The sequence below is a fragment of the Aulostomus chinensis genome, chromosome 9 (genome assembly GCF_037954235.1).
Source record: "Aulostomus chinensis isolate RoL2024-O1b breed Wild chromosome 9, RoL_Achi_v1.0, whole genome shotgun sequence".
Lineage (NCBI taxonomy): Eukaryota > Metazoa > Chordata > Actinopteri > Syngnathiformes > Aulostomidae > Aulostomus > Aulostomus chinensis.
This window is the reverse complement of record NC_141328.1, coordinates 10,501,426-10,770,404: the sequence shown is the minus strand read 5'-3', so window position 1 is coordinate 10,770,404 and position 268,979 is coordinate 10,501,426. Positions and strand designations below refer to the sequence as shown.

Below are 268,979 nucleotides of genomic sequence, written 5' to 3'. Positions count from 1 at the left end.
TGAGAATACATGCTGGAATAGGTATATACAATGTAGGATCTGAACAAACAAAGCTATGGCCTCCAAATGCCACAGGTATAAAACATTACAATGCATCCAACTATACAAATTATGGTTTCCTATGAGAGAACCAAGCTTTTGTTTTAAGCTTTCAATAACACTATGCAGTCTTCTTCAAGTCAATTGCAGAGTGTGCACTATGTGCTCCTTTAAAGAGCTACGATCAAAGAACAATAAAAAGTCAACCTTCAGGACAAGAGGCAATACGCTTTTCTTTTAGGCTGACATTGGGCACAATGGGGTCTGTCTGTCAAATTAATTAACCTGGAAACCAGTTTAATTCCTACCCTCGAATGAAAGGGCCATCGTATCCACAGGAAAAAAATAACTCCGGAGCAGGAGGTAATTGCATGTCGAGGTGATTTGTTTGAAAGCACACAAAGCACCAGCCTGTTTGGAGTCATGCATATTCTGTGAGAGGTGAAGTGTTAATGTGAGATCAATGTAGGGGCAATACTAGATTAGCAACATGAAGGTCACTAAACTGTTGGGACTACTTGTTTCGTCTTGCACCATCTGCCTTACAATAACAAAATAAATCAAGCTATCTTTTCGTTGTATGCAGAATTAAGAACAAAAAAAAATAAGATGCAGTGTAATTCAGGTTTGCAGTAGAAGAAAACAAATTCTAACCTCTAATGTTCTTTATTCCAAATACAAAGCAGGTGCACTGCAGCTAAGGATGACAGACTCTGTGCTCCCAGTTATGATTGTAATCCATCTGTCATACCTGCTCCTTTCTAATTATGTCTCAGTAAAGCTTCTGCTGTGAGTGTACCCTGCACATACTGAAATGTAAAAGATAATCCACAAATGACCAGTGGAATACAGCAGAGGTTTTCCCTCCCTACAGAGACTATATTTTATTACAACAAGCGTCAGAAGGTTAAGCAGAGATGCAGCCTTAGAGACAAACAAAAAGTTAGACAAAGGAAACTCAAAGAATGCTGCTCCTTTTCTCTTATACAGATGTGACAAGTACCTGCTCCTTATTGGGAGCTTGTCTCCTGGTAGTAATGATCAGGAGTATTATATGTGGCAGACAGGACCCGGAGGTGCTGACCTCCCACCCACACAGTTCTGGAATTTTCCAGAAGCCTTATTAGTGGGTGACTGAGCCCTTGTTTTGATGGCTAACCTCATGCTCCACTGGACTTACATGATAAGTGGGAGCAGCTGTGTTAGTTAGCCAGGACGACAATAGCCACAAATTTGATTGTGATAGCAAATGCCCCTCACCTCACGTCTGTTAATTTGCTGGCTTTCTGAGCAGCTCTCAACCTCTGATAATCATTTCATAACAAGTGTCTTCACGGCACATTGTGATGGAGGAGATTTCATATACGGCCCTTGTGAATGACTCATAGCAATCCCTTGTGTGTGTTGGTGATTTTGTACGTGGGGGTGGGTTAGTGTGATATGTCTGCATGTAAATAGAGAAGAAAGGCAGGTACCAATGACCATATGACTTTATTATAGGCTTTATTATGAATAAAAATAAATGTTAACAAAAATGTACTATTTACTCTAATAATTAATTTATGTTCCAATGAAAATATTGCTTTATTAGTCATATTTTACAATAGGAAAAATAATATAGTGTTGATAAGTAATATATAGTCATAATAAACATTATGGTGCTTTTACTGAATAATCCAAATAAAAATACTTGAGGGTGACCTCAAGACAACAGTTGGGAATAGATAAGATGTTATTAATACCCACGACAGATATTTCTCTTCAATAAAGGACATGGCATTATAGAAATTTGAGTCCATGTTACAGAAAGATGTGTCAGTATACTGCAGGTGTCTTTACCCTCATGGGAAATTTTTAATTTTTTTTTTTCGTCTGTTTGTATGGGACTCAGATCTTTACCAAACCTCACATGGTTTATCCTGGCCTGAAGACAACTACAAGTTGAATTTCAGTCACGTTGCCACCTGCTGGTTTCAGGAAGTAAGCTTAGAATAACCCCTTTTGATTTCAATAAAACTTTGTTGTGATGGTGTCTCTTGAATTACTGCTCCAAAATATAGAAATCTGTGATATTAGTTTTATATAACTGTATTCGGTAACACCACCTAGTGGAAGAAGGAGGTGATTTTTTTTTCAAGACAGTCAATTCATTAGTCTGTTCCTTTCAGCGAAATCCAAATTTATCTATCTCTCACCACTCTCTCACTCTAGTGAACATCCATGCACAGCATACACAGAATGCAATAGCCTACTCATTGCTACCTGTAGCTTTAATTAGGTCACCAGCCAAAACTGCCAAGGGCAGACACTATGTACTTGAAGTGTGTGAGTGCTTTCTAGTTTTGAAATGTGCCACTGTTAGAGTTATGTGGCTATCAGTAGGAGAAAGTAATAAGCTCAGAGGCTTATGGCTCCAATGGATCAGACTGGTTCTCAAATGGAACCAGATCTCGGTTATCATCCTTATTCAGAGTGCCATATTAAGATTTTTTTTAATCTTAGGAGGTAAAATAAACATCTGAACTGTATGCTTAATATCAAGCTACAGTCATGAGCTTGTTAGTTTACTGCAGCACAAAGACTGGAAACAGGTAGAAACACCTAGCAATGAAACAAAGAGGAAAAAATTAGTCAACCTCTAAAATGCAGATATTGTCATATTTTCTTCAGAGACTGGTGTCAATCCTAGCATCTCCATCACAGAAGGGATGCTGACAGATAATAGATTAAATCCAAGGCATTAATTCTAAATACTCTGGAAATTACAAGGTTGCCAATTTTCAACCTATTAAGTAAATGCACTCAAAGCACTTTATAACATAATGATATTCACCCATTCCCACACATTCAGACATTTTTGGCAGAAAGGGGATATGGAAGGTGACAACTTGCTAAAACATTCATACACTAACAGGAAAGGCATCAGGAGCAATTAGTGGTTCAGTATTTGCGCAAGGAAATTTGGACATGATCTCTGGAGGAGCTGGTGATCAAATCAGTAAAAAATAAAAAGAATCATCCCTCCATACATGTGTGAATTCAAATATGTGCCACATCAAAAGTATGTGTCTCCAAATATATTAAGAATTATGGTACCAAAAAGAACCTGTCCAGGGTGTACCCCGCCTCTTGCCCGTTGACGCTGGGATAGGCTCCAGCCTCCCCGCGACCCTTAATGTGTAGGAATAAGCGGAAGATGACGATGGTACCAAAAAGAGCACATTAATAGCTATATCCTCACTTCTTCTCTCAGTTGAGATTTTTCTTGACTCAGAAAAAAGAACATCAGTGTGCTTAAAGGAGGAGAAAAAATGTTGATATTTGAAATCAAGAGCCAAAGAAATAAATCCCTTCACTTCAGAAAGTAAACCCCACTAAATTTGTGGACTCACTTTGCCTCAGCATTACCACTGGGCTCACCGGCCAAAAGAGAAATATAGCAGATCAATAACATTATTGCAAGTATCTTCAACAAAAGCAGTAACTTATAGTCTACTGTCAGTGATACATGGAGGAACCTTTTTTTTATAGTGAATTCTTAAGGAACAAGGAGGAAGACAAGATGGCAGTTATACTGCTGACATTATTGACTTTGACTTAAATTCCACACAAGAGCACATACACAGGATGAGTAACAGCACACAGGTAACAACAAGTCATTTCAAGGATGCTTATTATCTCCCTGGTAATTCAACCAGGTGAAATACTGGGGGGGGGGGGGGCTATACTACAAAATGAATACATGAATAAATTATTTTAAAAAATGTAAAAAATGTAAAAAAACAACAACCATATAAACATGTAAAGATCCCCTTCACATATGCATTAAGGAATACATGAATAACTAATGAATACTAATGTGTGTAAGCCTTCCATTGTCAAACTCTCTACATAGATTATTCTACATAAAGAGGCTCAAACATTCAACCCTGGGAACAAAAAACATACATGTTTGACTAGAGTTTGATGTACAGTAATATGCTTATTTAACTGTTGAACCCTCTGCCCCTCATTTTTTCAGAGTGCCTTTCAGTTCTTTCCACGCAATAAACTCTGTCACACGGTCTTGTCTCTCAACCAACATCCAGGTTCCTGTGACACAGATCAAGTGGCAGTTCCTCATATTTGGCTGAAAAGAAATCTATGTCCAAAGCTCACACAGCTTGCAGTCCAGAAACTGCATATTGTGGGTCAGTGAGCATAACTTGTCAGCTAGACAAAAACCCGGGCTCACCTTCCTTTGCTCGGTGTTCCTCAGCTAGGGAAATCGTGAGAGAGAATTTACACTGACGATGTCTTGGCTGTGGTGTGTGCATGCTATTCTGTTTAAAGTGATCTTTCTGTTGCCTCCGTTGCCACCTGTGATTATGAATTAAGACTAGGAGGGCAGGAAACAAATACAAATGAATGCAAAACTACTCAATTACCAAACAGAACTAAGCTCTTATTAACCTAAAGCTACCGCTCCTAACTCCTAATACTCCCAACACTGGTGCAGAGCACTTCATACAGAGCAATCTTTTCATATAAATTCAAGGTCTGCTGAAGACAGTAAAATATTTTTATTAAGCTGCCAAGGTAATATGTCTTATTATTTTTCATTTACACTGTATGGACATTGGATATTTTTTTCCTTCATGCACACACACACACACACACACACACGCACACACACACACACACACACACACACACACAGGAGTGTGAATGAATGAGGAGATATTCGTTGAACTTGACTGGACTTGTATTGGATTCGGATAACCATCCCTATTTTAAATGAACCAATTCAGACAGATTAAAACAATCATTTTGTTAACAGCAAGACACTGCACACATTGCAGATGAACACCATAACCTTATCTCCCCTTTCACTCTGGCAGGCTGGACTTTATGTTCTGGCCACACATTCTACCATAGCTTTAGTGTGAGATGTATTTTAAAAGCGCAAGCTTTATTAAAGCTATAGTGCACAACACTATGTCATAAGCTCCGTTGTAGGCTACTCCATTGTTACAGTTTCCGTTATAAAACAGAGAATTATTTATTTTGAGCATTACACAAACCCTGCAAATTGACTTCATGATTAGAATTTGATCCACTTCTTTTTATAATATTTGTAATGTCTATTTATTTATCCATATTCATGTTAGCAGAGGGGCTGCACGGAGGTGCAGTGGTTAGCACTGTGGCCTCACAGCAAGAAGGTTCCGGGTTCGAGTCCCGGCTCGGGCGCGGGATCTTTCTGTGTGGAGTTTCCATGTTCTCCCCGTGCCTGTGTGGGTTCTCTCTGGTACTCCGGCTTCCTCCCACCGTCCAAAGACATGCAATTGGGGATTAGGCTAATTGAATACTCTAAATTGATTAGGATTAGGCTAATTGAATACTCTAAATTGACCGTAGGTATGAATGTGAATGAATGGTTGTTCGTCTCTGTATGTTGGCCCTGCGATGGACTGGCGACCTGTCCAGGGTGAACCCCACCTCTCGCCCGTAGATGCTGGGATAGGCTCCAGCCCCCCCGCGACCCTTACTAGTAAGGAATAAGCAGAAGATGACGATGGATGTTAGCAGAGTGCTAACTGTAATTAGCTGTCTCAGACTGGCAGACACCATTGTTCAGCAGCCAGAAACGGTGAATTGATTATTTTGGGTGTTACACAACCACATTGAAAAGACTCTTTCCGAAGTGTGTCCTTTTGCTCCGATAACATACAGAAAGTCCTTTATCAACATTCAAGCTAGAAGAGTGCTAAGTAGCAAGCTCAGCAAGCATAAGACTCACTACACTGTATGACGCTACATGTACAACTCCATATACTGTGAAATATAGATTTACTTGGTAGCACCAAGTTTAATAAGTATTGTGCAAACTCACCTTTAAGGTCTTTTAGGTAAGGAATGTTCATCCATCCATCCATCCATCCATTTTCTTCAGCTTATCCTGTTAAGGGTTGGGGGGTGGGCTGGAGCCTATTCCAGCTTTTGAGCAAGAGGTGGGGTACACAGGTCACTAGTCCATCGCAGGGCCAACACATATAGACAGATAATCATTCACACTCACAGCCATACACTTCAATTTATAGTATCAATCAGCCTAGTCCACATTTGCATGTCTTTGGACTGTGGGAAGAAGCCAGAGTACCCGGAGAGAACCCACGCGGGCATAGGAATGTTCGTGTTTAAGAAAGTATGATACACCATTGCTTTAAACAATTTGATTTGTCAAAAAGGCCCATTGTATTACTGCATTCACAAATAAGCTTCAATGTTTCAGATTAACTTTACACTTGAAAAATGTTGCTGTTAAAACCTTGTGGATTATGCCTATCCATCGTGAATTAGCTGCAGTGGTATTTGTGTTGCAAATAACAAATTTCCTTCATCTTACACAGCTCATTACCATATGGAGCTGCTAGCGAGGAATGTGGTGGAGGGCAGGCCTACTTATTTCAGATAAGTGCCCCTGCAGTCTCCACCAGAGTTTGAAAAGCATACATAAAGGTACACACAGAGACACACACACTTGTAAACACAAACATTTTAAGACAGAATTTTCTTTGCCTCACTGATATTCAATTCATCATGCAAATGAATGAATCGTTCTCACTCATTAGGAGAACTCTACCACACATTTCTCTCACATAAGATGAAACAATAAATCACCACCTTTACGTATAAAAGCAATCCACTTGATAGGCAGTAATGTTTGCTGCTCATATACATGTATTACCTCCTTTAAGTTGAGGCTGTACACAATTATAAGAGAGAAGTTAAATCGCACAATTTTGACCAATCCTGAGGAGTGTGCAGTCTGACAGTAATCCCCTGGGTTTATCTCTTCAGGGAGCTCAGTGCTTCCACCGTCCCCCAGTATCCCTCCTGTCTCTCAGCCTCTGTCTGTCTCCCTCTGGACTCCTAATGGCCCAGCAGTCCCACAGGAGCGCTGTGGAACTGTGGTTGTTCCCCAAGGCAGTTCCAGTGCTGACACACAGGGTGCTTTTTTTGAGCCATCACAGCTGATGTCGTGCATACTGAGCAAGAGTCAAAATGAGGAAATACATATATTCATATAATGCTATGTTCTGGGCTTCAAAAACTTGTTTTGGATGCAGTATGAAGATGTAACGAGTCATGTTCAGGTCAGTTGCCCTATCCCCAAGTGTCATAACTTGCCAGGGAATCATGAGTCAAAATGAAAAGAAGAACCACGGTGTACACCGTAGAATTGGAGGGAGGTATGATTGTGATGTAGTGTTTAATGGGTACCCAGCAGTGTTGGGTGAAAGTGAGCGCTGTTGACACAGGGCACAGTACAATACAGACAGAGCAGAATGGGACTTCTTATGGCCACCAGGGAATTAAGTGAAACCCAGTACATTTGCAGCATATCACACTTTGCTACATGGTTTCCAACAATTTCTCATAATTCATCCACCAACCTGGCAAATGGGCATTTTATATCCTTCCTGTTTCCTTCACCTTTCAGCTTGCTTTAAGCTCCTCTGTGTTCTGATGGTATTTCTCCCCCTTTTGGTATTTCTCTTTTTTCTTTCCTGCTGGAAATCAAATCTATAAATCAAAGGCAATGGGAGAAAGACACAGGAACTGAAGGGCATTTAAATCGTTCCCAAAGCTTCAGAGTGAAATAAACAGGAAATTAAAATGGAACTGGAAATGGTAGCAATCCTTCTTTTCTTGGAATTGAAACCAGGTGCACTTCTTAATGCTTCCTACTACTGCTTTATATTTTATTCTGTTGGGAAAGGATCTGCTTCTCCCCTCTCAATTTCCTTGAAAACAGAAAGGAATTATACTCTTTGAAAAAAAAAGAACTGCCAAAATTCACATTTGATTCTTGATCGTCAATGTATATTATATATATATATATATATATATATATATATATATATATATATATATATATATATATATATATATATATATATATATATGTATGTATCCTTAGTCACCAGAGAGGTTGTAATATTAGATCTGCATAAATCTCTCCTTTGCCAAGACGCACTCAAACTGCATCCCAATAGGCTTTGTCTTTCTTTGTCATCAGGTTGAACATAGCCTAAAGCTGTGTGCGCCTGGCTGGCTGTGCTTTGTTGAAATATTACTGCTGAATGAAACATTTGGGTTGAACCTCACTTCGAACTTTATTTGCATGAAAGCCTGTGATTAGACTGACAACATCAAAGAGCATGAATTTGTTCAATTTGTAGAAATTTTGACAACATTCATGAGTTATTGCAAGCACATTTAACCACTAAGAGACTGAGATTACCAAAGTTTACAGCCACACTCATAGCTCTTTGGAGCATTATGAAATACTACTCACAATGACAGCATGAAGGAAAGACTGATGATTTTCAACTAGCTTTGTATAATTGCAATGTTGTAAGTGTATGAAAAAGAACTGGGGCATCTTCACCAAAAATATTTGAAAGAAAAACACAACTCATATTGAGTTGTGTTAGCATGTAATTTTTAACAATGCCTAAAAAAAAATTAACATTCTTTTTTATATTGAGCTCGACAGTATCATGTGACAGGCAGTGGTTGATAAAACACATGACTCACATGCATCAGGAGGCAAGTTGCAGTGGTGGTGGGTACCAACAATGATTAGCAGTGGGAGACAGAGACAAGTATTTGAAATTTTTGTTAAATAATGGGTGGTCGTTACTGTTGTTAAAGCAACATATTTAAGACAGGTGTTAAGTCCCATCTACCGTAGTTTCATGACTTCAAGACTTTACCCCAACCTGCTATCCTTTCCAAACCTCAACCAAGTGTTTTTGTGTCTACTCTTAACCAGAAAAATGACTGTCATTTTAAGATGCTGTTCTGAACATGATATCACATTCTATTAACTTCAACAAAACATTAACCGCTGCTGAATACTACATTGTTGAAACAGATTTCATGTGCCCATCATGAAAATGATTTCAATTGATTTTAGGAGTGGCCGTTTAAAGTAACATTCCTGTTGCTCTTTATTTTCTACTCTTTGTGCAAAATCGAATATCATAGCCTGTTTTCATTGGTCATACAGTACAATATATAATTTCTTAAAACTTTTACTGCAGTGAGCCCAGTTATGAAATTTAGTGGCTGCAATGTTTATAATGCCATCCTAGTTGATATGACATCGAAACTAACACAGCTACAGCTGAGGGTGATGGGAACGTTTATAGTTCTGTAGGTATTTGGTCCTAAACCAAAGCACTGGACAAAACGAAAAGTCAACAGAGTCGTAAACAGAAACATTTCATGACAAGGTATCCATAGTAATTGGAATCCAAAAAATGGAAAATCAATATCAAAAATACAGAGGTCTGGAACCCATAAAGAAAGGAGGAAAAGATGCAGCTTTCTGTAAACTTTGTTGATCCTTTGCTAATTCTGACCTTATACATCTTCAAAACTAACAAAGACTTGCTGGTGAGCACAGCTATGGCTGTAAATTAGCTGCTTTCTGCAGTATATGAATACTATAAAGTAACAAGCTGAATAAAAAACACACACACACACATAGAAAAAGTCTCAGTTCCCCTACCTGCAGTCATTTGTAAGCAATGTTCTTGACATCTTTCTTCCTGGCAAAATCTTAGAATTAGGACTATTTCCAGTTGCTGAGTGTAAATTTTTCTATCTTCTAAGGTTGTCTTCTGCTTGGTGATATGCAGTCTCTCAGATTAAGAATTCAATGTGAATACAATAGAAAGAATACAATGTGATCTGCGATAATAAAAGTCTTCATTCAAAATCTATCAAAATTATAATGCTAATGACTTTTGTGAGGATTTCTAACAGACTAATGGCATGTCAATAAAATACATGTTTGTGGCACCACAATATTTCATGGCATTTTGTTACACATTTAGCAAAGTGTGTCCCTTCTTGCAGTTTGAAATTTGCTGCAGGCCAATTGTAATTGGTTATAAGAAAGGTAAAGTATTACTTTAATGCTTTACCATCCAAAACTGAAGATCAAATGACATTTTTCTTCTAGACATACTGTGTATTTGAACGCAGAACATGCAGAGGCTATCACAGGCAAAACCTATGAGTCATGTAAGCCTCCTTGCAGAATTTTAATTAAAGCTAAGCCTAATGCCCACACACCATCTATGATCACCTAAGTAATAGTATTGATTAATATCCCACTGATCTTTTCACATAATGTCAAATCTGGTGCTGGTATTGAACGCTAATTACTAGCAACATTTCTTAATCAAAAAGAGGCCAAGAGCTTAGTACTGCACAAATACAAGTAGATGAACTGCTTGTGATGGATAGATCAATATTTTTCTTCAGTCTTGCAAATAGATGATGTGTGAATGAGAAATGTGAAACTCAAATACATAATCACATCAAAATGATTGTTGCATGAAAAATGATGTCTGATACTTTTCTTCAAAAGACTCCTGAACAATAAATTGCACACCATCAAACTGCAGTTATAAATCACTGCACTGCTCTGAAGCAAAGGCAGGAGTGAGAGACATGCTTTTCTTTTAAGTGGGGGCTTACAATTGAACCTCAGGCACTTGAGTCCATAAATCGCAGCATCAATTATTAACCCAAATCTGTTTTAATGTGCCAAAAGAAACCCCAGTGGGCAAGCTAATGCAACTAGCAGGAAATGAGGAGAACAGATAAACTGGCCAGCATGGTCAGAGTTGAACCCATTTACATTGGAGCAAGTGTGGAGTGCAGGAAAGCATCAAACACAAGCTCATCCTGTCAGCCTTTCAGGACCATCAGCAGCCATAGAGGCAGTTAAATAATAGAAAATTCCATTCATTTGAGAATGGAAATATTCTGGTATATTGAGCCTTGAAGACATAATTGAAGGCCTTCAGGGACATGACAGGGCACAAGGGAGAGACCATCCAGTTCACTGCCAGTCTGCTTTTAAAAATGTGTGTGCTGAAGTTCACAAGGCAATACAAGTAATTCAAAAGTGCACTGAAAGCAAACAGCAAACCAATAAAAGACAACCTGAGCAATCACAATGTGGCTGCAGGGATGTGAGTATATCATGCACACAGGTGGAGGCAAAAAACACAGAAATTCATTCCCTTCAGTGTCAATAATTTTCAGAGCAGTTAATTTTGCAGTACATGTTTTTTCAGCTTTTTATTAACTTGTTCAAAACATACACACAGTACACAGCATTAAAGGAAATGTTAAATATCTTAAGGAAACTTGGAATAAAGACTGTTGGTGAGAAGAATTCAGGTAAACACCATTATCTTTTGCAAATTTTCTTGCAGAATCCAATTGCAAACAGAGATTGATAAAAAAAAAAAGCAACTGTGGATTTCATCTGGGAAAACAACAACTGCAAGATATTTTTCTGCTGTTTTTCACTTCAGGAGAAATGTTTAAATCAAGTTGAGACACTAATGACATTTTCCTTGCTTCCACGATTTATTATTTTATTATTCGTCAAGTTTTCTGTTGGGGGAAAGAAACGTGCTGATATGGAAGCGAATTCTAATTCTGAAAAGTGGGTGCTTGCCAGCATACATCAACCCTATTGCCTTCTCTCTGTGCATCATGCAAAACATGCAACTGTTTTTGATTTTCATACATTAAAACCTTGCTTGGAGCAACAAACAAACCAAAGGGGGGAAAAAAAAACCCTGCAACACATCGTTAGTCAGTTGCTTGTGGTTGTTCTAACTTATTTAAGCAATCGACTTTATTTCCAGCCAGTGATCAATGAGGAGGCTCTCCAGGATGTGCTCAGATCTCTTCCTTCATCTGACAGAAGAAAGGAGTGTGAGAGATGAACACTGAAGCCGCCTTATTAGTGTTTAGCTCTCCTGCTTAGGGCCCCTAGATTGACAGGGGAAAAAAGTGCTCATGCAGGCTGTGCCATAAACAGAAGCAGTGATAAATATCTGCTGTCACTTCTAACATGACTCACTTGTCTCAGCTTTACTGCACACAAAGGAGGCTAGGGCAGAGCAACCATACACAGCTGTGAAATCTTTATCAGATTACAGATAATAGATGCACTCTATAAAATAGCTTATAGCACCAGTGAGTTGAAGCAGGACACAGTTCACCACCAAATAGTGAATAATGAGCAAAATTTCATAAATGCACACACAAGCTTTTGATACGGGTAAAAAGGCATACAAGTCCCCATTACTCTCTGAGTGGATGGGCCATTCATGTCTTTTTATGTATGCTTCAGTTGCCTACTCCAGTCCTTGCATTGGCAATGGCAACTCAAGAGCACCAGCAGTCAGATAAAAAAAAATGAAGTGGGGTGTTTTGCTTTGCAGAGGAGGAGGAGGTGGAGATATGTCAGTCTGGGTAGAGAACTGACCAATTTGTTGGAAAATGGCTATGGGGCATTAAATTACTTGACAGGAACACTTATTCATATAGCCGTTGTATTTTCTTTAAAGCAACTGCCATAACATTTCAAAACCAGTGAGGCAGAGAAAGGTAAATGGACATTTTGTAGGCTAGAAGGTTAATAGACTTAAATGACATTCTCCGTCTTGGCTTTTTTCAACAATATCATCATGTAGATCGACATTACATTATGTACGCATGAGCAAACTATTTTTTCTACTATGTGGTGTAAATATCACAGCCTGTGTTCACATGGGCACATGAGGACTACAACTACATATGAGGTAGGGTGAAGAAGAAGAAGAAGCAAGGTGTGAAAGTATGAACCCTATTAATGGCACAAAATATCTGAAAATTTAGGTCGTAGTACAGAGTCTGCTGATGTAAAATGGAAAGGTATCCAAATTTCATGCTTGTAGGTAAAATATTCTGCCAAGGCTAATAGTTTGACATTTTTTAACTTGTAATCAATGCATTTATCCAGTCATGCACAAGACCAGGTATATGTGCATCACCAGGTCAAAAATTTCATGTCATGTTATGTTTTTATGTTTTTCATGACCATTTTAAGGCCTTAAAAATGGCATTCATTACTGATGAGGAGAAGAAATCCTCCAGTTCAATATACTGTACTGTAAACATACATATTTTATTGGAGGTTTTCATCTTTTTTAACAATAAATCAGTTTAAAATTAACATTTGTCCTGAGCACACTCAAGTGTTCCTCCTTACAGTCCACACACATACTTAAGTGGATGAATGACTCAAAGTTTCCCAAAGGTGTCAGCTAGGCTAGTAAATGGGTGTTGCATTCCCTCTGTGTTAAATAAACAAGTCTATTCAAGATATTTTCTGCCTTTATCCCAGGATATGGTGTGAAAGACTAAAGGGTCCTGGATAAGAATGAATAACTTAAGTCAATGAAGAAATATCTGGCATTTATTCATTATCATTATCTTTCATTATGAGTCATGGAGCCCATTTTGGGGAACACGTGCCATGCGACTAGTGTACCCTTTAGGAAGATCATCTGTGTGCGTGGGAGGCAGAAGGTGGAGTTCACGCTAGAGCTAACTGGAGACAGTGTGACTGAACTGCAACGGAGGAGCCACTGTTGGGTTCCTAGCCATTTCTCAGAGAGAGAGAGCTGGAGCAACACAACCTCAGTGGGCGCAGCAGTGGGCGCAGCAATGTGCGCGTGTCATTAAGTTCCCATCCAAATCTCTGGTGAAATCGGATTCTCGCCCGAACAAGTCAACCATTGTTTTTAGCCTGAAGTTCCGTGCTGGCCAGGATTGTTTAATCTTTTCGGGGGCAACTTCAACTTTGACCTGCTGCTGGCTGAGACCAGCATGACCATGAAAATACTACAGAAGGACATGGAGGATCTGAAAGAGTCAATGAACAGGGTGTCATCTGACATGGCGACTGATGAAACAACTATCAGTCATCTCTGAACTATCGAGTGAAATCAAGCAGCTCAGACATCAGAACACGGAACAGGCAAAGAGGATCACAGAGCTGGAAAACCGAGTAGCTAACCTGGAGCAGTACTCAAGAAAGAATGATGTAATCATCACAGGACTGACGCCAACCAGTTAAGTTCATGATGAGATGACCGAGGAGCAGGTAACAGCATTCCTAGAGAGCAAAGATAAAGATTGACAAGGAATGTATTGAAGCATGTCACACGCTGCCAGCCAGGGATCCAAAGAACAAGCCTGCCATTATCATCTGATTTGCAAATAGGAAACATAAGGTCGATTTCCTCAGGAAGGGAAGGAAGTTGAAAGGTACCAATGTCTATATAAATGAGCACCTCACCAAGAAAAATGCTGACATAGCTTGTAAAGCAAGGTTACTCAGGAAACAGGGCAAGATTCAGTCAACTAGGACCATTAACTGTAAAGTCTTTATCAAACCAAAGGGTGTACCTGAGAATTCCAAAGGGCTGTGTATGAGGAGCATAGAGCAATTAGATTCGGTTAGATTGAGTCTAGAAATAGGTATGTCCAGCTGTAGGGAAGGCCTATAGACAGGTAGGCCACTGAACCAATCATGGATTTTGAACAAGAGATAGACCCAGATTACAATATCCTGGATGATATAAACATTAACTGCTGCTATTACACAGAACAACAATTTAACTTAGGTATTAAATACCCAGCAGTCTTCGGGCGTGAGGTGGGGTACACCCTGGACGGGTCGCCAATCCATCGCAGGGTCAACACATATAGACGAACAACCATTATTAAATACCTAAGTTAAAATGTTGTTCTGTGTAATAGCAGCAGTTGGTGTATCTATAGTTCATTTCAATAGCAAAGTTGTATGGACATTTTCAGAAAATAAAAGATTATTTAGGGCACTTTAAAAACATGGTGGCACGGCGGTGCAGTGGTTAGCACTGTTGCCTCACAGCAAGAATGTTCCAGGTTTGAGCCCCGGCTCGGGCACGGGATCTTTCTATGTGGAGTCTGCATGTTCTCCCTGTGCTTGCGTGGGTTCTTTCCAGATACTCCAGCTTCCTCCCACAGTCCAAAGACATGCAAATGGGGACTAGGTTAAATGGACATGTCATAGGTATGACTGTGTATGACCATGGGTTCTCTCCGGGTACTCCAGACCGTAGGTATGGCTGTGAGTGTGAATGGTTGTCTGTCTTCATTGTCATTAGGATCTGTAGTCAAAGAGGACATTATTAACTTGGTAAACAAATAAAGCCTCCACAGATGGGGAGGATATTGATGTCTCTGGTCAAGAACATTATTGAGGGAATTGTAGAGCCACTAACCCATATTTTTAATCCATCATTCAAAATTGGAGCATTCCCTGAGAAAATGAAAATAGCAAAAGTAACTCCTTTATTTAAAGGCAGAGACAAGCATCTATTCACCAACTATAGACCAGTATTCCTACTATCACAGTTCTCAAAGATACTGGGAAAAAAAAAATGTATGCAGCAGGATTAGACACTTTCATTGAAAAGCATAATCTCCTTATGGACAGTCAATATGGGTTTATGACAGCTAGATCTACCTCCATGGCATTAATGGAGTTGGTAGAAGAAATAACCAACGGTAGAGAAAGAAAAAATATGTATTAGGAATATTCACTGAACTAAATAAAAAGCTTTTGATACAATAGATCACAAGATATTACTGAAAAAAGTGGACTGGCTAGGTGTCAGGGGAGCCGCTCTCAAGTAGCTGAAAAGCTATATTTGTTAAGGGTTTAGTTAGTAGGATCCAAGCACAAACACACAGGAGGCAGGGAAGGGGTTAACTGCCTGGTCAGGCGTTTATTTATATAAGCCAGGGTGTCCACTGGAGCGGGAAAAAAGAGGAGAACTCAAGGTGTCCAACGATGTGGTGAAGAAGGAGAACTCAGGATGTCCAATGAAGTGGTAGAAAAAAGGGGAAACTCAGGGTGTCCAACGAGGTGGTAATCTTCTGCAGGCTGTCAGGCAAAAACAGAGGTGATCAAAAGCTCTAACAGGATAAAACAAGACAATGAGCGTTTAGGCTATCAAATAGCTATGCACAAGATTCAAGGCTGAAGGCTGAAGGCTGAAGGCTATATTTGCCACAGAAAGCTATAAGAACATCTCGCGAACCGTTCACTGTTGCAGGAGGCTTTTATAGAGTGCAGCGAGTGATCAACGTAGCTGGACGACAGGTGTGGGTGCCGTCTTCGTGAGCGCGTTCACTGATGCCGGAGGGCACGTGCGGCTCAGGCTGACACAGCCGTGCCCCCATAGTGTCTGATATACTGAAATTTGTTGTCTTTGTGGGTGACACAAATATTTTGTGTAAGGGGGAAGACCTTCAGCAGCTATTAGAAATGACAAAGAATTAACTGGATAGATTATAAGGTTGGTTTGATACAAATAAGCTATCAGTCAATCTAGAAAAAAAACAAAAAACAATTTCATGGTACGTCCTAAATCAGAAAACTCTACATACACTGTATTGCATACTCATTGTACCATATCTATCATATTGTGTTGAAATTTGGGGGAATACTTACAAAAACCGGCTACAGAAGATACGCACACTGTGGGTCTGGTCCCTTCTTTAGAATCATTTATATCATATATTTATAATAAATATATTATGTATTTATAATATGTATAATTTTGAAAAAATAGTACATATATATATATATATATACACACACATATATATGTATATATATACTATTTTTTCAAAATTATACATATTATAAATACATAATATATTTATTATAAATATATGATATAAATGATTCTAAAGAAGGGGCAGGGCTAGATATGTTTTTACTTCTCCCTGTCCCTTCTCAAATACTTGAAATGTCTGACAAGTCTCTGACTAGTAACTGTTTTTTTGTCGTTGTTGTTGTTGTTGTTGCATATTTTGTGTCATGTGCTAAAGATGCCTTTCTTATTTTTTATGTTCAAGACAATAAATATCAAATCAAATCATATGAAGGAATTTTAGGCATTTATTCTTCATCATGACTGTGATAGTATAAAGGTCAGGTTTCTAATGTTCAAAGATCAATGCCACGCTAGAACACTGATTTGATTGGCAGCTTTGTCTAAAGCTACTTACATGAAGTACATTTGAATTAAAAAACTAGAATATTTTCCTGTAACTTTGATCATTTAATCTGAGGAAGTTAGCAAAATGTAACGGTAGTCCTTGATCCAACGTATTTTATAAGGGGTAATGAGTTGTGGCTAATGGCTTTCTTAAACATTTATTTAAGCTTTATAGATTAGTAGATAGATAAATAATAAGACAAAGTTTCCTGGCCAGAAAAAAAGAAAAAAACCTTTGCTATTTCACATCCTGCACTCACTCTTGATTAAATATTTGGACCCTTCCAACTGACCATTCTACCACTTACTTTTTAGAAAATAGCAGTTCAAAACCCAGTTATAACAATTTTATGAACATATACATTTCTAGATGTGGTGGTTTATAGTATGGGATTAAACTTGCAGAAACACATTACTGATTCATTCTTCAAGCCTGCAGAAATACGGATCCATAATATTGGTATTTTGAGATTTTGAAATATTTGCTGAATCCAGTGGTGTATCTTTTTTTTATAAGAAACAATGCTATATTGAGGATCATTCAGTCTTTGATAACAAAAGAAATGAGAGTAACATACTCAAATCTTGTTAACTCATAGCAATAAGTATGATTAATTAATATCTGATTAATTTCACGTTATGACAGTTTACTTCTAAATGATTCAGATCAACTACCTTGTGATGCCAAACACAATGGGATTAAAGTAGGATTGGCAGCCCTATAGAATAATCTGTTTTTATTTCACAGTACAGTGCCAGCATGCGCCTATGTGCTGCCAACTCATACAAAATCACAAAAATCCACCAACCTGCATTCAAATGTTTCCTTTATATGAATGCATCAAGCAGCATTGGAAGCAGAATAATAGTCCTGTAATCTCATAGCTTTAACAAGATAAAGTGAGCACACGCTCTCATATGCAATAAGTCACTTTGTTTGTTGAAAACACGCCATGTGGCAAAAAACCAGCTGCTATCTCTGCAGTCTCAAGGGGCTAGTTAAATTTAGAAAGATAATCTCCTGCAATATGTTTAGGGATTAAGACGTTAAAAGTCCTTGCATGGGAGGACGATAAGGCATGATAGTCATGGGTTGCAGGAAGCATCAAGTGCATTTTAAGAATGCTAATCAGCATGCAGATCAGGAAAAAATAACACCAGTTGTTCAATGACATGTCTGTGCAATTTGCTACAACCCCTCTTTCTGTGAGTCATAAAATATGATTGTGATGATGAGCAGTTCATCTCTGGCTATATTAGAATTGTCTCCTAAGGCTGTACTGCCCTGCTTCCTGAAATTACCTGCAGGAGAGGAATGCTACACTGAATTCAGGGAAGTACTGTCTATGGCTTAATCAATGTCATTTGCATATGCAGGATAAAACTAATCCTCATCAGAGGGTGGTTCTCTACCTGAGGCCTTTTCTTGTCCTTTCCAAGCAATCCCTCTTTTATTAAATGATCCCTTGACAATATTCACCTTGCCAGAGAGAACAAAGCATGCTATCATTTGGTGTGCTGTGGGAGACAATCCTTCTGGAATGTATGAAAGTGCAAGGCAATGCACAGAATACCCAGGCTTGGCGGAGCAGAATGTTTGAGAGTATGCAGAGTAGATATAGAGTAGCAGATATTGCTGTTTGGATCTGGATGTCAACCAAACAGCAAGTTTCAGGTAAACAGCAAAATGAGGATTGAGAGGAATCTGATTCTAAGTCTGCATTAGCACAGCAAGCTTAGCTTGGCCACCCGTTAACTTCTTGGGCTGCAGCCAAGGTTTTCAAACACTCAGCCAGGGGAAACAGTTGGGGTTTCCCTACTTATTCACAGCTAGACTTGAAAGCAGCATGTAACACACAGGGAAGAAAAATGCAACCAATGTACCTGAAGCAAATGTGAGGATGGTGAGGGGGATTTGTGTCAGAGGCAGATACTGAGTAGAAAAGAACTGAGTTTCAAAAGAACCCAAAAGGCCCCAAGTTGTGGCAACAACCTCTTCCTTTTCATGGGATCCTTTACAAGAAAAGCAAATTTACACATTCAGGAAAATGTCACATTTTCCTGGTAGAGGAGTTACTTAAGAAGAGGCATCATAGGTGGGCAAGGCAGATAAGACGACAGCCAGGAATGGATAAACTTGAAACCCAGTGTGAAATGAAGATGACAGAAATCAGCAAGAGAGGGATTTCTCCCACCCTTTCCTTTTCAAACATCCCTCATGCAAAGATCCATATACCGGGTGACCTGCTTGCACAAGACTGGTGTTCCTCTTCATGCTTATTTCTTAATGGTAATATCTACTCCGGGGTGCTGTTTGGCTGTTTTTCCTGGCAGAGGCTCATAAGAATCTCACTCTGTTTATAGACTATCAAATGGATTACAGATTCATTATCAACAGTGCCATGTGTCCAAAGAGCTCTGTCGTTTTCACTGCATTTCTACTGTGTCAGCCACAAGAAGGTCGAAGTAAGTTTCTTTTTGTGTGTGTGCGTGCACGTGTGCGTGCATGCGTGTGTGTGTGTGTGTGTGTGTGTGTGTGTGTGTGTGTGTGTGTGTGTGTGTGTGTGTGTGTGTGTGTGTGTGTGCATCTTTGGCTGTACTAGAGGCATGGCTGATCCTGTTTTACACTCTGTCTCATTTGTGAAGTTGAAGCAAAGTGATTGGTCATTGAGTTTACCAACACATTTAAACTTCAAGACCTAAGTATGGAATTACCTTCAAATACACATGGCTATGAACTCACCAGTATATAAAAATGAATATTTTTTTTCTGTTTTATTTGACTTTTCACAGCCTTGAATGCAAATCCCAAACTTAGATATCATTACAGCTGCAGTCTGCCACAGTGTGCTGGTGTGATGTAATGCAATGTGAAGCTCTCTGAAGGTCTGGGCTCAACGATGCCATATAAGAGACAGTTTAACGTCAGTAGCCATTATGAATTTACCTGCGAAAGGTGATGGGAGAAGAAAGTAGTGTTATTCAGCTTGGAAATGACAGCATTGGCCAGACCCTCTCTAAATCAGATTGATGATCCATTTTTCCTGCCCTGGGGCCACAGTAATGTAAGGGCCAGGGATCCACCAGGGCTGCAGAGAGACAGATGGGACCTTGTCTGCTGTGACCTTGCTGAGCTAATATATCTCCCAGGCCTTGTCTATTGCCTCATCATTAAAGGTGCCATGGCTATTAACATTGGTGGAATACTTCAAAGACACCATTTAGCAGGACATGATCCGAGCAAAGAAAAATCACAGCAGTAGAGTAACAAGGCAAAAAGGAATTGTTTGGTGACCAATGTGCTCCATAGATGCCTGGATAACCTTTGAGAATTATGTATTGCTATACACATGCAGTTTACTGGATATTAACCCCTTGTTGAAAAGTTTAGTTATACAGTTTCCAACCAATGTAGAACTTCAACATAATAACTGACCCTAAATATTCATGTTCCACCTGTTCATGTCCCTGTCTGTCCATCAAACTCTTCCCCCTTTTATCCCTCTTTATCTCTGCCCCTCTCTTTCCTTCTGTATAGCTCTTTCTCCATTATTTGTCTTTGTCCCTGCTCTCTTGCTCTCTTTCCCTCCAACTGGTCAAGCGGATGCCCATTCCTATGGAGCCTGGATCTGCTTTTCATCGCCGCTCTTGCAGGATGTACTTGCTCATGGAGAATTGTTGGGTGTAAATGCATTGAAGGAGTGTGGTGTTAGACCTGCTCTACTTGTAAAGTGTCATGACATAACTTTTGTTGTGATTTGGCATTATACAGATAAAATTGGCTTGACTGGTGAAATGAAGCCTGTCACGATCCCTGTCTCGTGCTTCCTGTTTTATTTTGTAGTCATGTCCTGTCTTCCTGACCTCCCTCCTGTGATTACCTTATATGTCTCACCTGGTTGATTGCACCACCTGTGCCCCGTTTACCCCCTTGTATTTAACCTCGGTGTTTTCCCCTGTTCAGTGTTGGGTCATTGTTTGTTTTTGCTGTCTTGTGCGTGTCATGTTCACAGTCCGGTCTCCGGCCTCCGGTCACGCCTCCAGCCTCCGGTCACATCTCCAGCCTCAGTTTAACAATAAACCTCTTTTGTGCACCACCCTTCAACATTGTCTGCATTTGGGTCTCCCTCATCTTCCACCACAAACCCTAACAGAAGCCATTCTGATGACTAACAAACTGATCTAGTCAAGTTCTAAGCTGACAATATATGCGGTTTTACTATGGTACATATGAATATAGAATTTTCTGCTGTCCTTTCAAATATAATATAATGGAATATATTATTCTGTGTATTAGTGTATGCACATCAGTGTATAATCACCTGAAACTAAGACTTGCATTTCCTTTGGATTGTAGTGCCCCCGCACCATGACAGCATGTTAGATGATCACCATGACAGTTAATTTTCACATTGTCTTTATTGAGGAATCTTTCATATGCTGCTTTGTGTGGATTTAATGGCAAAGAATAAATGTACTGACATCAGGAATAGATCGAGATGCCTGAGTCAGACAGGAAATATGGTCCAGGAAGCAATCCAGTGGGGTCAGAGTTAGACACCACCAGCTAGTAAAAGAGAGATAAGGATATAATCAGAACAGAGAGGCCAAGGCCAACTTCAGCCAGACTGCACTGACAGATAGGTTTCTACTTTTCTTCTGTGGTACCTCTCCTCTCTTATTTTATCCAAACCAACCATCACCCCTTCTGTTTATATGTTCTAGCTTATGGAGAATATTATGGTCTTTTATAACCTCTTTTCTACTGAAGCACTTGCTGTGCAATAAAGAAAAAGAATGCCCCGCAAGCCCTAACTCCCTGATCTCAAGTTCCTTATCTCTCATTAGCTTTGGTTTGTGATGAGTTTTAGGGCTTTACAGGGGGAAATAATCCATATAAATATGGTTTCATTTTGGATAGACTTTATCAGCAGAGCTATTTAAATTTCGATAAGGAGAAATGCCGTAAATCCTCCAACTGCCCTTGTATCACATCATAACAGTACACAGCGGGCGGTAATCATTGTGTGATCACTCAAACAACAATGCAAATCGAAAACCCCAAACCTCCAAACCTCCAGCCAGTCCTCAGGCAGTCTGGCCCCTAATAATGGCGTGGTTTCTGATTTTTTTCGGAGGTCCAAGCAATAAATAAAGCCTTCTTGTATCCTTGTAGCCAGATACGATTGTAAAAACATGTTGCACCTGGTGAAAGTTAGAGCAGGAAATAAGAGCAGCAACGTCAACTGCATTCACTTGAAAATCTGATTATGATATTTAGTGAGGGCTGCACAGTGGTGGAGTGGTGAGCACTGTGGCCTCACAGCAAGAAGGTTCCCGGTTTGAGTCCCAGCTCGGGCACGGGATCTTTCTGTGTGGAGTTTGCATGTTGTCCCCTTCTTTATAGTCTATCAGCAGTGAGCGATCCACACTCAGCCTTGGTGCCTTCTAATCCCCATTCCCCTCCTGCTGTCATTTTGCTGAATCAATGAGCAATTTTATTTGAATTTCTCAAATTAAAAATTAAATCAAGCGGCATGGTGGTGCAGTGGTTAGCACTGTCACCTCACAGCAAGAAGGTCTCAGGTTCAAGCCCTGGCTTGGACACGGGATCTTTCTGTGTGGAGTTTGCATGTTCTCCCTGTGCCTGCGTGGGTTCTCTCCGAGTACTCCGGCTTCCTCCCACAGTCCAAAGACATGCAATTTGGGGACGAAGCTGATTGATTCTCTAAATTGACCGTAGGTATGAATGTGAGTGTGAATGGTTGTTCGTCTCTCTATGTTGGCCCTGCGATGGACTGGTGACCTGTCCAGGGTGTACCCTGCCTCTCGCAGGAGGAATAAGCAGAAGACAATGGATGGATGGATGGATATTTAGTGAGCTGAACTGTTGCTACCTTGATTACCCATGCAGGTTGGGTACCATTTGTTACAACAGGTCAGTCGGACTGTGTTGATTCCCACCCTGTTAGGTGTCTGGGCCTGTTTACCATGATGAGTCATACCTGAGATGACTTGAAAAAACATGGAAAAGTGAGGTGATTTATGACCCCTAGTTCAGGCAAACGGAGTCAAGGCTAGTGACATCATCTCAATATGCCAAAGTTTGTTGCAGCGCTAATAAATCAGTCAAGTTAAAAGAGACTGAAGTATGTAACATTATACTTCAAAATGGCAAACAGCTGAAGTTATCTTTTCTATGTCTTATTATGATACATACAAGAGATGAAGTTACAAATTAAGTGCAAAGCTGTTTCTAAGCAAGTCCTGCAAGCTGTGACAAGCCGAACTACACCAAGATAAAGAGGGATTCATGCTGAATAACAGAAAATCCAAATATATTTTTATTGCTATCTTTCTTGGCAAGAAATCAGATCAATGATGAATCATGCATCATGCCACTGTCAACAGGGCACAAGGGGGAAAAGAGGCTATACATTAAGGTAAGACAAAAAAGTAAGTAACTTTGAATTCTGTGTCATTCGGGTTTGTGTCTTTCTGAGCTAACCAGGTTCTGGAGTGGCTTTTCTCGGTTCTGGCCAGGTCCAGGACTCTCAAATTGTTCTTCTACATCATACATTCAAGGGTCTCTTGAATTTTTGGACCTGTGAAGACCTCAAGGGTAGACTATGTTCAGTCATACTCAATTCTATGTCTTATAGCCTAATTAAGAGTAGCCAGTTCATTTCTCTTTTCTCAGCATGTTCTGTCATAAATCAGCTTTACTGGCTAATGTTAACACCAGTGGTTAATGTAAGCACCAGTCAATATCCACAACAAGTCCAATTTTTATGATTTTACTGGAAACATGTACATATGCAGAGAAAGGTAGTTCACTTCACACTTCTTTGCTCCTAATAATAAGCACACAGAATACCACAAGATGTAAAATATTACATGTTCAGAGCTTCCTCCTGAAATGACGGTGTAATGTTTTCCCATGAGGACATTCATTTTTTATCTAATATGTTTTAGTGTAGTCATACAAACTTCTGAAATACAGTGTGCTACATCTAAAGCTGCATCTATCTGCTTTTGTGGCCTAATTTAACAGGAGCTATTTTATTAGCAGTTGTTTGAGAGGCACAAACACTATATCACTTCCCCTGAACTACCTTGAGGCTTTCAAGCTTCATTGACATTTTCATTGCAGCACATTTGCAATAATTAACAGAGCTAACTTTTTTTATTGTGATTAATAATGAAGAATATAGCATTATTGAGCCACACATTAAATACACTCGTCAAATTGACTTTCCTGAATGCATCAACTCAACCTATAGTGAGAAGGACTGTGGAAAGGTCAATGTGATCATTAATATAATTTAGCTGGAGAACAATTATGAAACTGTCTATGAAGAGATTTGTGATGAGCAGTGTGAGAATGATACTTTCTTCACTCTGGTGTTTATTCATCTAATTGTCAAAATGTGTGGATTAATTTGGAGTTTTAATGTGATCCAAACTGTTTTTTTTTTTATCAATATTTTAAGGTGAAGAATGAAATTGAAAATTTGAAGTAACACAAGATTCTTTTTAGAAATCCATTTATTTCCATGTGGAATACAAAGTTGAATGGAGGAATGTATTTTCAAAGATTTAACATCCTATAGGTTTCTACAAATTTGGTTCAAATACAGTATTTCCCCTCCTGCTCAAATGAATGTGTTTGGAGTGGGGGCAAAGTTGGGAATGGTTCCAGAACACCAACTCCCAATTTTGCTAGCTTCAGCACTCAATAGCTCCATGATTAAAGCCAGTCTATTTTATTGATTGAAAAGGAAGGAGAGAAAACCCTGAACCATTCTACTCTTCAGGCTCCGCTTCTCCATCTGTAAAAGTGGTGAAAAAGCCTCCCTTGACCATGTCGAGGCAATTTGGAAGGAGTGGGCCTCTCCTGTTGCACTCAGTGACTCTGGCCATGCTCTGTTACCTCATCTCATCAGCTGGGAAAGTATTTGTGCTTGTAGCTCCAGAGAAGGTGGCCACAAGTTAAATTGAGTTACCTGTTCAGAGATGGTTTCATTTTGCACAGATGGCCCCGGAGATCCTTGATGGAACTGCTAACTGCACATCATCCTTCATGTCCCATAGCGTCTGTATGAGCAGAGAGCAGTAACATGCCGAGGGCGGCATGGCGCAGGTGGCGCAACAGGCGGCTGCAAGATCCATCACATCATACCCTATCAGCGGGAATGAAGTACAGTCACATAAATCTGCGCACCATTAGGCATAATTGTCATAGATTTTAGTATTATTTAGTCTTTTAATTTGTTTATTTAGTTCAAGTTTATTGTTTGACATTTTTACAAATGTAGTTTTGTTTTAGAAACCAACTAAGTTAGTTTTAATTTCCACTTATGAAAAGAGGACACTTCTCCACCATTGCAGAGCTCAGCAACTAGCACCTGAGGCAGTAGACCTTTTATGTATCTCACATGTATTTTTAGAATTAGATAAGTCAAAATTTTTAAAAATCCAGAAATTGTAATTTATTACAGTATTACATTATAATGGTGTGAAGGCAGATTGGAGAAAACATAGAATAAGAGAAGAATAATCATATAAACTTTCAACAGAGTCAAATAACTATAAACAGAAGTAAAGCAAAACATGTGGCTCAAAAGCCCATTCCCCAGGCCAAAGGTTAGATGCCCACACAATTCGTGGACAAATGGCTTCTCTTGCCCATCCCAACTTCAAGGGGTTTTCAAAGACTATTCTTCACTATATCTCATCTCAAGTCAAGATTTTATTGTCTCGACCGATCCCTTTACCAGACAATCTTATGAAAATAAGTTTCAAAAATATATTGTGTTGTGGCACAACATAAATAATGTGAATGTAAATCAAACAGGATTTTTTTTTTTATCATATGGGCATGTAGATTCATAGGTTCATCAGTATCAAAGATGAATGGTGGCCACTGTTTTTAATACAACTCATGGGAGAAGTGTTTGTGTCCCATTTGAGTGCTGTTTACCACACTATTTTTTTGGTCAAGTCAGTTTTATTTGTATATCGCCAAACCACAAAAAAGCTATCTCATGACATTTTACAAGTTGAGCTGGTCTAGCAACACACTACTTCACTTAATTTACACCCAAATAGTCTCCATGAGCATGCAAATTTTGCAACATTAGTGGCAAAAACCATCCTTTTAAAAGGGTAGGAACGTCGAGCAGATCCAGGCTCAACAGGAATGGCCATCTGCTTTGACCAGTTGGGGGGAAGAGAGCAGGACACTGGGGACAGAGACAGAGGGAGACAGAAAAGAAAAAAAGAGGGATGGAGACAAAGAGAGAGTGAAGGCTGGAGAGAGAATGACCGACAGTCAGGGGTGTGAACACGACGAAAGGAGACAGACAAGCGGAGAGAAAGGCATACACATTTAATGCAAACCAAAATGTTAAAGGTAACTTTTTTTGTGCCTATTTTGGAAAAAGAATTGATTCTGATACTAAAATGACACTGAGATAATTATATATTTCACTTTATGCATTTTTTTGTTAAACAAGCTGTGGAATGTGGGCAAGACTTGCACCCGTAGCAGCCATGCTTTTTGTTCTGCTCCTCGCTATAAGAGCTGGAAAATGCTAGTCATTCCCACAATGCATGGAGGGAGTCCAAGCAAAGCATTGAGCAATGTGTACACACAGCCCCACTGTTGCACATGAAACCATGCAGCTTTTATCAACAAGTCAATTGTGTATCAGTAACAATAACAGGTGGGATTGTATTGTTTTTAAAAGTATCGCAATTCCTTTCTAATATCATAGGGTAACCACCACAAAAGTATCATAATTAACTGTTTTCATGTTACTGGCAGGTATCATACTACCACCAGCACCATATACTGTGGTGGTAAGTCATGATTATTTCACATATTTGCATGAGATTGGGTTAAGATGCCAAAGAGCAGCACTGATGAGTCAATTTCAGTCACTCTTGATATATTTTCATCTGTAGTTGCAGGAGACTCCCCTGCTATCATTGGCACAAAGCACTCTGCTGCTTTCTTCAAAGATTTTAAAAAATAGATCACTGAGGTCCACCAGGCAGGCTTGACCACTACAGTGGCACACAAGCAGCAGTCAGAGCTGAGAATGCCAGCTAACCGACCTCTCAGAGACCTCCGGAGGAAATGAGTGACAGGCTTCAGAACAGTGGTGTAAAATGAGTGTGCCCGCAGATTTAAAAGGCATCACAGCATGAGACAAGGACAGGATGTCATTGTAGAGATGCTCAGTGAGCGCAGCAAAAGTTTCAAATTTTTGAAGGTTTGCCCTGTCCCATATGAGTTTAGTTTCTATATTGAGGTCCTCACAACACCTGACTAAGTTCTCGAGTTTTCCACTATTCTATACCTCAGTCCCAAATGAGACTTGTGCAAAATCATAATTTTTATGTTGCAAGGGATGGCATACATGCAGTACAAATGAGATGTCTTAGCTTAAAGCAGTGGTTCTCAAACTTTTTCTGTCACTTGGAGGAAGAAAAATGTTCATTCCCCCCCACGCCAAATTTTTCAACAAAATAGGCCATGTTTAACTCTATTGACCTATTAAAAATTACAAACATTCCTTGAATTTTTCAGAACTAGAAAAATTGAAATAAAATGTGTTTCATCCCTGTCAAATATCTCTCCATTTTAAAAACAGACCTGACAACAGCTGCTATGAAAGAGGTTTAAAGCGCGTTTTGGTTCCAACGCGCAAAAAATTCCGACGTCCAAACATTAGTTCCCCCCGGTGAGGAGGGGAACTAATGTTTGGACGTCGGAATTTTACTTCCCCCCGGTGAGGAGGGGAACTAATGTTTGGACGTCGGAATTTTAGTTCCCCCCGGTGAGGAGGGGAACTAATGTTTGGACGTCGGAATTTTTTGCGCGGCGGACCTATAAAAAAGCGAAAGGTGAGGGGAAACTAATGTTTGGACGTCGGAATTTTTTTTCGTGGTTGAACCATAAACAAAGCGAAAGGTGAGGCGGGAAATAATGTTTGGACGTCGGGTGACTCGCGCCCCCCCGGGACGCCTCCGGGGCGCGCCACACACTTTGAGAAACGCTGGCTTAAAGACACGCACACACTTTTTGGGAAATAAGCTCATTTGTCATCCTCCCCAGAGCCGGGGAGATAACTGTCTCTCTTCTGTGTGGGCCACGATCAGCTTAATGCAATCAATGGTGATGCATGGGAAAAGGTGGTATAGCTCAAAGACTTCAAAACATTTTTTTCCCAAAACAGTCTTTATCTACATATAAGTTAACAAGGGTTGTATGTTAGACACTGTAATTTCAGAGTCAGACATTTAGTTGGAATTAACTTCATGACAAAACTGTTGGGCAGAGTAGTTTTACGCAGTAACTGAAATGTACCATTCTAACTGAAAAAGTGACAACTAATCATGGCCAACTTTGTAAAGAATGAGGACAATATTTTTAAGCAAGATCCCAAGTCTTATCTGTTTGAACCAGAATACAGAGAAGACAGCCTTCAGGTTTTTGGTGCTGAGTAGGCAGGACAGAGGTGTGCTAGCCTGCTGATCCACTGTATTAATTGTGCAACATTAAATAGCAGTCTGCCACTGTTTATGGGTCTCATCTCCCTACTGCACAAGGGAGAGAACAGTATTTATCTTCTTTTCTTGTTCTGGGGTGGATGGCATATAAGTGAATTTCCCAGAAACCCAGCAGTGTTAAACTGTGTAAAGGTGTGGGCCAGGTAGCACATCCACTGAAATTTGTTGCTCCGGTCATTCTCCAGGGCTAAATAACAAAAAGAACGCTAAACAATTAAAATGCAGACTAAATAGTGGTTGCAAATATACATCCAAAGGCATAGATAAATAAACAACCTTACCTAAACCATTCTCCATTCTCCTCTGCCTCTAACTGACAGCTTGCCTTCTGTGTTGTCAGCCTCTGCGTCCATCCAATGGGTTTGACAGTCTATGGGACCTGTCATGAGCACTTCCTGGTCTCAGAACAGGCAAATTGCTTACACATTATTGCTTCTGTTGTGACTCATGTCTAGAAGCAAATATTTTCCCGTCTGCCCCCTCTTTCCAATGTTAGCCATACTGGCGGGAGGATGGTAAATGTAAACATACTCAAAGAAATACTGCTGTTAGTCTTCTTGTGCTCAATTCATCAACACACAAAGCCAATCTCATGGACTTTCTGACAGTAAAAGCTTTCAAGTATCTGTTCTCCTTTCTGCCAGCATAGTCTATTAACTTGGAAGATTTTAAAACCTGTGCTCTAACAACTGGCAGAAGTCTTCAAAAAATGTATATTACACTGCTTTGTGGAAAGCCCAGGTTCAATGCACACTTGAACCATTGCCTGTTCTGCCCCTGTGCGGGAGCACACCATGTAAATCTCCTGTGCAAAGCATCAAGGTAAGGTTTGTTGTATACGTGAAGGTCATGTCACTGTCTGACTGTCAGCTCATATTAACAGATTCATGCTGCTTGGAGATGTTAATGTTTTTTTAAGAACATTTTTAAGAAAGGTGGAAAAAGCCAGAGGACATACACCTCTAGTTTATCACTTGAGTACATGAGTAATTTGACTTTTTGGCAGATGAAAATCTCCATTGCAATAAAAAAAATTTTATCAAAATGAAACAACATGATGAAGAATGAAGGGTTTGAAAAATTTCAATATTTTAATTTTTGGTAGTCAGTAATACAGACTTTATGATAAATGAACTTGGAAATCCCAGTTAGAGTTGAATTTTTTTGAAAGTTAAAAAAAATCACTCGATGTCAAAACACATCTACTTTTATTTACTATTGCATTCAAAATCTCCCACGATGCACTTAGCATGAGAACTGTCATCCTGCATTCTTCTGTGTACAAAAATGGTAGTATGTATCATTTTGGATTTGCTGGATGCTCCAGAATTTAGGCCAGCAGGAGGCGTATTATAAAGGTACCAGTATACGCAGACTTTGGACTGACTAAAGTCTCTCTATTTAGTGTACTCAGTGGCAGGTCAGTATGGAATTTGGGACACAAAGTATTTACTTTTGAGAACTGAAAAAGCCTCTTGATGAGAGGTGAAACATCATAAAGAAACTGATTTAAGTTCAGTAGCTTTCGGACATATCCTGGAAGACTGGGAATCTTAACAAATGTATTTAATTTTCAGACACCCATTGTGTTTAATTGCTGCCACCTTCTGGCCAGTTATCGGGCTATCGTTTTTTCAAATGCTCTTTATTAGGCAAGTGACTCTAAGAAAGATGACATGTGAAAGCACTGTGCAAATTGGGAGTGAAACTGCAAACCAAGCTTATTTTACTTGCAATTCATTTGTTTCATCTCATTCTTCTCTTTCACCTTGTATTACTTTGAGGGTGTTTTCACTCGTTGTCATGTTCGGCCCTCAAAGGGAATGACAAGTAAGCATTTTTGCTAATATGTGAACACAAAGTTAACACCTAAAATTTCAAACCCTTCTGAAGATAACTGAACTGAGACCACTTTGGGACGTAGTCTCAATACAGTTTGCTTCTAGTCAGCGTTGCAGTTTGCTGAATCTGTGCTGTATGAACAGGTAGTCCGGTTTCACTGCCATGAGGCAAGGCAAGGCAGTTTTATTTGTAGAGCCCGTTTTTACAAACGGTTTGTCTCAAAGGGCTTTACATGGCATCATAACAACATCCTTTGCCCTTAGATCCTCACATCGACTGAGGAAAAACTCCATAGAAAACCCTTTTGACAGGGAAAAATCTGAGAAACCTCAGGGTGAGCAACAGAGGTGGGATCCCTCACCCAGCACCTAGACGTGCAGTAGATGTTGTTACAGACAAGAAAACAGTTCATAACACAGAATGTGGGAAACATGGAGATGTTAACAACAGCTGAGGAAGGAAGCTTCTGGTAGGCAAGGGAGGCAGGGAGAACGGGCTAGCTTAATGGAAGTACTGGATGGCAGACTGGTTCATGAGAGGGGAGCGCAGGCCGATTTAACAGCAGGGAAAAAGGGTGGGGGTAGGGAGGCGATGCAGGTGACGGTTGATGCAGAGAGATGGAGCTCCGGTGGAACTGTGGAACACAGAAAGACTGCAAGTCACCAAGGCCAAACTACAAAGTGCAACAGATAATGATAATGAGGAGAGGAGAGGAGAGGAGAGGAGAGGAGAGGAGAGGAGAGGAGAGGAGAGGGCTCCATGTAACCTGATGTGTCCCCCAGCAGTCTAAACCTATAGCAGCATAGCTATAAAATGGTTCAGAGCTACCTGAACCAGCCCTAACTGAAAGCCATGTCATAAAGGAAGGTCTTAAGCCTAGACTTAAATGACATTCCATGTTCACCACATCTAGAGCTGAAGAGGACAAAAAAGTGAACTGTGTCCTCTTATAAATGAAAAAGTTCCTTCTCTTCTGGTCCACTTTTGGGTCCATTTTGAGAGTCCTTTGTTTCCACCTATGAATTTATTTCAATACTTATAGGAAACTCATTGACTACTGTGAACCTGTGAGTTTCCTTCATCCATTTGTTTTCCCTAATGTTAGACCATGGACATGGCAAAACCAAAATTATACTAGTAAGCTGAATAAAAGCTTTAGCAACTTTGTGATATTCTACACATGTTGAATATCACACATTGGTGTCACAAAACAGGCAAAATTAGCCACAGACCCCCACCAGCAGACCTTCTATTGCCTTCTGGAGGCATACTCTGTGAATAATATGAAATGATAGACATCCATATGTGGAAACAAGGGATTAGTTTTTAATAAAATTAATTAATCTGACCCTCATTTTTATATCCATCACTTATGTGAGACATGATTCTAGCTCTTTATTTGGTCACCTCTTTTTTAAACACAGTTGATTATCGACATAGATTATCAACAAAAAAAACAGCATTTTACCTTTTTCCCATTTACTTCTTTGCAGAACAACATAGCAAAATAAAAAATAAAACCAATAATCTGCATCTGTACCTATGTGCACAAGGAAACGCGCGCGCACACACACACACACACACAATCACACACCCACACACAATCACACACCCACACATATAACACACACATATACATATGCGGTCAGGCATTTAAGATGATGTACGGGTATAAGATTCTCGACGTAATAAGATAATGATTAATTTTGCAGTTGTGATTTATATGAAATCCCTATATTATGTACGATAATCCTTATTGATTAGGATTTAATGGATTTTCTAAGACATGTCAATCTCCTATAAGTGATATGGAAGGGGAAGAGAGTGGGAGATTGGTTCTTGTCCTGCCTGTCTCTCTTGATAACCACAGAGGATGAAAGACAAAGAAGGGTATTATAAAAAAAAAAATTGTGATCTGGAGCGATAAGAGTTGAGAGAATAAATGAACAGAGATGATTTGGGGATGGGGGGCAAAGAAATAGAGGATGGGAGAAAAAGGAAGGTTTCGTGGATGAGCAAAGAGGGAGTGAAGAGAGGATGTGGGAGCTGAGGAGAAAAACAGGAGATGACAAAAGCGGGGAAAGAAAGAGGAAGAACATTAGAGGATAACAGATAAAAGAGCAAGAGCAGACAGCCTGCCACCCCACAGTCACATCACACAATTTGGTGGGTTCTGGCCCATAATGTTTTATAGCACAATCACTGATAGCACAGTAGTCAGGAGTGATCTCATTTCACAACCCATATCCTTCAGTAATGTGAACACAAAGGGAGAAGCAGAACCATTAGCAGCGTCCAATACTCATCTTCTGTGCTACTCATGCGTAATTGGCTTCCATGGAAGGAGGCAAGAAAGGGTAAACAGCAAGCAATCTTATTAACTCCTGAAAGACCTGATTGAAAACTGCTAACAGTCAATGTAGATGACATAGGCTGCAGAAGGGACATGGGGATTCTCATACCCTTAGTGAGCCCTCTGTGAAGACATGAGTTGGCATTGTAATTTATATCTGATTTCTGGAAGCATATGGGTGAGATTTTCCACTCAGTCTTCAATGTTTTAAAATTAAGATCAGCTCTGGTTACTGTCAATCCCCCCAGGGTAAAAACAAATGGAAAAATGTCTATAGCTTACAATGTTATTATGAACCCTTCAATGAAATGCTTGAAATGCCCTCCCATGAACCAGTCTGCCATCCAGTCCCCCATCAAGCTGGCTTGCTCTCCCTGCCTCCCCTACCAGAAGCTTCCTTCTTCAGCTGTTATTAACATTTCCGTGTTTCTCACATTCTGCATTGTAAACTGTTTTCTTGTCTGTAACAACATCTACTGCACGTCTGTCCGTCCTGGGTGAGGGATCCCTCCTCTGTTGCTCACCCTGAGGTTTCTCAGATTTTTCCCTGTTAAAAGGGTTTTCTATGGAGTTTGTCCTCAGTGGATGTTAGGGTCTAAGGGCAGAGGATGTTGTTATGATGCCATGTGAAGCCTTGGAGACAAACTGTTTGTGAAAACGGGCTCTACAAATAAAATTGCCTTGCCTTGATAACATTCTCACATCTGCCCATACCGCCACAGTCACCAATTTGATAGCTCACCTTTGAATAAGCGCTTGATATTGAATAGGTCACAAAACTATATTTACCAGATTAAACTCCTTTACATATAGCCACTGGTTAAATTATTTGCTAGATTAGATTAGATTAGATTAGATATCCCTTTTTAGTCCCACGACAGGGAAATCCCCCCCCCCCCAAAAAAATTACCTGCAATACTCTCTCCAGTTGATAGAACCAGAGAACGCACAGCAGAGTGAGACCTTCCTCCTTACTACCCTCTCCATTTTTTCTAGCTATACCTAGATAAAACAGCCCTGCAATAAATCCTGCCTTTGAGAAGATTATGTTTTTTTTATATTAAATCTGTTTTAATGGTCGTTTTGGAGACCAAATATCTCCAGCATCGGTTCTTAAAATTTTGTCCAAACGATTTATATGAAATAGGGTTGAGATAAAGTCAGTGCTGTGTATCCCAGTATAGTTCAACAGCTCCATTAAACCTAAGACCATTGCAATAAGTCATCACCTCTTTCTCAGTCAGAGTCTAGAAAAACTGAACATTATGATTCTTTTGAAGGGAGGATTTATTGCAGGGCTGTTGTACTATACCGTATTAGTTTATCTGATGTGCGGATGGATAGGTATGTGTGTCTTTTGTTTAATCTGGTAAAAAAAATAAAAAATACTCCACCGAAGAAAATCAATGTCTTGAGCTGAGCTATCCTAATAGGCAGCTATTTCTACACAGTTATAAGATAAAAATGAAAAGAGAAGATGAGAAAGAAAGTAGGAGAGTATGATCTGTATGTGTTTTCCATAAATGCCTGTTTTGATTTTTGTGAGATTAGGATCTAATTCTGATTCTAATTATCAAGATCATTATTTTCAATCATTTGTACCTATTTGAATTTTAGTTTTTTCTTTATTTGTATTGCAATTTTTTCTGATGTGGGCATAGCGCACAATGGATGGTCCACCCTTTTAGCTGAGTCTCAACCACTAGATGGCGGGCTTGTTGTCTCTTCACACCTCATCCACCAGATGGGATGAGCTTGAGAAGACATTATGGAACACATAAAGCCGCTATCTCACCACGTTTGGGCGTTTTAGGTAAGACATTCTCAAACACTGTACTGTAATCACTATGAATCCAGAGCAGATGGAGCAGCTGAGCAGCTCCATATGACAAGAAAACAATCTTTCACTGTCTGAAACTCTCTTTCAGTAGGATGCTCATCCACATGGCACATTTATCCAAGAAGACACAAGGGATGAAACTAAATTGTCTTTATCTAGGCATAAACTCATTCTTATCTGATTGTCTAGCCATCCATTGAAACACAAAGCTGAAGAAACACAAGATAAATGGTGAAGAAGTGTGTGTGAGTTCTGGTTCAAAGGTTCTGGCAGATACAGAGGCTGTGGAAAACCTTCAGTTGCAGCATTTCCACTCTTCATAATGTTTGATGCTTTTATGCATTACTTTGTTACTTGTTGCCTATGACTTAACAATGGAAATAGTTATCTTGACATAGTTCATCTAAATAATATTACCAAGCTATATCACGAATACTGTAAATAACATTTTAAGACTTGTTAATTTTTCATGTGTCTGAATGTGTTTTTAGATAGGGGGCAAAGTTACATCTTAAATTGATTCTTGAATTTAAAGTCTCCCTTCAGACAAAAATGTGTTTATCTTTTTGTTCCCTCAGTTGAATGTTGGAGATTCACTATATAATATCATGTATGTGCAGAGTTTGACACTTGAAGGCTGTTTTCATATTGTTTGTATGTGCCGTTTGTTTGTGTGTGTTATTTCAAATCTTATTTGTGCATGATTTTTGATATCATAAATATTTAGCAAATTGAACCTGGCCAAAAATTTAGGAGACACAAATATGTGATGTGAAGCCTCCAGTGCACGAACAGTGAGGATTGACTATAAGTTAAAGACATATTGTTTCCAGTAATTAATCATATAAGAAGAATTTAAATCAGGTATTGTAGGTGGTTTTGTGCACCTATGTCAGAATTTTTTTTTTTGGTTATTTGCATATACATATACAGCGGATCTTAAATGATCAACTAAATATTTTGCATCCTAGTATATAAAGATTAAATTTATTGAGTCTTGGTGAGCTTCATTGCCTCTCAAGGGCGAGATAAGAGCAGACATTACCCTATACTATCTCTTTTTTCTTTTTTCTTTTCATCCGCAGCAGATGGTGAAGAGAAAATCCCTTTTTTTTAACTGTGGGCACAAGGCATCAGGGTCAGGGTTTAAGCTTTGAGGTCCACTCTGAACCTGGCTGATTTGACATGACTATTTTGCATACGCACTGAGTCTAATCAAATATATGCAAAAGAAGAAGGCAGGATTTGCAAAGCAGCTTGGTACAAAGATAGTGATTAGTGTAGGGATTTTACAGAACAGCAGGCTGGAGAGGAGTGGTCCAGACGTATACAGCAACATGAAAAAAAAAACAAAGCATGACTCACAAAGACATTAGCTGTCAACATTGCAAGAAAGGATGGCAGCTGAGAAGAAGAAGGTGTGACTATTGACATTCCAGATAACTAGTAAACTACAAATGTGTGATTAGAGGCAATCAGCAACAGAATAAAATGTATAAGTCTCCACAATCTGTTTATGCAGTTTTCATGCATTGAATATATCTCTGAAGAGAATGACAAATTCTTGCAATTAAAAATGACAAAGTTAATGATGAAAACAACGAGGCAATGAAGTGGTCGAGTATCGTCAATGTCAGCAAAGCAAGATTTACCTGATTAATTAACGTTTCGAAAACAATTATGAAACATACAGCCAAAAACATCACACTAACATGATAATGCACACTTTATTTCAAAGCTTCACATGATCATATACCTCAGAGAGCACCAAACAATGAAAAATCACTAGCTTATGCAGATGAACTCATTGGTCGATAGGGTTAATGTGATTATATTTCTAGGGATACATACATGACTTATTCAACAGCAAGAGTGTTACATAATACCTTAAAATAATCAAAGAAACATGAATATTTAAGAAGCAACATGGATAAAGGCTTCTGTACAGTAAGACAAAGTTCATGTTTCAGGCAATTGGGGGAAAATTAATGAAATCAAACAACAAACATCAAGGCCATTTTAGGCATGATATAAATGCAACACATACAAGAAGGGTCTGTTTAGAATCATTTCAAATGTATCTCAAATGTACATGTGTGGGTGTATACATTCCTTAAGTGTTCCAGCCAAGCTGATGACTAGCCTTAGGACAAGATTGTGTGAAATGCCACAATGCCAAAAATGATAGCTTGTTCATTTTGACACAAATAAATCCAAATGTGCTGTCTTTGCCTTAATCCTATTCTCAAAAGACTAAAGAAGTATACTCTGACATGGTCTCAGGCTTATGGCAGTATCACCTAACATACCCCGTCAGTTTCCTACATCTACTTTCCTGTGGAGTCCACATCTGCTCCCATCAGCCCACCTTTTGAGAAATGAACCCCATTCAGTGAGCCTCTATCCACAGGGAACAGGAAATGTGCCTCTGTAAAGTGAGTGGGTGAGTGAGTGGGAGTCAGTCAAAGCTCCAAGCACTTACAGGGAGGGGATGGGGGTTGGGGGTAGCAGTGAGGAGGTGGCTGCTGGGAGGCAAAGCTAATTCACTGTGACAGGAATCAGAGCTGTCAGGACCACCATGACCAAACAGCATGGACAGCATATATCCAGTCTAACCCACGGCCAAGGGGAAGGAGGGATGTCGGGGGCTTGGAAAGAAAGGATGTGATGTACTGCATAAGGCACTTAGAGAGAAAAGAGAGATGTGTGTGTATGTGTGTGTGTGTGTGTGTGTGTGTGTGTGTGTGTGTGTGTGTGTGTGTGTGTGTGTGTGTGTGTGTGTGTGTGTGTGTCCTGGCCAGGTAACTTCTCTCCACTGAACACAACTAAAATAGAAATGACCAAGTAAGGAACAAAGAGGACCTTCAGAGTTAGATGGGCTTTCAATAAACAGCATACAGACAAATGAAGGACAAATTAATAGAATTCATGAACAAAGAGAAACATTATAATGTATGCACAATGATACATTTATTAACACCCAGATAGAGTACGCCACAAAAGAAAAAAGTAGTGGAGGAAGACTAAATTTCAGTCCTCTGGGTACTGTGAAAGGTTAATGTACATAATATAACATTCAGGAGGAAATCGCTGAGGTTCTACTAATCTGTTAGTAAGCAAAATACTAAAAGTTTAATGAAGCAGAATATTAATAGAATATTGCAGGAAAACTGATATTGTTCAGCGAGAGAAAGGAGACGAAAGCGATAGCTAGAGGAAAGGGCAGCCACCAGCATCATTACTCAATGATGAGAGAAGGAGACACAAGGCTGGTCTCTAAATGACACAGAGGAGGAGGAGGAGGGGATTGTGGAAGATTAAGAGAGCTCTGTGCTGTTTGTTATACCCTGCAAAGCACTGCAGGATGTTTGTTTAGCGGCAGCCTCATTTGGGACAAGGAGAACGCCAGTAGGGGGACCTTAACTTGGCTAAGGAAAAAGGCGAGAGCAGTGAATTGTTCCTCGAGCGCCTCGGGATGAGGATCATAGAGGCAGATAAGGATTAGAGAGCAACATTTGCTGGAATTCACTGATGGGGATACAAGTTCATAAAAGAAAAATTACAGAGAAGTTGGACTTTCATGATCCTTAGTAGTTTATTTTGGATTTGTGGTTCTGGACTTTTTTTTCCATTTTTTTGGAGAGAGAAGTAGGATTAAGGGTGTGAGCAAAATTGTTCACTAGTCTGGAAGTAGTATGAACTTTTCCCTTTTCTTCCCAAAACATAATTCAGCAGCAAGAAAACTAATTATGCACCACTTTAAGTTGCCTGATACCAACTGAAAAGAGACCTGTTTTTTAAGGTAGAGTATTTCTCTCTCTCTGTCTGTCTTCCTGTTGTAACTTGCATCACACTGGGCTAAATATTGTCTTTGAGTGAATAATAGTTACTGCACCAAAAATGTGATTAATTTCCCTAAATATTAATAATTTCTAAATAGTTTAAAAGATTATTTTATTCAAACACTGCATGATTTAATGTTGAAATACTACATTTTTAGCCATTTTCATGTCTTGCCATAGATGGTTAGGGCTCCTGTTTAAAAAAAAAAAATTTATTTATCAAGCATTCTTTTATTTGATTCCCATCTAAACAGGAGGGATTATCAACACTGAGGGGTTCATATTTCATAAACATGACTTCTGGACTGTATCCAGGCCCTCTACTGTTGCTGCTCTGTCTTCTCTGCACCTCTGAGGAGACTTGCCCATCCATGTGTCTCTGTACATCTGACATAGTGAGCTGTACCTCCACTGGTCTGTCCAAGCTACCACTGTCACTGCCCTCCTTCTCTGTCACCCTCGATCTCAGCCACAACCACCTGTCCTGGCTCAGTGTGGGCAGCTTCAATAGGATGTCCAGGCTGGAAAACCTACGGATGGCCCACAACCAGCTCAGTACCTTGGGCCATGGGGTGTTTCACAATGTGTCTGGTCTAAGGTACCTTGATCTGTCTTCCAACAAGCTCCACATTGTGGAGCAGCACTATTTCCAGGGCCTGTGGAGGCTTGAGGAGCTTCTTCTTTTTAACAATAAGATCACACAGGTGGAAGCTAGCACACTGATCGGTCTGAGCAGCTTAAAAAAGGCCTACTTCAGTCTCAATCAAATCACCCACTTCCCGTTCTTTTCTATCCAAGATCACAGTCATCCTTTCCTGACCATGCTGGACCTCTCATCCAACCGCATGACTCGTCTGCCATGGGAGGACGTAAAAGCCTTGCCTGGGTTAGTGCAACGGGGGCTGTATCTTCACAACAATTCTCTCATCTGTGACTGCTCCATGTACAGTCTCTTCTGGCACTGGGATCTTAGGGGTTATGACTCACTGAAGGATTTCACAGATGAACACACTTGCACCATCTATGGGGACCCCCGAGCATCCATCCAGTTTCTACGGCAAACACGCTTTTTCCACAATTGCACTGTTGAGAGAGCTGTCTCACTGCCTGTGACTGTACTCCTGTCAAGGGTGTTTGTTTCAGAGGGAGAAAGAGTGCGTCTGGACTGCCAAACATCCCTGAGTGGCACCAATCTCTCATTTACATGGCTCTCTCCCAGCAAGGGGTACATCAGTGAGTCCATCATCAATGACAGTCTAATTAACCTGTTTCCTAATGGCACCTTAGAGATCCAAGCAGCCAAGGTCAATGACTCAGGCCTATACGTGTGCACAGCAGTGGATATTAAACAAGCACTGAATGCAACCAGAGAAGTGAATGTGACAGTGGTGCTGCCTGCAGTGGAGTCTTTCAATACAGGTTATACAACGTTGCTAGGCTGCGCAGTGACCATGGTCCTCATCCTTGTATACCTCTACCTGACGCCATGTCGCTGCAGCTGCTGTAAACAGCCCAAACCTCCAGTCATCCCCATTGCAACTTATGACCCCAGCACTCTAACCTCTGTTTTTTCCCCATCTTTAAGAGACCAGCCCAAAATACACATGAATAAGCATGTAGCCTTCATGGAGCCAATGATAAGCGAAGATGGACCAGAATGGATACCGGAAAGTTGACACTGAACTGGATGCATATTGGAGGCTCCTCACTCAGGAATTAGCAGTGAGATGTTATTATGATGTCAATAAGTAAGTGTTTCCATGCTGTAAAAGAAAAAGGAACATCTTCTGCCTGTCCTAGCTGACACCTGCAGTTAAAAGGCCTCCTGAATATAATAAAAGGCAATATCTCCAGCCCCAATTCTACTCTTGTTTGTTATCACAAAATGAAAGTTTCATCTTATAACCCAAAGTGTCACGACATAGATATTTCTTTTCAACAGGTGTCTTTATTGATTTTCAGAGGGTATCATCACAACACAACAACAATAACAACAAATAACAAAGGTGCTGAACTGTCATGATAAGGTTCAGCTTACTGTAAATGACACAGACACAACAGGACAACCCAGTATGACATTGTTGCAACCCAAAACATAAATTGTTCTGTAGTATCATTGGTGATCTAACAGTTATCCAAATGGAAAAAGGACTTCATTTGGAAGAGCATGCTTCCAATGCTTTCCAAGAACACAATGAAAGATCTCCACATACTTTCAAAAACAGAATATTTAACTTCCAACAGAAAAGTGATTCTTTCAAGTGCAAGGGAGTGTGATAGCCCTGCAAGCCAGACATGAATGCTTGGTTAGGTAGTGGATTTGGCTATAATGTGTTAGCTTGTAACAAGTAAAATGTAATCATGTTCTTGTTTGCCTTGCTCAGGTTATGATTTTCCAGAAAAATACCAAGAATACATAGTTTGGCACATATTGATAGTGTAATCCATGTGATATGACACGGATATCATTACTTAGCGTGGAATTTTAGCTAAGAACATCTATCCATCCATCCATCCATTTTCTTCCGCTTATCCTCTTAAGGGTCGTGGGGGGCTGGAGCCTATCCCAGCGGCTTTCGGGCAAGAAGCAGGGTACACCCTGGACAGGTCGCCAGTCCATCACAGGGCCAACGTTTATAGACAGACAACCATTCACACTCACAGTCATACCTATGACATATCCAATTCGCCTAGTCCCCATTTGCATGTCTTTGGACTGTGGGAGGAAGCCAGAGTACCCAGCGAGAACCCATGCAGACACAGGGAGAACATGAAAACTCCACACAGAAAGATCCCGTGCCCAAGCTGGGACTCAAACCCAGAAACTTCTTGCTGTGAGGCGACAGTGCTAACCACTGCACCACTGTGCCGCCCTTAGCTCAGAACAGAGGAACCTTAAATTCCTGAAAACTTCTATTCCTTACAAATGATTCAGTATCTTTATATCAATTGCCTACCCTGCTGATATTAACTGTAAACACATCAATTACTATGTTTGGGGGGGGGGGGAAGAATCGCAGGACTGTGAAAAAAGCAATGAATGTTTCTGTACAGGGGCCATCGCTTTCTGCAAACATTTAAAAGTCTTATCTGCCAGAAAAATGCGCTGAATCCTGTTGTGATCCATCATACATACACAAATCTCATAAAAGCCTGTTGCATTAATCTGCCCTGCAAAAAAACGATGACTATCTGCTCTCTGCTCATCTGGAAAATGGTGAAGTACAGAAATCAGGGGTGTCAACAAACCAAAAACAAACATAAATTGTATTGCTCTTCAAAGACAGCATCTCTTTGATCAAACACAGAGCACTTTGAACACTGTGGAGCAAACATAACTGCAAAAATTGAACTGAATTGACAAATACTTCAAGCAGCTTTGACGCAAGCCCTGGGGGAGAATTATCTTGTACAGCTTTATTTCTTTTTTTCAGCGGAACATGCCTCATATCTCAGAGTTATACACTGCCACGGCAGAAATGAAAGATGTCAAGGAAGGATTTGCATGCACTGCAATGAAAGAACTTAAGTGTGAGGGATGAGAACATTAAATCGATGACATGAGCGACCAAGGAGAGCATATGGGTGGTGTGGGATGAAGGGAGATTCTAAATTAGATGAAAAAAACAGTGGAGTCAAAAGAAACAAATCAATTTCTTTGAGTTCAAGTATCCGTAATGGTTTTAGATTGTAGTTTAATCTTAAAGTAAAGACAGGGTTTGCATAGAGATAGAACAGGATTAGATTAAATCCTTCATATAATGTCAAAAGCAAGTTGTCAGAAACTGCAAAGCTCACAAAAGTAGAGTCTGTTATAGTGGGAGGGGCTTTTGATCATTTCTAAATCCTAATTAAAAGTTAACTCCTTTCATGTCCAAGGAGACTAACATTGTTGAGCTACTTGACTATAAAGGGGGGGGGGGGGGGGGACTCAGAGATGCAAAATCAAATGGCAACCATGTACAAAACTAGGACAAACTAACTTGTTGACGGCACTGAGTTTCATCATTTTTAAAACCTCAGGGATTAAACAAAAAGCTGAAAAATACCACTGAAAAAAACTGTATTTTAATGCAGTACCCTGTTTGATAACAAAGGCCTTGTTATATTGAGCTATAATAGGCCTGGATGACACACTATTGTAAAAATGTTACCATTTCACTTAACTAATCTGAAACAGCATAAGATAGTCTTAGAGTTGCAGCCTCTTCTGATACCAAGTGGTAAAATACACAATGCTGGTATATCTGATAATGTGATACTTAAAGCAATATATGAGATAAAAAAGATGCTTTGTCCTACAGCGACATCCTTCATGGTGCCAAGATAAATTAAAGCTGCAAGCAGTGTTGAACGGGCCTTCACATCCTCATGCGCGTCAGGGCTTCTGTCACAGGCACATAGGTGTTTTCAGACCTGAGCTGACAGCTTCAACCCCCCCCCCCCCCCCTTTTCCCTGTCAGTTTGATGAGGATTTTAGATGATTCTTCTTGTGGAATATCTTCATAAACCCCATGACTTTGGCCAAATCTTACAGTAGATGTACAGTCATTTTCACATTGGGAAGAAAGTTTGTCCCAAATCCAGTGATACAGGTTGGAAAGTGGTCAGACATATAGTTTAGATGTCGGAAGCCTTAGTTTGACACAAATTATATGTCCAGATATTGCCTCCCCATTGGTTTACAGTGTAAACTTTACACTGTAAGGTGCAATGTGGCACAGCAACTTTCAGGGCTTACAGACTCCAAACCGTTTGAATTTTCTAAAGTTTTTACCAACTTTTGTTCAGCACAGTGTTATAAGTCATCTATGAAAGTTTGAAGGCGTTACTATTAACGCACAAGGAGGAGATAGTTTTTGTTTGGGGTCCATAATTGGCGCATAGTTTTACTTTCCTGTGCATATTGTGGACCGACTGTTGGATTTAGGTCAGGGGTGCCAGCTTGTGTTGTAGGTCTTGATGAGATGAATTCTTGAGTTTTGGTTTGATGTCTCTACAATATTCCTACAGGCCGTGGCGCCCCTTTTAAGATACTTAGGTGGCACTGTGGAGCACATTTTGGTGGTTTGGAAATCTTTCAAAAGATCTGATGTGCATGCCAAATTTGGTGAGTTTTTGAGCATGTTTAGGGGGTAAACTTGAGGTCTAAAGTGGCAGAAAAAGAAAGAAAGAAAGAAAGAAAGAAAGAAAGAAATGGAACAGATACAATCGGGCCTGAGCCCCAAAGGGGATAAATATAGCTGATGATTCTGAGCTAAAATTCTAATTAATCTTATTTTAATAGGCAAAATTTATTTGTTCATGAGTCCGAAAGATTGAGTCAAATCTGAAGGCATGTATGTGCAACTTCAGTGCAACTCAAATCCTATCTCTGCTTTTAATATGTAGTGGTTGTAGCATCAACAGGGGTTCTGTAGCTACATGTTAACATGGCATTGCTAAAAGCTAACATTAAACTGACTGATGAGCAGTAGGTAAAAGTCTCACTTTTCTTTTTTTCCGCTTCTTAGTTTCCTCAACCTTTTCCTCTTTTTGTCACTTCTGACATGATTTCTGTTCCGAGAATTCCAAGCACAAAGTCAGGGGCATGTGACATCAAGTCAAGGTTCAGTCATAACATAGTCACAGAAAAGATTTATGAAAAGCCATGCAGCTTTACACAGTGCAGGTTGCTTAGGGCTCACAAATGTCTGCAACCTAGTTGAGAGAATTAAGCATATATGTATCCCTCTGTTCATGAAAGGAATAAACAGCCAGAGAGAGAATTATGGGAACAGCAATAAGGTAAATCTCTTCATTCCTAGTTTGATGTCAGCACGTAACATTAAGATGATGTGTTTGGTCTCTTGGTCTATGTCTAGCTTGCCTACCAGCCATTCCCAAGGTTGTGTTCTGTGATTTGTGCCTGACAAAAGTGAGTGTGAAATAAAGCAATTTACTATGTTTGATCAATCAGCAAGAGTTTTTCTCAACTGGACTTAGGTAAAATATGTGCGAGCATGAGTTGATATGAGTATTCATGTGATGGGCCTCTCGTTTACCAGCAGAAATATCTGTAGGGACCAGTCTAGACAGTATATGAGTATTGCCATGTTCATAGGTGCACAATAATTATTAAATCGTTCCACCATAAATGTTTATGTTGGGACTAATGAAAATTAAAAACCATGGGATTGATTAAATATTTCAACACTGATTAGCTGGGCATATTGTGCGCATCTTTCAGTAATAATCAGCTACTATGTTGCTGCCAAGCCCCAGTAGAGGTAATATTTTCTACATGGAATATAGTAAGGAACTTTGAGAGCCTATTTGAATGGGTCTGATTAATGTTTAAAATTAGATACTGCCACTTACAATTTTATGTTTATTGGTCAATATTGACTGAAATGAACATTTCAATGAGATTTTTTTTCAGCTATGTCATCCAGCCTTGATTGCCACATTTAAAATGTTTTCATTATTGTAAGAAATTATTAGAAGTCCTGAATGTAGATTATATAACATACAATTATGTGCCCATGGGATGTAACAATTTGTATCGGAGTCTGTCATGAGCAGTGTACTAGGGACATTAGATTGTGTGATGAGTTGGGGGTTAGGTTTTAGGAGATTAACATGAGGATAAAAACCAGGTGCTATGTCAATTTCAGTGTTTTTAAATCCTTCTAATCTGGTTCTGCTCTCTGACACAGCATACACAGCTGGGTTGGGATTTATTGTTTCTGATATGATTAACAAGTGGGTCAAAACATAGAGGACAGGATGTGAGCATTTCTATTTCACGCAGAGTGCAAAGGTGACTGATTATGTAATCACACTGGTGATTTAGGAATCAACCTCAGAGGAGGCAGAATGTCATATCATGATAGCAAGTACTTAACTGACAATGAAAGGCCTCATTTAAAAAAAAGAAGAAGATAAAAGCACACCGACAGAAATGATAATTCAAATTTTACATAATCCTACTGAACAGACGCAAAAGGTTGTTAGAAGATTTGTTTAGCAAATGCTAAATCAGGAAACGGTTTCTTGATGTGCTTAATGTTTGCACATTGATTATTACATGTTAAAGCTCCTACAGCATGTGTTTTCACACAGTATACAAGCCACAACTGCATGTGTTTTGGTTTTCACTGTGTGAAATCATGGGAAAAAGTGGTCCTGGAGACACCTACTGTTGTGGAAATGGAACCACCATTGGGTGGTAGTGAGTACTTTGACAGGAATTTACAAGTCCCCACACTTGAATCACAAACCTGCAAGATTCAGTCATGAAAGCTTACTGCTGTGCGGTAGAGACTGAAATGAAAGTTGAGTTTGAAAATGGGTGGCCAATCATTAATCCTGCTGTGTTTTTGTTTTTTCTTGATTAGCATTTCTTCAACTGAGACACCATTTTTTCATGTCATGACGGCTGAAGCAGTCAGCTCAGCAAAGTTGGCCTGAATCCAGGCAACTCTGATTCAATGAGAAATCAAGATTATAAAGATTATGAAAAGAGGATTTATTGCAAACAGTAAATGTATCAAATGATGTAGGGATGTAATGAATAACTAAGAATTTTAGTTATGTTTATACAGTTAGGCCTACCAGTTTTTTTATTATAATACTTTATTGTATCACAATGGTTATCTTAAAAATAGTATTTTTATAAATTAATCAATAAATTAATTAATTTTCACTTGCCAGATCTATATCAGCCTCAAAAATCCAGTATTTCATGGACTAAATCTGATCAACCTGCAGTCTCAGTGATGTGGCTTTTTGCCCTTCATTTCCAAATAAAGGATGCTGCTTATCTAATTATTAATATTTAAAGCCACGGGGAAAATACCCAAGAGGTGCTAGCTTTTTCAGAAGTTTTAATATCACATTAGCATTTCCAATCAGCACAAGAGATGCAAGTCTTTATGGCTACGTTTGTCTGCTCCAGTAAATTCTGCAGGTGTAAAGAAAAAAAAACATTGATGTTTGAAAAGATGCCCTTCGCCACAGCAAAACACTCCATCAGGGTTCAATTAAAGCATGTACTTCCCTTTCCAGATTAATTGTTTCTCCTGCTTTGCTTGGGCTCCAAGGGATTCGAAATCATCTTATTCAAGAATCTAATTACGGTGAAAGGGAAGTTTTGCTCTGAATAGAACAAGTTCAATTGCCTTCACTGGTGGAGGGCTGACTTGACTGTCAACCGGGGCAATTACTGAACTGTCAAAACAGTCATCAGGCAGAAGTGGAGGCATCCAGCTGTGGCAAATACATGCATATCTCTCAGATGCAGTGACAACCACATATACAGTCTGAGTGGAGGCACAATATCACCAAACGGACTAAAGTTCTTATTTCATTCTAATTGGACACTTCACAAGTAAATGCCCCAGGTTTGGAGTATGTGCACAAGAAACTCAGATCTATCATTTCAGAACAGCTCACCTACTGGCTATACTGTACAGCTTTTTTGGAAGTAGACAAGCTGTGCCTGGAAAAAGACAAGGCCCAACATGGCTTGATAGACGGTTGCCACAAAAGGTTATAGATTCGTAGGAAACCCCATATAGCTACCATATTGCAGGCCTTTGACAAACCATACACTAGCCTAGTGTAGTGCCCACTGAAAATTTGCCTGTTATGTAAGTGTGTGTGTGTGTGTGTGTGTGTGTGTGTGTGTGTGTGTGTGTGTGTGTGTGTGTGTGTGTGTGTGTGTGTTTCTTTTCCTCTGTTGCTCCGACTAAGCTCAGGTATGTTACCCATGTTCTGAGCGAGCAAATCCAGGAGCTCAACAGAGAACTTCAGGATAATCGTGAAGCAAGGTGTGAAAGAGGTCTACCCAACAAGAAATACTGAAGATGAAAAAATTTTGGAAGAAGCCAAAATCATTCAGAATGTGAAGCTGAAAGTTATTGTGATGAGCAAAATGAGGTCTAGTTGGGCTTGTGTGCAAGGGAGCTGTTGAAATGCTTGCCAAATGCCTGTAGATTTTCCACATTGGAGAAATATACATTCTCCACATTCAGGAATATTGATAAAGCTTAAATGTTAAGAAAACAAGGTCTTCAGCAAAGAACTCCAGCCCCTCAAAGAAAGTTGCAAGGCTGACAAGAACCAAAGATTTTCTGGTTCTGCTGAAGCCCCTTCCTGATTCCCATAATTTATGGTCTTCACAAGTAGCTGCTCCCTGAAATGATCAGATCATCAAAGCATCTCGACAATTATTTAAAAGATAAACAACATTCAATTGTATCCAAATAGCCCAACTTATTATTTATTATTCTAGATATGTAGTAATTGATTTCAGTTATGTTTGAATTGGATTTTCTTTCTTAAGGTTAAAATAGTTTCATGATTTCTTATCAGGAGGCGGCACAGTGGTGCAGTGGTCACCTCACAGCAAGAAGGTTCCAGGTTTGAGTCCTGGCTCCAGCACAGGATCTTTCTGTGTTGAGTCTGCATGTTCTCTCTGTGCCTGCGTGGGTTCTCTCTGGTACTCCGGCTTCTTCCCACCGTCCAAAGACATGCAATTTGGGGACTAGGCTGGTTGATACTCTAAATTGACCGTAGGTATGAATGTGAGTGTGAATGGTTGTTCGTCTCTGTATGTTGGCCCGGCGATGGACTGGCGACCTGTCCAGGGTGTACCACCCCCCACCCCCCCATGACCCTTAACAGGAATAAGCGGAAGAAGATGGATGGATTTCTTATCAGAATATTCAAGCAGTTTCTGGGTGTTTTTGAATAATCTACACAATACAATACACCCTGGTTTGCAGGTGGCCCCCAAAGGGTCAAAAGATAAATCTGAGGTGTTGTAGCACGTACAATGGGGAAGTAGACCGGAATAATTGTGACATTTTTGATCATAAAATCCTTAAGAAGTTTTAAATCATTTATAGCAATACAATTTGCAGAGGTTTCAATGACATCCTCTGCTGATACAGTATGTAAGTTGCAATTCTAGAACACTGGCATATTATATTTTCTGCATATCTGGTCAACTGGGAACAAACTATTATATCTGCTCTATCCCAATGGATAACAACACTATCTGAAGAGGAACACATTCTGTTTGGTGATTTTACTTTTGGGACATCCTCCACCATGCAGCCATGAATGCGGTGATCAAAGTTAGTGTCAAAGAGGCCTTACAAAACTGTCACAAAAAACTTGTTGACATATAATGATTATTCATGATGTATCACAACCACGTTTGGGATTTCATAAATGAATTTATTATTCATTCATTAAATATGTACTGCAACTGGGAGTTACACCTAGGGTGATCCTCATTTACATTTACTCTGTGATTGAATGTGTAAAATGATGTATGTGCGGAGTCTGCAATTAACAGGAAGTCTTCACATAAGCTGGTAAGTCTTAATTTTTCTCTGTTCTCATTTAAAATCTGATTTTAAGAGGTGATCCTTGGAACACCATTCTTGGCATCAGCTGTTTCCTGCCCTAAAGTCAGAATTCACAAGAATAATGTGGGACCTTGAAGCCTCAGAACACAACAGTGAGAATGGCCATTGTATGTAGGAGCAAACAGCTTGTGTCCAGTAGTTGAATGTGAGAAATGAAAATACTTGTATTTCTGAGAGGGCAGAGCAGGTTCCATTTTAATGATTCAGTGTTAGTTTTCTTCTATACAAATAATTTCAGACACACATTAGGCTATTTGTTAAAACATTATGTACATCTTCACATATGTGGTGAGCATCTTAAAGTATTAATTAGTATTTTTGAGATCAAATGATCTCGAAAAAGGCCTAATTCATTGCCTAATATTATTTTCCTCATCAAATATGCAGTTTGTCACTGTTACTGAATGAATTGTTAGCGCTCTCGCCTCGTCTTTACACCTCTGAGGTGCCCAAAACATTGAATAAATATTCTTGCTCAGTAAGCCTCCCCCACATACATAAGAGTTTGTGAGTTTGGGTTTAACTGCAAATGGTTAAATGAAGGGGAAGTTTACTTTCAGAGAGTTACCATGGTATCTACTGCACAACTCCAATGAGGCTCTGGGGATAAAACCGTTAAACCAATTTTTCAAATTATGGTTAAACAGCACCCTCTGGTGTAAATCTACAGCACCTTTCATAAAACCTCCCAAAATAACTGTCCCAAGAATCATTCCAGTTTATCTCCTCCAAATAGCCCTTCACTCAAAGTGTACACCACTGCTGATATAGTTTTAACAAATTTGCATTGCGCTCTGTCCACACTATTCATTTTCTGACCAACTGATTAGCATGATTGTTCTGACAATCTTGACCTTAGATTTATCTTTCCATGAAGCACACATTATATTTTAGTTTTAAAAAATACATCCATTCCTATGATGTGCATACAAATATTACATTGAGTAATTGTGGTGCTTGCATGAAAGGACAGTAAGACAGCTGTGATTTATATTTTTAATGGTTTGTTTGACACTGTCATCAAACACCATCACACAAACAAGATTTGAAATGTTTTATTTTAATAGAATTTAGGACAACCAAATATGTAAAATAAAAAAGAAAACCCAACAGCAAAAGTGAAATTTTATTCACTCTTTTTTTTCCTTAAAAAAATATCAGCCTTTCCCCTTGTTCACAAACCATTTCAAAACCAGGACAAACAGAAATTACAGGATAAATTCAGAGAAGCTGGGAGGCCAATAACATCAGTTGGCAAATATAAATATAGTGGTTTGAACAGGGTCTCAAATAGCTCACATGGAAAGAGTGTGCATACAGTTTACACGACAGTAGGACACTCGGCACTGCCTGTATCAATCTTAATAATGTAGAAAACCATGATCCTTATTTACCAATTTAAATCAATGTGTTTATGACAAGGAAATATATATACATTCAGCCAGCTCTAAGAGTCTCTGGAGTATGGCATTTGTGTTGCCCCCTCAATCAACTTGATTGTCTATTCAGGGGCATAATTGTGAGAGTATGTGTAGTCTGAGTAGTAATCCTGTGCCTTACCCCTGCCTGCTGGGTAACCCCACGAGCAAGGTCCACCCCCAGTCCCGTCCAACCGTTCATGTCCTCGTCCTGGCCGTGGCCAAAGTCCCACTGGTGGTGCTCCTCTTCCTCTGAAACTCCCTAAAGAACCAGGACCCATTGCACCCCGCAAAGGCCCATGATTCATCTGTCCAGGGATGCCACCTAAACAACCATAACCAATGCCACACACTGGTTGTGGAGGAAGCTTAGGTCTCACCACTGAGCCCCCCCTATTGGCAACTGTGGGGACACTCAGAGAGGGTCCAAGGTTGTCAGTGCAATTCACCTGAGTCTTACTCCCCTGACTACCAGGGGTGCTGCCTCCAAGAGTTTCCCCACTCTTAGGGAGCCCACTGGGGTCTACTGGGCCAGATGGAACCACGACCTGGCTACTAACAGTCTTACAAGTGCTGGTTCCTGCTGTCCCCCACACTCCCTCCCCTGGTCCACTAAGTGTCCTGTCTGAATGTTGTGTTGGGGTACCACTGGCATTTATGGGAATGCCAGTCAGGTAACTTGGCTGTGCAATGTCACTGTGGTCTGTGTAGGGGAGGGAAGTGGTGAGTGGAGAAGTCCCCGCAGCCCCAGCTCCTCCAGAATCTGAGCCATATGTGTGGCCCAGCATCATTAGATGAGGTGGAGGGGGAGGTTTAACCTCTAATGGTAGGGAAGCCAGGTTGGCTAGAGGTCCTGCAGTTGCCTTGACAAGGGGCGCTGGAACTGTGGCAGAAGTTGTGGCAGGGGGGCGGTACTCCTGTTCCTGGGTACTGCTGCAGGGTGAGGCAGGATAGGCTGGAGAGGCCGCATAACTAGAAGAGCCGGTGTAGGATGACCATGATGCTGATGGACACAGGAAACTCTGGTGGGGATTTACAGGAAAACCTCCTGGAGATAAGTTGCCAATGTCTGAAGAGCCAATGCCTATTTGGTTTGAGGCTTTGAACTGAGAGATGGCTGTTTTTAGAGCATTGTAGTCAGACTGAGTTGGAGTTCTCTCAGGGGTGACTTGCTGGTCTGGGAGCGGAGGACGGAACTCCTCCATTTTTGGAGGGGGTGGTTGTGGCGGCTTCTCCTTCTCAGCTTCCGGATTTTGCTCTGAGCTATTCGATATGGTGGGTGGTTCACCGTCATCAGAGTCTAATGACATGTCCTCCTCTCCTATACACTCGTCATTCACTACTGGGTGAGTAGGGGTAGGCAGGTAGAGACAGAAAGAGCAAAGGGAAAAGTAAAGAGGAAGATAAAATCAATTTTTACACATGCACCTCAGAATGAAATGTGGGGAAAGAAACTGTTAAGCAGAGCAGCCATCATGAAATGGTAAGATATATGTATAAAAAGCAAGTTGGCAAAGAAATCATACTGCAGCAAAATTAAATGAAACCCCAAGTATTTGGGATTTGTGCTACAAATGATGACACTACCCACCAGTAGAGGGGGGCGTTGGAAGCTCATTTTGATTGATGGAGCCAATCAGGCTGTGGAAACCGCTCATAACATCATCAATGCTTGCTATCACGATTCCATTTCTGGAGTACTGCAGGAACATTTCAAATGGCCTTTCTGTAAAGACATATAAATGTGTAAAATCAGTTGAAAAGTCAGTTTGATGGATCAAAACAACACATTCATATAGATAAACGACTTATGTAAACGACTAAAAACACAATCTCTACACCTTTAACAAAGGTTTTTGGTTATGCGATGTATGGGCAAAATGATATAATAATAATGAGAATAAAGACAACCTGTGAGGAAGATGAGGTGCCGTTGTTGTGTGTGCTGAGCTTGAAGTTTTATCAGACATTCCAGATCTGGAGCCTGGCGGGACTGAGTGTCACACTCGTGATAAGGAAGAAACTCTACAAGGTGCTTCTTCTGATAGGCTGTCAGAAGATTTAGCAAGCCCATGGCATTGGTATTCAACCTAGGACAAAACCCCAAAGGTCAGCTTATAAAGTGCAGAAATTTCTTCAAATTGTCCTCACTGCTTAAGATCACTCTTGTGTGATTGTGTAAAATGTGACAGTTCTTATTTTGGGAAAGCTCATAATGAGGGACTAACCTTCCTAGCTCTTTTAGCTTCTTCTGGGACTTGCAGTGCACCTTCCACTGCCAGGGGTGTTCAGGGGTGCTCTGTTCCTCCAAGAACTTTAACAACCCCTGTAAACGTTCTAAACAAGAACAAGCTGTGATTAGTATGGTCCAAGCATTTCTAGATATGCACAGCTACCATCAAGGAACTTACCCTGTGTTATTAGGTCAGGATTAAGGACAAACTCATCAGACACCATGAAGCCTCCAGATACAAACAACTCATTGTAAGTGTGGTTCTTGACATCATCCAAAGAGTCAACGCCAGCGAAGCTCACTGAAGGCAGCTTCTTTAAAGATACAAGTGCTGGGATCTGCAGAGTGAAGAGATGAGATTTGATTGGACATGAATTTGTTCTATAATTTGTATTAAAGCTCAAGTCACAACAGTTTCTTATATTTTCATGTAATATTATATGTACATAGTATATATCCTGATATCCTGACACAACTTGCAAACAACATAGCCAATTAAAATTATCATGCAGCATAGGTACAGAGTTAATTAGGAGGCCATTCGGATTTTAAAATGCCTGGATACGCTGGTTCTGAATCATCTGAATTATAGACCGGAGATAAGACAATGTGTGTTTCTCAATTACAAGGAAGAAAGAACCATCTTGAGAGGTTTCTCAAACATAATCAGGACACACATTTTTAACAGCACCCAAGTAAAACAAGGGTGAAGCGGGTTGATCCCAGAGATCCTTGGGCGGTCAAGGTCGATCAAATCCATGTAAATGTACCAAATCCACAAACAGAAAATGCCAGGGGATCACAGCACTAACAGAAATGATACATTAGTTCATTAAGGTGCTATAGAGGGTAAAACTTGCAGATTCGGGTTTCTATAACACAGGGTTGATGAAAATTATAGTTTGATTTGGCTTTAAAATGTTACGGGTGGTTTATGGGCAGAATGGGAGCAGAGGTGGATAGAATACTCCATTCATGCATCTATTTTCTATACCGCTTATCGGTTAAGGGTTGCGGGGGGGCTGGAGCCTATCCCAGCTGACTTCTGACGAGAGGCTAGTACACCCTGGACAGATTGCCAGTCCGTCAGAGGGCCAACACATATGGACAAAAAAAACATTCATATTCACAGCTACACCTATGGTCAATGGTCACCTATTAACCTAACCTGCACATCTTTGAACTGTGGGAGGAAGCCGGAGTACCTGGAAAGAACCCATGCAGGCAGAGGGAGAACATGCACACAGAAAAGCCCTGGGCTCAAACCCGGGACTCTCTTGCTGTGAGGAGACAGTGCTAACCACTGCGCGCCCAGGATGGAATTCTCAACATTTAAAACATAGTGTGAAACTTCCTATCAGAGGTGGTATTGTCTGTGAAGTTGGATCTCTCAAATGTATTTAAGTACAAGCTAAAGCACAATTGGCTTATAAATAAAGAAATTAAAAGGCCATCTTAGAAGATGACGGTAAGGAAAATGAGAACATGGTCATTTGGCAGGCATTGTTAGCATTTCCACATTTTAAACATTTGTTCATATTTCTCTACAATTACTCTTTAAGCACAATGAACTTCAGGTGATTTCAGTGAAGGAAAATACTTTTCACTGCACCAGTTTAAAGTAAAAAAAAATCATGAAAAAAATGTTAAAAACTACAGTAGATCCATTATAAATCGAAGCGAAGTAAAATCTGGTCAACTGGACGTAAGTTTATCTTGAAGACGTTTCACCTCTCATCCGAGAGGCTTCTTCAGTTCTAGTGAAGAGTGTGGAAACTCCAGCTTATAAACCTATGTGAGAGGGAGTTTTCACCGAAACTCCCTAACGACCACCCCTGAAACTCCCTGACACCGCACAACGACTGTCGTTTGGGGAGGCCAGGTGAGTCTCGGGAGGGTCGTTTCCACCACAATAGCACTGACCACTCCCACATAGGTTTATAAGCTGGAGTTTCCACACTCTTCACTAGAACTGAAGAAGCCTCTCGGATGAGAGGTGAAACGTCTTCAAGATAAACTTACGTCCAGTCGACCAGATTTTACTTCGCTTCGATCTACGATGACCTGGATGAATGAGAACCTACACAGACATCCATTATAAATGTAATGGAATTTAAGTAAATACAATCAATTTAAGTATAGATACACAAAAAATCTAAAAATATTTACAACTAAATTTCCTTCCACTATTTCTGAAATTGTGCAGGAGTCTTGGCTATGGTCTATAGTGGATATGACTTAGAGGGATCCCTCCAGGAGTTTGCGTATTCTCCCTGTGCCTGCGTGGGCACTCTCTGGGTACTCCAGCTTCCTCCCACAGTCCAAAGACATGCAAGAGGGGACTAGGCTCATTGATACTCTAAATAGACCATAGGCGTGGCTGTAAGTGTGAATGGTTGTCTGTCTATATGTGTTGGCCCTTCGATGGACTGGCGACCCCTCCTCTCGCCTGAAGGCTGCTGGGATAGGCTCCAGCCCCCCCGCAACCCTAAACAGGATAAGTGGTAGAAAATGGATGGATGGATGAATGGATGGGATCACTCCAACCACAAAGGGATTCTCGCTATTGAGAAACACCCACTGACTGATGAAGAAAGTGACAGAAGGTCGTTTTTACCTTGTGTACATGTGCAGCAATGTCCTCGTTCTGAATGATGATGAGCAGTTTGTCTAAACTGCTGCTGTTTTCTAGAAACATTTGCGGGCTGCATTCGCTGTTGCCAAGACTTTTCAAGTATTCCTTTGCGACAGACAAGACAGACATAAAAGTAGGAGTCGAATGAATTCCTCTCTTACACACAAGTGACTAACATAAGGCATTGAGCACTGACACAAGACATTGTAGTCTGACATATCTATACAATCAACCAAAATTTGCCATTGGTTTTTGCCTGCAGATATGTGTGAATTGACAGAAGAGTGGTTCTCTAGCTGTACTAGAGGAATATGGGATCATCTGATTGAAAGATGTACAGAAACCTACTTGTTCTTTAGATAATCTAGTTAAAGTGAACTTGAATTTTATTTACAATTTACTTTTGTCAATTACGTAAGATACAGAGGAAAAGTTGGATCTGGGCTCTCATATGTGAAGAAAATATTAAAGTGGCATGTCATAGAATAAACTGATTAAAGTTTTGCATTTTGTTTGGTTGTGTAATACAATCAAAGTGAAGTTGTGACCTTGGGATCTATGAACAGGTGAGTGGCATTTGTCACTGTGTTCTGACATTTAATATAAAAAGGAATAAACACCACAATCTTTTATACCATACCTTTATCTCCTTGCAGACAGTGCTCTCCTCTCCCTCGTCTCCAGAGTAGATGTAGAACTTCACTGTGTTCTTGGTGACATCCTTAAAGATCTCAACCAGACTGCTAAAAACCTCTGGTTTCAGCTGACCGATGAGACTGCCCGCAAGAAGTCCGGTCCCTGAACCAGAAGCAGGACCTGGGTTTTGCGAGCTGGGGGAGTCTGGGGTGACTTGGGAAGGAGAATAGACATCTCCCACAGACTCTGCTGACTCTGTTTTTGCCTTAGTCTCTTTGATGGCACCTTGTTTACTGCTCTGAGAGGGGTTCTTTGACAGGGAGGGCTCTTCTTTTGTTTTGACAGTCTGCATGGGGGTGGGAGATGGTGCCGGAAGATTAGATGTTGTCACTGTGGGTGGAGGAGAAGTGACCTTGGGGGGCGCAGGTGGGGCTGGGATCAACTTGCCCATTTCCTCACACAGTGCTTTTACATGCCCCTGAACAGGGATGGGGGAGACATATGGTATAACAAAGTCTGAGAAGCAGCTATTAGGCAGCCAGCAATGGCGTAAAGGTAGCCGTGGCGGAAGCTGCAAAGTGTAGCAGATGCGATGGCTCTGCATGATGTTTTTAATGTCAGAAGTGAGGCTGTGAATTTCCTGATTGAGTATAGTGTCCAAGCTGATGGAGGGCCTGAAGGAAACCTCCTCTACCATTGGTAATGTTGGGGGTACAGCCGCCTTTTTAACGTCCATGACTGCAGGCGTCTTCAGCTCTGGATTCTCAGCCACTATCACAGCCTCAGGCTCAGGCTCTGGTTCAGGCTTAGGCTTGGGCTTCAGCTCAGGGAGAGGCTGTACATTGTCTGAAGGGAAGTAGAGACAAAACTTTTCAGAGTGATACCTTGAGAACTAAATCTACATGTGCCCAAAAGGGATGTATGTACATGAACTAACTAATTTACCTTCATTTGTAGGGTTTACCCAAGTTGTGTTGTCTGAGGTGTGACGTTGGTCTGGTGGGGAGCCCGCACTGAATGGACTTCCAGGGCTACAATCCATGTCCTCCTAGATAAAGCAAACAAATAGTCAATATCTATGAACAAATTAATTTCATGGTAGAAACATTCCATAGAAACAGAGCTCAGCTCACCTCTGTGTAGTTTGTTTGTAATGCTGGCTCATTTTGTTTCCTAAGATCTGGGTCAGGGAGGGCAGGTGCCCCCCTTCCTGAACCGAGAACAGTTGACGGTTCACCATGGTTTGCTTGAACAGGCATTGATCCCTGAGCCACAGCTTTGTTAAGAGTGGACAACAGGATCTTGAGAAGACGCTGGGCTTCGCTGACTGCTGAAGCATTAGTGTTGCCACAGGCCCTCAAATCAGTGTCATAGATACCCATGCTCTCCATCACAGCTGTCAGATTGTCACTCTGTCCACCTTCATCTCCAATCTCATCTGCTTGTGCACCTGTCAGAATACACACAATCCAATGATGGCACATGCTGAATTTAGTATAGTTCCATGCTAGTATATCCTAAAACAAGGTTTCATGTGCTACACAAGAAAGGCAAATGAGGATTTGTATTACTGCAAATCAAAATGAAAAAAAAAAAACCTTAGAGGCAGGGTAATAACAAAACAATAAGTATTTGAACAATCACATCTACACAGTCCTCTAAATTTTGTGTAACCAGTTGCTTGTTAATATTCTGAGCAGCCAAGTGTATGTTTGCACTACGATGGCTATTTGGCTATGTTTACAAGAATGGCAATATTCACTTAAAAACTTGATTAAGACAATGCTCTGGATAAAACACTCATGTAAAAAGACATCTCTGAATAAAGTCCTTCATAATAAGTAATAATCTGACAAAGACGTCCAGGGCTTTTGCAGTATTTTTGTAAAATGTCACGTCAACTGCTTTATGACACATGGTCCAGCTTACAAGTGTTACAAACTCAGCTCCAGGGCTGAACCACTTAAAAAAAAAATAACTGTGATTATCTTGATTGACATTGCATTTGCAAAATTATTTGCAAAATTGGAGTGCATATTATGATGAATGAATAAATGAATATGACATCCCTGCAGCGCTACAATATATAATGTAAGTTGTTACTCTGACACACAATTAGCCTTTAACAAATTTATGCCTTCCTGCAATTTGAAAATTGCTGTAAACTGTTTTGGGATTTTGGTTAATTTTGCAGCCTGACTTGGCTCTGAGTTCAGTTTTCTGTAATATTAGCACTTTGAAGCTAAACAAACAGCATCGGTTCTTTCTCACCTCTACTGGGCTCACCGTTGCTGAGTGGATCTGTGCGGGGGTGTTTGTTCATGCCTCCCCTCTCATCTCCCTCAAATTTCCTCTTGAGATTGTTCAAGTCCCAGGATCCATCTTCACCCCTTTCTTTTCCAGGATCCTTCACTAGTGCTTTCTTGTGGAGTTGGATTAATTTAAGTAACTGCTTCATCTTTTCTTTATCATACTCATTCTGGGATAGCCGCAACCTCTGGGGCTGAGGCTGAGACTCAATGTGCGTCTTGTGCTGCAACTGGGCCCCATTTGAATGGGCCGCACCTGGCCTTGGTCTGCTGCTGTCTGGAGATGGCTTCTCCTGTGCTGGCCTTTCTGGAAGTGGCCTTTCTGAGGGTTTATCTGCCCTGTCTGAGCCCCTGTCTGAGCCGCCCCAGTCAGAAACGGGACTGTATTCTACTGGGGCTGGGGCAGGTGTAGGTATCAGTACGGGGTTCCGTATCCGTTCAATGATGTCTTTTGCCTTGTTCAAAGGTAAAATATAGTTGGCAGGATTGTGGACATAAGAACGCAGCACAGCATCCATGTTAAATTTATGTCTTGGTACCGGGAGCGGGTTGGTCCGTTCATCCACATTATATTTGTAGTCTGGCAAGATGAATGGCCGCACTGTTCCTGAATCCATGCGAGTTAAATAATCAGTGGCCTGTCGCTCCACCCCAGAACTCAAGTCCTTGCCTGGGTTGGGCCGCAGCTTGAAAAGGGCGTAATGCAGGGCAGGCATGAAAGGTTCCACATTGGACAGGATAGCAGACTGAGGCTCCACTGTCAATGGCTCTGGCTCGAATAGTCTGGATGCTAAGAGAGAGGACACAAATGTCAGCATCACAGCATCATACACACAGACAGGTGCTTAAGAATAGCTCAAAGCAGGAGTCATGGAAAAGACATGGAAATCTTTCAAATTTAGTGTGCCACAAGGACAGCGACTAGCCTACTTCTTTTCCAATAGTCTTTCCGTTAACGTGAGGAAGTTCAGGTGTTTGTTTGTTTATATCCAAACAAGTCTGCAAATCAAACGGTCAGGTTTTGGGCTTCACACAGATGCTGAAGTCCGGTATGAAAAATTATGGCTAGATATTGAAAAATACTCACAATACTTGACAACCATCCTTGACTCCTGAAAGATGAATAATGCTTGCAGGTTCTTTTCCACCCTCCCCCGCCGCTCTACAAAACAAACGGAAACTTCTTTAAAAGCCGGAAGCTCACCGGAGGCAACAAGTAGGTGTTCAACTGGCACGATGAGGAATTATGAGAGGAGTAAAAGAAAAGCTTTTTGGTACCTTTGGACTCAACCATCTGAGCGGAGGACAGAAGAAAGAGAAAGCCCCTGTCAAACAAGGACTTCACCAGCACCTACAACAGGAGAAGAGAACTGTCAGAACAAATTATTACCAGACCGTATGAGCAATTACCTTACATATCAGTTGCTTAACACTTCTGTTTTCAATTCTCCTTATTGTACAGTGTACAATTACATTACATTGGTTATTACAGAAAGGTTTATGTATTTGTTTTGGGGATGCAAGACATTGCATTTTTTGCTGATATTTTACAGCAGAGTTCTGCAAAAGGTAAATATATATTATCTGTATGAAAATAGGTTTGCATGATTTTGGCATTTGGAAACATAATGGAAAAAAGACATGTAAATAATAGGAATTTTAACAAATAACAGTTCCCTTTATTAACAAAACATTTCAAAGAGTCATATATTTATTGTTGTTTCCTCATCTTTGATGATCAGTAAAAAACGAGAGCAAAATTAGCCTGATTATACAGTAAATAACAGCATTTGGGCCAATATAATGAAAAAATGACTAGTCCCTCCAGTGCCTTTAAAATTAAAAAAAAATGAAAAAAGAAATGTTACTGGAACAAATATTGCCTTAATTATACAAAAGTAATCCTTTTTTTAAGACATGTACTTTATCAGATTTTGAACCAACAAGAAACCAAAGGAGAAGTTTTCCACTGTTTTAAATTCATTCATTTTGTTGAAAATGGTGTTTCAGTGTCATGATTATGTACCTTTTGGGGAACTTCATGCATGAGAAGCTAATACGTGTGTGTGTGTGTGTGTGTGTGTGTGTGTGTGTGTGTGTGTGTGTGTGTGTGTGTGTGTGTGTGTGTGTGTGTGTGGATAACAAGGTAACTCACCATCCTGTCCCTCTCCAGTTTGTTGATCAGTGCTGTCAGTGAACCGGATATTGGTTTACCTTTCCCATCCACAACTTCAAATAGGCTACAGGACATCCCAAACTTCATCACTGCAAACACATAAAAATATGTTGAAATAAAAAAAATTACACACACACACACACACACAAAATCTTGATGGACATTTAATTTTTCATATGTTTAGTATTATAAAAGTTTAAAAAGATGGCTGTGTCTCATATCATTTATACCAGCAGTAGAAATTGAATTTCATTTGATGTATTACTACCCACATGCTTCAGATATTTGTCTTGTCATTACATCATATGACAATATGTATGTGTGGTCCTAACTAACCTTCCCGTGATACGCTGTAGGTGTCCCAAGAAAAGAGCACTGACGGAATCTTTCGCTTTACCTGCTCCAGCTGCATCCCCCGACTCACCTCAAGCTTTTCAGGCCTGTTCAATCAAAGCAAATGCAGAGAATCCTAATGTCTGCATGTCAAACTAATTATTCTCATTTCTTCTTTTTACATACAAAAGTGCAGTATTACACATCAACTCATAAAAAATGTCTAAATGTCTTTAATGGTTAACAGAGAAAAGCCCAGCAACACTAAGGATGTTTCTCTAGAAATACACAGAATTACATGACTAAATTATAAAAGATTTACTCACAGTTTGAAAGGAAGGTAGGGCCGAGAGGACGATCGTAAACTGATTGGAAATAACTCCTGGCCCTTGTTGACAAGAGGACCACTCCACACAGTGTAGCAGCGTTTCCCTGTACCAACAGAACAAGGCAAAGGTCAGACATGATACAGCCAGAAAGCGGAGCTCATAGCATTTTATAACTGCTGATATCTGACTAAAAAAGGCACAGAACTTGACAAATTGTCCTGTCTAGGAGTTTTTCACTAGTTTTCTCTCATTTTACACAGGAAGTATGCCAATTAGGTAGTTTGTAGTTCCAGAGGCACCCAAAGCAAGTTTGACAGAGCCACAATTTCTTTACCTGAGCTGACATATGATATGTTTTCACTTGACCTATGAAAACCTCAAGTGATTGGAGATACTGGAGATAATAAGCTTCCCAACAGTGTTCATCAACTTCTTCTCTTAACCCAGGTTCTCTTCCTCACACTCTGTGCCCGCTCCAATAAAAATGTACATGTTGTGCATTATTTGACTCTTCTTCCATAAAAAAATGGATCCATGATGTGCTGCCTACTTCAGTCACAAGAAACAGGTTTACTAAAGCCAACATCAAAAACACAAGAGAAGGAAGACAGGAGGGTATCTCCATGATGCAGAAAATGAGAGCAATATGATTATATACAGTGTGCATTTGTCCCAGCAGAGCTTCATTTGTTGGCATTCTTAACATAATGTTTAATAAGTTTGCATATATAACTATTCCTTTGACATAATACCTCTATTTCTCATTGACAATATCATCAGAATCCTTCTGAACAAAACTTAATTTCCAAAAGAGTTGATATGCTGAGTCAAAGGGCTTATAGCTGATTTAAAGGAGAAATTCTGTACACAACCTGGTTTAGAGCAGGTTAACTTTGCAACATAAATTACCATGGCAATCTAGCCAGGTGAAGAGAACCTTGCTTACCCATTAATCTTGCTTTGTAGTGCATCACTATTGTCAAAAGAGCCTTTATATAAATCCCAGTTTGCACAGACAAGATACACAATGAGACTTAGTTGTTCCAAATACATTCATTTAAAATGGTTTACCTCTAATTCCTCCAGGGGAAATTGTGTTAAGCCTGTGAAGCAAAGACACAGGAAGGCTATTTACAAACAGAATCAAAAGGAGATGTCACATTTCATGTAAACCTCCTGAACTACTTGAAAATACTTTTGAGCTTCATCACTTCCTACACGGATACGAACCTGTGTGCTGTCAATGAGGTCGCTGCAGCCTCCTTGCCTTTGTATTGAAAGGAAACCACGGCGTAGGGGCACACATGCCGGGGTCGTGCCTTGATCTCGTCAAATGCAAACTCAAAAAAATATTGCTGAAAGACATTAAAAAAAAGCCGCATTAAAAAAACTAACACTATGCCAGTAATTGAAGAATTTAAGTGTACTATGAATAAATTCACACTCAGAGTAGCTAAGCGCCCCTTGACAAAATTCTCCTCATTACCTGGCAGTTGTTAGTTCAAACATCCGGCAGTTAGTCACAGCACATTCAATAAACAGATTATGTTTTTACTTATATTTTGGGGGCATCAGAAAGCAGTTTGAGGACAGGGCTGAAGTAGAATGTCATATTGTGTGTTATGTTAGGGAGAAAAAAAAATGTTATATTTGGCCATTAAAATATAAAACCCTTAAGCACGTGTGTAAACACATAGAGCTGCATGTTGACAACACTAGCAAGTGCAGCAAAAGTTAATACCCAGCAAGAAGAGTGAACATTGTGTATACATCCTTCAAAATGTGACCAAAAAAAGAATTTCTAACACAAACACCATAACCCAAATAATCTTTAACAATGTCAATACACAAGCAGCACTCGCAAAAACTTCAGTGATCTTCATATATTTCCTATTTATTCATGGCATTGAGACAACCGATTCACACTCACACACAAACACTGATAACTAGTCCGTCTGCTTGCTTCTACATGTGAACAAGATGTGAGCAACCAAACACGTATCCACAAGCAAAATGCATCCACGCCGGATGAGATGCATCGCATGTGTGCAAGAGCCAACAAGCCAATGCAAACAAAATTCGGTTGGACATGTCATTTATCAATTTGCAAGAGTGTTACATTAGCATGGACAACAACCAGCAGAATCTTTAAAATCTGTAATTATTACATTACATTACATAAATTAAAATAAGGACAGTAAATGGACAGAGAGAAATTCTTGGAATAATTGAAAATTGAAACTATGATTAGCCCAGACATTCAATATTTTGGTGTACCTAACTATCACACTATAGCCTCTCCAGCTGCAGCATTCATTTTCAACCTTCAATTCACTGTGTTGTGGTTGGCTTTATTTATTAGATCAGCGGTTCCCAACCTTTTGTGGCAGTGCACCCCCTTCTATATACCAACCAATACCCACAACTTCGGCAAAATGCAACAATGCCACATACAGTTAAAAAAAAAGATAACTTCTTCCACACTTTATCTTCAAGGTTCAAGATGATCATCTTAAGATGATTTGCATGTTGAAAAGCCCGCATTTATTTATTAACTGATATATCAGCTTTTGATTTTAAATTTTACATAGGAAATGTTTATTTACACGTCCTTATTGAGTGGGAAAATCCCACTTAATAAACACTCCAAACCCCCCATCACTTTTTTTAAATCTCGCGTACCACCACACTTTGGGAATCCCTGTACTAGATGCTACATGAAGTCTGATAATGCTATGCATATGAGTTGCAGTGGTATTCAAATTGTTGGTCTGATTGTGGTCCAGAAGAAGTTGCACACCTCTAATTTGGGTTTGGATCAAACTGTCCCAGTCCACACCAAGTGAAGAAGGTATTAAAGGGCTAAGAGACATGACTCATTAACTAACATTAGTATGATATTAAGAGCAACTCTTCAAAAGGTGAATAAAAAAGGAATCATGTTTACCTGTGTGAGCTCAAAAGCCCTGTAGGACAGCAAAGATGTAACCCTACTGGCACTTTTGGACAAATGACAGTCGAACTTGGTTGTAGGTTCCTTTGCATTCTTCGGCATGTTCTCATGGATGTGCTTTATTCTGCCCTGAGATACAAAACACACACGTTGGCTTCAGAGAATTACAAATACAAGTCACTCAGAATTACATATGGAAAAAAAAAAAAATGAAAAAAAATACGTATGGAAGCCATACCCTCATGACTTTAAAAACGATCATGTCTCCAATCGAGCCCACTTCAAAAGGATTTATTTGTAACAAATCAGAAAATTTGGAGAGATAAACACCTAAAATGACAAAAGAACCAAAGAACCACATTAAGGCAAAACGCATCATGTTCACATATTGAAAATATAATAATCTAATCTAATGATCCATTACTTTGTCATGCATGTTAATAAATCTGAAACCTAACATGAATTCCCTGAGGGATTTGATGTTGTAAACCAACTTGACTGACTGTGTTTACATGCACTAAATATTCCACCACAACTCCAATTTATGCTCCATTCAAAATTGGACAACATTACGACTAGCCTGTTTACATGCTGAAGAAAATGAATATGCCCATTGCACTTCTGTTCACATGCAGCCACGCAAATCAAACTAGCTAGGCTTGTCAGAAAGACTACGGATGGGAGTAAAGTTTGCTGCTGTTGTTTCCTTTCTCTCCGCTTAACATATTGCACTCAATGAGAATTAACAATAAAACTTCTTCCAATATGGTGACTTCCATCAAAAATGTATTTCTAATCAGTTGCAGAACGACATGTTTTGCAGGTAAGATTCATTGTGGGTTAATCATCTCTTGTGTGCTAATTCCACAGTTCAGCTACTTTGTTGCGACATGTTACATGATTAAACTACTGAGTGTATTTCAGTAAGTTAAACAGGAGTTATATCTACATGGTAGCATTAAGTAACACATTTACAATGGGCATCGACAAGTAAGAGGCCACGTGCTGCAAGGTAACCTGAATAATACCATTAAATCTCCCATGTGACTCAAAATGAGAGATGAGATATAAATTGTTAAGAAATAAAGGTTGAATTTCGAGAATCCCACCAGAATGTGCTGTTGCTATGACCCTTGTCAATTTCCGGATATGTGATTTTCTGAATGATGGTGGAATAAAAGTGAGCAAGTATATGCAGCCATTATTGCATATATCTGCTCCATTCTCAAACGTTAACAATTCAAATATTAGTCGTGACTACATAGTACAATCTTGTTTTGAAGCAAGCAACATGCAAGACACCAACTTACCCACTGATGGATTTCCTACAGTTGTTATCCCCGAGTGCCCAACTGACAAACCCTTCTCGCAGATCCACTGAAGCTAAACGAGAGCGCACACAAAGCTCTTACAAAAAATATTCTTTACAACTTGTCCATTCTCTTTCGTATGTGCCAGGGAGGCTTTGCAGGCAGACTAACCTTGGATTTGTCTGGATAAAGGAAGCAGTACGACTCAGTCAGTTCTTGTTCGGTCCGCCCATCCTGCTTCATCTCCCGTCGCTTCTCAATAAACTGGCACACAAATGGAGAAGAAAATGAGGAAAATACATCTAAACTTCTGATAGCTAAATACTTCTTTTTTATCTTGTCATTTTTTTGGTTTTCTCCCTTTATTTTCTCTCCAATAGTACATCTACAATTTTACCCTATTCCCAAGTTGCCTCCAACACTCTCTTCATCTCTGTGAGGAGAGTAGCCAATGACCTCTCTGTGGAGTCATTGGCCACATCTTTTCACCTGACAGAAAGTGGTTTAACCAGAGGGATGTAGCATGAGGGAGGTTCAAGCTATACCCACCATTCGCCGTCCTCCCCAAACAGGTGCTAGTCCCGCAACCTGGCACATACCCTCATCTGGCTTCCAACCCCAGACATGGCGACACAGGGAACCAAACCATGAGCCCTCATGTTGGTTAGCATTGCAATAGCCTGTTACACTAACTGAGCACCAGCTACATGATGCAACCTACTATGTTTTTTGTGTTACTAAAAATATATGATTCTACTGTCACCTGAAATTGTGGATTAATAAAAAGAACATAAGTGAGATGCTATTGGATACTGTGGGGAGACCATGACCAACCTCCTTCTCCAGCAGCTCATTATGAATGAGCCTGGCCTTGCAGTATGAAAAGGTTCCTCGGGATGATGAGTCTAGGTAAAACGAGGAGACAACCTTCACAAGTTCCTCAAACTCCCGACTGTCAGGGGGCAAAAACTGGTACAAGCCTGCACACACAGAGATGACAATCAGTGGATTAGCATAGGGCATCTGGAAAATAGACACGTGCATGTACAGAGGAGCCATAGTTTACGTCCTCCCTGGAAAACTGACATCAAGCCTTTCTAGATTTTCTTGCACAGAAAGAGGTTAATTTAGCTCAATATGGAAGTTACATGTACTCATAAAACTGACATTAGTAACAGGATGTGAGGTGAATCATGCTTTCTGGCAGGTATTCTGGATTTGGATGATGTACAGCATACAAGGAGCCAACAACGGCTGCCCAAAACAGAGCCAGCTTACTAAAATAGGACAGAGTTACTCAACTTGAAAAGACATTGATGAAGAATTAACAGGAATCATAGTTATCACTCACTCCAATGATAAAGCCTCCCATGTGTCAACAAATTCCTTGCATAGAGCATCATCTCACTTATGCTGTACAGTAAACATCTCCAGTGAGGGAGCACAATAAAGGCTGGAGATGGGTCAATGGAATACACACACAGGTTGGTCTAACATCTGTTATATTTCTAAGTTAGGCAATAAATATTACATCTATAAGATATGCAACCTGCTGAGGGTAAGTTTGACCAAACACGGCAGTCCGGCTACTTTTGCATATATATGAATAGGTTATGATTCACAGCAACAGTCTTTATGTAACTTAAAAGTGTATTGCCCATTTTAACATATGATGAGATCTGTAGTGGTCTCAAACAGGTTATGAAATTCCAGTGACTTCAAATGTGGACATGGGAAATTGGACATTTCATTTCAAGGGTCGTGGAGCTGTTAAACATTTTAAATACATGGCTGGGGTGGATTAATTTATGTCCTTCACTGAGGTCAATCAGACACCCACATGTTGTGAGATGATAGCTGCAAAACACTTTTAACAACAGCAGCATTGTTCCATCAGACACAGGTCTGGGGTTCTGTAAACAGAAACCAAACTAGGTGGGTTTTCAGATGGGAAATATTCCACTTTAAGGCGCCTACAAAGCGACGGGGACGTCTACTGGACAACTTGGACAGCTGAGCCAAGCTAAACTATGTGCAGTAAAACAACTCACACTAATGTCAACTAAGACTGCCTGAGTGTTTTAAGGGAAGTATGCGAATATAGTTAAGATCTAAAAGGAATATTTTGTTTTGCCGTAAATAATAAGCGAGGACAGACAGCTAGCTAGCAGGCTAGCAACATGCAGCAGGAATATGAAAGACAGGACAGGCTCTATTCAAAATAATAGCGTTATGGCACCTCCTTTGCGCTCTCTAATCTTCCTCGGGATTTGAAAATTTTTCCGTGGCAGCTCCTCGCTTCGTCTCTGGCCTGGTATGGGAGAACTGTTTAAGCTCCGGCCGTCTGACTGCACGCTTCTCCGCCGCTCAGGGGCTTCTTGCTCGGGCATTACACTGTCTCCACATCCAGGCTGATCGCCATTTTGGTTGGCTGTGGCCGAGGTGGCGGTTGAATTCTTCTGGGGTTCGCCACCCTCCTGGTGCCGATCGCCCGTCTCGGAACAGCCTGAGTCCTTTTTCCCCATTGCGCTGGGGTTCAAAGCCATTTTCGGGCACCGTGCACGCACTACGGGCAATGTAACGTGAGTTCTAACGATTACGGTGCCGCTTCACACATACACACACTCTCCTCCTCACCCAGCCTCCGCCATTGTGAAAATGACGTACACGTTCTTCTCCACTGCAAAACGCTACCGTCACTATGTTTACATACAAGAGAATCCGCGCCACCCAGCGACAGTTAGTGGTACCGCGAGAATTGTTGCAGTGACAGACCAACTGTTTGAAAGAGCTCATGTCTAGGACATAGCTTCATCGATTAAATCCTGCTATAAAATAGTGAATGTAGAGTATGTGAGCTTTATGTTATAGCATCTTTCTTTTAAATTGCTATGTATCACTTTTACTTTCACTGTACCTATTTTGCTTGTACCTTACATACTGATGGCAAGTAGATGGCAGCACCCAAAATCTTGTAGGTTGAGTCAACCTACAGATTCATCAGTCTTGCAATATTTAATTTTACCAGCAGATGAAGACAAAGAGGCAGAAATTCTGTCACACTTTTATTGGAAGAAAGCTGTTTTCGAGCACATTTAACCAGATGAGTCACTATAACAGAGTAATAGGAGGACATCACTATTTATAAATAAATCAATGGTACATGATGGTTTGTTAAAATATTACTGGGGATAAAGTTTATTGTATATGCTGTATATTGGACACTCCAAAATGCAAAGCAAACAGACACAAACTTTCATGTCTTTATCCCGATATGATATCTTTAAAATAATGTGTTTTCACGATGGGATAAACATGCTACCCCTACTGTAAACATCAAATTCCTTGTAACGTAGATAATCTTTCAGTCTGGGAGGAAGAGGAAGGAAGTTGATGAAAATTGATGCCCTCAACCGCAAGCGATTGAGATGCTCCCTTATCCGCAACCGACACAGGTGCTTTAGGCTCCGTGCATTTGCTGAAATCCATAAATGTACAATAGTCACACATCCAACTTAAGTTGTAAAATCTCATTTGTTGGTGGGTAAAAAATAAAGCAAGAAGAGGTATCACAGGATTCATTACTTTGAATGTGGCAGATCTCTGGCCATTGCTTCTGCTCTTTCAGTGCGACGTTAAGTTTGGTGCAAAAGGAGACTTGGTCGGTGTAGTCCAGCATGATCCGCACCACCTGAGCTGATAAGTGCTTGAGCCAGGACACTGTTATCACTTCACAGAACTGCAAAGGGACACACAAAGACATAATGTGGCTTTCAGAGGGAGATCTCAAAAGAAATTCTCCAGCATCTTGCTTTTATCCCATTTATCTGAGACAAGTTTAATCTCACCACCATATCTTTGATGACTGAGGTCGTCCATGGAGTGTAGTCATGGAAACGGTCACCATACGGACAGTCAAAGCAACGCTTCACATCATAACCATGGTTTAGAATCATTCTTAGCATGACTTCATCTTTCAAGGCATACTGCAATGCTGAGGGGAAGTGTGTTGTGTTGACACGGGAGTAGTAATTTACATTTGCCCCAAACTTCAGCAAAGTGTTGATCAGTTCATAATTGCCCTGTCTAAGAGCCACTTGCAAACAATTGATGGGATCCTGGTTTACCATTGCCCCAGCCTCTAACAGCAAGCGGGTGCACTGAAGATCATTGTTAGACACAGAAAAAAAGAGGCTAGACCGGCGCTCATCGTCATAGCCATGGCGCACTCGTGGGTGCAGCATGAAGTTTGGATCATAACCAGCTTTGAGAAGCAACTCCACACAATCGGCATGTCCACCAGCAGCTGCAGAGTGGAGAGGACTCATCCCACTTTCCTTTACAGCTTCCAGCTTAGTCACTGGGATGAGCTGCTCCAACGCCCTGTCAAGGAAACCAGACCATAGTTTACAGTAAATTTCACAAGTAAGAAAGTCAAATGTTTTAAGGTTGATATTGCTCACAGTATATGACCATGGTATGCCACGCGATGAATTGGCAGGTGCCCACTGGGCAAAGGTCTATTGGGATCTGCACCATATTCAAGTAGCAAGGATATTATGTCAGGGTTTCCAGATGCTGCTGCATCGAACAAGACAGTGCTGGACTCTGATTCACACCACACATGGGCCCCTGCAAATGAAATACATTTTCTGTCACAATTTGTAAGGACATTTCATTGAAATTTTCCTAACAGTACTGAAAGATGACACTTTTCAAAATTCTGAAATGCCAAAATTTTGCACTGATACTAAACCACAAATTGTCAGATATATCTATTCTGATATCATAGAGTATGAAATAACAAATCTTTATTTGCCTCTAGGAGCACCACAATCTGTATAAGTTGCAACCTATTTTTCCTGAGACTCTCAATTCAGGAGAACTACCACAAAACCTTTTTAACATGCAAAAAAAAAATGCCAGAAACCACAAAAGTCACAAAATATAGCACATTTGATGACACAGTATTCTGATACACAGAAATGATCAAATATACCTTTCTGTAACAGCACCTCCACCACGCTTAGATGTCCATTTTGTGCAGCCAGCGCCAACGGTGTTTTATATTTGATGTCACATGCATTTGGGTCAGCACCAGACTCTAAGAGCAAATAGACAAAGTTCTCCAGGCCTAAAAATGCTGACTCATGTAGAGCTGTCCTGTTTAGTGGTCCTGTTTGATCTACTTTGGCATTGAAGCGAAGCAATAAAGTTGCCAAGTCATACTGGTCATTCAGGATAGCTGAAAAAAATAAGGGGGAACAGAAAGAAAAATTATATAAGAACTAGTTAACATCTTTTTTAAAAATAAAGGTATATTTTAAATTAAATCTGCGCCCAATACCTGCCACTAATGGAGAATCCTGCTCATCATTCTGGAGATCTGGGCTAGAACCATTGTGTAATAGAAATGTGGCATTCTCTCTATGTCCATGAACCACGGCTAGAAACAGGGGTGTCTCACCCTTTAGAGTACGACACTGGGCTGCTCCTGGTGGTGATGCTAGAATCCAAACATCAAAATGATAAATATACTAGAGTAAAAAAGCAAGTATGGTAAATCATTAGTCATTCTTTGAGGAAAAACCTGAAAAAATCATCTCTAGTATCCCTTTGCGCTCCTGCACTGCAGCCCCATGCAGAGGAAGCCATCCTTGTTCATCAACTCTCGATAGATTTTCTGGTTGTGCTGTCAGTCTGTTAAGTACTTCCTCATCTCCTGCATATAAAGACATGGTATAAGGAATGTGATGTGCAAATCAGCTTTAGTGGGTTAAAGAACCACACTCAAAGGGCCAAAACTTTTTCTTTAGCAACCAAAACTGAATGATGGTCAAAAGAAAACACACATTCTGTTGTTAGAATGCAAAAATTGTTCTAAAATCCCATGCTCCAATGATTGATTATTTCAGCTTTTACATAGTTATAAAGGTATAAGGTGCATATGTTACATTACAGGTTAATTATTTATGTTGGTAACTCTTGAGGGGCGGCACGGTGGTGCAGTGGTTCGTACTGTCGCCTCACAGCAAGAAGGTTCCAGGTTTCAGCTACAGCTTAGGCACAGGGTCTTTCTTTTTGGAGTTAGCATGTTCTCCCAGCGCCTGCTTGGATTCTCTCCAGGTACACCAGCTTCCTCCCACAGTCCAAGGATATGCAAATGGAGACTAGGCTAATTGGATACTCTAGATTGACCGTAGGTGAGTGTTAACGGTTGCCTGTCTATATGTGTTGGCCCTGCAATGGACTGGCGACTTGTCCAGGATGTACCCCACCTCAAGTTCGAAAGCTGCTGGATAGGCTCCAGCTGTCTCCCGCAACCCTTAGCAGGATAGGTGGAAGAAAATGGATGGATGATAACTCTTTGATCTGAACCAAGAGAATACAATTCTACCGCAACATAAGAAATGAGTGCTTAACATAAGCCATCCAGTGCATTATGATCAACTCCAATATAACAGTATGTTCCATGTAAAATGTCACTCTGTTTCCTTATCAAATTTTTCAAAAAATAGTAAAAACGAGCAAACATAATAGGGTCTTCACCTGAAGTACCTTCAGGCTCAGGCCCTAATAAAAAATAATTGGGCATTATTATCTCACAAAAGTGAAAACATTATAAACAGTGATTTACAGTATATTTTTCAGAAGTATTTTTTAAACTGTTTTTTCAATTGAACATTAGATTCTTATGTTAAAGGCCCTATCACCATCTTACCCTCTTTTATTGCTTTGAAAATTTCATCAGGGTCTTCACTGGCTTTCAGATCACTACAGAAATTAATTAAGCAGAGAAAAATGATTCAAACAATAAACAAGGGATAAACAACATCCATGCACACAATGTTATTGCAGTGCAGATAACCTTGGATTCAGTCCTTTGAGCTTTCTATATTGAATAAGACTTTGTTCTATTATATATTGGGTTGCTTCATCTTGATCCAAGTCATCCTCAGATTGATAAAATTGATCCTCTGCTTCTGAGGTCATCTGTTTATCCAAAAAGAACGTTTGCTTCAAGGTTTGCTGTAGGAAGATACAACCATTAAGGATCACAGGACATTCAATCTGGTGCCCAAAACTTTGCACACCACTAACTTGCAGCCTGAATACCAAGAAGAAAAGGAACTACGGTGCAAATAAGCATGCAACAGTTGTGGTTTATGTTTTCCCATTATTGAAACAGATGGCCAGTTGTTCGGTAACAAAGACATATATTCTGAATATTAAAGTTATGATTTCAGTACAGATATATTTTTTCCTATTTCTGTTCAGTATCTCTTAACCCAAAAGATCTGATGTTTTACAGAAAATGTATCGTATTTCCTTCTCAGTGTAGCCAAAACCTGGATACAACAACCATACACCGTACAAATGATTGCTGGTATCATTGTTAGTATTGCTCACAGAACAACATGAAGAATGTGGAAATAGAATAGATTAAGTTTAAAAGACATGTTTACAGCTTTAGAAGTGCTGCTCCATAGAAATGGAAGAACTTAGCACAAAAATCAATGCATTCAACAGTCAAATTCATATTGCAACAGCCTAATTAATCATGTTTAACTCTTTTTTGTATCTGGTGTTTACCTTCAGTCAAATAGCTGTGCTCCCTCTGTGGCTTTTACAGCAGTAAGGCCAATGGACTCCTCTGTACCCACACATACAGCAGCTATTTATATCTCCTCTTCTATAAATATCAGATCACGGGGCCATCCCAGCCTGCACCTGGCTTTGACCCACTGAGCCCAACAGAACAGGACTGCATCCTTTCCCTAGGAATACATAGAATATAAACTGAAGCCAATTTTTACAGTCAGTTGAGTTTTTCATCCATTTGATTGTGTGTTCATCGCTGTTGTTGATGTTATTGTTGTTGTTGTGTTGTAGTGTCCAAAATGAGAAAAGCAGTGTCTGTAATTAAAAGATGTGCCTGTTTATCAAATAATGACATCATTAAAATGCTCACTGAGGCAGTCAACTGCTGCTGTTCAGTTGTTTGGTCAATCACCTCTACATAAGCTTCAACTGAGGCAAAACAGGGTGAAGGCCTGGCCAGGCTCTGAGTCTTGGATACCCATTTAGAGCAAGTGGAGTGGGAATGCATAAACATCTCTTTTGACTGAAATTTGAGGAAAGGTTCTCAAGTAACACGTATGTATTTTTCTTTTGCAATATTTGTCCCTCTCAAACAGGGGCCCAGCAGGCCTCTAGCCATAGTCACTGGCTGTTTGTCTCAGCTGCCTCTGACATCCCTTTAATGGTTTTGTGCAGGCTCTGGCCTCTGACTCACAGATCTTTAAGCAGCCTGGTGGTAGATGCTGCCATGCACCCTCTGCACCCCACTTCCACTGGTTAGACTTGGGTGTTCCAGCCATGATGTTGTATTTCAGCACTAGCTTGGCATAGCGTAGCTGTGTCCACTGGTAAGCTTCATCCACTGAGTCCTCCCAGGGTATGGTGAATTCAATGATGAAATCTTTCTTCAGAGAAGGGGACCAGAATACCATGTCAGGTCTGACGGTAGTAGTTGTGATCTCTGGAGGGAAAACAAGCTGCTGGCCAACATCCACCAACATCTTCCAGTCACAAGCTGCTAGAAACTGATTGCAGCGCTTCAACAGTGTGGGGTGGCTCCTGGCTACTTTTGCCCCCTGTCAATATGTGTCTGAGGGAACCTGGCTTGGAGCAGAGGACACATCCTGGATCTTCACCTACCCACTGATGAAGATTCCTTGGTGCTGGTAGGACATCCTAAGTAGCTTTGATGATAAAGCTGAGTCGCTTTGCTTCCATGCTCCACAAATCTTTCTAGCAGATCCTCCACCTTTCCACACTCACATCGTATCCATTGTCCCTATTTACCAAGGGAAACTGCCTTGGCCCACCTTGCTGATTCCTCCTGGCAGCACATTTCGTCTAGCACCAATTTCCTCCATCCAGTGCTGTGGTTCATTTCCTGGAACCGTCACCTTATCGTGGAGGAGGAGTTTGAGTGCCTTAAGGACCCTAGGAGCAATGCTGTCGGGGACGTTTTGCACCTAGAAGGGTGTCCCAAGGCAGACTGATTCTAGGCGAAGGGTCAGACAAAGAATGGTTCAGAAGACTCTTCATGGGGAATAAGAGGAAGAGTCTGTGTACCTAATCCGGAGGGTTACCGGGTAGCCAGGCCTGGGGTAGATAGGTCCAGTGCAGTGTAGATCAGGCAGCAGACCAAGGTGGGGGCCTTGGCCATCTGATCCCCGTCTATGGAAGCTAGCTTTTGGGACATTAATGTCAACTCTCTAGCGGGGAAGGAGCCAAAGATAGTGGTTAGCGATACAGGCTACATATAGTCTGTCTCACCTCGACACATAGCTGCAGTTCCGGAACCCAAGTCCTTGAGAGGGGCTGAACTCTCTCTTTTGCTGGAGTTGTTCCAGGTGTGAGGTGGAGGGCTGGGGTGGACAGACCCAAACGAGTAGTGAGGTTCTGCTGGGGACGCCTGGCGGAAGAAGCTATCAAGATGATCTTCAATTCCCACCTCTGGCAGAGCTTTGATTGCAACCCGAGGGCAGTGAGGGACATTGAGTCTGAATGGACCTTGTTCCACTCTGCCATTGTCAAGGCGGCTGTTGTGAGTTACGGCTGCAAGGCTGGTAGTGGTAGTCGCGACAGTCATCCCCGAACCCGCTGGTGGACACCAGAGGTGAGGTGAGCTGTCAGGATGAAGAAGGAGGCCTACAGGGCGTGGTTTCTCCAGAGGCAGCCAACTGATACCAGTGGGCCAAGCAGCGTGCAGTCGTGGCAGTCACTTAGGCAAAAAATTGGCCTAGGAGGAGGTCAGTGAGGCCATGGAGGATGACATCTCTGAAAATGTTCTGGCAAACTATCCATCGCCTCAGTGGGGGAAGGGAGCAACTTACTCATACTGTCTACTGTGGGGGCGGGAGGCTGCTGACATCAACTGGGAGAAAGTCAGACAGTGGAAAGAATTCTTTGAGGAACTCCTCAATCCCACCAACACATACTGTATTCCATGGAGGAAACAGAGGCAGGGGAGGACTTGGGGAGGGGCTTTCCAATCTCCAGGGCAGAAGTCACCGTGACAGTGAAACAACTCCATGGTGGCAGAGCTCCAGGGTTGGATGAGATCTGCCCTGGGTATGTCAAGGCCCTGGATGTTGTAGGGCTGTCATGCCAGGCAGTGCTGTTGGAGAGGCAGACTGGGATGATGGTCCCCATCTTAAAGAAAGGGAATCAGAGGGTGTGTTCCAACTATCGGGGATCACACTCCTCAGCCTTCCTTGATTTACCAGTCAGTCTATGTACCAGCCCTCACCTATGGTCATGAGCTTTGGATAATGACAGAAAGATAGAGATTGTGAATACAAACAGCGGAAATGAGGTTCCTCCGCAGGGTGCCTGGGCTCTAGAGAGAAGCTTAGACATTTGGGAGGGAGCTGCTGCTCTTCCATGTCATGTCGAGAGGAGTCAGTTGAGGTAGTTCAGGCATCTGATGAGATTGCCTACTGGACGCCTCCCTCAAGAGGTTTTCCAGACACATCAAACCAGGAGGAGGCCCGGGGCTGACCTAGGATGCACTGGAGGGATTACATCTCTTGGCTGGCCTTGGAATGCCTTGGGATTCCCCGCAAGAGCTGGTAGAAGTGGCTGTAGAGAAGGCAGTCTGGGATTCCTTACTGAGGCTGCTGTCCCCACAACCCGGACCTGGATAAGCATAAGACGATGACAATGGTGCCTTGGCTGTGCTCCAAACTGGCTGCCTAGCTGATAGTCTGAGGCCTCCTCTTCCTTGCTGGACATGTCCCACTATGTCTGCACGTCTGAAAATAATCATTGCATCCTACACTGCACTGGCTGGTCTCCATTTGCAGCCTGTCACCAAAGTTGGTTAGTTTTTACTCACTGCTGCATCTCGGGATTCACTCAGTGTCATCTGGAGCCCTACTTTACAGAACTTGAATTCCTCTGTGAGACTGGTGAGGGGCACTTTAAGGGCTCAGTTTCTGTAGAGACCTATGGTGCTAAGGCATCGTGAAACTGCAAGCCATCTCCTGATGTAGCCTGTGATTCCTCGTTCCAGCTTCTCCACCGTTGAGATTGGGACTTCAAAAACTATAAGGGGCCACAGCAACCAGGAAAGAAATCCTTGGGGCAGTGGTGGTCAAAGTAGTAATGTCATCCATATAAGCTCTGAGAGGAGGGAGGTGCACGTCTGAGTTAATCCATGTTCATGTAGCAATTTTCTGATGCTTGAGGACATATCTTAGGAAAACAAAACTCCAAATTGCATTTATGAGTATGTCTGCATTCAAATCGCTGTGAATCAACGCAGACCCTGAAAGGCAGGCTCAGGCAGACAGGCTTTCACATGTTGCAAAGCCACTGGGCGAGCCACAAGCTCCTGCCCTACTCCATTCGGTCAGACTCTGAGGAGTAGAGAAGACGATGGCGGATGCACAAGACTGTTTCACCTGTCAGAAGAAAAAAATGGGCTTTGCCGGCAAGTTAAATTTGAAGCCGGATGCTGTGCTTTCCATCAAGACAACATCAAGTGGACAGTCTGTAGCCTATCTTTACTGGTAAATTTAATTTTCTGTTGGGTGCTAATAATTTAACCACCGGTCCTAACCAGGTGACCCACCATTGAAGGGCCCCCGCCGGCTCCTGTTATCCAGTACAGCAGGCGTTTCAAGCAGGAAGGACACATCAGGCGCCTGCCCATCCTCTCCCCCATCTTCTCAATCCACAATGAGACCAAGATGTCCTGTCCGCCCCAGCGGTCTTGCTGCGTCTGTTTCCGTTATAGTGCAGAGGTTCGGGATGGCAAGCTTGTGGGTTTGAACTCGTGGTGGGATTTTTCCCACACAATAAATACATGTAGATAAACATTTTCTTTGTAAAATTTAAAATTAAAAGCTGTCATATTAATTAATAAATAAATGCAAGCTATTCAAAATGCACCTCATCTTAAGATGAAGTGTAAGTCACATGTTTTTCCCAAAGGTGTGGGGAATTGGGGGTGCGTCACTCCAGTTGGGCTATAGAAGGGGATGGGCTGCCAAAAAAGTTTGGGAAATTCTGTGCTAAAATGTTCCAAGCATCCAGAGAACCCTGCTATTCCTGCCCTCTGTCAAGATGTATCGATGTGCCTATTCCTTTCAAGGTATCCAGACATTCTCTTAACCATGATGCTGAAGAAAATTTTACCCTCCACATTTAACTGGGATGTTGGTCAAAATTGGTTGATGTTCTCTGCCTCCTTCTTCTTTGGGATCAACTTGAAGGGATCTTTGCAGAAAAAAAAACTTGAAGGGATCTTTGTAGAACCGTGTTCTTTCTTCCTCCTACATTTCCATAAGTTCTCTGTTCTGCGAAGGGATGCCAATCGATTTGTTTTACTGCTTCTGAAGTTGTCTCCTCTGTTGGATGACATGCTTGATCTCCTGTTGCCTCCTGAATATTGGTGTAGTTGGAGCCTTTTTCCACCTTTCCCTTCTTGAACACCAGAAGATGTCCCCCAACCTTTCCAGCATCTTTTACATTGTGTATTTGAGTTGAGTCAAGTCGTTGTTGATTGTTTCCCACAGTTTTTTGTCAGCAGCTGCTGACCATTTCACATGCAGTCTGTGCCCGGAAAGTCTTCCCTCAATTGCGGGTGTGGGAGGCTGGGTGGGATTCTTTGATGATGCCATCTTTATTCTTGAGGGTGCTTCCTCCATGGCAGTGGCACTGATACACTGCAAGCTGGGGTTAGAGTCAAGCTGCTGTGCTTCATTCGACTGATTTGCCTCCTTTTGCAGATAGTAGTTCATGCGAAGCCCCCGTCTCTGACTCCCCTAACAGTTTCTCTTGATGCAATTTCCTTCCATCCACAAGCACATATCTCCAATGTGTGGCCGTCAGTCAGCTACGGATAGCTATGACAGTTTCTGTGGTGCTCTCTTGGTCTGTGCTTTTGCTGCTCATAGTCATTTACAGTCCAAGTGTTGGAGATGAGTCAAAGGAGTGAAGCTCCGAGCTACATTTTTTCCAGTTCTCCTGCCATTATCTTACTAATGATGCTGATGTCCTTGAGTGTATCATGAGTGTTTGAAACTATTAATGACTAGCAACAACCAGGAAGATCAGAGACCCTGACCAAGCACCCTAGCTGCTCCACCCTTGCTTCCTCCTTCCTATACTGAGGCTAAAGGGAAACCCACCAACACACAACCCTAGTTATCTAGTAACAACCCATTTACATACAGGGAAAAAGATAGGACACCTTCCCCAAGGCCATGATGTGGCCTTGGGGAAGGTGGAATCAGAAGTGACAGGCATTCGAGGGCAGCAAGGAAGTAGGGATAGTTCAGTGGGACTGGAAGATAGAGCTGGGAGGGAATGGGGCTGCAAGCAATATACAACCATTGTGGAACAGAGAAGAACAGCTGATTGGGTAATGGTAAAGATGTAGATCAACTTTGTGGGATAAAGGTGGCAACTGGATGACAACACTAAAGCTCTTAGAAAAGTTGCAACAGGAGGAATCAGAGAAAGTAGGGCCAGGGAGAGAAAGGGAAAGAAAGGGACAAATGAGGGAGAGAAAGCATTTATCATTATTAAACAACAACTGGCACAAGCAGCCAAAATGGCCACGCCTGACTATTCTAAACCCTTCCACCTGGATGTTAATGAAAAGAATGCCTTTGAGAATGCCTTATTGTTTCAAAGGGGGTTGGGGGAAGATTTGTATTGATGTGCCACAGCTAAAACCTGGATGAAACAACGTCAGGGCAACCAACATGGGCCATGATGCGCATATTCATACCAATCATCCAATAGCGTCATTTATCTCAAGCCAAGCATTTACACTTCCCACACAGAAGAAAAAAACCTGACCTCATTGTTGGAACAAACACACCTTCATTTTACTGGTGAAAGAGCTAACATGTCGGATGATATGCAACTGGGTGAAACACACCATTGCAAAGTCATCACTTATATCGAACTAAATACACATAAAGGACTGACAAACACTCCCCTAGTGAATCCTGACAAAACATACCATACTGACAGAACAAGGAAAGCTTTGTCCATTTACCAGCTCTCATACAGAGGACTGCATGACCACTATAAGACTGCACCAAGAAATGAGTGATTACATCAGGGCACTAAATGTAAATGTAACTGGTCTCTCCTTACAGGTGGAGGAAGCCCTCCTGAAGGAACCAGCTGAGCAGGTCCCAACTTTTATACAAGTGGGAGATTGGATATTAAAGCCACAGATTACAGTTTGAAGGTACAACTAGATGACAAACCCAGTAACTGGTGTAACGAAACACAATGCATGCTAGCTGAAACCCAGGGGAAAGAAATTTGACAGACATGACAGAGTCTTAAGGATAGAATGAGGACAAAGAGTTGGGACTATGCATCCCTGTTTGAGCGACTGGGTTGTGACTAAACAACAGGTCTGATCACCCTGTTGGTAACATCACTACTCATTGCATTTACCCCTCTTACGGATAGAACTGCAGTTTTACAAGGCCACAAGCCCGCCTATCAAAGGCATGAAAATTATTGGTTTATCTCTATTAGAGAGAGTCCATAGGGGATACACTCCTCTCAACCCACCAGTAACTTTCACACAACCAGAACGCTCCTCTCTGCATGACTGGCAATGATACCTGTTTGCTAAAACGGGGCCATGAAAGTGTCGAGTCTCTCAAGCTGGAATGGTGCCTCTTCACGATAAATGTAACAGGGTGGGATAATGCAACCAAATTGAAATTTGCCTGGTCTGATGTAAATTTGTACTTTGGGGGACATGTCCGCAATTATTCCGCCATGATGGGGCAGAAAATGTACCATTGTGTCCTTAATAGCCCCCATAACTATTGTAAAAGCAATGGCTACAGACCTGGTAGGGGCCCATGTCAACTCCCCCAGGGGGGTGACACTAAAGGAAAGTCCAGTTTGATTTAGATGCAAATCCCAGCCTACATTGATGCCATTGGGATACCCTGAGGCGTTCCTGATGAATACAAACTAGTTGACCAAATTGCAGCAGGTTGGGAGCCATCCCTATTCTGGTGGGTAACTATAAACAAGAATGTAGACCGGATAAATTATATCCCCTTTAACCTCCAAAGATTAAGCAATATGACTATTTTCGTCTGTTCTCTTTTCGTAGCTATAATGGGTGTTTCTATGTGCTGACAGCTTAGGAAACTACAGACATGGGTAGCTTGCCCATATCCATCCCATTGGGGTCTGTTCCCTCCAGTCAGTTGTCTGTACATGCTGTCACAAGGATTTTCCCCTGTCATCAGCTGATCTTTCTCAGCAGTCACTGAATGCATCCAGACGTTCAGATTTCAAAAACACAGGACGAGATGTGAACAATCCTTTAAGTGCAAGCATGTAGGTGGGGTGTTCAGGGTTCAGTGTATGGATCTACTGCTGTGTGGAGAATAGACATTGGGACTTTTTGGTTTTCAGTTTTTTTTTAATAAATATATATTTAATCAATATGTTTTTGCCCATGTCATGTTACCCAGTGACTTCAAATCATTATTACAAGATATTTTTACTGGCCTGGAAAAGTTTGGCAGAACTCTTTTTTTTTTTTTAGAATTATACCATTTCATGAATTTGGACAATGCTTTATTATGTTAAATATTTTAGATACTTTTAGATAGTAAATTTCACTATTATTACTAGACTGAAAGGCAAGTGAGATGCACCTCTTTTTATGCAATTTAGTGATTTGTCTATTTTGTTTATATGTTTTCATGCAACATCCATTTCATTCCTCTACTTTTTTAATATCCAGTGGCCCAACAACTCCATATCCATACCAGGTATTAATTCTAGACAGGAAAAAAAGACACACCTATTTTCTTACACTTTTGCTGCTTTATTGATTTTACATATTTGAATGCAAAATCCAATATTTTTCATGTGTCCGACTACTATTTCCATTTTTATGCTTGACATTTTTTCACTTCATTTGATCCAGTCGAACACCACTATAGTATTGTATTATTGTGGGGACAAAAGTTGAGTTGTCAGTAATGTTTACGTTCTTGTTTCCTGACATTGAGGTTTGAAAAATTACCTTATTGTTTGTATTAAGTTGTCAGTTGATTGGGGTGTCCATGGATGTTTTACCATGTGTTGTATACTCTGGCTAATCAAGTGCTGAGAAAAGGGAATAGGACACAAAACTAGTACTTTGTGCAAGACTCTACAACACCCACTTAAACAGGTAAGTCAAAGCCTTTCCCTTGACTTTTTTTCTAAATCATGCCACTTTAGACAATAATTTGAAATAAAACACCTCACAATATTTGCTATAAACCTCTATGACAATTTATATATTCTTTACAAGTCAAACTTAATGGATAATGTGCTGAGAAGACTAATTTGCGCTACATGAAAGGGGAGCCTTGAAGTCAATTTACACCAGGAGGGGGCACTGCTTCTCTACCAATACCTTATTAGGCCCCAAAGCCAAAGAGAAGAAACTCAGTAGTGTCACTTGACTGGAATTAAAGAACATTCTTTTGGCTGCTCCCTCATTACGTGACGCCTTTCACAAATATTCGGTCACACTCAGACAACCACATTTATGTATATTCTGCTCCACTCTACAGGTTTAGCCAGTTTGTCTTCAAGTAACTGGGCTCTTCGCTAACAAGTGAGAATAAATTTCAGGATGTAAACATAAGTAGAAATGTGTAGTACTGCAAAACTTGAAGAGTCCATCAGGTGCAATGTGAAAACATGTATATGAAATTTTCTGTTTGTCGTCAGTTTAAGTCCATATCTGTAATTTTGGCTCCAGATAAAGGGGTTTAAAACTCTGGGAAGCTATGTCTGTTGGAGGAAATGTAGCGAGTCAACTAAACTAGTTTTATTACATGAGGATTTTACTGCCCCACTGCAGCTTGTAGCACACGTAAATCTGTGTGCCTCTACTCAATCATAGCGTTGAAATGACAGGTTCAGCATTTGCCTGTGTGTTTGGTACAGTAAGCGCCAGTAAGACCTTGAAGAGCCTGGACCTAAAAAAAAAAAAAACAACCTCCCTGATTGATGCATCCGCCTCAACAGATGCATGCAGGACAACCGCAACATTCACAAGATGAACTAAGTATGATTCATCTCAGTTAATTATAAACTTCCTTTATCCAGGGCAGCATTTTAAACCTGAATTTCAACTGCTCCTGCTTCTTTGGTCTCCCAACTCCTGAAACCTGACGTACTTGTTTAGGGAAGTTTGCAATATGATGAACCAGTGTTGTAAAACGTGTCCGTCCATGTCACTGTAGATATATATGGCTGCTGGATCACAAAATGTATTAATGTTCCATGCAACTGGAAAATCAAGTTCACAAGAAAAACTAAAATAGTCATGCACCTCATGAAATAACAGAAACCTTATTTTTACATCATAAAGATACCAGGATATTTTATTGAAAAAAGGCTGTATGCAGCATCTAAGCTTACAGAGAAGCAGTGTGTTCAGGAAGGCAGACAGCGTGTTTTGTTTCACAAATACATGACCACTCTCATAAAATCTACTTGGATGTATGAAATGGTTTTGACAGTCTTAGTATACATGCACATGTAGACCACTTGCTGCAGTTTTTAATCTTGAAGGCGCATGCCCATGCCCGTGCGCGCGCACACACACACACATACATACATAGACACACAAACACATACATACACACACACAAAGTAGTTGCAAATTACTACATAATCTGTTCACTCTAGTAAGCCTAAAGCTGATGTAAACATATTGCCATGTAAACAGGACACAATGAGATGCTGTATCCCACACAAAGTCCTCTATCCTTTGAGGAAAAATGGTGGCAACTTTTCAAAAGGTCAAAGTGAAAGGATGGGTTTCAAAGACAAAAAGAAGATGAAAAAAATCCACATAAATATCCACACTTTGTCCTCAGTGTTGATGATTCTCTCCATTCAAGTTACCAGTGTCAGTGCTGTACTTTGGCTTTAAGGTCTGACTTGGGTTTTTAGTACAACTGGAATAAATCTCCTCATCTGAGCTGCTCTCAATGTCACTACGGTCATCTTTTGATACCTGTAAGGAGAAACATCAGCATGACACTTCTAAAAACAATGGGAATAGCAGTAAGACCAGCCATACACTCAGTGAGGTTATCAAAATAACATCCTCCTGGTATAAACATGCTGAGGTTTTAGCAACTCATATTTACCATTCTAACCAGCTGTGTATTGTATTGTGTTAGATCCCTTACATTGTATCAACTGGTTAAAAGTGTGTTAGACTGCAGTTATGTGAAAAAAGTATGGATAAAGTGAAACCTTGATCAAATAAAAGAACTTGATGAAAGTTAAACAATCATTGAAGTTATCAGCAGAGCCATTTGGGATCTAACTGCTCAAATTATTGAAATAAATGTCACATTTCCTTTGAGGCAGTGGCAATCTATGTGTCCTAATACAACAAAATCTATCGAACTTAATGTGGCCAATAAAACACAAACTGTTCAGAAAGCAGGCATTTCTTCAATTTGTTTTCTTGTCATGTTTTGAAGAGACATGGCAAAGCATACCTCATTGCTTGTACAAATCTGCAACACAATGTTGTATACTTCTATTGTAAAGACATAGAATGTCTCAAAGATCAACCACTCAATCTTTATAAGCAAGATGGTGTCTGTTGCTTTACGACAAATTTCATAAGAATTCACTTGCATAGATGAGCCATGATGCTGGTAAACTATGATGACATAGCAAAACAATTATAATTTTTACTCTGGGATCCATTACAGTTTATATCTTTTTATTTTGAGTTTAAATAAAATCTTTTAAATCTGAAAACTATGATGTTATTTATATATTCATGAATGGCATATACACTTCATCCCAAAAGTTTCCAACATTGTCCAAACCCTAATGCCTTCGTTAAGTAACTGGACTGTGTGTTCTCTTAACAGACTCCAGTTTCAATAATATAGCTATTTTTTTCTGCCAGCTTAGTTTTTCCACATTCATATGTCCATAGAGTTAAGTTGCCGTGTTTGTTTGGATGGCAGATTAATGTGCTGGGCCACCCGCTCAATTAAAGCCCCTGTTTAATGTCAACTGCAACAGCTGAATGGGTTATGGACTCCTCTCTAGCAAGATAGCATTACATTAGCTAATGTTGCCTTTTAATTAGGATCAAAAAACAGATTAAACACATGTACGTGTGAATTGTATTTACTTAAAATACACTACCTTGTCTGTGAACATAGATTAACGATGAAAACAACTCCCATGATCCCATGCTACTTCATGACATAAAAATTCTTCTTTTTGGTTACAGAGAACTATAGTAGTGGAAATTACATACTGACCATTTAATTGGTGGGATGACTGGAAGTACCATCCAAAGAACCACGGTATCAGCACAACCAGACTCACCTTTCCCTTGAAGATGGCTTTGATTGCAATCCGAGCAATGAGGTAGAACCAGATGATGTGAAGAGCTTGCAGGACCAACAGCAGGCCATTAAACAGCCACCAGGCCTGGTACGGGCCAACTATTTCCCAGCTCTCGAACAGAACACTGTATACAATCCTACAACAAATGCAGCAGACAGTGGTAACAAGAGCTTTCAAAATATTTTTTACAGGTATTACACCTTACATTGAAGGGAACTTGCCAACTTTTGGGAAATACAGTTACTTGCCATCCTCCCCAAAGCCAGACAAGAACATAAATACCAGTCTCTCCACTTTGTGTGCAGTGGGGAGCTGAAACCTGCATAGACCAGCTGACCCCTGTGGGCGGCATGGCTCAGGGGTAGAGGGGCTGTCTAGCATCCGAAGGGTTGCTGGCTCGATCCTCGACCCTGGTGACCATGTTGAAGTGTCCTTGAGCAAGATACTGGACCCATAATTGCTCCTGATGAGTAGGTTGGTGCCTTGCATGGCAGCCTCCACCATCACTGTGTGAGTGTGTGTGTGAATGGGTGAATGAGATGACACTATAAAGCGCTTTGAGTGCCGCTAAGGTAGAAAAGTGCTAAATAAAATTGAGTCCATTTACCACTAGTTAGCTGAGTGTAATTAATGATAATGGGTGGTAAGTGTTAGCATTTCTCTGTCAAAAGCCCTCAAATACATTTTTTTCCAAAACAATTTTTGCCTGGATTAATATTTTTTGTGAAATACCATAATTTTTTGTGTGTGAATAATATTAACAATGAAAATGTATGTGATGCAATTTTAGAGATGGACAGAGTAGGACCAACTTTCCTGCTGGGTGGAATATGATACAACTCTTCAAAAGCTCCATTGCAACTTCAATCAACAAAACAAAACATTTTTTTTGATGAAAAGAAGAGCAACTACTACTAATCATGCGTGACTTGTATGTGTGAGGAGGATTACATCTGGAAATGTCAAGACTCAAAACTCATCTATTTTTTTTTTACTTTTGACAGAGGTATGTCAACTACTACCATTGTTTGCTCCAGTTAAGGAAGTATCTGAGGGTCTCAGCTCCTTACTGTACATAGAGAGGAGAGATGGGTGTCTACCGTCTTGTCTACCACTGCAAATAAGCTTATTTCCCTTCTAATAGCTTAACAGTAACAAAAGTATATAAGTATGATTTTTTTTTGTCTCACCAGAAAGGATAGATGACAAGCCGAGTGAGGAAAAAGCTTATGCTGAACACCACAAACAAGCCATCACATAGCCTTTGGTACTTGGCGTAGTTGGCCAGTTTGGCTGCCTTGGGGAATAAATAAGGCATTTGTGATTCACAGTATTGAATGAATAGCTTGAGTGAAATTTACCAGTTAAGAAATGTTGTCAACATAATGCTGAAAGAGGTGTTTTGTCAGACATGTAGTGCAGGTTGGTCACGGCAGAAGCTGAGATCCTACAGGAGGATCACATCTGTTTTGTTTTCCCAGTGGTGGAACATTGTGAGGCCTGTGCCCAGAAGCAAATTTACTGTGAATTCCTAATAAATAAGCCTATAAATGCAAAAATTCACCTGCTGTCCACATCAAGCATATCCAAGTAATCTGCTTCTTAAAATAGGTGCTGCAGGTAGCTAAAATCTCCTTAGAGTTCTTTACCTCAAGAAAGATGTCTGATGCGTCGTGCACACACATAACCAGAGTGCCAGCTCTTAGCATGTTGTTGGCATAGGAGAATGTGATGAGGATGATGGTGGCCAGATGGTGGACAAGCATGATGATGAAATCCTGTCATCAGTGCAATGAAGGGAGGGTAAAGTACTAAATGGCATGCTCAAGGTATGTTGTAAATTTACAAGCACATAAAAACACCTGTGCCAATTAAGCGATGAGACCCAGTTACTGGTTGTAAAATAACCCACATTTCAAGACTTTGGATATTCATCAAAACTGTCAGTTATAAAACACACACTTATAATGACAATAAGTATGAGCTCATGAGAGCTCATGATATATGTAAAAGTATTTTATCTTTGTCACATTGGACATTTAAATGTCAAAGCAGTTTCGCTTCATAACATGATTCTGATGTACCTTTACATGAAATACTAGTGACATTCACAATGCAGCTGAGCTCTTTAACACATCATCGAAGACCATAAGAAAAATATAATAGCGAGTGAAAAGGAAAAGCTGGTAAAATAGGTTTAAAAGTCATTCAGTGGGCCAAGTGAGAGGCAGCACAATAGCTTAGCTGGCGTTGACTCACCTTACGTTTGATGTCTGTGAACTGGGAAAACATCAGAGACCAATAGAAAGCCAGCTCAGCTACATAGTGATTGTATTGTCCAGGAGTCTGATGCTTTGGTGGGAAGTGAAACAGAAACACCTTTAACAAATATGCAGCCATGAAGAGCTGCCAATGTTATGGTGCTGAACAATTCAAGTCATAATATAAACAACTGAAGATGGTAGTGATCATGGTAAAATATACTTTTTAGATAGATCGATCAATAGAGAGAGAGAGAGTGAGAGAATATTTACCTGAAAAGGATAGTTGAACCAGCACTGTCTGGTATCCCACATCCAAGGCGACTGAGGGTTATATATGAAATCATTAAGCAAGCATGGATTTAATTAACAAAGCATATAGAATGTTTGATATAGTTTAAGCTTCCAGTATTGTGCAAAATCATACAGTAAGATAATTCACTCACCACCCACAAATGGCAAATGGCATAGATAAAAATCCCCAGATAAAATGTGAATCGCCACCTGAATTGAAAGAGGAGATTTGGGCTGTGACTTGAATAATGTAGTATGTACCTGTAGTAAATAAACGAGAGGGAGTAAGAACCTACATGCTCTCGCAGAACTTTTTCTGCATACTAGGCTTGTCTTGGGTTCGACGGATGCGAAACCATCGCTGTATTTTCCGTACATCCCAGTCTAGTTGCTTGGAAAGTCCTTCCAGTTGCTTCGTGTCTGGACACTAATTAAGACAGACAGCAGATAACAGGAATTACCTGCTCTCATCTTGTAAAAACATTCCAGTAAGTAGGCTCACACCATGTTAGGTATTTAATAAATACATCATTATACAAGGGGTGGTGCAATGTAGAACAACATTTGATGGACTACAGAACTAAACATGGGCTTTATTATGTACCGTTTTAGATTGATACACCCTTTCCAGGACAGCATTGGGCTGTGCTTGCCGATGCACTCCCGCTTGAATCTGAAGTATGTGGGCACAGGGTTTGGCCACTAGCCTGTATACACACAGACAGAGGCAAAAAAAGAGGGTGGGGGCAGGGACACAGAAATGATGTAGTATTAAGAGACAGAGAGAGAGCGAGAGAGAGAGAGAGAGAGAGAGATTAAACCCCTTGCATGGGCTGCAGGAATACATGATCTATTCGCCAAAGAATCCCAAGAGCTTCCTTCACTGACACAAACTTTTTGCCCGAGGATTATGTTCAACGTGCATATGTAAAAGGAGTGACAGAGATTATAAGGCACTAGAGACACTGGAATGAAGGAATCCTGGGGAATGTAGCACCTAGTCTAAACAGAGTGTGATGACCTGTCATGTGAGTGTATGGAAGACAGAGATGGGAGGGTCTTCTCTGACCAAAAAGCTGATGTGTGTCACAAGATAATCTGGTTCATTTGACCAGTGTTCATCCCCCCATTTATAACAACATCTCAACCTAGCCTGCTTATCTGAAATACTTTTTCCCCAACAAGGGAAGTGCAGGCATAGGTCCAACTCTTTTTCATGATCATTTAGCTAAGCTTCACTCTAAAATGAGTTCTGTGAACTAAGAAAGATAAGAATAAAATAGTTGTTTCCAGACATTTGTCTTTTTCCTAAAAACAATAACACTCTTTTAACACTGAAACCAACACCAAAATTGTATATTGCTTGCCCTTTCTACATTTCTCCAAAAAGATTCACCTGAGACTGACTCAAAAGTGCACAACAGTTCATAATTCGTCCAAAATCAGTCAATTTTTGCAGTTTCGCTTTTCCCTTGAGGAACATCATGCCAGATGTGTTAAAAGCCTAAATTACGACAGAGCAGGAAGCACAGTAAAATGAACAAACATAGCCGTAAATTACCTTTCAAACAGTAGTCTGAGGAGTAAAACTACGACGGCAAGCGGCAGGGCGTACAGTATATCTCCCACTCGGGGGTACTCCACGCCAGGTGGTGGATGCTCCAGGTCTACCCAGGAAACATTTTCGGGAAGCCAAAATCTGTCGCTCCAAAACCAGGCTGAGAAAGAGGAAGTCATCGGGGAGCAGGAAACACTCGAGTGCAGCAGCAACAGATAAGGTAGCTTGGTTTAGAAAACCGAAAACCTCTTGGCTTCCACCTCCTTTCTAAAACACCACACTAGCGCTAAGTAGGCATCACCTCAGCTTAACTCCTGACTATGAAGGGACTGTGCGGGCCGTTAGCTTGACACGTAAAAGGCAACACCCACCACAAAACTTTCAATGACGTTTTCCACTTGTAGGATGACCACAATATTATTTGCTTTAAACTGCCCCGCCTCTCCGTCTCCAACGTTACGTTTTGTGCCTTAAAAAAGGTAAATGCGAGGGATTCTAAGGCGGCTAAGGTAAATCTAGCCAAAATGACCAATTAGTAACCAGTAACCAGTAAAACGCTGTCTTTAGCGAACCAATCAACGCTAACCATATTCAGGAGTTGCTCGGTAGTAAGTTACTGTTTTTCTGCAACAGCCAAAAACGACGGACCCTGAAGTGGCCATAAAGTTTGCGGTCATATATAACTAACGCAACTAATATATATATATATATATATATATATATATATATATGAATGAATAAAAGTTGCGATCCATCTGTCAGAGAACCCACGCAACCACAGGAAGACCATGCAAAATTGTCCACCTTGTCAAGTTGTTTTTCCCACGAGTGGCCATCCATTCATTACTTTTTTTTCTATTTGGAATCTCAGTGAAGGCTGCATTAGATCTGGGACACCCCAGATAATGTCTAAAATATACAGTTTCCAGGAATAATCCTGACTGTCATCTCAGTCATACTGGCTGTGATCCAAGATCTTTTGTCCTCAGACCCCCTTAGACCCCACACTACCTCAGTGATTAACTACCACTTCTTCACAGAGATTTCTTGCATTTTTAAAACATCTGTCTGTTGTCTGTCCCCTGTCTGTCAATCATTCTGTTTGAAGCATCATCTGGGTAGTTGTCGCCTTCAAGATATCATCCAATCACAATGCTTCACCTGACTACACATCCCCCTAGTAACTGACTAACTGATTGGCCTTAAATTAAGGCCTCCTGGTAGTCACCTGGGACAATGTGGCAAAAAACACCTGTAAATGGGGCAAAGTAACTTAAGTTGTCTGGTATGACTAAATATATTCACTGACTGAATGCTGACACCAAGAGTAACTTGTAAAACTAGTAGAAATAAATGTAATGAAAGCATCTACAAAACAAACTTCTGTAATTAACATATAAAACATAGACATCAAGTTTTGGCTGCAAGGTTGTATATTAACAAATGTGTTGAAAGCCTATATGGAAGGCATCTGACTTCAGTTTGGGTGAGTACATCCTTAACTTGTCATTGTGAAGAGGATGTATTGCACTCTGGTTAAGATAGCAACTAGAAAGTTTTTGTTGTGTTTTAGAGTTAATCAACACCTTTGCTGGGAGCAGAAATCAAGCAAGGTGTTTCAAATCTTCTAACAATAACATCGGTTCAAATGGTTGGTTGTTGACTGATTACTGAGAATATGTCAATGATTTGCTAATTTTCATTGTAAAACTTTACTTGATGACAAGCTTGTCCAGCTAAGGGCAAGGTCTCAAACGGAAACCTAACAGCATAGCAATTCTACCACACAACTCAGTGGATCTTACATTTCACACCTCTTTTATTTGTCCCCATGGTCAAAAACAGCTATAGCAATGTTCAACTATTGATTATTTCATCAACTATAAGAGCTACTTTTATCAGATTTGATACTGCACAGTGTAACTGAAGAGGTACATGAGTGGAGGGCTTTTGTGTGAATCTGCATATCTGTTTTTTGTACAATTCTGGCATTAGCTGTGATTTAGACTCATGAGTCTTGCTGCTTGACTGCACTTTTTCAAGAGTTCTAAAATTGATAGGTAACATAACATGATGAAGAACTCTGGGGGCATGACCAAGTACTTTTAGGGCCAAAGATTGAACTTTGATACTTTTATGGCACTGGCACAATTGCATCAACAGTATCGAGTATCAAAAAAATGCTTCATCATGAAATACCATATAAATGTATCTGTTCATTATCTCCAGGAGGTATTTCTGACTGTGTGTTTGTCTGTTTGCACGATTACATAAAAAAAACCTGGTGAAAGGGAGTATTATTTCCCAAGGAATACCCCATTCAATTTTAAGGCAGAATACTTATACTGCCACCTGGTGGCAACAAGAAATAACGTGTTTTTTTTTCTTTTTTCTTTTTGTACTTTGATGCACTAGAAAGTGCATGGGTCAATCCAGTCCATCTCAGATTTAGTCAGGAATGCCTCAACAACTTTGTGATGGTTTACTGTAAGGACTGTGTTTTGTTAAACGGTGTCACCATGTCATGGCAGTCAATTATGATATTTCAGGAGAGAACTCAAACCTGTATTAACTGGATTCCATACAGTCAAATCTTTTCAAACTTCAAACATTGATGAGAGTCATGGCCAGAACACTTCTACAAGAGTTGAAACAGATAAATTATGTTTTATCAAATTTTGATGAATTGGTCTCTATTTTCCTGTTATGAAACTGTTGTGAACAATACTCAGCCCTATTTACTTTTTAAAAAATTAATATGTTTACCATTGAACCTGCACCTTGAATTTTCACTGCTTCAAAGACAAGGGGGAATTAAAGCCAAATCAGCACTTCAACTGACAAGACTTGGACTAAATGGAAAGCTGTGTATGAGCAAAATTGATAACTTGAAAAATCCTAAATAACCTCCTTGAAATGTGTCTCACTTTTGTGCCATTGCCTGAGGCCCTCTTTTATTTGCTTACATTTAAAAACGGGCACCTAAATATCTTCACATTCCTACTCTTTAAGACCACAATTCTCTTGAGTTGTATTAATTTTTACTTCAGCCTCACAGTCGCTTTATTGGATGTTTTGGAGGCAAACTATGGTATTACATAATTCTGTTTCCGAACAATATATAGTTTAACCTTGTAAAAAAACACAGTATTGCCCCCCCCCCCCCCCCCCCCCAGGATCTCAGGATTGTTTTTACCCCCAAAGTCATTCATGAATTTCAAGAAACAAATCTATGATCACCAGGGTAAAATAACGCAGAAGATGGCATCACATGCAACATGCATTCTCCCACACTTCCAATCTGTATTCTGTGCCATCCCGTATGTGTATACATCAGCACAAACTAGCTAGAGAGTAGCCCACCTCTCTGAACAAAACCTCTCTGTGTCAGTAGCAGCTGCAGCTTCCGTGATGCCCTATCTCAGATACATGACCTAGAGAGGATGGGCCAGAGACTCTGACCATAGATTAGGGGGTGGTCATGTTTCAGATGGCAACCATCCGATATACCTGTGGCGCTGCATTTTAATCACACTTGAGGTTTTCACCAGTTTATTTGCACTAATTTTTCATCTTGCCTGGCCCAAATCCAATAGTAATGGGTAATCTGCCACACAGTGTTTTTATACCCTGTGTGTTCCCCCCTCCCCTCCATCACTGCTTGGACTGTTCCATTTCACATCTGAAAAAATGGGATAGTTGCAGAAGAGTTCTTCATGACAGGGACTGTTGTATCCACAGCACACAGAGAACTATAGGTCCTGGATAACTTAAGGTAATATTTCCCACTCAGTATGATTTTTAGCTTTTTGATGGTTCATTTTCTCTGCCCTCAGAAATGTTTCTGCTGCTTCCTCCAAAAGTGATTTCTGCTTGCTCATTGAGGATGATGCATTTTCCATTGACCTTTATTAAATGCCTAACTATGAAAGCAATGACAGTATTGATCTGAATGTATTTGTTCTTAACATTCATTCATATTGTGTTGTATATTTGTCTCCATTTTGGTATTTCTTTTACAGATAAACAAATGGATGAGAAAGAGCTGAGTGATCCCCTTAATAATGCGTCACTGATTAAAGGTAACTCAGCTGTGTTTTTGTATCTTTGGTCAGATAGAACTTGAATGAATGACTCGGAATTGTTTTGTTCTTCAGATGCCTCAGATCCTACATGGCATATCTTACTAAATGTGGAGAGAGAGAAAATGCATGAGTCACCCTTCAAACAAATATCTGGACCTATAAGGGCAGTTGGCTTTTTGCAGTTGCTGTTGGTGGCCTTGATTTAGAGGCTGATTCGTCTGGTGTCAGCAGCTTATTAGAAGATGGAATCTCTTTGCATGGAGGGCACATCAGCTAAGCAATGCGGGTTAGCACTGACAATTAGATTGGCTGATGAAAATAGAATGTGGAGGGTAGTGCAATATGGAGAATATAAAATAAACAGGGACATTAAACAAGCACATTTGTGAAGGAATCAATTTTGCATGTTGAATGAATTGGAAATGCTGTCCTGCACAATATAGAGAGAGCACAAAGCAGACAGTGTTCGCACAACAAAAGCATCTCAGTCATTTCAAAATGTTAAGGATATTTCTACTTTTCAGTCATCCTTATCAATGTTGTGGCTGTACATGAAAATTCTGGCAGCTTGATCAGCAAACTTATTGTAGACAGTAGACATCCAGTGCGTGTTGTGCCAACCCTCAGATTTAGTTCAAATATGCCATTATATTCATAGGGAGGGAAACCAACAGCAGTGAAGATGGACCATCATGACTATTAGCCTTGAGCTCTTGAGCTAAAAAAAGACTTAGCCTCCATCTTTTTCCATCATCTCTTGTGGCAGAGTGATGCTCTGTATCCCAGCTAGTCAGAGAGGTATTTTTACATGCAGACTAATCCCATTATTACTTCGTCAGGTGTTATTTTGTGACACTAAGACATTGTGGCAGTAGTGACGAAACTGACTAAAGATAGCATGTCGGCTGCCCTAATGTGTCACATTGTCCTCTAAGGGCATTCATCTTTTACATCGATTGGACACAAAGAACCTTACTGACAGAGAGCCCACTCACATTCTGACTCTCACTCACACATGCTTGCCTGAAGAAGCATACAACCACATACTGGACAACACACTGGCCGTGCTCCTTTTGTCTGTCACTCAGCAGTGTTGTCACGTGTTTGAGTGTGAGGGTGCCACCAGCCTCCATACCCTTTCATTTTAGGGACATTTATTAATGATGCCGTCTGGTAGCTGATTATACCATGTATTTGTTTGGATTGTGTTTATGAAGCCATGGATACAACACACACAACTTGCATGACAAATGTAGTATTTCAGTCCTATCTGGTCCATTAATGGTGTACATGCTTGACCTGTTTTGACTGTTTCACCAATGCCAAATGCTTCCACTGAGATGAGATCATCTCTTTTCCTAGCCACACTAGATTAGGGGATTGAGATATTCAAGTTTGCCCAAGTATAGGTGGAGCTTGTTTTCACCACCAGGAAAGAAAAGAGACCCTTGATGACTTCAGCTCGTGCATTCCCTTTTGTGTAGTGCTTCCAGTATTATTCTGTTCGATGAACATGTAGATGTGCCAAAGACTGTGTTAATTGACTGTTTGAATAGAAAATGCAGATGATGCAGTCATGTCTATTTCTGGCTTCTATAATTAATTTATTTTATAGCCTCATTTTAATATCTTGGGAAAAGAAATAGTATGTCAGCCCTGTTTAGATATTTGGGACTTGAGCAATTTTACTATACCAGGACTTCGTTTTATCCTTCTTTTTGAGATACAACAATTAATGATGGATAGAAAATTGATTCATAAATTCAGCTGCTTTTCAAAGCAAAAATAAAATAATTGCAGATTCCAGACTCTAAAATATAAAGAATTTACTAGTTTTTGTGATTTATGAAAGAAAATGAAATGTCTTTGGGGTTTTGACGGTTGGATGGACAAAATGAGCAATTTGAATACATCAGTTTGGATCTGAGAAACTGTGATCATCATAAATGGTGCATTGATTACAGTCAACTGACTTTTAGAACTGACTTTCTTTCTAAAATTACAGGTTTGTAACATAGATCTTTTGATGTAGATGACAATTTTTGTTCTGTATTTCAATCTCAGATGACCTGACAAAGTCAACTATGGGTTCATCTGGCGACTCAGAAAAAATGATCCAGCATTTGAATGAGGAAGTTCGAGAAGCCCAGGAGAGAGTTAATTCAGAGAAACGCAAATGCATGGAGCTACAAGGTAACATTCAGGGTGTTAAAAAGGCACCTTTCCCTTTTATTTGTACTGTTCTGACACATACATGCGCACACACATGGATCTTTTCCTCTGACAGAAAACAGGTTCTTTGTCCATTCACAAACCTTTTTTTGAAACTTTCTGGGCATTCTCACCAACAATTCATTCTGAATTCCCTAATTGGGGTCCAAATCAAAAAATACTATATTCCCACAATCAATTGGGAATCTTATAACCATTATAACCATACAAAATATAGGGCTAAATTACTTTTTTTCAGTCATTCTGGTCTCATATGGGCAACAAAATTTTATACTTACTCTTTTGTCCTATCATAGCCTGGGTAGATGGGTAGGTATAGAGACAACTCTGCATAAGAGTTTGGGCTCACGTTATGCATTAAGTAATGCCCTCCCTCAGTGATGCAATGGGTCAGCTCAAAGCTGATGAGAAGGCAGGCCAATTAGAGAGAAAAGGGATGAATATATATATATATATATATATATATATATATATATATATATTATCCCTTTTCTCTCTAAATTGGTACAGGTTCTTCAACCAGTGCCATTCAAATTTTTTTGAACCTTGGTTCTGTCTTCTGAACCTCATTTTAACATCTTGGGAAAAGAAATAGTATGTCAGCCCTGTTTACATATTTGGGACTTGAGCAATTTTACTATACCAGGACTTCATTTTATTCTTCTTTTTGAGATACAACAATTAATGATGGATAGAAAATTGATTCATAAATTCAGCGGCTTTTCAAAGCAAAAATAAAATAATTGCAGATTCCAGACTCTAAAATATAAAGAATTTACTAGTTTTTGTGATTTATGAAAGAAAATGAAATGTCTTTGGGGTTTTGACAGTTGGATAGACAAAATGAGCAATTTGAATACATCAGTTTGGATCTGAGAAACTGTGATCATCATAAATGGTGCATTGATTACAGTCAACTGACTTTTAGAACTGACTTTCTTTCTAAAATTACAGGTTTGTAACATAGATCTTATATATATATATATATATATATATATATATATATATATATATATATATATATATATATATATATATATATATATATATATATATATATATATATATATATATATATATATATATACTCAAATGACCAAGAATTCATGAAATAAAGGAAATTATATTTTGTAGGTATCCTGGAGGAAGAGAGAAGAGAAAATAAACAGCAAGCTGAAGAATCTACAAAACAGATTAAACTTCTTCAAGGTAGTTTGAAGTGACAAGATTTTGTACCTTTTGGTTGGAGTTTTATACTTTAGTCACTGTAAGGAGCTGAGTTGTACTGGCATGTTGCATCAATTTTAATATCTGCATCACTATTGAAACATTGACAGGCCAGCTGCGGCAACTCCAAGATGAAATGGGCATTCTCAGAGAGCAAAAAGATGGCTCCTCTAGTTTACGCAGAGAGCTCCAAAGTTCTCAAGATGAGGTGAAGTCACTGAAACGTTCCCTGGAGGCTGCTACTTCTGAGCGAGACCGTGACATCAGTGCTGTCCAGGCTAACTTGTCGACTGTCTCGAAAGAGCTGGACAAATGGCGTCAGACTGCCAGTAAATATGAGCATGAGATTGACGAGCTACAGCGTGATCTTCAGCAGCAGAGTAAGCAGTGGCAAAAAACTGCAGAAATACAAGGTAATACAGTGTACATGCACATACTGATACTAAATATGATTATGATCGCTGATTAATGTAAATCAAAGAAAAAGTTCCTTGAACTTCCTTACAAATTCCTTACAGTAGAATCAGTGTAGTGTCACTCCAAAAAAACAATCTGTACAATGGAGAATTGAATAGAATTGAATTGTTACTTTTCTCGACTGCCTTTGAGTTTTGCAATGCAACTGAATATTTAAAACTAAAAATGTATGTATCTCTAATGTAAACTACTGTGCAAGCTCACTGTTTGCACATACTGTGTCTGTAAACCAAGTAATAAAATAGCATCTGCTATAGAACACATTTTTATGTGTAATATGGTGGGTTTTTGTTTTGTTTTCACAGCCAGTGAACTGCAGTCCATGCAGGTGGAGTGTAATGGCCTTCAGAGGGAGTGTTCTGGCCTGCGATCTGAGAAACAGGAAATGGTGAATAAGCATCAGAAAGAAAAGAACAGCCTGCAAAGTGAGTGTACTTCCCTCAAGGCTGAGAAGGAGGAACTCCTCAAGACTCACCAGAAAGAGAAGGGGAACTTGGAGAGTGAATGTGAAGCCCTGCGATGTGAAAAAGAGGCAGTGCTGCAGAAACTGCAGCAGCTGGAGAAAGACCTTGTCAGGTCGGTACACCATGGGAGCTGGCGAGCCATTTTACAAAGGCTTGTGCTTTTCTGCATGTCCCTTTTTGTGTATGTTCCGACTGCAAGAACCATCCCATGGAACCTCTTCCACGTCTGTCAGGGAAGAAATAAGTTCCTCCTCTGGGGTAGGGAGTTCTTCGTAACCCTAAAGTTCCAGGATGTTGCTCAGTAGTGATTTGTCCTGACCAGACGCAATGAAATTCCAAGCTTGCCAAAACTGTACTAACTAAATATCAGTATGAAGGGCTGTAAGCATTCATTTTTAGGGCCTGAGCCAGAAGGTACTTCAGGCGAAGACCCTATTATGTTTTTCTCTTCTTCCTGTACATTGTCATTGTTGTGTACATAATTTTGATCCTGATGTCCTCTTGTATCTATACTTCAATGGAAGTAGAAAGGGATGTTCTCGTAAACATTCTCACTACCTTGGTGGTTCCTGTGGTATAAACATACCTATCACCGTGCACTCAGCTTTTCCCACACCTTAGTGTTAACTGTCATTTGCGAGACTCTGCTTCAACAAATTTCGAACACCCTCACTCAAATTCGTTCCTAGTGAACCTTCACTTTACTGACATCAGTATTGTCTTTTTTTCTGCTAGTTCACGCACCCAGAATGCTGAGCTGAACAATAGCCTTAAAGCACTTGAGAGATCCCAGCAGGAGCTGGAGAAGAAGCTGGTGGCCCTGCAACTTCAGTACCAACAGGATAGCATGAAGCTGCAAACTCAACTGGATGAGGCAGTTCGCCGCAGCGAGACCCTGCAGAAAGAGGTACATTCTATAAAGCAGAAAAGGCATCAAGCTAAGTAAGTTAGATCCCTGTTCATCAAGAATGTCAGACAAGAATCATGCTTAAGAGTTACACCATGTCAGTACTGAATGCTTTGACGTTACATAATTAGTTCCACAACTGACATAACAGATAGGGTTTGCAGCAGTCACAACTTGTGCTCTATTAATGCTTTCCCTTATTAAAGTAGCCAGATGTGACTTCAGGTTATTTTCCCTCCACTTGCATACACTAGTACAGTGCATCTATGAGCTGTATCAACACCTGGAGCCGTAATAGCACTGTGGTAAAAGGGATCTAGTGATCCACTTTGCTGGAGGACTGCAACTGCTGACTTGCCAAAGTCAGCATAGACAAGGTGTTACAGTATTTATGAGGGTTTAGACACACACTCAGCAAGGCATTTCTGCATCCCCCCCCCCCCCCCAATTTAGTTCTCTATTTGGCCTGATTTCCAGCTGCTTTTAACTCAACATACAGTATATTTAATCTTCTCCCTGTATATCTTAGTTAGGATTCTATACTTGATTTAAATGGTTTCAAATGTCATTTGAATAATGTTTAATGTACAGACTCTACATTTAGAATCTAAGGCAAGACTCTGGCTTGTAGCACCTTAAATCATCTCATTCAAATATTTAGTTTTGCTGATTCTGTTTATCAATAAATAAAAAGATACAACAGAGTTAGGAGCAGTTCCCTGCTTTGAGAGATTCTTTCCTCTCTAAGCCTAAAAATGTGAGGAAATGAGCAAAATTACAAATTTGGGCCTGTTACCTCCACACAGCTACATGTCAGGGGCAAATGTATTTTTTACATGTGTCTTAACAGCTTGAATTATTATTTTAGGATTACTTTTGAGCTCCAAACATGGAGCAAGTATGATGCTCTGTTATAAAGTAAACTTGGTAACAGCAGTTTAAAGATGTGGAACCATCCAGTAGAATTGCTATTTTGCTCAGGATAAGTTGTGAAACACTGTGTTAAACTTTCTGATAATCCCCCACTGCAAACACATCTGACAGTGGCATACTACGACAAAGCTTCATGGCAGGTTAAGCAGGCTGGATAGGGATAATCTACTGTGATGACTCATACACGGGAGTGGCTGTGTGTATGTGTGTGTGTGTGTGTGGGGGGGGGGGGAGTTAAATAGCAGAAGGCTAGGATTAAGTCATCCTTAAGCAAAAGTCATTCATCTCAAAGTGGTGTGGCTCTCAGTCACTGCATCAAAATGCATTGACTTCATATATTCTGATCCGCAGTGCTTTTCAAGAGAAACTGGTTAAGCTTGTGGAGCCAAAACCCTCCCAAAACCAAAAGCTACTCAATCAGCATCTTTTTGTTCCACTGTCCTTCTCAAACAAATTTACTCTCTTGTCTTTCTAATTCTTCCTGACATGCACTTAACAAGGCGCTGCAAAACTCCCTTGAAGATTCTGGTCCACCTTGACAAGATTGCTTTTCCCAGTTAGTACAGATTTTGTCAGCATCACATTCATTCTCCAGTCTCCCATTTCACCACATTACAAATGTGCTCTGTTTGATAGAGATTGGTTGACTTGGGAGACCATTAGAATACAGTGAACTCATTGTCATGTTCCTGGAGCTAGCTTGAAAGGACAAGTAGTTTGTGAACCCCATGCTGTGGTCCTAGTAGTATCCTGCAGGATGTAGCAATGAATAGATGGATAAACTGGTTGTAAAGGGATGCATTTTGGTCACGAAAATACTCACTGGATATTAAGGGCCACAATATTTGACACAAAAATATTCTTCAAAGCACCAGCACAAGGCTGGTCAGCCCCTCATCAAAGTAATTCACATACATATACAGTATGAATGCATTTATCACTAGAAGTTGACATGTTTTCAAATGTATACTCTCTGGTTCTGCTGAGACTGTTGCCAAAGTAAGCTCGGTTTCAGGTTTTCCCATAAACTTTAAAACTTGTTAATTCTATCTCATACTTTTTCCCTTAATTTATGCTAGACTTGCTTAGCAGCTGCCAGGTAATCAGAAATTCCCTGGTTTGATCCTTTGCAGAAACTTGGATTTATTTTGAAATACTCTTAAAATTAAGAATTATAATTTTCTCTATTCAGTATGAGGAGGCCAAGACAGAGCTGTCAGACCTGAGAGACAAATATGAGAAGACTGAGCAGCAAAAACAGTTGCTCACCGATGAACTTGAGCAGCACAAAGCCAACATGAAGGAAATACAAGAGAAAGGGACCAAGGTGAGTGCTGATCAATCTTACATTCAATACGAAGGAGAAGGCTTTTGTTCATTTTATCAAAATAATATATAATTGTTCAATACATTTTATTTAGTGTAAGTAATGATTCGCATGTTAAGTAACGGCAGTAGCGATTATTCACAAAAAGACAAGCATCTTCACTCATTTTGAGCATGAGCTTTGCTTCAGGTTTTGCAAAAGCAGAACAGCTTCTTTTGTGAAATGTTTCCAGGCACAAAAGTGAATCTTTTATCTGATTCACAATGTATCTATATTTTTTTTAAATCACAGCACAGTTGCTCTCTCTACTCATCCATTTGCCTTTTTATTGTCGATTGTAGACCAAAAAAATTGTCAATAATTTTCAAGTGCGTAAACACCAATTACACACAGACTACTGACCGCAGGGTTTATTAATAAAGCTACTCCCAACTAAAGTATGTCCCATTGCAGTTGATTACTATAATATCCCTTCCCTTCTGTAGACGTCCTTATCGCTGCCTGTTCAAGCCATAGTCATCGGCCTTATCCTGGCTTTGCTGTTTTGGTGCTTCGGCGCATTGTGGTAGTAAGGTACACATTATTCCTGTCAAGTTGGCCTGTATCTCTCATTCTCATCAGCCTCTTTTAGATCATTGCATGATCTTAATCAGGTTTTCCTCATTGCAGAATGCCTACCTTCGGGGAAAGTAAAAACAAATTGAAACCTTAGAAATCTAACCTCTCTAATCATACTGTTCCAACACCTGACATCCGTTTGTCTTGTCTGGATGGCTAATGCTTAACAACTGTTTCTCTCAGTGGGTTTGGATGGATTTTCCTTTATCTGACAGAGCTTTTTTTCACCTCTCTGTTGCAATGCATTGGTCTCAATGGAAAGTTCCTGCTGTCAAAGCTTTGGTGATTTCGGGACTGGCAGTTTCATACAGTGACGCTCATGTTTCTTTTTTGTGTAACCACTGTTTTCAGAAGCCAGCATGGATGATCTGGGGGCCTGTGGTTGCTGTGGCTATTACAGCTGTGACTGCTGCTGCTGTGCTCTTCAAGACTTGAGGGACACATACCCCCCACTCCCCCCCCCCCCACCCCCCACGCACACACACACACACAAAACCCCCACAGTGAATCTATAGTTGTCAACAGATGTCTCAACACTGAAACTGACAAACTTGCCCCCCTTATCATAGGTGCAATTTAATTAGGGGGAGCAGTACTTAACACTGTTTGATCTTCAAGATGTTTTATACTTTAGATGCCAGAGATGTTAATAAAAGAATGTTAGCTTTGTGTGCAAAAGAGTAACTTTGTATGTCTATTATTTGAATGAAAGCTTTTTGGGCCAATTTTTCTTTACTACCTTGAGATGTAGGATTATCTATTATTGAATGTAAAGATAGTCTACACAGTAATTCTAAATATATATGGCGATACTTAAAATGGCATAGCGTCAGTTCAAGCCTCCCCAAATGTAACGCATCGTTTTCATGATCAGAATAATAAATATTGTCACTCAAACACTGAACATAATTGAGTGCATGTGAATGTCATTGGAAGGTAAGAGTGGTGGTTGCTCATGGTTCATTCAACATATTTTGTGCATCTGTGAGAGGCTTTAGAAAAGTACTTCTGCAAAACTTAAAGCCCTATTGTGTTTTTTACACAGAGTGATTAACAGAACCTCAGTAACTTTAATTTAGGATTATGCAAGTATTTTATTATATAGAAATACTAAAACCATTTAAGACAAATTTCCTTGTTTGTACCTTCTATCATATTACTTTATCAGCCCCCGACAACCACACTCCCTTCTATTTCTTGTCACAGATTTTCAATATTATTGCACATTATCCTACCAGTAGAAACACACTCAAACTCATTTATAATAGCATTTGACATCACAATAATATTTGAAGTTATGGTGTTATGTAATACTATGACAAGTATAGTTACAGACAAAATGTCATTTTTTTTAAACGCCAACAACATCAACATTAGAGCTTATGAACTTGGTAAACAGATTTAGTTTTAAGTGTTTTCTGTTGGTTGAATATTTCTGTTTATTTAACATCACATGCTTTGTGGAAAATCTCACAATTCTTCAGAATATATCGATTGATTTTCTTTGTGAAGAGTTATTTTGAATTTGTAGAATTTGTGAAAAGATCTAAAGATATAATTTATTGGGTTACATTTTATGGCTAACTGGTCTAAAGATATTAACCTAATAATTGTACCTTCTTGCAGTGGGAAGTCATTGAGGCTTTATCAAAGTGTCGTTACTAGATATGTAGGTCATGACTCATTTTAAGGACTGTTACCTATGTTGACCTGGGTCATTATCTGTTCCAGAGCACTGTGACCATGAAACGTCTGTGCTAAGACTTTTATGACCTTGTTCCTTGTTATTTCTGGAGTATAAATATGTCCTATGTAAAGCATTAAGCTGAACTGTATGCAAAACTTAGCGTGGGCCCAGAATTAAATACCCCCAGTTAAGCAACAATGTGGGAGTGGTCATTTATCACTTATCACTCAAGCGAGGTAAAACATTTCTATGTAACATGCAGTCCAACCTGCTGAGATATTTCCGTTTTTATATTGTCAATTCATATTCTGATAAATGGCCTGTTGCCCTTTTCATTCCAGATGACAAGAAAGGAGACTAGGGTTTTCTCATGAGAAGAATGCAATGTGTCAGCTGTCCATCAATGCACCATCAGATATATCAATGCCATATCTGCAGTATTCAGTGATTCACTGAACACATGCACTGTTTACACAGGAACCTAAGTAGGTGATGAGACATAGTACACATCTTGTGACCAATGAGACTACAATTTACTCATGGTTATTCATGAAAAGAAAGCTCAGGCTTGTAAAAATAAGAGTAAAAGAAATCCTACAAATGTACTAAATACTCCAGGTTGTTAGATACTTTAATATACATTGGATTCAACAATTGTAATACTCAGACAGAAGGAATCACACTTGATTCTTCTCTTTTGAATGTTTGTTTTTATCATCAGTATCAACTATCCTGTTTTTGACAGTCTTCTTAAAGTGAACATCATAATACATAATTAAATTTTGCACTTCCTGAAAATAAATTTTAGAATTGTGAGACATTCCTTAACAATGTTAGGGTTGAAATTTGGGAGTTCGACTGGGTCATCTAATGACAGGATTTTAAATATGGCTGATAATGTTCACTTTCAGATTTCTCAGCAAACTACAGTAATCTGGCATTTTTTTCTGTCAATGCTGTGAAATTAAACCACTATTAAAATATCTCAGCCTAATTTAGTGAATCTGCTTACAAAGACACCTAAACTAATTTCTTCAGTTTCTTCAATGACCTTTTGATAGCTTAAATCCAAATAATTATTTTCTTAATTTTATCAGATGATGTAAAAATGTGGTGACCACTGAGGGTTACATATGCTCATGTAGCAAAATAAAAAAAGTAAGGTATTACTGCTCACAGGTGTAGTATTTCACACCATCCAACCATCCATCCATTTTCTACCGCTTATCCTGTTAAGGGTCACGGGTGGGCTGGAGCCAATCCCAGCAGCCTTCGGGCAAGAGGCAGGGTACACACTGGATGGGTCGCTGGTCCATCTCAGGGCCAACACATACTGTAAAGACAGAACCATTCACACTCTCAGCCACGTCTACGGTCAATTTAGAGTATCAATCAGCCTCGTCCCCTCTTGCATGTCTTTGGACTGTGGGAGGAAGCCAGAGTACCGAGAGAGAACCCACGCAGGCACAGAGAGAACATGAAAACTCCACACAGAAAGATCTTGTGCCTGAGCCGGGACTCAAGCCTAGAACATTCTTGCTGTGAGTTGACAATACTAACCACTGCGCCACCATGCCACCCGCAGTTTGCAATATTTTGCCAATTATCAATAATACACCTTTTTGAGTAGTCAATTGATGGTTAAGACAAATCCCACAATGCTGCAGTTAAGTTGCATCATGGGAATTGTAGGATCCAGTGATTTTAGAGCTCATACTCTGTGCTACTTCATTTGGAACATTCCATTTCTTGTCTCTTGTATTTTCATCATTTTAATAGATGCACTACTAAATTGTTGGGTCATGTAACCTCAGTTTGATCATCTGAGTTTGTGTGATGGCTGTGGTGGCCTGAAACTCTGCTGGAAGATTACAGGGCTACGCTCTTCATGCAGTCACGCCCTTTGTCCAGGCAGATCACACTGATGGCAAGTTTGTGGATGAGGAGACATGGTATTTCTTAACAGAATGAGAAGTGTATTGCTAAATTCAAAATGTAATGTCCCATGGGGTCATCATTTCAGAGGAAATATAGATATTGTGAGCTTTATTTGTCTCCGATAACTCACTTTGTGTCATTACATAGGTTGCCATTTCAACTGGCATTGCTGTGTCAGGATCCTTTCTCAGCGTGAGCACCAGGATGATGTGTAACATGTATGTGATGAATGACGACAAACAGACAAGGACAGCCCCTTTGTCCTATATAAACCCAACTCTAAGGATTCCCAGGCATAGCAAGCCACTCTGCAGAGTTGCTGTGTTCATTTGTTCTGCTCTACTTTGTATGTAGGTCATCTGGAGTGGTCTAGAGATGCAGCCCTGCTCTGCACTATGTTGTTTGCAGGATGATCTTGAGCTTTTTATAGCTCTAATTGAATGATTCCTGCTGATGTGTATTTATCATGTATTCATTTACCATATGTCTATAAGAATTCAACTAGTTTTAGTAGCTCAGACCTAAAAGCTAAAGGAACTCAAGTATTTCACCTTAATTTTACAAAAACAAAGCAGTATGTTTCCTCTTATAAGAATTGTATTGAATGATTGACAAGGTCATATAAAGTGAAGAGATTTCACCAAGTAAGCAGTAAGTGAGCATTCAAGAGAACAAAACTTTTTCTTCATATTCTATTTTGTTCTTTGTTTTACAGAAAAAGTCCCTTGGCACATGCACATGGGCATGTCATATGGCATATCAAATAGCAGCACATGCAAAAACAGCAGTGGACAATTTGAGTTTAATTTGCATGCTATTCCAGGTATACATTGAGAGCAAGTCCCCTCTAGATGCTCCTAATGATGTTTCTGTTCCGTTACCATAATCAGGGCAAGAAAAGTCCAAAGTACCACTGGAGAAGATCTGAGACAGAAGTAAATATGATGCCTCATATCATAAGGAACTATATGTGGGAAAGTTTTTCTCTCTCATGACACCCAGTGGTGAGTTTAGTGCTTGAATCTTAAATTTATAAACAAGCGCTTGTCCGAATGTTACTGTGTTCTTCAAACTAATAACAATAGATCTAATGATTGTGGTGTTCTCAGAATCAGAGAGGCAAATGTCTGGATGACATTCAAAAGCTTATTCAAGCATTGCAGTAACACTGGGAGCTATGTCGTGATATTAATATTAATGTTATTGTCCTCAGGTGGTTGTCTCTGGTTTTTAAGCCCTGTTTGAAATGATGACTGTCACATGATGTGTGTATTTTAAAATTCATCACACATTTAGCTGTCAAACACTCAGTGGAAAATACTCTTTATTAAGAAGAATGAAATAAAACATGTTTATGGAATTTATTTAGGATTTTCTTGTTGGATTAAGTGTGAAATTACATGAAGTAATGTTGTGTAGTTTTATAGTGATTTGTATTCCCTGTAGATTTATTGTAGTTATTTAAGTTACATAAGATTACATATAATAAGCTGTCCAACTTTAGAAAAAACCCATTTTGCTTTTTACTGCAACGACTGTTATGGTTACATAGTGTTTGGCCAGTACGTTCCCTTTAAAAGATCGACCAAATTATGTAGTGGCCCCGTTTTTCCCAATGATGAGTAATAATCAATGAATTATCCAGAGCATCCGACTGGACTAACTGCACTCCACAGGGATGATTGTTTTGTTTCAGAATTTCAGTTGTTTTTAAGCATTCAACACATCAACAATATCTACAAAACGTAAGTATCTGCATGCAGTCAGATAAAGAGAATCACGGTTGCAGCAGCAGTTACCTCTGCCTGCCCTACACAGAAGAAACAAGGGAGAAAAGTCATCCAAAAAGTGAGTTTGTTCTGAAGGTGTTTGGAAATTCACTTAAAACAGATGCTTAAATATATAGGTTAGTTTTTTTGAAAATTCCTCTCCACAGTACAATGCATGGATGCAGGATGTTAACTTTTCCCCTCCCCCAACATGTCATGTTTGTGATCTGTGTACTTTCAGGCGAACCATGGCAGCTGATTTAGATATGGTGAACCTGTTTATCATTGCTGGAGGAACATTGGCTATACCCATTCTTGTGTTCATCGCTTCTTTCCTTCTCTGGCCCTCAGCACTCATTAAAGTCTATTACTGGTAGGGTGGATAATTGTCCTGTCCTGCTCTTCAGATAATATTTGAATGCCCTGTTTTCAATGGACATTGGAGAGCCAGAAATAATCATACAAATGCTTTAGAATAAATGACTAACTACAGTGACGTGCTTTAAACTGAAATAACAATAATGTATTTTCTCACACAAATATTTAACATTTTGATGGATCAATGTCCAGCTATCTTTGGTTTTTCTATTTCATTCTGACATGGAACATTTTCTTCAAATTTATTACATCGTAAATATTAAATTTTTAAAAATTTAATGTTAGACTGGACTGCTTTTATAATTTAGCATTTTACAGCATGCTTGTACATACATGTGAACTCAGACATGCCTCCCTGCAGGTACTGGAGGAGAACTCTGGGCCTCCAGGTACGATATGCTGACTGTGGTGGGTATCGATTCTGTTATTCATACCGAGGGAAGCCTGGGATGAGACCTTCCATTCTAATGCTGCATGGCTTCTCTGCTCACAAGGACACGTGGCTCACTGTTGTCAAGGTAAGTAGACAATTAACAATATCATTTTTCACTATGAACTCTTAAATAAATTTGGAAGGGCCCTGCTAATTAGTTGTCAATCACAGACATATCGATATCAGAGGGGCCCGGCCGATATGAACTTATATCGCCACTTTTTTTCAGTTCAGGCAAATTGGGTCAATTTCTTAATTATGTCGTTGCATCATTTGTCCAATAGAGTGCGCTGTGCTCCATTGCTGAATTAATGTCAATTTGGTCAAGAGTTTTTGAACAATAGCTATAAATATAAACCTTAAGGGTATCAGTTGATTGATCAGTGACAGAGTATAGTCGTAGTGCATATGAAATGTAAAGATTTTTATTACTAACAAACAGAAATTCCATGAGTATATGCATCTTAAAGGCAATTACACTGGAATTGCTAAATACTTCAGTCATTTTTGTTATAACAATACCTTATTATTATAATATCATTCAATCTGTAGTTTGGAATTTGATTGTACTAGCTTAAACTATATTTCTGTTTGCTTTGAATTTGTCATGATGACATTTTCAGTTCATCTCAAGACACAGATTGAAATACATGGATTTGAGGTTTTTGTTTGTTTCATCAAGTTATAGAATAATACATACATTTATTAGAAAAAATAGAGATGCCTCCATTCATCTGTTTATTTATGTTTTATTTCTATAAATACAGATTTTTAAAAAATGTTGTTGCCTGATCAATTCAAAAGCCAAAATTCATTTTTAAAAAAAGGGAATTTTGTAACTCACATTTCAGTCAAACCACAATCAGTCATTCCAGTCTAGTTATGTTCTGTCACATGAAAGTACAATATTTCACTAACATAACTTCTACTAAAGTTCAACATTACTTTCTTGATAGTGATTTTAGCTGCTCTTTTGCCTCAAAGCTTTATACAATCATGTCCATCTTTCTTACTAACATTATTGTTTTTGAGCTGTCTTTTTTCTATGGCTCTAGTATCTACCAAAACATCTGCACATTATATGCGTGGATATGCCAGGCCATGAAGGAACAACCCGCACTAACACTGAGGATTATTCCATTCAGGGTCAAGTCAGGAGGATCCATCAGGTACTTTTAAGGAACAGCTAGGATCTGTACTAATATCCATCAAAAGTTTAAACTTTTTCTGAAAATCTTTCTGTATACCTTATTCTTCCTAGTTTGTGGAAACTATTCGCTTGAACAGGAAACCGTTCCATGTGGTTGGAACCTCCATGGGGGGACATGTGGCTGGAGTTTATGCTGCATACTATCCCTCTGAAATCTGTAGCATGACACTTATTTGTCCAGACGGTCAGTCAGAATGTGTGCATGTGTTTTACATCTTACCATTTCACCATGTTCTGAGATGAAAGACCCTGAAATTAGTAAATACCCGTCTTTTTAAAATCCATTATGAAGTATGACCAAAAATATTCATAGTAATAATAAACAACTTTGTCTGTTCAACTTCCTTGAGAGGTTGGTTTTTCTTCATTTATGATTCCAAACAAAATGTGTGAGTGATCAACATTTTTTAAAAATTGCTGATTTTCCTCCTGCAGGTATAAAACACCCTTGTGAGACCAAATTTGACAATCATCTGCAAGACCTGGACCGCAGCAATTACACTCTGAACATTCCGCTGATCCCGACAACACCTGAGGAGATGGAAGACATGTTTAAACTTTGCTCACATGTTCGCTTTAAAATCCCCAATCAGGTCAGGTCTGCAGATGATGATAGATGATGACAAACTATGAAAAAATATTTTAATCAAAACTCTATTATTCAGAGTTTGCACTGCTTTTTTTGCTGTTTCTATTTGTGCTGACATTATTTAGATTCTCAAAGGATTGGTAGATGTCCGAGAACCTCACAACACATTTTACCAAGAAGGTCAGTTCATTTGAATTTCTGGACCTTCCTGAGTAACAATTTTGTGTTATATAAACACCCCTATTCAGACATTTTTTTTCTCTCTTTAACAGTATTTATGGAAATTGTTGGTGAGAAGTCAAGATATGCCTTACAGGAGCACTTGCATCTGATCACTGCACCTTTACAGGTGATATGGGGCAAACAAGACCAGGTAGAGGATGATGTTTCTCTCTCACAGTTATTCACTCAGTTATTCAGCTAGGCTGTCATTTGTTCAGTGATTATCAGGAGGCTTTGACTTGTTAGCTTATCTTAAAATCAGTGTGGCTTGTTTTTTTCCCCATCCTAACACCAATTCTGACACCTGAACTTGCATAGCAGCCAATAACAAGTACTCTTCTAGTACAGTGTGTTAAAGGAACAATGCTTTGGGAGATACTTTTATTGACCATGTTCCCCAGATTTATTTTTTAACTACTTTTGTCTGACATAAGATAACACCACATTAACATTAATTCTATAAAATCAGTTTTATTTTGTGAGAGATTTTATTTAGGAAGATAAAAACAGAAAATGATTTTGTTATTAAGGGTGGTGCACAAAAACTGCCATAACTGTTGAAATTCAATATTTTAAGATGCTCTCTATGGAGCAGCAGAAAAAGTTTACCAGCATCTCTTGTGGTAGTCCGGCCATCTCAGTGTCCTCAGCCACTGCTATGCTTTTTTCACTTGTGCGGTGGTGTGTGTAGTCCATGTGAGGTCCTCAGATATGTGAGCTCCCATGCTGGACACTCTCTCCACTTTCACCTCCAGTGAAGATTGGAGTGGTCAGCAGCCTTGGGATTCCTGAAGTTGATGATGAGCTCCTTAGTCTTTCCAGCATTTAAAGAGAGGTTGTTTTCTGAACACCAGTGCACCAGCTTGTGAATGTCTGCCCTGTAGGCTGTTTCATCGCCGTTGGTGATCAGCCCCATCATCATCATGTTGTCTGCAAACTTCACTATTGTGTTGTTGTGAAATTCAGGGACAGTCGTGGGTGAACACGGAGTACAGGAAGGGAAAAAGAGAACACACCTCTGTGGTGTTCCTGTGCTCAGGTTGATGGTGGAGGATGGGTGGGAGCCCAGTCTCACAGCCTGCCGGTGCTCTGCGAGGAAGTCCTGGATCCAGTTGCAGAGCTGTGAGCTGAGATGATGTTGGACTTCTTAGGCACTGGCATGATGATGGCAGATTTCAGGCACCTGGGGACTGTTGCTAGTGACAGGCACAGGTTGAAGAGATCTGTGAACACTCCAGCTAGGTGACTCACACAATCCTTGAGAAAGACCTGGAACGCCGTACATGTAGTGACAGAAGCGATATGTTTGTAAAATGGTGCTGTCTTGTAATCCCAAGTGAGATGGGACATTTTGCATGACACAAACATAAAAATAAAACCAAGCAATGTGCTAACCTGTGGTGTCTGCAGGCTCAGTTCCTAACTGTACACACAGAGGATGGAAGGGTATATATCTTCTTGTCTCACTCTGAGGGGATGGCAAATAAATGTATTTCTCAAAAAAGTTGGCATGTTACTTGAAAAACCATAAATTATTTGTTTATAAATCATATACACAGCAAATTTTATATGGTTGGAAAATTTTTGTATGACCTACCTCAAGCTAAACCAACGAATATGTAGACCAAGTGAAGCCATAGAAATGTATTTGATCATTACTTTGACAGTCATCCATCCAAAGTAAAGCCTTGACACACATCACGTGGCCAACCACAAATGGCCATATCTCTAAAGTAGTGAATTTGCTATTGTTAATCCGATGGACAGTTAAATCATATCCATCAGAGAAAAATCATAATGATCTATTATCATTTGAAAGCCTTTCAAGTTATTTACTCTGATGAAAAAAACAAGACATTGGATGACATCAAGTGGGGCTTTCGATACAAAGGATCAAATGATTAATCAACAGAATTACCAGAAAATAGATAATTCATGGAAATTATAATTACTTTCAGATCTGATTTGCTATCCTGTTTGTTTTCCAGGTGGTGGATGTATCTGGAGCAACAGTCATTTTAGGGATGCATCCTGGATGCAGAGTGGACCTGCTGGAGAACTGTGGCCACTCTGTGGTGCTGGAGAAGCCTTGTCGAACAGCCAAACTGATCCTGGAGTTCATCATCTTGCAGCAAGATGCCAGAGGTGGCACCAAAAAATCAACCTGATCCTAAGATCAGATCTCTGTGATGCTTCACATGTTTATGTTTATCTACAACTTAGAGTGAATTAAGAATGAAAGGGACAGTTTTTGATTTTCATACTTTGTATACCCTCTTTCCATAAATTAAAAAAATTAACCAACACAAGACACATCTCTATAATAACAATGTTATCAATTATTTGAGCAGGAGGGAAAGCTTTTTGTGAAAAAAGTGACCCAAAACCTAATTTTCATGAAGTATTTAATGGATTGGGTCAGCACATCTTATTGTTATGAAAAATGTAAGCTTATTTTTTTGCACACTTTAATTTTGTAATTCAATAAAATTCCAAATGTACATTTTGTCTCTACTGATTATCATATGGAATTAAGATTCCATGTCTACATTTTGGGTTTAAAAGTTGGTCAACAATTCAGATTGTATAAAAAACCCTTCATTTGAGGTCACAACAACTCCCTCCCTCCCACAAATTTATTAATGAAGGTCACAAAAAAAATACTTTAAGTCCAAAAAATTTTTTTTAGACACGGCCAAAACTTTTTTAATAAAGCTTCAGGTCAAAAATGTAAGAAAAAAAACCCAAACTGCCCCTCACTACCAGAAACTGTTTATCAGGTACATCAGTTTGTGCAATTATTGCTCTTTATATTGTATTAGCTGTAGCCTCAGTGACCACTAATCTTTGTGGCCTCTATAAGTATGTTTAAAATTTGATTGAAAAAAATAATGATTTTGCTATCAATAAAATTCAGACGTAAATGTGGTATGTGGGTGTAATGACTTTTTTGGCAAATGAACACTGAAAATACAAGCGTAACTCTTCTTTATGAATTCATTTTACTGCTAAAGGGTGGTTGTAAAAAAATACATAAATAAAAGCAGGAATTTGATTTTGTTGCAGTATGTGACAGTTTATATACATTAATACTGTATATTAGATGACAACTCTTCGACCTGATGAAAAGAACTAGCTAAGCTGCAGCAATGTCAACCCAACTTCCCGTTCATTGCTTGCTCCGCCCACTAACTTGATGCAGAAGTCGCGCCCATGGATTTTTTGGTTTCAAAGCTAGAGCTCAGCAAAAAAACAAAAACAGATGAACAAACAAACAAATAAAACATCCATAAATTAAGGCTTTAAGTTCTAGTGTCCTATTTGTACCAATCACCCTAAATCCACCCTACAAGAAAATAAACCCCATAGTTAGATAATGAAACCCTGAATAACTTTGAATGACAAAAAGCAAACCTAAAGTCATCAATGGCATAAATGCCCCGAGCACGTGTTGGTGCTACCATGTGTAGAAAAACTAAAGCATGCATGCAGAGGTGTTTGCTGTCGTTGCAGCAGAACCTCCTCCCTCTACTCCCCCGAATGTGCGCAGTTTTACTGCAACCTGGATCTAAGCCCAGCTTCCCGATGCAACTAGCAGCGAAGATCAGTGACTGGCTGCGTCGACAAATACCGACGTCGGGACCGTGCATTTAAAGTGCTAAGAACAAGCATATAAAAGGGGAGTCGGTAAGGTTTTATGTAACGTTCATCTGACTTCTGAAGTTAAGAAAATGACAGTTTTAACCTTAATAGTAACATCAGCTGACGTTAATGGCTATATTAGCTAGCTTGCTAGCTAGCAGTGGGCTATCTATTACAATTCTCAATGGATTTAAACGCCATAGCTTAATTTTTATTTTTTTAAATGGCTCGCAATTGGTGCTGAAAACTTATTTTGTCGCTCGTGATCTCAGCTAACTTCGTTTTAATAGCAGAGAAAGAAAATTGTTGCAGTCGGATGCTGCTCTGCATCATTGCCTATTAAACAAACGTTAGCTTGCTGCCTCCGTAGCAGTGCCTGTTTCACTTTGATATTTGGATCCTGGTCTGCTCTAGTATCCTAACGATACACATGCTGCCATCAGACAAAAGTGTGTAGTGCAAATATACTAGCTTGCCACCGTGAGTTTAAGGCTTATTGTGTTTCAAAAACTCAAATTTAAATCAAATGTAGCAGTACTGCATAGATGTACTGTCATGCCTTCATGTGTGTCAAACTTTGAATCGAATCCTAACAAACATCACATTGCTGTTTAAATTCGGTTGCTATTGAAAATGAGAATAATGATGAAAAAATTGTATTTCTATTAATATTGCAAATCATGTCACAAATGCAATATCAATCAATAACATTTGTAATATAAAATAATTTGTAATAAACCTTTTAGCCCTTTATCACTTTATTTTAAGGATTAATTGAATGGACATAATATCTTGAACATGTAAACTTTCTCTGCATTTCTCTAAATGCAGATTAACATTATCCACTGCCATGCCATATGTGAATGTGACCTCACTTGCTAATGCTGGTAAACAAGAGAGTTATCGTCAGATAAGATGCACAAAGTGTTAAAGAATTAGGATTTAAAAAATGGTACCGCAGTATATGGTAGGAGTACACTATGGTGGATTTTAACATACATTTGTTTTGTAATCAGTAGGATGAATTAATTTGCTTCTGTTGTGATCCAGTTGATAATGGAGAGCTGAATAATATGTGAATTAAATATAACAAAATTACCAATTTCTGTCATATAAAGGTAGTCATCATCACAGTCAACTTTAAATCCACAATTCAGCATTGCCCTCAGTAAATAAACATTCTAGAAAAATATGATGTATTTAATCCCATAATATTTTTAGACCTCAGTCCCTTATAGTCTGCATTACTTGATTACAGCAAAGGATTTGACTGTATTTTCTTTCACATTTGTAATTGAATCAAGGCAGGCCTCATCTGTTCCCTCTGTGTTTTGGTTCTGACCAAGTGGGTATTGCTCTACAAATGGATAATGGAGACTGGGGACATAGGGTAAGAGATAGTTTGAAACCAGACAAATAACATTAGTGCATGTGTGTGCAACACATGGAAGCTTACCTAGTTTTGATTTTTCTCATTACTTTAGATGACTACTCCTGTTACCTTGAATGTGGGAGGCCATCTGTACACGACCAGCTTATCCACGCTGCAACGTTATCCAGACTCCATGCTGGGCGCAATGTTTCGGGGAGATTTCCCCACAACTCGTGATTCCCAAGGGAATTATTTCATCGATCGTGATGGAACACTTTTCAGGTACATTTTGAACTTCCTGCGGACATCTGAGCTTACCCTCCCAGTTGATTTCACAGAGACAGACCTTTTGAGGAAAGAGGCAGACTTCTACCAGATCGAACCTTTGATCCAGTGCCTTAATGATCCCAAGCCACTGTATCCTCCTGATATCTTTGAGCAAGTAGTGGAGCTGTCAAGCACTCGAAAACTGTCAAAATATTCAAACCCTGTTGCTGTTATCATCACACAGCTAACCATAACCACCAAGGTTCATGCCCTGCTGGAAGGTATTTCCAACAATTTCACCAAGTGGAACAAACACATGATGGACACCCGGGACTGCCAGGTGTCCTTCACCTTCGGACCATGTGACTATCATCAAGAGGTGTCCCTACGGGTTCACCTCATGGATTACATAATGAAACAAGGCTTCACTATTCGGAACACACGAGTGCATCACATGAGTGAACGTGCGAATGAGAACACAGTGGAACATCATTGGACATTCTGTAGACCAGCTCACAAAGTTGAAGATTGAGGGGTTTTAGGTGACATTACTGCTAGTTTGTTTTACTATTACACGGTTTATTATTAAATCCGAACATCATGTACTTTTTTTCAGAAATGTAATGTCTTTTTAGGTCAAATGTCTACATAGGTCCCAAGTATGAATTATGGATTTAATATCTGTTTGAGTGCTTGAATGTGTTACATCAACATTTTTGACAGTTTTTTTCAAATATGAATACTTCACTGATGGTCGGTTCTAAAAATGAAGATGAAGTATTTCTTGTAGAACAGAAAGACCCCATGTCACTGATTTTATTTATGTAGAGACCCTCTTATCCCATTGACAGATCCAAATTCATGGTTAAATTGACCTTTTAGAATTGTGAATTCCTCCTCTACTGGCACTGATCTTTCCTGTAGTCAGTAACTGATTGTAAATTGGAAGCATGGATGTCGCCCTCTATGCATATATACGTGCAGGATCAAATGTACATCAAAGAACGAAAAAGTGATATTTACATAGTTTCCTCTTTCCTTTGGACATCAAATCTACATTTTAACATTCATTCATGTCAACACTGATCAAAATATGAGTAAACATGAAAAAGAGTCTGTAACACAAACAGCATACAAGCTTTCTTGATAACAAGTCAAGTTAGTTTAGCACCAAGACTCAATTTGGATCCCAGGATGTCAGGAGTGTAATTTTCTATATTGATACTAAGTTATGATTATCTTAAGCCACATTTCTTCTAGTTGAGTTTACAGTAGAAAAAATTAGTCTCCTAGCTCCCTATTATCTGTATATGGTACTATTTCTGAACACCCAAGTAGTTGTTGCATGTGTTTTGTGTGTGTGTGTTTATTATATATATATATATATATATATATATATATATATATATATATAATACATATGTATGTTTGTATTTAATGTGTCTGCTTTGCAGTATTATATGCTATTAGACTTGAGAGATCCCAGTGCTGTGTTTTGTCATCTCATTCATTCAAATAAATCCATTTGTGTATTTGTCAGTCACTTATTTTGTTTGACAGTAAGTATGGTAAATAAATGAATTACTACCCATACATCTACAGTATACACCTTTTGATGCCAGTTTAGTTTCAGGCTTGGTAGGGCCTGCTGCTGACAAGCCACGGAGCATTTCACAGAGCTGTTGGTCACAGCAATGTCCAGCAGGTGCTGAAAAAATTGTCATGGGCCACATCTTGGTTTTTGTGTGCTCCGAGTTAGTCCCAAGCATCTGGTCAGAGGTGCCTACTTTCTCCCATGTACTTATTGTACTCACTCACAGCTGTGGGTCTGGGGAAAGGGACCCTCTGACTGTGCCCATTACGGACTCTACTGCCACTGGAGGACAGTCTCCCCACTGTAAAAAGGATGTATTGTGGTGTAGCTGGAACCTATTGAACCCATGCAGGCACAGGGAGAACATGCAAACTCCACACAGAAAGACCCCATGCTCAAGCTGGGGCTGTAACGCAGAACCTTCTTGCTGTGAGGTGACAGTGCTAACCACTGCACCACCATGTCGCCCACTAAGGCCCCCCCCCCCCCCCCCCCCCCAGTATAAATTCTTGCTTGTGTTGCGTATGCCAAATAAAATTGTAGACAGCCGCTATTCCACTGAGCCATGCCACCCCTTGGGGTGGTATTAGTGCAAGCAAATCTTTTCCCCTTCTCTGAATTTTTCTGTGCATTCTCATTCCTGTTTGCAGATAAGACAACAATGTCAGCTGCCGCTGGGTTACCAGTTATGAGAGGGAGTTGGACTCCTGGAGCTGGAGGTTTAGCTTGTGATTGAATCAAGGTGGGGGAGGGTTGGCATTGGCCAGTCATGGCCTCTTGGTGATGAGGTGACCGGCTACAGTGGTATCAGCAGTACCAACAGCACTACTCCGACTTCAGCAACGGACTGGACTCCGTCCTTGCCTTTGACCACTGGTGTATCAGAAGAAACTCTAAAAATATAAAGCTGTATCATAAGATTAGATAAGGTTTATACAAAAGAAAGTCAAAAGAAAAAAAAGCAAAAAAAAACAACTACCTATTGAAAAAGATTATTGTAGGAATAAATATTCACTGTCAACATACTGTGGTTGAGACGAGGACGTTCATCCTCTTATTCATGCCTCATCTCCAGCTCTACTTCTTCTCTTCTGTCAGGAGCCGTTGGAACTACGTTCCTAATAGCATGAATAGCAGAAGCGGAGGACAGTGGATGGATGGACTCACATTCATACCTGTGGTCAATTTAGAATATCCAATCAGCCTAGTCACCAATTGCATGTCTTTGGACGGTGGGGAGAAGCCGGAGTACCCAGAGACGATCCACGCAGGCATGGGGAGAACATGCAAAGTCCACGCAGAAGGATCCAGTGCCCGAGCCGCGACTCGAACCCAGATCCTTCTTGCTGTGAGGCCACACTGCACCACCATGCCGCTTTAGTTATGAAATGCTAACGGATTTAATTTCCAATACCGTAGAACCTATAATACACACATTAGAAGTAATGTTTTATACCTTGCATAGATGCAGTCGTTTTGAAATCACAACGTGAAGCTGCCGTAGTTTTTTCAATATTTCAATTTTCAAACTTCACTCCGCCTGTTTTCTTCATGCAGGGTTTTGATATGAGCGCAAGCTCCACTCCAATTTGTGGCGGTAATGCGCTATAACGTGTACCCACCGCCGTACATGAAGTAGAAGAAGAAGCAGCAGCAGCAGCAGCAGCAGCAGGAGAAGACACAGAATCTGTGTGAGAATATTACCCGAAGAAGAAGAACAAGCTGCCTGCTCTGTCATAATAACGTCCGTAAAGGACAAGGAGGTCTATACCTACGAGTAAACGCGAGGCTCTGTAGATTCTTTACTGACGTCGTTTATGAGTGTCCGCTGTCGAAGATGTTTCAAAGGAGTTACAGTATAAAATACCTCCTCAGTCTTGTGCCGGGCAAGCGTCGTTTTGGAACCTACAGGTTTCTTCCCTTTTTTTTTTGCATCGGAGGTGTCATGGAGTGGATCATGATCAACGTGAGGATAGGAACAGAAACTTTTTGTAAGTGAAATACGCTAAAATGAGTTTCTAAATGTAACGTTAACCGGTTAATTAAGCACAACACGAACGTCGTCTTATCATTGTGTTCACACTTCACTAAACGTAGACGGGGTCACACCACCACTCACTCACTAGGAGACTAAACGAGATTGGTTTAGTGAACGGTTGCTCGGGATAGACCTCGGATTAATTGCCAATCGTCGATATTTACCCATGTAGATATTAAATACATATACACGTAAACATCAGTTTGGAAAAGTAATGGTTTTTTTTTATTTCTAATGCATTTGGGAAAGGATTAAGCATAATTTCCTCTTCAGAAACAACAAACAATGAGCAAATATGATACTTGGGCAAAGCTGGGCCTTATGGGGCATATGACCAATACACCTATATTCTAAGAAATGACCAATATTTGTTGATATCAGTGAATTGGTAATGTTATGGTGCATCCCTATCAACTACCCCCTTACTTCTGGGTGTATATTTCCCTTTCTCTGTGACCATGTTGATGTGTCCCTGACAAGGTATTGAACCCCTGGTTGCTTCTGTCAAGTAGGTTGGCACCTTGCACAGCAGACTCCACCGTGTGTGTGCGTGTGTGTGTGAGTGAGTGAGTGAGTGAGAGAGAGAGAGAAAGTGAGTTCGATGACACTGTAAAGTGCTTTGAGTAGTGCTAAGGTACAAAGGTCCGATATAAAAGTAAGTCCATTAACTGCTCAAAAGGTATTTCAAATTAAAACCTTCAGCCCTTGTAAATTATCTAAGAACCCCACTATTATTAAGTTGGTGTCATCATCAATCCTTGCTCATACCACATTTATGAATGCAAATTCTTAAAAAGCAAGCCTGTGCTTCTCTTTATTTACCAAATATGTAGAACAAGATTCAGAATACGCAGAACCATATTTCTATCTATCTATTGTTTTTTTTGTGTCTGTACCTGATTTATCTTACCTATTGGAGACCTTATTAACATTATCAGAGCCCCTAGTCCATTAGGGGATGAAAGGCCAGAAATGATAACATGTAAAGTAGGAGTTTCCAGTTAAAGTTAGAGTGATGGTTAGTGGAGGTATCAATTGGTAAGGCTTTGGAATAGGATTAGAGCTTGGATATCAAGATAGTGTCTTAATAAGGACAGTAGCACAAGTGTGTGTGTGTGTTTCTGTGTGAGTGAAAGAGAGTCATTTAGCAGAACGAGTTTGTCTGGTCTGCAGATGTTCTGTCACAGGTAGGTGAGACAGGATCTTTATTCCAAAAAACTTGAAATCCCTGAAAAAAAGCAATCCAAGTTAAGTACTGATTTGGAATAAGCCTCCTTAAAAGAAGTAAAAGAAAAGAATAGCTGGCACTATTCATGGTCCTACACACAATTGAAGTTTAGTCTTATGCACAGCCTGTTGGGCATATGTAAAGCCTTGCTCCTGACAGTTATTTTGTTCCTCTTTTGAAAAGGCAATCACTTACACATTTAAGAGGTACACAATAGATGTTTGGATTATCCATCCATTTTCTATACCATTTATCCGTTAAGGGTCGTGGGGTGGGGTGGGGTGGGGGTGGGGGGGACTGGAGCCTATCCCAGCTGACATTGGGGAAGAGGCAGGATACACCGTGGACATGTTGCCAGTCCATCGCAGGGCCTTCAGGAGGAAGGGATTAGGGGCTCAGTATTTTTTTCAAGGACACTTTGATGTGGTCTCAGGGGGAAGTGAGGATTGAACCAGCGACCTTTCATTTGCTTGATGGCCACTCTACCTCTGAGCCATGGCACCCCACATGTTTGGACTGTGCAATTTACAAATAGCCATCAGGTTTTGCCTTATGTCTGTAAGACTAAATTGATGGTTAAAAAAATCCCATAGTTTTTAAAAGGTGTATTGATCCCAAACTGGGGAAAAACAGTTAAGTTGCAGAGTATCAAAAGCAATATTACCCAAAAATGTCGTCTATAGTTACAATACTAACGAACAGATGGAGAGACTTGGTATTGCTTTGGACAAAGCAACCCTGTTCAGTCTTTCCTCAGATTTTACCCCCGGCGATAATGAGTCACTACAGTACAAGAAAGCAGTGTTGTCCAGGCCAGGAAGCTCATTTCACACACTTACATCAGCAGTCCCAGTCACTATTAGAAGGTTAGGTGACTGTTGTGGAACATAAATTGACAGTTAGAAAGAAAATTTCACCCTCCAGCTCATACCACTCCTGCTATTAGCAATCCTTGTAACCAAATCTCAGCTGTGTTCTGCCTCATTCCCTGAGCTGCATCAAATTGTCAGAAACTTCCCTGTGGTGGTAATCTGATGCCATCCATCCAAACATCCATCTTTTTCTTCTGCTTATCTGGGCTCGGGTCGTGGCGGCAGCAGCCTAAGTAGAGAAACCCAGACTTCCCTCTCCCCGGCTACTCCGTCCAGCTCCTCACGGGGGATCCCGAGGTGTTCCCAGACCAGTTGAGAGACTTAGTCTCTCCAACGTGTCCTGGGTCTTCCCTGAGGCCTCCTACCATTTGGATGTGCCCTGGACACCTTCCCAGGGAGGCATCTGGGAGGCATCCTGACCAGATGCCTGAGCTACGTCATCTGACTCCTCTCAATATGGAGGAGCAGCAGATATTTTCCAAGCTCCTCCTGGATGGCAGAGCTTCTCACCCTATTTCTAAGAGAGAGCCAAGCCACCCTCTAGAGGACAATCATTTCAGACACTTGTACCCAGAATCTTGTCCTTTCAGTCGTTACCCAAAGTTCATGACCATAGGTGAGGGCAGGACCCCAACAACTTCGCTCCTAGGATTCGGGCTGGGTACCTTTCAAAAATTTTCAGTACTGGTTACCTTGATTTCGGTGCCGGTTCCGGTATGGTACTTTTTTCAGTAACAATTTAATAAAAAAAAAAAAAATAGTGTAAAGAAAATTACATTACACCTTTCATTACAAAACTTTGAGTTTGCCTCTTTAGAAATCTGGTGGCAGAGATTTCGAAAGAGGCATATCCACGACAGGCTGACATGAAAGCTGGGATGAGGAAGGCTACGGTCTGCCCTTTATAACATCAGACACCATGCAGCATTCTCTCATATGTATCCCGTGCACATTTAGGTGCTTCATCAAATTTGACGTGGTGCCATCTTTTGCCACGACATCCTTTTTGCAGATATTGCATCGCACTCTATGGGCATTGATTCTAATAAAATTGAGCCACACTTTTGACCACGGGGGCATTTCTTTTCTTACCATCTCTTGCATCTCTCACACATATGCAGGTAACAAAACACACACACACACACACACACACACACGTGTAACACGTGTTACCAGAAGCATAGTATAATGTTCATTGGATGTTGAAGTCATGAACTGCCCTACTCTGCCTCTCATTGGCAGTTAGGATATCAGGGTAAGCCAATCAGAGAGAGAGTAAAGCGGGGCCTTCCTCTTACCATTCTACACCACTCATCGCCAGAGTCGCCACCGGTAGTATTATCAGAGCTTCGCTTTTTACGTTGCAAGTACCGAAAAACAAGTACATTTTTGGTACCCGGTAGTACCAAGGCATTTCAGTCTGTGCTATTAAAGCACCGAAGTTCAGTACCCACCCCTACCTAGGATCACTGGGACACGCAAACTCCTCCACCGCGATAAGGTGGTCGCTCAAGGAGGAGGTAATCTGAAGCCATTTAGGAATATCAAAAACCAAAAGTTTTTGTCTCTCCACAGAACAAACTAATAACTAGTTTCCTTCTCCAGTTTGTAAGTAGTTCCCTGAAATTATGTCCTGGTCAAATTATCAGACCATAATTTGGGCGATGTATTGATTTTTATCAATTCATCCATCCATCGTCATCTTCCGCTTATTCCTTACTAGTAAGGGTCGCGGGGGGGCTGGAGCCTATCCCAGCATCTACGGGCGAGAGGCGGGGTACACCCTGGACAGGTCGCCAGTCCATCGCAGGGCCAACATACAGAGACGAACAACCATTCACACTCACATTCATACCTACGGTCAATTTAGAGAATCCAATCAGCCTCGTCCCCAAATTGCATGTCTTTGGACGGTGGGAGGAAGCCGGAGTACCAGAGAGAACCCACGCAGGCACGGGGAGAACATGCAAACTCCACACAGAAAGATCCCGGGCCGGAGCCGGGACTCGAACCCGGATCCTTCTTGCTGTGAGGCCACAGTGCTAACCACTGCACCACCATGCAGCCCATTTTTATCAATTAATTCATGGTTTTTGTTGCGGACAATTTAAAGAGTAAAAATTCAAATTTTTACTCTTCTTACTATGGTGCACCTTTTGTCCCCCAGGAGTTTCCAAACCCCCCCCCCCCCCCCCTTTGTTTCCTGAGCATGCATAGCCGCAACATGGCTAACGAGAGCTTGAAGTTTGTTTCTAAGAAAGGAGTAGTATCGTCAGTGGTTTGGAACTGGTTTGAGTTTGCAGCAACAGATGTTGAAAAAGTGACTGCACACTGCAAAGTTTGTCTGAAACCCATTGCAACAAAAGGCAGCAGCACAACAAACTTACTTCAACATCTAAAACAGAGGCATCCAGCCAACAAGACTGGTATAACCAACAAACTCCCACTAAAAAACAGCTTACTGTACTGGAATCATTTACCCACAGGACCAGGAAGAATAAGAAAGGGGCACAATGGATAGCACATCACTTTGCACATCGCTAACGATGTGGTACAGTGGTTAGTGAAGTGTTTGATAAAATAAAAGGAGAACTTGTCTTGAGTTCTCTCTGTCTTTGTACTTGTAATTTTCTTTAAAAAAAAATCTGAAAAAATCGTGAATTGAATTTTTTGGGAAAAAATCTGAGATTTTATTTTTAGCCCATATCGCCCAGGCCTTAGACTTCTGATGCATAATGCAATCCAGTACAAAGAAGAGAAATCATTCTGTTGTTGGATCATCAATACATTATAATACATTTTTTATTTCACTTATGTCACTTAGTTGTGACCCCAGAAAGAGTGCACACAGCCAGTCATCTATAATTAGCTTGAAGCTGATGGTATCCCTTTGCCACAGAATACAAACAAAAATAGGACAACCGAAAACCTCCATCTAGAACGGTCAAGTGCATTGTCTGGTATATCCACATCTTCTTTATCCATCTGCTTAATCCTGCAGTTTAATCCAACAACCCTTTGATTTGAGCTAAAAATGAACTAAAACGCTTCAGGTTTGGTACCTGGAATTGATCCTGAACAGTTATGATGGGTTGGTTTATTTTTAGCTCAAGTGAAAGTGTGCCTAAGAGATAAACAGACATTTTTTGACACTTTGTTCTTATTTATAGTTGCTGGCAATGGGCAGCCCCTAGCTTCAAGCTAAATATATGAGACTAGCTATTTTTTTACATTCTGAATTCACAAAGAAATAACACAGTCAGGAAAATATGTTTTTCTGGGCTCAGAGCACTGATTTGGCATCTCTTGAAAAGTAAAACACACTTGAAATATTGCTTTAAGAAGATATGGGGTTTTTCCCTCTCAAGCTACTGTTGGCCAAGTACAGATATTAGCTGATGGGATCATTTTAACATGAGGAGACCATTTCAGTTTTGGCCTTCCATTATGTTACTTGTATAATACTGACAGCTGATGATCTGTTGCTGATCATGTGTCCATGAATTTTTATCCCTTTTGTCTGCAATTGGGGTTGAATTTGTTTCATATTGGCGTTATTTTTTACAATATCCAAGTTGTGACAGAGCATGGCATTAGATCATATAATAGGGTTAATACCTGCAGAGTATTCCAGAAAGATATATGAAGAATGAGAATGAGTTAACCTAGCCTATTTTTTTAGTTCTAAAACAGTTGAGCTGAATGAATTCGATCAATCTTGAATTTTGCTCATCCTGAGTACAACTCATACCTTCTGAATGAAAAATCTAGGCATCATCAATTGAACTCAGACACTACTCAACATGACAAAAAAAAAAAAATAAAGACAGAGCCTCCATTATAATCCAGTAGATATAGAGACCGTATATAAATTGTGCCCATTAATTCTTTAAAAGAGCCTTACAAGATGAGAGAAGTGTCCATCAGTTCAACAGTCTCTATTTGTTTGGGTTGAAATGATTGATAGAGGCCCAAATTTGAATTTTTACAATACAGAGTGAGGATGCTAGAGGCAGCTACCACCATATGGCTGCAAAATGATATCAGTCAATTGTCCATCTCATATTTTTTCCACTAAAAGTATTTATTTTGGCCTCTGACAGACTCAGGTTATTAAGTGCCTGACATAATTGAAAGAATCCCTATAAATCTTTTTTGTTTACGCTTCACTTTCATACTGTGTCATAAGGGGTTGTGTTTTGAATGTTAACAGAAGTCACTGAAACTTGCTGGTCATTTAGTAACATGTAGAACTGCTACAAATAGCTGATTTGTTACTCACAGTTTAAGTCATGAATCTGCACAGAGTTTTCTGTATTTGGCCTCCTGTTTAGCATTAGGTGTGTGTGAGAATGTCTGTGTGTGTGTGTGTGTGTGTGTGTGTGTGTGTGTGTGTGTGTGTGTGTGGGAGGGGGGCGGGGTCACCACACCATTAGCAACAGTTGTCATATTTTAACAGGAGAAGCAAAGTCAGTGCCCATTGTGAAGCTGTTTTCACAACTCTCTGCAACAAATAATTTGCATTTGTGAACTTGGGTGTCTGAACTCAGTCACTCACTGGTGCCTGAATAACTTTTACACATTCACTCATGCAGCAAAGTGCCTGAAGTGCATGGAAAAAATTGTAGAAGTTGTAGATTGAAGAAGGAATCTGATTCTGATCAGCTTTTTGTTTTATTTTAAAGGAATTTCAAACATTCTGTATAACAACTTGTCATAGTCAGAAAAGTACAAGTTTGTCATCAGATAAACTCTCCCTGAACTAACATTTTCACCACTATGACTGTGAGCAAGGCCAGTTCTTCACAGATGATAAGCATGAAGTCAAGGATCTTGTCTCAGTATCAACATTATCTCTGCTGCATCAATGTCCCCTTTACATTTAAATGTGTTTTGAGCGATCATTTGATGCTTGACCACATTAAAGTACAGATGTGAATCTGCCAAAGATGCAGTAAAGGCAGATTTATCCTCCAAACCACCACAGGAGGTGGTCAGGGATGCGTTTTGACCACATTCAATACATTGTCAATCCATACACATCAAGTATGTGAGTGGAAATACATGTCTTTTTGGGATAACACTGGTAACAGTTGTCCACATTTACGATCAAAAGTTTGACAATGCATGCATATGTTTGACAGTCAGTCTTCATCTGTGAGGGTCCCTGTCACTAGTGCAGCATGAGTGGGTTGTTGATCAGACTGATCAGATCTCAGTGTGGTCACTGGAGACTCATGTAAATGTAATTAGATTTCATCATATCCACAATCCATACACAATCTGATATGAGAAGCATTTTAATGCAAGGTTGGAATTACCTCAAAATTGTATGTTATCACAAGTTCCTAATTTCAGTTTCATCTGTAATTTTTTTGCCAGATGACGTCTACCGAAGAAAACGTTCTGAGCGGGGGTACCAGAAGAAACTAGCAGATGATTTGATAGTTCTTAATGAGCCTGCAGCCAAGTGATTGATCGTCGAATTCATGTGAACTGAAACATTCTTGGAATTTTGCTTCCTTACATGGTTCCCAACTGACTGGACATGGCTTAAAAGCATATGCATATCCATACAGGTTACAACATCACAACTATTAATGTAAGAAAAAATCATCTGATAGAGAATTCACTTTCTAACATGCAATTTTTATTGTTAATATAGTCCTCAATGCTACCATTAATGTGTGAGCGAGGTTGAAATCACACTTCTCCAAGATTTAAGTTACTAGAAAGCACCTGCTAAGATGAAGGTCTCTGCTAAACAAATAAAAGGAAAACAAAACACCAAAAAATGCACAGTTATGTTTGATACTTACATAGCACCGGCAGCAAACACAAACTCCTCTGTAATTTCTATCAGATGATAAATTCACATGCAGACACTATGAATTGCAACAGTAAAGTCTAGGCATTTAGAATTAATATTGAGTATATAAAAATGTAATTCATGAATTGTATGTTATTTGGTTTGCTTTGGTGTGTTCAGTTGTACCATCCAAAAGGGAGAGTCTGCAGACAGATGAAACTCTGAGGATGCTCCGACAGAACGATGGGGTTCCCATCCAGTCTCACCTGATCCATGTTGGTCCGGATGTAATAGCTAGTGTTGCCTTTGCAGAATGTCTCATCTGTTATTGTTTTGATCTTGTTGTTCTACAAGAGACATAGGAGGCCAATCACAAAGTTGTACTTGCTTTGCAGACTGAAATAAATTGACATAATTGTATCTCCAGACCTTTTTTTGACTAATTGCCATGATTGCACTAAAACTTACATGCAGGTGCACAATGTGGAGAGACTCTGGGAGTTGGGGCACTGCTGTCAGCTCGTTGTTTCCAAGGTAAAGATATGCAAGTCTTGTGAGTTTCTGCAACAACAGAATTGCTTTGTCAAATTACCACAGTAGCATTTTCATATAAGATCGTTGTGCTCACATGTTCACTTACTTTAAATGCAGTTGACTTCACACCCTGGGTTGTAAGCTTGTTAAAATTGGCATTGAATGATACGAGACTGGTTGGAAGTACGGGAAGTTTAGTCAGTCTGTTCTCTGAAAGAATGAGCTCTTCCAGATTAGTAAGTGTTGAAAAAGCTCCATCATCTATCTCAGAGATGAGATTCACACTTAGGTCAATTACTTTCAGTGTGGCTGGGGGGAAAAAAGAGGGACACCTTGAACACCTTGAAAGATGGTAGTTATGGACAAAAATCTTACATGGAAAAGTCACATCTTTTACTTTACCTGTGTCTGCAAAGTCTTGACTGCGGATTTTTGTGATTTTGTTGAAACGTGCATAGAGATAAGCAGTTTCCTTTGGCAATGCAGGAACCGCAGACATGTCAGGGGACACTTCCTCACAGTAAACGGATCCACTCAGGCAAACACACAGTAGACAGGTTGGCAGCTCTGATGGGGAAAATAAATTAGAAAGTGAACATGTCACTAAATTGACTCGAGTGCTCCTCCATAAATGCAGGGATCGAAAATTAGGTTGTGCCTGTTGAACTGTTGACCCTCTTTTGTGTCAGGTAAACATAAAAATTATATTACCATATTTCTTCTTTAATTTGAAACAAAGGGTTGCAAAGCCAGAAATCGAAGGGTTGCTGATTACGTCCTTGCCTCCCCCAGTGACTGAGTAAAAGTTTCCTTTTTCAAGATATTGAATTAATTGCTCCTTATTAGTAAGTTAACCCTATGAGGCAACGTTGCAAACTGCTTTGAGTAGAGTTAAGGTAGAAAAGTGCTATATCTTGGGCCTACAGCTCCTCCCACTTGAGTTTGCCATAGCAGATCATTGATCAACATATTTCAGTTGGCATAGAGTTTTATGCTGAATGTCTGTCCCTTTTCTCTTTTTATCTGGGCATGTCTCCAAAATTATGGCTGCACTGGTTTGTGAAGCCGCTGTGGCCAGGGATGGGGTCAACAAGGGTTCAGTACCTTGCTCAAGGATGCGTTTTTACCTCCCAGTCATGCTGCCCTAGAAAGCTAATATATACTGTATGTGGGCTAAAAGACTTTAGGACTTTATACAGAAACATGCTGTATACAGTCCATAAAGAATTTATACCTTTATCATATTATCTGTCATGTCAAATAAAACTCTGCACTTTTTGGAAGCATTTAACCTTTCACATCAACAGTTGATCATCTGTAAATTCAACTTCATTTGAATATGGCCAGTGTTATTCAACAAGGCAAATATTGTCCTACACCAATGCATGGCTGATACATCTGTGCCTGTCTGGGACAAATGATGCCGAAAAACAAAGAATGATTGGACTTGTATGTTGCCGTGTGATCAATGAGTCATTGCCGGAAACCTACCAGGCACACTCTTATGCAAAACTTCTAAATCCCTTCATAAATTGGTTTAGTGCCTATACATATCTAGGCAGCTCTGTGCAAGAAACATCTGTGGTGCACAGTCTAGATGAGGAGATTTGATCAGCCCCATTATTACATAATATGAGCTACATTGACAAAAATGTGGAAGAATTCCCCAGCAAGTGTTGCATAATCGGCTGTGAAACAGTTGTTAAAAAAAAAACCTTACCATCAGCTTTTGGGGCTGCAGCTTGGTCGATGGCTTCAGGGGTATCATAATCAGCAATGTCTCTCTGAAAAAGAAAAAAATCTTCATAATATCAATACTTTCCTCCTGGCTCAAGATTCAACTCAGTCATTAACACAATGTACCAAAATGTCAAAACATGTTTTTACCTTAGTTTTTCTTGCTTCCATGAATTCATTTTTTGCTGCAGAGGACAGTATACATTGTACCATAGCAAATATTAAAATTAAAGTCCTTAAATGCATCATTTTGGAGAGGTTTCTGGTGAGCAAAGAGCTCGTAGTCTGCTAGTGCTGAGATCTGAGGTACATGTGAGCAGGAAAAATTTTCCATCCAGTTTTTATTAAGCTGCCAGTGGACTGCTGTGTAAAAAAGGAAGCAAACTTTAACTCAATACATGCTGTGTATTCAGTTACTCTGTGTCTGTCCATGATGACCCATCCAGATGTCCATATTACTGTATTTTTGTTAAATAGGCAGAAAAGTGAGATTTGATGAGTTGAGCACAAAGTGAGAAAGAAATGTATACCTTAAAGGAAAATTAATCAGTGAATCATTGTTACTGATATATAAAGATGTGAATAGTACTTTAGAGTTGCACCTGGATGAGGCCTTTCTACGCTGTTGGTAAATCTAATATATCAGACCTGGATTTACAAGATGATTGTAGACATTTTTTCTGGGTGTAAATGTCTATGCAGATGTTACAGATTTTCCTCTGAATGAAAAATAATGTATAACTAAATTTTACTTGACTGCATTTGTGGCACTAATATACACAGGAACTTTCCATCACTGACAAAAACTCAAACTCAACTACTCTGCACCAAGTGATTTGCACTGTTATGATAGAAAGTTTAGCAAAAACCGACAAAGATTTTGTGATCACTATGATTTTTGGTCAGTAACTCAGACAAACCAAACTTGTTAAAGTTTCTAATGTTATGATTTTCTAAAAAGAAAAAGTATCTTTAAAAATGATGGTATATATGCAAGGAAAGATCAATAAATGGGGTTTTATTACATCCACAAAGGAGTTTATGTTTTCTGTGATGTAGCTGATGATGTAGCTGATGATGTAGCTGTCTCCATCAGCAGGATTATGTAAAACTGTCTGGCCAAATTTTATGAAACTTGAGGGAAGCATGATGACTACAGAAATAACTCAATTAATTTAACTTTTGAAGTACGTCTAAATCATGGGACAGATCCAGAATTTCATTAAGTTTTTAATTTTGTGATCTTGAGTTTAGCGATTGTGCAGCGGTTAGTAGTGGTTAGTGGTAGACTTCATCGTTATGTGAGCATTTATTTCGGGGGAAAATCTGACAGTAACACCACAAACAAATAATTTATTTAACTATTCACATTATCTCCCTTCTCTTGCAACATAAAAATAGTGAGAAATCAGCTGCAGTTTTTAAGAGAAAAGGGAGAAAACAATTGAAAAAAAAAGCTGGAGCCTCCTAGCTGATTTGGATCAACAGAGTTGACTGCTTCTTTTATGTCTGTAGTCAAACACCACTAAAAACTCAAACATATCTGATGCTAACTGGTGTTATTATTACCAGTTACTATTTAGAGTAATGAACTGGAGCTCATCTATGTTAGGGCATAGATGTTGCTCTCACTCATTTGGTTTACTCAGGAATTTATATGCCAATCAAACACTGGGCAAAATAGCTTATTTTATAAATCTTATCAATGTAGATTTTGTCAAATGGACCTTGGTTATCGTCTGCATTGTCTGAGTGCAGTGCTGTTGAGCTTCCGATCAGAAACCAGGCTTCATCTGAAGCTCCTGTATAGTGTGTCTGAACTGAACTGAATTGAGCAAAACACTGAATCCCTGCTTGTTCAATTAGAGCAACTCTACTGACCTTGACCTTTGACCTTGCTGTGAAGAATAGAAAGCAAAATAAATCATCTCGTGACAGCTGACAGTTTCCTACACAGAAATATTATATTGTGACCGATTTAAAAAGTGCCGGAAATTCAAAGCAAAAATGCCAGGAGCAGGTTGTCCACCACTGGTCCGTCTGATGCCTCGTATTTTATTCATATTTGCATTTATTGAGTGATCTTTGAGACTCTGTTAGTCTATGAAAATGTTTTGTATAACGTGACAGTATTGTTGAAAATGCAGTTTTACATCTGCTTGTATTTTTCGTCATTTATTGTTTGATCAGTAGTTGCATTACGTAAGGCAGATGTGTGCCACTGAGGAGAAAAGAGGAAATACAAGTGCTAGTGTAGCGGAAGTGGTACTGCCCTGAGAGATACGCTGATCGAGACGGAGGACGGAGGCTGAATCGCCCAGAGAGTGATAAAAAGCAGGATATAAAGTCGCCAATATTGTAAGTGTGATAGCATCGAGTGATATAATTATCGCGGTATAAGACAATATTTCATTCGTAGATCACGCGCAAAAAGGCTGTTTCATCGTGTCCGACTGAATCCCTTTGAGGAGCCATCATGCTAATGGAGCAAGCTAGCGGGTTTGTGAAAGGCTCGCTAACTAGCATTAGCCACTACCCAGCAAGCTAACCGACGTTCTGATTTCATGACACTTTGTTCTGACAGGCTCGTCAGCCTGGGCGGGCCGTGCCTCTGCTTTTGAAAATGAATTAAACGTGAAAATATAGCATATCTGTATTATGTTTTGTTTTCTTTTTATCGCGAAAAGCTGAAAATATTGATTACCATGTTCAAAATCTTGTTTTTCAAAATGAAAGTCAGTAGTTGCTTTTGGTGGCCTAGCTAACGGTACAGCAAGATAGCGGTACACTACGCTGGTTACTGTTAGCTAGCTAACTGTTAGCCACGCCACTCGCCTAGCGTTATCATTAATACGACAGATTAACACCAGTAACGTTATCTAACCTAACAAGACTGCCAACAAAATCACAACTGAAACTGATTAGTAATCTGATGATTCGTGTTTAACAAGCTACAGTGATTATTAGACAGCGAAATGGATCATGTCACTAGCGTCGCTGGTAATATTAGCGGAGGGCATTAAAATCTGACCCGGGAATGAAAAATGTCTATTTAAATGATAGTAAAGGATGGGACGAAGCCGCTGTGGTTACTCATTTTCATTACGGTAGCCTATATGGCTGCTGACAAATAGGATTCGGTCATATTCACTTAAAATTTAGTAAGGAAGTGACGGGATTGGAGAACGCTGTCAATTAGCTAGCAGCTAACCTTAGCAAGTGCATGGCTGACCCACTTGCCAAGGGGCCCTGTGCTTATCCTCCCTCTCAATTGAATCCAACGGCTCTCTTTAAATATCTGATGTGCGAAGAAGAAAATTAAATGTGCTTGTATTGCAGATTGTCTTCCCCATTAAACTGAAAAATGATTACAATTATGAATCCTCTTTTCCTGTCTTTTGATTAACTGTACAGAACTTAATGTAATGCTGCATTTTCTCTCCATAGTCTAGAAAATGGATAAGAGCGACCTGGTACAGAAGGCCAAGCTTGCTGAGCAGGCTGAGCGCTATGATGACATGGCCGCAGCCATGAAGTCGGTGACAGAGCAAGGCTCGGAGCTCTCCAACGAGGAGCGCAACCTACTCTCTGTTGCCTATAAGAATGTGGTAGGAGCCCGCCGCTCATCCTGGCGTGTCATCTCCAGCATTGAGCAGAAGACTGAGGGCAATGACAAAAAGCAGCAGATGGCACGTGAATACCGAGAGAAGATTGAGATGGAGCTGCAGGAAATCTGCCATGATGTGCTGGTAAGGATTTCTTACTTGGTAAGTGTTAAAAGTTTTTTGTTGTCTAGTCGTGATACTAAACTTAAACTCAACCTTTGTTTTCAGGGGTTACTTGACAACTTCCTCATTGCCAATGCATCTAGTGCTGAAAGCAAGGTGTTCTATCTGAAAATGAAAGGCGACTACTATAGATACCTGTCTGAGGTTGCATCTGGCGATGCTAAGAAGGGTAAGAAAGGACAAGGTTTATATTGTACACTTGTTCCATAATGTTCACTCTCACCTTTCCAACTTTGTCAAACAACAAGAAGCAATAGGAAATTTTCCTGCTCATTTGGACAGCTAATAATAAAAATAAATCAAAATTGCTTTTAAAGGCACTGTAAATCTTAAAAACCTGTGTTCATATATTTTATCTCCAGATACAGTGGACAATTCTCAGCAAGCGTACCAGCAAGCTTTCGATATTAGCAAGGGGGAGATGCAGCCAACACACCCCATCAGGCTTGGCCTGGCTCTCAACTTCTCAGTCTTCTACTATGAAATCCTCAACAACCCCGACAAGGCTTGCAGTCTGGCTAAGACGGTGAGAACTGAAACCTCATAGTCTTGTTTTGAAAAAAATTTTAGGTTCATTTTAGCCTTTAAGATGCGCTGATTTTCAGCATTACAAGTAGTTCATTTTAATTTTTTTGCTTATACATGCAGGGAATTCTGAACATTGTCACTGAGTAACTAAACTATCTCTGTATTACAGGCATTTGATGAAGCCATCGCTGAACTTGACACTTTGAACGAGGATTCTTACAAAGACAGCACCCTGATCATGCAACTACTAAGGGACAACCTGACTGTGAGTTTAAATCTTAAGGCTCTGTCTTTTAAATTGATTAGAATGTATTATCCTCAATATAACATCTTCTTTTTCTCTTCACAGCTGTGGACATCAGAAAACCAGGGAGATGAGGGAGAGGGCGTAGAAGGGGAAAACTAATGGAATTGCACTGTTAATCCACCTACACTCTTATCTTAAACACAGACAGCTTATATACATCCCCCTCCACTCCATCAGCCCCTCCCTCTTCTGTATGACAAGCAGCCTGAATTGCTCCTGACCAACTAGTTTACCCCTCTCAGTTCACTGTGAGGTGACAGGGTAATTTTCAGTTGTTAGCAAATTCAGTCACCTTGTGGAAACTTGTTGTATTGATTAGTGAGTCCATGTTGCTGTTTTTGTTGGCTTTGTGTGTACGTCTGCTCGTTTGTATGTGAGTGAGCAAGTACGAATGTGAAAGTTATTGTAAGAGTGATCTGGGGGGAGGGGGGTGTTGTGAATTCTAATCGTCCTTCCAAATTCCTTTGTCCCAGTTAGCTAGTTGTGCATTTTCATCCCCTTTTTTTGTTACTTTCTTTTTTGTGATTCCTCATGATATTTCCAGGTTTTATTGTATGGTAATTAAACTGGCAGTTGATTTCCACCAAACACTGTGATAGTAGGTTTTCCATTTGCTTCACAACCCAAAATCAGTTTGTGTTTGGCTTGTCAGACACATGTACAATCCTGTATTCAACTTAACTGCAATTCTGCTGTGGGCTCATACAGAAAGGAGGCAGGCTGTATTGTGACACTGACATCTTGGTGTAATGCTCCTTGATTCTGTTCACAAATTCAGTTTGAAAGTTTTAAGGGACCCTTGTCATGTTAGATATATTCAGACATTTGACATTCCACATTATTTGGCTTTTGGAAAGGCAGTGCTCTTATTTTGTTTGAACTTAGTATGGATTGACTTTGTAGTTTTACTTGCTGTTCAGGTGCTGCTCGATCTCAGTACAATGAAAATTGTATGTACGCATTTGTGGTTCCATGTTTTTTGCAAGATTGACTATCATCTGTATGTAAACCCCTAAAGTTACCTTTTATTAATGTTAATTGAAAATGTCTTACCACAATGTACCCTGCTTGCAAAATATTCCACTTAAAGCAATTGTTTTCTCCTGAAAAGTATTTGTGCCTGGCTTTGTCTTGCAGCCTCTCTTCTCATCAAGGTGGCAGCATCTACTTGATGTTTCAGAAATGGCAAATTAGACCAGGCACATTTTTTGATCCATCCTGACTTCAGTTTTACCATGATGCATCATAGCTGGTGTGATTGATCACCTCATAAATCATTTACAAGGTGCATTTTGGGGAAGGCCAATGTATAACATTGGAAAGAAGCTCAGTGTCACAATACTGTGTATCACCACTACATTCCACATATTGTAGTTAGACACCATTCCACATTATAGCTGACAGTCTGTTTACTCTTACAATGCTCCAATGAATCGAAATAATATTCTGTTTAAAAAAAATGTCAGTTTATTATGATGCTTGATGAAAAATGCAGTTAGTGAATGTGGAACGAAGCCTGTCTGTATATCAGGTATCTACTTGCTTTGTTTTTACTGACAAGTCTTATGGCTAAAATTTGCTTCTGTAACAGTCTATTACCCAGTGCACACACGTGGTTGTGAAAATTTAGAATAGCTCTAAAAAGCAATGACGAAATGGAGATAAACAATGGTTGGTGTAATTCTAGCTTTGTGTTTATGTATCTTAAAACCATTCTAGTTTCACTATACATGTAAGAAATAGGAAAGTGTCAAAGACCATTCAGTGAAATAAAGTTTCGTTTAAGATAAAATATCGTTTACATTCATTTTTTTTTTCCAAGGGAATTAAGTTTTTGTACAGCAATCTTTAAAATCAGGACATAAAATCTGACGTGTTTGCAAGAAAACACCACCAGAGGGCAATTCCTCTAACTTCGAGAACTATTTTTTTTCGCGGAGTGTTTGTCTGATTGATGTTGCTGGGCGGAGGGAAAGTGCAGCTGATCCAGGTGATAATTATCGTCCCGCTCCTGTTCAAAGTGTGAACGGCGCTCTCAACCTGCTACAACCACCCTCAGGCATCTCACTTCTACGCCGCGGCGATTGAAGAGCTGTGAGTAACGCTAATTTTAAGTAGTTTCGTCAGCATCTGTTCAGTTGTAAGTGCTCAAAGGAATGTCATACAAATGTTGCCAGTACTCATTGTTAGACAGGTGTTTTGGCATTAAGCTTTTTTGTTGTTTTTGCATACTTCGAATTTACACCGCCCTGTATGAGAGCGAACGGTAGGTTTTCTCTGGTGACATGCAAGGTGAACTTATGTCTGTATTACCTCGATTTTTGGTAATTTTCTACAGTTTTGTAAGTGTGTTGGTTACATTCGGTACTGTAGGGTATTTGTATAGGTCTGGAGACACTTTCCCTCCCTTTTAAAATATATTATTTCTTCAGCAGTCCTACATTTTTTTCCAAGAAAGCTGTCTTCCGTACATAGCTGTTCACCTCCTAAATGATCACATAAAAAGGGGTAAACAAGAATTAAGCAAACCAAACTGCACCAATAGATTTCTGAAATACACTTAGAAATGTGATGAAGGTTGCTCAGTATTTATGAGTTGTGGTCATATTTGCTTTATTTGGATGCAGGTCAGTGCTATATACTAACTTAAAATGTTATCAAGTTTTATGTTGTAAACCACACATTAAAAATAGAAGCACTGTGCACCTATTGCACAAGTAGTAGGGTAGTAGAGGCTGCCTCCAAATTCAAAGGCCTTGTTCAGACTGCAAGCAGAGGTTATTGGTGTATCCAGATTGAACAAACATAAAAACCACATGACATTTGATTTTTGCAGGTCTAATCTAAAATCTGGAGGTGATTTGAATAAGATTTCTACATATGTGTTGCTTAAATGTCTTGGTCATCCCTTGTAATGCACATGTCCATGGAAATGTGCCGCCTAAAGTTTGTATTGTAGATAGATTGGTGATTTCTTGACACTTCATATCTGACAACATTTCATAACGGTGTGGACAAAAAAAGACCAATTTGAAATGAAGCTGTTTTGCATGCAGTCTAAATGAAAGCCAGAGTTTTGCTGTTTTTCTGAGTGATTCATCTTTCTGTGATGCAGGCAGGGTGAGGCCAATGTTAATTTTCAAAAATGTGATGATAGTGTAATTTTTAGTGTGCAAGTGAGATATAACACAAACACACTGCCTCTTAATTTGGCACCACATTGTATTCAATGACAATACTGCTGCTTGATGAAAATAAATATACATCCATCTTTTTTAACTCAACTGTGTTGGCATGGAAAGTTTTTAAATATTAGGACTAGACTCACAAAGCTGGATGTCCCTCCATTTTACTGTGCCATCACAGGAGACATGCCTGGCTCAATCAACCATCTGCCATGGTACAAAATTGCCCTGGTTTGTATTTCTCAAAGCTAATCAGAATAGTTCTGGGACTTGCTAAGCCTAGGATACAGCAATTGTGCTCTTGAAAAATAATGTTGGGGGTGATCTTTAACTGCTAAGGCAACTTGTTTACAATGTATATACCTATAATACATGTTTACGCTGTATATGAATGTATAAACCAAATCCTTAAAATTTGTTAGTTTGGTGTATAGGTTTTTGCTTGTTTGGAGTTGTTTCACATAGAGAGGGTTACTTTTAAAGAGGCAAAACATTGAAAGTAGATGGGGTGGCGAGTTAAATAACTATGAGCTGCAAAGGTGCAATGGACAACATTTACACAAGGTGTCGTCTAACTCTTGCTGCACTGGTTAACCCAACTGGTTGCCAGATTGTATGGTGATAATAAGACAGACGGCATGTAAAGCAAGCAATCTTTCTGATGTTGTCACACATGAACAAGAACAACATGTCAGAGGCTAAAGTTGGTAAATTGTGCAGCTGCTATTGTTAGTTAGCTTACCTGTCCAGCAGAAAAGCGGCAACTTCGGCATGGCTTTTCAGCACCTTTTTGGTCTTTCAGCTTCAACCACCTTACAAATGCTGACCCAATATTGGCATTCATCTTGCCTCTTTTTATTGATTCAAAAGTATTTGAAATGGATAATGGCATAAACTCTTGAATTTCTTAGCCATTACTCCAGTTAATATAACACCTGGCAACTCCTGAGGTTCATGTTGTTACATAGATAATGCATGATGTCAACACGATCATGTAGTTTTCTCAGATCCTTAATGGTTTGTCAATGGTTTTCAAAAACGTTCTGTGGATTTCTTTTATTTTTTTTTGGATTATTTGTTTTCTTAAAATGGTTGTTTCTTGTACCGTTAACCAATATTGTTCGGTCAGCTAGACTATATATAAGCCTCATCTGGCCTCACTCTCATATGCAAATTTCTGGTTTGTGTTGATGTTCAGTATTTTGTCACTGATTTATGTCTATGGGGTGGACACCACTAGAAACACCTCATTGTAAATCAGACTGTACCTGACCTCCTACCCAACAAGCTGTGTTCAGGAGAGGTCACTGCCCCACAGGCCTGCACAGGTTAGATTATGTGAGACATAAAGAAATGGCCAGATATATTCAGTAGGGTTTCTAATATATAATACCAAGTTAGACTATATCCTTCATAAAACAAATACAGTTATGTAGGTTTGTTTTGGATGTAACTTGTTGTAACCTAGAGGATGTACTGCTGTCTTTTTATTTTCTGTGTACTGTCGAATAATTAAAAAAAGGGTACCATTATGGGGACACAGAAAATGACCTCCCTTTTTCTTTAACTAGCTGTCACCCAAGATGAACAGCAGTGGACCAGCATATCCCCTGGCTTCCTTGTATGTTGGGGACCTACATCCAGATGTTACAGAGGCCATGCTGTACCAGAAATTTTCTCCTGCTGGGCCCATCATGTCCATCCGTGTGTGCCGTGACATCATCACACGCAGATCTCTGGGATATGCCTACATAAACTTCCAGCAACCAGCTGATGGTAAAATACTTTTGCCTAATCTGCTTAGATTGGAACCATTTTTTTAAACTTTAACTTGCAACTTTCTGTTTGTACCGAACAGTGAGTTTACACTGTTTGTATGAAGAAGTCACTGTGCAGTCTGATCAAATTTAAAGTGAAAAATAAATATTTATTAGAAAACATTCAATCAGGTATTGTTTTTGTATTTACCTGTACTGAACTGGCATTGTTATACTGTGTGTGTCTCTCTCTCACTCTTGTGTGTGTGTGTGTGTGTGTGTGTGTGTGTGTGTGTCTAGTAGAAAATGGCTAACAACAAGGAGTGAAAACAGTAATATTCTTTTTCAATTCTATTAATTTTGGGACATTTTTTTTCATCAATTTTGTTTTAGCGGAGTGTGCTCTTGACACAATGAACTACGATGTCATCAAAGGTCGTCCTATCCGAATAATGTGGTCTCAACGTGATCCGGGCCTCAGGAAATCTGGCGTGGGTAACATCTTCATCAAGAACATGGACGAGTCTATTGACAATAAAGCGCTCTATGATACCTTCTCCGCCTTCGGGAATATATTGTCCTGCAAGGTAAATGTATCCTCTTGACTACTAGTCTGTTATCTGTTTGTTCATTGTGGGTTTATTGAACTAATTGTCCTATGCCAGTGTTTGGTATAACCCTCATCTGTTCAAGCAATGTCACCATACAAATTGTCTGCAAGGACTGAACTGGAAATTTTGTCTTTTAATTGGTGTGTATATATAAACTTTGTGTATACTTGCATATCCAATGTATGCAGAATTAATCCTCATGCATCATCCCCCAGCCCCTCCACATGACAACCTAGGAATATTTAAAGGGAAACACCAAATTTTGTTTAAGTTGCCTGTTTGCCATCCTCCCCAGAGACAAAGGAAGAACGTGGATACCTCTCTCTCCAAGTGTTTCAGGATGCTGAGACTGGCTGAACACGAGTTAGCTTGGGGAATGGCAGTAGATGGTTGAAATAGCAAACATCCGTCAAGTTATTTAATACACTGTTCTGCAAAAGGGCTTTGCTTGCATTTACATGTGTATGGTTGTGTTTAGGGATAGGTATTTTAAATAAACACTTTGATTAATTCATTGTCATTAAAAATGAATAATTGTATTGAATAGATGTAATTTTTAAATGGTAGAAAATGCTAAAGCAAATGCCATGAGTTTGACAAAATCCCTGATGATCAATCATGACTTTATCATGCCAATCCCTGGTTGAGTCTACTTCAAATAGTAAGGGTTCAGTGATTTTTATGCATACCCTCAAAAACTCCAAAGTAACTTACTTGCCAAGAGTATTGATGACTAGATCAGTGAAGGCTACAACTAAATAGGGGGCTTTGTAGGAAAGGAGGAGGGTGATTACTTTTGGTCGTATTATGATACTGAACCTTATCTATTGAATTTTTTTTTTTTTAACAGAAGAATGTCAACACTTAACTCACATTGATTTATTGCACTAAGTAGCAGTCAGCTTGTCTGTTCGGGTCTCAGCTCACTAATGGAACCTCAGAGGAGGGAGGCATCTATTTTCTTGCCTGTCTCTGAGGACGATGACAAAATAGAACATTTCCCAAAACATGCCACACTCCTATACCTGAAATACAAGGATCTTTTTGCTGCAAACATGCTGATATCTAAAGCTTTTATCATTGTAGGTTGTTTGCGATGAGAAAGGATCCAAGGGCTATGGCTTTGTTCACTTTGAGACTCAGGAGGCTGCAAATCGTGCTATTGAAACCATGAATGGGATGCTGCTGAATGATAGAAAAGTGTAAGTAAACCATCATAAATTGACCCATTACATCTTCCTGTTGTCAGTATGAAGTAATTTACAACTTTAAATTGAGGTTACTGGATATAGGCACAATGTCAACAGTAGTAACTGTTGATGACTTGGAGGACATCAGACATTTGGCAGATGACTTTCCTGTGTGTTTTACTTAGTCTCTGGACAGGTAAGTGGTTGTAATCTGGTATTTCCTGGGAGGGAAATATCAGGTCTCCCTCCATAAGTCAGAGAATTGGTAGGATCTGTGTCCGGGTTTGTCGTCTTTGTGTTAAGGACTGCACAGTCAACAACTAATGCACTTTGGAAAGCAACTGCATTTCTAAGGTACAGTTCCTATTCATATTTATTGAACAGGACTCAAAATTTTTCCCTTTTTCAATTTTGTGATCTTTGTAAACAAAATTTGAATATTTTACTTTCTTTCCCTTTTTTAAAAAAATTTAAAAAACTTACATTAAAAATGTGTTGTATCGCGTTTGAATTGGTTAAATGAAGTAATGAAAATATAGACAGACAGAGGCTATATGAGGATGCAGCGTGGTTGAACTAAAAGACAAAGTTTCTACATGTGGATGATGAAGTTTTCAAAAACTTCTCTTTTTCCTCTTCTAAAAGTTTATTCCTTGGTGGTCATTTTGTTTATGTCTGCAGTTTTGTTGGCCACTTTAAATCCAGGAAAGATCGAGAGTCGGAGTTTGGTACCAAAGCTTTAAAATTTACAAATGTCTACATTAAAAACTTTGGTGAAGACTACACTGATGACAAACTCAAAGAACTCTTTTCTGCTTTTGGTAAGAACTAAATCTGACCTTTTTTGTTGGTCTGACTGATTATCACAATTGACAAATGGCTTTGCACATCTCCTAGATACCTATCTGCTGTGCTCCCATTCTTAGGTAAGACCCTCAGTGTGCGAGTGATGAAGGATGAGAGGGGCCGTTCACGTGGTTTTGGCTTTGTAAACTATGCTAACCACGAAGATGCTCAAAAGGTAGTGTAATTTTCCTTTTAGGAAATTCCAAATTGGATAAACTACCTAGAATTGTCATATTGTGTGACTTGTAACTTTTCCTGTCAGGTTATTGTTCATGTTTCTTAACCATTATTTTACCAGGCAGTTGATGAAATGAATGGAAAGGAAATCAATGGGAAGCTCATCTATGTTGGGCGAGCTCAGAAGCGGCTGGAGCGCCAGGGAGAGCTTAAGCGCAAGTTTGACCAGATCAAACAGGACCGCATCCAGCGCTACCAGGTGCTGCTGCATTGGTGGGCTATGGGTGTTATCATGCTATTTAGAGATGACTGTGAAGCATGTTCCTTTATTGTGTGTGTGTGTGTCTATATATAATATATATTAGGGCCCGACCGATATGATTTTTTGATGCCGATTATTGGAGGAAAAAAAATCCGATAACCGATTAATCGGCCGATTTTTTTTTTTTTTAAATTGAATTTTAAAATTGTGTTTTTTTATATATATATATATATATATATATATATATATATATATATATATATATATATATATATATATATATATATATATATATATATATATATATATATATATAAATAAATAAAAATTAGGTGTTCTTCTGGTTTGTAAAAAGTTGAGCACATGTTTTAGAAAATAAAATAGGAACCAAACAATTGTCTATACTGAATAATCATCTAAGCAGCTTCTGCCTCTTAAAGGTGTTTTCATTAAAGCATTTTCCTCTGGCTCTGCAGATTGTTGAGATTTGCCAGTGGATGCAAAGAAGTAAATGTTGGCATTGTTTCATGGGACTCAAAAACCCACTAGTGGCCATAGAATGTGGGGATTTATCTGAATATTTTATATTAACGTAGAACCAATGAAAAACTTATTGTAAGGCTGGGCTCTCTATTATACTGTAATGGAATCATGAAACTAACGGTGTGGCTTTAAATTTCATGAATCATTGTATTCAACCAGAATACAATGTTGGAAGTAACACATAGCCATAACAGATTAATGGAGGAGAGGTTGTGTGCTTGTTGATGGCATAATTTTTGGAAGCATTAACAGAGCAGGTTGCCTCAAGATGCCTGTAAAGTCTCACCTCTGAAGAACAGTTAATAGTCTTTTGATTACTGTTTGGTAACTTTGGTAATTCTCACAATATTCTCAATTGAGCATAATAGTTGAGAATGAAAATGCACCAGCTGCCAGTATGGTTCACTAGCAAGTAGTACGTCTTTACTTTTGCAAGTTTTAGCCATGTCTCCACAGACCAGGAAGCTTGGCTCATCACTCAAATTTACCCCTAGTTTTATGATTGATGTCCACTTGAATACATGCAGAGTGATGGTTGTTGTCAAGCAACACACTTCTAACTGTAGTGCAATCAACTTCTCCCCTTAAACAAGCTACAGAAGATATAATGTAAACTAAACCAATAGATTAAAAAAATGTGTATATAGAGAAATAAATGAACTGTAGAAAAGTATGCAGAACATAGTAACATTCCTGAACCTGAATTTAACAGTACCAACAAAAACACCTCAACCATCTCTCATTATATCCGACCTAATATTCATACCCAATACTTTGAGAAACCACATTGGTTTAAAATGTTTGTCTATTTGATGCATGCTGTGCAGAGAGCTCCTCCATTAGCTCCAACAGGACTAGCCTGACAGAGTAAACCCTCTCCTTGAGCTGATGACTACGGATTTCAGTTTGTTTGTTCGACCAGGTGACTTTTTTTTTTTTTTTTAATCCATCCATCCATTTTCTTCCACTTATCCTGTTAGGGGTTGCGGGGGGCTGGAGCCTATCCCAGCAGCTTTCAGGCGAGAGGCGGGTTCACCCTGGATGGGTCACCAGTCCATCGCAGGGCCAACATATACAGACAGACAACCATTCACACTCACAGCCACGCCTAAGGTCAATTTAGAGTATCAGTCAGCCTCATCCCCATTTGCATGTCTTTGGACTGTGGGAGGAATCCAGAGTAACGTGAGAGAACCCATGCAGGCACAGGGAGAACATTGAAAAACTCCACACAGAGACCCCGTGCCCAAGCTGGGGCTCAAACCCAGAACCTTCTTTCTGTGAGGCAACAGTGCTAATCACTGCACCACTGTGCCACCCTTTCTTGAATTCCTTCACACAATAACTCCAGCCAAAGACCCAGGAGTCCTACTATTGGAGACTCTATGTTGGACTTAAGCCTACATACGGACAATGATTGAAACACTTCCAGGGTTGTGATTGAGTGGAATGGGCTCCCTTATTTGAACTTTTTTTTGTTTTTTTGTTGGAAGTCTATGCAAGTCATAGATTGTCAGCAATAAACACAATGTTTAAGAATAAGGATCCCCACAAGTGCACTTGATTTCAGAGTACTCTAGGCTGAAGGTTGACAATTGATTGTTGTTGTAGCATTATTGGGTATGAAGCTGCATTTCTTACACTCAGATAAAGAGTGGTTGAGATGTCAACTGATAACCATCTTGCATTGAGTTGGATCAGATGGCTGGAGGGGCCTTTTCATAGACCTAGCAATCAGAATCAGAAATCCTTTAATCCAGGTGTGTCCAAACTGGTCCAGTAAGGGCCGGTGTGGCTGCAGGTTTTCATTCCAACCAAGCAAAAGCAACACCTGATCCAATAAATGAGCTGTGTGGACACAGCTTAGTTGATTTAAGTAGAATCAGGTGTTGCTTTTGCTTGGGTGGAATGAAAACCTGCCGCCACACCGGCCCTTACTGGACCAGTTTGGACACCCCTGCTTTAATCCCTTGCGGGAAATTGTTGGATTGCAGTGCTCAGCAGGAGTGACTTCAACAGGCTGCATGCGAATCAACGCATCCGCACACTAATGGCAAGCCCAATGGGTAGTGTGGGTGAACAGAGAACATCTAGAGAAGGTTCCCTGTCAGGACTTCTTCAACTGTCATCTCCAGCAGCGCTTTTGTGGCATCCCTGTTGAGGTTGGGGGCATTTAACCAGACTGGTCAATGTTCAAAGCTTCCATTGCTGAAGCTGTGGCTCAGAGCTTTAACTGTATCCGGTAGGATGCCCATCTGGTGTACATGTGTTTTTTTTGGATTTGGACAAGGCTAAGACTAAGTTCCTTGGGAAATACTGATGCTTCTTTGGGTGCCATCCAGTCTATGTATGTGTTGAGTTTTATGTATCACTAATTCAGTCATATATGATTCCTCAACTAGGGCCAAATGTGAAGCTGTTGGGATGAGGATCAGCCCTTCTAAATCTGAGGCCATTCTTTTTGCAGGAAAAAGGTGCATCGTCAATTTCAGGGAAGGGAATGAGTCCTTATCCCAAATTGAGGAGAGCAGTATTTTTGGGTCCTGTTCTTGAGTTAGGGGAAAATGGCATGAGATGGACCAGAGTATTGGAGAAATGGAAGTGGTTTTGCCTTTGCTGGAGTGTGCCATTGTGGCAAAAAGAGAGCTGAGCCAAAGTGCAGAGCAAAAAATACAGAAGTTTGGGGTTCCCTGCTGGAATTGGTACTCCTATGAACCGATTTCAGATGAGTTTGAAGATGGATGAATGGACTGCCGCACATTTGCTTTTAGGATTCTAAAGTACCACTATGGATGCTAATAATAATAATAATAAGGATTATCTTTATTTATATGGCCCCTTTTCATAAATAAAATGCAGCTCAAAGTGTTTAACATGCAATAGTGCAAAAAAGAAAATATTCATGCAATGCTATTCACAAGTTAAAAAAAATTTAAACCTGGTTTAAAAAAAAAAAATCCTGATCAAGCACCTAGTCACTCTATTTGACATTCATGCTCAGTATGAAGAAAGTGAAAGTCCAAATGGGGTTACAGTCATGACCTACATCAAATTTCAAAAAAATTACTTGAGCCTGTGCAGGTAGAAAGAAGAGGACCTGGAATACAAAGTTTTGTATGAATCTAAAATTACAAAAAGCAGTGGTTATAAGAAACATTTTCCCAAAGTCTTGGAGGAAAATGGTGGCAGCATTGTTTATTGAATTTGTGTTTAACTTTTAACACCTCACTTAGTAACTTTAAAATTTCTTTTATATGGTTGGAGTTGAGAAGAGAAGCTGTTATGGTGATCGGTTTGAACGATAAACAGAAGCATTGAAACTTTGTCTGATTTCAGGGGGTGAATCTTTATGTGAAGAACTTGGACGACAGCATTGATGATGAAAGGCTCAGAAAGGAGTTTGCCCCTTATGGCACCATCACAAGTGCCAAGGTATTGCAATGACATGATGAGCTGTTAACAGCCCTTTGAAATCCCCTTTTGTGTGCAAGAAAACTGATGAGACATGTTTGACTTGAAATCCCATTTGCATGCTCCAATCAGACCTCTGTGACCCCTGCGGAGCTTTTTCGCATTGTGACATTTTTCTGAATCTGCGCACGTAGCTGCGAGCCCTCTGTTGAGCCCTCTGTGATTCCTACAGGTGGCCTGTGCATCTTTGAGTGCTCAGTTTCTGCAGAAGCATATATTTGGCTTAAGGCTGCATTCAGACCAAATGAGGCGCTCTTGACAAGATGCAGATTTTCTCATTTATTTGAATAATGGTGTGTTTGAACTGTGGTGCTGGAGGTCAAATCGGCAGTTGAGAGAGACTGATGATGGTTGTAGTCTATGATGCAAAACAGTGATAGTTGTAACTTTTTGGGGGTTTGTGGCTATTTAACCCCTAACCCATTATATGGAGATCTAGGAGAAACTGTGCCTTTATGGCAGTTGGTGAATTGTTGGTGAATAGTTCACAACATGTGTCATACATATGGGCCATTTAGTGACACAAACACCACTACACAACTTTAGCGGCATCTGAGTTTGGTCTAAAACCAGTCAGCCATGTTGCAATACCTGTCACATATGTTGAATTTTTACATATCTGGGGCCTCTTTTAGGTCATGACAGATGGTTCCCAAAGCAAAGGCTTTGGCTTTGTCTGTTTTTCTTCGCCTGAGGAAGCAACAAAGGCCGTTACTGAAATGAATGGAAGAATTATTGCAACCAAGCCGTTGTATGTGGCTCTTGCTCAGCGAAGAGAAGAGCGTAAAGCCATCCTCACCAACAAGTACATGCAGAGACTCGCCACATTAAGGAGCATGACAAGTCCTGTCATTGACTCATACCAGCAGGCTGGATACTACATGACGGTGCAACAGGTATGAAATACCTTTTTAAAAGGTTTGTTTAAGTTTTGTTTAATAAATAGTTCCTAAAACGGGATGAAAATAGTAATTTATTTAATTGATGGGTGCAGTGCATCAAGTGTGGTAATGTACAATTATTTCAATGAAGAATTTACTTTTTTGAAAATTTGAACTTTAAACAAAAATTGGAATTAAAATATGATTCTTAGAAAAAAAACACTATGATAATGTGCAGTGGATATATTTCACTGGACCTTGGTCTTTTCTGTGTTCTACTAAACCTGCACGAAATGGAATTTACTTGTAGTACACAATTCAACACTCCTCAACTGTCCTGTTTGGCTAACAATAAGACAACCCTCAAAAATGCAGTGTTATTCTAAAGATATGTCCTATAGATGAACCAAATATTTATCTAGCAGCCTCCCACTCGCTCCTTCTACAATCACAATGCTGTCAGCAACGTGAGGTCTGTGCCTCGCTGGACAGGACAACCACCCAGACCACAGGGTGAGTGGAGATTTTGATGTTTGTGACCACGTAGATTTGTACAGACTGTAAATGTGGAGTATGTATACATGTTGTTCATGTTTTTAGGCCCATATTCCACCCAGTATGTTGGCAGCTCTGTTCCTCGACGAGGCGCTCCAATTGCTACAGTTAGACAGGCTTCCACTCAGGCACCGCGTATCATAAGTTCAGCACAAAAGACAAGTAAGTACCAGAATCCGCACTGAAGATGGGACACTGTCTGAAATGCATCTGATAACAAGATGACAGGATGACAAGTTCGTATCACATGTGATGCCTTTATTTAGACAACATTGGGACTCAGACTGTAGGAGGTCGAACTGACATGCCTGGCATGATCAGAAGTGGCCAGTACAAGTATTCATCTGCAGTGAGGAACCCACTGCAGGTCTTCCCTGTACCTGCACCCATGACAAGATTACAGGTACTGTCGTCTGATTTCAAGGTGGGTTTCATGGTTGTATCGTTGTGCCTTTTGTTCAGTTCAGTACAGTCCGGGGATCAAGAGTCATCAACCTGATGAATGTTGTCAGTCTTTGAGAGATTTTAGTTGGAACTTTCACTGTACAAGAGCCTAAGGTCTAGTCTAACACACCTCAAAGATGGCTGCTTTGCCATTTCTATTCATTGTCAATCATGACTGAAAACATATTGTAAGTCCTATCAAAGAAATTGCAACAGTATCCTGATGCAGTTAAAATGATCAAACTTGATCAAACAGACAGTTGTTTTTTCAATAATGCTTGATGATGTAAAAGAATTCAAATCAAATGATCAAAGATCTAAATCTCTGCTTCTAAACTGAGTGTTTGAGTTCTCTTGGCCTAATTTCAAAATTTGGATGTATGTAGTTCATATTTGTAGTAATCATTTTCTGCAAACTAACATGCTAGCATAAAAGGCCAATTTATCAAGACCTGACTGTTTATATTGCAAGAGCAACACATAATAGCTGCTATAGGGTGGCATCCCATTTATATTCATCAGCGCTGGTGAAAGCTGTTGGCAAGAGGCAGTATGTCTTCAGGTTGTTTGTCTGTCTCTTTGTCCTATTTTTGTTAACTAGACCCCTTGAAGGAATTTCTTCAAATTTGGCTCAAATAGTCACTGGGACTCCAGGATAAACTGAAAGATTTTGCAAGTCAAAAGTTACTGTCAACTCACAGTGATTTCTTATAGGATTTCCTCAAATATTGTACAAATGTAGAACTAAAGCATGACTTGGGGAAAAATGGTAAGTTCAAAGTGACACACAAATTGCAGAGCCATGCAACTGTAGTGTGGCCAACTTGTCTTTCCTCAAGACTTTTACAGGAAAAAGTCAAAAATATGAAGCTAGTGTGGTAGTATGGATGGCCCTTCCATATTGCATTTGTTGTATGTTGCAGGGATCCCTTAAACATTTGACTTGATGTGTTAATATTCAAATTAGTGTAGTCGGTTAAGTGCCTGTCAGGATGTTTTCATGATGTATATGTACACTTGATTTGATGCCACAATAAATCTTCGTTTACGAACTGATGGTAAATCTGTCTAAGTGTAAAAGGAAAACATCAAGTGATGATTGGAAACAATTTTTGGTTTGGTTTAACTTATCATTAATTATTAGGTAATTCCACCCCCTGTGATGGAACCATCAGTGCATGTTCAAAGCCAGGAGCCGCTCACCGCCTCCATGCTAGCTGCAGCACCACTCATGGATCAGAAACAACTACTCGGTATGACATCATTCCATTATGGGTTGTTTCCAATTGAGAGAATGAGGAAAAAAGTAATCTTTTTAGTTTGTGTCTTCTGTCTCTGGTGTGATATTTAGGTGAGCGACTTTACCCACTGATTCATGCCCTTCACCCAAACCTGGCTGGAAAAATCACCGGGATGCTGCTGGAAATTGACAACTCAGAGCTGCTACACATGCTGGAGACGCCTGAGTCATTGCAGTCAAAGGCAAAAATAATTTTTCTCCAAGGGCTGTTTTATTACGTTTCGCAACAAATTGGACACCTTCACTGTTTATGCTTTCAGTATTATGAGTATTCTTTTGTCCAAGTAATTTTTGTTCTTTATTGAACTTAACTCATAAAAGTAGTCTATGCGACTTTGAAAAAAATGTACGTGATGTCTTAACACCCCCACTACAACACTGTTTTTTTTTTTCCTCCTTGAGTGCAATGATGGTGCTACTCTGTTAAATTTGGGTAAAAATAAGAATGTGCAAGAAAATTATCTGCTGAAGAAACTCCATTTCCAAGTGTTGGATTGGGATTTTTTTTTTTTGATAGAATATTCAGAGAATTAAATGTATGACATCACATGCAAAATGATAGAAGTCAACTGCTCTCAAAAATGTGTATGAGAAGAGAAACTTGTGGCCCAGGAAGTGGACAAAGGATTTTTTTTCTTAATAAATTTTCGATCAGGACATAATGAATTGTCATTGATTAAAAGATTCAGACGTATTTCTAAACTTGTGGACATTTTTCAAGGAAAACATTTAATTTAGAGATGTGCATTTAACATAGTGTTCAGTATTTGTCATGAGGGAAGTCTGTGTTGTTAGAGTATCCTTTTTAAGTGAGTAAAATAAATTGTTGCTAGATTATTGAACTATCTTTGTCCCCTTTCCTCAGGTTGATGAGGCCATCGCTGTCTTGCAGGCTCATCAGGCAAAGGAACGCTCTCCAAAAAAGTGAAGTACCCCTAGGTCAGCTTCTCTTCCTCCGTTAAGACATTTTTCTGCACGGGAGGGGTCCTTTATGTATCCAGAGTGGGAGGTTACTCAGGTCTTGTAGTTATTGGTCCTTTTTACACCTTCATTTGTCAAATAGACAGACCCCCCATTGTTTAGCTATTGAGTTTTTGATGACCTGCGAGTGAAGACTTTAAACGTTGGGTAAATCCCTCACTCTGAAAGAGTTTTTTTGAAAGTAATTTGCTTTTTTCTTTATAATTTGCTTGATGTTCTAGATATGATTGAGAGTTAAGTTTCATGTACTTGAAATGCTAATGAATCTGACAATAACTGGTCTGCTAAACCCCCCCCCCCCCCCCCCCCCGCTTTTTACTTTTTACAAAGGCCTCTGAAAATATGGTGTATAGCTATGGTTATAGTGATGTCAGCACAAGGGAACAGTGTATATGTGACTTGTCAGTACACCTGTATAGAGTGACGTTTAACAGGGACATTTAAAAAACAATGGCAGACGAAGTGAGTGTCAAGGCACTTGTGCTGCTGGCAGTGTACATTGATGTGCTTCATATTCGCTACATCGATATATGCAGTGATAGATTCAAATGAGCAACAAGTGTCAGTGTGCACAAACACACGGAATCAAAGTAATTTGTGAACTGGTTGTTTCCATTCTTTAGGCAAGTAGGATTTGCTACAAATTATTCCTCTGCCTTGTATGATGACTGAAAAAATGGTCACACCAAGAAATTGATAAAACACACCAGCGGTATCGAATGGTTTATCTTGATAAGTTACATACAAATGTTAATAGTTGACGTGTATTATATTTATTAAAAAGTAGTCGTCCTCATTTCAGACCCCAGATAGCCTTCCTGGTCACTTCAACCCCTGTGCAAAAACCATTTCTGTTCATATTACCTTTGCTGGTGTTCCAAAGAGACAACACAAGTAATCGTGATATTATGACAGTGTAGCCATTAATACTCTTCTGCTTTGCCATTAACGTTATGTATTCCTGCACCTTGTAGGGCGACTTAAATTGTCATGTAGTGGACTAAATAAAATAAACTGAAGTGATCAAATGAAGGAAGTTTATTATGTAGTGTCAGTCAACAGTGCCAAAATGTGAAAAGTTGCAGTTCAAAATAAAAAAAATTGAAAAGCAAAAGGATTTACAGTCCACAAATGAGGCCAGTGGGTCAGACATTTCCAACCATGAGTCCCTATGTGTAATGTGGAACTGTAACGTGGCGGCAGTAGCGAATAATAACTTATCTGGTGGCCAGGAGCAGTCATTTGAGAGACCTGTAGAAGCAAGCCGTTTCCTCATCATGGCGCTGAACATGTTGAGCTCCTGAGTCCACTGCAGTCTCTTTGCTTCCTGTAATACTCTCTCCATGTCCAGCATCTCTGCCCTCAATGCTGTCACACATATAGACATCGTCAAATGTCCCCACCCTGTCCCATTTACACAGATGTTGCTTCACCTCTAACACGGCTCTTATACTACCTCCAAAGGTGTTACTGGTGGCGCATCTCAAACCCCCCACCCTGTGTCTGTGCTGGTTAGAAGAAGTCTATGTAAGAGGGGTTCATATTTATGTTACAACTTCAAAACTAGGGAAGTAAATAATATCCTGAGCTGCAGTTTCTATAAGTATATTGAGTCATTTAACTGTTATTTTTGTGTGTGCAGGTGCTGATGCATTTCAGAGGGAAGAGGCAGCAAAATTCCCAAAAGTAAAATGTTGAAGAAAAAAAAAAAGTTCCATATGGACAATTGAGATTTGTGAGATAAAAGCTGTTTTGTTAATTGTTGTAATATCTTTTGTTAGAATATAAAGTTCACAATACATGCATGAAACCTGCCTTGAGTCTTTTGTAAAACAAACCATAAATGAGCTTAAGATATGTTTTAATTTTGCCTGTGATGATCTGGGATTCTCGTAATTCTGTCCTTTTTGAAGAAGTCATTGGGCGATTTGATGGAGAGCAGAGTCTGAAATAGTGATGACAAATGATTGGTTTCATTTTTCAATTCTTGTAAACAATTATGCATGGTTGTATACAAATTAAGCCCAACGGAATTGATTAGCAGGGGCAGAATCATGCCTCCTGTGGTGTTTTCACATGCCAAATATTGTATAAAGGTGGTATCAGATGCCATGAAGTCACAAGCTAATTCACTATTTTGTATGCCTGTAGGTTTGTGTAACTCATCTGTGTTGGCCATATTTTGGGCTCCTAATGCCGTTAGGATGAGCACAAGTCCAGTGCAAGTCCCAGCTCACACTTTAAATAAGGAATCTAATGAAAGGGCCATCGAGACTAATCACCCAAATTGTGACAGTACATTAAGTGAAATTAGTTCTAAAATATGCATTACAAAAGGGAGAATACACTGCCCCACAACCATTGTGATCTTCCTTCTCTCAACACAAACTTTGATTCAGGAGGGCAAACAAGCCTTTAAGGCAAGCAGACATTTAGTATTTTCCCAACTCAAACTGCTGCATTTGCAAAACTAGTTTTTCAGTAACAAAATTTGAGGAAACTTGACACTCGAACACATTGGGGTCCAATACTTAATGCAACTTAGATTTTTGATGACACAGGCCCTCTTGCGTAGAACATAGCATGAATAAACACTCCAATTAAGTGACAGAATGGTAAATGAATCATCAAATTTGCCAAAGTTTATTGGGAGCCTTCATACAAAAAATGAAATTATGGCTGTAAAAAGTTACAAAGGTTTATTGTTGACATTTCTATACTTTTGGCATTTAAGGCCTATTAACCCAACACATTTGTAACTCAGCTATTTATTTGTTTGAGATCTAAAAGTGTTGATTTAAACAAGCAGATAAGACAGTAATATTTAAAAACATATAGACCAATAGATACCTGCAGCTTACTTCTCAGTGGTAGTTTACAACACAAACCCACAAAAAAGAAAAATTCAAAGTCAACTCAAAACTGCCTAATTTTAAATGGTGAACTTGAGGCAACTTTAATTACACACAGCCAACTAATTTCAATGACATGTCATGAATGCAAACAAATGTATGTACACCGACTTCAACAAGCATGTCTCAGACTATCGACGTGTCGGCATTAGAAGCTGCTTCGCCGTTACTGAATCAGGGAAAAGGTTGTGGTATGTTGGTAAGGGAACGTAGGCAGCTGTTATCATTTTACCTGGAAGAGATTAAAAAAAAAAATCAAACTTCCACATTTTACTTATGCCATTTAGGATCCAACAACAAACGACATGAATATATACCTGCAAACCAGCGTCCATGCAGTGCATTTACAGTCGCCATTGCTGCTGGTATTGAGGGGCACTTCACGTACACATTACCCTGTGAACACAAGAGGCCAAATTTAAAAGGGGTAGAGTGATACAGTACAAGGATGACATTCTGTCATTTCCTTTGGAAAAAAAAGTTTGAAAAATTCATGAGGATACGGTTTACTGAGAGAACCACTGAGTTTCATGTGAGCGAACCAGGTGTTACACTCAATTAACTTATTTCTAGGTATTCAAGCTCATTCCTACACCACTGTACAGTAGTTAATATTTCAAAACCCTCAGAGCAAAATAATTTCTTCAACCTGATGTTTTCCCCTTGGCACTTCTGCAAGTTCAATTTTTAATTGGAACAGTTTAAAATTAAATTTTCAGACCTATTACAGTTTCAACGAATTCAAGTAGGTAGGTAATGGAGGGAAAAAAAAATGAAGTTCCTATTTATCATGATATTCCTAAACACACAGTTCCTGGGCAAACTCTCGACCTGTCACTTGTATATCAAAGTAACTAATAGATACAGCTTCAACGGTTTCAGTTTTACACCGCAATCCATTACTCTTATATTCTCTTACATCTCTTATATTGAAAAACAACACAAGTTAATGCAACTTAATGACTGATGTATGCTCTCTAATTTGTTAAAATGGTATTCAAGGCATTTACGAAATCATAATTTCAGATATTCAAAGGACTTCAATGACCCAGAATGGGGCGGGTTGATGACATCCACCGATCCACTCAGTACAAAAGGGAAACCATTCTTCAGAGTGATGAGTGAACATATCAAAGTATCTTCCGCTTACTTGTGTAGAGTTCTTATCAACATAAATGTGAACAATTCCTCCATGCTTGTTGCACTCCTCAATGACATCATCCTGGATCTCAATGGCCCAGCTGGGATCATTTTCTCTAAAAAACAAAAAATATAAAGTTTTGTCAAATTGGGGTGCTATTTGAATGCCTTGACAAATACTATGACATCATAGATAAGAAATATGTCCTCACGATTGTGGGTTGAAGAGGTTGGACAGCTGAAGGCAGTGTGTAGCCAGTGGCTGTGATGGGAGGTTCAAAGCTTGGCTTGGCGCTGGAGATGGGACTGCTGAAGAAGGAGCAAAAACAAGAATGTGTCAGGAAATGTCAGCAAACTAAAATGTTGTCCCATTGTCACACTCACTGGTTGCAGCAGCCATGTTTCCAAATGGTATGGAGCCGGTCATTTGTAGAGCCTGCTGGGCAGCAGGAGGAATCTTCAGACCCGTCCCTGCACGGAAATGAATGATGGTTTTAAAAGCTCGGCTGAATTAACAAACGGGCATTTAGAGTGCAGGCTTAGAGGTCCACTATACTGCCCACCCATGCAACAGATAATGTATATTACAAGTAATGACACAATGTGCAGGGTGTGTGTGTTTTTGACAGATTCCCAAGTAAGCTTCCAAAAAAATTCAAACTTCAAACCCTTTGTATATTAAACATTCATCTCACTGGGAATGAATCTGTCAACATAGAAATTAAGATGCAGGGTACAACGAACCTTCAGCTAATCGAGCCATAAGCTGCAGACGCCCCGTGGTGCCAAGGTCAATGCCAGTCCTCTCCAGTTCATCATTATCCAGGAATGAGCTGGCTGTCGATGAATCAGAGCGCTCTGTGACATGTCCGACCTTCATTGGACGGCCCGCCAACTCAAAGCCATTCAGCTGCTCCAAGGCCTTTTTAGCACATTCTGCATCGGCAAACTTCAAAAGAAACACTGGTAAGAGTCAAAGTACCAAAGTACTAAAAACCTCAATTGCAGTTGACATTTCAAGTTACCGATATGAAGCCGTATCCTTTGGACCGTCCAGTTTCACTGTCCATCATGAGTTGTATTCCTTCAATCTGAGGAAACATTAATACACAAGATTGTAATAATGCATATTTTGCCTTTTTTCCCCCCAAATTAATAGGAGTATAACTCATCCCAGACCTTTCCAAAAGGCTCGAAGATCCCTCGCAGCATTTCTTCAGTGATGTTGAAGTGTAGTGAGCCTACATACAGCCTCATCGGACCTGAGCTGCCCTTCTGGAGATTATTGGCAGCGGCTGCAGCTCTGTTTTTCTCTGCCTGTGTTAATGTGGACAAAGTTTGCATCAACACAATATGACCACATTTAATACTGAGCAGACACTGCTCCCAGCATTTAGGTATAACTATAAAATTCACTCACCTGAGAAGCCTGGACGATGATGGGCACTCCTAGAAGCCGCTGGCCAGTCAATCCAATCGCCAGTGGTACAGATGACGACTCCACAAATTCTATGTATGCAATTCCTTTAGATCTCCGTGAATTTCTGTCTGAGATCATTCTCACATCTCTCACCTACAGAGAAAAAAGTGATGAGTTCAGAGAGAATGCCAACATTTGATGAATTTGCACATGAAATTGCAAAACGACTGACTTTTCCAACGGCAGAGAAGAAGTCCTCAAGGTCTCGCGCTCTGATTCTGGCAGCAAGCTGCATACAGAAAACTGTGCGGGCATCCCTCTCTTCTGGTGTCAGATTGTCAATTGGTTGCCTAGGAAAACAATTTAAGTCAGTGCCTCTGCAACCATCAGATCAGAGAGCATTTTGAAACTTGAATTTTAGATTTTTGAACAACAGACTTAACTATGAATAATGTTCTTCTCACCTGATGGGACTCTTCTCTTTTTTCACAGGGCTGCGGGTTCTGGAACGTTTCCGGCTACAAAGACAATATTGTTCCCCCATTTACAAAAATACAGCTTTGACACATCAAGTGTTAGATGAAAGAATGAGGTTTCATTTAGAACCTGAACAAACCAGGGCTGCACAGTAAGGAAATACAACTGAGAAAATAACATGACTTACACTAATTTTCACATTGGGAGATTGCAACGATTATTAAAAGGCTAATTTTGTGTAAAATAACCATTTGTTTCCAAAGCAAATGACATTTTTTCTATCCTCATCCATGACAAAAAAAATAAAGTTTTCCTACCCAAGTTAAGTGCAGAATTTTTAAGAGTATAATAGTAAATTGACAAATGTGAAGACCAGAGATAGCAAACAAAGTTGAAAAGGTCACATACACGGGGCTCCTGCGAGCTCTGTACCGCCCAGAACGTTCCTTGCTTCGGGAGCGGCTGCGATGACGGTCTCTGCTGCGGCTTCCCTTTCTTTCTCGACTCTTGCTCCTCTTCTTGCCCTTCTTTCTGTCTTTACTTCTACTTCTGCTCCTTCTCTTCTTTGTGCCTGGGCTCCGGCTCTTGCTTCGACTCCTCCTTTTTCTGGAATGTGTTCAAAAATGACTTATCATGCAAGGTGAACAATTCTAATGTCAAAATAATATACAAAAACAAGGATAACTAGGGCTTTCACATAACCATTTCACTATTTAACCAAGCATGAACATTTTAACTGGACAATGCTAGCAGTAAATCATAAGTTTGCAACATGGTACACACACACACACACACAAACCCAACATAATTTGTTTTTATACAACCATAAATACATTTACATACACACTCTGTGTGGAGATACATATCTATATCTACACACACAAAGTTAGGACACACCTTCTCATTCAATGTTTTGTCTTTATTTTTACTACTGTCTACATCATACATGCATACTGAAGACATCAAATATATTAAGCAAGATATATGGAATTATGTAGCAAAGACAAAAATTGTTCGGTAAATGTTTTATATTTTAGATTGCTTTGTTGACAGCACTGCAAACCCTTGGCCTTCTCTCAGTGAGCTTCTTAATGCAGTCACCTAAAATGGTTTTCTCTTCAGACTTATCTTGTCAGGGTTCATTTGTGGAATTTCTTGCCTTCTTAATGGGGTTGAGACCATCAGTTGTGTTGTGCAGAAGTCACACGGCTGACAGCCCAATTAGAAAACTGTTAGAATTCATATTATGGCAAGAACCAATCAGCTAAGTAAAGAGAAACGACAGTCCATCACTACTTTGAGAACTAGAGGTCAGTCAGTCCAGAAAATTGCAAAAAAACCTCTTAATGTGTCCCAAAGTGCAGTCGCAAAAACCATCAAGCTCTGTAATGAAACTGGCTCACGTGAGGACCGCCCCAGGAAAGGACACCCAAGACTCACCTCTGCAGCTGAGGATAAGTTCATCAATTTAACAGCACTTCAGATTAGAGCCCACAGAGTTCTAGTAGCAGACACTTCTCTAATTCAACTTCAGAGGAGACTGTGTTAATCAGGCCTTTATGGTTGAGTAGCTGCTAAGAAACAGCTACTAAGGAAAAACAACAAGCAGAAGAGATTTGTTTGGGCCAAGAAACACAAAGAATGGACATTGGACCGGTGGAAATCTGTGCTTTGGTCTGATGAGTCCAAATTTGAGATCTTTGGTTCCACCGCTGAGTCTTTGTGGGAAACTGTTGGTCTCTACACGCATGGTTCCCACCGTGAAGCATGGAGGAGCAGGTGTGATGGTGCTTTGCTGGTGACACTGTTGCAAGATTTATTGAAAACTGAAGGCACGCTGAACCAGCATGGATACCACAGTATCCTGCAGCGTCACGCCATCCCATCCAGGTTTGCATTTAGCTGGACCATCATTTATTTTTCAACAGGGCAATGACCCCCAACACACCCCCAGGCTGTTTAAAGGGTTATTTGACCAAGAAGGAGAGTGATGGAGTCCAGATAACCTGGCCTCCACAGTCACTTGACCTAAACCCAATCAAGGTGGTTTGGGATGAGTTGAACCACACAGTCAAGGCAAAAGCATCAGCAAGTGCTCAGCATCTCAGGGAACTCCTTTAAGACTGTTGGAAAACCATTTCAGGTGACTGCCACAGGAAGCTCATCTAAAGATTGCCAAGAGTGTGCAAAGCAGTGATCAATGCAAAGGGTGGCTATTTTGAAGAATCTAAAAGATAAAACCTTCAGTGACAATCTACAAATGTACATAGTCATGAAAATAAAGAAAAACTATTAAATGAGAAAGTGTGTCCAAATGTGTGTGTGTGTGTGTGTGTATGTATGTAGTATATCTTTTCAAAAGATCCAATGCTGCTTTACGAAAATGAAAAACAGTAAGTAAGTTTACACCTCAGTAGGGGGAGAGAGCCCAAGTGGATCCCTGTGTAGGAGACAATCTCCCTGCTGTAACTACAAATACATACAGGCTGGATTACTGCAATTCCCTCCTATCAGGCTGCACCAGTAGGTCCCTAAAGACTCTCCAGCTGGTCCAAAATGCTGCTGCCCACGTGGTGACTAGAACTGGTAGAAGAGACCATGTCTCTCCTGTACTGGCTTCTCTGCATTGGCTCCCTATCAAATTCAGAGTAGAATTCAAAATTCTCCTTCTAACATACAAAGTCCTCAACAATCAGGCTCCTTCATATCTGACAGAGCTCATAGTCCCCTATTATCCTGCTAGAACCCTTCGCTCCCAGGATGCAGGGTTACTGGAGGTTCCTAGAGTTTCTAAAAGTAGAATGGGAGCCAGAGCCTTCAGCTATCAAGCTCCCCTCCTGTGGAACCGTCTCCCAGTTTCAGTCTGGGATGCAGACACCCTCTCTACCTTTAAGAGCAGACTTAAGACCTTCCTTTTTCATCAGGCTTATAGTTAGGGCTGCTTAGGCTGGCCCTTAGTTATGCTGCTATAGGCTTAGACTGCTGGGGGTTTTCCCATGGTGCACTGGGCTTCTCTCTCCTCCTCTCTTCCCTCTCTGTCCTCTTGTATGTGTAATACATAAATCATACTCATATGTATTACTAACTCATCTTCTTCTCCGGAGCCTTCAGGCTCCCCTCATCCCAGATCCCGGGTGCTGCTGGAGGAGGCTACAGACCTGAAGAGGCTCAAGCTGCCAGCCGTAGCTCCACTTGCTCACGTCTCTGTCTGTCCATCAGTCTCTTCTATTTCTCTTTATCTCTGTCCCTCTCTTTCCTTCTGTATATCTGTCTTGCTCCATTATCCGTTTTTGTCTCTGCCCTGCTCTCCTGCTCTCTTTCCCCCCAACCGGTCAAAGCAGAAGGCCGTCCCCCATTGAGCCTGGATCTGCTCGATGATCCTGCCTGTTAAAAGGAAGGTTTTCGTGGCCACTGTTGCAGGATGTGCTTGCTGATGGAGAATTGTTGGGTGTAAATTCATTGAAGAAGTGTGGTACTGGAGCTGCTCTACCTGTGAAGTGTCATGTGATAACGTTTGTTGTGATTTGGCACAGTATAAATAAAATTGACTTGACATACCATTGTAAAGTCGTTATCTGTCAGGAATTAACAGATTTCCACAGAACTTAAGGACAGCATGTTGACACAATGCGATCTCTAAATAAATACATTGAAACACAATATGTGCTATAAGATAACTCCGGTGGGACTGGTTGCCACCTTCAGTGGTCACTGTACATGAAGATTCAGTGTGTGTTTTTGTTGTTTTTTTTCCATCTGTGCATCCATTAGAAGGACTTCGTAGCAGGTAATTCACTGTTATGCTTTCGAAGTTGTCACTTCATGATTCCCATCACAGGTTACAGAAGTGGTGAGGGTTTAAAGTAGATCTGTTTGCAGCAGCTGCAGCAGTGTTTCATGATGTGCGTGAATCCCCGTGTTTATCTTGCTACTCATGCTGTCATTCGCACATGAAATAAAACCTCTCATATGGAAAAAAAAAATTTTCCTTATGGATCATACACTCATCAAAAGCTTTTTTTATTCTGGCAGTTAACAAGAAGAACTGGTAGCGCCAGTTAATGTAAATGGTTAAAATGGCCACCCCAAAGGATAATGTGTGAAAAACTTACTTCTTGTTCTGGTCGTCATGGCCATTTGCATGAGAAGACTTGAGCTCATCCTAAGCAAGGTCGATAGAAGAACATCATGAGGACGTAGATGAAACATTTCAAGTCGTCATGGTAAGGGGGGTTGGGTGGGACAAGAGAAAAATGCAAAATATATTCAATTAATAATAATACTTCAAACTTTCTACTGTCATGTCTGGACAGTGTCCTTCCATCACCCCAATAGCTTCCCCTCTTTTTTAACAAGGCTGCACAATACTTAATGCAACAAAGCAAAGTTATGGGAGGGTGTCCAACATATTAGCTGAGTTCAGGCATTCTCCACCATTCCCCTTCTAACAGGTTGTACCAATGCCACTATTTGTGCCTAATCATGTGACCACGCATGGCCCACAGCCACTAAAAGAGATCCTGTGTGGTTGGTGTCAGTCCAGTGATCTTCACCCATTTTCGTTCTTGGACTGTAAGAGCTCGATGCCACCTCTGTCACACATCTTGCCCTGAAGCAAACAGGGATTCACACTTCTTAGTAATATTGACGCCCAGGAAAATAAAAAAAAATAAAAAAAAGAATAAAAATCCAATAATTCAGCCACGTGTTACACTACCATTATCTTATTCAGCATAATTAAGTCATAAGTTTTTCACTTAAGTAACTACTAAAATGTAACTTACTTTAAAATACAATGATGCTAGATAGTATCTATTTTACAGTCATTCTAGTCAATATCTGGTGTGTAGCATGCAGAAATCAAGATGCTGATACACATTACATTTGACTAAGACAAAGAGGCAGTATTCATATTTACAGGTCAATTTAAATTATCATTGCCTGCAATTTTTCACAACTTCATGACTTGTTTTTTGCAATGATGATGTGCAAATGTAATGTATACATTTTCAAGATTACAGTATCATAACTAAAACTATCAATAACTGTTGGAAATTATAGTGGGTACGCACACAACTTCACGGTAACTGTGTAGCTTTGAGGTAGTAAAACCAATAAAATTAAGATCTAAAATGGGAAAGAACTGCTTTACGATTGACTTGTCTTTCATGTTTCTTTAAAATAATTTTGCAAATGGCTACAGGAAGAATCTTTGCAGCTAAAACAGCTACCTAAATATGCACGCTTTATGTGAATAACAAACTTTGCCAACAATTTATGAACATCTGTGATAATTCACATTTTGTCCAAGCAGTGTTTGTTTGGTACCGAACACAGGGAGTGTTTTTTTTTCAGTGGCTGTGTCAATGGTTGGCAAGAAAGAATAGAAAGTGATGTCAATGCATACCCTCTATACATACATAAACTTCCTCCATGAAGATTCTTCTTAGATGGCATGTCTTGTTGAGATCGCACAGTGAAAGAAATGTCAAAAGCATGGGTCAAATCAATTGAATTCACTCCAGATCCAGAGATAGCGTCAACTAGCAGCTTGTAAATCTGAATACTGCCTCCATTGCTGGACAGGTAAAGATGGGCTTATCGACCATTGGCATTCACCTTGTTGCAACCGAATAGGGATTGGATGTTCTATGTTGAATCTCTTTTAACCCTAAGGTGAACCACAGTACATCAGTATATGCGCAATAACTACCTTCCTTTTTTTCACAGTTCACAGTGGAATCAAAGATGAATTCATGGGAGTAGAGGTGAGATATCATTAGGGAAGTCTATAAAGAGAGATAGATGCGGATTTATTTATAATCTGTATTGCCTTTTATATACTCAATCACACCACACAACAATCAAGTAAACTTTGTCAAAGTAGCAATCATAAAAAAAACGGCTCAAGAGTAAATCACAACAGTGAAATAAATTTCATTTCTCCAACTTTCAACCCACCTTTCTATAAGGAGCCTCCAGCATGGCCTCAACGTCAAAATCATCAGCCATGATGATCCTGAGAAGACAACAATGACATTAGCACGCATAAAAGCGACGGGACACCAGTGATAATGTGCAAGCAGAAATTTGATTTGATAGGGACTTCAATTTTTTTGCCAGGTAGGGGATTAAAAAAAAAATTGTAATTGACCACGTGTTTATCGTGACCCTTCCCGGGTATTACATTCTGATTGTTCACACGATTTTACACAAATTTCCACGTGACCACGTTTAAGTGTGGGGAAAAAAATGACCTACTTTTGCCACTGCATTAAAAAGGTTTTAATTTTAAAAAAGAACAAAGTAAAACTATAATATCCCCATTCCACAACACAAATTGAAATATTTAACCAAACACGGCCATTTTAGATTCAAATTAACCGATTGTCTGTAGCTGCATTAATACAACGTTCTAACAGGAGTAACACGTAATTATAAACGATACAAACAATAGCACGAAGGACAAACATGCGTTGCACTAAACACGAAGCTAACGCTAACTCAGGACGCTACATCACCGTCGTTTCGACGAATGCTAATGTTAGCTCATCCCAAAGGCCCGAATTAATAATTTACAGATAAATTGGTCTCATCGGTATCACCGCCAGCAGCCACATAAAACATAGTAACACGATGAACGATTATTTAAAACCTCATTCCGCCAACTATTTACACAAACCCAAATAACGATTGTGTTAGAAATCAGGCACAACTTTAACAGTTATGTGCCAATATGGCCACCCAGCAGCGTTTCCGCGGCACCAAGCTATCTTACATTGCAAACATTGACGTTACCGTTTGAAAAGATGAAATGGTGAGGCAAAGTAAGTATCACGGTAATGTACTGCTGAAGAGACTTGTCTCGACGTCTCCCCCTCGGCAGATCCCACAAAAGGATGAATAAATTGCGATGTTAAGATTTATGTAAGCCTTTTTCAATGCGAGCAACTATCAAAAACAGGTCGTGGCCCTTCCTCTCGCGTCCTTCTTCTTCCTCGTCTGATTCTCCTTTGAGGTTTAAAAGCAGCTGCAATCCGCCGTAATACATTACTGCCCTCCACTGGAGATACAGGATTTAGCTTTAGGATTTTGATCTCAAATAGTTGCCGGAAGTGAATTCTCAAGGTTGTCTTCCGTTGATAATCGCAATCGAATTGATGTCAATAATGTTAAGTTTTTAAATGATGAATTTGAATGTTCTTTTATATTAAACATGCCAAAAGTGTTTATTTAGTCAAAGGATCAAAACACTACATTTTTTTAGATTAATTCGTGAATTTGAACATGTAAGTTTAATATATACATATTTTATGCAGCATTGTAATTCTTAAACATGAATATTATTATTTTATCCTTTTTGCTCTCACTCCTATATCATTCAATTCGTTCGTTATTTAATAATCCTTGATGTCGGTGTATAAAACATTACATAATGACTTAAAAATGATAATGTATTGTCTTTCTTTTGAAGACATTTTTATTTCCACTTTTTTTTTGTTTTCCTGATGTGAGTTTGATGTGAGTTTGAATGGTGTTACATGTGTTTTCATATTTCCGTCCACTGGGTTGTGTGTGTAGCAATAGGGCCACTAATTCTCTATCCACGAGAGTACGATTGGTTCCGTTTGTTTTAGCTCTGTGTCGCCATCTAGTGACATATATAGAAAAGACACGACATACAACATTACTTTACACTGACATAAAAAAGGGATTAATCCCCTTACTTTTTTCGTTTGAATTTATTGACGACATTTTATTGACATCATTCATGAGCTACACTGAAAACAGTCTCCAACCCAAAATGTATGGTTATTTGCTAACTTGCTTGTTAGTATCTTATCATTATTGTTCTTAACCAGTTCTCAGTAACTGTTACTTTCATTCATTGCATTTAACAGTACCACTGAAAACAGTTTTTAGTTTATATCCTTTATATGCATAGAGTTTTGAATGAAAAAAATGGAGACAAGCAACATTTCATTCAAAAAGAATGATGATAATGCAAATGTTTGTAGTAGCATGGGAGAGCCCTTTTTTCCATGTGTTTTTTCATGTTATGGCATTTACTTTTTTGTTGTTTTAATCTTAAACTGACTTGTACATTTAATGCAAAAAGAAATGGCACACAAAAGGGTTTATTTTATATCACAGTTATAACATTTAATTATAGATCAACCTATTTACAGTATATTAACTGTAAACATCACAGTGCATCAATTGTAGTAGTGACAGACACTCACTGTGAGCAATTTCCATTACTTTAAAAGAAAAAAAAGTAGATTTTTTTTCAATTTTTTCTATCAGTTAGCTTAAAGATATTTGACCTGTCAGGCAGCAGAATCCTGTAGTGTAACGGCATTATTAAGTTTAAGCAGTGAATAATAGTCCTGAGGAACATCGAAAAACAATTTATCATCAAAACAAGAATCGTCTGAGGGTGATGCAAGGCATGACAGTTTCAAGACGAAGCCTGTGAGGATGCCTCCAAGTGCTGACAGTCCTATGGTGGAGAAGATAGCTGCAATCTGGAAGAGAGCCTGTTCCTTGGCAGTCCGTCCTAAGCCTGGCTGTAAACCAGGGATGAGCATTTGGAGTTCAAGCAGCTTAGGGTCCCCTTCTACTGGTGCTCTGTGGGTAAAGATCTCATAGAAACTAGGGCCATAGGTCTCTTCATTAGCCATCAGTATAGCAGAAATTCCTGCTGCACAAGATATAAGTCCTGTAAGACCATGCAAGTTGTGTATTCCACACTGATCCTGGATCCTGAAGCGCTGTGCTAAGAAGGGACTCATGTACTTGTAGCCCAACATGCATGCAGTACAGCCCATCATACCCAGAGCATACGCAGCTGCAGGCGATATCATCATATCCACAGATGCCCCAACTGTCACGCCACCAGCCAGGGTCACATTCTGCACATCGGCCATGCTGAGCTTTCCATTTTTGTTGAGCATTGCAGAGAGGGCAAAGGCAGTGAGCGTGGAGGCGCTGAGACCAATAAAAGTGTGGAGAATGGCTCTGTGCTGGTCATCTCCTTTCAGGGTTAATGCCGAGTTGAAGGAGGGCCAGAATACCCAGAGAAACAAGGTCCCCATCACAGAGAGCATATCGGAGTAGTAGCTTGTGATCTCCTTAGCATGACCTTCATTTAAACGAGGCCTGTACAGCACAAAGGTGACCCCCAGGCCAAAGTAACAGGCAAAGAGGTGAATTAAAATGGAGCCTCCTGCATCATTTATCCTCAGATACTTCAGCACAGCCCATTCTGTGACTGCAAACACTGGTATTTCCAGGAGAGCCATAACCAGCAGCTGCAGTGGACTCGTCTTCCCTAGAACAGCTCCAAAAGATATGAGCACCACAGCACAGGCGAACTCTGCATTTATGAGGTTGACCACTCCAAGGTGAATCTTACCATTGTGGCTGAATTGGAAGTAACCCTGCACGAGAATGGCCCACTGGATGGAAAAAGTAGCCACAAGGAAGTTAAAAACCATCCCCCCAAAGCCATAAAGTCTGAAAAATGCCAGCAGACACCCAAAGCCTATAAAAATCATGACCTGAATATCTGTAAAAAAAGGGTAGTCCCGATACATGGCATTGTCCATTGGGTTGGTCTCATTTGTCTGAAATTTTGCATCAGCATGGTCATCATAGGTGACAAATGCAGCATACATGCCGACAATAATCACCTCTACGACAAACACAAACACAGGTAACCTCACCCGAAGGCTTGTCGAGCTGGTCTTCATCCTCAGTGCTCTTTGGAACAAATGACAGACATTTATTTTCCAGCCTGGATTATCTCTGTTTAGATAAGAGAGGACATTGATCACACTGCTCTCGCTTGGACAAAGACAAACACTTTTGCCCTCACAGAGAATTACAACTGTGTGAACTTTGGTCAGTGTAATAAGGCACTGAAAAGTTCTGATACATCAGCATTTTGGCTTGTCTCATAAAGTGTCTCTGCACCTGACGCCAGTTTTCATCAGACATGTAATGAGATTATGGATAGATTACCACAGTTCCTCTCAACTGGTTCCATGGTTTTACAACAAAATTATGCACCATAAAGAATTTTCTTCAACTATATTAATTTTAAAATATGATTGTTAAGTTAAGTTTCCTTTGAAACATTCTACAAGGTTTTGCTGACCTTTAAAGAGGCCTGTGAACCAATCAGTCAAGACATGTTTGGTAATTGCGTGGTGATGTATGGCTGGCATTTCCCAATCAGCACGTTTTCTTCCAGATCATGCACTTTGACTCAAATATTTCTGAGGGGGTGAGAACAAGACTGTGAAACAGCCATTTTTCTTGTAATGCATTTCCTACAATTATAACAGACACTAAGCTCATTTTGCATGTCACTGCAGGTTTAAACGTGTATCTTGACATGGTGAGTTGACTGTAACTTCCAATTCTGTCTTGAAATTAACAAAATGTTTTTGGGCTGCAGTGTGCCAAACCAGTCTATGTGTCTTGATTTGACACCATATTCTTTTTTAAAACCAGTTCAAGCGTTCAGAGGATCTAAAATACTGTGCATGTTGAAAGGTCCCTTAGGCAAACGTCTAACAGTATATGAATAAACTCTCATTCCCATTGCACTCTAAGAAACGTTTGACATGTGTGTTTACATAAAAAGGTCTTCATCATTGTTCTTCAAGGCAGCAGGTCTGCACACGTGCTGCTGAATGGATCACTACTGTGGATTTAGAGCATGTGGACGCTTCTTGTATCATGTTCTCAGATGGTTTTCAGAGATTTTTTTTCGTCTATAGTTATCTATGATTGGTCTGTTTTATTGGCTCAGCCTATTAAGCGATGGTGAGGGACGTTCCAACAAAACTTTAAACCATGGAGCAGGACCTCTGACACTGACTGATGCCAACAGCCTCATAATCTGCAGGAAAAGATGTGACTGCTGATCCACGACCTTACAACAGAGAGGAGTAGAGAAGTGCAACAAATATTTGAAAACTATGCTGTGCCATTGTCAGGCTCTTTTGAAATGAGCTAAAAGTGGGATAATTTAGGGAGAGAATACCATACTATTTAAGTTCTTGTCTTGCATCATAAAGAATATAAACACCACTGCTTCATGTGTTTGTGGGTGTGTAACTGTCATCCATCTTATTGTTGACCGAAGTAAGAAGTGAAAATGCACAGTATACAATATTTTACATAGAAACATTGTTGGACTTTCACTTTGAAATAAAAGGACATGTTCATTAAAAATACTTGGCAAGTAATTGGATAAACCATCTGTCTTCTACCACGGGCTAACTTCAACCAGTTAGGAGAAAAAAAACAAAAACAAACTTTCCACTGAGATAAGCCTCACACAGAAACATTTTGTTCGACTAAAAACGCAAAGCCTCCATCCTACACAACAGTTACATCTTTGTTGATGCTCAAAAAATTGCAAGGCAATGTCTGCAAGTCATCATGCTGCCAAACACAAGAAACCTTAAGAGAAGTCAGGTATGAAGTAATAAGTGTGCTGCCTCTTCACTATTTAGCCTTTCCATGCTAACAACAGATAGCTAGATAGCTAGATCACATTCATGCTATCTGTGTAACCTTAAGTGCATATAATGCTCACAGTCTCTGTCTATACATTTTGTTGGCATCCATCCATCTGCATCCTAGGAATAATAGACTCTAACAAAATTATGGTATCATTTGTCAGCCTCGATGCATGAAGATTAATTTGATTTAGCCATGGAATTGTGAGGTAACCAAGGATGCAATTAAAAATGTGGAACTAGAGAAAATATATAAATGTAATAAATCAATCAATGAAACACACAATCAATAAATGTTATCTCTGAGAAATGAAGTCACTTTGTTTCAACTGTCAGTTGTGCGAACACATCTGAACATAACCCAGTTTAACATCAGCTGATCACCCAAAAATCTATTTTACAACTTTGGGACAGGGTATTTGATCCCAGTTGCACATGCGTTTCTCAGTTACCTGCTCTTCAAACTGTTTTTGTGCTTAAAAAAACCTGTGCATATAAGCAGTTATTCTAGTGTAAAATGTACTGGTTGATTGTATGATGCTATGTAACACTTTTTAGCATTTTAATCAATAATGCAGTGGTTGGCTTAGCTGGGACGTAAGAAAATAATTACTAAATAACTCCTACAGAGCATCTGTAGAGGGCGGGATGTAACGCAAAGGAATGTAACAGAGATATTAATGTATTTTATTTGTTCAGTAAGGGTGAAAAAATGTCTAAATATTGCTTTTCACTATATATTACTTCTAGCCGCTTCAAGGTATGAATATGTGTGAGCAATGCATAACCAAAAGAAGGTGCATCAATACATGTTAAAAAAAATTAAATGTTGCATAATCTTAATTTCATGTATGAGAGGATGTGCAAAATACACACCATAATTTCACCTTGAATGATTAGAAATATTTAGCTGGATGACATGACAACTGCAGAGTCAATTTCGAATTCTGTATGACTGCTACATTAAGTTTATTGTGTAGATGAGAAGGTGTTGACAGTTGACATTTGCAAAATTAAGAAACATACATGCAAACAATCTATAAGTGGGCAGTGCAAAAAAAGACCTGTCAATTGTCTATTATGTTAAAAAGATTTTAATTCATTGCATTTTTAATTTTTTCATAAAATGGTTTCTGTAAACCATCATTACCTACATAACTGCACAAAACATGGTAGAACATAAAATAAAGTCTTCTCATGTACGACAAAACAATATATTTTAAAGCTGTATCAACACACCTAAATGGTATTACATGTGTTACCTCTATATCTAAACCCAGAAATGTATTTACAAGGGTCCCATTTTATCACACATGCACGCACGCACACACACACGCGTACACACACACACACACACGAAAGGGTATTCCTAAACTGACCCAGTATTATTCAGGTAATGAAATGTAGTTTGTTATAGCTGTTAATGTATCACATTTTTCAAAACTACTGGAAACAATGAGGGGTGTATAATATGATTTATATTTTATTTTTATATATTTTTACACTATTACCCGTAGGATGAGGTGAGGTTCTGTTTACATATTCTACTGCAGTGACAAAAATAGATGCATACAAAAACGAATAAAAGCAATATGTTTCTAAATAGAACACTTACATGTCCTAAATTATTGCATAATTTTTAAACAGACTAAGAAGAAAACAAAATCCAGATGCAAATCTTCCACCTTATACTATTAAAATTGAATGTTTTGATTCCATATATTATACAAATAGCCTTCTACTGGACCAATGAGGGTTTAATACTTGTGTGAAGAGATGCAAATCAATTTATATTAAGTTGGTGTGATCCAAAATCACTATGCAACTTCTGAACTTCCACTCATTTCATTTAAACAGTGTGTATTAATGTAGTAGCACAAGGACGATGAAAGCAATAGTGTGATAATTTGGGACAAAATGCATTTCCAGTGTTTTACAGCTAGCAGCCACACTGTGCATTCATAATTCATAAAATACTGTATATAAATTATAAATAATTTTCGAGAAGATTTTATTCTTTCCACAGATTTAAAGTAAAAAGTAAGTAAAAAAAATGTCTGTTGACCTCTGTTTATGATTATCTTACATATATTTATGTTTAATATTATCTTTTAACAAGGCAAAAAAACACATGGGTTGATACATTTTAAGTTTCCACAGAAATAAGTGATAAATTGTACATAATTGGGTCCATTAACTTTCACCTGAAAACCTGAGAGTTTAGGTAATAGAGATGCCTTACTCAAAATATATACATACACCACACCTCAATGGTACCTTGATATTGTTTGTGTATGTTAACATCATATTGATGGAGAAAATATATTTCTCCTCAGAAAGTGTGTAAGATTTTACATGCTATTTCAATTATTTGTCAAATACATGTTTTTTTTCCCCTTCTAACTCACAGGAACATTGTCATCCAAAGTGTAACATCATCAGCAATCATGACATTTACCACAGGATGTTTTCTGGGCTCTCTGGACTTTTTTGAAAAACATGGCTATGCAACCCTGAAGGGAAAATATATCAAATGATTAGTAAATGTGCAGTTTTTCAAAAGGAGCTGTTTCAATTGGTGTATGATGCCTGTCGAGCTCTGGAGATAATTAAGTCAAAAAATCAGGCTGAGGTCATCTGCATCAAATGAGGGATTGATGCCGTTAAATGTACAAACTGCTAAAACTCAACAATAACAGCAGAACGACCAAGCGATGCATCATGTTCACAGACATGAACAGTGAATTTGACATGACTTCCTCGTCTGTCTGTTGTTAAGGTTTATAAATATTGACATCCTACCTCTGCTTTTTTAATAAATGAAGTGTCCTAACCCTGCCATTTTCCACAAATTGATATGACAAAGTTTTCTCCTCTATCATTGCATGTATACTCCCAAGTGTGATTAATCATCATAAAATAACAGACCAAGACAAAACAGACCATTACATAAATATATACTTAAATAACAGAAAGCAATATATACTAGAGAATGACACAAAGAAAAAGCATTCTTCATTAATAAAACACCAGAAACAAAAGCAAAAGGACAGAAAGTTAATTGCTTTAAAGAGCAGAATGAAGGAACCAGAAAATGTAAAACAACTTATTTCAATTAATGTCAGAATTAACAATAAACCCTGTGTGCTGTTATCAGCTAACAGGTGGAGACATAACTTACATAACTCTGAGTAATCTAATGGTAAAAGGTCACAGCTATAGTGAGGTCATCATGATGTCACCTGGGGGACAACAAGTGATGCCAGGTCATAGGCAGGTGTTGGAGGATTTTCCTTGAGGAATGTATGCAGGGAAGAGAGGGAAGAGTCCTTGGGTGTAGGAGCCCTTAAATAACCCTAAATCCCTTCAGGAATAGATGGTGATGACCTCACGGCCACCTCCGCGCACTAGGAGAACCCGATTGAGACCTTCGGTTAGCACCTCCAAGAACTCCATGTCTGGAAGACAATCTCAGTGAAGGAGTAATATTTTTTAACTTCATGATGTGTAAAATCTGATTTCAGAGAATCATCACTTCCACCCTCTACAATCAAGGATTAAAGGCAAGCAATGGAAACTGTGTGGAAATTTAAGTAGTCAAGTCAAGTCAGTTCAGTTTTATTTGTATAGCGTCAAATGGCAACATAAGTTATTACATGACACTTAACAAGTAGAGTAGGTCTAGCACGACACTCCTTTAATTAATCTACACCCAACACTTCAACATTATAGGCCAAGATATTTTCCAGAGGTAAATATTCCTGTGCTCATAAATCAAAATTTGGTTGTGTTTTTTTCCTGCAAAACTGTATATGAGAAGTGCTCAGACAACTTTAAAATAATCAATTTAAGGTGATAAAAGCATATCATCCACGATCATTCTTCAATGTAGCGGCATATTGCTAAGATTAATTTAGCTAGTAAGCATCAACTTGCTATGCCAGCGCATCTTCAGGTGTTTCCCTTGGAGGGTAGGAGACTCCTTATTGTGTAAATGAATAATTTTTGTTTTGTAAAAAAGTCTTTGTCTCTCAAGTATGTAGCACATTTCAACTTAAATTTCTGTCTGAATTTGCTTTTCCATGGAAACCATGGAGTCAACTGTACCATACTGTGAGGGCATCCACAGGGGCCACAGGAGTGTTAATAGAGAACTTAAAATGCTATGACTGGCCATATGATGGAGGCTGCCTGATCCTAAGAGTCTCCCAAAGCTTGTGTAGGATTGTCTGGGCCAGTGACAGGATCAGGTTAGAGACCTGGGGGTCACTACAGGTCCCTCCTTCACCAGGTCCCCGGGCCACCAAGAAACGCCCCTGGACGTCCAATGGCCAACAGATGGCAATATTTATTCACTCTCTCTGCTGAGAGGCCTTACTAGAACAAATTCTTCCAAGAGACAAGTCTCTAAACTGAACAGGGTAAAAAAAAAAAAGATCTATGAAATACAGTATGTAAGATGTAGGATACAGTTTTCTTCGCCCACACGGTTCTTGGGTGGTCCAGGCATGTTGAGCAGGACAAGTTTTGCCTCCTTTGATTTCTTCATAATGACCTCATTGAGCCGCATGGCTGTATGCATGCGCCTCACATCTGTCTGGTTCCTGATGCAAGAAATATTAGATAACATTGGGTTTGGTTACAAATCAGTCCTTTAGCTGCTCAGCTCATGCAGTATGTCTCACAAAGAAATGTTAAAACTCACAAATTTTCCCATTCCCTGCAGCAGCATGTCACAAGGGAAATAATAACATGTGAACAGCATACAGGAGAAGCCCTCACACAGAAAGCTGCATTTGTAAGTATTTTAAGTAAGTCATTTAGTAATAGTATTTTTTTTTAAATCACATTCTCTTTTAAAACCTGGAATACCGGTCAAACTTCAGCAATTTGTAGCAGTGATAAATGTCATGGTGCCATGTCAGTCTGCTTCCAGTGCAGCACGATGAGCTGAGAGACACTGACAGGTCACTCACGGTTTCATGTTGAAGAGGTCTTTGCCCGCCTCCAGGTTTTTCCCCTTATCTGCTCCTTTATTATCCATCCAGGTGGCAGCAGCCCCTGGAGGGGCACCGGGGCATGTAGGGCTTGAGGGGCTTGAGGGGCTGGTAGGTGTGGAGGTGCTCTTATTGTGGATCAGCTGTACCTGTTTTGGGTTGGAAACAGCCACAGACTGAGAGAGGGACATCATGACATAACAGTGTGGTAGGGTGAAAGAAAGAAAAAAAAAGACATAATGATTACAAACAAAAGGTTTAGGCCAAGTTGGATCACAAATGCAAATAGTTTAAGGACAGACACCTAAAGCTGTGAAATGCAAGGAGATATTCTGGGGTGCACCTAATTCTGGATGTTCTCATTTATTTTTCATACATGACTCAATGTTGAAACCCATCTATGACCTGGTTTAGCTTGAAATGGTCTGGGTAAATCGTCAGCCCAAGATCAACTGTGCAGGGAAACATCTGGATCTTTGATGAAGAGTAAAAGGTACATGCCTGAGTACATGTGAATTTTGGCAGATATGTTGACTATGACTCTCAAAGTTCTTTTAAGTAAGACATATTCAAACCCCAGGCAAAAACATCCCTGCTTATAGTTAGTGGAAGTGTAATGTGCTGCTCAAAAATAGACGATGTCATCTTCACCCTATATTCAGCTGCAATCAGCTATTAATGACTCAGCTTTTACCTCATGATTGTTCATCTTTTAAAAGGGTTAATAGGGTGTGAATAAAGTCATCAACATGGAGCTCCATTGTTAAAAGCTATTGGTTTGATCAATAATAATCTCAGTATGATGATTTGGCGTCAAACCTTCATAAATGTGCTGATGAGCTCTAATTGCCTCTGACTGTGTTTTTTTTAAGGCAATGGTGACTGAAGCTCCTGGTTATTTCAGTATTTAAACCCATCTGCCGTGCCACATTCAAACTCCCATATTGTATCTTTAATTCTGATCTTGTTTTGCAATTTGACAGTACCTCCTCTTCTGGCTTTCCCGTCACGCTAGTTCCTTCCTCGGTGCTATGCTGGGCACGCAAGGCAGATGGATTTTTACGCCGGATGGACCCACGAGATGAATCTGTTATACTCTGGATCTGTTAGTGTACAAAGCAAGGATATGGATTAGGTTCAATTTCTGATTTCCCACTGGAATTTTTTTGGTCTTGCTGAAATCAAAGAGCTCAAATCAGACAGACAACCCTTTCTTATAAAGCAATTCACTACGACAGAACTGCTATTAGGAGCACTTGAATGACCTATATAACCTTTTCAGATTCACCTCTCTCTCCATCTCATTCTTGGTCAGATGCATCTGTTTGAGAATCTGTGAGCGTTGTTCCATAATCAATGTCTTTTCGTAGGTGTAGGCTGAGATGTCACTGTCATGCTATGAAAAGAAAACACATTTACATGTTTTATATGAGACTCTTCAGAAAACAAAATTGTCTCCTGGCATAATTCATTTGTGAACTCAGATTATGTGTAAGACAAGTCTCTCACCATCTCCACTACTTCCACCTGAGCATCGATGCGTAGGTGATAGAGGAAAGTAATGAGGTCTTTTTTCATCTGGATACTGTTGTCATCCATCTGAGCCACAGTGAAAATGCGCATCTTGCATTTCCTCCACACCTACATAACAAAAGAGGAACACAAAGTCCAACCTCTTATCTAACCATGTACATTTGTGAATATTGAACCTCAAGAGTAAATACTATTTGAGTCTTTTTCTCACCTTATGCTGACGCAGCAGGAAGGGCAGAAGCATTAACATGCCTCCATCGTGGACAATCCACCACACATCAATATGGCCTTCAGTGAAGCGCTCTCCATTAGATGGGTAGCTAGAGATGTTCTTGGGGACTAACAAGGCCAGACTGGCCACTGTTGTCTCCCTAACTACCTCTGCAGAGGGACAGGAGAAATAGATTTGTTGGAAATTGTCCCTGAAAATAACCATAATTTTGTCTTTGTCTTCAGTTTACCTCCCCAATCAGGGGGAACATTCATTTTCCATTTCTAAACAGGCTGATTTTAATTATGGTGGATGAGAACAGCATGGGCCAAGGAAGAACCCATTAAATATTGAGGCACATTTGCTATAGTGCCACCTGCTGGCAACTGGAAATAACATCCTGTTATCCTCCATCCTCCTGTTACATATACTTTGTTTTACAATACATCCTCAAAAGTTGAAATGACAAAAAAGTGCCAATGCCAATTATTTCTCATCATTCTCTTTAATTTTTGGAAAATGTGTCAACCAACACACTCAGATTTGCACTGAAGGATGAAAGTCATTAACTAACAAACATTTGAATAGATATCCAGAATGTCAATGACTTACCAATGAAGTCCCTAAATTGCTGATGGTATTCAGGCTGTTTCCAGTAACGGGGCCAGCTGACCATCACAGTGTTGTGTTTTAAACCTCCCAGTCCTCCAACTTGAATCAGGTGGGATGTCCCATCTCTCAAATTGGAGGATACGACCACTTGAGAAAACCCCTTCACTTTCTCGGTCTCCATCAATTTACGCAAAGACTGAAAAGACACAAAGAAGTACCAAATAATAAATAGAAATGTGTGTATGATATTGTATGCGGTACGTGTCTGTGTGTTTTGTTTGACATCAGACGACACACCTGGTCTGCTCTTTGTGCCTCAGTATAATTGTCCAGGAACTTTCCTTGAACTGATGTGCCAACGATGGTGAGACCCTTCCCTGCTTTCAACTGATTGGTCAGAGACAGTAAACGAGGCTGCTCTACATTCTGCTCAGCATCCATGTTCACCAGAACTAGAATTTGAGGCCTGAAACAGAGCAACGAGTCAGTAATTGAATCATAGAAAATGAGTGTGACTGTAACTTTAAATGTTGAAATTTGCTGTGTAGATTGACCTCCAGTTCTTGGTATGTGGCGGTCCTTCCTCAAGCCTCATAAGAGCAAATCGCGCAGCACTGAGAGAGATGCCACGTATTCCATCACCCCACTCCTTTTCAGCTCTGTCACACACAACATTTATGAGTTAGCACATGATCTTTATTTCATATTGTATGAGCTCAATATCCCAACCTTATAAGGTAAAAAGGCAGCAGTTAATTTAGATTAAAATGTCTGAGTCTTAAAGTTACTATGGAAGTATTTTAGTAAAAAACAAAAAACAAAAAAAACAATCACTTTTACACTGCATGATGAGAGTGAAAATGTTTTGGGATGTGATGCTAAATCTGTATGCTATAAGTTGAAGGTGATTCATAATCTTTGTGATGATGATCACTTACCCACAGAATTCAATGTATTTATAGATGCAGCTGGCAATGCCCATGGCAACTATTGCATAGTACCAGGAACAAATGAACATGAGCGACAGGCACAAACTCATACCAAGGAAAGACAGGGCCCTGTGGGGGATAGAGAGTGACATGTTTGTTCACCTGGGAATTTCTGTAAGCTACACACTATGGCTGCAACACACTACAACCACAGCTGCTGAAGTTGAGCAACAGCTTTTGTAGGAATGATTCAAATTCACAATTCTCCAATATCCACAGCAAATTTGTTTCACATGTAGTCTTCTGTTCCTGAGATGAATTTTGCAGTTCCTCCTGCTAGAATTACAAGTTTACCAATGAAAACCATCTTCAAATATCAAGTTCTAAACTGTAATCAGAACTGAATAAGCCAGAACTAAGACCGTGAAGACTGGGTGGGTTGATCAAACACTGGATTAACTAATGCATCTGGCATTAAAGAATAAAAAATGTTCTTACTTTGGGAAAAAAAATGCATATCTGTGTAGGACTGTAGAAAATAACTTTTTATGGGCGGCATGGCTCTGAGGTAGAGTAGCCATCTAGCAACCGAAGGGTCACTGATTCCATTTACCATTTTTAAGATTTTTCAATTCAAAGTGATGTGTTGACATAGTATGACGTGATAGCCTGTCATATCATGTCACATATGCTCACCAGTGGTAGAACTTGAAGCGTGGCCTCCAATTTGGGGTCCTTAGTAAAGTCTGCAGAGCACAGGCAAGATTGACAAACATGTAGCACATCAAGAAGAACCTGAAGAAAGGTGGACAGAAGAAGGGAGAGAAAGAAGAAAAAAACAGGAACCGTGAGAAGGATCAGTGCAGTATGATGGTGCAGTATCTATACTACAAAGTACCTACATGGAGAGAATGGGTGCGACTGCATCTAGAGAGGCAATGATAATGCCGATCTCACAGATGCTTGCTGTGAGCAGCAGGGCCCAGGTGGGCTCCCCATTAGCTTTGCCATGTCCAAACACCTGCAGCAGCAAAAGAGCTTACATTAAATTACATTTATACCACTTTCATTTGTATAATTTATTGCACAATAAATATAGCAGTTTTATTTGGGATTACCTTATTCTGAAAAGTCTGGGAACTTTCAGGATAGAGATGCATTTGCGTGCTAAACATGTACTCACTTGAAGAAATGGGATAATACCATCCCTAGAGATGGCCTGTAGGAGACGTGGAGCTCCAGTTAGACTCTGAAGTCCCGCACCACAAGTGGAAAAGAAAGAGCCAAACACAATAACCCATGGTGATGGCCACGCCAGAGTCCCAATCACCAGGTTACCATTGACCCCTTCACCGAACCTGAGGAAAGGTTCAGAAAAATTAGCATCCATTACAAAACACCTAAAATAGAGTTAATTCAACCAGTGATACACAAGTGACTTTTTATTGACTTGCATTGACAGTGGCTTACAGGAGAAAAAAAAATATTGTTTAATGGGGTCTTCAACATGATTGATGGAAAAAAAAAACTTTTTTTAAACAACTGAAATCATAAAGATGCCAAGAAAAGCAAACAATTTCACATTGACGGACTTTGCAGACCTGGTAAGACCACTTTGGGATGACAGTTACCCTGATTTTAAAGATGCTTTACACCTTTAATTTAAGTTTTTATTTTTTCACAATCAACCCCAAGTCAAAATTACTATGTTTTTTTTTAGTAGGGGCAGATACTGAGTACAGTTCTGTTATTTAAAATAGTTATGAGTGTACTTCAATAAAATACATCACAGTAGATGATTGGACCTACTTGTCCCTCAGGACTACTCCCTCTATACATGCACCAAACAGCACCACACATGACATGTCTGGTTAAAAAAAACTGTCAAAGAATACATTGTGGAAATTGTTTGAAGTAAATAACAACATAACAATGAACATGTAAAAACTTTCTGACAACACAGTCTGTTTCTTGAAGAAGTTCACAGTTAAGGATACACACAGTAGATGTGGTGGTGATGGCTGCAATAGTCCCAATGGGAATTGACTTCTGAGCATCACGCAGGTCTCCAGAGCGGTTGGAGCCTGCCATGATACCTGCAGCAAGAGGAAATAGTTAAATAATACACTATAATGTGAAATGATTCACAAACCTTTATGAGTTAAATGAACTGAAAACCACTGGAAATCAACAAAAAAACCTACTTTTAGCTTTACAAGGTAACAGTATGGTGATGGGGAAGGTTAAGGGTATAAGTGGTTGTAATCTGCAACTTCACTGCTAAATGCCAATAAATCCTACATACTTAGTACAGTTAATACAGCTTTTCAGGTCCTTCATATATCTGGTGCGAACCTGTGACAGAAGGGAAGTATATTCCCACCAGCAGGGTAAAGAAGCTGGTGATGTCAGCCAGGACGAAGCGGTTGGTGCTAGTTGTGGGACTGTCTGGATCCATGTTTGATGGGATTCCACGCTTCTCCAGGCTCATCCCTTTTTCCAGATAGTTTCCAAACAGGTTTTCTTAAATTGAGTGAAAGGAGCATGAGATTAAATGATTTTTGTCATATCAAATTGTTATACAATGATAAGGTACCTCTTACCTGCCAGGATGCCACTTGTGACCCCAGGGATGCCCTGTATCTCTGACACATTATTGTTGGTAAAGTATTCATCACAGGTGGCATTGAGATACTCAGAGTCACAGAAGGACCTCCACAGTTTGGTGGTGATGGTGTCATTGTCTATTTCAATGACCTTTGCGCAGATGTCATAGGCTTTAGAGAGAAGAGTTCGATTTCCCAGCAGGCACACACTACAAATAAAGTCAATAGAGGCATCATTGTCACTGTCACACACATATCACATATATGATGAATTACTAATGATTAAATCTGTCAAAATAATTAGACAGTTGCTTACGGGAAGAGAGGAGGGTCAATGGCGGTCTTGATGACACCAGCATAGACTGCCAGAATGGAGAGAATGACACAGGCAAGGAAGACCAGTGCCAGCTTGTTGACATATTTCACCCCCACAAAAACCACCAGAGCCATGAAGCTCAGTACAAGGGTGCCATACACCCGCATGTTATTAAGGAGAGCAGCCTCTGCCTCAGGTCCCTCCAGGCCCTCAATCTTGAAGATGGCTGCCTGAGGAATGATATAAATCTGACACAATGGAATGGTGGAAAGGTGTGGTGGAGTATGGTGGAGACGGGTGGAAGCGCAAGGGGGTAATAATAGAAAACTAATTTAATCAGTGGCTATAACAAACACCATTTACCAGAAGCCCACTAAGTTTTGAGAGATTATGTTTGGTTTGTAAAAAAAAAAAAGAAAAAAGAAAAAAGAATGACTTACCAGCAGGATTTCAATACAGCCAAGGATGTACATGGCACCTGCAAAAGTGGTGCCCAGGTAGAAGCAAATCCCCACTGCTCCTCCAAACTCAGGCCCCAGGGAACGAGAGATCATGTAATATGAGCCTCCAGCTTTGAGAAGACACAGTTAAGTTATTGTGGTGTCCTGTCATACAGAGATACACTGATACAACACACTTACATATGCACTCACCTGGAACAACTCCATTTGTAGCAATGGCACTCATGGAGATAGCTGTAAGCATAGTCTGGAAACAAAAAAAGACAAAGAGTAACAGAACTGAGAGAAAGCAGATGTCAGTTTTTTTCTCTGCAAAGGAGGAATCTGATAAACTCCTCCTATCGCCATTTGTGTTTAACTTTATTTGGAATGGTATTGGTACATTGTTAAAGCTACCGGACTGAGGCTCAGGAGTGGATAGGAAGAGAGAACAGGGACAGGATAGGGAAGACGGGGCGGGGGGGGGGGGGGGGGGGAGACACAAAAACAACAATAGCAAAAAAAAAACATCAGTAACAATAATAACAACAGAAAAAAAGAAAAACATTGGTTGCAGAGTTTCCAGTGCAAATTTACCATTTGGTTTAATATAATTTAAAATAAATGTCTGAGTGTGTGATTATGTATCAATTGTGCACCGCGTGTGTGTATGCGCGTGTGTATGTGTGTGTATGTGTATGCTATGGTTTGTCTTTGGATGCTGTGGGTAGCTGACTGCAGCTGATGTTGGGGACCAGAACAACACGCACCCGGTCCAGGATAGCAGGCAGGTCAGGACCAAGCCACCAGGGCACCCAGAAACCCCCAGAACACAGGGATAGAGCGTGACATGGGGGTAAAGGCGAGGCCGACACCCGCCCACACCCCACACCCAGGCAAACCACAGCCCACTACAACGACCAGGCCCACCACCCCCAGACAGAGCACCCCCCCAACCCTTCACCCCCATCCCCTCCACCCATCCCCTGTTCTCCCCCTCCCCCCACAGCAGGCCAAGCTTCAGGCCATAAGGCACCCCCCCAAAAAAAAAGGGAAAGGGACCCCCTCACTCACCTGAGAGGCCCAAGCCCACCCGCCAGGGTGAGACAAAAGCACCCGCGTCCGGGACCACCACCCCCAGACAAAATAAATAAATAAACCATACCCTCATCTTCCTCCGCCCATACAGGGGCCGAGCTCTCCATAGATGCGGACATAGTTCAGGGCACCTCAGACCTAGTAAAACCGCCAGCAAGGGGTCCACCGCACAACAGCAAGGCCTGCGACCAACCCCAGCCCAACCACCATACTGGGAGGCAGACCACCCATCAGGGCATAGGACTGGCATGGGATCCCCATGCACTCCCCCAAGCCCTCAATGTCTACAATGTGATTAAAATTGGGGGTCCAGCCCCTCAAGGCCTAGTGTCACATGAGATGTGGTGTGATGGGACAGAGAGGTGATAAGAGGGGGCGAAGCATGGGCCGCAGGGGGGCCAGCTTCAAGACTGGCCCCGCTGGCCACCCCCGTCACCGCCGCAACCAGCCGACAGGGAGTCTAGCCTACCTGGTCAAGGGGCCAAACTGGAGCACCAGGAGATCCAGGCAGAGGGTCCACCACCCCGAGGGCAGGGAGGACCCAGGCCCACCGTGCACAGCGGGACCCCCAGCCAGCAGCCCATGGTCAGGGCACCCAGTCTGATCAGCACCAAGGAGGCCAGCCCCCAACCCTCCTATGTCCCCCTATACCCTCCCATTGTCCGGGAGTGGCGGTAGCCCAAGACGCCACGCCGGGGCTCAGCCCGCCCAAGGACAAGAATGTCAAATTAAATATTTCTCACTGCCAGGCCATGATGACCAGAGGGAGGGGGGAGCAGAGAATAACACATGGCAGCAAAAAAAGGCTGACTCATGTGGCTATGTTGAATTGTTGTACTGCCATTATGGCTTATTAAGCGCATACGGTCACTTCAATGATACAGTCTGTTGCAGCGACAGGGGAGCACTACCAACGAAAAGTACCATTGGTAGGAATATTTTGAGGATTCTGCAAGCTATTCATTTTGTGAGACATTTGTTCAGTCATATTTCAGATGGAATGAATGTGAACCCTGTAAGCTTTAATGTCTCTTGGCTGGTCCAAAATATAGCATTTCAAAAACTATTAGGTTGTTGGAAAATAAGATGTCTACCTGTTCCCTTGGTCACATAAGTATAAATAAATAGTGGCTTTGTGCATTTTGTAAATTTAGCAGTTACGTATATTTACCAGTATTAGTTTTTACATAATTATAACATCCATCCATCCATTTTGAACTGCTTATCCTATTAAGGGCCACGGGGGGGCTGGAAACTATCCCAGCTCCAGGGTTGCCTCTACTGTGGGAGGAAGCCAGAGTACCCTGAGAGAACCCATGCAGACACAGGGAGAACATGTAAGATGCCATGCTTGAACCGGGGCTCTAACCCAGAACCCTCTTGCAGTGAGGCGACAGTGCTAACTGCTGAACCACCGTGGCACCCTCACAAAAAACAAAAAACAAAAAACCCAAAACAAAACTATATCATTATCCATAGTTGTATTCATATTGTTTTTGATGTGGACAGGTCTTCATTTGAATCTGTCCTAAAACACAGTATTTTTTTTTCCTGTTTTTGTTTCTGGTCTTCCTTGTTTTGGGCATGCATCTGCCAAACTGGCAACAACTCAGATAAAAAAGTAAAATCTTGATCTTAATGAAACAAATTTACTATTTTTTCCTCACAGTATAATTTAATTGATTTATTTAGATTTTTTTTCCCTTAAACTTAGAGGTTTTTCATAAATTTTTTGTCTTAAAACAGGTAAAAGTTGCTTTGAACTCAATTCAGATAATTTGATACATTTTTATTTGCTTGTGAAACTAATTTATAATGAACACATTTTTTTTTTTAGCTCAGGACTGGATTTAAGGCTGCACGGTGGTGCAGTGGTTAGCACTGTGGCCTCACAGCAAGGAGGTTCCGGGTTTGAGTCCCGGCACGAGGTCTTTCTGTGTGGAGTTTACATGTTCTCCCCGTGTCCGCGTGGGTTCTCTCTGGTACTCCAGCTTCCTCCCACAGTCCATGGACATGCAATTGGGGACTAGGCTGATTGAATACTCTAAATTCACCATGGGTGTGACTGTAAGTGTGAATGGTTGTTTTTCTATATGTGTTGGCCCTGCGAAGGACTGGCGACCTGTCCAGGGTGTACCCCGCCTCTCGCCTGTAGCCGCTGGGATAGGCCCCAGCCCCCCCCATGACCCTTAATAGGAACAAGCAGAAGAAAATGGATGGATGGATGGATGGAGGACTCGATTTACAGTTTAGACAGATAAATAAAGAGATAAAAGACAGATAAAACCATCCATCCATCCATCCATCCATCCATTTACTACCGCTTAACGTTCTTGCTGTGAGGTGACAGTGCTAACCACTGCACCACCGTGCAGCCCAGATTCGAACCAGTAAAGTGCTACTGATGTGGGTTTAACATCTGAATTCCTACTACCAGGATTTATTTGGTCACTTTCAGCATCTATGTAATGAAAGTGCTACTTATATATACTGTTAAAGCTCTGTAATTTCATTAAAAAGGCCCTTTATTTGACACGTGTGCAAACTTTGTACTGACACTTGGCTTATTCAGTCATATTTCAACATTTGCTTTCTCAGCGGACCAACAAGTACAATACAGAAGCAGGAGCGGTTGCAGTTTTACTCACAGTGGAGCAACACATGAAGACAATTATGAAGGAGCCAAGGACACCTCCAATCCCAACCATCCAGGTCATCCGCAGGAAGAGTATCACACCAAAAATATTCTGGATACATGGCAAGTAGACTCCCATCAGAGTTCCTAACTGTGGGGCCTGAGACATTTGAGAAATAATGAGATGCAATTTTTAAATTTCCATGGTGCTAATATTATTTCTATGAGAATCAATTTCAAATCTTGCAGTGTACGCTTTTTCTATTCTGCTTTTAAAGTCATTAAATGAAACCTGATTTTATCATTAGACAGACAGCAGTTTATTCTTATCCATTGAAAAGAGATGGGAACTGTGAGAAGAACCATCAACACACCATATTTTTCCATTTAAAGTACAGATGTTGCCTCTACGTAACCATTTTGAATAAAGACAGGAACGTAAACATTGTCCTTTTCCCTCTTTTTCTGTCAATGAATCTGTTTGTGAGTTAAAATGATGCATACAAACTTTTAACAAGCGTCCATGAGTGGCGCAGAATGAATCCTATGACTAAGAAATAAACTACCTTTTTAGAACATCCAGGTTCCATGTCTCAAAGGAATTTTGAATGGCTTTTTAATTAAATGTGTGAAATAATCTCAAGAGGTTGCTGACAGTATTAAATGAGAACATAATCATGTCAAGAGCAGATGAGGTGCAAAGTTAGCTGTACCAAAGAAGTCATGGATCTGCTGCATTTTATTGATTTAAGAATGGGCTTCAAAAATCATACAAGTGGAGTTCATGTGGTGTTATTACCTTGCTGAACAAAATAAATCTCATAAACATCACATCAGCCTTTGATTTGGAGAACATGCTTAAGTCTATAGTCAGTAAGTCTGGGTTGGCCTACAAAAATATCTCCTCCTTGCAGCACTATTGATTCATGAATTCTGTGATATGAAACTTAAATCAATATCTATATCATCAGCAATTCTGCATGAATATTGATGTACTTAAGAAATTTAAAAAACATTAAAAAAAAAACAACCTAAGATACTAGTAATTGGGGAGATCAAGTCTTGTTTGTGTCTCTGACATCCTGTTGACTGATTGGAGTTCTAAATTCTGCTTGCAAGTTTCTTAAGAAACATGTAATAAAAAGGACTGATGAAGTCAGCTCTTATACTTTGTCCACAGTGTAAAGCTGGAACTAGTGAGCCCATTCACACCCTGAAAACCAGGATTGATCATGTGAGCATTGTCTTTATACTCTACTAAACTCCATCTTGCACAGTGCAAATATGATGCAACTTAATACACTTAATAAACTGTATTTATCTTGAGAACTGTTTAACTACCTATGTTGAGGATTCAGATTATTAACTAAAAACAGAGGAATACAGATTTTTAATCGTTTCTGCATTATGAGTACATGGAACCCTCTCTTTAAATTGCTTGTCAGTTACTTTCATATGCTGCACAAAATTAATACTGTCTAGTTTCACATTGCTGCAGGATGGAGTTGAATGAATCATGGGCAATTCTCTACCTTAATAGGTTTTTTAGATGGACGTGGCCCCTCGTCATTATTTTCAGCTTCCTCATGCTCTTTGCTGCCTGTCGGTAGATTGGAGTAGTTGGCCAGACTGCTGAGCAAAGAGGAGACCATCGGACTGGTATCCATCTCCTCCTAAGGGACACAACAGGAATATGAGACTGCATTCATTTAGAGGCCTCTGTTTTCATTTTTACAATTCCGATGTATTGAATGAAGACTGGCTTTCCATTCAAGATTCCATAAAGTTTGCCTCACCTCAAATAGGGCCATATTCTTGCCATCATATTGCTGGCTCTTCTCCACATCACTGGTGGCACTACTGTTGATGAAAGGACTGCTCTCTTTAGGGTTTCCATCACCTGAAAAACAAAAGCAGCAATCAGCAAATGTAGAGTTGGTTTGTCCTCAGATACAGTTAGATAAGACTTGTCTTACACAGCTACCCAAAAACATGCTGATAATGACATTCTAATTATGTTTTTAATGCATTCTAATAGATAAAAGTAAAATGTTAGATGAACTGACCAAAACTCTTTTCACAACCATGTTTTTTCCTTCAGTGAAAAAAGATTCTCCCCTTGCTCCAGTACATGACCTTTCACAGGGACTTGGACATTTTCAGGCCTCTCTTTTGGTGTTCTCCCCCACTGGTCTACATCAGCATGTTATCAAGATGCCACTATAATAGGCACTTATGACCTTCAGGCCAGAATAGCTAAATCCTCAATGAAGGCTTGATCATTGCCCATTTAGATTCCATGCAAGAGAAATACCTTTGGAGATGAGAATGGGGGACCCAGCAGGGTGGTTCCCCTTATCAGACATTCCCATTACACCCAACCACACGATCCGTTCGGTTCCCTCTGTCAGGCAGACCTCCTCAAGCTCTGATTCAATTCACCACCAGCTGAGGATCAGATGACAGCTCTGATCCTCTCTTGTGTGAGTCCAAGACAAAGGGCAACAAGCCTGGGGCCTCATGTATCAATACCTGCGTGGATCTCATACGAAAAAAACTGCGGTCGCAAGAATCGCGAAAGTTGTGTACACACAAAAAAATCCAGATGTATCAATACATATGTGCGAGCGCTGGAATCCACGCACGTTTCCTTGATACATCCCAATCAGCGTGGAATTGAGTGCAGATGTCGGAGCGACCGGGCCCTCCCCTCTTACACCCACCTATAAATACGCAAATTTATTTACATAGGGTCTCCGCTGTCCGCACTCGCAAAATAAGAAGAAGAGATTCACGGTGTGGAGCCAGAGGTACTGGTCGGGGAGGTGGAGGAGAGACAGCAGATTCTGTTTGGCAGCCTGTCCAGTGGTGTCAGTATAAACAATGAACATTGTGAGTGGGATAAGAAGTAAGAGGGTGAACGCGGTGGGTTCGGAGCAACGCACCCCAGTGGAGATTAAAACAAAGAGGTGGGACCTGCTATTGGCTTAAGTTCCCTTCTCATCACCAGTGTTGTTTATCATCATGTTCATACATCTTAACCACTTGTAATGACGGAAAGAACGAGTTGCTATGCGTGTTTGAAGTTTTATGACGACGGTAGAAAAGTGTTGGCTCCTCCTTTACTGAACTTTCAAAGTGATACAAAGCACAGTTTTCCTCACTAAACCTGCACGAGCATCACTACGTCATAAGCTTGCACCACTGCTGGCGCTCTGAAAGATTTCCTCTCTATTTCTAATGCATGTCTGCAATTCTAACTTCCTAAACAATGCAAGCTAAACGTATGACTAAATTCAACACTGCGCAATCACTAAATGCAATAACTACAATAATCAATTGGCTTAAATCTAAATTGAAATAACAATATGGAAAATGGCTCTAACAGGACCTCAAGGTGGAGGTCAAGTGGCGTACAGCTGAGGAGGGCCGGCCAGACAGGTGAGGGTCAGGGAGAGGGGCACCTGACGGAATTTGAGCAGCGGGTGGCGGCAGTCACGGGCAGCACCTCCGTGGGGGGGGGGATTGTCGCTGCCACCCACGCTGACTCCGAGAGCCAGGAGGGTAAGTGGCAACTACATTTCTTACGCAACATTTCCACATGCTTTGCCACAGATGTAAAGGCAAAAAACACAGAGAATCAGCCATATAAATAAACCAATATGTTTAATAGAAATTGATCCATCAGCCATGCTGCCGACGTGCAGCCAGGGGTGAAAGTTTTTTTAACAGTTCCGGCAAGACTTTTAAGCCACTTTCACCCTTGCGTGCAGCACCCCCGCCGGCTCCTGTGCCAGCCCGTCCGCCGGCTCAGTTATCCGCCAGGACCAGCGGCATTCGGGCCAGCCCGTCCCCCAGCCCCAGCAGCTGCACCAGGCTGACAAGCGGCGGACGGTCCTACAGCCCACCGAGACCCAGCGGCGCATCCCCCGGCCCACACAGATCCAGAGGGAGGGCCCTCACACAGGCGGTCCTGCAGACGCAGGAGGACATAACAGGGATCAATGAGCGTCTCAACCGCCTGATAAATGTTCTGGAACGTTTAGTGGACAAAATAAATTAATCTGGCTTCATGAACTGTGTAATGACTTCTTATCCATTCACATTGTGGAAATGAAATTCATGCGTGCGAGGATGGCTGCCCGGCCAGGATTAGCGTCCATCCCTCCAGCCTCTGTGCATCGATGATCTGCACATTGGAGTGGAAACCCTTACGAAAAACGTAAGCGCGTTCCTCATGGGACGGCGCTTTTATGGCAACATGAGTGCAGTTATTAGAGAATTAGACATTAGAGAATCCGGCTATTGCTGCAAATTGTGCTTTAATATTGACCTGTTCCGCCCCGTAAGGGAATTTAATGTTCCTGCGGGAGAGGCGGATGATCAGGTCCACCATCCAGGGCATGGCCCGGCTGAGGGTCGACTGGCTCACCCCGGAACGGTCTGCCATCTCCCGCTGGAAGGCTTTTTTGTGCCCGATGTATGTGCGGTTATCAAATAATGTCAGTTACCAAACACCGCCACGGGGTGTCGCCAACGGACCAAAGTGAAGTTCGCGCAAGAATCGACGAACTTTTCGCATTGATACATCTGAACATGAGCATCAATCCTGGCGTACGCAAGTTTTTCTTGCGTAAACCGCGTTGATACATGAGGCCCCTGATGAAAAAAGTACAAAGTTGATCCAAGATTTTGGGCTGAAGCAGGTGTTCTGCCTGCCCTTCACTTGTTGTCTAACACAGAGATTCCTCTCATCATTCCTCTCATCATTCCCCTTCAGTTGTCTCTGTTCCCCATGTGTACATTGAAGTGCCCTAGCAGAACTTTGGTGTTATGAGGGAGTACCCATGCAGGACACAACAGAGGCATTTCCAAGAAAGCTTTGTACTCCAGTCTGGTGTTAGGCATATACACAATCATGACAGTCACAGATTTCCTCCTCACAACGCATAGTCATGAGGAGACAACCCTTTCGTTCTGAGAGGGAAGAACTGGAGATACAATGCGCCGGGCAATTGCTGGCATTCCCTTCCAGGCCTGAGTATAAGAGTGTGTTTCAAAGAGAAATCCATCCATCCATCCATGTTCAACCACCTATCCTGTTAAGGGTTGCAGGGGGCTGGAGCCTATCCCAGCAGGGGGCTGGAGCCTATCCCAGCAGCCTTCAGGCGTGAGGCAGGGTACACCCTGGATGGGTCACCAGTCCATCGCAGGGTCAACACATATAGACAGTATAGAGTACAGAGTATCCAATTAGCCTAGTCCCCTCTTGCATGTCTTTGGACTGTGGGAGGAAGCCAGAGTACCCGGAGGTCATTTTTCAGTAATTTCAAAAAAATGAGGGTGATTCTTTTCCACTTCTATAGAGATCTTTCTGTCTTTTCAAATGTGCGGCAACCACTGGAAGCTGACACACTCACATTTACATGCAAATGTCTGTTGTTTTATTGTCTTTGTCCAGTTTTTAATGTAGTTGGCTTATTTGTATCTCATTCAAAATCAATATTTGTTTAATAACTGATCTCTGCCAAGCCTGTGCTTCCCACCACACCAGAGTGCTGAGAGCCTCTAACTCAGTGTAGCAATAGAGATAGAGCGAGCCTGCTTTGGTTCCCTGTATGTTCCAGCAGGGAAGCAGCTCAACAATAATAAAAACATGCTCTTCTTATGGAAAACAAGTATGATATAAGACTGAGTGTCTATTTAATCGATAGTTAATCAGATTAATACATCAACCAAGTTGTTTTCATCATGAGCTGCCCGTTAATCCCACAGGGAAACCTCCTCACAAATGGAGAGGGTCATTAACCTCATAGCTTGAATTGCTGAATTTGATCGTACAATAATTTGGAAACAGACGGCATAGAGGTTAGCACTGTTGCCTCGCAAGAAGGTTCTAGGTTCAAGTCCCGGCTCGGGCACGGGGTCTCTCTGTGTGGAGTTTGCATGTTCTCACTGTGCCTGCGTGGGTTCTCTCCAGGTACTCCAGCTTCCTCCCACAGTCCAAAGACATGCAAATGGGGACTAGGCTAATTGAATTCTGTAAACTGACCATAGGCATGACTGTGAGTCGGGCTGGGCAATATGACCAAAATTTTATATCCCGATATAGCTAATTTTATATCCTGATATGATATACATCACGATATAGCACATTTTTGGTAAATTCAATGAATGAACAGTTTATTTTATTTTTTATTTCTTCCTCCACTTTTGCCCGGCACTCATCATATAAAGCAGGTAACACAACGCTACTGATGTGTTTTCGGCTAAGCATTTCATATCTAGGGTCGAGTGTTTGCACTAACTCAAGAAACCCCCGTTTCTCGACCGTGTAGATTGGAATCATATCTTTACAGATGTGCCAACCCTAACAGCCATGGTTATTTCCTTCCATCTGCGGGAGGTATGGCTATATGGTGAGCCGCGGGTAAAAGCCTGTTGCAATGTCTGCGTCTGGAGTTTCTTTTTAACGTCAACGTCACTCGGCCCAGCTTTTGCTGCTTTTTCTCGTTGACTCTCTCTGTATTCTTTTTCATGATTCTTTTTCATGTGATAAAAAAGTTACTCGTGTTCGAGTCTGTTGTTGGATCGGGCAGCGGCATACTTTACAAAGTGCAGTAGTCTGATCCTTGTCGGTCTTTTTATATCCAAACCACCGCCATATGACAGAAGTTCCCCTTCTTTTAGGTACAAGCTCGTCGGTTTGCGCTGGTTGTTCGTCATCTTGTTGTTGTTTAGATTGAGAATTGGTAACATGTTGTCCTGTGTGGCGTCCACCGTCTTCCTCCATGGTTGTATATGTTTGAGCCGCGTGCCTGGGCTTGCCGTAAGACGCGTCGATGACGTAAAATACTGCCGTAAAGCCTGTTTTGCGATACAGCGATATAAACAATAAAGTTTAACATTAAACAATAGACATTTTCTATCGTCCAGACGATATATATAGCGTGATATCGCCCAGCCCTGACTGTGAGTGTGAATAGTGGTCTGTATATGTTGGCCCTGCGATGGACTGGCAACCTGTCCAGGGGTACCCTGCCTCTTGCCCGAAAGCCACTGGGATAGGCCCCACCCCTCTGCGACCCTGAACAGGATAAGTGGATGAAAATGGATGGATGGAAATAATTTGGAAACACAATTATTCACTTTCTGGTTGTAATAAGTGTCCTCATGGTACTGATATGACTTTCATATGTCTCCAATAAATAAAGGCTATCGCCAACAGTTGCTGTTTTGGATTGAACTGAGAAGTTGAGAAAGAAGACAATGGCTCATCTGGCTCTCTTCAGGACAAACAATCTAACCTCCATAGCTCATTGATGAGTAATATATCTATGTATTTGATATACAGTTGGGTAACCTGAATACACCTGAAACAGTGAAATAAATACAAATACGTCAATGAAAATGAATTGTGGGCTGCAGCTTTGTTGATCTTAACTGTGCTAAACACATTTGGGAGACGTTGGACTGGTGTGTTGGAGATATGTCACTTCCACAGTCATAAAACCATCAACAAGGGGAATTTCTTTTGTAAAAATGCTGTTCATCCCTCCAGCAGAGATCCAGATTTTTGTTGAATTTACGCCAATGTGCTTTGAAGTTGTTCTGGCAGCTCCTTATGGCCAAAATATTACCCAGAAACATTTTTTTCCCCTTCAATTTGTCATGCATCTTTGCATGGCCACAGGCAGACACTATCCACAGCAACAGAGGAAATGCTTGTCAGACCCTTGCTCATGTGTAGTCATTCCCAAAAAAAACTAAAAAAAAACATAAAAAAAAGTTTTTCAAGAAAAATAGTGTGTTGGCCTGGTTGCATCTTTGCCTGGCCACAGGCAGACACTATCCACAGCAACAGAAGAAATGCTTGTCAGACCCTTGTCATGTGTAGTCATTCCAAAAAAAACAAAAAACAAAAAAACATTAAAAAAAAGTTTTTCAAGAAAAATAGCTAAGGTTTGCCCCCTTGTTGGATGTTTTTGGTGACTTGGAGCAGTACAAGATACTGTTAACTTAATACTTTACAAACCTGAATTGGAAAATGTTGTCAGTTTATACTTCCATGAGGAACCCAGCTTGAAGATATTTAAAAACTGATTATAACTCTATCATAGCGCCACCTACTGATGATAGAGTGTAAGACTGGTGTAACAAGCATCACTTCATTTCCATCAGAAGTACACTGTGTTGGCTTCATGTGATGTACAGCAATTTGTAATCCAAATTTCAGGTGTCTCCACATGCATACTCAATCAAACAGCCAGACATTCTGGTATTGGTGGATGCGAGGGCCTGTTGATCACTGATAGCAGCTTTAATTACGGCCAAAGCACAAAAGTGCCAGTGCCCAAATGTTCTATGTTCTTTCTAGTTGTGTGCATGCTGTGTGAAAGGCTCTGTGTGACCTACAGGTCACTCAGCTTGTTGGCAGTTTGATGCTGTGCAGCTTTTTCAAACCACTGTAATGGTGAGAGTGAAACAAAACAGTGGAGTTGTGGTCATTAGAAAAATGAGAGTTGAAAGAATTAAAAACTCCAGAAGGAGGACCTGTCATGGCTTTGTTACTGCCAGTATATTTTGCCATGACACATGGACTTTTTATACACTGTGTAATCAAACCGCTTTAAAGGCTGTTTACAGATTTGTAAATCATCGGGGCAATTAAAGTCTAGATTTCAAGTGATGAATTACAAACCAGAGCACAAGTTTCCTGTTGTCAGCCCCTTAATTAAAAAAAATCACTATCAGATTTCATTTAGTCCAGATTTTTCTTCACCATAGTATAGTTTTGTTAAATTACAAAAAGTACATATACTGCATTCAAAGTCAAACAGTTTTTGCATTTGCGTTTTGACATTTAGGGCATTAAGCAGAACCTCAAAGAAATATGGCTTCAGTGCCTCCTGTGCAAAAACATATAATATGAGGTTCATTTCAGTAATGTTTGAATGAAATGGTGATGATTATATTGTCTTGGTGTATATTGCCACTGAATAAGCTACACAAGTCACAAAGAGCCACATTTGCTTCATGACATCCTACAGTATAGGGGAGCCCCTGGTTGGCCAAACCAACATGGTCAAATTGCCCCATGAATTCTCAAAGCGGTATCACTATTATTGACACAGCTTTAAAACAGAGAAGCCAAATGTCAAACTGCTCTCACACAGTTCTTAATTCTCTGAGTGGCATTCTAAAAATTTGTTGCCTCTCAAAGTGAATCACAAAGCACCCCTATTTTCCGATGCTAAGATTGTGCAAAGATTTGAATGTTTAACAACATTCAATCATTAACTGTCAATCACACATCTGTGTACACACTAAGGCTGTAATCTCCCAGTCGACTGGTCGATTTATTAGTCAATACGTTCTGGCTCAACCAAAATTCTGATTGGTCAATTTTTTGCCACGTTATGTTCATGTTTGCTGTTGTTAATTCTGAAGTGTACCATTATTACGATCAATCTGTAGTAATTGGGACTGGTTGTGATAGCTGTTTCAGGCATTGAGTGTGTAATGGAATTTTGCCCTGGGCTTGATCCCTTGGTGACAATAAATCACAAATTGACTCTTGACTCTTGACTTGATCAGGAGGAAAGTACCGAAAGCACCCCTGGTTCACAAATAACAATCTATCTTTGAACACCCCCCTTGTTTTTGCTATTTTGGACTAGCCCGACCCGCTAGAGACAGACAGACTGAAGAATAATAGGCCAATGTCTGGTGGTTTGATGAATGTATGTTTAATTTTGACGGTTTCACTTAAAGTCAGTCCTCGTCCACCATGTCAAAGACATCTGCAGTGTGGCAGCATTTCATGAAAATAGATAATGGGAAAAAAAGTCGAATGCAAAGTTTGCAAACAACAGTTTGCATATCACAGCTCCACGACAAACACGACAGCTTATCACCTAGAAACGGTAAGCTAACTTGTCCACCTGAGGTTGCCCCATCAGTTTTGAGTACCGGTATATGAACATATCAGCATTGACATTTCAATATTTTAGTCTAATAATTGTTTTGTTTTAATTGTAAAAATTCTTACAGTGGACTTGCCCTTTTGTGTTTAAGAGTAAAGTTTTAAGTTAAAAGTCTATTTGTGTCTCAGCCGTGATGCTGAGCTCCTCTGTTCAGTCTTGCTCTGTGCGCAGGACAAATGATAGTGTCGGTCAATTATTATAACATGACAAAAACAATTGTCTAAATATTCCTCAACAGGTTTTGTGCTGATAGTTGACACAGTATATTTTTCATATATAAAATTAGTCGAAATTTGAGGGCTTCATTCGACCAAGAATTTCTTTGGTTGATTACAGCCCTCATACACACACTACTTTCCATCCATCCATTGTCTTCCGCTTATTCCTGTTAAGGGTCGTGGAGGGGGCTGGAGCCTATCCAAACGTCTACGGGCGAGAGGCGGGGTACACCCTGGACAGGTCGCCAGTCCATCGCAGGGCCAACATACATCGACAAACAACCATTCACACTCACTTTCATACCTACAGTGAATTTAGAGTACAGTGGTCCCTCGCTATAACGCGGTTCACCTATTGCGGCCTCACTGTTTCACTGATTTTTTTAGTGTAATTTTACATGCTTTTTTTACAGCGTACAGTGTGCGCATTGTGTTCGGCATCCTGATTGGCTAAGGGAGAACCGCACATGTGTTCTGCTTCCTGATTAGCTAAGGGAGTACAGAATGTGTTCAGCTAGCCAGATTAATATAAATGTTCAATCGCTAGTAGTGTGACTTTGAAGTGCTGTATGTTGACAAGTTTTCTACTTAAACTTAAAAGCTTAAAACTTTGTTTCGGGTAGAAAACTTGCTCCAAGGCCTTCAGAGGAAAAAGACATTAGAGCGGAGCAGGGCCAGGACAAAGAGGTACCTTCAGAGGAACTGTGAAATACGCGTGAGTTACTGGTAATAATTTCTTATGTGTCAAACCTCGTAGATTGATCATTAAAATTAAATTTGTTAAAAATGTTTGGGCTTGAAAACAGGTTTTGATCTTTGGTTTCATTTACTAATATTGTACGTATTTTTTTAAATCTGCAAAAGTTTGAACTTTGAGAGTGTTTAAATAAGAGAGAACTGTGAGAAAATGTTAATACCTGTCTGAGAAAAGTGTGTGTGGTTAGGGGTTTTACGGCCTTAAAACATGTATAATAATTGTAAAAAATAAAGCTGATTAATTCGCGGATTTCATCTATTATTGTTATTTTTAGAACATATCCCCCACGATAAACAAGGGACCACTGTATTCAATTAGCCTAGTCCCCAATTGCATGTCTTTGGATGGTGGGAAGAAGCCGGAGTACCCGGAGAGATCCCACGCAGGCACGGGGAGAACATGCAGACTCTACACCAGTCTTGGCTTGGAGTGAAATCAGGTTTTGAAACATTGCTATGTAACCATAGTTTGCCAAATGTCTGTGTGTGTGAGCCAATGAGAGGGAGAGGTACCTTTTTTTACCTTATAACTATTGTATGTGTTTGACTTATTTTTTGCAATATAGGTCAGTCACATTCCTCCATATGGTTTCTTAGTTAAAATCGTAGTCTCCTACAGGCTTTGTGAACTTTGACAACCTAAACTCAATACCGAACAATAAAAACAATCTCTTCAGTCTGATGTCATATGGTGGGAGAAGGAGGAAGAGACAAATTACTTCAAATTTGTGTAAAAGTGCTGAGATATTATTTTAAAAACATACTGAAAATTAAAGTATATATATATATATATATATATATATATATATAATAATATACACACACACACATAAACTGTCTTCAAAAAGTACAACCCCCTTAACAGGTTTTAATTTATAACAATTTGGTCAAAGAAGATTAAGGATTTTTTCTCACTGATGAACAGGAAATGTCCTGTGATGATCTAAAATAAAAATATAAATTACTGCAGATGAATAACCTAAAATTCTGGAACTCAGATGGATCTTAAAATACATTCCTCTGGATGTTGTGAAAGTATAAAGAGAAAAAAAATGGATCCACAGAGTAGCGCGCCACTTTGACACAAGTCAGGCACTGATCTGCCCTGGCTAGGTCACCCAGGTGAGGGTGTCTGATAATTAAAGACCCAAAACACCCTATGACCCTGGGTCCATCACTGTTGATGTGTCCAAGTAGCACTTACAGATGAATAGTATTACTTTTACTATCTTATCTGGGCCTGCCAGTGACCTCTAGGAAAGTTTGCATTACATACAAGAATAGAGTGGTCACTGCTGAAGAGACAGTTGACAGCTCGGAAAGACAGCTACTGGGGCAGGAAAGGCCAGCACCTTCGCCAGCAGCTCTTGAGAGGGAGTACCCAAACAAGCTATGGAGAACCCTACAGAATTATACCCCCATAGATGCCGGTAGGGGGGGCCACATTCCAACTGAATGTATCTACTGGTTATGACCCAAGCAAATGGACACACAGATTACGAGTGCAGTCTGCATGTGCAGCAAGGTCTGCAAAAACCTGAGAGGTCTGAAGATCCACCAGACTAAGATTTCCTGCCTCAGAAGGGAACAAGTCATGCAACGCACAGGAACAGTAGCTGACACAACAGTTATACTGACTACAATACAGAGCCCAGTCAGACAGAGGAGGAGCCTGGTCTGGAGTCACCCCACAGTACCTGGAGCCTCCAAGCAACACAGGTTCCCCCACCAAGCAGGAATACCCCCAACAAATTACCTAAATGTAGTTGCATTCGCACTGATCTCAGTCTCGGTCTGCTATGTTACCCTAAACCCTTCTCTGACTGATTTTGCTTCCAATGAAACACAAACAGTCTGTTTCCTATTGTGATATATTAAACTTTTTTTAAAAAATCTTGTGTAATTTGTGTTGCCTTTGAATTTATATCTGTGGCACTTTAGTAATGAAAACCGACGTTACTGCTTTCAGCTCAATGACATCTTTATAATTCCTTCACAACAGCTGATACTGCATGAAAGGTAATTACATACTAGGCTATAAAAAACATTTATTGTGTAACTGACTTTTGGTTAATTTGATATCACATTATTGTGTGGAATAACTGTGATTTAACTTTTATTAACTGATGAAGCCATCTATCCATCAATCCATTTTCTACTGCTTATGCTGTTAAGGGTTGCAGGGGGCTGGAGCCTATTTCAGCAGCCTTCGGGTGTGAGGCAGGGTTCATTCTAGATGGGTCGCCAATCCATCGCAGGGCCAACACACATAGACAGACAACCATCACAGCCCTGCCTACGGTCAATTTAGAGTATCCAATTAGCCTAGTCTCCATCTGCATGTCTTAGGACTGTGGGGGAAGCTGGAGTACCAGGACAGGGAGAACATGCAAACTCCTCACAGAAAGGTCCCGTGCTTGAGCCAGGGCTTGAACCCGGAACCTTCTTGCTGTGAGGCAACAGTGCTAACCACTGCACCACCGTGCCACCCAACTGACGCAGCACTGAATGTTAATGACATAAACCTAAAGTGGCATGATCATCACTGTAGTTAGCAACAGGAATTCATGATTCTGAGTTGTGTCTGCCACTAGGTGGCATAGTATCCCTGAGATTGGCCCTTTTTCAAATGGACTAAGAATGTTGTTTGCAGTTTTACAAATTGAAACAGTTGCTAATTTCTAATTGGAAATCCATACTATTCTGATTCATATGATGCATACCGAGGTATGGTAATGGAGCGGTTGGCATGCTGACCCAAATACACCCAGTTAAGACAAAATGAGCTACAGAGTTTCCCTCAATTCAGCAGAAAGAAATTATTCATCAGTTAAAAAAAGGCCCCAGGATATGCGGGCTATTAAAAAGAGAGAGGGGGTACAGGTCCCGGAACGTATACAGAATACATGCTGAGAACAACATACAAGTCCCCACTTGCCATGCTGTGGGACCTACAAGCCCAATTTCAAATAATATCCATGGTATAAATGTTCTTACGATAATTTACAATTACTTTAGGCTACTCTGCACAGCACAGGCAAATGCCCACATCACCACAGGTGGGACTAACAGTATACAGTCAGCAATTAATTTCTCAGCAGGTCTCACTTGTAAAACAAACAAAAACAGAGCTCACAATACATCACACAAATCCACATTACATTATTATTACTGGATTTAAAGATTGGCACGGCGGCCTATCATTAGACAGTATGCTCACCATTGAGTTGTCCAAAACACCCCACATCACGTTAGACCCGGCTTGGCTAACTATAGGTGATCCTGGCCTAGCTGTAGGTGATCCTGGCGTAGCTGTAGGGGAACCTGGCTAGCTGTGGCGGCGCTAGCTTCCTGCTGCAGTCGATTTTGATCGTCAACATGACCGCTGCACCTGCCCTCGTCGCCGCTTGTGGAGGCTTTTCTGACTCGTTTTGAAGCGTCATGCAGCCCTTCTTTTTGAAAAAAAGACAGAACATTTAACTGTCTTTTTCACATGTTGGCGTTGAAATAGTAACTGTTTTTTCCTCTCTGCTTGCTCCTCAGATGCGGCGAATTTCAGAAGGGTTTTTGTTTGTTTTTTTATGCCACAAGGGCGCGGTTTGTTGGTATCAGTGCATCATCAGATCTCCGACTCTTTCAAATGACGTTAAATATTAATAAACAACATAAAATTCTTAGGACTTGTTGTAATGTAAATTAATATAATATTATTTTATTTTAAACTTTTTTAGATTGATTTTTAGATATGTTTGTTTATTTATTTATTTGCCCAAATAAGTACCGGAATACGGGGAGGCCAAAATTCAGAGATGCCTTGTTCCTGCAGGATCCGGCTCAAATTAACCCCTGGGTACCAGACTTCCTAACCCTAACACCGATGGATTGTGACAAGAGGTGAATATTCTGAAATTGCTCCAATTTCATTCTCCACTACTTAACACACAGCAAACTCCAAGGCCAAGGTGATTAGTCCTCTGATGTGGACTTTCTTTTTGTTTGAAAATAGCAAAAACTACCTGAGGCATGACGTTTTTGTCCAACAAAAAAAAAAATCCTAATTGGCATTGTAGCAATTGTTGGATTTTAATATATTATATTCTATCACCACCCAATGTAAAGTCTTTGTTATTTTAAACGTTTTAAACTGTACTAGCCAACTATAGGCCAATATCCAACCTCCCCTACATCTCCAAGATCCTTGAGAAGGTTGTCCTGGAGCAGCTACATGAACATCTGCACAGCAACGAGCTCTTTGAAGCCTTCCAATCTGGATTCAGGGAACACCATAGCACTGAAACAGCACTGGTCAGAGTCTCTAATGATCTTCTTATAGCTTCAGACAGAGGTCTTGTCTCTGTGCTTGTCCTTTTGGACCTCAGTGCTGCATTTGACACCATCGACTACAGCATCCTGCTACAGAGACTAGACCATGACATTGGGATTAAAGGAACTGCCCTAAAATGGTTTAAGTCCTACTTATCTGACAGGTTTTAGTTTGTTAACGTTAATAATGACCATTCTGAGTATAGCAGAGTTACATATGGTGTACCACAGGGTTCAGTTTTAGGACCGATTCTCTTCACTCTTTACATGCTCCCATTAGGTGACATAATCCGGAAGCACTTGATTAACTTCCACTGTTATGCAGATGACACACAACTTTACTTGTCGATGGAGCCAGACGACACAAGCCAGTTTACTCATCTGCAAGACTGCCTGAAAGACATTAAATCCTGGATGTCCTCTAACTTCTTAATGCTCAATTCAGATAAAACTGAGGTAATCATTTTTGGACCTAAACACCACAGGGACACACTCTTGAATGGGATCTCTACTCTAGATGGCATCACCCTAACTCCAAGTACAACTGCAAGGAACCTTGGGGTCATTTTTGACCTGGACCTTTCCTTCAGCTCCCACATAAAGCATGTGACTAGGACCGCCTTCTTCCATCTGCAAAGTATCGCTAAGATTAGGAATATCCTTTCCCAGAGTGATGCTGAAAAACTGGTGCATGCATTTATCACTTCTCGGCTGGACTACTGCAACTCTCTCCTGTCAGGATGTCCTAAATACTCCCTAAAGAGTCTCCAGCTGGTCCAGAACGCTGCAGCGAGGGTTTTGACGGGAGTTAAGAAGAGAGAACACATCTCTCCCACTTTAGCTTCTCTCCACTGGCTTCCTGTAGGATCTAGAATCGACTTCAAAGTCCTTCTGCTGACTTATAAGGCTCTCAATGATAAAGCTCCATCCTATTTGAAAGAGCTCATTAGTCCCTACTGTCCGACCAGAGCACTCCGCTCCCAGAATGCAGGTCTTTTAGTGATTCCCAGTACCAATAAAAACAGACTGGGAGGTAGAGCCTTTAGTTACCGGGCTCCTCTACTGTGGAACCAGCTCTCTCCATGGGTCAGAGAGGCAGACACTTCAACTACGTTTAAGTCCAGGCTTAAGACCTTCCTCTATGACGGAGCCTTCAGTTAGGACTGGTTCAGGTAGCTCTGAACCATTGATAGCTATGCTGCTACAGGCTTAGACTGCTGGGAGACACATCAGGTTACATGGAGCCCTTCCCTCCTCTCCTCTCCTCTCCCCCTCTCTCCTCCTCTCCTCCCTGCACATTTTTGGAACTGTCACTACCACTACTTGTTGCACTTTGTAGTTTGGCCTTGGTGTCTCGCAGTCTCTCTGTGTTTCCACAGATCCACCAGAGCCCCAACTGCCGCCTGCATCGCCCCCCCCCCCCCCCTTATTCCCTACTGTTACACCGGCCTGCGCTCCCCTTCCATGAACCAGTCTGCCATCCAGTCCCCCATCAAGCTGGCTTGCTCTCCCTGCCTCCCCTTCCAGAAGCTTCCTTCTTCAACTGTTATTAACATTTCTGTGTTTCTCACATTCTGCATTGTAAACTGTTTTCTTGTCTGTAACAACATCTACTGCACGTCTGTCTGTCCTGGGTGAGGGATCCCTCCTCTGTTGCTCACCCTGAGGTTTCTCAGATTTTTCCCTGTTAAAAGGGTTTTCTATGGAGTTTTTCCTCAGTCGATGTGAGGGTCTAAGGGCAGAGGATGTTGTTATGATGCCATGTGAAGCCCTTTGAGACAAACTGTTTGTGAAAACGGGCTCTACAAATAAAATTGCCTTGCCTTGCCTTGCCTTGCCTTGCCTTTTAAATGAGATCACTTGTGAATAATCTGTAGCATGTTTCTGGTTTAACAACACTGCTGGTTACAGTAATGTTTACTGACTGTGTCCGTGGGCAGGCTTTGAGCTGGAAAAAGGTGAAAATTGACAATTCCAATCGGATATCACTTTCAGTTCACTGCTGAAGAGAGGTGGACGATATATATATTTGTAGCGACCACAGGGCCTACTTTAACCTTTCCCACAATGAAGACAAAAGCCATATGTTAGTGGGTTTTTTGTCCCCTCCTAAATGGGTATTACCATGAACATTGCTGTTCTTCAATGTGACTGAGTTTGTTTCCTCTGGATGAATGTACATCTGTTGTTTTTATTTTTTGCAACTTCCTTCGTCTTAGAGTATAAACAGAGTGCCAGATACCACAGATCTTGTATTAATTGGACCACTGACATTCAGTGTTAGGACCTCTCCATTCCTATTGTATACATACTGTTCATTTGCCAGTAAGAAAATAATGTATTTCTTTTCAGAGGCATGAAACAGCTGTTGAATAACTATGGAATTGATCAGCTGGTCTCTCAACGCTGTTGATAACATAATTTCGACAAGGAAATCAGGACCGGGGGAAACTGCCTGTCCGGACAGAACCCATCCTGCAGGCTATGTCCTTGATTCCTGGGGAAGTTGGCGTGGCGAGTGCTTTATGCCACTCTCTGTTGAGGATATTGAAAATCTCTACTTGTGTGGATTCATGGCTGTGGGGCTTCTCCTCCTCGGACTTGGATGTGCCCTCACATTCCGCGAAATTGGTAAAATGATGGCTGCCACCAAATCTGGATCTCTACACCTGCCCGTCATGATTAACGAGGTTGGTGCAACAACTGACTTTGTTAGTTCATGAACTGAAACGCAAAGTGGAAACCAACTCGGAGGAGTTGACCGCTCTGCAAAGAGGCTGATGTTTAGGACAAGAAAAATATTGTATAATATGAATTTGGATGGGACTGTAAGAGAAGACAGATTGGAATGTGTGCTCCTCTGCCCCAAACCCAAACATGAATCTTAAAAGCTGCTGAAGGACATCTGCCCCATTGTTCCATCTCTAAGAGAATTCCACCCGTGTTGGTGACGCAAAATTGCACGCACTCTCCCCCCTCCGGCATTTGCTACGATGCCTCACACTCACTCTGCCTCCATTCAGACAATAGACTGCTCAAGTTTAGCTTACATACACAAGCAAATGTATATGTGCTTTGTGTAATATATATATATATATATATATATATATATATATATATGTATATATATATATACATATACTGTACATATGGGTTAGTTGTATATGTTATAGCATATGTTTAACAGTTGAATAGTGCAGTGGTTAAGGCAACAGACTTGAACAGTGGGGGGCATCTAGTAAGGGTCTTTTTGGGCAAGACCCCTGGTGCTACACTAGCCCAACTCAGAGTGAATGAGAGATACGAGTAGAGATATACTGGCTCGGATGTTACCTGAGTCAGCAAAGTGCGTCAGCTGCTAGGGCAACAGGGCAATCTGAATATACGGAATTATTGGAATACTACTGTACGGGCAATGTCAGAGAGGGAATACATGAGGAGAACGTGGCACCTATGGATACTTCAAAACCTGCAATTTAGGCTAACAAAGAAACAACTGTTAGGCCAGTGTTCCAACATCTGTAATCGGAAACTACTGTCACAACTAGAGATTAATGAGGTACAACAACAATGCTACAGCAAGGGGGAGCCAAGACGACAGGTCAGTGGGTGGATGCCATCATCATCCTCAACAACTGAGATTGGGTACCAAGCCCCAATATAGACAGACAGCCTCAATACAAGAGCTGCTGACCTATGAAGGAATATCATGAACCAACAAGAATCCTGGAACCAAATACGGCGAATACCGCAGCTGAGTTGTTAAGTACCCTCAGAAGATCTACTAGTGGATGTGAATGCTGCGCTGAACCGAAAGATGAGCCTGGGACTAATCCAATTCTTGGAAGTGTGATAAACCTGACCCAGTAAAGCAATACTCTTGTCTATCTAGTATTATTTTTTTTTATCGACTTGGAGGCCCGTGGGACAACTTCATTTTGATTATATTACATATATAAAAATAATTTTCCCTTGAGATTAAAGAGTTAACAATGACCCACATAGGCAAATTCCTCCACCTGCAGTGCACCAGGGAGTTTATAGTTGTTTGAACAGCACCTAAGATGTGTTTGTATTCAGTTATACATTGTTCTGATCCTTGTGAATGCCTCTGGAATCTAACATGTAACATCTAATCTAACATCTCACATGTAAACCTCCTCATGCAATGCAAATTAAAGAGTTAAAATAAACTCAAACCAGGTGATGTTCTGGATAAAACAGTAGCAACAGACCCAGTGGGTATGTTTGAGTTAATATAATACTGTGGGGCTGAACATGTGAGAGAACATGTGATGTAATACTGTGCGTACTGTGTCTTTAATGTGCAGTCAGATGAGGACGAGCCACCCTGTCTGACCCATATTCATCGTGAACTATCCACGACAAATTACTGGCCCAGGGCTGGTCTTTTGTTTTCTTTAGTCTGTATGCATAACCTAACCTCTCCCACCACACACATGCACATGTGCACGCACACACACACACACACACACACACACACACACACACACACACACACACACACACACACACACACAGAGTCCTTTATAAGCTACTTTGGATGGGTAAATTTGGGAAGTTTGTTTTTTTACACTTTGTGCCTTGAATTTGTGCTCAACTTCAGAGGGAAATATTGTGCATTGGACTTCACAGCTGAGCCCTGAACTAAAATTTGATCATCTGGAGAAGAGTCATAAGCTTATACCTCTGAGCTGAGGTACTCTAAGTACTTGAAGGGAAAGGTCATAACAGCTATTAGACAAAGGAGGAGGATTACAGAATTCAACACACTGATCTTGCTGCTGCTCCTAGGTTTAATAGACATTACTCGCAACTGCAGGTGTAACATTTTCATCCTCACACCATTTTTCAACTACATTTCCACATTAGCCAGCAAAATCCCATGGCGCACCAATTCAATCAAAGCTTGTACAACGTACTGAATTTGGTTTTGTAAAAAACAAAGACAGCAACCTAAGACAAAAGGGATCCAGCAGTATACCTTTCATTTAAATTGTTCTTTAGTTACCAATTCAGACATGAAAAACTAAGCATATATGGAAGTAAGAGGGGCAAAAACACTTTACTGTGAAATATGTTTCGATAAAATATACAGGATTTTTTTGTAGAGGGAGGTTAAACTATTTCTGGGTAAATTCTCTGACTTTTTTTAGTTCAAAATGTGTGGAAACATCAGCACATACAACTAACCACCAGAAAAATATCAAGCATGCACTCACTTCCTTTCAATAACACACTTGACCCTGAAAGGCAAGCGGTTTATTCATTTCTGACATATACTATCACTGGTTTTAAAAGATCTTTTTTGCTTTTTGTGGATAATCCATCTGTTTGCATCTCTTTTTTAACCTCAGGACAGATAGCCATTATTGATAAGAAGTGATCAGCTCAGAAAAACATTATAAGAATTACAAGATCTGATCATGTTTATGCTGCTCCAACAGGCTCAACCTGTTCAAAGCATGCAGATGAGAGGAACTGCAGATTTGTACCCTTGATGTGACATGGCTATTACAAAAATGGACAGTTTATACCGGCTTTTAAAAGCTTAATAGGACGTGGGCTCAAGGGGATTATCCAGCAGCTGCTGGAGGCCACAGAGGAAGGCAGAAATTATCGTCTGTATGTGACAGAAAAGCACTGATCAGCTGTACAGCAACTTCGCAATTCCATCAACCACACACATACCTCATTCATTTTCACCATGCCTGCTGTAACTGAGGATTTAAAGCTAATTCCACTATTTGTTTAATTCCCATCTCTCATCTCTTCACTGTGTGCATTACACACAGCCTGTCACTTACCATATTTTTGCTTCCCGAGAAGCTTCTTGTTAGCAGAGGGGATGCTGAAATGTATTTTTCTCTGCTAAAACTGACATCTCATCCTCTGTGGATTCTTCCACAGGAATGAAGACAGGAAAACAAGAGATGGCATTACAATATTATATGACTAATTCCACCACTTGGAACTCACTACAGGAGGGTTAAAAAAATTTACATCAGTTTCAGCAGTAAAAATCATTACCTATATATACTGTATTTATTCAACGATTTTATTAATAAAGGATTTCTGATTCTGATTCTGGTTCTGATGTAGGGTTGCACATTGCAAGTAATTTTACCCTTGCCTCTTGACCTCGTGTGGATTTTGTTTGTAAATGAGGAGCCACAATTTACCAATGGAGGGCAGACCTTAATTATCATCTATATCTATCTTTATCTACATATTCCTTCACACATTTACAAAAATCATTTTGAATTTAAAAATATGGACTGGCAACCCATCTAAGATGACCCCGGCCTCTCTCGAAGGCTGCTGGGATAGGCTCCAAGCCGCCCCCCCACATCCTTAACAAGATAAGTGGTAGAAAATGGATGGATGGATGTGTGGAAAAATCTTTCCTTTTTAACTGAAATAAGTGTTTTTGTTATAGTTTAGTGCCCCACAGCTTTATAATTTTCTACATCATGGCACGGCACTGTGCCCACACACTCCCTTTGCAAGTGCCTGAACAAGGTAGTGCTACTTAATCTTGTCTCATGATGTTACTTTTTCTCAGGAGGTGATAGTGAGTCACTCCAGTGTGACGGTTGCTGTGGTTGTAGCTATCAGGGAGCTGAAATAACCTGGACATCCATCACTGACTACCACTGGCTTTTTCTGCAGCACCACCAAGAGATCAAAGTAAAATACATATATACTGTGTTGTCTATCATTGGGCCTCCTTCATGAAATGTTACAAACCGATTTGTTACAAGAGGTACACAATTAGATGTTAGGAGAAAGCCATCAAGCGTTGTTTTCTGTCTTGTCTAAACAGAGTATCTAAAAAAGTCGCACCTATTGTGTATGAGAACAAGTTTAAGCGTAAGAGAATGTTATTGTTCCCGGAAGATGATCATATTATCAAAAACTTTAGTTTACAACTATATGCAAAACTGGTGCCATTAACAGGCTGTTTTGAATTAAATAGAAAATGTTGGCATGCTAACATACTAATCAAGAAATTCTAGCCTTAGAGAGGTGCTATAGTTGCGACTGTAAACTTTTGGTGTTGTTAATAAAAGTTAACTGAGCTGAACAGAGAATTTCATGGACCATAAGTTTCTACATACATGTTTTAAATCTTGTTTGTGTTATATAAATATACAACCATGTTTCATCTTGCAATTTGCAAAATAATCCTATTGTAGAAAATAACTAGAAATTTCAACAGACTTCATCATTTCAAGATGTGGAGCCTTATTTGAAGTTGAACAAAACAATGTTTTCACCTCTGAAATGAATTTACACTGCTCCCAACACATACAGGCACGTTTACAAAAAAAGAACAGGCCTGAGTTAATGAGAAACACAGGCAGTCTCTTAAACCTATAAGACCACCCTGTCCTTGTTTGCATTCACGGCACTGTGTAAAATATATTCCAAGACACATAAATATAGCACATACAAGGATCTGACGACAACAATGCTTTTGCAACTATTTTCACGACTCATCTTCAGAATATTTTCAAACATTGAGAGGCAACAGTGAATAGAGGTGTAGATCAGAAATTATATTCAAGTTGTTTTTCAACCCCATGATATGGAAAAAAAAATGTTTAAAAAAAACTATTTTGATTTAACAATTGATAAATGGTGTTAAGAGACTTAAAGGTGCTTTATCTTTGTGATGGGAAACATTGACGCTCAGTCTCCTTCCCAGATTGGATGAAGAGACTGCCCTGCTTTGAAAGCTCAAAGTGATGAGGAAGAAAAGATTAAGACACACTACATTTCATAATCTCCTATCACAGATGACTGAGTGGAAGAGATGTTGTAACTCAGATGGAGGATTAGAGGAAAGCTCTATCCTTCTTCTCGATCTCCAGTTCAGTCACTATACTTCTGGATCAGACAGTCATTCTCAGCAGTGTGATCACGGTCTTAACAAACAATCACAACCAAAGTCAGTCTCTTAGAGTGAAGGATGGGAATGTTCCATATCATAGGCCTTCCTCTATCATCAGGAAAAAAAGAGCATTGCAGCTTTTTTCCAATCACTGGTTTATGTCATTGAAATAATGCAAATAGCAATACTAAATGCAGACAGGATGGAAAACTGTGTCATTATCAATACACAGGTTGTATAGGTCAGGAATTACTCAAATAAGTAGAAGTAAAAATGGTTGAAAAAGAAATTTTACTTATTGCTTTTTATTACATTTAAAATTGACAAAATGTACTTTCTATTTACATTTACCTTAGACTGGTGGTAGATTGGCCTTCAGGCTTTTGACAAAAATAGAATAAACTCAAAAATTAAATCTCTAACACTTTCTCTCTGTGACAAGGAAACATTACTACTTCAGCCAAAAGCATCAACAGTATTTTTTTTGACATTTGATGATATTTTTACTCTCTGCCTTCTCAATATGATGTCACATATGATGCCCTGCTCTCCTGCTCTCTTCCCCCCAACCAGAAAAAGCATACGACTGTTCCCATTGAGCCAGGATCTGATCAACGTTCCTGCCTGTTCAAAGGAGGGTTTTTGTTGCCACTGTAGCAGGATGTGCTTGGTCATGGGAATCGTTGGGTGTAAATTCATTGAAGGAGTGTGGTACTAGGCCTGCTCCACTTGTAAAGTGTCATGAGATAAATTTGGTTGTGATTTCGCGTTATATAAATAAGACTGACTTGACTTGACATATGTCATGTGACGGTGCAATGATACAATGTCATCCACAGTGGTTGTAGGATGTACCTCTCAATAAGGCAGTGAATTTGATCAATGATGTATCCATGAATAACATGTAAATGTGTCTTAATCCAATTTACTTGTTCTATGTACATTTAAATCTGAGCCTAACACACCAAATTCTTTGCTTAGTAATTGAAGAGGCTGAACAACACGTCAGAGGATTACTGATGATCACTGACAGGACTTATCTTCCTGGTTTTCACTGATGAAGGATCCCCCCTCGGGTGTCCAAACTATATCTGCCATGTAAAACAAGCCAAAGTATTGTTGGATGAGGCAGACAAATTAAAGCTGTAAATCAGCTGAGAACACATCAGTGAAATTACCAGCAAGCAGTGATATTAAAATCCTTTCTCATGACATTAAGAGGGCAGCTTTACATAACACCCTGCTCTGCTAGAATGAGATATGCAATTGCATGATTGTTCATAACCATGACAACTTGAACACTGACATAGAAGATGAATGAAGCATAAACTAGGTAGTTATCTGGACTGTTTGACCTTTGCTACAATGCTTGGCAACACACATTTCCCTTCTGTTTTTTTTTTTAAGGTAAATAAGATATCATAGACAGAGAGAGAGAAGAATGTAAGAAAGTTTAGAACTGTTGTGTCTTAATTTGTGTTTTTTTCTGGTTTATTTAAAAATCTATCAAACTTTAATTATGATGGGGCACATATCCTCCCTTTATATCGATAATATCATAATAATAAGACAATACTGGCCAGTTGTCGGAAAATGTAGGATACGATGCGATACTATACAATATGGTACGATAAGATACAATAACATACAAAACTATACAATACAATATAATATGTTACCGTATGGTACCATGTGATATGATAAATTTACTGTCCCCTTGGGGAAATTAGTCGGGTACTCTAGTACTGGTGTATTTTTCTGGAAATCACAAAAACTTGGAATGTCAAAGTTTTTCATCTGAAAATCAGAATCTTTTTATCTTTTTATTGTCGCTGTACAGAGGGGTACAGTGAAAATTGTTTTAAATATCTGTGTTTTATGAGCAAATGTAGCAATGGGATATTTGGTGTGAAAGTGTGCGGTAGAAGATAGGCTTGGACCAGCAAACAACAGACTTTGAATTAGGAGATGCAGAGTCCTGTTGCATCTTGTTGTCCTGTGGTATGGATGTGTTTTGTTTGGATAATATAACAACTGCAAAGTACAGGTCCAGGACAAATAAACAGAGACAGCTTCACAATACAATAAGGGAAACCAGCAACACATACTAAAGGAAAAGCTTGCCTTGAATGGATTATTTCCACTGGCCAGCAGGAGTTGACCTCAGCTGTTGCTAAAATAAATCTGATTGCATCAAAGTCGATGAGAAAATTATGGTGGGCTGTTTTTATCTCAGTTACATGCACCAAACGCATCAATGATCGCACCTTAATGCACTCACACATAAAGTAAGAAACAAACAATGCAACCACAAAAATACACTATTTGCAGCCCCAAAACGGTCTACCTTATTCTTGATGTCACACTTACGTTAGAGCTGTACTGAATCTCCTGTGCTTCTACTGTCAATCATTTATCCACCTGTGTTATTAAATCAGGTGTGCTGCATCTCTCAGTGAAATTAAAATTGTGGCCGCATTAACGTATGGGCAATCAGTCAAATTGATTCATCTTTCAAGCACCAGTGGATGGGCTACCAACATCTGCTGAGCAGATTAAAACATTTCATTGAGTTGAAGTTGTGTCAATAAGGACATTAGGTCCAAATAAACAAACTAACTTGAATAAAATAATTCAAATTAGGCTTATTCAGCCTATATGCCATGAGTTAAATGAGCAATTAGAAAATTTACCAAAATGTTGAGCTATTCCCTTTGAGGGACCTACTGCCTTCTTACACACAACAAATTGAACATTAGCATCAATTGAATCCCTAATTTGCTAGGTTTTGTGTGGGATTAGTCCGTTGTTGCTCAATACAAAAGCTCATCTTGCATCATCATCTCACATAGCTATGATGGAAATAAAATGCATGAATATTGGTCAGGTTTAAGTACATTCAGCATATTATCATCATCAGTTTATTTGTTAATCTTTCATATTTGTCATACAAAGCACTCACACTGCACGCTGAGAAGCAGTTTAGTTTAAAAGAAACTGGAAGTGAATAATTTAAAACAATTTGCTGTGAGGATGTTTCTGGCATCCATTCATGGATGCAAGGTAAATATTAGAGCTTCCAATGTAATAAACAGGATATGAATGCAGGAAGGAATGACTCACCAAACTTTCCCTGATTTTCCTCATATGTTGAACTGAATTGCTGTAACATGCACTTGTTTAGTTCTCTAAAAAAATATCCAAATTAAATAAATCCTTTATTCAACCAGTATGTAGCTGGTGGTTAAGGTTACAAGATGTGCCATTTTAGGGGTCATTGCTGTAGGGAAATGCATGATGAAGGGACTGTGACTCATTCTCACACAAAAACTCTTTGAGCAAAGGGGACTATTGTGCTTAGAATAAATAAGAAAATATTTTGCTCTACATTCATATTCCTGTACTCTCACAGAGCACTGATGACAGATATTGCATCCCTGACTCCTGTGTTTCCCCTCCAGAAAATGACCTGAAATGGCTTGCCATGTTGATTCTGTGGAATACTTTCCACACAAAGTATTTCTTGCACACTTTGCAAAACATAGTATTTTGAGCCAAGTTTGCAACACTTGCTGAAAGTTAGAACTGCATCATCAAAGAATTAAAAGGAGCAAGTGTGCACTGGATCTCCATTAATTCATTCAATGTTTTGTCAGAGATAAACAGATAAAGAGCATTTGCACAGGACTACCATTGATTTCCATATTAAGCTTGACTGCAATACATGTTACAAAATGCTTTGAACACTCCATTAATCAACCAAACTACTCAACTAATCCCGCATGTGTCAATTCCTTTTTAAGCAGCCTGGGCAAAGACAAAAACAAAAGATACAGCAGCATCCGATGATGCGCACCTGGTTAAAAGTTCTGCCATCTAGTGTGCTGTAAATTCAAGTTAGAATACCCATCAAGGTTTAATGTCACTGTCCAAACTACCCCGAGAGGGAGGGTCTAGACCATCTACCACCAGCACTCATATTGGCTGACTAAAATGTGTAATGAAAGCAGTCCTGCTTTAATCTGCTGTACACATGTGAGCAAATTCTCACATGAATGACAATCATTTCAAACATCGAAAATAAAAACCTTATACTCTACCAGACCATGAAAAAGGGAGCACTTGGAAATTATTTGATCATATGGCAATTATAAAGTAAAACAGATTTGATGAAGCATCATCCATCTGTAAATCAGTAATAGCTATAAATTGTTTTGGCATTACATGTCCAAGATTTAAAAAAAAACAAGGCTATTTAGTATGTGATGTTGCACACAGCCACATGTGTCAAATTACTGTAGTGAATGGTTATTGTTCTGTTTAAACAATATAACAATCTAGCACCAGACAAGCAGCCATATGCTAATGCTTACCATGACATATGTAGTATATAAACATATTTCTTGTGTCAAATTACTGTAGTGAATGCTTATTGTTCTGTTTAAACTGTATAACAATCTAGCACCAGACAAGCAGCCATATGCTAATGCTTATCATGACATATGTAGTATATAAACATATTTCTTGTGTCAAATTACTGTTGTGAATGCTTATTGTTCTGTTTAAACTGTATAACAATCTAGCACCAGACAAGCAGCCATATGGTAATGCTTACCATGACGTATATAAACATATTTCTTTTTCTGTTGCCAGAGAGCTGATACATCAGTTATCCCATCCAGGATATGTGTATTTCTATCAGCTCCAGTTGTATAATAATTTTACTCACACATGAGGTTATCATATGCTTTCATAGAAACATTTCCCCCAAAAAATCAGCCATTGACACTGCCTTTGTTTATTTCATCGCACTGCTGTTGTTCATGTCAATGTGTAGCCTATAAACTGTGCAGTGGGTGGTTCATACAGTACAGTTTCACTTCTACATCTGTTGTGCATCAGTTTGACAGCTTCATATTTGACAAGCTCCTGTAGACATCTGCATCGAGAAGCTAATGAACACAAAATTCTGTGAAACCCAGGTACATTATCTTAATTACAATACTTATTTCTGTATCACTGCACATGTTAAAACATGTCATTCATGTATAGCACCTCTTTCCATGTTAAAGACTGAGTTAACTCTCAGTGCATAACAATTAGTCCTGCTCAGGAAAGATGGGAATGCTCGCAAGAAGAGATATTTCTTTTTAGGTTGTGCTGAGATTGTGTTGTTATGAACTCAGCTATGAAAAAAATATTGAAAAGAACTAACTTTTCGTGAATTGTTAATATGCCAGTCTCCTCAAACTCCTCAAATAAATTTGGCAAACACTGAGGGAAAGAACATTTCCATGGTTAAGAACCATGAGAAAATTAACATCAGGGGAGAAGGTTTAGTTGAATTCTATTTGATAGTTATGCAATACATAAATGCTCTGTAAAAAGCAAGAACACATTATTGCCATAGTTTGTAAAGTTGATGCTGATCAAATGATTTAAGTGCCATTAAGCCAAACATACTAGGATTTATATTTTTCATGATTAGGCAAGGATATGTAATTACAAATTTTTAGGTATATCTAAGTACATATCAAGTAAACCGAGAGCATAACCTCTTCAAAATAAACTGACACCACAATTGAATAAAATTTTATTGAAATTTATAAACACTGAACCAAAACAGAATTAAATTTTTTTTCCTAGAAATATTTCTACAGGCTGAAGGCAAGCTCATTGTTAAAGTTATGTGTTGTTTGAGACCATTCATCCTGATCTCCCTTTTAAAACTTGTGTGCAGCCAATAAAAGAAACCAAAAATTTAAGTATTTCTATAAACCTATGGGAAAAAATTAAACAATCTCTTGCAGGCACCATTGTTTATAAACAGAACATATGACTGCCCTCAGAAAAAAAAGAAAGACCGCAATACCAGTCAAAAGTTTGGACACATCTTCTCATTTTATGGTTTTTCTTTATTTTCATGACTACTCATATTGTAGATTCTAACTGATTCTAACTCAAAACTATGAATGCACACAAATGAAATTATGCAGTAGACAATGAAGTGTGAAACAAATTCAAACATGTTTTCTATTTTAGATTCTTCAAAAATAGCCTTCCTTTGGTTTGAACACTGCCTTGCACATTCTCTGCATTCTCTCAATGAGCTTCGGTAGCGTTAGTCTCCTGAAATGGTTTTCCAACACTCTTGGAAGAGTGCCCAGAGATGCTGAGCACTTGTTGGCCCTTTTACTGTCACTCTGTGGTTCCAAACCATCTCATTTGGGTTTAGGTTCAGGTGACTGTGGAGGCCAGGTCATCTGGCTTAGCACTTCATCACTGTCTTTCTTGATCAAATAGCGCTTAAACAGCCTGGAGGTGTGTTTGGGGTTATTGTCCTGTTGAAAAATAAATGATGGTCCAACTAAATGCAAACTGGATGGGATGACATGTCGCTGCAGGATGCTGTGGTAGCCATGCTGGTTCAGTGTGCCTTCAGTTTTGGATAAATCAGTGTCACCAGCAAAGCACCCCCACACATCACACCTCCTGCTCCATGCTTCATGGTGGGAACCTTGCATGTAGAGACCATCCGTTCACCTTTTCTGCATTGCAGAAAGGCACGGCGAGTGGAACCAAAGATCTTAAATTTGGACTCATCAGACCAATTCACAGATTTCCACTGGTCTAATGTCCATTCCTTGTGTTTCTTTGCCAAAACAAATCTCTTCTGCTTGTTGTTTTTCCTCAGTAACGGTTTCTTAGCAGCTACTCGACCATAAAGGCCTGATTTGCGCTGCCTCCTCTGAGCAGTTCCTGTAGAGAAGTGTCTGCCACTAGAACTCTGCATGGTATTTATCTGGGCTCTAATCTGAAGTGCTGTTAATTTGATGAATTTATCCTCAGCAGCAGAGGTGAGTCTTGGTCTTACTTTCTTGGGGTGGTCCCCATGTGATCCAGTTTCATTGTAGAGCTTGATGGTTTTTGCAACTGCACTTTGGAACAGATTCAAAGTTTTTGCAGTTTTCCAGACTGACTGACCTTCAGTTCTTAAGTAATGATGGAATTGTTTCTCTTTACTTAGCTGATTGGTTCTTGCCATCATATGAATTCAAACAGTTGTCAAATAGTGTTGTCAGCTGTGTGACTCCTGCACAAACAACTATAAGTATTAAGGATGCAAGAAATTCCTCAAATGAACCCTGACAAGGCACACCTGTGAAGTGAAAACCATTTTAGGTGACTACATTATGAAGCTCATTGAGAGAAGGAACAGGAAATTTATCCAAAAGAAAAGCCAAATTAGCATAAACTTAAATGTCTGAGGAGCAAACCTGAATCAATATTGAACTCTCCATGACACATCTTTCTTTCAACCTTACAATCATTCATGTCAAGCTTATATTAAAGTTCATCCATTTTCATCACTAGTGGACATCTCTGGGGATGTCTTAAATCTACAGTTGTCGAAATCTGTCTTCTTGCCTGTACAATGACAATGTAAGAAGGTGATTGGTATCCAGGTGTAACTCCAGCTTCCTCATTACTATTTTCTTTTTTTGTGTGCTTGGCTCATACTGTGAAAGCACTCGGTTACACCTCAGATAACATCTTCTTTAATATTTCTGTTGGCTGATGATGTGAAAAATTACCTTTGGAATGTAAAAAAAAAAAAATCACTGTCTACTGTTGTGTGAATTAAATAAAGAATATATATTACAGTAACTTAAGTCACAAAATTAATCAAAGTCAAGCAACAGAAATGATCAGTTTGTAACAATACCTTTTAATTAATATTCTGTGATTATGTTGACAATTTCATACTTCTTATCATATACAAAAATATTCTCACATAGTCTATATAATGCAGATTTAGAGGAAGTTCAATACAATGTGATGCAAATACAAATGCGTCCTTTAGCTCTTTCCCTCATTTATGTCAAAATTATTGCATCTGAGGTTGATGTCATATAGGTCAGGTCATCTAGGTCAGGACTAATGGTTTACCTAGAATCTAAATACATTTGACCACCTTTTTAGGTTTTGGTATTGCTCTGAATAGTTTGCTTTGTGATTGACAATACAATTATTTCACAGTAATTTGACAGTAAGTATAGTTGTTACTATACCAACACAATTTACCGTGTGAATTGATTTTTGCAACATCCTTCTTCCTCTTCTTCTTTTTCTCCTTTATAAAATTTATTTTTTCCACAGTTGTGTCCTGTACATTACTACTTCAAGAGTGTCACAGCTGCCTACAGTAAAAACTTCATTTGTCTTCAACGTTCAGGTAGGCTGCTGAGTTTGCTGCACAGATGCACACTCACACATATATAGACATAAATATATGTCCCTAATATAATTAACTAATATAATTTTCTCAAACCAAACAAATTTTTCTTGCAAAATCTTCTGGCTCAGTTTTACATTTAAGCTAGAGAGTAATAAAGCAAACTTTCAGCTCCTTGCATGTTTTATTGCCCTAATTAAAGCTGCAAGCAGTGATGAACACCCACCACTGCTGTTACTACACACACACACACACACACACACACACACACACACACACACACACACACACACACACACACACACACACACACATCCTTGTACTTATATCTTTGTGAGGACTTTCACTGATGTGCTATATTCCCTAGCCCCTCACCCTAAACCTGACCAACTAAACTGACTGTCTGACCCTAACCCTAACCAGAACCTATTTCTAACCTTGACCCTAAAACCAAGTCTTGACCTTCAAACGGCCTTTGAAGATGTGAGGACCGCCTAAAATGTCCTCACTTTCCAAAAATGTCCTCACTCTGTTGGTTAAATATGTATTCCAGTCCTTAATATGTAACAAGTACAAGAACACACACACACACACACACGCAATGGAATGAGTAGCGTAAGGATGGTAAAACATAATATTTGGATATTGCATGAAGGAGTAGATTAATGCTGCACTGTGGTGCAAATAACTCCTGCAGGTTAAGAGAACACTATGTTGCTGTTCATCAGGTGAGGACAAAACAGTGTTATTTTTATGTGAGAAGATGATGTTCATCAGACTTACTTCCTGTAACCTGTAGATAGCACTGTGACATAAATTCAGCTCGTAGATGATTCATGGCCTGGATCCAAATGTGAGGTTTGAAAAATGGTTGTCTTCCTAAGGTATCCTACGGTATCCTTCCTAAGGTATTGCCAAGTTCTTAAGGCACTACTGAAAAACACAAACAAAGCATATCCCCTTGCTGTCTGGTGATGGTATTACTAATCTGCCAAAAATGTAATGGGTTCTTCCTTGGCTTGTACTATACCCTTCCACCAAGTTTGGTGAAGTTTTTGGGGTGGTAATCACACAGACAGACAGATGGACAGATGGTGTGTTTTAAACTAGAGGTAACTCAAAATGTATCTTTATCTGATTATCAAGTTTCATGATTGGTTTCCTTCAGTCATAACACACATAAAAGGATACACTCTGGCACAATTGGGAAAGGCTGACATTTATTTCCCTGGCATGATGTTCTTCATGGTTAAAGACATGAATGTGGGAATGAAAAGCTTCTCTCACTATCCCCTCCACAAAAGTTGTTATTTTGTAGTGTGCTGTCAAGTCAAGTTTCTGAATCTGTTGTACATACCAAACATCTAGTGGACCACATCTACTCCACCACTCTAAATCACAGCTAAAAGTTCTCAAGCTTTCCTTCTGTCTATTTCTGCAAATGCAAAAATGAAGTCTTTCTTCTGTATCCCTCAAAGTATGTATCCGCCCCCCAAAGTTTGACCTTAAGCACAGACACTTGCATCCGTGCATTCAGACATCCATCACCCACACCAACACTTGCACATAGATTTTCCCATGCTTACTGACACAGACTCCTTGCTCTAAACAGTCAATTGCAGGTTTTGTCACTCACCCTGGCTGTTGGATCCCCCCTCTCCCTCTTCACAGTCCGTCATGTTGTTCAGCATCCTTTCTCCTCCTCAGGCTGTGCACACTGAGCACGACTCTTGATCTTGTTGCTTCGCAAAAGCTGTCTGTGGGTTGTGCAAGTGACAAGATGTGCTTAACTTCTGCCTCTCACACCTCTTTTAACTGTTAGCTCAGTTTTTAAAAAGCATAAGAAAAGGACAGTCATATGTTCTCCTCTCTTTCTCTCTCCAGGAGGGGGATAAAGGGACTGAGAGAGGCTGCAGGGGAGAGTTGATGATGCACGGTGTCACTCACATGCACTCTCCCAGTGTGTGCGCCACTCACCCCCAAGTCAGTTTAAGCCTGATGACTACATTCATCATGTATTCAGAAGGTATTATCCAGCTCTTCCTCCCTCCCCTCCCTTGCTCTCTCTCTCCCTCACGCATCATCATCCATCTCATCATGAGAAAGAGATGGATGGCAAGGGATTGAGAGACAGCGGACACACATTAGATGACAAAGTACTGCCTCCTGAGATTAAGCATCTCTTTTGATGTTCTTTTCAGATGGAAAACAAGATTCCATTTCATGACTGCACATTCATCCTTCTTTTGTTATTGTTCCCCCACTTGGCTTTTCTCTTTTATATTTCTATGTATGGCCTAGCCCATTATCTGTGGAAAGGGCTGCAGGCTGAACTTGTATAACTCTGAACTTAAAACCACCATTGCAGTACACACACTGTTTGTCTCCTCCGTTTAAGTGGGAGCAACCTTTAAATTTGTATCTGAATATCAAAGATGAAATAAAGAGATTAAAAGATATTGTTTCCTATCAACATATTGGACATACTGTTTTATTTATAGTTAAATCTTCAGACTATGAGTGAGATTTTCTGTCAACAAATAGCAATTGTTTCAAAGAGGTCAATGGAACAGGATCAGTGAAATTGCAACTGCAATAAAGGCAGGGTCAGCTGAAGAGAGATGGCCTAATCAATCAAAATGTCACCAAAGGAAAAAGATCCCAGATGAACAATGAGGCTACAGGGACAGAGAAGGAAATAGGAAGAAGGTAAGGCAATCAAGGACAAGATAGGTAAGAAGAAGACATACAGGTGGCTGCTCAAGGAACATGCAAACATTTTAGGAAATATATTTGCCACCCTCATACAAAAAGCACAATGAATGACGTTGAATGAGCAACTCCCACAACCTACAATTCCATCTGTGTGCATTCTGGTTTAAATGGATATGGATCTCCATTTGGCGGCAGGCTGATGCAGTAGTTAGCACTGTCGCCTCACAGCAAGAAGATTCCAGGTTCAAGCCCTGGCTTGAGCGTAGGGTCTTTCTGTGAGGGTTAACATGTTCTTTCTGTCCCTGCATGGGTTCTGTCCAGGTACTCCAGCTTCCTTCCACACTCCAAAGACATGCAAGAGGGGACAAGGCCAATTGAATACTCAAAATTGACCGTAGGCGTGGCTGTGAGAGTGAATGGTTGTCTGTCTATACATGTTGGCCCTTCGATGGACTGGTGATCTGTCCAGGGTGTACCTGCTGGGATAGGCTCCATCCCCTCGGCAACCCTTAACAGGATAAGCGGTAGAAAATGGATGGATGGATCTCCATTTGTCCAGAAGTAATCCTCCTCACTCTATCTTACAAAGTTAAGCATGATTATTAGTAGCAGTCACCTTTCTAATCATCGACTATAGTTTGCTTTGTTTGCCAAAGTTTTGAGGGACTACATCAAATATTTGTATTTGTTATTATTTCATAGCAAAGTTTATAGATATATCCAGTTCTATGAATGCAGGCAAAGACTGTTTAATTTTTGATGACTTTTTTATGCTACATGACCATCCACAACCATTCATTGTCCTAAGCTAACCAGCAGTCACCCAGTGTGTCTGGGTCCCTGCTTCCCAATGCAGAACAGTAGAGAGAAGGTCATTTATCTTCTTGTCTAGGTCTGAGGAGGATGGCAAATAAGTGCATTTCCAAAAAAAGGCCTTAAAGACTAAATTTCAGGCTTATGGATAATTCCTGTATGGCGCATGTATCTTAAAATACTGATGTTTATAGAGCCCCAGTAATCCACACCAACTGCCAGTGATAAAGATAGCATTGCCAGAAACAAAACAGGCATTTATTAAAAAAAAGAAAAAAAAAGAAGAAAAAAAGCTTTCTCCCCAAACCATTAGTATTTGTATGTTCGCTGTTAGGTCACAGTGAACTGTGCGCCCATCTCTGCTGGTTAGATGATCTCTGAATTTTGGCAGATGTTCAGATAGACGTTATCCTCTTTGACCTACCCCTGGGCCTCCCTGATATTCACATCATTCCTCTAGCTTATCTGATGTAACACAAAACATGAGACAGACATCATAATATGTTTGTTTTCCAGTGACTGATTATCACTAAATTGCAAGTAGAGGAAATGCATTGACATCACATTCTCACAGGGACACTCCCCTTAGTTCGACTGAGTGGCTAGTGACCATGAATGAACTGAGCAAACCATAGACCCTTGAAACTTTGAGTTTCACATTACACACTCCTTAAATTTTTTCACTTTTAATTGCACTGAAATTGTAATACACAGCATGGGATGTTACTCCAGTTTACATCACACATGAAACAAGCTGATTTAATTAGGTGTAGCATCAGACAGGTAATCTGAATGTTCAATTTTAAGAAATACAGTATTTATACATCCAAGCCAATGAAGGCCAAAGCAACATAACTCACATTTCAAATACACAGCTCAGCATATGGAGGGAGGATAGCACCACATGGAAGCCAGCTCCTTTGTTCTCTGCCAAATGATGACTGCAGGTGAGCAGCATGTTCTGATTACCTGAAGTCTCCACCCACCTCTTGGGCACCGCCAACGTGAGTGAGGTGGCAGGTAGATAAGGGTCAGGGGTTAGAGGGGGATTATCACATCACTGGTTTGAATGTGGTCAGTGTTCCTTTTTTTTTTAAGTTGAACAAGCCCCAGTCATTTCAGGTGTCAAAACTTGAGATTTTCTGCTGGGTGCTGGCCGAGGAACTGAATCAACATCTAAGAACAGAGCTGGCCCAGCATTTGATCAGGAAAAAGTGGATTTTAGACCAATGCTCCATGGCCTTAATCTGCAGGATTAGGGCATTGGGAAATTCACTCCTGTGTGTTTATGTCTGTATGCGCATGTGTGAATTTTGTACAGCTTTTTTTTGTAATGTAACACACATATGTGCTGCTTGTGCTTTAAATATTAAACCATCACAGGTGTGACAGAATGTGTGAACGGTTGCATTCAGAGGCACTCATGCTGCAGCAGCCAGCAGACAGGCTGGGTGGGAGAGAGGGAGGGAGGGGCTGTGGGTTAAGAGCCAAAGCCGCTTGGCCCAGATGTAGAGGAATCTCAGGCTTTCTGCCAATCAAAGCCCAGCCAGCAGCCCACTTTCACTGACAGGGCAGGGAAATGGTCTGTGAGGCCACACGCATGCTTTATGTAGATTTAACCTGCAGTAAACACTCACCAGCCACTTCATTATGTCTAATGTGAGTCAATGAACCTACATAAATACTAAAGTTAATTTAGTTTTGAAATTCATTTGTTTTTTAAATGAGGATATAATTTCCAATGGTGTTGAACTAGGATGCATTATATTCAAGGGTTTGTCTTTCATTTTCACTTTCACTTCCAACTTATTTACAAATATGAAAGTGGTATACAAGGCTACTTTACATTTGGAAGTACAGCCATATTTGCCCAAATTTTGTGTGTACTTCTAGCATATACTTTGAGACCCTTTGTTCACCCTAGTGTTTATTCATTATTAAATATCTTAAATTGGGAAACTGCATATTTTCATCGCCAAATACAAAATGGCCCGAAGTCACAATGGCTGGCACAAAGGAAATTAGGATTGTTAGAATTCAGCTTGAATACAGTGATAAAAAAAACATCAAAACTCAAAATGGGAAAGCGCTGCTGTGCTGATAATCAGTATCAAAGGCATCAGACACTTTATATATCAGCATCCAAATTTGATCATTATCCACATCATACAGTATTTGATAGCAATTGGTATGTTAACTTTCATTAATGGTGAAGTTATTTCCTTCCTTATTTCTTTATGCATTGGTGCTTAGCAGTAATGTTTGAATATATGATTCGGTTGGATTATGAATTACTCAGTTTAGGATTTGATGTTTAGTTTAACAGCTTTTGTTATCCTTTGTCTTCTGTTTGTCAGATAAACCAGCTCTCATAAAACAATAAATACACTGGACTGAAACTGCGGCATGTGCTCAGTTGTTTTAACAGACAAACCATTGTGTTGGTATCACTCCTGAAACATAACTCCGAAGCAATATTCTTCAAGTGAAGTTGGTTAAAGTTAGTTGGTGAAACTGGAGCAGCTTTCATATTCAATAAACACACTTTTCAGTTTTTTTATGCTGGAAACCAAGCACTGGAAATTTTATTTTGTGTCACATAGTCTTATATTCATCAAAAAGTGTGGCCAAACTTTTTTTTAGTTTCACATGCGCACATGCATGCACATGATACATAACAGCTGTAAAAAAGCTTGCACTGGTAAACAACAAAACCAAAAGCCTCATTACAGATTTTTTGTGATTAACTTTGGCTCAATTTTCAAATGAAGAAAGCGGAGGGATGGAAGGATGGATTTTTCTAAATATCAAGCTCAAATCTCAGGAGAATTGTCATTTACAATGATTAGAATTTCTCATTCATTCAAGCAAACTGCATTGTGTTAGTACAGATATTCATAAGATTAAGTACAGTTCTCTACAAATCTGCACAAAAATGACGTGTATATGGCTCACTGATCAAAACTGATCAGTCGATCTTTCTCTTTCAGAACAGCACAATCACTATTCTTTTTGAACGAGGAACAACCTAAACAGATGTTACATGCTCATGATAGAAGAAAAGGCATAAGAATGTGGTGGAAGGGGCGTAAGTAACAGAGGAAGAAGGCAAAAAGTCCCTGAAGCGATCAGAGCCACACTTGTCAACCATGTCATAAACCATGGTCTTTCATTGGAAGAGGCTGTTTGGGGGGCACAGGTTCAAAGTGCCATCAGTTGCGTTAACATTTCATAGGGAAAATGGAAAAAAAATTATGCATTCTTTACTATTGTTATCATTCAAAACAATTCAACACAGTACAATTGCACACAATATACCATATGTAATGATCTTTTAATGAATTCTTCATCTATGATTGCCCAATCAACTCGTGCCAGTGGAAAAGCAGCAGTTTTGGACCATCAGCAAGCACAAGAAATCTATGTCAGTGACCAATAACATGGTTATTGACAAAATTACTTTTTTAAAAATAAGTTACAGGTAATTCCATTTGTGATGGGATGTCTTTTCTGTTTTTGATTTTGCTTTTTTCACAAGGATGTAACTTAATGCAAGACACTTTCACAAGGATGTAACTTGTGACCTGATACCTTTTGATCAATATGGCTCAAACGAACTTTTCATTTTGGTTGCACTGGTCAGTTAACTGACACAAAAAAACTACATCTTTTTGCGAACATGCAACAGAGTTTGATGTAACATGAAACTGTTGACAATTGCACTCAGGTTAGAGAATGTAAAGACTGTTTCAACAAATTTGTCAAAGTGACTAAGAAACTGTAAGATGTTCAACAACAACAAAAAAATTATCATTTGATTGAGATTTACGAGTGATATGGGGCTCTTCAGTCGGGAGGAGGGATGAGCAATAGAGCTGTTCTGAATTTGTCCCCAAGCTGCACACTGTGAGGACAGCCAAAGGCAAAAAATGAGCTGCCCTAAACCATCTGTCTGCCATCATGACTCACATTTTCATGCATCTCTCTCTCTCTCTCTCTTATTCTAACCTGGTCCTGTGTTCATCCATCCGTCTTCTTCTGCTTATCCTGTCGAGGGGCTGGAGCCTATCCCAGAAGCTTTTGGGGGAGAGGCGGGGTTCACCCTGGACAGGTCACCAGTCCATCACAGGGCCAACATATATAGACAGACAACCATTCACAGTCACAGTCATACCTACAGTCAATTTAGAGTATTCAATTAAACCAGAGAGAACCCACGCAGGCACAGGGAGAACATGCAGACTCCACACAGACAGATCCTGCGCCCGAGCCGGGATATGACCCTGGAAATGAAGACGTTCACACAGTCGTCTCAGGAACAAATATTTTTTTCCTCCACTTGTCTCATCTGTGATTACAAGAAAGAATAATTTATAGCATTCACATTGTCCTTTAGATCTATGACAATGGGCAAAACAGGAGTTTGTGAAACTGGCTAAAATGAAACAGCAGACTTTGCAAAAGCAAAAGGGTATTTGTTCTCCCCTCAGAGGGAAAACTGACAAATCCTGCTTCTTAATTGCAAGATAATCAATCACTTTAATGGATGTGCTGCCATGTTGGCCTGCAATTTTAGACCGTAGGTTTGAATAGTTTTGTCCCCTGAATGACCTCACGTTGACCTATGATGCTGGGATTCAAGATTTGCCAGAGGGAGTCAATGAATTATGGGGTTGCTATATTGAAGAGTATAGATTTCAGATCCAAGTGTAAGATGTGTGTTTAATGAATTTAAAAAGACACAGGAAGAAAAATGGTTGAAAAGTTGTAGCTCATGCAATTATATAAAATATACTGTCGTTGGATAAATTATAGTCCACTACACCTTTATAGGATGTGTTCTTTTTTGATTTTGGGTTGTTTGATCTCTGGTGGCAGTTTACTGCTGTCTCAAATTTAAATGTGTTGCCAGTGTGTGGTATTACTGAATAACGAATAATACTTCATTTCAGCTTTCTCGAAAATGATGTAATATTATTTCATTCATAATATGACTGCTGCTTTTTGAACAAATTATTCAGCAAATAAATCAATCAACCTTCCATAGTATCAATTCTATCAAACTCTCAAACTACTGAACTCTCAAAACATGAGCTAAAATTAATATGAAAGAGCTGATAAAGGCAGTGTGAACATCTGGAATAGATGAGTTTCTCCACTCCCTTGTCGTTTATAGAAAGATAAAATTGCTGAAGAGGGATCAGGATTGACTTCATTATATTTTCACCACAGTTTTGGTGCTGAAACTTAAAGTAAACTAACATGCACTTTAATAATCTAAACAAAAAGCCTGTTATAAGTTTTGTAGTAAAGTCAGGTTTTCCTCTTATTCAAGTGATTCTTGAGTTTGTAGCTCAGTGCTTTTTCCTTGCCACAAGTGATCTTTGGTCTGCACTGTGCAAATACATTTTGTTAATCCTGCTCCTTGCCTCTGAGTCGTGCACTTAGGTTCACACAACTGTTCGGCCTTGTCAGGAAGTTAGGTAGATAGGTGATACTTTTTGATCCCAATGCAAATTCATACAGTCAGCTGCTCACATATACTCATTTGATAAAACCTACATATAAACTGATGACAACATAATGATAAAGATACAAATGCAGGCTTTGGGTGAAATTTATGGTTTTATGTTTTATTGTAAAATGAGCATAGAAGTATTTTACAGTGGCAGAAACAAATATTGTAAAGAAGCTTTAAAGAAAGCATCTCTATCAAAATTATGTTTAGAGTGAAACAGGGCAAGATGGACAATAAAATATTTAGAGCACTAAATATTGTACAGGCTTGTCCACAGAGTGTAACTGTGATACAGTTCCGTCCTCGAATAATCTCCTCCAATCCGTGATTCAGACACGTCAATACACAGGAATCAGTCCCTAAAATATTCAGAAAAATTCATAATACTTCACATTTTTTGGGTTTCAAATCAAAGTGGTTAAGCAGTTTTGATCAGGGAAAATGTCAAACGGTGTAATCCTTTTTAGCACCAATCCTCTCAGCATGATGACGTAGTCTGGATCAGTGACTTACTGCGGCATCTCCTAAATTGACTTAAAGCAACATTAAGCAAGGATTTTACTTCATGATAAAATCTTCAATGATGTCACTACAAGGATTTTTTTTATAGGAAGGGTGGCACCTCTTCCATTCCCCTCTCTGCATATCAAATGCCCATTCTCGTGCACTATGTTCAGAGGGTGTTTGGGGTTCTGGTGTAGCCAGCAGATAGCCGATTTGCCGTTTATAATGGTTATTTATGGTCAGTTTAGCAACTTGAGACATGAGAATGGAGTTGGGAAATTAAGGCAATGACTGGACTACTCAACCATGTGAGTGCAGGTAATTAAAAACCTAAATCATCTTCAGATGATAGCAGATAGGTTATGAGTGTGATCCAACTCTTTTGCTCATCCTTGTATACCTGAATGGAAGCAAAGCCCCTGTTCAGATCTGGTATAAATATGTGTCCTGTCCGTTAAGTACAGGTGTGACTGGGACTGGGACCCATTGAGATCCAGTCAGCTCGTACTCAGATGGTGTGTGACATTTTTGTAGTAGGATGAGCACCAATGTGACCTGGGCCATGTTAAAGGACCACCTGCAGTATCGTTACTCATTCATGCATTAAAAGTATTACATTATGATCGCACAAAGTCCTCACTGATTTATAATTGGGGATAGCTTGTCTTAGAGGCAGCACAACATTCGGATTGTTTACATTGTCGTCTTTTCATTGAGCCACAGGGTTCCATGTAAACAAGAGATTATCTCACAATCTCTGGTCATGCATTATAAATGAGAGCATAGTTTATGAATCAAGATTGTAGATTTAAGCATGTATACAGGTGAAACGTCTTGGCTGATTTGATAGGAACACGACCAAAGTCCCAGTCTGAACTGTTGTAACATCTTATCTTAATTTCTGGCACGAGGAACAGCCTCCTACTAGTTGAAAAACAACACATTTGGTTTTTGAGAACAGAAACGAAGTACAAGCTTATTTGAATGGAGAGCTGAGAGGTAAGACCAGACCCAAGTAGTCACACACATGAGGAGATACATTCTAATGCCTGGTGTGAACTCACTTATTTAGAGCTGTCTACTGGTGATCGAACAAATCAAGGCGCATGTTAATGCCAAGTCTGAAAAGATTTTCCGTATGGGCATTTTTCTGCCTTACTATACAATGTATAAATCATTGGAACCAATTGGATACATTCCAAAGGCACTTGCATATGATCACAGCAATAGGGCCTTTAATCATGCCTTGCCTAAGATGTTTCTACAGTGACACATTCTACACAAATGAAAAGCTGTAAAAGCCATTTTATCAAAGGCCTTCTTCTGTGTTTTGTTAAACTTGGGTCTTCTGGAATGTAATACTGTAAAAAATAGTGCTACTGTGCTTTCATGATTTGAAATGTTGTGTTCATGCTGTGTTAATTGCTGACCAACAGATGGCGACACAGACTTTATGACTGCCTGTTCCCTGACTAACCACTGTTGATCAAGTGCACATCCCCATTAAAATGTATTTACTTCACTTAAAAGTATATTTGGTCTGTGCGTATAAATGAATCAATATACACTTATATATTTTTCATTTTGTTCTCCTAAATTCTTTTCCTTAGATTTACTCTATTCTGGCCACATGAGTGTACCAATGGAAATTTGAGGCAGGCTTGAGGGGAATTACAGATTTTAATTTACCAGTTTGGAACAATAATGGAAAAATCCCCATGAGATGTTTTCAACACTGTTGTCTTTGACAAGCCTTACAGACACAACCAGGATGCTAAGCATGTATAATGTAATCACTTAATGGAATCAATATAATTAAAGAAAAAAAGGCAAAACACAGCATTGCCTTGATAAAAGATCATGAGACACAGTAAAAGTTCAGACAGATCAGATGCCATAAAAAGTAACGAATAGTAGATTTATGTTTATTTTACCACTATGGGCAGATAATTTTGTCACACTCCAGGTGATAAAATGAATGACCTCGGTGACTCTAACCTCAAACTTAAGAACTGTTGAATGTGAAATTATAGGTTAAAAAACATTAGATATGTAACAGTTATAGAATATAAATTGTTGATTTGCAGGTTTTAGTTTTGCTCAGAAGTACATGGCAAAAGAAGAGAATACAGTTCATAATTATAGTAGCCATCATCTGTAAGAATTTACAAAATGAGGCCTGTGAGGGAAGCATCTGATTTAATGTTAGGGAAAGTGAATCAGATAATCTGTAATTACACTGCAAATACCAGCATCCTTTACTAACAGGCTGGTGAGTGCCAAATACAGATTTTGGACATTTTAAAAACATCTTTTCTAATGACTGGCTTACAGAATTATGTAACCACTACACCACAGAATAATCGCAATCATATTTGGTTCAGTGTAGTTGGCGCAGCATTAGTAAACTCGTATTTCTCTTCAGTGGGTGGCTGTGGAGAGGTGCAGGGACCTTTGCTGCATGCTGTGCTAAGTGAAGACAGATTGCTTTCGGCAGCCTGGGAAGAAGTCAGTCCTTTGAATTATAAGATGACCCAACATGCATCCAGAGACAGGAAACCTCTCCAGATGAATCTCTTCACTCTTTTGAGAACAGATGAGTGATTCCTGATTTCCATGGCAACAGAGAAAATGGCAAATATAGCAAGCAGTACGTACCTGAATTTCAGACACTTTACTGAGAAAAATTCAACATTCTGAGAAATTATTCAATTAATTTAAAAAATTAATATTGAGTCGGTGTGTACATTTGCAAAGACGATGTCGGACTCCGTAGTGTTCTCTGGTCCCCTGCCTAACCGGACCAGTGACGACATGTTTAGCCGCATGTCATCGTTCAACCGCTGGCTGTCAAGGTGGTGTCCAGCAAACCAAGTGGGCTTCATAGATAATTGGAAATCTTTCTGGGGGAGACCTGGTCTGATTAGGAGGGACGGCATCCATCCCACGTTGGACGGACGGAGCTGCTCTCATTTCCAGAAATATGGCCCAGTTTACAATAGAACCAAAACCCTGACAACCCAGAGTTCAGACCAGGAAGCAGAGGTGCCATCTTACACGCTTCTCTGCGCGTCCATTAGGGCAGTTACCCTCCCAGAAATCCATAGAGACTGTGTCTGTCCCCCGACCACATCAGTTTACTCATTCCAATTCTACTTGGAGAGGAGTCAATCAGAAAAACCTAATCAAAATTAACACAACCACTATATTAACTCAAGAAAATCTAAAAATTAGATGTGGACGATTAAATATCAGATCTCTGATGCCAAAAACTGGATTGGAAAATGAATTGATATCTGACAGTTGTATTGACCTGCTCTGTCTCACTGAAACCTGGCTGCATGATGATGAGTATGTTAGTCTAAATGAATCCACTCCTCCCAGTCACATTAACACTCATATTCCTCAAGGCTCTGGTCGAGGAGGTGGAGTTGCTGCCATTTTTGACAGACGTTTAGTAATAAATCCCAAACCCCAAATGTTTCAATTCATTTGAAAGCCTGATTCTTAGTTTGTCTCATCCAGCTTGGAAAACAATACAGCCACTCTTATTTATTATTGTGTACTGCCCTCCTGGTCCTTACTCTGAATTCTATCCAGTTTAGTTCTCAAATCAGATAAAGTCATTTTTGTAGGTGACTTCAATATTCATATGGATGTTGATAACAACATTCTGGGTGCCGCATTTCTCTCTCTTCTAGACACAATTGGTTTCCATCAGTCTGTTCATGAACCAACTCACAGTCACAGCCACACCCTTGACCTCGTCCTAACATATGGAATTGAAGCTGAATATCTAGTTGTATTTCAACAAAATGCGCTTTTATCAGACCATCAATTAATCACTTTTGAAAAGAAATCTATAAATCCAAGGAAACAAGCACCTTGGTACAATTCAGAAACCAGAGAGCTTAAACAAAAAACCCAGAAGTTAGAGAGAATATGGGCGCTCCTCCAAACTGAGGGAGTCACATATAATCTGGCAAGACAGCCTTAAAAGTTATAAGAAAGCCCTTTGTATAGCCAGAGCAGCCTACTACTCAGCACTAATCGAGCACAAGAACGACCCCAGGTTCTTCTTCAGTACTGTAGCCAGACTGACAGACAGCCACAGCTCTACTGAACCAAGCATTCCTGTTTCCCTGGACAGCAAAGATTTCATGGACTTCTTTAATAACAAAATTGTCCTTATTAGAGAGAAAATGTACCTCCTCCTGCCATCAGCTGACAACATGGCACCTATAACCTCAGAAGCCTAAGAGCCTTCGAGGCAGCTACAGAACCAGACATACACTTTGACAGTTTTTCTACCGTTAACCTTCATGAGCTCAGTTCAATAATTTCCTCCTCTAAACCATCCACCTGTCTTCTAGACCCCATCCCAACTAAGCTGCTTAAGGACTCTCTACCCCTCATTAGCTCCTCTCTCTTGGACGTGATCAATGTGTCGCTATTATCTGGTTACATCCCACAGACCTTTAAAGCAGCAGTAATTAGAACCCTTCTCAAAAAAGCAACCCTGGATCCAGAAGTTTTGGGCAACTACAGACCAATATCAAATTTTCCATTTCTCTCCAAAATTCTGGAGGAAGCAGTTGCTAAACAGCTCTGTGACTTTCTCCACAGCAACAACTTATTAGAGGATTTCCAGTCAGCTTTCAGGATTCATCATAGCACAGAAACAGCACTCATCAAAGTTACCAATGACCCCCTACTAGCATCAGATGAGGGACTGGTCTCTGTGCTGGTCTTATTAGATCTTAGTGCAGCTTTTGATACCATTGACCACCATATCCTTCTACAGAGACGGGAACATGTCATTGGCATTAAAGGAACTGCACTAAACTGGTTCAGGTCATATTTACTAGGTCGATCTCAGTTGGTACAAACTAATGATAAACCCTCGGAAACCACTGTAGTCACTTATGGTGTTCCTCAAGGCTCTGTGCTTGGACCAATCGTCTTCAACCTTTATCTGCTTCCTCTCAGTCACATTATTAGGAAACACTTAATTAATTTTCACTGCTATGCTGATGACACACAGCTGTACTTATCAATGCATTCACATGAAATAAATCAGCTGACTAAACTGGAGGCCTGTCTAAAGGAGATAAAAACTTGGATGACCCATAATTTCCTTCTATTAAACTTTGATAAAACTGAAGTCATTGTCCTGGGCCCAAAACATCTCAGAGACACCCTATCTAATGTGATAGGTACCCCAGAAGGTATTACCTTGGCCCCCAGCACTACCGTAAGGAAGATAGGAGTTCTCTTTGATCAGGATCTGTCCTTGAATGCCCACATTAAGCAAATTTCTAGGACTGCTTTCTTTCATTTGTGAAACATTGCTAAGATCAGACACATCCTGTCTCAAAAAGATGCAGAAAAATTAGTCCATGCCTTTGTCACTTCCAGGCTGGATTCCTGCAATTCCCACCTATCAGGCTGCACCAGTAGGTCTCTAAAGACTCTCCAGCTGGTCCAAAATGCTGCTGCCAGCGTGTTGAAGAGAACAAGTAGAAGAGACCATGTCTTTCCTGTACTGGCCTCTCTGCATTAGCTCCCTGTCAAATTCAGAATAGAATTCAAAATTCTCCTTCTAACACACAAAGTCCTCAACAGCCAGGCTTCTTCATATCTGACAGAGCTCATAGTCCCCCCATTACCCAGCCAGAACCCTTCGCTCCCAGGATGCAGGGCTACTTGTGGTTCCAAGAATTTCTAAAAGTAGGAGCCAGAGCCATCAATTGAACGCAGATGTCGGAGGACCGGGCCCGTCCCCGTCACGCCCACCTATAAATACGCAAACTTATTTAAATAGGGTCTCTGCTGTCTGCACACTCAAAATAATCAGTGTTGGGCATATTACTTGAAAAAGTAATTACTTATAGTTACTTGTTACTTCTCCCAAAAAGTAACTGAGTTAGTAACTGAGTTACTCCACTATGAAAGTAAGTAGTTACCAGGGAAAGTAACTATTGCGTTATTCTTTTTTCTTTTAGGTTTAAAAATGTCAAAGAATTTGGAGGGTTTTTTTTTGGGGGGGGGGGGTTCCTATGAGGGCTCTGAAGGAGTCTGAATCAACTGCTGACAAGGGCAGCATGTTTTCAACAACTTAAAGGCCTACCAGTTAGTTAAGTTCTGTCTGTGTCACAAGTTTTTGTGGAGCGGGGCAGAAAAATCCTGCTGTGGCTGCTTGGATGGCGTGGCTCCTTGTCCTTCTCTATTAGCGGAGCTCACCTTAACAGCACCTACTTGCTATCACCATCAGCGGTGTCAACAGTGTTTCTGGCCACTAGTTTAGTAGAAGAAGAGTAGGGCCGTCGAGAGGTGCTTTATTAAATTGGAGTTGCTGACATTGGATGTTGACAGCCTCTTCGCTCTCGCTCTGGCACGACATAACGCCCACTCAATATGTCCGTTTTTACCTTTAACCTCCACGAAGTTAAAGTAGTGCCTATATTTCCATATTGAAAAGGCTGTCTTTCCCCGCGACTCCGGACTCGCCATCTCTGGTAGTTTGTGTGTGTGTTGCTACATGCTGGGTTCGTGTGTAAACACCCGCCCACCTGATGTCTCTGGTTGGCTCAACGTGAGATCTTACTCTGTCTTCGCCAATCAGCATGACTTAGGCGGTTATCTCGCCCCTCCCCTCCGTCAGCCATGCCGCAGACGTGCAGCACCCCTGCTGGCTCCCGCGCCAGCCCGTCCACCGGCTCAGAGTCATCCGCTAGGACCAGCCGCATTCGGGCCAGCCTGTCCAGCACCAGCACCAGGCTGACAAGTGGCGGACGGTCCTCCAGCCCACCTGGACCCAGCGGCGCATCCCCCGGCCCACACGGATCCAGAGGGAGGGTCCTCACACAGGCGGTCCTGCAATGGCAGGAGGACATCATTCAGGGAAAAAGGGGATCAGTGAGCAGGTCGACTGTCTGATAAATGTTCTGGAACGATTCGTGGACAAAATAAATTAATCTGGCTTTATGAATCGTGTAATCGCTTTTTACCCATTCACATTGTGGAAATGACATTCACGCGTGCGCCGGGATCGGCATCCAGCCTCTGCGCATCAATGATCTGCACATTGATGGAGTGGAAACCCTAACAATGAACGTAAGCTCGTTCCTAATGGGACGGCGCTTTTATGGCAACATGAGTGCAGTCATTAGAGAATTAGACATTAGAGAATCCGGCTATTGCTGCAAATTGCACTTTAATACTGACCTGTTCAACCACACCGTAAGGGAATTTAATGTACCTGCAGGAGAGACGGATGATCAGGTCCACCACCCAGGGCATGGCCCGGCTGAGGGTCAACTGACTCACCCTGAAACGGTCCGCCATCTCCCTCTGGAAGGCTTTTTCGTGTCCAATGTATGTGCGGTTATCAAATAATGTTAGACACCAAACACCGCCACGGGGTGTCGCCAACGGACCAAAGTGCAGTTAAAGCAAGAATCGGCTTTCCACCAACTTCTACGGCACCTCCAGAGTTGGTGTGAAACAGCACAAGAATCAACGAACTTTTCGCATTGATAAATCTGAACGTGAGCGTCGATCCTGGCGTACGCAAGTTTTACACTCAGCTACCTACAGCTTCCAATGACAAACCATAGCATACACATACACGCATATATACACTCGCATACATACACGGTGCACAACTGATACATAATCACACACTCATACATTTATTTTAAATTATATTAAACAAAATAATAAATTTGCATTGGAAATCCTGCAACCAATGTTTTTCTTTTTTTTTTTTTGCTATTTTGCTGTTGTCCATTGTCCTGTCCCTGTTCTCTCTTTCTATCCACTCCTGAGCCTCAGTCTGGTAGCTTCATCAGTGAACCAATACCATTCCCAATAAAGTTAAACACAGATGGCAATAGGAGGAGTTTATCAGATTCCTCCTTTGCAGAGTAAAACTGCTTCTGCACAACAAGGCACCCGGAACATTTATACTGCTTGCCCCAGCTGCTGAACTGGACAGGTTAAAAAAAAAAAAAAAAGAATATCAGAAAATTGCAACCACTGTCCTACTTTTAATTAGATAATCATAGATTAAGTTAAACTGGATATTTTTCTTTTAATCTGTGGTGCCTTGAGCGTTTAAGAAAAAATTAGCTAATGAAGTTTGCTGCCTGATAACCAATTCTATACCAACATCTGATCAATGTTTGCAGATCTACTGGAAAGAAAGGTTTATTGTGATCTGACCTTCGTCTTGCAATTTTCATCCTTGGAGTTAATGAAACTGCAGCATGGCCAACGGGTACAAGAGAGTACAAGCTGTGCTGTGAAACCTCTCTGCCGAAGAGAGTAATAGTACAATTGTCTGCTGAAGCACCATGACATTATCTGGCAAAAATTGTGCTTTTATTTACATGGAATGTTTCGTTTATTGGTGCTGTGGCTTCCTTGAGGGAAATGAGTTTGACTAAAAATGTGAATGCCGTAACATGATGTTGTTCTGGTCTGCCATTTGGCACGTGTGGATGAGGAGTGTGTCAACAATCAGGGGGACAAAGAATTGATAACTGAAATTTTTTTTGCTCATGCAATGCAATACATAATTGTTATCACTTTGGCAAGATAGTTATAGTTTTGATAAAACAACTGTTTTGAATCCAACAAGGTAATAAAGCAGATGAATACATGAATTTTAATTGAAGAATTGAATTGAATTGATGAAGTTGATTTTCCTTCATATTAACAGGTATTGTCATGCATTGAGATGAACTGTTGCAGTATATCAAGTATCATAATATTATAGTACTGAGGTACGATAGCGTGTTTAACATATGTGATTATATTGTATTGTGAGTTATTCTGTGTTTGCTCATATCTGTGAATGAGACTGTGAGTCAACAGCCAATCTGAGTGAGTCAACAACAATCTGTTATCCCTCCCAATTTTTATATCAAACCTTGAGACATGGTCACATGGGCTTGTCCCCCCATGGGCCCACCACCTGCAGAAGAAACTAAAAGGGTCCGGTGCTTTGTGGATCGGGCAGCAGACGAAGGCGGGGGCCTTGGCAGTCTGATCCCCAGCTATGTGAGCTGGCTTTTGGACATGGAATGTCCCCTCTCTGACAGGGAAAGAGCTGGAGCCGGTGGAAGATGTTGAGCATTACCAGCTAGATATAATCAGTCTCACCATGACACATAGCTCCGGTTCCGGAGCCAAATCCTTGAGAGGGGCTGGGCTCTCTTCTCTGCTTTAGCTCAGGTGAGAGGCAGAGGGCCAATGTGGGCTTTTTAACTCTCTGCCTGTATGTTGGGATTCACAATGATGGACGAAAGGTTGCTTCCCTGTGCCTTTGGGTCCTATCTGTTGTCTGTGCTTTTGTGCCAAACAGCAACTCAGGGTACCTACCATTTTGGAGTCCCTGGGAAGGGTGCTGGATGGCACCCCGACTGGGGACTCCATTGTCCTATTGGGGGACTTAAATGCTCACGTGGGAAATGACAGTGTGATCTGGACATGTGTGACTTGGGGGAATGGCCGACCCAAGTGGTGTTCAGTTACTGGACTTCGATGCGAGTCACAGTTTGTCCATAACTATCACATGTTCGAACATAATGATGTCCATCGGTGCACATGGCACCAGGACATCCAAGGTTGTGGGTCTATCTGTTTTATAGTCTTATCATCTGATCTGCAGCCATATGTTCTGGACACTCAGGTAAAGAGAGGAGCTGAGCAGTCAACTGATCACGATCTAGTGGTAAGTTGGATCAGGTGGCAGGGGGAAGACGCCGCACAGACCTGGCAGGCCCAAATGAGTCGTGACAGTGTGTTCCAGCTATCAGGGGAGCACAGTTCTCAGCTTCCCCGGAAAAGTCTACACCAGGGTACTGGAGAGGAGGTCAGGTCGATAGTCCACATGTGCTTTGTGGATTTGGAGAAGGCTTATGACCATGTTCCCAGGAGCATCCTGTGTGGGGTACTCCAGGACTAAAGGGTGGATGGCCCCTTACAAAGGGCCATTCAGTATTTGCACCGAAGGCATGGGAGCCCACTTCACGTTGCTGGCAGTAACTCGGACTTGTTCCTAGTTAGGGATGGACTGGCCTTTGTCACTGGTTCTGTTCATAACTTTTATGGAAAGAATTTCAAGGCGCAGCCAGGTGGTGGAGTGTGTTGAGTATGCTCCTGCTGGGGCAGTTTGCAACCGAGTGTGAAATGGCTGGGATGAGAATCTGTACCTCCAAGTCTGAGGCCATGGTGCTCAGCCAGAAAAGGGTGGACTTTTTTTTTTGGGGGGGGGGGGGGGTCCTGCTTCAGGTGGAGGAGACCTCTGGTCTTTAACATTAGCTGACCTTTGTCCTTGGGGAACTTGGCACACAGGGTGATGCAGTGTTTGTGGACAGTGATGACAGTCAAAAGGACTTGGACAGTTGGAGTTGACCTTCAAGTGAGACCCTAAGAGATAAGGAGGGTGTGGCATGGAGGGGGGTGTACCTGGGATGCTGGGTACACTGTTTTGAGCCCTCTGGAGATGCTGTGGGCTTTAATAAACAAAACATCGATGAAGCAGGGTGCCCACCTGATGACCCTAATGACATACCTTACCCTCCTTTTCACCACTCCTGTCAAGAGTTTCCTACTAAAGGGCTTGAAATATCTAGTTCTCTTAGCTTTTCTGATCTTCTGGGAGAAAACCCAGTGACTGTTGTGAAAGTGCAGCTAATGACAAGGGAAAGACCATGTGACAGCATGGAGAGACAGCTGACAGGAGGTAAAAGACCCCAACAGCCCTGTTGGGGTCGAACAGCAAGGAGTAGGAAACCATCAATACAGACTAAGCCTTATCCCAAGTAACATCAAAGGATCAGCTGAGAAGAAGCTGGAGAAGATGGGTGACCTAATCTACTGCTACAGAGAGGAGAAACGTGGAGTGAAAGAGCAAGTCATAAAGAAAGACATGCTTTCTGCCCCGACATCCTGTCAGCTTCAAGAAATCTAACAACTTGTGAAAGAGGCAATGGCTAAGGAAGTTGTAGAGAAAGGCGACAGTAGATGAAAGGGAAGCTATCTTCCTTTAAGAGGACCTAAACCACAAAATCTCAAAACTCCACCAAGCAGAAAGCCTGAGGATGCACCAGAAAGAGGCAAGGCAAGGCAAGGCAAGGCAATTTTATTTGTATAGCCCGTTTTCACAAACAGTTTGTCTCAAAGGGCTTCACATGGCATCATAACAACATCCTCTGCCCTTAGACCCTCACATCGACTGAGGAAAAACTCCATAGAAAACCCTTTTAACAGGAAAAAATCTGAGAAACCTCAGGGTGAGCAACAGAGGAGGGATCCCTCACCCAGGACGGACAGACTTGCAGTAGATGTTGTTACAGACAAAGAGAAAGAAAAAGCCCAAACCAACTTCTACAAAGAACCTTTTAAATTTGTGAAAGGCATATTCACAAAAGAGAAGAGTGGATCCTTAAAAAAAAAAATCAAAAGACCAGGTTGAATAACATCTGAGAACCATCTATACTGATGAGAAAAACATGAACCTATTGTTGTCCCCATTGACATCCCTCCAATTTAATATATTACAACATCATTTTGATATCAGCCCTCCCAAGCTGAGCAAGGTGAAGCAGGCGGTGAAAAAGGTATGATCTGCATCTGCACCAGACCCTAACAGCATACCATATAGTGTCTACAAGAATACTCCAGAAGTCCTGAAAATCCTGTGGAAAAGCAAGAGGGTGGCGTGGGACAAGCAAATCATCCCAACAGCCTGGCAAAGAGCAGGAGGGTGCTCAACCTATAAGAACTCAACTACCATTGAACTGTTCCACCAAATAAACCTTCTTAACATAGAAGGCAAGATCTTACCAGTGTGTTGGCACAACAACTGACACAGAATTTGAAACAAAACCACTTAATTGACACAGCAATCCAAAAGGCTGGCATTGCTGGGTTCTTGGGATGCCTTGAACATAACAGCATCATATGGCATCAAATCCAGACTGCATAGAAACAAGGGAAAGGTCTCCATGTCTTGTTCCTTGATTTGGCCAGTGCCTATGGATTCAGTCCCTCATTCATTACTGTGGGCTGCCTTTGATTTCTTCCAGGTGCTGCCTACAGTCACAAATCTAGTGAAACACTACTTCCAGGATCTGCAGTTTTGCCTCACAACAAGGTGGCAACCGCTGGAAGTAGGCATCATGGCGGGGTGCACCAGCTCCCTATTGGCTTACACAATAACAATGGAGATCATTATCACAGTCTCGAAATGGGTCATGGGAGGAGAACGACTACATGTAATCAGAGGTTGCCACCAATTCGAGCCTATATGGATGATCTAACAATATTCACAACAACTGTCCCCTGCACCAAGAGACTGCTGCAGAAACTTCACCAAAATAAAACATGGGTGAGGATGACATCAAAGCTCAGCAAATACAGAAGCATTTCCATCAAGAAAGGCCAAGTCACAGACCAAAGATTTCATATCAGAACACCTTGTCCCAACTGTTTCAGAAATGCGAGTAAAGAGCTTGGGAAGATATGCGTATGCATATAGGTATGATGCAGAGCTCAAGGACAACGAGTGGTTTGAACAACCATACCAGCATGTAAGAGACTCTTGTGGCCTCCAACTATGTATGGGATCCTCATCACCAAGGTTGAAATGTTGGGACAGTTGATAAGCACACAACTGAAGCAGTGGCTTGGAATCCCACACTGTCTAGGTTCAATTGGATTGTATGGACACAGCAAGCTGGAATTAACAATCACAGGACTGGTAGAAGCAGCTTGAGCAGCGGCCCCTGGGTGGCAGCAGGAAGGAAGTGGACGCTTCACTTAAGAGATGTAGTAGGACAGCATGGGGAGGCAGGGTTCCAAAAAACTCATCCAAAGGCACATTTATGGCACAAAGCAACATCAGTACAGAAGAGACAGCTAGTGATTAAGAAAGAAAGAAAATCAGGAGGAGGGAGAGCAACATGCCAAAGCTGTCTCAATGGCCAAGCAGAAGAGATGGAAGAACGGGGAGCACCTGCAGAAGAAAACGCTCAGCTAGTGTGACATCTGGTAGATGGAGGCAGCTCGGTTGAGTTTTGTTATCAGAGCCACAAACTGTTTCCCTCCCCCAAACATCTGAAATAGTGGTATGGAGAAGAACATGCAAGTTCCCTGTGTCAAGCACCTATATCTCTAAGGGAAATTCTGGGGTGCACTGCAAGTCTCACCCAAGGGCACAACACTCGGCGGCATAACCAAGTACTCGGGGAGCTGGCATCAGTTCTGGAACAGAAGTGAAATACCACACACACAACCTCCCACAAATTTCGTACCACCTGGCCAACATCAAGAGCACCACACAACACCTAAAGATGCAAGCATCCTGCAGTCAGTGCAAGATTGGAAATTGGAAGTGGACCTTAATAAAAAGCTTGTTTTCCCCCAGAAATGGGGGCTCCAACACTCTGGCCAGATGTGGTCCTGTGGTCTCCAACAACAAAGCTGGCCTATGTTGTGGAAATAACAGTTCCATGGGAAGATGGGGCTGAAGAAGCTTATGAGAGGAAAAGAAAAAATATTCCGACCTGGCAGCTGAAGCATCCCAGAATGGCTGGAAGACCAGCATCTTCCCCGTAGATGTGGGATGCAGGGGTTCTGTTGCCACATCCGTCACCAGGCTGATTAGAAAATAGGGGTGAAGGGTCACTCTCTACAAAGGGCCATCAAGTCCATGTCAAGTGCTGCAGGAAAAAGCTGTAACCTGTCTCTTAAGCGTAAGGACCTCAATTGGGCAGCAAGGTAGGGACAGATGGTATGCAGTCAGGCTTAGGCCTGACTCAGGTGGAATGATGCCCCTGCCATACAGAGCCGATCAGGGATAAAGAAGGTATGTCATGGAGGGTGGAGTTTACCTGGGACGCTGGGTACACCGCCAAGCATCCTGGAGATGTTGTGGGCTTTAATTAACGAAATGTTGATGACCCCAATGACATACCTTACCCTCCTTCTCACCACTCCACACCAACTACTACAATCAAGAGTTTCCTACCAAAGGGACTGTAACAACCAGTTCTATTAGCCGTACACATTTTTTTTCACCTGGAGAGAACCCACGCAGGCACAGGGAGAACATGCAAACTCCACACAGAAAGATCCCATGCTTGAGCCAGGGCTCTTTCTGGGCATTTTGGGGGGGGGGGGGGGGGCGGGGGGGTTAAAAATAATTCTACAGTAGGTGTTGAAAATGCAGCAGGTTCTGAGTTAGCTTCCAAAAAATGTAGCTTGTCCCAGGTGAGTTATCACAGGCAGCAGTGAGTCTTACATGAAGGTTAACCAAGTCTAACTGGAAAAAAAATACTTGCATAAACAGCCATTTTCTGATAGCAAAATGCACCAATGAAGCTTACTTGTTAGTCACTTTTTTGAAGACTGAGAAGATAAGCCATTAAAGGGAGTCATTCTTGGCTAAGAAGAACAAAAGTAAGGGAACTTGAATGAAATGGTTTGTCAGACTTGACAGTGTTTCTTTCAGCTTATCTGTCAGAAAACAATCAAGATTCTATAAGAACAAATTGACAGAGGGATGTAAAGCTAATGGGCTACATTCTAATTTGAAGTTGAGGCAGAATATCAGAAAAGGTTATGGTATCAATCACATTCAAAGATGACACTCTTCAGTGAGTGTGGTGGTATTTCAAATAGTAGCATACAGTAGAAAATCAGATCCAAAGAATATATAAATCTGCATTTTATTCAAATAGGCAAACAGGCAGAGAATACATATCACAGTGTTCCAGCTTATGTGATGAGTAACTTACCTGCACGATAACTTATCTGCCAATTTACGAAACCTTAACATGCAAGTGGCTGATTTGAGAACAGCACGGTTTCATGATCTTTAATTCAGTGCAGCTAAATTGTCCTATAGGTCACTGAGATTTTATACTCAACAGCTTCCAGGTGCAAAACAGGTTAAAAATTACTGTACGTAGACACTTGGTGCTCAAGAGGCTGACCGTGACATGCAATGCTCCCAGGTTGCATCCAGCTGGGGACCTTTAGAGTATTTCATTCCTCATCTGTTCCCTTATTTCCTGTCACCTTGTTACTGTTGGCTGGTAATCTCTATGAACAGTCTACATATGTAGGCAAAATTAAAAGACTTAAGCATTCTAATTTCTGTTTTTAGTCAAACACCAACTCTATTCTTTGACCTCATGTTGCTGACTGGACTGTTAACTAATTTGGCTGTGATATCTGCTGGGTACCAACATTTTGACTGATGCTTTTGTGACACTATGCATAGGCCACTTCTCCGTCTTCCTAACAAATTTAACTCATTTTTAGCGCTAGTCCACCTTAGCGCTTTTGCCGATCTGATTTTTTTTTAGTTTTGGGTCTACACCATCGCTGTGCCTCCCATCGAAACAGCCTGCTGTTGTGCCCCTGGTGTGGTCAGATTGCTGCCTGGAATCACCATCCTCCCGGCTAGCCTCGCTGCTCCTGGGCAGTCGGATCTTGCTCCAGCTTGTGCTCAGGCTAACAGCTAGCATCAGGCTAGCTAGCCCCAGGCTAACTGCACCAGCAACCGGCATGACGCCGAGATACTCCGCCATTCAGCTGCTCAAGCTCAACAACTTCTCCACCCCGATCTGCATCAAAGTCATCACGCAAAACTGTCTTCTTCTTCTTTTTTTTGGGGGGGGGGGGGTTTCGGCGGTTGGCAACCCACCAGATTGAGCATTACCGCCCTCCTCTGTCCCATCGCGGAACACCATCTTTCCCTACTTCTAACCCCTACACCTAAACCCTACCTCTAAATCCTAAACATAATCCCTAAACCTAAATCCTATCATACAATCCTGTATCCCTCAAATACTCTAAAAGAACCCTAACACTCTCCCTATCCTCCATCCTTAGAACTCCCTCCAGACTGATCTCACCCTTCCCCATGTTCCTCCACCTGTCCCTCATCACCCTCCTCTCCACCTCATACCTGCCACACCTCAGAAGTACGTGCTCTACCGACTCTTCCTCACCACAGCCCTCACACAGCCCTGTGTCGTGCTTCCCTAACACCTTCAAAGTCCCGTTCAACCCACAATGTCCCAGCCTCAGCCTCACCTTCACTACTTCCTCCCTCCTCTGCCCACCTCCACCCCAACACCCACTAGCCCGCACACTCCTCTGAACCCTATAAAAGTGCCTACCCTTCTTCTCTTTGTCCCACCTTCCCTGCCACATGTCCATCACCCTCTCCCTCATTATCACCTTCTACTCACCCTCACATTCATCTCCACCGTCCTCTTCACCAACGCCCCCTTTGCCAACTCATCTGCCATCTCATTCCCCTCCACCCCCACATGTGCTGGTACCCATAAAAACCTAACCTGACCCCCCTGCTGAACTATCCTCGTGACTGCCTGAAGGACCTGGTACAAAATATCCTGATGACAACCCGTGTGACATGACCTGATGCTAGTTAGGACTGCTGCTGAATCTGAGCAGACCACCACCCTCCCCACTTGTGTACACTCCACCCACCTCAGTGCCACCAGCACCGCTACCATCTCCACCGTGAAAACCCCCAGCCTATCTGTCGTGCGCCTACTAAGCCCTATCCCTCTCCCCGCTACTGCCATCCCAAATCCTGTCTCCCCGGACTCCGCCCTTGATCCACACCTTCTCCCATCCACCATACACCCTTCTCATACACCTGTTGTGAGCCCTAACCAAGTCCTCCCCCTCCCCCTTCCTCCTCAACTCCAACAAACACCACTCCACCTCTGGCCACTCCATCCTCCATGGTGCCATCTCTGGGTACACCACTGTTGACTCACCCTAATGTGCCCTACTCCTAGCTCCCTAGCCAGTACATTCCCTATCCTCCCAAAGTGCTCCCTGTGTCTCCCCCCCCCCTCCCGTACTCCCAACACTCATCTAACACACTCTTGGTTGGATGCACCCTTGAGTGACCCTGCAGGTTAGCACAATACCTCACCATTAACTGCTTCCTTCTTAGCTCCAGGGGCATCTCACCCATCTCCACCTGCAGTGCTGCCACCGGTGTCGTCCCTAGCGCCCCACAACACACCCTCAGTGCCTTATTGTATACCACATCCAGAACCCGTGAGTGACACTAAGCAGCCGACCTATACACTATCCACCCATAATCTAATGCCGCCCTCACCATTGAAGTACAAATCGTCTTCAGTGCCGCACAGCTAGCCCCCCAGTCCCTACCTGACAAACACCTCATCACATTTATCACCTTCCTACACCTGCCCTCAACCCTCCTAATGTGCTCCACCCAAGTCAACTTACTATAAAAACTACTCCCAAATACTTAAAGGACCCCACTCCCTCTAACTCCCTACCATACATCCTAAGCTTTCCACCACCCACATCCCTCTTCCTAGTAAAGAACACTGTCTGCGTCTTATCTACTGAAAACCTGCTCCCCCAAGCAAAACTGTCTCCTGCAACGTCCCTGTTATGTCCATCGGAGCGCTCGGAAAATGTTTGTGTATTCCCAGCGCTGTCCCGACACGGTTCCCTTCATCTGGTCTACAGCTGATAGCGGCGCACACTGTCGACGTCATCTGAGCTCCGGGGCTGCTGGGAGTTGTGGTCGGAGATCGGGAATAGATCTCACTGTGCTTCGGAGCCCTCAGAGACACACTCAGCTGAGCTAACTCTCCAGATGGCTCTGCCTAAAGTGCTGACCGTGACGAATAAAACCTTTGTTCTCAATGACTTCTTTGTCTCTCGGAAGCTGGATTTCCTGTTCCGGTGTGAGACCTGGCTCTCTGCTGGAGACAACACTCCGTTCTCTGAGCTTTGCCCACCTGACTGCAGCTTTTTAAATTCCCCCCTAATGTCAGGGAGAGGCGGAGGTCTGGCCTCTGTTTACAAATCATCATTTCACTGTCACAGATTCCACACAACGGCTTTGCTAGCTTTGAACTCCAGCTCTTGGAACTAACTTTGTCCTCACCTGTTCTGTGTGCAGTAGTCTACCGCCCCCCCAAATTCAATAAGGACTTCATCTCTGACTTTACTGATTTTCTGTCTGGTCTCATGGTTAACTATGAAAATTTCATTTTTTGTGGCGATTTTAATATCCATGTCTGTTGTGACTCACAGCCTCTCTCCCAGGACTTTTTGAACTTACTTGCCTCTTTCAGTCTCATACAAGCTGCCAATGGCCCCACCCATGAAAAGGGTCACACTCTCGATCTGGTTTTAGCCCATGGTGTTTCTGTCACTGTTAATGAAATTCGTGCCATGTGACCATCTGACCACTCCCAAATTCTATTCTCTGTCTCAGTACAATGCGCAGGTAGTGCCCAGACTGCCCCCAAACAGGTCTTGCGCTCACTCAATTCATCAACTGCAGGGCAATTTTCAGCTGCCTTTAGTGACCCCCCCCTGCGTAGGCTGCCACTGGGCCCTATGGCTGAAAATACTGCTGACGAGCTCCTCTCCTTGTTCTCCTCAGCCTGCACCGGTATCCTGGTCTCTATGTCCCCTCTAAAGCTCCGCCTACACCTTGGCTCAATGACAACACACGCGCCCTCAGGCGTGATTGTAGGCACGCTGAGCGTAAATGGAAGAAAGACCGCCTCCATGTGTCCCTCCAAATCCTGCGCAGCTGCCTGGCGGACTACCACCGAGCAGTTAAAACAGCCAAAATGCATTACATTTCCACCCTGGTCTCCTCAAACAGTCACAAACCCCAGGTTCTTTTCCATACACTGAACTCTCTCATAACCCCCCGTAATCCATCCCCTGTTATGCCCTCTCCTGCCCTCTGTGACAGCTTTCAAAAATTCTTTATTAACAAGATAGCTGCACTCAGGCCTTCTGCCACCTCCATCACCCCTCTCCTTCGTCCCCCCCTCCCCTCCGTCAGCCAGCTACCCTCTTGCAGTTTGAGCCAGCTTCCTTATACTCTCTTTCTGCTGCAGTCAGGCACCTGCAGCCCTCCAGCTGCCCCTCTGACTGTCTGCCCTCCCGCCTACTCAAGGGCCCTTTAGTCTTTGATTGATCTCCAAACTGCCCTTCCTCTCCAAAGTCCTCGAGCGCAAAGTTTACGCCCAGCTGCAACAGTTCCTATCTGAAAACATCTTCAAGAAGTTCCAGTCTGGCTTCAGAACTGCACACAGCACTGAGACTGCTCTCCTGAGAGTGCTAAATGACCTGCTCCTAGCCGCCGACTCAGGTAGCCCTGTGATTCTGGTGTTCTTAGACCTCACCGCTGCCTTTGACACAGTGGATCACAGATCCTTCTGTCTCGCCTTGAACACCTTATAGGCATCAAAGACACAGCTCTGAGTTTTTCCAGTCTACCTGACCAACAGGAGCTTCTCCGTGCAGCTTGGAGACTTCACCTCCTCTGTCACCCCCCCCTCTCCTGTGGTGTGCCTCAAGGCTCTATTCTAGGTCCCATCCTTTTACTGTTGTACCTGCTGCCCATAGGGGAAATCATGAGAAAACACAACATCTCGTTTCACTGTTTTGCTGAAGATGTTCAGCTGTACCTCCCCTATGGGCTGATGGCCAGGATTCACTCAAACCCCTGCTGAACTGCCTGAATGACATCAAGGCCTGGATGACTATGAACTTACTCAACCTTAACGAGAAGACAGAAGTTATTGTTCTTGGTAGAACCCCTCAGCCTTTTCCACCGCTGCCCTGGGCCCACTCGCCTCGTACACCAAGCCGTCTGTCAGAAATCTCGCGTGATCTTTGATAGTGCCCTGAAGTTCGAGCAGCAGGTCAGTGCTGTTGTGAAGAAAAGTTTCTTCCTAAGAACTCTGGCTAAAATTAAAGCCTACCTGCCCCAGTCTGGCTTAGACAGCAATCCACGGTTTTATCACCTGTCGTCTGGACTACTGCAATGCTCTATATACCGGCATCACAAATCACAACTCCACCGCCTGCAGCTGGTTGAGAACGCAGCAGCTCAACTCCTCACCTGCACACAAAAAAAGCGCCCATATCACCCCCGGTCCTTGCATCGCTCCACTGGCTCCCCATCCAGCATTGCATTGATTTTAAAATCCTTCTGACTGTTTTTAAATCTCTCCATGCTCTAGCCCCACGTACCTGTCCGAGCTCCTCCACCCCCACACCCCCTCCAGAGCACTGCGGTCGGCAGACCAACTGCTGTTGGTGGCACCCCGTTCTAGGTTGAAGATCAGGGGGGACAGAACTTTCTCGGTGGTAGCCCCTAGGCTGTGGAACTCCCTCCCCTTCCACATCCGGGCAGCCGATTTCGTAGCAATTTTTAAGTCCCACCTGAACCCCTACCTCTTCTCTCTTACCTTCAGTTAGGTGCCAGTGTACACAAGTTGCCATTGTTGCTGCCCTCATGACAATTTTATTGTTTTCACTGATTGTTTTTATTATTTTTATTTGACTGTTTTATCGATCAATGATTTCTTCTTAAGCACTATCTGAAGCACTTTGGTGCGGCTCAGCCGTTTTGTAAATGTGCTGTTTATGAGCGGAGTTCGCAATAGCCCAAAAATAAATTTCTGTACCTATTTAAAGTTGTGCAGGACTTTTTACTACCTTTAAATATGCAATCAATATGTAGACCAGACTACATGTACATTGGTGGTGCATGATTCGGGCTTCTCATATTGTGATATTAGAGGGAATTTCCATCCATCCATCAGTCCATGTTTTTCCGCTTATCCTGCTGTTCAGGGTTGTGGGGGGGGGGGGGGGGGGGGGGGGGGGGGGATGGAGCCTGTCCCAGCAGCCTTCAGGCGAGGGGCAGGGCTCACCCTGGACAGGTTGCCAGTCCATCACAGGGCCAACATATATAGACAGACAACCATTCACACTCACAGCCATACTTACAGTCACTTTAGACTATCCTATTAGCCTAGACTCCATTTGCATGTCTTTGGACAGTGGGAGGAAGCTGGAGTACCCAGAGAGAACCCACGCAGGCACAGAGAGAGAACATGCAAACTCCACACAGAAAAATCCTGTGCCCGAGCTGGGGCTCTAAACCTGGAACCCTCTTGCTGTGAGGCGACAGTGCTAACCACCGTACCACTGTGCCGCCCACAGGAAATTTCTGTTTTAAATAATTTTTCCTATTTTCACTGACAAGCTCAAATGACAATACTGTGACTTCAATTAGACTTTAATTTTTCCTGTCCTAATGTCCATCTGTCCTGCTAAGTTAAAAAAAACAAACAAAACTTAAAAGCTTTCTACAGTACCTCCTTAGAATGTGTGTAACACTGTTAAATGTCCCCATCTAAAAAAACCAAAACTGTTTATTGCATCAAAAGTGCAGTCTTTCAACAAAACTGTCCATTGGGCCTGATGGATCAAATAAGGACGGATCTGACACTGTTACAAGTTGCTGTAAATCAGGGGTTTTTAAGTGTGTGTAGAAATTTCCCCCCAAAAATCTTACATTCATGTTAAAAACTAAATACTTTCATTCATCTGTTGTAAATGGTTTCAGAACATCCCTCTGACTTTAGAGAACTGAAAATAATATCACTTTGGAAACACAAAAGCAATGAAATTATTTATATATATCCTCTTGACTTTCCTGGTTAAATAAAAAAAAAATATAAAAAGTTTTGAATGTCCAAACATCAGAAAAGTTTTCTTTTATCATCAGAAAAAAATTACAGACGACTGAAACAATATTGACCTGTTTTCACTGCCCCATAGTACATTAAATACTAAAATATCTGACGTAAGATGAGGGTGGTTCCACTTCATTAAATCATGGGTTAGCTATTGTGTTTAGATAAAGTAGAGCAGCTTTGAAGGACACGATGAAGTAATCCGTTGTAACGCTACTTCCTTCCTTTTGGAGCTTTTTCTAATCCTTGGATGTACTTGCGAGGAATTTGATAATGTTCTGAAACAAAAGATTAGAGACATTTTAATCATTAAAACAATAAAGCAACAAAGAGAATGATATAAAATAACATAAAATATTAAAAGTTAACACACATATGGAAGTGTATATCAGAGAAACAAACCTAGCAGCAAATTGCCAACTTTTTGAATCTGGTTGCCTTGAATCTGGACAAGAATTTTTCCTTTGGTTCCATGGGCTGCAAGACAGAACTGGCTTGGACTTTGTGCTGTAACACAGTGGCCACAACTGAAGGATCCAATCCATACACCTCCAGGTTCTTTATCAGAGTCACCTAGAGGCAGGATGTGAAAACTATTAGAGGCACAACAATACATCAGTCAATATAAGGTTTCCAAAGACACCTGTCAGATAACAAGTGGCAAGAAAGTAATGCTCAAAGCTGTCTATGGTGTTTGGGTTTACAATCAAAACCTGGGTCCCATTTCCCCATGTGTGTGTGGTTTTTTTTTTTTTAACGATTGGTAAATATATCAGAATTTCTGTTTGAAGGGATAAGATTGGGGTCAGATTCAGGGTTGGGCATTCCGTAGAGATAACTAATCTGTTGTATGCATGACATGTCCACTACTGCTTTTCTTTTCTGTGAGTTCACTAATGTTTGACACCAAGCAGACAGAGCTACTGAAGATGGAATGAACTTGTCAGTCAACGAGACACGTCCTTTGAGATGTTTTATCCAACCTCACTACTGAGAACAGTAACTTGCAGATGCTACCATGCTAAGCAAATGCAGCCAAAATTACCATGCCTGTGGCATTTTTGGGGGAGTTGTCTTGCTGTAATCGAACCTGGATCTCAGCATGCTTCATTGGAGCTCCTTTAACATAGGACTAGGTTAAGGGACAGTGTGTTTGTGTAATGTTGCAGGCTACTATGTGCTTGACTGGACAGCATGAATGTTGTGGTTTGTGTTGTACTTGTAAATGCAAACAAGCCAAAAATGCTAAAAACAGCTAACATAAACGGCTAACAGTGAACTGGCTGACATTTGTGTTTAAGACTAAAAAGTCTCAAAAACGATCTGCTTATATATCTATCATAGTTTAGTCTGTATCATCAAATGTTAGCATAACACCACGCTGAGCTAAGATCGGCCGCATGGTTTATTTTCTATCTTCCAAACATCATCATTTTGGTATGTTAGTAAGGTCACGTTTTAGAGCATTGATAGCATGTAGCTGTACCCTCTTGGTCCTGATAAACATTTTTGAACAAACTTATGCTGAATAACTGTGAATTTCAGTGATTGTGGAAGGAGTAGTCACCTTTTTGTTAGAGCCTCGAGATACTACAGAAATGTCTATGAGCTCAATGTGACCCTTCTTTATTACAGGGGTTTGTCCAGGGAACACGACTTGATAGCACTCCTGCATTCGTTCCAGTACCCTGGGAAAATGAGGAACAATTGTTTAGTCTGTGACAAATATAAAGAAGAGAAAAGACACAGAATTTTGTCTATTAAAACATCCTTGTGTCCCAGCTTGGAGGCAATATTACAGAAGGCTGTGCTGCTGATTAACATTGCTCAACTTTATGTATAAATACTTAATCAAGGACAGAATTTTTTCAGTCAACTAACCGATGACACAAAAGAATGAAAGAACTATATTTATCCTGGAGAGGCAGTTTAGTTCCCAGTCCTTGACAGTCAAGTCTATATTTAGATTTAATCCATGCTAAAAACATTAGCACATCTACACTTGGGGATAAAATAAAACATACTAAAGTTTGATTTTTATTTCCAGAAATGCAGCAAAAAAGTATGACTATAACACACATTTAGGTTTTTGCAGGCCATCATTTGTTGTGCTGTTGCATTCTACCTTGTGTTCCCACTCATTTGTCTCCCTAATTTCTTAATATGTGATTGGGAACACAATGTACACCAGTAGAGTCCAACAAAACAACAATGTAATCCCCCCCCAAATAACCATCAAAACATTTAAGTAGTTTCAACTGCTTTCACTCACACAAGCAGATGATTACACACAGTTGTATTCATTGATGCAAATACAGTTTTTAAGTGTTCCTAAATGTTGTAATTGCCTGCAGTTTGACCTCCCGAAACTTCTTACACTGTAATCCTGGTTGGAAGGATGCAGAAGTTGTCTCCAACACACTTACAGACACACATTGTCTTTTATAAACACTGGATTCTGTGTGGATACAGATTATTCATGTTTTTTTGAATAAGTTTAGCAATATTTAAGGTAATTCACTTATCCACATACAAAGATCAGGGCCCTAATGCCAGTGCCTATTATTAAGAAAACTTCAATGAAGCTCAAACTTCTCATCAATTTCTGGGGTAGATCCAGGAAAAAAACAACAACAACAACAACAAAAAATCCCTAACATATTCTTAGATTTCTGCTGGCCATTTTCTGGGTTTTATATTACTTGTACTTAAATGGAAAATAAAAATTCGTTTTGTGAGAATAATAAGGTGTACAATTTAGTATGGATCCAGACAAAACTCCCAATCTAATGGAATGTAACCAAATATACTGTATTTCTATATGGAGTGATCTTAGTTCCTTAACTATGCAAATAAGGCACCTTAACTACAACTGTAGCAAATGTGTTGCTGAAATAATTAATATTTATGAAATATTACACATATCTAACACATTTTTGGTAGTTCTGCAAATACATCCAGACATAAATGAAGGTTTCAGTAGCAGATATTCAAATGATAAAGGCCTGTGTTCTCTGAGTACCTCTTGTGCTTTGTTTTTCATAGTAACAGACACAAACCAGATGGTGGAATGTAGACTTCAGAGCAGCAGTCATGTTGTTTTTTGTTTTGTTTTTTAGATCAGATTTGGGTTGCAGACAGTATTAGGGTTATTATTTTATTCTCTTACAGCCTTACAGTGATAATGCCTGCGCCCTCCACTTGTCTGTATTACAGTAAATAAAGCATTCAACAGTTATGGCTGTTGTATTCAGGAAATATATCAATTTCCCCAGTATGTGTATATACTGTGTTCTAAGTAATTTCCTTGAAGCCTGCCAAAATAGTAGCAACTATGATTACAATAAAAAAGACGTTATCATTTATGTTTCATATTATAATCATTCAATAAAAAAAATAAAAATAAATATATATATATATATATATATATATATATATGTGTGTGTGTGTGTACCTGCTAAAAAGGTCATCCCACTTGAGACACTCGATCTCCTGATACTCTGACTTCTCCAGCAAGCAGTCACATAGAGTTGGGTTTATGATCACGTAACTGGTTGAAAGAAACAAACAAAAACAAATCACTGGAGTCATATACACTACCAGAGCCTTATGCCAGATGGAAAGCATTCAATAGAGCTCATGCTGGCTTGTAAAACTACACAATGACAGATTTTCATTTAATTTCTCTATTCTCTCAATATCTATTTGTTTCACATCAAATGATGCACAATATGACCTAAAAGGAAACAGAGATGGCTCTTGAGTTTCAGAGTCACATTAAAACATTCTAGTTACTTACAATATCACATGCCATTGGGCGAGCTCCCTATTTGTTCACTGGCCATTAAATCTGCCCTTTTACCAGGACCCAAAGTTCCCAGTCGATGGTTTTATTTTAACCCAAACTGAGCTCAATCTTGTCATTATAATTCAATTTTACCAATAACTATTATTGATACACAGATTGTTCTCAAGAAGGGAACTTCCCTGTGTTGTCTGCTGACTACAATTGAATTTGATTGGGAGACATCTTCACATATTATAATCAAAATATGTCAGAGATAATAATGTCACTTTGCTCTGATATAATATGCTCTGTTGTTTAAAAATGCACTCTATACAAACATCACACCTTAACATCCTTCACAAAATTAATGCAACCACTTACTTTTTGTTAATTCCATCCACCAATTCATTCTTCTTCACATACTCTGTGACAATTCCTCTCACCTCTGCAGGCTGCAGCACTGTTCCTTTCCTGTATGGGTGCGAAAGCCCATGTCAGTACATGAACACATGCAAATATATAGATACATTCACTTGAAAGTACTTCATTCATCCCCAAGGGGGATTAGCTTCCATTGCAGTTGCTCCCTCTAAAGTAAGGAAACAAAGCGAGAAAAATAATGTAATGCATTAAGTGTAATAATTGATTAGCATTTACTAAATTGCATGTAAGTGGCTGTGAATTATCGCACATTTTACAGTACTGAATAATTACTGAGTTTGACTTGTTATACATATAATCAGATATGTATTATAAATAACAAGTTATGGGTTAGGAGTTGTTGACAGGGTTGAAAAGTCCAAGGACCAGAGTGTCAGACACTTGGTGGGACAGGTTGAATAGTTTGATGGCTACAGGCAGGAATCTCTTATGACGCTCTGTGGTGCATTGGACAGGGACGAGTCATTGAAAGTGCTCTTTTGATTGGCCAGCAAGTCATGGAGTGGGTGGTTGCATTCTTGAGCTTCATCCATCCATTTTCTACCGCTTATCCTGTTAAGAGTCGCGGGGGTGGTAGCGGGGGCAGGGGCTGGAGTCTATCCCAAATGCCTTTGGGCAAGAGGTGGGGTACAGCCTGGACGGGTCACCAGTCCATCGTGGGGCCAACACATATAGACAGACAACCATTCACACTCACAGCCACGCCTACAATCAATTTAGAGTATCCACTTAGCCTAGTCCTCTCTTGCATGTCTTTGGACTGTGGGAGGAAGCCAGAGTACCTGGAGGGAACCCACACAGGCACAGGGAAACATGCAGACTCCACACAGAAAGATCCTGTGCTTGAACCAGGGCTCGAACCTAGAACCTTCTTGTTGTGCTTAACACTGCACCACCCTTTTCCTATATTTATTCATGAGTGTGCTCTTTAATTATAGAGGGGAACTTCACGATTTATTTTTTTTCCGCCATGCTTTCTCCAAGTCCCCTTGCTTGCTTAATTCCTTCCCTTCAGCTACAGACCTCCTCTTTGCACCTAGATGGATTCTCTTGCCTTAATTATTTTTATGCTGTAGCAGAGGGGAGTATGTGTGACAGAGGAAGTGACATCATTAATCGCATTGGGAAGGAGGAAGTGGAGATGAATTAGGCTCCACCTGTGAGCTAAAAAAGGAGGGAAATTAGAACAAAGGATGCAGTGAAGGGAGAGTGAAGGTCCGATCTACAGAGGAAGTGAGAGCAAGAGGAAAAGGGAGGAAAATAATCATAAGATGGCCTTACCTAAAGGAACCGGATTCTCTCCACCCCCCCCCCCCCCCCCCCCCCCCCCCCCCACACACACACACACACCTGCACAACCTTCATGAACCTGGACTGATTCCCCCTCCCCCCTTCCCGTCTCCTGTCATACTCCTGCATACCTCCTGCATACCTTTTGCGGGGTATAAATAGAGACTTTAAATTAATAACCCATATCTTATGTTGAGTTATTGGTCTGATTTTTTTGAACTGATTGTTGATATTTTGAGTTATGCATTATGATGATGTTTTTCTGATTGACTCTGCCTTATTTGAACGATTTTTGCGGGTGATGGACTATAAAGAACTTTGTGCGGCCTTAATTCCAGATGTCATTGATTTTTTCTTATATACTTGAACGGTGTATTTGATTTAAATGGAATTTTATAGATTGAATGGACTGCCGGGTTTTCTCTCCCTCTGAATTATAGTTTGAAATAGTACATGACAGTTGAGTGGTGTATTCTCCTGTCTGGCGCCCAACCTCCATTTCCTGTTGGGAGAGGTAGTTCAATGCTATAATGCATGAACCCAGTCAAAATTTACCAGCCAATAGAATCTGAGTTATAGAGTTAACCAATAAAATGATCCATGCCCCAATGCAGATGGGTCAGCTTTTGTCCCTTGAGGTCCCATATGAGCGATTATCACGTTAAAAGGAAGAGCACTGCTAGATCTAATAATAGGGTTTTATACTAAATGTTCCAAACAAAAGCAAGGTCATGCCCATGAGGGTTGCAAGTTGTACATCAGCTTTCAGCATAGTGTAATGTTTGATACGACTCTTCCTTTTGCCTCAGCATCATGTTTGTAAGAACCAAATTTACTACTAATTTACTGCACCAAGCTTTGTAATACAATGGGTAATGATGCTGCCTTCCAACTTGTTTATTTGAGTTCGGACCAAAGTTGATAAAGACATTTTTTTTATTTCATCAGCGAGGCAACCTAAAAGTGATTTTTGCATTTTTTTTTAGGAGTGAAACTAAAAACCAACGACTTACTTTTGTCCGTTTCCTACCTTCTTGTTGTTTAATTCAGTATCATCTAAGCAGAAAGGATCACTATGGAAACCTCTTACTGCAGTAGAAGCCACTGATTCAATAAGACATTAGACTATCTGTGAGGTAGTGGGGTCAGTCTGCCTCATTTATGAAGACATTACTGATGGTTTAATTAACACGTTTCATATAAAAATAGATATGTCAATCAAATATTTGATTTGATGTTTTAATTCCCATTGAAATTTAAGTGTTGTTGGATGTTTTCTTTGATTTTTCAGGAAATATTACATATGGTATCACATTTGGGGATTGGTATTATTCTATAATCCAGCGTACACTGACTGAATGGACGAGAAAGCTCTGTCAAGACACGCCTTGACATTAAGAATTGTGCGACTGTGTCATCGTAATATTATCTTACCTCCTTCAGAGGGAGGTCAAGCCCAGCCACAGAGTACCTCCTGGGGCTGGTACGGCTAGAGTTCCTCATTCAGTGAAATATGAGGCATGTGGATGCTGGCTGACACACAAACTTTAACTCTCCCTGCGATGTCCCCCTGCTGTCTGAGCCATGCAAACATACAGATGCATCAAGAATCAGGGTTAGAAAAATACACAAACTCGCACACACCTTTTATTTGCATCCAGAAAAAGAGGATCCAGGCGAGCTGATACAGAGTATAAAGTTGTGATCTCAGGAGGATGATATGGAGTTTCTCCCCCATCATCCGGCAATTGAACCTCTTCAACATCTGTCTCTTCAACAGTGAAGTAGCGCAGTCTGTAAAGTGTAACGTGATAAAAAGGAAAAGCACATTGTTGGTCAGCCTGAGTGAAGGAGATCTGTAAATTTAAATCTTAGAATCTCAGTTTATTCATCAATTCAAGCTTTTTTGCTGGTTATAGATCTAGTAGAAATAATACAAACTGGATGGCAATTTGGAACTCCCATCCAATGTTTCATTCAAATCATCCTCTCGCACTCTCCCTCCCCGCCTTCTTTGTCTGCACCAACAGTGCAGCATGTTTTGGGTATCAGTTTCCAATTACTGTTACAATTAATTCCAATCTGCTAATTCCACCATCAGCCATCTATACTAAGTAACTTGGGAAAATGAAGCAATTGCTAGCAGGGAAAATAAATGCCCCTCTTCTTCTTATGTTGAGTAATAGCATAATGCCCATAAATCAAGAAGTTTCAGACAAGTAAAATGAGTGCCTTGTGGCAGACAGGGATGCATGGTAAAAGCGAGGCTTACAGGGAACCAATTTTAACACTAATGGTACCATGATTCTGAAGCCATTATTAAGTACAATGTACTTTAAAGAAATATCTACGCCATTCAAATAAAAGCCAGGCTCACTCTGGATTTCTCCAGTCCACCTCCACGATGCTCTCCACACCCTTAGTCAGCTCTTTCACTTGCACAAGGTTGTGCTGTTGCTGCATGGCCTGTAGAAACTTTGACAGCTGTTGGAAAATAAATTGTGAATAAGTGAATAATGATGATGCACATAGAAATCATATGTGTATATGTCGAAACTGTATTCTGATCTACCTTTTTATAGCTGGATTTTTTGATATCTAGTTGTTTTCCTCTTGGGCTGAAAATACAAGATATTTTGAGCGCTAATTTGACTTTCTCCTTGGCACTTCTTACAAAAGGAATGTTACTTTACCAGCAGGAGAACATGTGATTGCGAAGAAATGTGCTGGTTAACAGAGGGAGCTCTGATTTCTTCACCTTGCTCTTGAGGGCGTGGAGGAAACATCGCAAGAGCAGGGCATCCATTATCTCTGTGAAACCAGAGAAAGACCTGGGTGACATCCTTTTTTCTTTCTCTGAACATGCTCCCATTTTTCTACTTTAGTCTTCCAGTTTAATCAACAGAACAAAACCATATGGTCAAAAATAACTCAGTAAGCCCCATAGCCTGCCCTGCAAGCTATTAGGCAGTAATGCCTAAATTAAATCTGAATCTGGGATAACTACCCTTTTGAAGCTGTATCTGAGTCTTATTAAAAGTTGATTCAGCAGAGCTGCAGCGCTAAGTATACCTCTATGCCAAATCTACAGCTTGAAACATAATTTTAATGGCATCTTAACACATTTACTTGCCAATAACCTATTAGGCAAGAGAGTTACACAATTAGATAAATATGATGGGAGATTCTTTGAATAAATCTGATACCTTGTGGTGTTTTGTGGTTCTCCTGGTTCTCCTCTTCTTCCTCATTGCAATTTTCAGCCTTCTCTTCCTCCTGCTCAAACATGCTCAGCTTCTCAATACCAGAACAGGCCTGGTCTAAGACCAATTCACTTGGATTCTGCTCCTCCTTCTCGTCCACACACTTCTCAACCTCCTCCTCCTTATCATTATCTCTTTCATCAACTTCACATTCCTCTCCATTCATGCTTTGAACTTCACTTTGTGCATCTGGTAAAGTGGGAGGACATGACTTAACTCCAAAAGACCTGAAAGAAATTGATAAAACACACACACACACACACACACACACACACACACACACACACACACACACACACACACATTACTTGCTTGCTTTTGCATCGCTTGCTTTTTAAAATTAGTTTCTACTTGGAAACTGTTGATAAATAGAACAAAATGGGCGGATGGTTTTAATTTTGATTGCCTTTGCACAAAGAGTGGAAACAGGAGTACAACTTCTAGCCTGGCTTTGTGAAGGTAAAAAAAACTGCCAAGAGATTATTTGCTGAACATTTCTGGGTTGGGTACAGTGACTTCTTTCTGACTTGAGTTATTGTGAATGTAAGACAACTTCCAGAGACCTTGGGACATCAAAGGGTTTGGTCATAAGGTTTTCAAAAACATGTTTTGTGAACCAATGATGTTCTCAATTTTGTTCTTTCCTCATCTCATTTTCTAACTATCATAGAACATCCATCCATTTTCTTCCACTTAGTCCTGTGAAGGGTCGCAGGGGGGGTGGAGCCTATCCCAGTGGCTTTCGGGTGAGAGGCGGGGTTCACCCTGGACAGGTTGCCAGTCCATCTCAGCAACACCAAGGACCAACACATATAGACAGACAACCATTCACACTCACAGCCACATTAGAGTATTGGAGAATTTAGAGTATCCAATTAACCTAGTCCCTATTTGCATGTCTTTGGACTGTGGGAGGAAGCTGGAGTACCTGTAGAGAACCCATGCAGGCACAGGGAGAACATGGAGACTCCACACAGAAAGAAAAGATCCCATGCCCGAGCCGGGACTCGAACTTGGAACCTTCTTGCTGTGGGGCAACAGTGCTAACCACTGCACCACTGTGCAGCCTCAACTGTCATACACATAGCTTTAAACTGAATATATAATTATGACAGAGGTCAATTGTCTCATTTCAGTCTTAGCAGGAAAGAAAATTTCAGTATTCAAAAAATTCAGATCAAATTTTTCCATTAAATACAAAAACCATTATAAACATAACAAAAAAAACCCAAACACTTACCAGAGATTATCCATGTATGTGTGGAGAACACACACTCCTCTCCCTTTAAAGCCTAAACTCTGCATTTCTGCACTGGACACTGCAGCAGTACCTACTGCAACAGGAGCTCTGTAATCATTGCAGAGTACAGTCACCCTCACATAAGTCAAGAATAAGGGAAAGTCTTCCCAAATGTTTAATCATCACTTACCTATTACTGACTAGAGTAACAGCACAGCAGTCACCCTGTTTCACATCTGGGAGACCACACGAAGGCACCACCACACCTGGCAGCATGAGATCTTTGGAGAAGCATAAATGTTAAGCCATTGGTCCTTATTCATCAATTGGTACAAATTGGAGTGCAGAAATCATCTTATGATAGGACTCATGTCTGATATATGAAACTGTCAAACCACATTAATCAATGTGTACAAATGACCCACCGTTGATAGATGTGGTCGTCAAAAACAATCGTCATTTAAATGTCACACTGCACTGTAATCTGTTTTTAGAAGCCTTGCACCTCATTTTACACGGAGAAGCATAATCAGGCAGAGAAGAGGAAGTTCTTTGACTAAGTGACTGAACTTTCACATCACATGATCAACTGAACCAAATAGTTTTATATGACAGCCTGAAAAGTGAACTAAAAGGCAATCTGAACATGTAGTTTTGATTGAAATAACTACTATATGATCAACATGTTTGCCATCATCAATCAAAAGGTAGCAGATGTTTTAATATTTAATTAATGAAGCTTGTCAGTGACAGATGATTAGTAGCCCCCTCCACTTGTCCAAGACAGCCATCTGTACTTCAGCAGCCTGGTGCAGATCTCTGCGCATACCCCATGTGCTGCATATCTGCTGAATCTGTGCTTCTGCTCTGTTGCAGAGGTTTTCATGTATTAAATATATCATATCAATGTAAAAAAAGCGCAGTTTCTCAGCAAGGAGATGACTCCAGCCATGAACTTTGCCGAGGTTTACTGCACTCCATGAGTTAAAAATGTGTACATGATATGAGACCTGACATGAGATTTGATCATTGTCTCTGCTCATAAATAATGACATTTGATTGGGAACAATTCTATGCTTGACATATGCCCATTTCATGTTGTATGTTCCTGCGATTAATGAAGGCCAGTGTGACCTCCTCTACGTTTAAGTGAATATAATATCTGTAGACATTTTACTCTTCGTATAAGAAACATACCAGCCCCTCCAACCAGCTTCTGAAGCACAAGAGGCCATGTCCTGAATGTCGGCAGGGCAGCAGGGTAACGCCAAAGCATATACACTAAAAAAAAATGACAGTGCACATATAAGTTAATTAAATAATCTTATAGATTTTAAATTACTTAATTCGTCAAAAGTAACTACTCACCTGTAGGATAAAGTTTTTTCTCTAGTTCAAAGAACAGGGGATTTTTGTGGAGAACATATAGTGTCACGGCATCTCCTTTGTGTGCATAAATCTTCACAACATTTATTTCCTCTTTGTTCGGGACAAGCTCTGATAACTCATCAGCAGACAGTGATGGGAAGGCTGCAGCTATGTCAGCTTTGAGTTTTCTCCTAAAAGGTAACGAGAAGAAAATTTAAAATTATAGTTCAAGGGTTGATGACATGTCGTTACATTTCAGTGACAGCCACTGAAACAGGTACATATATTGTGTGACTGAGTATCAGAATATTTTGCTACCTTATATGCAGTAAAGCTACCTGCAGCTTGTACACACAAATATTTATACATTTACCAATTTTGCCAAAATTGCAGAATTGCAGAAAAATGTACATCAAATATTAACGACATATACTATTTATTTATTTGCAATAATTTTTCACATTGTGATTTTATAAAACAGCATCAGTTAAACAAACAATATAAATAAATAAATAATTGAATTATTGTATATTTAACTCCTGTGAAATAATAAATGAATCTGTACTTTATCTAAAAATGATACTCAATTTAGGCAGAAACTAGAGGTACTAAAAACCAATTCAAAAGTAAAAAAGATAATAAAAGATGATTTACTAATCATTTTAGATAACATAATGAAACTGCTGTCAAAGTATTTCAGATATTATTTTGGGGTAAATCTTACTAAATTTTCGCTTTGCTGTGTTGGAGAGTAAACCTGTATAGCAGACTAACAGCATTAGCAAATATCCCAAGATATGATAACAATGCTGCACAAAGCTAATAATGCTACATTGACTCTGAACCTATTAAAAAAACAACTGCGAGACAACTGTAGAATGTGTTAAACTAATAACTTGGTATCGTAACCAAACACAAATACTGCGCTAGTGTCTTCTTGCTAACTAGCTAAATGATCATTTATTAAAATAGACAGTAAACATGACCATTTGGCTACGAGTGTTGAGCAGCTTTGACTCACCTCTCTGATCCCTTGATCACAGTGTTGGATTTGACACGAAATGGTTTGGCAAACATCTTCAAATCATAAATAAAACAACGACGAACTCAATTTGTCCGTTTATGGGATCTGATAGATCTGGTTGCGGAAGATCAACACTGAAATGTGATCAGATACTGTCGGCACCAGGTACATAACCAAACATGGTATATTACGGTGCTGAGCTGGTCCTACTTGGTTTGGCGGTCCGGCCCAAACATACTTCCGACGTGAAACTGTAACTGCGGTAAAGCGATTGCGTTCCACAGGAGTTCGACGCATGAAAGTGGGAAGAAAAGTTTTATACAACGGGTATGTATTATAACAACTCGATCAGGACAAGGTAAAAATCAAGTTACACATTTCGTCACAATTTATCTAATCATACAACTTCACAATAGCTCCTTATGAAGCCATTTGACTTCTTCCTACATGTTTTCTCAATGACAGATTTGTTCATACTACTAGCTAGAAATGAAAGATATTATTATTACAAATAGGAAATACATGAAGTATTTTACCAAGAAACTTAAAAAAAATTATCACCAAAATTATAATCAAAAACATCACATTAGCATGAGAAATTTGAAGGCATCAGAACCCCTTTTCACTTATAATCAAAATAAATAAATAAGAGATTAGCAAACTTTTTTAATTCCCGGGAGACTCAAATTATGCTTTATTATTATTATTATTATTATTATTGATAAAACGTATTTGATGTGTACCTTGGAAATAAAAGACACTATAATACTGCAATTCTTATGTAACCTCATGGGATTATGTTGTGTTAAAGATTAGGGACAAGGCTAAAATCATGCTTGTAAATTTGTTTTAATTCTTGCATCAGATATACCTTCGATTACAATTATAATACTGTTAAAACAAAGTGTGAGATAGTTTTATGGGTCATATAATTGACTATAAATGCATATTTGTGCATGTTCTCCCCAGACGAAAACAACAGTGGAATGGCTCAGAATAATAAATATCTGGTAGACAACCGTTGTTATAGTCACAGAATTATTTACCAAAACTACAGGACAATATTTTTCTTTAACATAATGTTCTTGTAAAGGGTGCAAATAAATTATATTTAGTTTTCATTAAATTTGCTTGAGAGAGATGTTGAACTTTTGAACCATGCTTATACTTTGTGCATGGCATATTTCTTATTTGGTGAACCAAACTGTACAGTATGTACTCAGCATTTACGCATCATGAGTTTCAAATTGCACATCAGATATGCAAAAAAAGTTAGATGGTACTTGTGGCTGTAGTGGTTATGGTACAGTAAATAGTTATATCTCTGTTCTGTCCTATTTTATTTGTCAGTTTGCCTGTTAAATCCCTAATTTGCCCCTCAACAATGTCTAGGCATGCTCCCGATGGATGGTATCTGGGGGGATCTCCTCTCAGACCTGGATCAGGGAATCAGTCAGGTCTTGGACAATCTGTGTTGCAATGTGGTGGAGGTGGATGCAACAATACTAGAAGTGCTAGATTACATAAAGGTCTTGGGAATGGGTGGGCCAGTCATGAGCATCAATGCCTTCATTGTCCAGGAGCTGCTGACACACTCCAGGCCACATGAGGCCAGGTATTTTCATGCACAGAAGAAACCCAGGGCCCACTGCACCAGCATATGATCTGATAATGAGTCAAAGGATCTCATTTTGGTACCTAACGGCAGTCAGGTTACCTTTGGCTAGCGCTTGGAAGTCCTCCAAGGATATGTCTCCCCTGACCGTAACCAACCCACCACCAAACCAATAATGCAGGAGGATGTTGCAGGCTGCAGAATGCTCTCCACAGCATCTCCAAGCTCTCTCACATTTGTCACATGTGGTGAATGTAAACCTGCTCTCATCTGAGAACAGGGTGCCAATAGTGGCATGGTGCTGTAAGCACCAGCCCAACTTGAGGATGCGGGGCCCTCATACTACACTCATGGAGTATGTTTCTGACAGTTTGGGAAGAAACATGCACACAAGTGGCCTGCTGGAGATCATTTTGTAGGACTCTGGCAGTACTCCTCCTGTTTCTCCTTGCACAAAGGAGCAAATAGCAGTCCTGCTGCTGGGTTGTAGCCCTCCTACAGCTCCCTCCTCCTCTCCTGGTGTACTGGCCTTACGGTAAATCCCTCACACTCAGCAGCAAACCTTCTGGGCATGATATGTATGGATGCGCCATCTGAAGGAACTGCACTATCTGAGCAACTTTTGTCAGATTTAACTGGATTCACAATCATTATTGCTTCCTAACTGGATAGGTTGATATCCCAGAAGTGTGACTGACATTGTCCAGTGGTGCCTCCTCATTTCCTTATTGTTCCCACTGTTTTCCCCTCCCCTTCTGTGTGTTGTATGTCTTGTTTGTCCTCTCTGTCTGGGAGAGGCCATCCTCCTAATTACCAGCTGCCAACCTGACTCACATGCAACCAATCCACTAATCAACTCAAGCAGTATACCTACCCTGGCTCTTCATCCACTCTTTGCTAGAATGCTGTCTCAGCTACAATGGTAGTGAAGGTCAGGCCTCCTCAATGTGCAAGTTTGTCTCACCTGCTTGTTTGTGCTCAGGACCATTGCTGCTGCTGCCACCATCTGCCAGTAATCTCCCTGCCTGCTCGTCCACCTGTTCTCCGGCCAGCCCACCTCACTTGCCCTCAGCCATCTCATTGCCCTCTGCTTCAGTTCTGCCACTTCTTCCTCATTGGCCATTCCTACTTCCTGTCTACAATTTAATAAAACTATATAATTTGAACATCTTGAGTCTGCCTCTGGATATCTTCAGTTGAAGCCTAACATGGTGATGTATTTCCTTTATTTTTTTGAGCTGTAATGACATTAACAGACTGCTTCTTCTGGATTCAATAAAATGTGTCATCTCTGGCATGTCATGCATTTCAAGGCCTGCTTCATTTATCTTGCCTCGTTATGAATTTAAGAAAATTCTGTATAAAACCTGTATAAACATATGTCATTATGTCCCCACCTTTATAATGTCCTAAGTCATTTTTAATGCAGACTTTATGTTGCGCCCCCCCCCCCCACACACACACACACACAACAGCAATATGTCCCTGTCAGACTGTTGGATAGAAATGATAACCAGTATGTTCAGCTATTTGTTTGTCCACAGAGAGAAATGCAGTGTAATTTGATTTATATGAAATAATAAGTGAACTCCAAGCCAAGATGTTTATCTCTCATGGTTTTATGACATGGTATCTTGAAACAGTGTAGAGTGGATTGGCAAGAAGTGGTTAGAATGGAAGAAAGTTCGAAGAAAAGACAGATCATATAGAAATTCGGCAAAGACAGTGAAAATTACCACTGTTTTGAGGGCCTAATGAGATGACAAATGTTTGGGAAAATGGACATTGAAGACCAAAAATGGGAGGCAGGCAGGATAAAAGAAGCAGTATTTGTTTTGAAAAAGGGAGAATGTTATTTGGGGGTGCTAAAAGTCACAATTTTAAAAATCAAATCAAACGTAAAGGGAAGAATGATGCTTAGCAGTTGAGAGGGCATGACAAAAGATGAGTATTCAGTGCTTTTTTTGGAGAGTAAGTGCTCCCAAATTGTTTTTAGCTTCTTGTATGAGAATTTTTCATAAGCCAGTGGGTGCCACGCTCATAAGGTTTAGTCATAAAGACAAGAACAGGACACGCTCAATATGCAGAAGATTATGTAAAAGGGAAACATAGCCACAAACAACTAAATTATTGCAACGGTTGCAGTTATAATATGGTTTAGAGGTTATGCAGTCTTGAAATGGATGAAATGAATTATAAATAAATGGATTATAATTGTATGTATGTATATGTGTGTGTGTACATATATATATATATATATATATATATATATATATATATATATATACATTTCACTTTAGTTTAAATTGTTGTTCATTACATTAGCCTAGCTGAAACAGAAATTTATTTTACCATAGTTAGACTTTTTCAAAAATCATTTGTCCAATAAGACATCTGACACGTAAGGAAAGTAGGTTTATCATAGAAATACAATCAAACATCTGTATTAACCTTTGTTATTATTGGTTGCTAGTTTACTGTTATTGCTGATGTTGTTATTACCGTATTTTTTGTCTTAACTCTTCCCGTTGACCATTCTTGTCTTTCTCTCCTCTTGTCTTTCTCCCTCTGTCTTGTTCACATCCCTTGTCTGTCATTCTCTCTCCCCCTTCTTTCCCTCTGACTCTATATTCCTTTATCTTTATCTTTTCTTTAGTCATCTTATCCATCCCTGCCCCTTATTCATCTTTGTCTATGGCCTTTTTTTCTGACTTGACTTGACTTCTTGCTAACTTCCTGTGGGGAGGCGAACTGAAAGGGCTCCTTTAGAGACAACAGTATCTAATGGATTTGTTCAGCATGAGACATCTCTGTTTATGCGCACCACATTTTTCAGTACCAAACACGTGAGCAGCACATTAAATCATTACAGCATAAATGTCTCTCTTCTCTCTCAGCCATGATTCCCAGGGGTGTAGTGCTCTTTAACATTAGCAGTAAAGAGCAAGGCCAGGCCAGTGGCTCTGTTTTACATGATCTGGACCTTGTTAGGGTAGTATTATAAAGCACTCTACAGCAGATGAACAATAAGGCAAGGCAAGGCAAGGCAAGGCAATTTTATTTGTATAGCCCGTTTTCACAAACAGTTTGTCTCAAAGGGCTTCACATGGCATCATAACAACATCCTCTGCCCTTAGACCCTCACATCGACTGAGGAAAAACTCCATAGAAAACCCTTTTAACAGGGAAAAATCTGAGAAACCTCAGGGTGAGCAACAGAGGAGGGATCCCTCACCCAGGACGGACAGACGTGCAGTAGATGTTGTTACAGACAAGAAAACAGTTTACAGTGCAGAATGTGAGAAACACGGAAATGTTAATAACAGCTGAAGAAGGAAGCTTATAACTGAGGTGAGATATGTTTGATATCCCATCTGTGTTTTGCTCACCCTGAAAGAGTGTTACTGTAAACACCTTCTGTCAGGTTTGTCTCTATAATACAAACACACCTTCAGATTGTGGAACTACCTCTACTCATTGTGGAAAGGTATCATCAGTTACCATGAAAGTGTTCCCTTGTGTGTCATACTACAGTTTGACCTCTGCACTCCCCTTAATCCCTACTCTTAGTAAATAAGTAATCTGTCCTAATAGCATACCTGGAGCCAAATACCATACACTGTTGATTTTTGACATTTCAACTTTAGACTGTTTTCCCATTCACACACAAACATTTCTGGACGCATTTTTCCAAGTTCCTTGCCAATTTCTGAACATATATTTTGATTGCTTTCATTTCTCATTTCCATTCCAATGCTTCCATTATTTCCTGTAAGAAGCATTTTACTTCCACCTGAAAGTGTCTTCATCATGTTTTCAACATCTGTTTGCAGTTAAATGCATTAAAACCAGCCTACAGTGATGATGAAGAACATGCATCATTGAGGTTGTTTGCCTTATGTCAAATACTCAGATCCATGAGTTTTGAGTTGAAACTTAGCAGATGCTTGCGTCTTATATAAAATTTTAGAAAATACATTTTCCAACCATATTTTCATCTGTTCTTTCCAGCATACAGTGTTTGCTCCCTTTCAACATCGTTAGGGAAAGAGAAGACTGTCTTGATATTACCTCACTGCATTTCTCTGGGGCCTATAGGCATGTTTCAAGTGCAGTACCTGGTCTATTCATAGTGACAGGCAGTATTTCAGATTTGAGCAGAGTTCTTGATGTAGGGTCACTGTTGGCGTCAGATGTGAATTATGGATTTTTTTTCATGGAAACCTGTAATTTTCTGTCATTTAGATGCCCTAACACAACCCCAGCTTTGTCAGGTTCTCATTTTTTTCCCACAGTTTCTAAATTATATATTGTCTAGTAGCTTTGACTTCTGTTCCACATACTCAGGTCTGTTTTGAAAGAGGACTTTTATTATCCAAATGCTGGCTGCCAGAAAGAAAGATGAGAAAATGCCTTCATGTCTACAGCAGCCACATGCAAGAGTTTAGAGATGACCAGACATTCTATGGACAAGAAACACAATTTCTTAAACACAGTAAACAAACAAGCAACTGTATTTTATTGGATTGTCTCCATCTGGCTGATTGGGAAACCATGCTGCTCAAAAGGTACACACTAACTTGCTAAGATAATTTGGTGCCTTGCCAGTCACCCAGCTGTCTGTGAGTAAGTGGTCAGCGCCACTGTCTCTACCAAGGGTAGCCATATGTCGTTGACACACATTGAGCTTTGCTGATGGCTAGGTTCTCTCTTACATGGACACAAGATGTTGCTGGAGATGTGAAGTTCTCCTTGCCATGACAGAAGCACACAAAACCCCTGCTGACCAACCCCTCACAGAAAAAAAGTTTGCCACCAGTAAACTACTAATGATCTTCTTTTTTGACCTTCACAACCCTTGATTAAAGTTGTACTAAAATATTTTGAAACGTAGGTTCTATTTTCCTGTCTTTCTAGGAATAAGTGATTGATAGATAAAACATAGTTGGAACTGGTGCAATGTCAAGCAACATACCAAAAAGAAGCAGCCATGAAACAGCTGCAAAATAATCCAAGGACCATTTGTCAGCTTCATATTACATAAATAGAAAGTTGTTGTTTTTACACTGACGATGTCTGCCAACATCATGGAAAGGATCCCTACAGGGATCAATGTGAGGCTAACATGTAACAGAAGTCTTGCTCTGAAATGTCATGGGAGATGAGTTGTTGCTAAAAAGAAAACCATGTAAATATGAGGGAGAAATACGACTGTTGAATTTTCTCTAGATTCAATGTGCTGACTCTTCTGATGTCATTTTAGGGTAGCAATGCATCCCTTAATATGTAAAATATTTTGCACATCTCATCCTGGATATTGGACTACCCCACAAACCACCCGCAGTATGTGAGGTCCGGGGACTGCGTTTTGGACATGGTTGTCTGCAGCACGGGGGCCCCGCAGGGAATGGTCCTGGCTCCGTTCCTCTTTACCCTCTACACTGCAGACGTCTTCCACCACACTCCCACTTGTCACCTGCAGAAGTTCTCTGATGACTCTGCAGGCCTCATCACAGAGGAGGATGACAGAAAGTACAGAGAACTGACCCAGGACTTTGTAGACTGGTGCCCGAGGAACCTGCCCCAGATCAATGCGGGGAAAACCAAGGAACTGGTGGTGGATTTTCGCAGGCAGACGCAGTCCCACCCAACGCCGATGAACATCCAGGAAATGGACATTGAGATGGTGACATCGTATAAGTACCTGGGTGTTCACCTGAACAACAAACTGGACTGGTCAGACAACACCGCTGCATCTACAGGAGGGGTTAGAGTAGACTCTACCTGCTCAGGAAGCTGAGGTCCTTTAGAGTATGGGGGGTATTCTTGAGGACCTTCTATGATACGGTGGTGGCATCAGCCATCTTTTATGAGATGATCTGCTGGGGCAGCAGCATAGCAGCTGGAGACAAGAAGAGACATGACAAACTGATTAAGAAGGCCAGCTCTGTCCTGGGATGCCCCCTGGACACAGAGGGTGTGGTGGGAGTGAGGAGAATGATGGCCAAGCTGTCATCTCTGTTTAACACTGACTCCCACCCCATGCCCAACACCCCGACAGCACTGGAGAGCTCCTTCAGTGACAAGCTCCTTCACCCTAAGCGTGTGAAGGAGCAGTTCCGTAGGTCCTTCCTATCTGCAGCTGTCAGACTGTACAAAAAGCACTGCTTCTGGTAACCACCCCTACCAGACCCCGGACAATTTTTCGTGTGCAATATTTAACACTTTGCTGTGCAATAGCCAACACTTATGCTACTAGTATTTATTGTCATTGATTGTAGTTTATTATAGTGTATTATAGTTTTATTGTAGTTTATGCTATTTATTGCTCTGGTATTTTTATGCTGCTACTTCTCTGTTTCTGCTGCTGTAACAGTGCCATTTTCCCCACTGAGGGACAAATAAAGGTTTATCTTATCTTATCTCTCCTATCTTACATAGTGAATTAGTCTTCTAAACCCCAAATTAGAGATATGTGACGCTGAATGGGTCACAGTTTAAATTGGACATCCTGAAGTCTGATGAAGGCAGTTGGGTTTGGAACAATAATTTAATCTGATTTATTTGTTTTGTTTATACAGCACCAAATCACAACTCATTTCATTTCATAAATAGATCTGTTAAGACCACATATTAAATTAATATAGTTTCATGAGACCCAACAATTCTCCATTAGCAAGCACAGCAACCAAAATAAAACATCACCCTTTAACATTCAGAAATGTCAGCAGACCTGGGGTCCATGTAGGTGGCCATCTGCTTTTGATCATCACATGAATGCAACTGAAATTAAATGTGAAGTCATTTTTTTCTTGTGATATCAACCCAATTAGAGCTATGTAATTGTAACATACATGTCTAATATAAAGACATCTGTGTGACCTCAACAAAGCATATTTATTCAGAATAAGTTGCCAAAAAAAAAGAAAAAAATGCAATCTAACTCACAACATGGGACTGTCATTGAAAGGAAAACTATAGTTCTCACTGAAGTATTTGTAATGAGCTGATTTGCAGCCTTCCTGCTGTAAACACTACCCATCTTCAGATACCCTGGTCCTCAAATTTGCTTAATAACAGATATCTAACAAAAGGCACTATCAGTGTTTGTCTTTTCTAAAAGCATTTATTTATTTAAAGATATTTCTTAACTGCATCATTCAAACAAAATATAAATGCTAGGGATGGGGGATCAGATCTGTTTTCAGATCATCTAATCCTGTTTAATGGAGATCACCAATTGACGATCCAGTCACATGAGGGGTGGGACGTGTAACATTACAGATGGGAAGCAAGCATAGTGGACAGAGAAGTTGACTTGTGGCAAAGAAAAAGGCAGTGTTTGCAAAAGGTGTAGCATATAACCATGGCAGCACAGATGGGTTGTGCAACAGCAGTTGCACGATATTTAGCAAAGGAATGGGTTCCATTTACATTGAGGAGAAAAGGCGAGCCCTGTTAAATTTCTAAATTCCTATTAAATGTCAATCAACAATCCAATCACATGTGAAAAAAAGAATTGTTATCCATCCTATCAATCACTGATTATTCCACTTGTAAAAAAAAAAAGAAAGGAAAAAGCGTAATGAATACAGAACTCACTGAACAGAAGCTTGACATGACTGTATTTAACATTGATACCATGTCTTTCTTTCAACCCTGTGTTGCAGGTTTGGAACATATGTTGATCAGATGCTGTAAGACTGTCGAGAGGCCAGGCAGAAGGTGGAGAGTCACTGGGGGCAGCTTTCACCTTACCGCTATGTTGAACTTATTTTCAGCATTTATGAGAATCATCAGAGCAGGAAGTGTCTCCTGGACACACAATAGGACTGTTTTTTGTCTCCATGAGGGATACAGATCCAGATAGTGTTGGTGTTTGTACCAGACAAGGCCCCTAAAAGGTAACAATACACACACACACACACACAATAATGTATGTGTGGTCTTATAAGGAGAACATATGTGTAAAATCCAGTATCCCTTCCCTTGACGTTAATGTTTGTGTGGTTTGCATTAGTTGCTCTTCTTTTTTTAATGCACAACAACTGGAGTGAGCAGTTTCCAAAACTCTCCAGGGCAGAAAAATAATAAAAGACAGGCAGCTGCTGCTTTGTTTAGAGTATATAAAGAAAGGCCACATTAGAAAAGTAGAAAATAACAGCAGTGCTCAAAAACTGATGATTAATGTGATGTCATAATAATGACACAAACAATACATGCAGCGAATGATAAATTAATGAGATTGAGATTTTTTTTCTGATAATCTTGTGAATAACATGTATTTTAGGGCAACTTGTGCTTCTGCTGAACATTGTCACCTAGAAATTATGGCACACAGAGGACAAAAACATACTCCTGATTTTTCAAGATGGATGGAGAGGCATTGTTCAGTCAGAGATGTTGAGTCCTTTTTGCTTTCAACAGTGAAATGACCTTTAAGTGTCTCTTAGCATCCATGATAGGAACTGTCTGAATTCTCTAAATTAAAGGAAAGGTATGTCACTGCTTCTTTTTTGTCTCAATTTCCAATAGACTGGACCATCATTTTTGATATTTACTGAATTGTAGAGTTATCCATGATTCAGTTCTTACCTTCAGATGTGGCTCAGTGAGTCTTTCGTGCTGCAGCTGTTCTACAGCTCAGCATTACACTACTGAGGACAGGATTAGTGGAAAACAGATATTTTATTCACCAAATAAATGGCCTCCAAAAATATTGATACCTGTTTAAATGTATGCTGGATTTGTAACATTTTTTTGACTTTACTTTCACTGTCAGACACCCCTTTCTTTTGGCTCTATGGTACAGGATGCATATCATTGACTTAAACAAGATAAACATGTATACATGTGTAAATTATTTTTACAAGGAAAAAGGAAATATTGTAGAAGGTATAATTTGATTTTATTTGTAAAGCACCAAATCATAACAGAAGTAATCCTCATGATTAAGCACTTGGCAACAGTAAAGTGAAGTAGAACTGGACAGACGCCAGCCAGCCTTCTGCCTCAAACAGTTTCAAATAGTGATGTACAATAATAATAATTATAATTTTATATTTCTATTTGTATTTTCCTGATGAAGTTTTGAGGGATACACGGATAATTAGGTTGAAGAAAATGTCTTTGTCTTTGAAAAAGTAATGACTTAGATTGTGTTTATTTTTTTGGCTCTAATGGATTTATTTCCTGGGCTTGTCCACGAGCACATATACGTAGGCCAAGCAACATCAGGAACAAGACAAGAGAATTGGAAGATGTAAAAAGGAATCTTCCAGACATCTGTATGTAATGAACTTCTAACTGTTTACATATGTGGGGTAAGTAAACAAAAAACGGCAGCTGATCAAGGTCAGTTAGACTGGCTCAAATGGCTAAGAAACAAGTTCAATCACATTAACAACTCCAGGAGTGGAGATTTGCTATGAATGTATCGTTTAATGTAACTGATTTTGTTTCTGGAAACAGTATTTTTTTTAAGTACATAAAATATAACGTATTGCTAAAAAAGAAAAAGAAGCAGTTTATGTTCACCTGATGAGACGAAAAATATTTTTTCTTACATGGCTGCCTGAAATTGATCATTAACAACAGAAAACATGAAGAAACAGAAAATGGAATAACATATGAAAGAGAATTCTTCTGTGAAACTATAGTGGATATACACACACACCGGGCAGTGTCCAAAATGAGATAATGGAAATGCAAACTGTATGTTGGGAACATATGTTGCCCTATGACTCCCCTTCCTCAGGAATTATGTGCCTGCTACCTTAAAATATGCATTAGCAGTTGAAAACTTTTCCGGCTAGATAATCTTTTACACAACTATGAAAGCCAGATGCACTCTTGAAGCAGACTGATTTTTTATTTGTGAAACAGACAGAATTTAAATTAATTGGAAACACCATGTTTTAAACCAAACAATCAAAATTAATTGTAATGATAACAGATGAGATGAGATAGAGTTTTTCTTGAGGATTAGGCCACATAGGCATACTAGTTGATGGAGAAAATTGTTGACCGAAAGTCTCAGGAATTCTGAGTAGCAATCTGGACAAAAACTTCCTGTTCTGTTTGTTGGTAATTGTTTGAAGTCCAGCATAGCAATCTGAGGCAAGAGAGTTGTGTTAATAATGGGATGAACTGATAACACGAATGCAGATATACTAAAAAGCTTAACTGTTCTCAGAAGACAGCAGATAGTTTATAAAATTTCAAAAGACACATTGGCTTTTTACACAGACTGTTTCCTCTGCAT

The 268,979-nt window shown here is 40.3% G+C and overlaps 16 protein-coding genes and 1 long non-coding RNA gene across 31 annotated transcripts; 8 read left to right on the top strand and 9 right to left on the bottom strand.

The window, feature by feature from the left end:
- Positions 1-15,712: 15,712 nt before the first annotated feature.
- Positions 15,713-27,761, bottom strand: LOC147255785 (uncharacterized). The gene is made up of 3 exons (XR_015117717.1): positions 27,673-27,761; positions 25,016-25,192; positions 15,713-15,886 (listed from the first exon to the last, which is right to left on the bottom strand). It is a non-coding gene; the product is annotated as an uncharacterized LOC147255785 (long non-coding RNA).
- A 10,170-nt stretch (positions 27,762-37,931) lies between these two features.
- LOC147255784 (amphoterin-induced protein 3) lies at positions 37,932-40,767 on the top strand. The gene is made up of 2 exons (XM_086212644.1): positions 37,932-38,426; positions 38,721-40,767. The coding sequence occupies exon 2, from the start codon at positions 38,760-38,762 to the stop codon at positions 40,140-40,142; it is 1,383 nt and encodes a 460-aa protein (XP_086068770.1). The 5' UTR covers positions 37,932-38,426; positions 38,721-38,759; the 3' UTR covers positions 40,143-40,767.
- A 9,159-nt stretch (positions 40,768-49,926) lies between these two features.
- Positions 49,927-67,889, bottom strand: tasorb (transcription activation suppressor b). Of its 2 annotated transcripts, none has more exons than XM_086213733.1 (23): positions 67,459-67,889; positions 66,054-66,199; positions 65,391-65,483; positions 65,220-65,292; positions 64,148-64,239; positions 63,904-64,038; positions 62,187-62,311; positions 62,028-62,059; positions 60,954-61,059; positions 60,631-60,734; positions 60,274-60,383; positions 59,397-59,469; positions 59,206-59,280; positions 58,081-58,908; positions 56,943-57,259; positions 56,755-56,857; positions 55,814-56,655; positions 55,156-55,278; positions 52,717-52,876; positions 52,534-52,642; positions 52,217-52,395; positions 51,897-52,031; positions 49,927-51,647 (listed from the first exon to the last, which is right to left on the bottom strand). In XM_086213733.1, the coding sequence occupies exons 1-23, from the start codon at positions 67,763-67,765 to the stop codon at positions 50,389-50,391; spliced, it is 5,526 nt and encodes a 1,841-aa protein (XP_086069859.1). In that variant the 5' UTR covers positions 67,766-67,889; the 3' UTR covers positions 49,927-50,388. The 2 variants fall into 2 exon arrangements, with proteins under 2 accessions (XP_086069859.1, XP_086069860.1); XM_086213734.1 differs by having other exon boundaries at positions 49,927-51,644.
- A 425-nt stretch (positions 67,890-68,314) lies between these two features.
- On the bottom strand, positions 68,315-72,909 carry asb14b (ankyrin repeat and SOCS box containing 14b). Its single transcript, XM_086212643.1, has 10 exons — positions 72,813-72,909; positions 72,088-72,248; positions 71,941-71,993; positions 70,810-70,941; positions 70,567-70,725; positions 70,219-70,464; positions 69,683-69,851; positions 69,068-69,602; positions 68,805-68,958; positions 68,315-68,697 (listed from the first exon to the last, which is right to left on the bottom strand). The coding sequence occupies exons 2-10, from the start codon at positions 72,210-72,212 to the stop codon at positions 68,519-68,521; spliced, it is 1,752 nt and encodes a 583-aa protein (XP_086068769.1). The 5' UTR covers positions 72,213-72,248; positions 72,813-72,909; the 3' UTR covers positions 68,315-68,518.
- A 9,761-nt stretch (positions 72,910-82,670) lies between these two features.
- LOC147255781 (ceramide synthase 5-like) lies at positions 82,671-89,166 on the bottom strand. The gene is made up of 10 exons (XM_086213732.1): positions 88,809-89,166; positions 87,852-87,954; positions 87,544-87,674; positions 87,400-87,457; positions 87,227-87,277; positions 86,952-87,044; positions 86,342-86,470; positions 85,883-85,989; positions 84,672-84,828; positions 82,671-83,322 (listed from the first exon to the last, which is right to left on the bottom strand). The coding sequence occupies exons 1-10, from the start codon at positions 88,982-88,984 to the stop codon at positions 83,179-83,181; spliced, it is 1,149 nt and encodes a 382-aa protein (XP_086069858.1). The 5' UTR covers positions 88,985-89,166; the 3' UTR covers positions 82,671-83,178.
- slmapb (sarcolemma associated protein b) lies at positions 88,869-102,969 on the top strand. 4 transcript variants are annotated; one of them, XM_086213731.1, is made up of 10 exons: positions 88,869-89,025; positions 92,828-92,887; positions 94,955-95,083; positions 96,257-96,331; positions 96,460-96,762; positions 97,132-97,402; positions 98,026-98,197; positions 100,323-100,457; positions 100,943-101,030; positions 101,427-102,969. In XM_086213731.1, exons 2-9 carry the CDS (start codon positions 92,836-92,838, stop codon positions 101,024-101,026), a joined length of 1,221 nt encoding a protein of 406 aa, XP_086069857.1. In that variant the 5' UTR covers positions 88,869-89,025; positions 92,828-92,835; the 3' UTR covers positions 101,027-101,030; positions 101,427-102,969. The 4 variants fall into 4 exon arrangements, with proteins under 4 accessions (XP_086069857.1, XP_086069855.1, XP_086069854.1 ...); XM_086213729.1 differs by lacking the exon at positions 88,869-89,025 and adding an exon at positions 90,039-90,291; XM_086213728.1 differs by lacking the exon at positions 88,869-89,025 and adding an exon at positions 92,490-92,580.
- A 3,182-nt stretch (positions 102,970-106,151) lies between these two features.
- On the top strand, positions 106,152-111,936 carry abhd6b (abhydrolase domain containing 6, acylglycerol lipase b). The gene is made up of 8 exons (XM_086212642.1): positions 106,152-106,842; positions 107,209-107,365; positions 108,336-108,449; positions 108,542-108,674; positions 108,926-109,083; positions 109,205-109,259; positions 109,352-109,452; positions 111,290-111,936. The coding sequence occupies exons 1-8, from the start codon at positions 106,649-106,651 to the stop codon at positions 111,467-111,469; spliced, it is 1,092 nt and encodes a 363-aa protein (XP_086068768.1). The 5' UTR covers positions 106,152-106,648; the 3' UTR covers positions 111,470-111,936.
- An 868-nt stretch (positions 111,937-112,804) lies between these two features.
- kctd6b (potassium channel tetramerization domain containing 6b) lies at positions 112,805-116,072 on the top strand. 2 transcript variants are annotated; one of them, XM_086212641.1, is made up of 3 exons: positions 112,805-112,988; positions 114,252-114,333; positions 114,428-116,072. In XM_086212641.1, the coding sequence occupies exons 2-3, from the start codon at positions 114,307-114,309 to the stop codon at positions 115,112-115,114; spliced, it is 714 nt and encodes a 237-aa protein (XP_086068767.1). In that variant the 5' UTR covers positions 112,805-112,988; positions 114,252-114,306; the 3' UTR covers positions 115,115-116,072. The 2 variants fall into 2 exon arrangements, with proteins under 2 accessions (XP_086068767.1, XP_086068766.1); XM_086212640.1 differs by having other exon boundaries at positions 112,806-112,988; positions 114,248-114,333.
- Positions 116,073-117,834: 1,762 nt separating this feature from the next.
- On the top strand, positions 117,835-126,603 carry uqcc5 (ubiquinol-cytochrome c reductase complex assembly factor 5). Its single transcript, XM_086213727.1, has 2 exons — positions 117,835-118,167; positions 125,697-126,603. Exons 1-2 carry the CDS (start codon positions 118,014-118,016, stop codon positions 125,786-125,788), a joined length of 246 nt encoding a protein of 81 aa, XP_086069853.1. The 5' UTR covers positions 117,835-118,013; the 3' UTR covers positions 125,789-126,603.
- Positions 125,697-128,692, bottom strand: LOC147255776 (mimecan-like). The gene is made up of 6 exons (XM_086213725.1): positions 128,545-128,692; positions 128,378-128,441; positions 127,060-127,224; positions 126,764-126,966; positions 126,592-126,684; positions 125,697-126,470 (listed from the first exon to the last, which is right to left on the bottom strand). The coding sequence occupies exons 1-6, from the start codon at positions 128,641-128,643 to the stop codon at positions 126,300-126,302; spliced, it is 795 nt and encodes a 264-aa protein (XP_086069851.1). The 5' UTR covers positions 128,644-128,692; the 3' UTR covers positions 125,697-126,299.
- Positions 128,693-130,594: 1,902 nt separating this feature from the next.
- Positions 130,595-134,809, top strand: LOC147255775 (14-3-3 protein beta/alpha-1-like). The gene is made up of 6 exons (XM_086213726.1): positions 130,595-130,752; positions 131,842-132,143; positions 132,228-132,351; positions 132,545-132,708; positions 132,880-132,975; positions 133,060-134,809. Exons 2-6 carry the CDS (start codon positions 131,850-131,852, stop codon positions 133,114-133,116), a joined length of 735 nt encoding a protein of 244 aa, XP_086069852.1. The 5' UTR covers positions 130,595-130,752; positions 131,842-131,849; the 3' UTR covers positions 133,117-134,809.
- A 153-nt stretch (positions 134,810-134,962) lies between these two features.
- Positions 134,963-151,034, top strand: pabpc1l (poly(A) binding protein, cytoplasmic 1-like). Of its 5 annotated transcripts, none has more exons than XM_086213722.1 (16): positions 134,963-135,111; positions 137,774-137,978; positions 138,353-138,546; positions 139,657-139,772; positions 140,442-140,581; positions 140,687-140,781; positions 140,905-141,042; positions 144,925-145,020; positions 145,695-145,955; positions 146,366-146,453; positions 146,541-146,657; positions 146,762-146,898; positions 148,084-148,192; positions 148,291-148,421; positions 149,105-149,178; positions 150,863-151,034. In XM_086213722.1, exons 2-15 carry the CDS (start codon positions 137,786-137,788, stop codon positions 149,165-149,167), a joined length of 1,878 nt encoding a protein of 625 aa, XP_086069848.1. In that variant the 5' UTR covers positions 134,963-135,111; positions 137,774-137,785; the 3' UTR covers positions 149,168-149,178; positions 150,863-151,034. The 5 variants fall into 5 exon arrangements, with proteins under 5 accessions (XP_086069848.1, XP_086069846.1, XP_086069847.1 ...); XM_086213720.1 differs by having other exon boundaries at positions 146,762-146,919; XM_086213721.1 differs by having other exon boundaries at positions 146,363-146,453.
- An 813-nt stretch (positions 151,035-151,847) lies between these two features.
- Positions 151,848-162,215, bottom strand: LOC147255773 (RNA-binding protein 39-like). Of its 2 annotated transcripts, none has more exons than XM_086213724.1 (15): positions 161,968-162,215; positions 161,131-161,188; positions 159,282-159,331; positions 155,578-155,775; positions 155,157-155,210; positions 154,925-155,042; positions 154,693-154,845; positions 154,452-154,589; positions 154,298-154,363; positions 154,017-154,221; positions 153,657-153,743; positions 153,485-153,578; positions 153,283-153,388; positions 152,450-152,528; positions 151,848-152,364 (listed from the first exon to the last, which is right to left on the bottom strand). In XM_086213724.1, exons 2-15 carry the CDS (start codon positions 161,179-161,181, stop codon positions 152,264-152,266), a joined length of 1,500 nt encoding a protein of 499 aa, XP_086069850.1. In that variant the 5' UTR covers positions 161,182-161,188; positions 161,968-162,215; the 3' UTR covers positions 151,848-152,263. The 2 variants fall into 2 exon arrangements, with proteins under 2 accessions (XP_086069850.1, XP_086069849.1); XM_086213723.1 differs by having other exon boundaries at positions 153,485-153,581; positions 161,968-162,212.
- Positions 162,216-163,005: 790 nt separating this feature from the next.
- LOC147255772 (ammonium transporter Rh type B-like) lies at positions 163,006-165,145 on the bottom strand. The gene is made up of 2 exons (XM_086213717.1): positions 164,898-165,145; positions 163,006-164,630 (listed from the first exon to the last, which is right to left on the bottom strand). The coding sequence occupies exons 1-2, from the start codon at positions 164,922-164,924 to the stop codon at positions 163,500-163,502; spliced, it is 1,158 nt and encodes a 385-aa protein (XP_086069843.1). The 5' UTR covers positions 164,925-165,145; the 3' UTR covers positions 163,006-163,499.
- Positions 165,146-167,695: 2,550 nt separating this feature from the next.
- On the bottom strand, positions 167,696-215,502 carry slc12a5b (solute carrier family 12 member 5b). 4 transcript variants are annotated; one of them, XM_086213713.1, is made up of 27 exons: positions 215,468-215,502; positions 215,157-215,277; positions 183,880-183,983; positions 183,616-183,756; positions 182,097-182,243; positions 178,564-178,618; positions 178,351-178,481; positions 177,911-178,158; positions 177,592-177,803; positions 177,344-177,511; positions 176,986-177,084; positions 176,798-176,855; positions 176,172-176,346; positions 175,891-176,009; positions 175,685-175,783; positions 174,998-175,117; positions 174,614-174,718; positions 174,357-174,525; positions 174,060-174,255; positions 173,448-173,617; positions 173,213-173,344; positions 172,992-173,099; positions 172,690-172,806; positions 171,683-171,879; positions 171,412-171,426; positions 171,177-171,310; positions 167,697-170,164 (listed from the first exon to the last, which is right to left on the bottom strand). In XM_086213713.1, exons 2-27 carry the CDS (start codon positions 215,209-215,211, stop codon positions 170,073-170,075), a joined length of 3,366 nt encoding a protein of 1,121 aa, XP_086069839.1. In that variant the 5' UTR covers positions 215,212-215,277; positions 215,468-215,502; the 3' UTR covers positions 167,697-170,072. The 4 variants fall into 4 exon arrangements, with proteins under 4 accessions (XP_086069842.1, XP_086069841.1, XP_086069840.1 ...); XM_086213716.1 differs by lacking the exon at positions 215,468-215,502 and having other exon boundaries at positions 167,696-170,164; positions 171,683-171,852; positions 215,157-215,461; XM_086213715.1 differs by lacking the exon at positions 215,468-215,502 and having other exon boundaries at positions 167,696-170,164; positions 177,911-178,140; positions 215,157-215,461.
- Positions 215,503-223,237: 7,735 nt separating this feature from the next.
- LOC147255770 (uncharacterized) lies at positions 223,238-231,228 on the top strand. Of its 2 annotated transcripts, none has more exons than XR_015117716.1 (2): positions 223,238-223,378; positions 229,735-231,228. XR_015117716.1 is itself a non-coding variant. In XM_086212639.1 (2 exons), the coding sequence occupies exons 1-2, from the start codon at positions 223,358-223,360 to the stop codon at positions 230,007-230,009; spliced, it is 306 nt and encodes a 101-aa protein (XP_086068765.1). In that variant the 5' UTR covers positions 223,257-223,357; the 3' UTR covers positions 230,010-231,228. The 2 variants fall into 2 exon arrangements, 1 of the variants encoding a protein (XP_086068765.1); XM_086212639.1 differs by having other exon boundaries at positions 223,257-223,388.
- Positions 231,229-243,909: 12,681 nt separating this feature from the next.
- Positions 243,910-257,332, bottom strand: eif2d (eukaryotic translation initiation factor 2D). Its single transcript, XM_086212638.1, is given in 16 exon segments — positions 243,910-244,965; positions 245,090-245,161; positions 245,164-245,260; positions 246,255-246,375; positions 248,142-248,237; positions 248,856-248,945; positions 251,850-251,999; positions 252,583-252,689; positions 252,778-252,823; positions 252,899-253,016; positions 253,412-253,695; positions 254,709-254,816; positions 254,899-254,989; positions 255,906-255,989; positions 256,077-256,267; positions 257,098-257,332. Coding segments are annotated over 16 exon segments (1,776 nt in total). The 5' UTR covers positions 257,154-257,332; the 3' UTR covers positions 243,910-244,900.
- Positions 257,333-268,979: the final 11,647 nt, after the last annotated feature.

What these genes read in the sequence shown, in the direction of transcription:
- abhd6b (XM_086212642.1), top strand. Translation starts at nt 106,649, where the DNA reads ATGCAGGATGTTAACTTTTCCCCTCCCCCAACATGTCATGTTTGTGAT. An exon ending in CTCATTAAAGTCTATTACTG is followed by an intron (nt 106,843 to 107,208) that starts GTAGGGTGGATA and finishes GCCTCCCTGCAG; the next exon opens with GTACTGGAGGAGAACTCTGG. An exon ending in CGTGGCTCACTGTTGTCAAG is followed by an intron (nt 107,366 to 108,335) that starts GTAAGTAGACAA and finishes CTATGGCTCTAG; the next exon opens with TATCTACCAAAACATCTGCA.
- kctd6b (XM_086212641.1), top strand. Translation starts at nt 114,307, where the DNA reads ATGGATAATGGAGACTGGGGACATAGG. An exon ending in ATGGAGACTGGGGACATAGG is followed by an intron (nt 114,334 to 114,427) that starts GTAAGAGATAGT and finishes TCATTACTTTAG; the next exon opens with ATGACTACTCCTGTTACCTT.
- pabpc1l (XM_086213718.1), top strand. Translation starts at nt 137,786, where the DNA reads ATGAACAGCAGTGGACCAGCATATCCCCTGGCTTCCTTGTATGTTGGG. An exon ending in GCACCATCACAAGTGCCAAG is followed by an intron (nt 145,021 to 145,694) that starts GTATTGCAATGA and finishes GGCCTCTTTTAG; the next exon opens with GTCATGACAGATGGTTCCCA. An exon ending in ACTACATGACGGTGCAACAG is followed by an intron (nt 145,956 to 146,362) that starts GTATGAAATACC and finishes ATATTTATCTAG; the next exon opens with CAGCCTCCCACTCGCTCCTT.
- asb14b (XM_086212643.1), bottom strand. Translation starts at nt 72,212, where the DNA reads ATGACCTCAGAAGCAGAGGATCAATTTTATCAATCTGAGGATGACTTG. An exon ending in CTCAAAGGACTGAATCCAAG is followed by an intron (nt 71,994 to 72,087) that starts GTTATCTGCACT and finishes TAATTTCTGTAG; the next exon opens with TGATCTGAAAGCCAGTGAAG. An exon ending in GGATTCTCCATTAGTGGCAG is followed by an intron (nt 70,465 to 70,566) that starts GTATTGGGCGCA and finishes TATTTTTTTCAG; the next exon opens with CTATCCTGAATGACCAGTAT.
- uqcc5 (XM_086213727.1), top strand. Translation starts at nt 118,014, where the DNA reads ATGTTTCAAAGGAGTTACAGTATAAAATACCTCCTCAGTCTTGTGCCG. An exon ending in GATAGGAACAGAAACTTTTT is followed by an intron (nt 118,168 to 125,696) that starts GTAAGTGAAATA and finishes TTTTTTTGCCAG; the next exon opens with ATGACGTCTACCGAAGAAAA.
- LOC147255770 (XM_086212639.1), top strand. Translation starts at nt 223,358, where the DNA reads ATGACTGGACTACTCAACCATGTGAGTGCAG. An exon ending in ACTCAACCATGTGAGTGCAG is followed by an intron (nt 223,389 to 229,734) that starts GTAATTAAAAAC and finishes CCCCTCCGTCAG; the next exon opens with CCATGCCGCAGACGTGCAGC.
- slmapb (XM_086213731.1), top strand. Translation starts at nt 92,836, where the DNA reads ATGGATGAGAAAGAGCTGAGTGATCCCCTTAATAATGCGTCACTGATT. An exon ending in CAAATGCATGGAGCTACAAG is followed by an intron (nt 95,084 to 96,256) that starts GTAACATTCAGG and finishes TATATTTTGTAG; the next exon opens with GTATCCTGGAGGAAGAGAGA. An exon ending in ACAGATTAAACTTCTTCAAG is followed by an intron (nt 96,332 to 96,459) that starts GTAGTTTGAAGT and finishes AAACATTGACAG; the next exon opens with GCCAGCTGCGGCAACTCCAA.
- LOC147255776 (XM_086213725.1), bottom strand. Translation starts at nt 128,643, where the DNA reads ATGATGCATTTAAGGACTTTAATTTTAATATTTGCTATGGTACAATGT. An exon ending in TCAAGACTTTGCAGACACAG is followed by an intron (nt 126,967 to 127,059) that starts GTAAAGTAAAAG and finishes TTTTCCCCCCAG; the next exon opens with CCACACTGAAAGTAATTGAC. An exon ending in TCCACATTGTGCACCTGCAT is followed by an intron (nt 126,471 to 126,591) that starts GTAAGTTTTAGT and finishes TGTCTCTTGTAG; the next exon opens with AACAACAAGATCAAAACAAT.
- LOC147255784 (XM_086212644.1), top strand. Translation starts at nt 38,760, where the DNA reads ATGACTTCTGGACTGTATCCAGGCCCTCTACTGTTGCTGCTCTGTCTT.
- slc12a5b (XM_086213713.1), bottom strand. Translation starts at nt 215,211, where the DNA reads ATGCTGAACAACATGACGGACTGTGAAGAGGGAGAGGGGGGATCCAAC. An exon ending in TCTTCATGTGTTGCTCCACT is followed by an intron (nt 178,619 to 182,096) that starts GTGAGTAAAACT and finishes TTTTGTTTCCAG; the next exon opens with ACTATGCTTACAGCTATCTC. An exon ending in CCACATACCAAGAACTGGAG is followed by an intron (nt 174,526 to 174,613) that starts GTCAATCTACAC and finishes GCTCTGTTTCAG; the next exon opens with GCCTCAAATTCTAGTTCTGG.
- LOC147255775 (XM_086213726.1), top strand. Translation starts at nt 131,850, where the DNA reads ATGGATAAGAGCGACCTGGTACAGAAGGCCAAGCTTGCTGAGCAGGCT. An exon ending in AAATCTGCCATGATGTGCTG is followed by an intron (nt 132,144 to 132,227) that starts GTAAGGATTTCT and finishes CTTTGTTTTCAG; the next exon opens with GGGTTACTTGACAACTTCCT. An exon ending in CTTGCAGTCTGGCTAAGACG is followed by an intron (nt 132,709 to 132,879) that starts GTGAGAACTGAA and finishes TCTGTATTACAG; the next exon opens with GCATTTGATGAAGCCATCGC.
- tasorb (XM_086213733.1), bottom strand. Translation starts at nt 67,765, where the DNA reads ATGGCTTTGAACCCCAGCGCAATGGGGAAAAAGGACTCAGGCTGTTCC. An exon ending in TTTATCCAGACAAATCCAAG is followed by an intron (nt 65,293 to 65,390) that starts GTTAGTCTGCCT and finishes GCTCTCGTTTAG; the next exon opens with CTTCAGTGGATCTGCGAGAA. An exon ending in TTCCCCTGGAGGAATTAGAG is followed by an intron (nt 61,060 to 62,027) that starts GTAAACCATTTT and finishes CTGTTGGTACAG; the next exon opens with GGAAACGCTGCTACACTGTG.
- LOC147255773 (XM_086213723.1), bottom strand. Translation starts at nt 161,181, where the DNA reads ATGGCTGATGATTTTGACGTTGAGGCCATGCTGGAGGCTCCTTATAGA. An exon ending in AAAGAGAAGAGTCCCATCAG is followed by an intron (nt 155,043 to 155,156) that starts GTGAGAAGAACA and finishes TTGTTTTCCTAG; the next exon opens with GCAACCAATTGACAATCTGA. An exon ending in AAACATGGCTGCTGCAACCA is followed by an intron (nt 153,582 to 153,656) that starts GTGAGTGTGACA and finishes CTCCTTCTTCAG; the next exon opens with CAGTCCCATCTCCAGCGCCA.
- LOC147255781 (XM_086213732.1), bottom strand. Translation starts at nt 88,984, where the DNA reads ATGACTTCCTCTTTCTCAGCCTGGTTTTGGAGCGACAGATTTTGGCTT. An exon ending in GGTTCAACTATCCTTTTCAG is followed by an intron (nt 87,045 to 87,226) that starts GTAAATATTCTC and finishes TTCCCACCAAAG; the next exon opens with CATCAGACTCCTGGACAATA. An exon ending in TCACAGACATCAAACGTAAG is followed by an intron (nt 86,471 to 86,951) that starts GTGAGTCAACGC and finishes CACTGATGACAG; the next exon opens with GATTTCATCATCATGCTTGT.
- LOC147255772 (XM_086213717.1), bottom strand. Translation starts at nt 164,924, where the DNA reads ATGAAGACCAGCTCGACAAGCCTTCGG. An exon ending in CCAGCTCGACAAGCCTTCGG is followed by an intron (nt 164,631 to 164,897) that starts GTGAGGTTACCT and finishes TTTTCCATCCAG; the next exon opens with TGGGCCATTCTCGTGCAGGG.